At 45.7% G+C, this 216,236-nt stretch overlaps 1 protein-coding gene and 1 long non-coding RNA gene across 2 annotated transcripts; one reads left to right on the top strand and one right to left on the bottom strand.

Moving 5' to 3' along the window:
* Positions 1 to 773: 773 nt before the first annotated feature.
* Positions 774 to 127,183, bottom strand: WNT7B (Wnt family member 7B). The gene is made up of 4 exons (XM_063309199.1): positions 127,113 to 127,183; positions 49,057 to 49,283; positions 6,770 to 7,041; positions 774 to 1,253 (listed from the first exon to the last, which is right to left on the bottom strand). The coding sequence occupies exons 1-4, from the start codon at positions 127,181 to 127,183 to the stop codon at positions 774 to 776; spliced, it is 1,050 nt and encodes a 349-aa protein (XP_063165269.1).
* Positions 127,184 to 188,063: 60,880 nt separating this feature from the next.
* LOC134501410 (uncharacterized) lies at positions 188,064 to 215,540 on the top strand. The gene is made up of 3 exons (XR_010068352.1): positions 188,064 to 188,212; positions 188,851 to 188,920; positions 214,947 to 215,540. It is a non-coding gene; the product is annotated as an uncharacterized LOC134501410 (long non-coding RNA).
* The last annotated feature ends 696 nt before the right edge of the window (positions 215,541 to 216,236 follow it).

A 216,236-nucleotide genomic window follows, 5' to 3' on the forward strand; every position in this document is an offset into this window, starting at 1 on the left:
TAGTGCTTAGAGAGTTTTGATAATATTAAAAACATAAATAAGAGAATCTTTTTCCTGCTGAGATGTCCATTCAAAAAGTTCCAGTGTTACTGGGAGCTGTCAGAATTTCCTCTTTTATTTTATGTATGAATCCATCATCGAGGCTCCTCCCAACTCTGTATTGCATTCGTCAACTGCTGCCCTTTGTCCCTAGTTTATTCCCTTTCTCTATCAGAAATACAAGTGTTTGAGCAACCCTATTGGAATCTTAGTTTTGTACTTAATATCCTAATTCCTCTTTCTTTCTTTTGTCCTTTTTTTTAAATAGGAAAAAATGTCTCCATTGCACATTCATATGTGCATTCTAACTTTGAAAATAACCTCCTGGAATCCTTGTCTATCATACTGTATGCATAACTTAATCTAGGAGTAAACTCTACAACACCTCGGACTGCAGTGGGTGGGGTGGGAGGGGGAATCCAAAGGAAAAATTGCTCATCTTGAACAACATCATCCTAATCCGTCCATCTGTCCCAGGGTCCCTTGGGCTAATGGAGTCAAAGCAAGTCTACCCAACAGATTACGCATTGTTCTTTCAACAGTGTTAGTAAGAAACAAGTAAGAGATTGGTTCTACCCCCTTCCCAAGAAAGAAAGAAAGAAGGAAAGAAAGAAAGAAAGAAGGAAAGAAAGAAAAAAGGAAAGAAGGAAAGATGTGCAAAATGATGCTGTAGTTATTTTGTTCCACACTACCGAGTGGTGGTTGTGTCCATGTTAAGGTTGCTCCACTGGCTGTTACTTGCAGGTGAACACTTCTGTCCTCTCACTGCAGGTGTTGCATTTCACGAAGCAGCACCAGTGGAATTTGCAGTTGCACTGCCACACCTTGGTGTACTGGTGAGTGTTGTAACCCCTTCCGCAGCACATCATGTCACACCCATCAGCCCCAAGGGACGTACGGTTGCAGAGCCTCCCCTGGGTCCCCACGCTCCCCGTTGAAGCATCCTCTTCACAGTAATTCGGTGACTTGTCGATGTAGACCAGATCGGTCTCCATTGGCTTCTGGTAGCTTCTGATCTGCTTGATCTTCAGGAAGGTGGGTTGCCGAAGGCGGCTCGCCCGGACCACTTCCACCTGCACCGCAGCATTGTATTTTTCTTTCAAAATATATCCAATCTCTCGGAACTTGGGTAGTGTAGTCCAACAAGTCTTCGTTGTGCAGGAACCAGAAACGCCGTGGCATTTGCACTCCAGTTTCATTCGTCCTTCAAGCACCTGTGCGTGCAAGCAGGGAGAATGAAGATAACAGCAACGACAACACAAAGCTACAGCTTTTCTCCTGCTTGGGTAATCTTAAAACTTGGGCCTCTTGGGGTGCGTTAAAAGTTATTTGTGACAAAACATCTGTAAATATTAGTGGCGTGATCTGTCAGAAAGCAGCCCGTTTTAAACTCCACTGATTTCACCTGAATAATAGTGCTGTGTGTTTCATTTTCCCATTAAAATCCATGGAAATTAAACAAATAGTTGAAATCAAGCATGCTTTTGGCTGGAAGGAATACAGCACAGTATTTAATTAACATCTTACTGATTCTGAGCCCACAGATACAACTCATTTCTTCTCCCCAAGAGAAAAACCATCCCCCTCCCTCACTTTGTCAGAAGTATTTCATTTTTTCATTTATTCAGGATCCAGGGGTGTCCACAGGGGGTCACAAACATCAAGATGGTGGCTGTAAATGTGCAATGGAAGCCCTGCCCCCTTTTTATCATGCATGTGATATGTGCAAAAAAAGGGGCGGAACTTTGACCAGGTGGTTGGGTTGACATCTTGACTTTTTTGACCCCACCCACCATGGATGACCCTGGAATGAAGTATCATCAAGACAGGCCTGGCTGCTGGTTGGCACATACCTACCATAACGTTTGGCTGAAGTTTCACCTGGTATCCATACAAAACTAGATATTGCTTTTTATTTTTACCAGATGCAAATACTGCAACTTCCACAACAATGCAAACAAAAGAGGCAAAAATTCCAAAGAGATGTAAGAGAAAAAAAAGAAAGAAAAGGAAAAGAGACAATAATTTGTAGAAGCTACACACATAACGAGTACATTTGTCAGCTCAAGGAGAAAAAACATGTCACTATATTCAGAATGTCAGCATCCAAAGCATTTTACCCAAAAGTTAGCTGATACATCAGGCCCACATTTGTCTAAGTTACGTTTCACTGTAGGATTTATCACTTTTTCTTGCCATACTAATTTTTCTCCCTGTACAATTTCCGACAGTTGGGAACCAACCGAGCCAATGAAAGACAAAGTTCTGTTTCCCGGGATTTTGCACTAGGAAACCTGGCAGCCGAGGGGAGCAACTGGATCAATTTCGTGTGTTGCACTGATGTGTGTGCATCAGGAAAAGTCAACAGCAGACCAAGAGCGGGATTCACTGTCGAGTAATTGAGGCAATAGTAAATCTGACAGAGGAATCTATTGCATTTCCCTTCTCCTCTGCAGAGCACACCAACGGCATCACGCTCATGCCGAATGTCCCCAGACATAGTCAGTTGTTGTGGGCAACAATATCAAGACACCAGCTTGGGCTACATACACAATCCACAACCATCCCTGTAATGTGTGACCGCTAATTCAATAATATTGCTTTCATGCTGTGTGTGACTGTTAAGTAGATTAAGGGAGTGATCATTTTTTGGAGAGGTTTAATTGGCTAGGTTGAAATGCATGGGCTCCCTTCCTCCCTCCCTCCCTCCCTCCTTCCTCTGCAAGTATCATTCTGTACTTTCCACACCTTTCTGGCACAATATTTGAACGTGTGAGTATTCTGGATTGGGGGAGGAGGACAACAGAGTTTGAGCACAGCTTTCACCGATGAGCTGGCATTAAATCCTGTCGGATGACGGATTGACTGCGCAAGTCTGTTCCCACAGGAGAGATGGGCAGATCTATGATATAGATAGCTTCACAGCACCAAAGGGAGGCCATACTAATCAAATTATGTATTGAATCTGACAAGGGAGCCAAGCTGATTGTTTGAGGCTGCCCCTGGATTCTTCTCCGAGGAGAATCTGCAGGAGCGGAGACATCTCCATGCAGTCGTAGGAAAGGGGCAGAGCTTTCTCTGCATGGTTGCAGCCTCCATCTCAACGTTTTTCAATCCCCTCTGAATGTCCCACTATTTTATGGTGGGTTTTTTCCCCCTTTCCTTTTCTAAGCACATTTCCTACTTCTGCTAACCTGGTACTCCCTCTCTTTTGTCAAGTGGCTTTGGTTATGGAGCCTTCATCACCGAGCACCTGAATCCACTGTTAGCCCAGGCCAAGGCAGCCAGAGTTTATGCTGCAGCAGTGCCAGGTATGTGTGAGTTTGTGAGTGTGTGTGTGTGTGTGAGAGAGAGAGAGAGAGAGAGAGAGCCGGGCAGAGTTAGCAGCCATGACAGGAGTCTGTGCCCTCTCCCAGGTCTTGTTCATGGCAAAAAACAATAAAAAAGGAAAGTAAATGAAGGGTTGCAGCCAATTTGCCCAAAACATCACCAAGCTGGACTGGGGGAAAGTCTGGGAAGGACCATTTAGGAATGAAGGTCCTCTGGGGCAGCCTGAAATGCTTGGCTGGGAATCCCAACTGGAAGAAGAGACCATCCAGCTGGCACCAATGTTCACGACGGGGTAACAGTCAGCGGCTCGGATGCGCCGTTTTGCCCTCCTGACTCAGTCTGGACAGCACCCGAGACTTGCTCTACCTCAAAGGCATCCGCAGGAGGAGTCAAAGCCGTCAAGATGGGAATCAGGACCATGCAATGAAGCCCCGCCCCTTTTTCACATGCACAGCACACGGAGCATATTTGAAAAGGGGGCGGGGCTTTGATCCCACTGTTGCAGCTGTCATTTTGACTTTTTTGACCCTTCTCCTCCCAGACACCCCTGCTGTACTTGGCACCTATATGGCTTTTCTGTAATTTCAAGTCTCTAACCCTTTGTTTTTGAATGATGTGATGTACCGTCATGAACAAAAGAGGGGCACATCATTTCTACAGTGATGCCAAAATACGTGAACGTGTCCAGGAAACTCAGAGGAAGCTTTCTCTTGCTTTTGCATGTGACTGACCTGGTCTGGGCTCAGAAACTAAAAAGGTTCAGCCCTGATTAGCTCATGGATGGGAATCCCAGGGCTGTGGGTCAGACCAGCAAGAACATGACAGCCAACCACTTCCCAATTATTCCTAAGAAAAATAAGAGGCTCTTGGTCTCCAAAAGTTAAGCAGGATCATATCTGGTTAGTATTTGGATGGGAGACCTCTATAAATCACAGGAATGCAGACTTTACAGAGAAATTTTTTAAACTCTTGGAAAAAGACAATGGGAAACCCCTTCTGCATTCTTCCCAAGAAAATTCCATGGATATGTCCGGCAGGAGCTGAACTCGACCTGAAGGAGTCTTAGCATCATATACTTAGGAATACAATGAATATTACCATAAATCTGCTTTAAATTCAGTTGGAACTGTGCCGTAACCTAAAAATGTTTAGAAGCTATCCCTCATCCTCTTAAGGAATAAATTACACTTATTATATTAATTAACATGCATTTAATTAAATATGCCAATTTATTTATCAGCTCTAGGACAGAATCCAGTGGAATTCTGTTGCCTTTTGGGCCCTCACTCAGATGACCTGTGTTAGTCTATAGTGGTGTTTGATTTAAAACGCTTCTGCCTTTTCATAAAATGTGTTGGCCAGAAAAAGATGCTGCTCAACTGAGTAAATGCCTTCCTTGGGACGCAAACACAGTGGTAGGGTTACACCCTGTGTCAGGAAAATAAGTCACATCATACTCAGAGGAGTACGATCTAAGCAGCGTTTCTCAACCTCAGGAACTTTAAGATGTGTGGACTTCAATTCCCAGAATTCCCCACATTCTGGGAGTTCTGGAGTTGAAGTCCACACATCTTAAAGTTCCTGAGGTTGAGAAACACTGATCTAAAGAGATCTGAAGGGATTTAAAGGCTAAGCTTCCTCTTTTCTGGGACTCTGAGGCCTTAAAGTAGTATCCTGACATTGGTGCATTTGAGATCCTGAGAACTCTGACATGCAGTTTAATATGTTGTATTGTTCAGAGGAAAAGACCTTAGAAATATCTTCTCTTTCCCTTTGCATTAGAGAATCTCCTCTTATGGAGAATTAAAGTGCTGTCAAGCCATAGCTGGGAATTCCTTCAGTTATAATTTGCCAACGATGCATAAAAGTTCATATTGTGCAAACCATGGAGATTTTTGCAATTGCAACGGCATTTATAGGGCAGATTTTTAAAATGTCTTCGATGATGAATAAGCATGAGAATTAGATTTCCTGGGCTTCGGATCTTCAGTCTGGACTCCTGGCTCATTCTCTGACTTCAAACACTTTTCCCCTTTCAGTCTTCTTGCTTGGTAAAAGGATGTGCAGCTCCCCTTGAGGAAGTTTGGGTTGGAACAAGAGTTTCACAAAATCCCTCCTTCCATACCTTGGTTTTCCTTCTGCGAATTACATCTTGTGGGGCATTCACCATAAGCTTCCCTTGCATTTAAGAGAGACCGGGCTTACTGAGAAAGGAAATCACGACCGAACGCATCCAGCCTGTTGCTTCAGTGTGAAATCAGGCATAGAGCATCATATAATTTTTGGACACCCTCGGAATACAATCCCGGCAAAATGTATAAAACCAGTAGTAACGTTTTGCACATGTTAGTTTTGGCAGACACCCCCTGCTTTTGTGTTTTTCTTGGTGGGGAGACTCATTTTCAAACCAGATGGTGGCTGAAACAAAACCCAAGCTACTTTTAACTGCCAGAACCAAAGGTAATAGACAGAAAATGTTTAAATTGTTGGGTTGAACTATAAGCTGTTGAGTCCAACCATTCCTTTCTAGGTCAAGGAAAGCCCCTGACATGGGCCTGGACTGGGCAACATCAGGCTATTCAGGCAAGGCGCGCATGGACAGTACCCCTGTGAGCATGAGCAAAGGTAACCTCCTCAAAGTGTTAAAGCAGCTGGGTCATTTCCAAGACCTGTGCAGCTGCTTCGAAGGCCATTCCCCAGCTGCTGGAAAGCGTGTCCACCACCACCAGCACCACCTTGTTTCCTTGGTGGTCCCGTGTGCTCACATACATGCATGCACATCCAGCCAGGAAGAGCATTTACAGGTAGTCCTTACTTAACAACCATTCGTTTAGCAATGGTTCAGACTTATGATGGTGCTGAAAAAGCCAACTTGCAACCAGTCCTCACACTTACGACCATCACAGCGTCCCCGCGGTCACGTGATCACAATTTGGGCACTTGGCAACCGGTTCACATTTATGACCATTGTTGCATCCCGTGGTCACATGATTGCCATTTTTGACCTTCCCAGCTGGCTTCTGGCAAGCAAAATCAATGGGGAACTGCGGGGTTCGCTTAATGACCGTGGTGATTTGCTTAACAACCACCGCAAAAAGGTTGTAAAATCAGGTTGGATTCGTTTTATGACTGCTTCGCTTAGCAACCAAAATTCTGGTCCCAATTGTGGTCATTAAGTGAGGACTACCTGTATTACCCTTCCGTATAAAAATCTACCTTGACACGGAGAACTCCTTTTCCTCACAACTAAAGCTTTGCTCAAGCAGAACACCATTCAGTCCCAGCCCCACCCATCTGCAGGCTGCAACCTCACAGCCTAGATGCGTGTTCCCAACTCCGCAAGCCCGCAAAGGTCCTCCCCTCCCTCGAATCAGATCACCCCCATCCTGTGCTACGATACCTTTCTTCCAGCCTCATTGTTGTGCAGGTTCATCAGCCTCCGAGCACTCTTTCTGATTTCTCTGGCGTCAACAAACCTCCTGGAGAAGTCAATGCCATATCTGATGTCGGCAGAACAGCCTCCCCACTTCCACCCTTCCTCCTGGTTGTAATAACCTTGCTTCTCTCTGTCACAGCCACAGCTGCTGAGGTTCCCCTGGCTGCAGGCAGCCGTGATTGCGTGGGCGACCCCAGCAGCAGTGATGGCGTAGGTGAAGGCAGCTTCTCTGCTCCCTGTGGGGGACAAAGGAGAAAAAGGAGGAAAAAGGGTCAGCTGGAAGGAGGGATACGGAGGAAGTCAAGCTTCTTGGAAACCCTTGGAAAATAGTTCATTTTGGGAACACACATAGCATTTACCCTTGTACCAGTGTTTCTCAACCTTGGCCACTTTAAGAGGTGTGGACTTCAACTCCCAGAATTCCCCAGCCAGTGTATGCTGGTTGGGGAATTCTGGGAGTTGAAGTCCACACCTCTTAAAGTGGCCAAGGTTGAGAAACACTGCCTTATATGCAAGTGGCTATAATTTCCACTCAGCTGGAATTGGCCCAGTTTACGGGCTGGCGATGCTGGTGGGGGATATTCAGGCAGCTTATGTAAATCAGGAAAAAATCCAAGTCGAAGCATCCTTTGGATTCGGTTCAACACAAACTCCCCAAATCAGCCCCGCAACTAGGGTCTTTGTCACCCGGGGCAAACATGGATTCTGCACCCATTTTGCCCCCCTCCCCCGGCGCTCATTTTGGCACCTCCCCAGTGCAGTGCCCGGGGCAGATGGCCCGCTTGCCCCCCCGCCCCCAGTTATGGCCCTGCCCCAACTGGTCCGACCAGATCAGTTTGATGCCAGTTTGGAAGTTACTTCGGAAAAGGCCTGGTGAAGGAACGGTCTGTATCAGTTTGAAGATCTATAGTTCTAGCTTCCCTCGTCCAACTTGATTTTGAGGTTTGGAGAGCTGTTCAGCTTGGAGAGCTGATCCAAACCGTTTTCCATCCGCGCTCTGAACTGCATATATTTGCAAAGACCTGAAATCGGTCCTCATGTTTGAGTTGTCTGAAGGCAGCAGCAAAGGGCTGGGAGATGCTAGCCCTGGACATCGTCCAAGAAGTTAAGATGGCATCTGTGATTGTACAGGGTAAATTCCACCGGTTTTTTTATGTGCATCACAAATGCAATAGGCATAAAAACGGGATAGAGCTTCAACGGCACCATCACAATCGCCACCTTGACTTCTTTGACCATACCCTATGGCCACCCTGGCTGGTTTATCTACCATGGTTGTCCACAGTAGAGCAAACTGAAGCTCAGTGCCATTCCATAGTTTGAAAAGAGCTATCATACTCTTAAGGAGCCAGTTTGGTGTGGTGGTGAAGGCACCAGGCTAGAAACCAGGAGACTGTGAGTTCTAGTCCCGCCTTGGGCATGAAAACAGCTGGGTGACCTTGGGCCAGTCACTCTCCCTCAGCCCTAGGAAGGAGGCAATGGCAAACCACTCCTGAAAAACCTTGCCAAAAAACTGCAGGGACTTGTCCAGGCAGTCTCTGAGAATCAGACACGACGGGACGGATTAAAAAAAAAAAGGTCCGACCCTTGTTCAGTCCTCTCTCAGCAAGACTAAACATTCCCACTCCCTCGAATCTATCCACGAGGACTTAGTTTCTAGTCCCTTGATCCCATCCTCATTGCATTCTCATGTCAGTTAAAATGCCACTCCCAACATCCTAATTTGAATTTAAGATTACGATTGTGCATTTCAAATCTTGGCACGTATGCATTTCACCTCCAGTTGCAATCAGTGTGAGACCATGGGTGAAGAGTCTGGATCTCAGTGACATTGTTCCACATGAGTCTCATAGTTAGGAGGAGGAGAGGGAAGGAGGTTTACAGGAGGGGTGTGGTCAAGAAAGTCAAGATTGTGCATGTGAAAAAGAGGTGAGGCTTCAACTGGGGACTTGCTGCCACCATCTTGACTTTTTTGACCCCCTTCCTATGGATGCCCCTGGAGGGAAGAATTCCAAAGTGGCTTATTTGATCATAAGGATGCAGAGCAGAATCTCTTCTTTCCCATGGGCTAGGAATGTACAGATGGATATACAGCTTATCCTTTTTCTTTTTCTTGGAATATTCCTAGGGAAATATTCCAGTCTGTTATTTTTTTATTTGGGGCTTTATTTTTTAATGGATATTTTTTTCAGACTTGTGGAAGGCAGGCAGGCAGGCAGGCAGGCAGGCAGGCCGGCCATTCTGATTGCAACTTTCTCTAACATACTCATAACTGAATGCAACTTTTTGTACGTAGCAGTTAAAGGTAAATTCTGCATGAAGCATTTTTGTTAATGCAAATTTCACTTGTGTTGCATTTATTATCTAAATTTTCCTTGCACGGGTTGTTAAAGCTTTCATGGCCTAGTTCCTAGATACTTTCAGGACTTTGTCCTCCAGCCAGTTTCAATCCAACTAGTTAGATGCACTAGGGAGAAACTTCTACAGATCTTACACTTTGGGGAGATTCAAGCACATTTTTTCTTTTCTTTATCTTTTCTGGTCTGTCAAAAGCTCTTAAAGATCAAGTTGTTTTGGAGACTCTTCCCTGATCTGATGTAGCCATCTTTTTATTCTATCTTCTTTATACTGTTGCAGTGCTGTTGGGTTTTTAAATAACGAACAACTAAATAGCATAAGGTTCCCCAAAGGATATTCTTTTTAAAAGCATATCTACCCTCTGCAATTTTCAGAGATACCCTTTTTTCAAATATATCTCTATAAAAGTGTGTGTGTGTCTTTATTTGTGTGTATTTTTGACCGGAGAAAGACAGACAGTAGTTAACTCTGTTGCTATTGGTTATTGTTTTGATAGATTTTGCAGATCTATTCCCATAGAACTGCATGGTATATTTCTATTTTCCCACTACCATGGACTTTTAGACATTTGCCTTTTTAAACAGGTAGGGATCATGTTCTCAACCCAGGCAATTTTGTTATTTGATAATAAAATCTCTTGATCCAACTCAGCTCCTGGTGTCTTCAAGGGCACATCCATGTAGTTTTCTTGGCATCCTTATGGAAGTGGTTCATGACTCCCTTCTTCCTAACCCTAACCCTCTTCTCCAAACGCCACCCAGGCATGATACTGTTCAGCCTTCTGAGACCAAGCAAATTATGCAATGGGTAATAGCTATGGCATCTACTCATCAGCCATTGCTTCCATTTTGAAGCAGGAGTGTGCTTTCTCCAGATGGCACCAGATGGCTAATGCCATTTTTTCAATCAGTCCTCACTTGAAAATCTAAGTACTTAAAAAAAATCCTACTAAATCCATGTGGATTTTCCTAGGGAAGAAAAAAAAACTTCATATAAAGATAATGGAATAGATAAATCAATGAATGTATCTGAATGGGAAATGAACTGAATTCAAACTGATGTTTCCATGCATTATATATAGTTGATGAACCCAACTTTTATGTTTTTCTGGTTGTAAAGCAAATGCAGTATATAAAGGATGAGTGCATAGGCAGCAGGGGACAGATAAAAGTGCATGAAATTCATGAGATCCTGAAAAAGAGGTGAGCATTTTACAGAAAAGATGGCGTTTGAAGTGGTGCCCAGATGTGGGAAAAGCAGGAAAGGGTTGCACTGATTGAAAGAGGTGGAAAGGCACCAAATGGGGTTGCTGTAAACTAGATTTGGCTAAATTTCCTCTTCTGGGGGTCAAAAAAGCCAAGATGATAGCTGAGACTGTGTGATTAAAGCCCCGCCCCACATTAAAAAGGGGGCAGGGCTTCCATTATGCAGTTGCAGCCGCCATCTTGACTTTTTGACACCCCCTCCCACCCCGTGGACACTCCTGTCTGCTGCCTTTAGTTTCTTCTGTTTCCTATTCCTTACACTTTTTATTTGCTTTGCATAACCCTGATTACCCCGAAAGGGAATAACATGATGGGCACGTAAATATGTAATATTCTAAAATTAACTTTCAATTACTTGTGAGAAAGGGAAGCCTGGAAAACACTCCACTGTCTTGATCCAATATGAATAGTTTGTATCAAAGTACTGGATTAATATTTTCCATGGAATATTATCTCTGACTGCTTCCTTAATTGCGTCCAAGTCTTTCTCCTGGAATAATGGAGCTATTCTCCTTTGGAACGGAGGAGCGATGTGTAATCTGTGTTTGATCTGACGAAGGAATTGTGTTACTGGCATCTGGATCATTGTTCAGTATGATCATACTCAGCTCAGAAATCAAACCAAAAATATCTTCTAAATAAAGGTCTCTTTCCAGGTTGAAGTTTCAGATTTAACTATTCATCCCCTTCTGCAGCTCCTGGGTTTTCCGAAGGCTGGAGGCCCTTCAGAAGAGGGCTGAGTTTGTGTCTGAGAGGCAAACGATTGCAGGGTGAGGGTGAGGGAAGCATGTGAGTGTTCCAGTCAAGCAGCTGGATTTTGGATCCATCTATGAAATATTAGAAACATGGGTGTAGCCATATATGAAACCCCTAATTAAATCAACAAAAAATATATAGTCTGAGATGGATACTGAAGTTATGGGCTTATGCTGGTGAATGTCGACCTTTCCGCCCTGCTGAGTAACCCGTTTGCTAAGGTTCGGCTGAAGACAGAAGACCCTGGAAGTCCTCTGGGCCCATCACCACAAAGGCCTGAGGTCTGCAACCTCATCTTTCCAGTTCCACCAGCAGTGAGTGCCATCCTGCTTTTGAACTCACGCTGTTCCCCAGAAATAACCAAGCAGGACTAGAGAAAGCACTTTCAAAACTGGGAAGCCTAACATGCAATATTGTCAGATTTCCCTTTTTTCAGCAACCAAGCAGAACAGATTGATTGCAATCTGAACCACGTTGCTTCTTCCAAACATTTGCGCTCATTTTCAATATTAGAGGGGAGTCCTGTTTTACTCTGCCAAATGGTTTTTGCTCGACGGATGTTTCTGCTTAACTGTAATACAATGATATGGATAACTGCAGAGTGAAGTCATCAGATGGATGGGGAAGTTACCTTGTCTACAACTTTCTCCCAACCTAGTTGATTTTAAAAAAAAATCCTCAGGGTGGAGAGATGGCTTTGGGGGTTCTCCTTAAGAGACTTAAGGAGAACCCCCAAAGACAATGCATTATGGCAGAGGTAGTGGGCAAGGAAAAGACAAAGCCTTGTGGACTTTTGTTCTAAACATCTTTTGCAAAGTTGTTCGATGCCAGCTAAGAACTGTTGCCTGGTCCCCAGAGAGCTGCTTCTGATTTGTGGGAAGAGAAAGATCATGAGCATAAACGCAAACCAACCATCTATATTTTGCCTTTTTAATGACTCATACTTTCTTCACTAGCAAATTAGTTGCTCTGGTCATTTCCATAATTAAAGTAATTATTAAAGTAATTAATTAATTAATTAGTGTAATTAATTTTAAGTTTCTTTATGCCCTTTATCATATCCCCCCATTCATCTGGTCACCTTAGGACCACTATTCCAAATAATGGAAAGAAGTCTTCAAAGAACACAGATACTTGGGGAAAATTAGCCTTCTGTACAGCAGTGCCCACAGGGTAGGGTCAGAAAGTCAAGTTGGCACCACAATGGTGCCATCAAAGCTCTGCCTGCTTTTTATGGGAAATGCAGGTGAAAAACAGGCAGAGCTTTGATGGCACCATTGTGGTGCCATCTTGACTTTCTGACCACAACCTGCAGACCTCCTGTTTCTATGTCTGAACTTTGAATTCCCAGTTAATTTTGAATTGAACTGAACATGCCCCATTTTCATGTTCTTTTGAAAAGCATCTAGATGAGGCACACTTGAAGGAATTTGGAGATGTTTGTGCAATATAGTCCTGGTGCTCACTGTTATTCAGAACACTTCAGCTCTCAGACCACTGCCTCTTCCATCATCACATCCTACTGCTTCTCTTCTGTCTTCAGTATGCATTACTCATTAAGCCTGTAGTAGCCTGTTCTGTGTTTAACAACATTTAATGAACCTCATTGTTAGGGAATCACCATAGTTCAAACAAGCAGGAGCATTTAAATGCGTAGGCAGTGAAATGGAAGGAAATGTGAGGAACATGTGTGCACTTGAATGGACATCTCGCAGCATCAAGGCAAGGTGGAGAATGATCAATTTTTTAAAAAATGCTTCAGAAAATTAGGACCATCCCTGGTCGATTATGCCACAATAGGAAATTCCTATAGCTGTCTATCTGAAAGTAAGCTCCATTGAGTTTACAGAGGTTGCCTTTGGGGTAAGAGGACAAAGCAAAGGTGGGGTAAAATTCAGAAGATACTTTTTATTTATTTATTTATAAATTTATTCACCGCCCATCTCCACCTCATGGGGGACTCTGGGCGGTTTACAATAAAATGAAGTTAAGATTTAAAACCATTCCAATACAACAATACAATAAAATAAAAATATAATAAAATCTAAGTGGCAAAAGATTTTAATCAGTCTGTGAGTGTAACAGGCCCCTCAAAATCACTTAGGGCGCTAGCCATCCCCAGGTATAACTATTCCCCCTGCTGACAAAACCAGGTCTTTAGTCTTTTTCGGAAGTCCAGGAGCAAGGGGGCCTGTCTGACCTCTGGGGGGAGGATGTTCCAAAGGGTGGGAGCTACAGCAGAGAAGGCCCGCTTCTGGGACCCCACTAGATGAAATTCTTTTATGGATGGGGTCCGATACTTCCAGCTTTTCCACCTTCAACCCTTAAGAAGCCAGTGTAAAGCATTCCCAGGCGGGACCCAGGCTCTGAGTATTTCCAGATTTTTTAGATACGAGGATACTAGTGACCACAGCCATGTTTCCGTAGCTGAGTCTAGAGCAGTGTTCCTCAATCTTGGCAACTTTAAGATGGGTGGACTTCAGACAGCCATGAGAAATGCTGGAGCTTGGAAGAATCACCTGCCAATCAGCATTTCAACAATAACTGAGCATGGAGAACTACCGGCCACCTTAATGAGGTACCTCTTCCTGCCACATCAGGCCCATGCTTAAACATGCATTCTTTTACCTCTTTGTAAACATAAGAGAGGATAAATTGCAGGGGTTTCCCCATGTTTCTGTGCTCATTATGGTAGCCAACTGACATTGTCCTCCAAGCACCTAAATTTAGTTCCCTGGCATCATCAGGCCAGCACTACACTGCAAAGGGGTTCCAGAAAATGGGCTAGCATGCAAGTGCCCATGAGCATTTGGTGCCTTTAAATGATAACTTCCCCTTCATGGCAGGGGGAGATATCAATGTAGTTGGCAATTATAAATCACTTACAACTTCCCAAGATTAGAAATGGGGATTCCTCTCTCCCCGTTAGGGGAACTGCTCCTTCGTTTAGAAGACAAGTCTGGTGGAATCACCCAATCTTGAAAATTCAAAATTTAGAGGGTGAAGACGGAGACACAATTAGGATAAATGGATAAGGCAAATTAATATTGCACCCACACCTCATGAATCTGCATGAAGAGATGTCCAGTTCTAATACTGGAGGAGCAGAATTGCAAGGAGACCAGGTTAAGTTATGCTCATGTTTTACATGGAGAAATTATCAAGGCCAAGAGAAAAAAAATTGCATACAATCAGAGCTTTTTTCTAAAAAAAAAAAAGATTGTTATTAGTACTCCTTAGATTGGGGTGAGGAGGTGGGGGGAACATAGTGACGGAGATCTTCTGCACTACAACCAGAGAACCAAATGTATATTTCATTTCCACTTGTTAAAAGATTCCAACTTCCACTGCAAAATCATATTTGTGTCTGTTCAGAAGTAAATGCAGCAAATTCTATGAGATTTATTCATGGGAAAGGGATACAAAATTATAGGCTTAAAGTGCTAAATTATTCATTCGTTTTGTTCATTTAAACATTTCCCCCCCACCTTCCGTTGGACTCCTCAAAATGATTAACAAAATCAAAGCCGCATAAAGGAATGCAGCTCAATCAATATGAAATAGCAAATCGATGGCTGGAAATTGATGGTGTCAATGGCAGGAACGGTGAAGGAAAGGTCATTTTCAGCCCCTCCATGTGCTAGGGGAAAGTGTTCTTTCTATCCCGCACTTTGGGTGCTAGATTTATAAAAGGTTACTATTGATCCGTGGTGTTTCATTTAGAAATTTGGGGGGGGGGGTCTGAGAGGTCTCATACCCTCCCAAGAAAAAGATAGGAAGGAAAGAAGAAAGGAAAGAAGGAGAGAGAGAGAAAGGAAAGAAAGAATGAAAGAGAGAGAGAGAGAGAGAGAAGAATCCAGACTATGTTTCACTGTGTCAGTAGTATGTGGAATATTGCCACTAATCCCCGAAAAACAAACAAAAACGTGTTGTTGCAGAAAATCCCCCTGGGTAATAGGTCAGGGAAATCACAGCAAACTCTCCTGCTAAGCGCTTCTGTTTGAACAATAGTTAATGTTCCTGTGCCTGCAGAAAAGGCCTGGATCGATGGGGAAGAAAAAGCAAATAATTGGTGGCGGTGGGGAAAAGCTTGACTCTTCTCTGAATGGTCAGAGCAAAAAGAAATATATGAGATGCGGAAGTTCGCCATTCAAAGAACGGCAAGTGCAGAAGAGGGAATTCACCCTCCTTCTAGAGGGGACAACCTGTTGGGGTGCTCTCTTGTGCAAGGGCTGAAGATGTTATTCTACACTATAGCTTGTGGGGTCTTCCCTCCTCCCTGACCCCCAAGTGAGCACCTCTCGGTCCATCTTTGCCTTTTATTTCCTCCTCCCGTCACGCTGTGAAGGGATCCAACATGTCCTGCCATCAAAAAGAAGCATCTTTGGCCACCTTGCCAAAAGAGGAACAGCTTGACCAGTGTCAAGTCCCCATCAGTGTTATGTCTGTCCACATCAGGCCCGGTTGTCGCCTTCCAATATTTGGCGTGCTTCCTTGGGGATTATTTCAATGCCTAGAATTTATATGCTTTTCATTTTGGCTGGATTTGTCCTCTGCATTTGTTGAGGTTTGCTTGTCTGTGCGTTGGGTTATTAGAAAACCAAAAACAGATGATGAGGTAAAGATTCCCTCAAGGTGAGCTTTGCTCCTGATGAATTGATCCATACCTGGAGTACTTCTAGACTCAATTCCAGGATGCTTTTGTTATCCAGCTCCCCAGTCTACCCACCCCTTTTTACACATGCTACTTTGACATTTGTTGACACCCTCATCCACAGGGGGGTCCACATCACACTTAAAAAACAGGCCGGGCATTAATCACACTGTTGGGGCCACCATCTTGACCTTTTGACCATACTCTGTGGACATCCCTGCCCATCAAAGTACTAAATAAGCTTGACCCTCCTTAGCTTTTTTCCTATATCAGCCAAGGCTGGCTTTGTGCTCACACTATCACACGTTAACAATATGTTTCCTTTAAAGAATTGAATAAAGTTTGGTGAAATATGAAGGTTTATGATGAATCTGAATTACTATTATTATAGCATAGTCATGGCTTTGGATAATGTTTATCTGACTATGTATCATGTACCGTAAGGACAAACTTATATTTTCTAGCCATACAAAATGCATTTGGGATCATGTGTACTCAAAGCAAAATATATTTATATATATTTCTCCTGGAATTTTAGGAGCTAAGCCTCTGTAAATCAGTTCTGATTCAATCTGAACTGGAGATCTGAGATTTAAAGAGGAGAACATTCAAAGGCAAATCAATTCAATTCAAGCCACTTTGGGATTCAAGATTTTACTAAAATTAATACTAACCATGGAAAAACAACCACATTCCTGCAGGTGCTTCATATCTCGGCAAAATGGAAGAGAGATGGCAGAGGTGATAGACAGTTTAGAGCAGTGTTTCCTAACCTTGGTAAATTTAGGATGGGTGGACTTCAACTCCCAGAATTCTCCAGCCAGCCATGCTTGCTGGGGAATTCTGGGAGTTGAAGTCCACCCATCTTAAAGTTTCCAAGGTTGAGAAACACCGGTTTAGAGGATATTAGCCATCGAAAGAGTTAAGACCAGGTTTCAGCCAAATATCTTAAACAGTTTCACTGTAATAAATTTGTGAAATAGTCCTTCTGCATCTCTTTTAAGGCAGAGGTGAGGAAAGGACACGTTCAATAAAAAGTCTATGTTGTTCTGAGCAAGCAATGCAGGAAGCAACTCCAACTTAAAAATAAACACTTTCAAAAACTATAAAAAGTAATTTTCTTAATTTCCCACTTGCTTTTCTGGGAAGCCAGGCTCGGCATAGCACTGAAGCATGCCCACTGATTTCCCTGTGTGGGTGTGTGTGTAGGTGCTGTAATTGCTGGGGTGCCAAGAGGGTTGGCATAGCTGGTTGGCAAGCAGTTGTGACACCACACCTGCCATCTTGCAGGAACCACTGTGGGCAGGACATGTGAGCAAAGCTTGTCCATTTCTTTATTTATTGGATTTATATCACTGCCCAGCTCTAACATAGTGACTGTCATGCGCTGCCTTCCTCTGAATAACATTCAGACACTGGGTTGCAAAGCAGGCTCTGGTTTATTTCAGGGTAGGTACAACGTTGGTAGAAAAAAGCTGAGAGTGACAGGAGCGCGCCGGTGCGGGGTTTAAATACCCCGCGCCGGTCAGCGCCCCCTCGCTCTCGGTCACGTCACCCCCCTTTGTCCCATGTGTTGCCCTGCCATTGGTTGAGGGTTTCCAGGATCGCCCATCCTCAGGTTTTCAATCTTCTGCTGATTGCTTTCAGCTGGGCGATCCCCGTTGCATTGCCGCTGATGGCTTGGGTGGCTCCGTGATCCGTTTATCTATTGTCTGTTAGCCGTTAGTCGTTGTGGGTTGATGGCTACTTAACTTGTCCCCCTTCACCTATTTCCTTGTCATTGTCATGAGTGCCATTGCGCTGATGACTTTAGCTCAACGGCACTCATGACATACTGCCCCCTTTCCGAATAGTGTTCTCCCCCGGGTTTCTGGGTTTTCCCCATGGAGCTGTCAAAACGCCACATTTTTTTTTTTTTTTTTTTTTTTCAAAGTTCCCGCCGGAGTAGTTGTCGCCCCTCCCTTTGCTCCTCCCTCTACCACGTGCCTTCCCAGGGTGTGTCCATGGTGCGCATGCTCGGGTTCTGACCTGGCGTGCGCATGCTCCAACCACACCCTGTTTGTTTGGCTCAGTTCGGCGAGGCGAGAGGCGTGGCTGGTCGGGTGCTGCTCAGCTCCAGGTAGGGCCCTTCTTTTCTTATTTAGAGTGCGTCGCTTTTGTTGTGTCTCCTGGGCGTTGCCCCCAGGTTGCCCTGTTGACTTGCTTGCCACTCCCCCGCGGCCGGGGGGCGGGGGGAGGGTGCTGGCGATCGTTTGTCACCACCCCGTGGGCCCGGGGCGGGGGGAGTGAGTCCCGGGGGGGGGAAGGTCCACCCAAGTCGCGGGCTTGGGGGGGGCCCTTTCCCTTGGGGCACGGGAGGCGGGGGGAGGCCTGCGGGGGGGGGGTTGGTTTTGCTGACCTTGATTGCGGTTTGTCGGGGTATGCCCGGTGAAATGCTCTGGCCAGGTCAGGCGCGTTAACGTTGTGCGCCGCCACCCATTCCGGGTGGGGGAAGTGTTTCCACCTGACCAGATAGTGTAGAGTTCCTCGTTGCTTACGGGAGTCGAGGATGTCCCTGATCTCGAAGTGGTGTTGCCCGTCGATCATTAGCGGTGCGGGCTGTGGCGTGCTTGGGTGCCATCGGGAGGTGGTCGCCGGTTTTAGGAGGCTGGTATGGAACACCGGGTGGAGTCTCCGGAGGTTGTGTGGCAGGTCCAGGCGTATTGCTACCGGGTTCACTATTTGCGTGACTCGGAACGGCCCGATGTACTTAGGCCCCAGTTTTTTCGAGGGTTGGGTTGACTTTAGGAACTTGGTGGAGAGATAGGCCATATCCCCCGCCTGGAACGTCGGTTGTTGGCGCCGGTGCTTGTCGGCCTGCTCTTTGTAAGCAGCCTGTGCCTCCTTCAGCGCCGCCGTGATTACTGGCCATGCTTCCGCGATCTTCCGTCCCCAGTCGCTGGCGTCCACCTGGGGTTCCGGGGGTTGAGGTAGCTCCGGTATGGGGACAAAGTCGCGCCCCGAGACTACTTCGAACGGGGTTTTTCCCGTGCTCGTGTGGACGGCGTTGTTGTATGCGACTTCGGCGAACGGGAGCAGTTCAGCCCAGTCGTCCTGGTGGTAGTTCGTATAGGATCGTATAAATTGCTCTAAGGTGGCATTAAGAACCTCAGTGGCTCCGTCCGTCTGCGGATGCCAAGCCGTAGACAGGGCCTGTTGGGTCCCCGTCAGCTTCAAGAAGGCCCGCCAGAATTTGGAGGTGAACTGTGTGCCCCTGTCGGTCACCACACGTGCGGGACATCCGTGTAGCCTGTACACGTGGATGAGGAAGAGTTTGGCTAGTTGTTGTGAGGATGGGACTGACGTGCAGGGGATGAAGTGGGCCTGCTTTGAGAAGTAGTCCTTCACCACCCAAATGGCCGTTTTCTTCTGGCTGGGTGGGAGGTCCACTATAAAATCCATAGAGATTTCCTCCCATGGGCGGGAGGGTTCTGCCACCCGTTGCAGTAGCCCCGCGGGTTTGCCTGGTGCCCGTTTGGCCCTAGCGCACGTTGGGCAGGACGCCACGTAGGTTTTTACGTCTCGCCTGAGCGCGGGCCACCAGAATTGCCGCCGTGTTAGGTGTAGGGTCTTGAGGAACCCAAAGTGTCCCGCTTGCTTGGCGTCGTGTGACCTATGCAAGATCGCCTGGCGTTGCGAGTCCGGGACGTAGATTCTGCCTTCCCCCCATGCTAGGTCTTGCGCCATTGTTACCTTGTCGGGGTTTGCCAGGAACCAGGGGTCGGTTTTGAGGGCGGCGGCGAGGTCCGTGCGCATTCCCCCTGGTAGTTGCGGTTGCCTTCGTTCCGTCGCCGGTTGTCCCGCCGTCGGCTGCGCCGTAGCGTCGAGCTGCCTCCGTGCGCCGCTTCGGGTGGTCACGGCCATCCCCAGTTGCGAGGCGGATAGGACCGTCCCAATGGTGTCTGGGGCGGGCTCTTCGTCTTGGGGCAGCCGGGAGAGGGCGTCGGCCAGGAAGTTCTTCTTGCCCGGCATGAACTTCAGCTGGAAATCAAAGCGGCTGAAGAATTGTGCCCATCGGACCTGTTTTGGACTAAGGCGTCTAGGCGTTCGTAGGGCCTCGAGGTTCCGGTGGTCCGTCCAGACCTCGAATGGTTGGGTGGCTCCCTCGAGTAGGTGACGCCATGTTTCTAGTGCCGATTTCACCGCGAAGGCTTCTTTCTCCCAGACGTGCCATCGCCTCTCTGTCTCGGAGAACTTCCTTGACAGGTAGGCGCATGGCTTCAGGAGCCCCGTGGAGTCTTTTTGTAGCAGGATGGCTCCCAGGGAGAAGTCTGAGGCGTCGGCTTGGACCACGAACGGCCGTTCCGGGTCCGGGTGCGCGAGGATTGGCTCCGTCGTGAACAGCGCTTTCAGCTTGTCGAATGCGGTCTGGCACGCGGGAGTCCAATTCAGCACTGTGCCTGGGTTCTTGGCGCGTCTGGTGTCCCCCACCCCTTTGGTTTTGAGGAGGTCCGTTAAGGGGAGGGCTATCTCAGCGAACCCCCGGGCGAAGGACCTGTAGAAATTCGCGAATCCCAGGAAGCTCTGTAGTTGCCGTCTGTTGCGGGGCCGCTCCCAGTTTAGTACCGCTTCGACTTTTGCGGGGTCCATTTCGATGCCGTCCCCGGAGATTCGATACCCCAAATAGTCTAGGCGCTCTTTGTGAAACTCGCACTTTGTGGGCTTTGCATAGAGCTGCGCCCTTCTGAGCTTGTCGAGGACTTGCCTGACTAAGGTTACGTGTTCCTCGTATGTTTTTGTGTAAATGAGGACGTCGTCGATGTAGACCAGGACCCCTTTAAACAGATGTTCATGCAGTACCTCATTGATGAGCTGCATGAACACCCCAGGGGCCCCCGCAAGTCCGAAGGGCAGTACCTTGTACTGGAAAGCGCCTAGGGGGCAGTTGAACGCCGTCTTCCATTCGTCCCCCTCCCTGATTCGGATGCGATAGTACGCCTCGCGCAGGTCCAATTTGGAAAAGACTTTGCCCGTGGACAGGTGGGCGAGCATGTCCTTCACCAGGGGTAAGGGGTATTTGTTGGACAGGGAAGCCGCGTTTAGGCCCCGGTAGTCGGTACAGAGCCGTAGGGTCCCGTCTTTCTTCTCGCGGAATAAGACGGGGGCTCCGACCGGTGAGCATGCTGGCTCTATAAATCCCCTGTCTAGGTTTTTATCGATGAACTCCCGGAGGGTTGCCATCTCCTTCGGGGTCATCGAATAGATCTTTGGTCTAGGTAGGGGGACGTCGGGCAGTAGGTCGATTCGGCAATCCGTCTTGCGGTGGGGGGGTAGTTGGTCTGCCTCTGCTTCTCCGAAGACCTCGGAGAAGTCGGCGTATTGTTCCGGTAGGTCTGCAGTGGTAGCGGCGGTGTCTTGTGTGGTCGCCTCCGCTCGTCCTACCGTGGGGTTGCTTTTGCCAGCTGGTACTGGTGCTCGATACTCGCCGTCGCCGAATGTGAAGGTGCGGGTCGCCCAGTTGATCCGCGGGTTGTTTTTCGCGAGCCATGGCATCCCTAGGACTGCAATGGGCCGTCCGATGGGCGTGACTACGAACGATGTGCGCTCGGTGTGAGTGCCCATTTGCAGGGTGACCGGCTCGGTTTGTAGCGTGGCTGGTTTCCCCCCCGCTGTGGAGCCGTCCAGCTGGTGGAATGCCAGCGGCGTGGGGAGGGGGAAGCAGCGGAGTTCGAGTTTGGCGACTAGGTCGGGGTGGATAAGGTTTTTTGAGCACCCCGAGTCCACTAGTGCCGCGGCCGTGGTGGCTCCGTTGCCGGCAGAGAGTTGAATTGCTGCCAATATTACGGAGCTTTTGTCGTTTCTTTGAGGTGGTTCGCGTTGCTGTCCCGCCGCCTGCCTCGCCACGCGTTTCAGGGCAAGCGGGGAGCATTTCCCGCCGGCTGGTCGGGGTCGGTATTGTCCTCTTCTCCCCAGTAAGCGTCCCAGCCCTCTTCCGGTGTCGCTGTGGCCACGGTCATTCGGCGGTGAGGGGGCGGCCCCGGGTTGGGTGGTTTGGGGCTAATTTTCGGGGCGGGCTTGGGCGCGCTGGTCGGCGGTCGGTTGGCGAAGCAGTCCGCCGTCTTGTGCCCTAATTTGCCACACCTCCCGCAGGGCTCCCGGTTGAACTTCTTTTTTGGGTATATAGGGCCGGCCATCCCCCCGTGTGGTGCGGGTACCTTTTTCCCGACGTAGTTTGTGTCTTCCGTGGTTGTCATAAGGAAGGTGCGGTGCGCGTGTTCGGCTTTCCCCGCGAGGTGGATCCACCCGTGTGACGTTTCTGGGTCGTCGCGGTAGAGGGCCCATTGGAGAACGTCGCGGTTGAGCCCCTTTTTGAAGATTTCTAGCAGGGTGGTCTCAGACCAGTCGCAGACCTTTCCCGCGAGGGCTTTGAACTCCAGGGCGTAGTCAGGGACCGTGCGTGTGCCCTGTTTAAGTCTCTGGAGTGCGCTTTTCGCCCGTACTTTAGCTAGGGGGTCTTCAAAGTAGTTTTTCATCTCGTTGATGAAAGCAGGGAAGGTGGCGAGGGCGGGGGAGCTGGACTCGTACAGTTGGACGTACCAGTCCGCCGCCCTGTCTTGGAGTTTGATCGCCACGGCGGCGATCTTGTCGGCCTCGGAGTCATAGGAGTGTCCGTGCCTCCCCATGAACTCCCTAGCGTTGGTGACGAAAAACGAGAGTTTTGAGGGGGTCCCATCGAAGAAGATGGGGAAGTCCTTTGGGGCCCGGGCGTTTTGCGCGGCCCCGCCTCTCGCTTCTCGGGATGTGGTGTCGGCCGCCTGTGCCGTCTGCTGGCTCTCCGCTGGCCCGTGTGGGTTCGGTGCTTCGCTCGGGGTGTGGGCTTGTGCGGGGACGTCATTGGGTGGCGCGGGGGGCATAAGCGCCTGGAGCATGGTCCGGAGTTCCGTCAGCTGAGCCCGCATGGCCGCGAGTTCAGCTCGTGCCTCCTCGTCCACAGCCCGCGCCGCCGCTGGGGCCGGTTCCGTTGGCGCGTCCTCGGGGGGGGGGGTTCATCGTCCCTCCGCCGCGGGTCCGCTTCCTCCTCCGTCTGATGGGTGTCTCCGTCGTCCTCCTCCGTGTCGAGCACCGTGGGGCTGTCGCTCCACGCCCGTTGCTGGGGTGCGATGTGGGGCGCGGGGTCCTCCGCTGGTTTCGGAAGTCGTGCTGCTCCCTCCCGCGGTCGGGTTGCCTCCGTCGCCCTCTCCCCTTGGGGTTGGAGCTGAGGCTCGGGTCGGGTGGGGTGGGCGTCCATGGCTCCGGGAGTCCGCGGTGCTTCTGGCCTCGGTCGGTCCTCCTCTGTCTCTTGCCGCGCGGCTCGCCCTCCTTGCCCGCGCCGTTCCGGCCTCATCTTGCTGGTCTTCTCGCCGTCTACTCCTCCCGCGGCTCGTTGTCGTCCGGTGGGGCTCGGCGAGGCTGAGTTTATGACTCTCAGCTTTATGTCATGCGCTGCCTTCCTCTGAATAACATTCAGACACTGGGTTGCAAAGCAGGCTCTGGTTTATTTCAGGGTAGGTACAACGTTGGTAGAAAAAAGCTGAGAGTGACAGGAGCGCGCCGGTGCGGGGTTTAAATACCCCGCGCCGGTCAGCGCCCCCTCGCTCTCGGTCACGTCACCCCCCTTTGTCCCATGTGTTGCCCTGCCATTGGTTGAGGGTTTCCAGGATCGCCCATCCTCAGGTTTTCAATCTTCTGCTGATTGCTTTCAGCTGGGCGATCCCCGTTGCATTGCCGCTGATGGCTTGGGTGGCTCCGTGATCCGTTTATCTATTGTCTGTTAGCCGTTAGTCGTTGTGGGTTGATGGCTACTTAACTTGTCCCCCTTCACCTATTTCCTTGTCATTGTCATGAGTGCCATTGCGCTGATGACTTTAGCTCAACGGCACTCATGACAGTGACTCTGGGTGGGGACCAATAAATCAACTCACGTCAGAGCAGTGGTTTGCTGCCAATGTTTGTTTGTAAAAGTAACAGCAACAGGACAATATAATGAAATGCAAGGCCAGAGAGAGGCTGGAAAGAAATTACATGGATAGTCTTGCCTCCAATCTATTCTTGAAAACAAGAAAAAGTTGGGGGCAGCATCTTATTAGCACCAATCATACCGAATTTAAAAACTAAGCCTGACCCAAGAGTATGTTCTGATCTGGTCATCTGGAGGCCACACTTGAGTTCACTGAGAGCAGGACTTGCAAAGAGTACTAAGTTAAAGCTTGTGGCTAGTTCAGCTGAAGAAATGAATGAAGTTCCAAGTTAAGTTAGACCTCAACCTCAAAAAAGCTTTGATAGACAGAGACTTAGTGAAGTTGGCATATCTGCTGTTTGTGTCAGTTCAGAGAGCCCATCGATATCTCTCCCGCAACCCCCAGGGTTTTCCAGATGTGGAAAAGAAATGGCAATGCTGGGCATCATCTGTAACAACCCCAGAAGCAAGAACAACAGCCATCAACTCTACAACGCATTTTGGAGGTCTACCAAGCACTTCTCAGCCACAGGACTCAATTTGCTGTACTAAGGAGGCCTTTATTTTTATTTGTGAATCTCTTTTGATGGTATTTGTTTGACTAAAACTTCATCAAATGGAAACCCTCTTTCCAACTTTGCACAGATCTATTCCAGACTGATCTGAGAACATGGCAGCTTCTTGCTGAACTTAGAATTAAGCAGGATCAGGCCTGGGTAGGACTTGTATGAGGCTCGACCAGGACATTGCAAGGCTGACAAAATGTCTTTGAAGAAGGCAACCAGAAATCACTTTCCACAATAAAACACACGTCTGCGTCTCTGTGATTGCAGAAGTTGGGCTCAACTTGATAAAGTTTAGCTTTTCCATCAAAGGCATAGAATGTTACATTTGAACAAGTAGGCATTAATGAAACAAACCAGAGATTCAGGCAGGATTCTTTTCCAGACCTACGTGGAGATGTAAAGAGTGATTTATCTATCTATTTATTAAATGCATTATTTTCTGATCAACCTGGCGCTTTTTCAGTGCTGTCTTCCATAGATTGCAAGTTAGATTCTTTTTTGCACATTAAAAAAGACATTTCTAATATCTCTTCTTTCTAATCAATGTAAAGTAGAACAAATCATGTACTTTCCACAATAAATATGAGCAGCTGCAATCTAGAAACTTTCAGTGTTTAGGGTTACTTTTTATGTAGAGATGGAGATGGAGATGGAGATGGAGAGGGAGAGGGAGAGGGAGAGGATAGAGATAGGATAAAGAAAGATAAAGGTAAAGGTAAAGGTAAAGGGAGAGAGAGAGATTTTAAAGGATTTTATCCAAATAGATAGAAAAGAAATTGCTTTCTCATGGCTGTTCTTATCTTAGAGGGAGAGCCTATGTTGTATTGTTTCACCCCACTCCAGTTCCCTGGCTTCCCACTTGAGTTAAATTAAATTACAAGGGACAATATTGCAGGATAATTTAGCGCTAGAACTTTTTCAAAACACAACTTGTGGTGTGCCTGAAGCACTAATATATGCTAAGGTATTCTAGGTAGAAAACCAGGAGCTGCTCTGGCAGAGAATGAAGTCTTGGAGAACACAATTTATTATAGTAATACTCAGTTTCCTGGATGCCCTGATGGCAGTTATATTATATTCCAAAAAGTTAGCTAATTACTGTCTTAGTCTGTAACCTTCTTGAAATCTTTTCAGGAAATATACAAATACTGTATCTATTTCCCCAGAGAGTTCCCTACCCCGGGGCATTACAGTGTGTGTGTGTGCGTGTGTGTGTGTGTGTGTGTGTGTGTGTGTGTGAGTGAATGACAACAGTCAAGATGGCGGCCCTGGCTGTGCAACTGAAATCTGTTCCTTTTCCTAAAGGGGCAGGGCTCCAATAGCACATGGCTGTGCCCACCATCTTCACATCCTTGCCAGTTGCAGTCCTTTATAGTCTCAGATTTAAATCAACTATCTGATGACTGCATCAGATTTGGGGTTCAGATGTTTCTTTTATGGAAGACCTCAGGTTATGCAGGCCTGTCTTGTACCTGCCTGTATTGGCAAGCAAGCAATTCCTGATAGACTTTTGAGATGGAGGAATTACTTGTGCAGCAGTTAAGTAAATGACAGGCATTGTGGGCCTTGTCTAATTTTTATACCTAATTCTTAATAGCACTTGAAGTCCATCTGATTGTGTCATTTATACTGATGACACAGCCAGGTTGAAAGCTTTCCAACAACTCCTTTTCCAAAGAACTAGGACTAGTAAAAAAAAGCATTTAGGTTGGGAATTAATATATCACCTATGCAGCTGGGACGCGGTGGCGCTGCGGGTTAAACCGCTGAGCTGCCGATCGGAAGGTCGGCGGTTTGAAACCGCGCGGCGGGGTGAGCTCCTGTTGCTAGTCCCAGCTCCTGCCCACCTAGCAGTTCGAAAACATGCAAATGTGAGTAGATCAATAGGTACCGCTTCGGCGGGAAGGTAACGGCGTTCCGAGTCGTCATGCTGGCCACATAACCCGGAAGTGTCTATGACAACGCCGGCTCCAAGGCTTAGAAACGGAGATGAGCACCGCCCCCTAGAGTCGGATTCGACTGGACTTTACGTCAAGGGAAACCTTTACCTTTACCTATGCAGCTGGAGTGCAGCTATTTTTCAGCTACTGATTTCCTTATTTGACTAAACGTAATAAATGGATCTAGCAGTTCGAAAACATGCCAATGTGAGTAGATTAATAGGTACCGCTTCAGCGGGCAGGTAATGGCGTTCCGTGTAGTCATGCTGGCCACATGACCACGGAAGTGTCTACAGACAAACGCCGGCTCTTTGGCTTTGAAACGGAGGTGAGCACCACCCCCTAGAGTCGGACACGACTGGACTTAATGTCAAGGGAAACCTTTACCTTTACTAATAAATGGATCAGGGGGCGCGGTGGCGCTGCGGGTTAAACCGCTGAGCTTGCTGATCGGAAGGTCAGCGGTTCAAATCCGCGTGACGGGGTGAGCTCCCGTTGCTAGTCCCAGCTCCTGCCAACCTAGCAGTTCGAAAACATGCAAATGTGAGTAGATTAATAGGCACTGCTTCGGCAGGCAGGTAACAGCGTTCCGTTCAGTCATGCCGGCCACATGACCATGGAAGTGTCTTCGGACAAACGTCAGCTCTTCGGCTTTGAAACGGAGATGAGCACCACCCCCTAGAGTCGGACACGACTGGACTTAATGTCAAGGGAAACCTTTACCTTTACCTTTTTAATAAATGGATCACAGTATAGTTTATTTTCTTTAAAATAATGTTAATCTGCAGCCCTTGCATATTTTTATGTAATAAATCTTTCTTTATATAAAATACTGCTCAATGCTTGAATGTTGCATAAACCTCTTGTACGGAGCTCCCAGGTTTTGTGCACATTCTCCTGCTGCAGCATCAGGGCCATGCGTCTGATGTGCTGTGTGGTTGCCTTGCAAATCACACCCCCTGTGTTTTGGTTTAGGAACGTATGATTTGCTAAATGGGACAGAGGTTGGGGAAGAGGCAAGAAGAGGAAAAATGCTACACTTGTCACTGTGAATTGTAATTCTGTTTAGCATTTCCCACTCAGTGTCAAGAGCTGGACCAGGTGACCAAACCTATCATCTGTAATTGCAGGGCATGGATTTGAGCAGCAGAGCAACCGCAAGCAAATCCCAGGTCATTCTGAGAAGCAAACTGACTTAAATGGATGGGTTTGTATAATGTTGGCCAATTGTTGTTTATTCATTTAGTCGCTTCCGACTCTTCGTGACTTCATGGACCAGCCCACGCCAGAGCTTCCGGTCGTCAACACCCCCAGCTCCCCCAGGGATGAGTCCGTCACCTCTAGAATATCATCCATCCACCTTGCCCTTGGTCAGCCCCTCTTCCTTTTGCCCTCCACTCTCCCTAGCATCAGCATCTTCTCCAGGGTGTCCTGTCTTCTCATTATGCAGCCAAAGTATTTCAGTTTTGCCTTTAATATCATTCCCTCAAGTGAGCAGTCTGGCTTTATTTCCTGGAGTATGGACTGGTTTGATCTTCTTGCAGTCCAAGGCACTCTCAGAATTTTCCTCCAACACCACAGTTCAAAAGCATCGATCTTCCTTCTCTCAGCCTTCCTTATGGTCCAGCTCTCGCAGCCATATGTTACTACGGGGAACACCATTGCTTTAAATATGCGGGCCTTTGTTGTCAGTGTGATGTCTCTGCTCTTAACTATTTTATCGAGATTTGTCATTGCTCTTCTCCCAAGGATTACGCTTCTGATTTCCTGACTGCAGTCAGCATCTGCAGTAATCTTCGCACCTAGAAATACAAAGTCTTTCACTGCTTCTACATTTTCTCCCTCTATTTGCCAGTTATCAATCAAGCTGGTTGCAATAATCTTGGTTTTTTTGAGGTTTAGTTGCAAGCCAGCTTTTGCACTTTCTTCTTTCACCTTCATCATAAGGCTCCTCAGTTCCTCTTCGCTTTCAGCCATCAAAGTGGTATCATCTGCATATCTGAGATTGTTAATGTTTCTTCCAGCGATTTTAACTCCAGCCTTGGATTCCTCAAGCCCAGCACGTCGCATGATGTGTTCTGCATACAAGTTGAATAGGTAGGGTGAGAGTATACAGCCCTGCCGTACTCCTTTCCCAATCTTAAACCAGTCCGTTGTTCCGTGGTCTGTTCTTACTGTTGCTACTTGGTCGTTATACAGATTCTTCAGGAGGCATACAAAGTGACTTGGTATCCCCATATCGCTAAGAACTTGCCACAATTTGTTATGGTCCACACAGTCAAAGGCTTTAGAATAGTCAATAAAACAGAAATAGATGTTTTTCTGAAACTCCCTGGCTTTTTCCATGATCCAGCGGATATTGGCAATTTGGTCCCTAGTTCCTCTGCCTTTTCTAAACCCAGCTTGTACATCTGGCAATTCTCGCTCCATGAGTTGCTGAAGTCTACCTTGCAGGATCTTGAGCATTACCTTACTGGCATGTGAAATGAGTGCCACTGTTCGATAGTTTGAACATTCTTTAGTGTTTCCCTTTTTTGGTATGGGGATATAAGTTGATTTTTTCCAATCTGATGGCCATTCTTGTGTTTTCCAAATTTGCTGGCATATAGCATGCATTACCTTGACAGCATCATCTTGCAAGATTTTGAACAGTTCAGCTGGGATGCCGTCGTCTCCTGCTGCCTTGTTATTAGCAATGCTTCTTAAGGCCCATTCAACCTCACTCTTCAGGATGTCTGGCTCTAGCTCACTGACCACACCGTCAAAGCTATCCCTGATATTGTTATCCTTCCTATACAGGTCTTCCGTATATTCTTGCCACCTTTTCTTGATCTCTTCTTCTTCTGTTAGGTCCTTGCCATCTTTGTTTTTGATCATACCCATTTTTGCCTGGAATTTACCTCCGATGGTTCTAATTTTCTGGAAGAGGTCTCTTGTCCTTCCTATTCTATTGTCTTCTTCCATTTCCACGCATTGCTTGTTTAAAAATAATTCCTTATATCTTCTGGCTAACCTCTGGAATTTTGCATTTAATTGGGCATATCTCCCCCTATCACTGTTGCCTTTTGCTTTCCTTCTTTCTTGGGCTACTTCCAGTGTCTCAGCAGATAGCCATTTTGCCTTCTTGGTTTTCTCTTTCTTTGGGATGTATTTCGTTGCCGCTTCTTGAACAATGTTGCTGTCAGGCTCTGCCTGCTACTAAATAAAACGCAGACACCAATCCAGGGGAAATCAGGTTCTGGTTTATTTGCGTATAGTGCATGCCTAGGGAAAAGCTGAGAGTGGAGGGAGCGTGCCGGTACGAGGTTTAAATAGCCCGCGCCGGTCAGCGCTCCTCCTTCATTGGGTTAGGCAATCCCCGAACCCCGGATGTCTCATTGCTGGTGGGTGAGGGGTCACGGGGCTTCTGCTGGTGCCCCGGGCCTCTGCTTAATCTTCCTCCTCCGGCCGGTGATGGCTTTGTGCCGGGCGATGATCTTCTGCGATTCTTCTGACACTTCCAGGCGTGCCTTGGTTCGGGCGTCGTCAGAGTCCACCTTTGTTACAAGGTATCGCTTGATCGGTTTCTTCGGCTGGAGTCATTATCTTGTTGCCGGAGTCTGATGCCTTTCTTTTGTTAGTCAGTTATATGTCCTTTGCCCCATTTCCCTGTATTGTTGTGAGTGTCGTTGTGCTGACGCAATCAGTGCAACGGTGCTCATGACATGCTGCCCCCCTTCCGCATGGTTAACCCATGGGTTTATTGGGGTAAGCCATGTGGAATGCGCGAATCAGGTCCGGTGCCTGGACGTGTCGGGCAGCAACCCATTCTGGGTGGGGGAAGTGCTTCCACTTCACCAAGTAGTGTAGGGTGCCCCACCTCCGGCGCGAATCGAGTACTTCTTTTACCTCGAAGTGTTGTTGGCCATCTATCATCACCGGGGGGGGGGGCATGCTCAGATGCCATCGGGAGGGGCTTGCCAGTTTTAGGAGGCTACAATGGAATGGTGAAGTCTCTTTAAGTTGTGTGGCAGGTCTAGGCGTATTGTGACCGGGTTAACTATTTGTGCTACCTGGAATGGCCCAATGTACTTGGGGCCCAATTTCTTCGAGGGTTGGGGTGATTTTATGAATTTAGTAGAGAGATATCTCCTACCTGGAATGTCGGTTGCTGGCGCCGGTGCTTGTCTGCCTGTTCTTTGTAGGCTGACTGTGCGTCTTTCAGCGCTGCTGTGATTACTGGCCACAATTCTGCTATCTTCTGTCCCCAGTCACCTGCGCTCAGTGGGGGGCCCGGAGGTTGTGGTAGCTCTGGGATTGGGACGAACTTGCGACCTGATACCACCTCGAATGGGGTTTTCCCTGTGCTCGTGTGAATGGCGTTATTGTAGGCGACTTCCACGAATGGGAGGAGGTCGACCCAGTCGTCCTGGTGGTAATTTATATACGGAGGAATTGTTCTAGTGTGGCATTGAGGACCTCCGTGGCTCCGTCCGTCTGGGGATGCCAGGCTGTGGATAGGGCTTGTTGGGTCCCAATGAGTTTTAAAAAGGCCCGCCAAAACTTTGAAGTGAATTGTGTCCCCCTGTCGGTCACCACGTGTACGGGACATCCGTGTAGCCTGTACACGTGTACGAGGAAGAGTTTGGCCAGCTGCTGGGCGGACGGGATCACTGCACAGGGGATGAAGTGTGCCTGTTTCGAAAAGTAGTCTTTCACCACCCAAATGGTTGTTTTCTTTTGGCTGGGTGGTAGATCTACTATAAAATCCATGGAGATCTCCTCCCATGGCTGGGAGGGCTCCGCCACAGCTTGTAGCAGTCCCTGGGGTTTTCCCAGTGGCCGTTTGGCCATCGCGCACACTGGGCAGGATGCCACATATGCCTTGACATCCCGCCTCAGTGAGGGCCACCAGAACTGTCTTCGTGTCAGGTGTAGAGTCTTTAGAAATCTGAAGTGTCCCGCTTGCTTGCTGTCGTGTGCTTGTTTGAGGATCTCCAGGTGCTGTGCATCCGGGACGTATAGTCTGCCTTCCCCCCATGCCAAGTCGTGCTCCATTGTCACCTTGTCGGGGTTGGCTAGGAGCCAGGGGTCAGATTTGAGAGCGGCGGTGAGGTCTGTGTGTATCCCCCCTGGCAGCTGCAGTCAGCGCCGTTTGTTGGCTGGTTGGTTTGCAGTCGGTTGTGTCGTGGGGGTGGGCTGTCTCCGTGTGCTGCTCTGGGTGGTTGCTGCCATTCCCAGCTGGGAGGCAGATAATACCGTCCCTACCATGTCTGGGATGGGCTCTTCGTCTTGGGGCAGTCTGGAGAGGGCGTCAGCCAGGAAGTTCTTCTTGCCCGGTATGAACTTCAATTGGAATTTAAACCGGCTGAAGAACTGAGCCCATCTCACCTGTTTAGGGCTGAGGCATCTGGGCGTTCGGAGGGCCTCTAGGTTCCGGTGGTCTGTCCAGACCTCGAACGGGTGGGTGGCCCCCTCCAGTAGGTGTCTCCACATTTCTAGTGCTGTTTTCACCGCGAACGCCTCCTTCTCCCATACGTGCCAGCGCCTTTCTGTCTCTGAGAATTTTTTCGACAGGTAGGCGCATGGCTTTAGGATTCCTGCGGGGTCCTTTTGAAGCAGTATGGCCCCCAGGGAGAAGTCGGAAGCGTCGGCTTGGACCACGAACGGCCGTTCTGGGTCCGGGTGTGCAAGGATTGGCTCCATTGTGAACAGCGCTTTCAGCCTGTCAAACGCTGCCTGACAAGTGGGAGTTCAATTTAGTACTGCCCCCGGGTTCTTGACTCGCCGGGTTTCGCCGACCCCTTTCGTTTTGAGTAGGTCTGTTAGGGGGAGGGCTATCTCCGCGAACCCCCTGGCAAAGGACCTCTAGAAGTTCGCGAAGCCGAGGAAGCTTTGCAGCTGGAGCCTCTTGCGTGGGTGTTCCCAGTTCAAAACTGCCTCGACTTTTGCGGGGTCCATTTCCACGCCTTTTCCGGAGATTCGGTAGCCTAGGTAGTCCAAGCGTGCTTTATGGAACTCACACTTGGACAATTTGGCGTAGAGTTTGGCCCTCTTTAGTTTGTCTAAGACTTGTCTGACCAGTCGTTCATGTTCTTCCTGTGTCTTTGTGTACATGAGGACATCGTCGATGTACACTAGCACCCCTTTGAATAGGTGTTCATGTAGCACCTCGTTGATGAGTTGCATGAACACCCCCGGGCCCCCGCTAGCCCAAATGGCAGTACCTTGTATTGAAAGGCGCCAAGGGGACAGTTGAAGGCTGTTTTCCACTCGTCCCCCATCTTGATTCGGATTCTATAGTATGCCTCGCGGAGGTCGAGTTTGGAGAATACTCGGCCCGTTGACAGGTGGGCGAGCATGTCTTTTACGAGGGGCAGTGGGTATTTATTGGAGAGAGATGCGGCATTGAGCCCCCGGTAGTCGGTGCAAAGCCGTAGGGTGCCGTCCTTTTTTTCTCGGAAAAGGACGGGTGCTCCGACGGGTGAGTTCGCCGGCTCTATGAAACCTCTGGCCAGGTTTTTGTCAAGGAACTCTTGGAGGGTTGCCAGCTCCTTCTGGGTCATGGGGTATATCTTTGGTTTGGGCAAGGGGACGTCAGGGAGTAGTTCAATTGTGCAGTCCGTCTTGCGGTGGGGGGGTAGTTGGTCCGCCTCCTCCTCTCCGAAGACGTCTGCGAAATCGGTATACTGCTCCGGCAGTTCTTCTGGGGTTGGGTCGGTGTTTTGGGCGACTGCCTCCGCCCTCCCCACTGTCGGGGTGGGTATCCTCTTCGGTGTTGGAGCTTGGTATGTGCCATCGCTGAATTGGATGGTCCGTCTCCTCCAGTCTATGCGTGGGTTGTTTTTTGCTAGCCACGGTATGCCCAGCACTATGATGGGTTTCCCTATTTGGGTCACCACAAAGGAGATCTGTTCGTTGTGGGTGCCCATTTTAAGGGAGACTGTTTCGGTCCGCTGGGTGGCTGGTCTCCCCCCCGCTGTTGAGCCGTCCAGTTGGTGGAACGCCAGCGGTTCGGGGAGAGGTAGGCACGGCAGGGTGAGTTTTGCCACGAGGTCGGGATGGATCAGGTTCCTGGAGCACCCGGAGTCCACTAGCGCTTCGGCCGTGGTGGCTCTGGGGCCATAGGCGAGCCGGACGGTCCCTGTTAGGATGTAGTTGTCATCGCTCTTGCTGTGGCTCTTGCACCCCTTTTGTACCACCTGCCCCGCGGCGCAGCTTAGAGCAGGCGGGGAGCGTTTCCCGCCGGCTGCTCCAGGGTGCCGCTGTCGTTCCCCGTGAGGTAGGCGTCCGCATCCTCATCTGGGGCGGCTGCTGCTCCTGTCAGGTGCCAGGTTGGGGGGGGGGGTATTCGGGCTTGTGCAGAGGTTTCATTGCGGGTTTGGGTGTGCGGTCTGGCGCTCTGTTTGCGGCGCACTCTGCCACTCTGTGCCCAAACTTACCGCATTTAGCACACGGTCCGCGCCCGAATCTCCGCTGTTGGCCCGTTTGCCAAGTTGTGCCAGGTTGTGTAGGTTGTGCTCTCGGGTTGGGTGGTGTTTTGTTTTCTGCCGTTGTCATTAGGAACGTGCGATGTGCATGTTCTGCTTTGCCCGCTAGGGAGATCCATCCCTGCAGCGAAGCTGGGTCGTCCCGATATAGCGCCCATTGGAGCACTTCTCGGTTGAGGCCCCGTTTGAAGATATCAATTAGGGTAGCCTCGGACCACTCATTGATTTTGCCTGCGAGGGCTTTAAAGTCCAGGGCATAATTGGCTACTGTTCTTTTGCCCTGTTTCAGTGCTTGCAGTGCGCACTTGGCCCTCTCTTTCGCCAGCGGGTCTTCGAAATGGTACCTCAACGCGGCGATGAAGTTATGGAAGTTTGCTAGGGCGGGGGAGTTGGACTCGTACATCTGTACGTACCAATCCGCCGCCCTGTCTTGTAGTTTGATAGCTACCACCAAGATTTTCTCCCCCTCTGAGTCAAAGTATTGTCCATAGCGGGCCATGTATTCTCTGGCGTTGGTGACGAAGAAAGATAACTTCGTGGGGTTCCCGTCGAAGGTCACTGAAAAGTCTCTTGGGAACCTGACATGCTGTGGGTCGCCCCCCCATGAGTTTTGCCACGTGGCCCCCCCCGGCGTGGGTGCACCCGTCACCGCGACTGGCCTCCGAGCTTGACCTCTTCCGCTCGGGGTCTGGTTTGGGGTGGGTACCTGCGTTGGCATCGTCTTATAATGTTTGTTGGTTACTAGGGACTGTAGCATGGTTCTCAGGTCCCGTAGCTGGGCTTCCATCGCTGTGAGCCTGGCTTGCGTGTCTCTGTTCACTGCCTGCTCTGCTGTTGGGGACGGGCCGGTCGGTGTTTCAGGGTAGGCGAGCCTCCAATCCGGGTAGGGTGGGTCCATCTGGTGGTCTACCCCATTGCCCCAGTAATGGAGTGGTTGGCCCGTGCCCACATCCTCCGCTGCACTTCCGGCAACTGGGCTGGAGCTCCATGCCCGGAACTGGGGTGCGGTGTGGGCTGGGAGGATCCCCAAGGCTTCTATGGAGGCCGTTGTCTCCAGCCGTTGCGGGTTCGCCTCCACCCCTTGCGGGGTCTGGGACTGAAGGGCCGGGTGGGCAGGGCAGGTGTCCGTGGCTTCTGGGGGGTACGTTGGCCCCAGCCGTCGTCGGGTCACCTCTGCCGCTTGTCGGCTGCCTTGTCCGTCTGGGATGCGGGTCGCCGGCTCCATTGGGTTTCTCTGTCTTGCCTCTCGCCGTCTGGTTCCTCCCGCGGTGCGTTTCCGTCCGGTGGGGCTTGGCGAGGTTGAGTTTCAAGACTCTCAGCTTTCTGTCAGGCTCTGCCTGCTACTAAATAAAACGCAGACACCAATCCAGGGGAAATCAGGTTCTGGTTTATTTGCGTAGCGTGCATGCCTAGGGAAAAGCTGAGAGTGGAGGGAGCATGCCGGTATGGGGTTTAAATAGCCCGCGCCGGTCAGCGCTCCTCCTTCATTGGGTTAGGCAATCCCCGAACCCCGGATGTCTCGTTGCTGGTGGGTGAGGGGTCACGGGGCTTCTGCTGGTGCCCCGGGCCTCTGCTTAATCTTCCTCCTCCGGCCGGTGATGGCTTTGTGCCGGGCGATGATCTTCTGCGATTCTTCTGACACTTCCAGGCGTGCCTTGGTTCGGGCATCGTCAGAGTCCACCTTTGTTACAAGGTATCGCTTGATCGGTTTCTTTGGCTGAAGTCGTTATCTTGTTGCCGGAGTCTGATGCCTTTCTTTTGTTAGTCAGTTATATGTCCTTTGCCCCATTTCCCTGTATTGTTGTGAGTGTCGTTGTGCTGACGCAATCAGTGCAACGGTGCTCATGACAGTTGCGGACTTCTGTCCATAGTTCTTCTGGGACCCTAACTACTAAGTCCAGTCCCTTAAATCTGTTCTTCACCTCCACTGCATATTCCTTAGGGATATTAGTGAGCTCATATCTAGCTGATCTGTGGGTCTTCCCTAATCTCTTTAGTCTGATCCTAAATTGTGCAAGAAGTTTGTGATCTGAACTACAGTCAGCTCCAGGTCTTGTTTTTACCGACTGTATAGATGTCCGCCACCTTTGGCTGCAAAGGATGTAGTCAATCTGGTTTCGGTGTTGTCCATCTGGTGAAGTCCATGTATAAAGCCGTCTCTTAGGTTGCTGGAAGAGAGTGTTTGTTATGCACATTGAGTTGTCTTGGCAAAATTCTATCAGCCTATGTCCTGCTTCGTTTTGTTCTCCCAGGCCATGCTTACCTGTAATTCCAGGTGTCATTTGACTGCCCACCTTAGCATTCCAGTCTCCTGTGATGAAAATAACATCTCTTTTAGGTGTGTTGTCCAGTAGGTGCTGCAGATCCTCATAGAACTGCTCTACTTCAGCTTCTTCAGCATCTGTGGTTGGGGCGTATATTTGGATCACTGTGATGTTAGATGGCTTGCCCTGAATTCGAATTGAGATCATTCTATCATTTTTGGGATTGTATCCAAGCACTGCTTTAGCCACTTGACTATTAATTATGAAGGCTACTCCATTTCTTCTGTGGTCCTCTTGTCCACAGTAGTAGATCTGGTGGTCATTTGATGTGAAATGGCCCATTCCAGTCCATTTCAGTTCACTGATGCCCAGAATGTCTATCTTTAATCTTGACATCTCACCAATAACCACATCCAATTTGCCCTGGCTCATACATCTTACATTCCAGGTTCCAATGGTGTGTTGATCCTTAGAACATCGGATTCGCCGTTCACCATCAGCACCGTCGGCCGCTAGCCGTCCTTTCGGCTTTGAGCTAGCTGCGTCATCACGTCTGGGGCTAGTTGAACTCATCCTCTGTTCCTCCCCAGTAGCATTTTGACCATCTTCCGACCTGGGGGTCTCATCTTCTGATGGTATACCGACATATCTCTGGTTGTACTGATCCATTTAGTTTTCACGGCAAGAATACTGGGGTGGGTTGCCATGACCTTCCCCAGGGATCACATTTAGTCTGACCTCTCTGTCATGACCTTCCCATCTTGGGTGGCCCTTCACGGTTTAGCTCATGGCATCATTGAGGTGCTCAAGCTCCAGCACCACGGCAAGGTAATGATCCTTTGCTGAAGGTTGGCCAATTAGTTCTTGCAATTTTATTTACATTTAGTGTGGACGTTTATTTTAATCCAATTGCACCACACACCTCCAAAGAATATCATCCACACACTTTTTTTCAGAAGACTAGAGATATTGCAAGGTCACCCTTCAAATAACCAACATAGAGAGAAACCAGTGAAGGCCAGGAGACATAGATGCCCACAGCCAAGGGGCACATGTTATAGCAGGCTCCGCTCTCAGTGATGTCGCTGCAAAGTCCCTCTATATGTGTTTGCATCATGTCACATCACTGAACATGTTCAGATGCTGCAAAAGCATATCCTGTTCCTTGCTTGCTGGCAAAAAACCAGGCCAGCTATCCTAGCTGGCTTGTTTCCAGCCAGTAAAACAGTCCAGTCTCTTCCTACAAGCACATTTTTGCCTGCAAGACCAAGTAAGTAAGTAAGTAAGTCCTCAAAGTCATTTATTTATTTTTTGCTGCCCTGCTTGGATGTTTTAACATTTTCTGGGAATCTTCTTATGTCTGTTGACTCGATTGGCTATACTGGGATGCCCATACCTACGATCCTCACATAATTTGGGACAACTGCAAAGGAAGCAATGAAATTGAACGATAGTCATCCTAAAATGAAGAACAACGTGCTGTTCAAATGTACAAGTTGTACACTTCTTGTACACTTCTCATTGATAGTGTAGCCTCCTTGCTTGCTGCTGTCCCTCTAATACTACATTAAAGACATGATAACCCGTCATTTCCTTAGGTTATTGCACGGGGCACCCCTAACAATAACACAGCTATAAACAGTCAGGCAGGAGAAGACATCCAGGCTTGAATATTAATAGTGAGAAAGAGCAGGTCTCGACATACCTTGCTTATTTTGCTCAGGAAGACTTTTGCAGCTCACTTCAAGTCCCAACTTAGCAAAGTGCTGAAGGCGAGCATTCTGCACCTACCAGAGTTCAGACAACGGGGCCTAATTTAACCCCCAAAGGGCTGAGCAAAGTATTTGAGGAAATCTGACAAGAGTTTGACGGGAGCTTGAGTGAAGAGGGAAGAGTCTGTCTTGACTCTTCTACTGCAGCCCTTGGATCCACGGATGTGCTAATCATTCCTTTGAGTAAAGCAAAGCCCACGGCAGGGTGTCAAAACAGCTAAGATGCCAGCCACAACAGCATGACCGAAGCCCCTCCCCTTTTTTTAGACATGTCTCACACGTATGACAGCCATAAAAAAGGAGCAGGCTTCGACTGCTTGGTTGGGAATGACCATTTCACTCTTTTGATTGCCCTTGGTTCATCGGGCAATCTTTCCAGTGATGTACAGAATGCAGTATCAGAAGGAAGAGATAGGTCATTTTTCAAAGAGAAATAAATAAATTCAAGTGCACCGAGATTATGCATAATGCAGCAGGATTTGTATGATGAACACCTCTTGCTTGCCAGGTACCAAAGATAAAATCTTACATAAATGATCAACCCTCAGATACTCTAAATGATATGTTAAATACATTATTATACTATGTTGCGTAATAATAAATGTAGAAGACTCTGAGCGCACACAACCATCAAAGAAATTACAACAAAATCTATAAAACATAAAGATAAATTACTGTTCTTTGTTGCAAGTTCATCAACTAGACATTGTCAGATATGTAACAGTATTAACACTTAGATATGAAATAATGATGTGTATTACAACTAAATCTTAAGTGCATATATCAAATGACATCAAAACGAAAAAGAATCCCATGCATGAAGATTTGCCAGGCAAGCCATACTGGAAGAAGTCTTTGGACCTCAAGGCCCCACTGAGTCACAGTTTTCGCTAAATCACCAACTTCTAATCTAATATGGAATTTATCTGAGGATAAAACAGAGAAAAATACAAAGGCCATGTAGGTAAATAGAAATGTACCCAATATATTAGCTTCTGCAGATGTGTTTCATTAATCCACTGCTGAATTTTTAGAAATTGATTTGTATTATCGTTAGCAAATTTCATCTTATTGAATCAAACATGGACTTGGATTTACAGCTTGAATTTGTGTTTTCATTCATGGTATGTTTGCCTTTATCATATTTACGTACCAACCAATGTTTTAATTTACACGCACCCACCAATACTATCCCCTATTATCTTGTGTGAAATTGTGCTGAATATAATTAATCTTGTTGGGACTAATTACATTCAATACTTGATTTAGAGGAGCAGATTCTACTACATTTTGAAAGAATCTTTATTCCTACAGATGATCTGTTATGCTATTGATTATTTTATTGAAAATACAGTAGTTAATGGATGAAATCACTACAAGTCAGCCTCCAATGATTCCCAGGCTGCACAGATCTCCCCAGTATCGATATGCAGGTTCATGTCAAGTCTAAATTATCTGCCACCCTTCCCATATTTTGATAAACACAGAAGATATCTAGTGGTTTTTAATTTCCCTTCTGAGGCAATTCAAGGGTCTCAGGGAGTACTAGTAAAATATCCAGAATCTTAAAATCATATATTCAACAAAATTTTAAAACAGCAGAGATAACTATCTTAAAACACATCACAGAGATATAGGAATACCATTCATTTAAGAATCTCACTGAGTGCCAGCCAACACTATTTGAAAAAGGAGAATGTTGGGAGCTTGCAACCAGAGCAAATGAATAGGAGGACAAACAGGAACAGAATTTTGCAAGGGAAGAGGTGGCTGCCCTCTCTCAGTGCCTGGGGCTGTGGGGGCCTGGATGGGGAACAATAGGCTTCAGCTGAACCCTGGTAAGACGGAGTGGCTGTGGGTTGACGGCTCCTTGGTTTCCGGGAAATTGTCATCTTTAGTTCTGGATGGGGTGGCACTGCCCAGACAGACTCAGTGCGTAATCTGGGGGTTCTCTTGGACTCATGACTCCTGCTCAAAGAGCAGGTGGCAGCCGTGGCCAGGAGGGCCTTTGTGCAACTTTGGGTTGTGCACCACTTAGGCCCCTTCCTGGAGCGAGAAGCCCTCCAAACAGTCACTCATGCCCTTGTTATCTCCCGTATAGACTACTGCAATGCGCTCTACATGGGGCTACCCTTGAAGAGTATCCAGAAGCTTCAGCTGGTCCAGAATGCGGCCGTGCTGGCAGTTATTGGTGCCCCAAGATCGGCCCATGTGACACCACTGCTGTGCGAGCTGTGCTGGGTTCCAGTTTGCTTCCGAGTCCAATTCAAGGTGTTGGTTATCACCTTTAAAGCCCTACATGGCATGGGGCCAGGTTACCTGAGGGACTGTCTCATCCCCATAACATCGACCCGTCCCACCCGGTCATGAAGAGAGGGCATGCTGCGGACCCCGTCGGCAAGGGAATTCCATCTAGCAGGGTCCAGGAGGCGGGCCTTCTCTGCAGTGGCCCCCGCCCTCTGGAACATTCTGCCCCTGGAGGTGAGGCAGGCCCCTTCAGTCCCGACCTTCCGGAAGGGTTTGAAGACCTGGTTCTGCCGCCTCGCCTGGGATGGGAAGGGCAATAGTTCTTCCTGGGGGTGGCTGGTCCCGTAGTGCCCTCCCTCCTGAGCAAGATCTTGTTGCTGCTGGATTTTATATTCATTTACTTTCTATTTATATTGGTTATTTGTGTGATAATTTATGTCTTTTATAGTTTTAACTTCCAATTTTATTGTAAACCACCCATAGTTCCCCTTGGGGGAGATGGGCAGTGATAGAAATTTGATTGATAAACAAACAAACAAACAAATAAATAAATAGTGTGCTGGCTCAAAATTCTAAAAATATAACCCAGGGATTATATTTAGGTCAAGCAATTCCTAAATATTATGTGGAAAAAAGTCCTCCATGTTACCAACAATAACTAGTAGAAAGGTAGAAAGACCAAGTGTTTGGGGTTAATCACCTAGCATCAACAGACTATTGGGCATCAGGCATGACTTTACACTCAGTGTAACAAGCTCCTGGCTCTCAGGGAACAAACTGGTTCCCTGGAAACCAAGATGGCTAACCTGGAGATGCTTAGAGAGCCATAGAGGTGTGTAGATGACATCTTCCAGGACGTGAAAGCTTCTTCCTACCCTCAGGTTGATGGGCCCCGTGCCATCAGGGAGAATTGGGGTCTGGGAAGAGAAGGACATCATTTCAAGGATAAGGGAGAAGTTCCTACAGGAAAGAAGCCATCCACATTCTCTCATTCTGAAAATCTTTCTCCAGAGGTGGAGAGATTTTGATTGTGGACAATTTAATCAATCCAATAGAAGATGTTGTGATGCATAAGTGCCTCTGCCCGGTAGAAAGGTTGTACATGTCCATCTTAGCTCAGCTGCTGAATACTGCTGGAGAGGATGTGGGGCCCATTTGGATACCCATTACATGGAAAAATAGACTCCGCCAATCCTGGGAGCCAAATTTAGACTGAACAGCCAAAGTCGCCTTCTTAGAAATGCTACCTGTGCAGACCCATCTAGGCAAGTATGTCTCAGAGGGGTAGAGAACAGCTGGTGCCAGGTAGAGAACTTTAGATTTGTTAGGCACTGGAGAACTTTTGGAGATAAGCCAGACCTAGAGGAGAGAGGAGTCAGGCTCCCTGTGCGTAACATCAAAAAGGTGGCAGAATGGCTTTAAAACCAATTTTTTTGGAGGAAAGTCAACATGCATTGGGCAGCATCTGGTTTCCGAAATGATTCTAAGAGATACCACCAAGATTGAAAGTGGGTTAATGGTTGAATACAGTATGACAGTTCAGGAGACAAAGAGGGTTTTCTTGAGAAAAGCACCGTGCCAAACATCTGACACTGACAGTGTCAAAGTTAAGATGTACGTACTCATATAGGCTGGTGGCTAAACTGGTACTGCTTAATCTTCCTAGCCTCTTTTCTCACAAGTTAGAAAGTTTTCAAGTTGTTCAAGATTTTAAACTTCTAAAATGTTTTTTTCTGAATTACTCATTTTGTTGTAATGCCTCTCACTTACTGTAAAAGAATTGTTTTCCTCAATTGTGCTGCATTTGGGGATTATTTTCCATGATGTAAGAGTGGGGTAGAAATTGGGTGAATAAAAGGAGGGAAAGGTGGAAGGGTATCTGTAGAACATAAATAGTCCAGTCACATGGTCTTAAAAAACAGGCAGAGCTTCAACCGTATCCCTGTGGTCCCCATCTTGACTTTTTTCTGCCACATTCTGCAGATATCCCTAAAAGGGTAAATGGGGCTTATATGGACTGACCGGTCAATAGATGCTCTTGGATGCTGGGCCAAGGGTTCAACAAAATCTGTTGGGGATGTCCTGCTGATTTTTGGTGTTCCAAAAATAAAGGCTGGAATAGAGGAATGGAGGCTTCCAAACGGACCAGGTGGTCTTGTAAGGAGGTGGCCAGAAGGTCCGCATGGCCTGTTACGTCGCAAATGCCAGGCAATCAAAAATGAGAAGAACCCCTCAGCCCCCCAAAGTGGCAGGTCTCCATGCAACTTTTTTTTCAGCACTCAGACCTGAAGAAGGAAAGTGAGATCTGAATGGAATGTGGAGAGTTAGCTTCCATGCTGACCTTGCTGCTCAATAAATATGACCACAGGGTTCACAGAGACTGTTACTTGAAACTCCAACAGCCTGGAGGGACGAATCCTTCTTGAGATGGCTTCAGTGACGCCCACAGATGCAAGCTGGAATCTTGAGCTTTTTATTACAGTATCTAGCCAATGACTTTTGAGCTTTCCCTCCCCTTTCCCAGTAGCAGTAACCTTGTCCCCTTTATCTTATCTCATCGCAGAAAACATCATCCTGAGCTTGCCTTCTGTCTGGGAGCCATGCAGCCAGCCTCCCCGCCCCCTGCCCCCTGCTTCTAAACTGCCTCACAATAATTTCACAGCTTATATTGCTTTCTGCTGATTTACACCTTCAAAGACAATTACGACTTGGAGTTCTTTCATATGGTGTATCTTACCATTGCCCTAACTTGCTGGCAACTGGGTGCCTGATGGCACGGGGCAGAAATCATTTAGCTGCTGCACTTCCTCATACAGTTCTTTGGAATTTGGGTATTGTAATAATCTGGCATTGTCACACTTTTGCAAACTGAAAATAAGACTTGTTGTTGGTTAGCTTGCAATCTAACCTTTGTTTTATCTAAAAGGACCTTTCATCACTTCTTATCCCAAAATTGATATCATTCCCATGTAGCCCCTGAAATCAACTGGATTTCTCTGGTCAAGTTTGATTATCCTTAGCTAAAGGGATGAATGGTCTAGTGTGGTAGAACGGATCTTCCTAATTAAGGGCATTTCTCTAAAGTAAGTGCTGTGCTCAGTCTAATTCAACGTTTCCCAACCAGGTGTTCTTTTGGTGCTCAGACATCCACTTTCAGAAGTTCCAGTCGGGAATGGCCAAGATGGGATTCTGGAGATTGTAGCCCAATCCATGGGACACCTAGCTATCTGGGAATTAAGCACTTCCTTCATACAAAACATGGATCATTTTGCAGAGCAATGCCGCTCCCTTTGGATGGCAGCCATATTTGAAGGGTCCTCTTATCTTCTGGTTCTTTAAAAAAGGTTCCAACTCACCAGAGGAGCAATGGGAATGAGACCGGCTGCCCCCAAAGCATTACTGGAAAATTTTCCCTAATCTGGAAAATCATCATGCACTGAATGAGCTTGTGGTGGGTCAGAATCACTTTGGGAATGTTGTCCGAACTGGAGCGTCAGCCCAGCTTTTTCAGATATTAAATTGGATTTTTGGACCTTTTCTCCCTCCCTATGCCCCTGGAAATTAACACTATTCCATGTCTTAGTTTAGAGCAGTGTTTTTCAAACTTGGCAACTTGAAGATGTGTGGACTTCAACTCCCAGAATTCTGCAGCCAGCAAGTGTGAAAAACACTCGTTCAGGGGCCCCTTGTTTTACACTATGACATTATAATTGATTGTAATACATTGTTCTATCAACAGCTATTCTATAACAATAGGTATAAGCACACTATAAATAAAAGTCCTCCTACTGCATTTTCTTGTTGAAAAATGCTTCCTTGTTCAAAGTTTGCCTGCAGGAGAAAATTTTACTACTCAGTCAACAGTAAGATATTGTAGGCATTCACACACACCACCTGGCCTGATGTGAATCAGCTTCAGCACAATTCTAAATATACTTCCCTATTTCTTACAAGTAACACTCAGTGCACTTCTGTCTTACATTTAAAAATTATCCAGATTGTCCTCTATTCTCACTCTCAAATTATTTCCAGGTTCCTTAACATTCACAATACTTTTATTGGATTAAAAAGAAATCTGTAAGCTAGGTGTCCCATAATAGATACAAATACTGTATATTTTGCAATAAATAAGCATAACATTAACTTGACATTAATGGCATTTATCCAGAGTTAAATATCAATGCCAGTAGCATGTAATGTGAGACAAAGGAACAGACAGAAAACTAGCATGAATAATTATTTTGATCTCTCTCTTCCTCCTTCTCTTTAATAAATGGAGCCATGGGGTAAGGATATTAAAACCACTGTATGTATATTTACTATATATACGACAAGTATATTCTAGAGAAGGTACAGGACAAGAATATTATTAGCGTAGAATTCTATGTCCTGAAAATCTCAGTTTTTCTTTTTAGAAACAAAGGTTCTTGTTGTGTTGGGTATGAAAACAATGAAAAGATACAACTGGGCACAAATCCAGATGCAGAGCAATCCCACAGGTTTAAATCTTTTCTGCATAAAATGTACAGCAAATTCATAGCACAGGGGTTGCATTTGCACAATTTCTGGAGTCCACAGAAATTAGATTTACTGGGTACCAAATATGAGTTGCCTACATGTTGATATAGAGAACCAGTTTGGTGTAGTGGTTAAAGGCACCAGGCCAGAAACTGGGAGAACGTGAGTTCTAGTCCCGCCTTAGGCACAAAGCCAGCTGGGCGACCTTGGGCCGGTCACTCTCTCCCAGCCCTAGGAAGGAGGCAATGGCAAACCACTTTTGAAAAACCTGCCAAGAAAACTGCAGGGATTTGTCCAGGCAGTCTCTGAGAATTGGAGACAATGGAATGAATTAAAAAAAAACAAAGATCAGCAAACACGGGGCAACTTCTGGTGACAGAATTCTCTCAGGAGGAGAGATTGTGAGATTGCCCACTTGTGCTCTGGATAGCTGCTCCTCACGAGGAGACTGCAGGAACTGAGTTTCTTGCAGTCGATTGTGGGCTGAGTGGCTTGGGAGTCGAGGGATTACCATTGCACTCAAAACCGCTGTGCAGCCTTTATGGATACTTGACCTGCAAAAGCCTCACTTTCTTAATCGTTTCAGATACAATTAATTTACAACTTAAGAGAGATCTTCTGACTGGCAGGAAAAAACAAAGACACTTGGTGAGTCACCTTCTTTTTGCAATTAAGAAGACGGAAAAAAATACCTTAAAGGATTTTGACTTAAAAGCAAAAACTTAACAAGATTCTGATTTAAGAAAGTTTTAAACAGATAAAGGGGATGGTAATTTTTAGAACCAGGATATTTTTTTTCCTTTGTTGAAAGTGTCTTTGAAAATACTAAAATTAACTGGACGAACAGAGCAGAACTTCACGGGAATGCTGATTGTTTATTATTAAGGAAAGTAGATAAATGGTGGATTTTACAAAATAAGAAGATAAAGGTAATACGAGCCAGACTGTGTGACTGTAGCTACAGAGAGCTAATTGGGACTAAAGTGTTAAAGACAGAGAAAAGCAAAACAGGAGGGGGAAAAGGAGAAGCCTTCCTTTTAGTTTCACCAAAGTAATTGACATACTTTCACTTTTGGGCCATAATTATTAGGATGGCCAGCCCAAGCAAAGCAGCAAAAATGGGAGAAGGAAGGAGAGGTTCACTAGAACAAGTTACAGATAAGGGCATCACATCAAATTTATTGCAGAAAATGTTTAAATTTGGCAAGAGGATAGCTGAAACTGTTGCCAATACTTTGGATGCTTTTAAAAAGGAAATGGAAGAAGGATTTGCAGGGATAAAAAAGATATAAAAGGAGAAGTTAAGAAGGTTGATGAATCTGTAGGACAGCTGGCTGAGGGTATAAAACAAAATCATGACACAGTGGAAGTTTTGGAAAGTAAAACAGAAGTTATCAATGGAGAGATGGAGGAAGATTTGGATCACTTGGCATTACTGAAACGGAGAGAAAAAGAATTTTGTTTAAGATTTTGAACAATTCCAGAAGATCCTGGAGAAGGTATCAGAGAAAAGATTGTTACGTCCCCGTCTAACTTTTTGGATTGGGATGAAGATGACACAGAGGCAGAGTCTGATAAAGTTTATAGGATCAATACACCATTTGCAAAATTAAGACACGCTCCAAGCGATGTCCTGGTGCGCTTTGTCAGGAAGAAGACTGGAGAGCAAGTTTTGCAGCAGCATTTTAATACTAGGTCGAGGATTGGTAATACAGATGTAATTGTACTCAAGGAAATTCCAATTAGAATACCGCACAAGTGAAAAGAGTTTTTTTTTTCCTGACAGACAAACTTGAACAGAAAAAGATTCCATTTGGATGGGATAAGTGGAAGGGGAGATTTTTGCTTTTAAACAGCAGAGATTCATACTGAACACTGCAGGAAACGAGAGATTTTCCGGGAAAATTCAAAGAAGAACTGGAGAAAATGCAAATGGAAGTGACACTGAAGATGCTACCAGATTGGGTGCCACAGGTATTGGTTTTTCTAAAATCTCGGCATAACGATGGATTATAAGTGCTTAATACGGAAGAGAAATGGAGCAAATGCTCCTCAGAAGAGAGAAAAAATAACTATTTGAAAAAGTTAAAACAAGATGTGATTTGCTTACAAGGAACACATATTAGGAAAAAGGATATAAAATGTTTGAGTCACAAAAATCTGGGTGAAGAAATTATTTCAGCAGGAATGAAAAAAAGAAATGGAATTGTTTTGAATATAAATAGTCAACTGTACCCAAAACTTACATTCACTGATGATTATGGCAGATATGTTGGGGTGGAAGCTAATCCACAGGAGGTTAAAGACCGTGATATTGGGAATTTATGCCCCCAATGAAGGTAAAACAGCATTTTATAAAGGTTTTCTGGATAAACTATCGGACTTTCTGTATGAAAATTGGTGTCTCCTTGGAGATTGGAATGGGGTGGTTTCCCCACAATAAGAATGAGAAAAATCTTTAAAATACACAAGGCAAATTACCAAGGTTTTCTTTGATTTAATGGCTAATTTGGTGCTTGTTGATGGATGGAGATATAAAAATGGGGACACAAAGGATATACTTATTTTTCTGAAAGACATAGATCTTTTTCAAGAATAGATATGATCTGGATCTCTAAGACTTTGGCTACTAACGTTCAAAAAGTGGAGATATTACCAAAGACTTTCTCAGACTTCAATCCGGTGACTTTAACTTTTAAAAGGAAAAATGGCTGTCTCAGATGGAGACGTCAAGAACCCAACAAATGAACCCTGAGCTGCATCAGTTCTCTACTGTTAGAATTATTCTACACAGGCAGGGATGCCTTGTGGGTCTCAAGGATGTCGAGATGCAGCTGCAACCAAATAGTCAAGCCCTGCCCCTTTTTTCACACGTATCACACAGGCGTCACACATGAGAAGGGGGCAGGGGTGGGATGGTACAGCTGTGGCCCCCATCTTAACTCTTTGGATTCTCTCCCACAGATGCCCCGGACAGAAATTTTAAAGAAATGTTAAAGAGCAGATTCAAGAGAAGTGACTTTTATCCATTTTTCAAATGTCTTTACATTCTAAAATGAGATGCAGCAGTAGGCTTCTCCATATGCTACATTAAATAATATGTTAAAGGACTGAATTAGTTTTATGTTAATATTATACACACACACACACACACACACACTATATATTCATTCTTTCATTCTCCCCCCCTTAAGCTTTGGTTTATTTTAATTGCTACTATACATATCGCGTTTATATTGTACTGTTATAGTTGCATTCCGTTTTTTGTGCATTTGTTATATTTCACCATTTAAAAAAAAAGTGAAAAGGTTCAATCTTGAGCATTGAAATGTGCTATTTTTGTCTTACATCTTTCGTTATTCTGCTACAGAATACTAACTGTGGAGAATTAAAAGACAGGTTTTTGCAGTGGGTTATCATAATGAAGGTAGAAATGTAAAGGCAATGACCTTTGGATGCTTAGGCATGAGACTACTACATCTGAGAACTCTGTGGAGGGGTAACTCATTGACGTCAATCCCTACTTTTGTAAAACGGATCTAACTAAGCGTGCATACATTGTACTGGATCCAGAAATCAGCTGTACTCACTGTATATGTGAGGTAGGACTGGAGGTGTACTTTCCATTCTTCTCCTGATGTTGTCTCACCCCCATCTTCAGAGGTGTCCATGGGGTATGATAACGATGGGGGCTTTTTTTAATGTGTTGTATGTGCATAAAAAACAAGCAGAACTTTGGTTGCACCATTGCAGCTGCCATCTTGATTTTTTTGACCACACCCTGTGGACTCCTGCTCCTCTCCTATGAGCCTGGCTGTTTGTGAATAAGTCATAATGCCTGAGTTGTTGCTTGCACCTATGGGCTCAAATCATGCAACAAAAGCAGTTGGCAGGCTCTTTCAGCAGGGTCTGGGGGCGAGGGTGGGGAGTCACACATTGAAACCCCAGCAGGAGCAGAGACAGCCCCAAGGCCACATGAGGACACTCTACAGTAATGTCCAATGAGGGTTTAACTCACATGCAGAGTCAACCCTCTAAAATGAACAACAGACGCTGATGGATCCACTGACTTCATTAATGTAAGTGTGACTAAGTTTGGATTTGACTTGTAGCATTACTTCTAAAATTAACACCTCTCAAAGTTCCTACCAAAAAAACCCACCTTCAGGATTGCATGTAATAAAAAAATTAAGTGGAGAAGGAAGAAGAGAAGGAAAGGGAGAGGGAGAGGGAGAAGGAGGAGACAGAGAAAGGAGGAGGAGGAGGAGGCAGAGAAGGAGAAGGAGAAGGAGAAATGATGGTGGAGAAGGAGAAGGGGGAGAGAAAGAGAGGGAGGGAGGGAGGGAGGAGGAGGAATACTGTGTTGTGATTGTGTGTTTTTGGAAAAAAGACTACTGTGGGAAGAAAGGCAGAAGGCAAAATTGCATCGGTTCTCCATCTGGAGCATTACTTTGTAGAGTCCCTTACCTACTCGAAGCTCTTGACCGAAGACGGTCTTCTCTCCCAGGGCTGAGCAGTTCCACCTGCCATATCGGAACTGGTACTGACATTCATTGATTCCCATCTGGGCCCCTTCTCCAATAACTATGATGGCATCAGGGCGGCTCTGGCAAATTGCTCGTTGCCGTGGGGCCAAGCCTGGGATCTTGTTGCAGATTATATTTGCTCCCAAAGCCACCACCGATGACAACGCTCTGAAGAAAAGCAGAAAAGCAGCATTAGAACTAATGGAAACCATTAATTCTATTTCCTTGAGAGAGCAGCTGGCTGGACAAGGCAGTTGCCTACAGCGTAAGGAAAAGGGCTGGAAGAGGGCTCCTGTAATTATGCTCACTTATCTCAACCTCTTTGGTCTGGCAGTTGGGCTGGAAACCTTGTGTGACTTTCGGTAATGCCTGGTTTCCTTGGACCAAAGTTACCACGTGTGCCATCTGTCTTACAAAATGTTGGCCCTTTCAGGCTTTGTCGGCTATCAAACTAGGAAGTGAGGAGATACGAGAAACAGGTATTAAAATTTGATTTGGATTTTCGGAAATCTTTGTAGCTGAAATTCACGTTGAGTGTAGAGGGGCTTGGCTCAGCCTGGCTGCAGAATGCAGGAGACCTACAGATCGTCCCTTCTAATTTTAAACCACAGCATAAAAAAGCAGGGAATGACTTTATTTGACCAACATTCATGCTCATTATTATAAACATGAAGTGGTGAATGATTAATAGGAGCTCGTAAGCATAAATTTCAGAGTCAGATTTTTCAGACCTGGAAAATGGTTTGGAGCAGTCCAGAAAAGCAACTCAAATGTTTAGTCAAAGAAGCATTTTTCAGTAATTGTAACAGACACATTTATAATTTGCATTAAAACCTTTGCATACTGTGGTACATTGTCTCAGGCATGAACGGATCCAAAGCTGCGTTTAGATTCTTGGCTCCCAGTGGGATCTCTCCTCAGTTCATTTACCTTCAATTTATAAGGTTGTGGGTCTGGATCCCACAACACTCCTGGCACAGAGGAAGCTAATTCTTGGAAACAAGATGCTGGGCTAGCAGGACTGTTGTGCTGATCAAGCAGGGCTGCAGTTTGGTTCTTTAGGATGAAGCAGACTTTTTGTCATCCTAGTAAGGACTTGAATCAGAGAAAAGACTGTGCCTGACAAGGTTGAAGGAAGGAGAAGAAGAAGGGGGAGGCAACAGATACAGTGGATGAACAGGATCAAGAAGATTGTGTGAATGTCCACAGAGGAGTTGCAGATTGTCACCAGGGGCAGTCAAGATACTGTCCCAAGAGGTGAAGCCTCAAGACTCAGGATTCTGCTGAAGGCCAAGGAGAGGTGAAACCACCAGCCCATCTGAGACGGATCCCTGCTGAAGTGACAGTAGGTTTAGAATCAGGGAGGCAATGCCAACTCTTCCTGGAAAGGTGAAACAGACAGAAGGATTATCGCTATGCTGGGAGTTTTCTCTTCGTCAAGCAGATGGAGAGGTCTGGAAGAACTTGTTTCACTGTGACGATCTTTGGGTTTCATAACAGAATGTCTCCGAACCCTAAGATTTCTCTGCCTTGGGCTCTTACACCCCCTCCCACCCAGACTCCCAACTTCTAAAGCACATCCAGTTCTCACCTTGCTGCATAATTTCAGTGATTAGCAAAGAATAAATGCTATGACTCCTTCATGCAAGCAGATCAAATGCCAAAGCATCCCAGCTCGGTACACAACATAACTGCACTGCCTTTCTTAGTGAGGAGCATAATGCAAACGTGGTATTTGCTGATTAACTCTCCTAATGAGAAATGCCAACGGAGAACACTTCAAGATGGCTCATGCACAAAACCACGATGGAATGCAGTGATTCAGGCAAGGCATGGCCTTGAAAATGCTGCTGGGGGTAAGGCAGCTTTCAATTAGAACAGAACTCGCTGCGTACAGCAAGTATCTGAAGCATGTCCAGGATCCTCAGAACACCAGCAATGGGCTTCAGGTACAGATCCTTCCACCCACTCTCCATGGAACGATCAGGTGCCTACTCTTGGACAACGTCCCTGGTTCAGATCATGGTCTCCAGGCACAAATCGAGAGCTGCGTTTGACTTTTAATGTTCCTAGTGTTCCAGGAACAGGGACAGCACTGCCTGGAGGGAGGTCTTAGCTGATCTCCAAAAATTAAGCAAGGTCAGATATGTCTGGAGTTTGCACGGGAGGCCACCAGGAAGAATCAGGACTATAGTCTGACCGAGAAGTCACAGCTCAGAGAAAGCTTGTGGCAAACCACTTCCATACCGTTGCCAAGAAAGCTACATGGGCATCTCCCCGAAATTACCAGGACCGGAGATGGACTCCAGGAAGGATTTACTCCCTGCTCCAGTCTAAGTGGCATTAAGTCACCAGTCACTTACTCAACTCGAAGGTTTCCTAACCCTTTAATTCCTTTAAAACAGAGGAAGAATTACTACTTGTGGTTGGAGAGGAGGAGGTAAGTGTCCCGCCCTTAACATAAAACAGTAGTTCAGATATACTCTGTGCCAGACGGGCTACAGTTAAATGTTGTCCAGGTAGCCTTGTCTTAGAATAGAGAACAACTGGATCATATCCAGAGAAACCCTGGGAAGTCTTCAAGGGCCTCCCTATGTCAGATGCACTGCAGAGTTCAATCTGACAAGTGATAGTAGCATGAATAATGATCACCAAGGCCTCCTACACCAGGTCAGACCACGACTGGTATGCTAGCTGAAGCTAGAAAGAGTCTCCCTTGCAGACGCCACCACCAATTCATCTGTAACAGATGGGAGGTAGCTCATCCCTTGCGTAGAACATGTGAAAGGTAAAGAGCAGACGGAAGGTTCCTGCACCAAGAACTTCCAGTTCAAGCCTCTCCAGGTCTGTGTATGCATGTCTCCCATTACCCACTTTGTGCTCCCAACAGGGAATGTTGGCTTACATGTCGTTACCCACAACTAGCCATTGAAAAGGCCAAGATCTGTCTGCCCAAAACGGGCAATTTTTCTGCAGGAAATACTCAGTACTCCTGTAGGTAGGGGGAAGAATATTTCATTGGCCAATGACCTAATAAAATAATTATATATCAAGAGAAAAGTTTTTAAAAAAAGTATGTGTGTAGAGATGTATTGTCTTTAAATTTAAAGTTGAGGAGGAAGAGGAGGAGGAGGAGGAGATTATAATAACAGCATAAAGTGGTCACGTTCCTCAGAGTGACCATCCTAAATGTGAAATTTATCAAGTCAGAACAGTCTGGTAATAACCGGCTATCCTTGTGTAGGAAGGGATGATAGCTTCATAATACGGGGACTACATTCTTTACATGCAGAAGATCTTGGGTTCTACCTTGAGCACATTTGATTATCAGGATCTCAGGATCTCAGGTTGGGATATTGGAGAAGGTTACCACCCACAGCTTCAAAGGTTGCTGGAGTGGAATTCTGTCTCAGTGACCATAGAACTTGAGCAGTGGCTGACATACGGTCTGTCTGGTGGTCACTGAGCCAGAATATTGATGCATCCTTTCAGCAGATGCATGGAATGGATTTTTTAGGGATTAGTGGGAGATGGCTTCTCTTCTCTGTCTATTTGCCTATCAGAAAGCTTCAATCACTGTTGGCAAGGAATGCGTACCAAGCATAGACTGAAGGAAGTTAGCCATGCACAGATCCCATTAACAGAACACTCAAATCCCTTGACACAGCTTTAAAAACCTCTTCTACAATGGCTGATTAAAATAACAACAACACTGTATAATGGAATCTTTGTGCAAAAGAGCTGCCACGTATTTTGTAGCAATACTTTGACGCACCTGAAACACAATCTCACTACTGGATGGTTTATTTAATTAAGAATTCTTAAGTAAATGTTTCTGAGCAGCTATACATTACTGAGAGTTGGCAGAAATATCTTTGGCTCCTGATTTCATCTGCATGTGTGTTGATGTTCTCAATGTTGTCCCCCACTTTTTCACACAATCATTGATAGCTGAAGTAATGATGAAAAGGAAATCAGAGAATGTGCTGGGTGGGGTGGTTCCAGTGAGGGGCATGTGTGGGGATGTAAATAAAGTCAAGATGGCAGGTGTGACCATGGGATTGAAGCCCTGCTCCGTTTTTTACATGTGTCCTGGCTTCCATCATGGCTGTCACCTTGACATTTTTTAACCCCCTCCCTTGGGGACACCCCTGGCTCCAGTTTTGGCCCTGACTCTGCACTCAGCATCCAAGCTCATGTGGTGTCCGAACTGGAAAGATGCCCCCTAATCAAAGAAGGATGCAGGACAGACCTCGGAAACCTGGGGGTTGGATCAGAAAGACCAACATGCAGAATGAGCTGTGGGTCTCGAGAAATACTCCAAACGACAACAACAACAACAACAACAACAAAAAGGGGGTTGGGATATGCCAGAGACAGAAGACGCAAAAAAAGCTATAGGTCTGGGTGATGATGAGGGCAGAATTCCCTAACTGGTACTTTACATCTGTCTTCTCTCTGAATAGAAAAAAAGCTGTAGTTGGTCATTGTAGTAGAAGGCATTTAGGACTGACAAGGAGAAGATAAGAAATAACACAGCTAACCTACGTGAATTCAAAACTCCAGATGCGTCACAGCCTAGGTGCTTAAGGAATTAGGGGAGGTAATGACAGAATTAATCTTTGGGGACCCCTAGAGAATCAGCAAAGTCCCAGAAGAATGAAGAAGAACAATTGTTGACCTGTTTTCAGAAAAGAGAAGCAGGAAAATTGCAGCATAATGTGGCTGATACAAATTGCATAATTGCATCACTTGCATGACGTCCTGATGGCTTCTACCAGATGCCTCAGCTTGGGGACTCCGTTTCCTCAGGGGGACACAAGACAAGAAGGACTTGGTCAGGTAACCAAGCAGTTGAACATGCAGCATTTTGTCTGTCAAAAATCAACCATTTGAATGGCATTTTTTATTTGCATTCTTTATTTAACTGACATTTACAACTGCCCCAGTCTTCCTGCAAAGAATACCATCTAGAAACTAGCAAACTAATGCAATTCTTTGTGGTTCTCTGCAGCCACAGACCAAGTTAGGGGCTTAGCTACTGGTAGTGTTCTCACTTGTCATGTGGACAATATAAGTCACGCCTTGAAAAATCCAGAAAATGAGGATGAATTGAAATGCAGATGCAATAGCTAACTTTTGCCATTATGAAAAACAAATGACTCTTACTATAATACAACTAAGCAGTGATTATGACTGAGGACAGGTTTGGGCTTTCTAAATTTTTCACAGGTGGCAATCTAGCATCAAATGAAGAATCTCTGTGTCTACGCATTTGAGAACTTTATGACTTGGATGCACATCCTTCAGGCCAGAGTCCACTTAGTGGTCCTCACCATAAAATATGGCCTTCAGAGCTGGACAACCCTACCCAATTTTTTTTCCACTAAACTGATCTCCAACCTAAAAGGTGGTTTTCCATTACAGACACTGTGCACCAATTCAGCACATGTCCCAACTTTACAACAGTATGGCACAATTTGCTATTTTCACTGAAACTAAAGGCAGAACAGGACTCTTTCAACAATGCAAAGCTAGGTGGTGGGATTTGCTCAGGGGTATCTCTAAGAGGAACAGAATCTGCAATGTGCCATGCTCACCATCTTGCAGATTTTGACACCCATCCCTGTGAATGCTCCTGGGTTCACTGCCAGTGGTTTTGGTTGTGGCAGCCAGCTGGAATGGTTCCAAAGTAGACTGGATGGTTCCATGAAGCACCAGACCCTCAGTTATGAGAAGTAGTGAAGGTTGCTTACAACTCCTGAGTCAAAGGCAGAAAGCTTTACAACTGGTCACAGTTGAAGGGGCTCCTGCCCTCCAGCCCAGGCTTTTGAGTGTCCCAAATGCATCCAGTCATCATCACTGATGAATCATTATTTATTTCTCTCATTGCTAAGATGAAACGGTTAAGGCCACTGTAGTTAAATATGTTGTCTTCTCATATATCTTTAGTGAAACAGCTAAGGCCAAAGTGAATAAACTTTAGGGAATAGTCAGTGTAAAATGGAGAAAACTCTAAATGCCTCCAGTCAAGTCATCTGAGGTCTTCATTAAGTGTAATCATGTGAATGACATGCAAATTAAAATAAGGGCCAAAACTGTCCAGTAAACTCTCTTTGCACACATTAACTCAAACTCCCCCAAGGGAGAGTCCACAGGCACTTGCAGGAGTCTTTCAAGAGAAGGGGGCCACATTTTGATATAGGATGAGATTTCAATGTCTGTCATTGTAGGGAGAGCCACAATACACTTAGTGTTTCTGTGTCATGCTCCATGACAAAAAGACAGCCTTAGTGGTCTCAAGGATGCATTAAGAAATCCTTCTGCAACACCATCTGTTTCTTAAATTTGTTGGCTTCCCACATTTTTCCAGACAATGATCCCACATGCAGAAGAGGAAGATGGAAAACCAAATCAGTCCATTGGTTCATCTCACCCAACCTTTCCAGATAAGCTGGAACATGTAGCTGACTTTAGCCAATCAGAAGTTAAACAGGGTCAGTCATGTTTAGTGCTGGAATGGGTGACAACCAAAACATTTCAGAGATGTAGGCTAAACTGGGGAGTAACCCCAAAAAGAGAGACAGCCTTTGAAGAAGTCAATGCCAAAATGCTTCTGTACTGTTGCCAAGAAAGCTACATGAATGTGTAGGCTTGGGAATGCACTTTTTCAATACTGGTGCCTACCATACCGAGCAGCATCTCTCAAGAACTTAGATTAGCTGCCTCTCTTTAGCCTTTCAGATGTTTGCTAAAGTGGAGCATTTTTGGAAGAACTTTGTGCATAGTAAAGATGATGCTGCCTTGATTTCAGTGCTCCATATTATGAGGGGTTCAGACTTCAGGTTGCCCCATTATATTGCCATCCCTGTGGATGTTTGTATGTGTATCAGGATGTTTTAACATGTATTTGGCAGCATTTGCTGGGATCTGACAGCCGGACTTGCAGGTTATGATCGGGAGAGGTGTCCACAGAGTGGGAGAGGGCATCAATTGAATCAATAAACAAACAAATAATTAAATCGTTTGCCACTGCCTTCTAGCGGAATGTTTTTTCAGTTTCCCAGTCTAGTCTGCAGCCCTGCAAAAGCACTGAAAAGTAGGAACTAGATAATTGCAGAGCAAGATTATTCGGCCAGTCCTGACAAAAAACAGTATTTTGATGGGCACTAAAGGTGGGGGGAGCGCAAAGATCTCAGAGGGGGAGTAATAATATGCACTGAGTGGGACAAAATCACCTAAGTAGGGCCGGGATTTTGGCGAGGAGAGAGTGTCCCCATCTTGGGGAGATGTTTTCTTTTTGTTTTTGCTTTTAAAACTGTGTTATGTCTTTTTAAGGGTATGCAGTAGGTTTAACTGCTGATTTTGGGCAATTTTATGACTGAAATTTGGTGGTGGGATTGGAGATGTTGGGGGAGACATAGAAAAGAGAGGTTTTGGAGCATCAGAACCATTAATCATATTTGCAAAAACAGCGTAAAAGGTTGAAAAGAACACTTCTGGAAGAAGACACGTGCATTTGTTGCGTTTGGTCCAGGCTTAGAACTGGGCTCCTACTTTAGAAGTTAACTGGGGGACCTACCTCCATTCAGCTGTTGGGTATTCCCTTGTCTGCTGGCCTACCCCATCTCAGCATCCACAAACTTCTAGGCAATATTTTTGAGGAAATAGAAAGAATTGCCTCCCGCCATCAACCAGTCGCACATCTTGGGTCAACAGGCAATCTATGCTTTTAAAAGTTGCACTTCAATGTGTGAGAGATGAAACAGTGCCTTCCTTAAAGTGGTGCTTGCTCTATTCAGTTTTTTATAAATGTGCTGTAAATAATAATAATAATAATAATTTTAAAAATTGCTGTCTGTTTAAGTGAAGACCGATTTCCATTGAACAATGTCACTGATCAATGTATTAAATTTTAAAACTGCTTAAATTTAAAATAAATGGGCATTGAGCAAAAGGGGACCTAAACATCCATTATCAAAAAGCTTGGCAGATTAAACCATGTGAAGGTGGAAAGGAGACACTGAGACAGGAAAGAGGATGTCACTGTCAGTAAAATTAGTTTTCATAGAACCCAGCACATTTTGGAAGCATATTCCTTTCTCAAGAGTTCTCTAAAAGCAGAAGGAAGGCCAAAGAAGGTCTCTATGATTCTGCAAAAGCTTACAATGCACACATTATTTATACAAATCGACAATTCTCTTTAGACATTCCCTAACTAATTCAGTGGATGAAAGCATGGCCATTCCATAACAAATAATCAGAATGGCCGTGCTTTTTCCAAGCTTCTCCTGTGAACTTGTGCCATGCAATGGAAAGTCAAGTTCCTTCCCCAAAATCCTCTGCAGGGTAGGGTCAAAAACGTTGAGATGGCAGCCACAACAGTGTGATCAAACCTCCTCCCGGTTTTTATGGTGCACCGTGGCCTTCTGGATCATGTGCTGGGAGATGCAGACCCAGGCTTTCACAGGCAATGCCCACCTATATCATGCAACTGGCTCGAAACGAGGCAAATTGGTTGGAATCATTATTTTCCTGTGTGGCTGTCACCCACCGCTACATTCCAGAGATTCCAAATCTAATTTAAGCAACAATCCAGTGGCTAGATTTGGAGAAAACTGATCACAAGCTGTCCCTGCTTCTGTCAATGTGTACCCTAGGTTTTGGTTCTAGGCCTGAATGACCTGAGGATGCTCCAGAAAACTGCACTTATTGCATTTCCTGAGATAATCTCATTCAACAAAGCTCATCTGCAACCTCAACGTTGGTGAAATTGTCAAGAGGAGACCCCACCATCTTTCACGCTGTTTTGTCTGAAGACGAAAGGCCTACCCACAGGAGTCAAAGTGCCCTGCTTGGTGCCAGAAAGTGTCCTGTTGGGGAAGACAGGCATGGACTGTTGTCCCGACGTGCACCCAACAGCAACCCACCAGTTCCAGACTGACTTTGTAGTTTGTTTCTGAATGCATTCACCCACAAACATCTTCAGAAGTCAACATTACATGTTACCCATTACAGAATGCTGTGCATAACTTTGAAGGAGCGTGGTCTGGGAAGCAATTTTAGAGTCAGGAATATACAATTTGACACAACAGAATGGAGCTGTGGTGTGTAGGGAATCTACTGCCTCAGACAAAGCAGTAACACTCTTCTTAGGAGCAAACTTTGGAGAGAAAGGGTGGAAAAAATATCGTTTCTGATGCAAGCTTTGTATTTCTTCTCCTGAAAAACTAGCCCTTATGGAGCTTACCTCATCTGTGAAATTTATTCCACCGTTTCTATGAGCATTCCCCTAAGAAGGGGGAATTTCCAGCATCAGGGCAGTCTACAGTATATTGAATGCAGAAAGTGTTTGGACATTCAGGACAGGATATAAAGCAACCTCCATAAAAACATATTGTCCCCCTTTTCGGGGTAGATGGGCCGTAACAGAAATGTGAAAAAATACATAAATAAATAAAGATTGGCTTTGTAATGCTTAGACTGAATTAAATTTCCCATCTTCAGAGAAGTGCTTTGTAATCTTATCTTGCCGGGCTGATTCTCTTCTACAATGCCTCTTTCTTTAGAGTTTTTTTCCCCCCTGCCACCATACTGACTCCAGACTGGTGGTGGGAGCAAGGGGGTCCTCATGGGGGTCAAAAAAGTCAATATGGTGGCTGCAACTGTGCAATGGTGATGCAGGTAGAAAGAGGAAGGGCTTTGATGGCACGGTTGCAACCACCATCTCGATGCCCCTGTTTGGGAGAGATTCAGTGCAAGCGATAGAAGGGTGAGGCCTCACTCTTCCCTTTTCACCAATTCTCCCCAGAAAATCTATCCTCTGCCTTACTGTAAAGCAGTGAACATGAGGATGCTAAAATACTACGCATCTCCCGGGCCAGAGACGTAGCTAGACTCCCCTCTCTGAGGTGGGAGAGGGCACTGTTTTCTCCTTCCAACATCACCACCAGCCTCAGCAGCTAGTTCTTCTGGGAACGGTGGAACTCCGCTATTGCAAGCACACTGAAGGAGGTATGGCAGGCGGTCGATGGGGACAAGACATCCACAGGTAGGAATTTGGAGGGTCCAGACCAATTATGTGCTCTGTCCAAGAGGAAAAATAAAGGAAACTTAGGAGCATAACCACACTCGTTCTTCACTTTCAGCTGCTCCAGTGGAGCGCTTGACTGCCAGTGTCTGAGCAGCTTCTGATTCTCAGAGCTCAGAAGCCCCTGTCTATTCTTCTCGAAGCAGCAGCAAGCCCTTGCTTTGGATGTCTCCCCACCTGCAGAGCTGTCAGGGACCCATCTTTGGCCAGGAAGTCCTTCCCTTCCCTGCTGCAGAACTATGGAGAGAACAGACGAGAGAGGGTGCCCTCCCAGCCACAAATCTTGCTCCCCGCAGCCGGTTAACGCAGCTCGTCATCCTGCTCCAGGAAAAGAAATGCAAGCGAGAAAATTGTGGCTGACAAGAACAGAATCCTTGGCCTGAGCCTCTGCCCCACCCGAGCTTGGCAGAGATCTCGAGCTGCCTGAACAGCTGCCAGCCCCTGAGGCTTCCACCTGCTTATGGTACATGTTAGGACATCCCAGGATCATCACATTAAGCACAACCATCTCCTGCAAGGGCCATTCCTTTCCCTAATGCGCCCAGGAGGAGTCTCGCGGTAAGCAGGCGGCCTCTTCCTGAAAGCAATCCTATTTCCACTGGATTACCATAAAAACCAGCGTTTTGGGGAAGAATGCACGGCCATCACCTCTTTCCACATGGGGAAAGAAAGCAGCTGGAGGCAGAAGGGTGCTTTTGGGGAGGGGGGCTTCTCAAAATGCAAGAAAAGCAAGGAATTCATCTCCCTTGGCTTGAGCTTGATGCTTGCAGACTTCGTTGATCCTGCCATATAGTTCTCTTGGCAACAACAGGCAAGTGGCGTGATGAAGCCATTTGCTGGATCTTTCTTAACTTCTCCAAGCAGCCGGGGCCCAGGATTTCCTGAAGCCTCCCCTCCAAGTGCCAACCAGGTCCGACCCTGCTTGGCTTTCTGAGGGCAACCAGCATTGGCTAGGGGCCGCCGTAGGGTTGTCCCAGACAGTGTATCACGTGACCTGTCTGGTTTGTGCACCGCCATCAAGGTGTCGCAACAGTCATGCTCCAAGCAGAAGGAACTGTTTTTCCTCTCACGTTCTCCTTTTATGCAGGGTCTTTTACAGGGTGGGGCGGGGAACAGCAACCGTGTGTGCAGAAGAGGAATTCTAATGCGGGCTGAGCATAATGATCAGACTTGTGTAGTAACTGTCTGGGATGTTCACGGGCACCGCACCCACCGCTGCGCACCAGAAATCCTGCCACGGGGCTGTTTATTACACGATAAAAGAGGTCATGGCAGACGTTCCCATTTGGCCTTGGCGCTTGCCGCTCTTTCAATAGACTTCAGCTTGTCATTCAGGTATTTATTTTTATTCATTTAACCTGCATGCTGTTGAAACATCTCACATTCTTGGCGGCTTGCAACAAACAGGTGTCTGCGCGGGGAGGGGGTCAAAAAAGTCAGGATGAAGCCTGGCCCATTTTTACATGCCACGTAGGCGTGCCACGCATAAAAAAGGGGGCAGGACTTTAATCATGTAAACATGGGTACCATCTTCCCTTTCTTGAGGCCATGGAAGCCCCTGCATAAAATCACACAATACAAAAAATTAAAACATTTGTGGTAAGTATCATTCAAAATGGAGCAATCGTCCGAAATAATACAAAAAGAATAATGCAGAAGATGACAAAAGAAGATTTGCAGACGATCCCGTTCCACTGGCATCCACAGCTGACTGAAAATGATTACACTGGATGGTGACATCATTGTGCAAATCCCACCATTATATACTTGCGTCCTGACATGTAACACAAGTATGTAAATCACAGGGTTTATCTCATGGCGTCATAGCACATGCTTCATAGCATGGCTCCCTACAACTACAGGTAATCCTCGCTTAATGACCATTCATCTAGCGACAGTTCAGACTTATAATGGTGTTAAAACCTGACTTGCGACCTGTCCTCACACTTACGACTGTCACCACAGTCACAAGATTGCCATTTTCAACCTTCCCAGCTGGCTTCTGGCAGGCAAGCAAAATCAAGGGGGAACCACATGATTCACTCAACAACCATAGGATTCACTTAACGTCAACATGATTCGCATAATGACCACTGCAAAAATGGTCATAAAATCAGATTTGCTTAATGACAGCATCACTTGGTGACCAAAATTCCAGTCCCAATTGTGGTCATCAAGTAAGGACTACCTGTACCTACATGAGGATCAGAAGCATCCAGAGGAGCCAGTGCTTTCATCCAAATAAGGAAATCAGCATCATGCTGGAGGAATACAAGTTCAGCCCCTTTGCACAAATGTAGAGCTGATCTTGAGGGTAGGGTCGGAATGAGTGAGCTTTTGAAGTGGGGACTTGTAGAAAAGATTCCACAGTCCTGTGAAAGAGGGAAGCATGAGAAAGAAACTCAAAACAACCCCACCTTGATTTTGTTTAGTATAAGATGGGACAAAGAAACAGCGACAGGCTTTAAGTTTCTGTTATTCTACCCTGTAATTATAAAGAGCATTCCTGGCACCCTGGCCATGTCAGTTTCCTAACCTGGACTACCTCACAGGGCTAAGAATGTGATCTCAAAATGTGCGTCCCACAAGGGCAGAGCTTGCCTTGCAACGGCACAAGGCTGCTGCTGTCGCTCGCTCCAGGATTTTAGAGCCTTGTTAAAGTATAGGTGGGTCAGCCGTGCCATTTGTCGTGTTGGAGATGGCTTATCTCAAATGTAAAAACAGATGCTTGGCCAAGAAATAAGTCTGCCAACATTCGAAGAGTGGACTGCCAAGCCTTGCACACCTATAGCAAGGTTTTTGAAGACCAGCAACGGCGGTAGAGTGGGCTCTTTAAGTCAGAAATGCCCATGGATGAGTACAGGGAAGCCAGCTTTTACTGAGTTAGGTCAACAATCCACTTCTGTGTCCTCTTCTACCCTTCAGTGGGTGCCAAACGTGTGGGCAGGTGGGTTGCTAGCGTGTGGATCTCCAGATGCTGAAGGTTAAACTTTCCATGCATTCGATAGGATTCTACCCAGTGATGCATAATTCACTTCATTTCTGATTTAGGGACTTGGTTAGTCAGGACTTTTCCACCCTGCCATCATTTCCATTTTCCTATTCCTCGAAAGGAGTTTGAAGCCAATCTAAAACTATCTTCATTGCTGTTGACTTCAGTACTGGAAAAACAAATTGTTCCTCACCTCAGCTCTTGCAAGAGAGCCAGTCTGGTGTAATGGTTAAAGGCACCAGGCTAGAAGCCAGGAGACCCTAAGTTCTAGTCCTGCCTTGGGCACAAAGCCAGTCCCTCTCTTTCAGCTGCAAGAAGAAGGCAAGGGCAAACTTCCAGAAATCTGGCCAAGGAAAAACTGCAGGGACTAGACTGACTCGAAGGTACACACACGAGAGACACACACAAATCCATGCAAAGGAAACTGAAACCAAATATTTGCTTCATTCCCCTGCCCCCCACAACCCCCATCCCTGTTTAGTTGCACCGGGGGGAAAAAGTCTCATTGACAGCTTTCTCCTTCAAACACCAGCAGTGAAGCTGGGGGGAGGGGCAGGGGGCGTAAGAAAGGGTTCCTGCAAATGGGGTGCTCAGCCATCCTAAGTTTCAGCTGGGACACCCCAGCTTTGCTCCAGCAGTAACAAACCACAGCAGAGCCAGAGAACAGCCCCTGACAGTTTTCAGACCACCAACGCCTTGCGATCCCACAAATCCAGAGCCAGCTTGAAGCTCTCTGGCGGAAGGACCCCCAACCTGAACCCAACTCTGGGCAGTCCCAGATAGCTCAGATGATCCCTACTTCCATAGTAAGTAAAGGTAAAGGTTTCCCTTGACATTAAGTCCAGTCGTGTCCGACTCTAGGGGGCGGTGCTCATCTCCGTTTCAAAGCCGAAGAGCCGGCGTTTGTCCGTAGACACTTCCGTGGTCATGTGGCCAGCATGACTACACGGAATGCCGTTACCTGCCCGCCGAAGCAGTACCTATTAATCTACTCACATTTGCATGTTTTCGAACTGCTAGGTTGGCAGGAGCTGGGACTAGCAACGGGAGCTCACTCCGCCGCACGGATTCAAACCGCCGACCTTCCGATCGGCAAGCTCAGCAGCTCAGCGGTTTAACCCGCAGCGCCACCACGTCCCTTCTATAGTACTTCCATAGTACTTGAACATAAACCTGCCAAAGAGCAAAGTAGGCTGTAAAAGACAGACAAGGCAGTCCAAGCTATGATATGGTAAAAAGAAACTGAGGAATTAAAAGTCAGGGGTAGGAAGGAAAAAGGCATCAGAACCAAGGGGCACAGAAAAGTATACAGGTAGTCCTCGCTTAACGACCACAATTGGGACTGGAATTTCAGTTGCTAAGCAAAGCAGTTGTTAAGCAAATCACCGTCAGCATTAAGCAGACCACATGGTCGTTAAGTGAATCACATGGTTCCCCCATTGATTTTGCTTGCCAGAAGCCGACCAGGAAGGTCGAAAATGGCAATCACGTGACCATGGGATGCTGCGACGGTCATAAATGTGAACCGGTTGCCAAGCGCCCATAAATGAAGAATTGGTCCTGGTGAGAGTTTGCAGCACGAATCTCACCTCACTCACAGCTGTATCAACCGGCCTGCCTAAAAGCATTGCAGTTCAGCAAGGGAATCCTGCCCTGCTGTCTAACAAGCTTAGACAGTGTTATTTTCTTCCTTAACATTAGCAGCTGAAGTGGGCCGGTTATGCAAAGGTTTAGGAGGCACAAGTCATGAGGCTGTGCTCATTATCTAATCTGCAGAGTCGTGTGGGGAGGGCAGAGTCTTGGAATGAACAGAAATGCCAATTTTCCAGAGCAGCACACCCTCAGGTTTACTGCAAAGAGTCCTCAAGCCAAGTCTGGCTCTGGCATGGTGATATAAATCACTAATTTCCCCCTTTTTATGTAGGATCTGATTGTGCACCAGGGGCATCCTAGGGACGTGGTCGAGGAGTCAAGACGTGGTGCGCATAAAAAGCAGGCAAAGCTTTGATCACACCTTGAGGCCACTGTCTTGACCTTTGTGGCCATGGCTGCAAAGACCCCTGCTGTGTGCTCAAGACTACCCAGGGATCTCAAAGCAGTGTGGTAGCAGAGGCATTGGGAGCAGGGGAAGTAATATTATAGATATGATGTCAGCATGCAAATGACGCAACCTATGTCATATGGCTCATTTGCACAATGACTTCTGCCAGGTGTCAAGTCTGAATTCTCCTGTATTTGCTGACCCTAAGAAAGATCTGAACAGTTGCATTCTCTACAAGAGGCAAAGCAGCTGAAATGTTCGTCGACTTGCATCACGGAGGTGATGCAATTCTCTTTGTTGAGTGAGGAGGCAACAGGAACCGTCTTGGGGCCGATGGCTACTCTCGACCTTCTCCCTCAGTGCTGGTCAAAGCACTTCCAGGCTGGCCCCTTTGGAGCACACTGCGGGGCCTGATCTGTGCCAAAGTCGCTCAGGGGCTCAGCCAGAGGAGGGCTGCCACAGGTGCATTGCACATGCAAATCTCCTAATTTGCGCAGGTGAGGTATGTGAAGTGGGTGGCTGAGCTCACCTGTATGCGGGCATTAAGCCTGGGGTGGGAGAACACCAGGACCCTTCAGGACTGTAGGCTAGATTGGGAAGTTAAAAAAAAATCCAGGAAAAAGCCATAAACTCCTTGTTGTTACTGTTACCAAACGTGCTCCAGGACACGTCCGTCAACTCACCAGGAGACAAGCTTGACTTAAGAGAGGCCTGAATGCTTATGCACCCAGGCATCCTCATAGGGATACAGTGCAATGGAAACAAATTTCTGTAGTACATTTGATAGAAATATTTCCTTTTCTGAGGTATAAGGCACCTGAGGTTTATGGGGCCTGTAAAGACAGCTGGGTGACCCTGGTTACTCTCTCTCAGCCCTAGGAAGGAGGCAATGGCAAACCACTTCTGGTCAAAGACCTGGCCAAGAAAACTGCAGGGACTAGTCCAAGCAGTCTCCCAGAATGGATTAAAAAAATGGGGGGGAGGCCCCTGGGAGCTTGGCCACTGTGCCGGTGGTGCCTTCTGGATGATCCAACCCTGTTCAAGGGAGAAGTCTGAACCACTTCAGGCTGCAACAAGAGATGCTAATTTTCTAATGACGCTTCCTAACCTCAAACATCTTCCTAAGCATTCAGAAAGCCTGACTGTGGCTACGTTAGGCCCTTACAGTGGTCCATGACCGTTAATAAAGATTGATTCAATCTGATCTGTCAGCTCTTTCTTCATCTGGCTGACTTACTTTAAACAGAGGTATGCTGGAATTATGATTCCCTTACACCTCAGCAGCACTTGGGGCTGAGGGGGTATCCCCCAAAAAGTCAAGATGGTGTCCCTGGCCATGCAATTGAGGCCCCTCCCCTCTTCTATGTGTGCTACATGTAAAAAAGGGGTGGGGCTTCAGTTATGTGGTCACAACCACCATTTTAACTTCTTGAGGTCCCCCATATGCCCTTGCAGTGTGTGGCCACAGAAGACTCTTTCAGGAGGCCTTGATCCTCCACGAATCCGTTCCACTAGAGCTATGGGTCCTTTCCCCCCCGCCTTCCACCTGCTGAATGAGCTCCAAGCTTAATCCTCCAACTATGGATGCCCCATTTCTTCTGCCTCGGTAGCCTCAAGACACCCCAGCCATCATGTGCTCAGTGGGGGGCAGCCTTTGAAGATTATCCACCATTTCAGCCGGGCCATAATCCAAGTAGATTTCCCAAGGGGGCAGAACACCCACCACCCCGGGCCGCAAACCATTTGCCACAGTCTCTCAGCCAAAGTTAAATGGGCTGCGTTTAACTTGGTGGTCCTTACTGTGAGATTTTCTCACTGTCACTCTGCCCTGAGCATTATTTTCCATACTGTATATACACCGGATCTCCTTAGTGCCTATTTGCACCATCCAAAAAGGTGCACACCCCTGATACAATAGCCCCATTTTGAGCTTCAAGTGAAGCTTGAATGCAACAATATCTGAGTTAGCAACATCCGATCAACTGGACTGAAAAGACAGAGTCCTCCTCTTTCTCCCTTTCTCCAGGCAAATAAGCCGACAAGAAGCCGATTGAATAAGGAACGGCTTCTGGTCTATTGTTAGCTTATGAAACTCGATACAGTCCATGCACTCTGCATAAGTGATAAATCAATCAACAACTGCCATTAAAAAAATTACACATTTGGGGGGGGAGATTTTTCTCCTTCCTAAAAAGTAGACTGGTCAACACTTTTGACTGGTTCCATTTTTCTTTCTACAGTATTTCTCTCCAGTTTGGAGCAGGTTGCCAGTTAAATGGGGAGATGTCTTTCTGGGGTTCATGTTGATTTGACTTTCATTTGTGCGTTGTGTTCCAAAACTTAGGGAAGCTCTAGAGATAACAGGTGCCCTTCCACCACCAGCCAATCTCTACGCTCAGGTGCCCTGTTCTGTAGCTTTTTTCTCTGCTTGCAACCTCTAGGCCTCCTCATAAAACTCTCCTTCCCAGGCATAATCTAGGGGTGGAGGTATTACAAAAGGGGTTGACATGAGATGGATTAATTTACCCTGAAATAATCAGGAGGGTCCTAAGATACAGGCTGGACAAGCCAAGGACCTTTCTGTAAGCACCACCTTGAGGGAAGACAGCTGAAGACATCTGGACACTTCGCCCATGGTGGGGAGAGAGGAAAAAGCTGCTGCTTTAGGAAGAAAATACCTGTTCAGAAGAAGGGGAAACTTAAGGAATGAAGTCTGGCTAGAGAAACCGAAAAACTGGAGAACTGACTTAACTTTAGCCATCTGAAACCGATGTCCCTGAAAACTCCATTCACTTTTGGCCAGCAATATGCACTCTCTTCTATTACAGATTTTAAAAATTTAGCCCTGCAAGGTTGTTGGGCTGACGTTTGGCTGCTAACAACCCTACTCTTTCTGGGCATTGCTAATAAAAATAAATAAGTAACACTTCCCTTGACATGGTCACATTCAGGGGCACTTGCAGGAAGGGTCAAAAAGCTCAGGATGGTGCCTACAATTGCATGATTGAAGCCTCACAGGGCAATCGAATCCCCCCGGACATACAAACACAGCTGGTGCAGCACAGCAGAATTATCCAGACGCAACAGAATCTGTTGGGGCATGAAACATGCAGAGAGACGGTAGGCAGCCTCCCTACAAAGAGTCTGTTTGGGATTCCCAGGAACTTCACATTTATAGTAACAATTTGAGGCAGACTTTAGAAATGACAGGGATACAGAGAGGCTGCAGGCATTTCCCAGACAGCTGTCCTTTCATACACAGCTTCCGAACCAAGGATGTGAAAAGTTTCTTCTGGTGTGTGCAGATGCTACAGGCAGCACACCCAAGGTGACCGTTCGGGAACATTGTAGACCTTTTTTAGAAAAATGCAACCACATGAACATAAATGTAGCATCTCAGCTTTAAACCGGGTCTCGTAGCCTTGAACCTTCCAAGTCCTTCAGAATGGATCAAATGTTCTTGCAAATCATTCACTCGAGGCTAATGCTTGAGTGAATTACACATGCATTAAGATCAGGAGGTCATAGGTCTTGCCCCTTAACGAGGCCTGTTCCCCCTTGTGACAAATTTATTCAATTGTCAGAGAAAGCTTTGTGATGAACCGGCCACCCAATCAGAGGGTCAACCCTGAAACTCCACTTACTTTGGAAATTTGACCATGAGACTAAAGCCCACCTGGGTGTTGGGGCAGGAGAAAGATTAGGATGGGATTTGCTGGCTGAAAAATCTCATCCTAAGTTTCCCTTTCAGCGTTGCTTTCATCTGTGAATTGTATGCTAAGGCTACCAACTTGTCTACCAACTTGGCCTTTTGTATCTCTGCAGGGTTAAAAACGGACTAAGAATGTTTAGTGGGGCAAATACTGTTACAGTGGGATTAGGTTGGACTTGCTGCAGGTGAAATTAATGCATCTATTTAGCAACTGAGTTCAGTACGTTAAGCACATTTTTCAAAAGATATACCCCAAGGACCAATGGAAATTATTTTATGTTGGACTGGGACTTGAAAAGAACTTGTAGAAGGACAAAGGTCCGTCAAATGACCCCAGGGTGAACATTATAGGAGGAGAGCCCTGTTAGTCTGTGATAGCAAAAAATCAGAAGCATTCTGGCAGCCCCGTTTCAGACTAACACATTTCATTAAAAGGCATAAACGTATCCCTTTTAACAAAGTTCGTTTGTCTGAACAGGTGCTACCAGATTCCTTCTGATCCTAAGAATAGCAATAGAGCAGAGAACAGGCCCTGCCTAGTGGAACAACTTCTGGTTTGATATGTTATGCTTAATTCAGAGTGAGCCAGAAGACATTTCAATATGTAAGAGCCAGATCTGGTAGCAAGCAAAGCAGAGTAGTTGACCAGGGAGTTTTCCAGAGGCAGGCAAAAATGGAAAGAAGACAGACAGCTTGGATTTACGCATTTACAGTTAGTTACTAAGGGTGCTGTGGACTGGAAGAAGGACCAGTCATGGATCAAGTAATGACTGACTGCTCCCTTGAGGTGAAGGCAGCAAGATAAATTCACATCATCTGGGCGTGGGATGCAAGCAGATGATGGACTTGGAAAAACACTTTGCTTGGCAAAGTTGAAGGCAGCAAAAGGATGGGATGGTCGATGGGCAAGGCAGATGGACAGGATCCTGGAGATTGAAGCCAATTCAGTGACCTGCTAGAACCACTGAAATGGAGCAGAGCTTATAATGCAGCTGAGAAGCTGGCACAGAAAAAGAATTATCTTAAAATAGCTTCAATGAGCATGCCAGAGAAACACGGGTTATTGCTCTTACACATTCAGCTCTCCCAAGCATAAAGAATCACATGCTTAGACAGATTAGGTTAAGAGGTAAAAAAAATCTTACTGACTTTATTGTTGCTTCTGCTACATCCATCTTGGTGAAAAAAATGAAGTTCCTTTGTTCTTCTTTTCTTTCTAAATACTTAGTTTTGCCCTAAACTCTCAGCCCTACAGCTGCCAAGAGCTGCGTGGAAGAAAGGGGCATTCCAGGCCCACCACATGGTGCCCAGAATGGAGGAGAGCAGCACACCTGCGTGTGCTTCCTTCTGGTGGAGAACAAGGAAAAGGGGAAAGGAAGTGGGAGTGGCACCAAACAGCTTCCTCAGAGTTGCATTGTGGGACAACTCAATTTACATGTTAATTCACATGCAAATGAGGCATGCTGGATTTGCCAGGACTTCCAACAGAGATCACTGGAATGACCTCCGACAGAGATAGGTCAAGATGGTGGACGTCTGTTCATGAAGTGGCTGAAAGTCAAGTCCAATACAATGGCACCTAACTAACTGATTAGGAACGGATCTGGGAAGTTTCTACCTGAAGGACAATACTCAGAAAAATAATGGGAGAACTCAGCTTCTGCCCAGGCAGACAACTAGGCTTAGGCTAGGAGTATATATAGCGAGACTAGATCCCAGAGAATCTTCTTGTGGTTAGAGCTGTACTGGTACCTGGAAAAACAAATTTCCCTTCTGTTCTCAAATGTCCCTTCTAGACGTTCGTTTTATACCTAGATTAGCTCCCAGAAGGGATCTCAGCAAGCTGCTATACTTGAACTGTGGCTTTTTTCATGCATCTGTTAAGGATTTATATGTCATCTTTCCAAACAAATGTTCTCCAAGGTTGGCTGCAGTGAAAATATCATGACACCCTTTAAGCCTTCGATCACGAACACTTCATATGTGATCCAAGCAGCTAAACCCATATTGAAAAGCTAGACACCAAGTCTCAGATTTGGTGAGATCTCCAAATACTTCATCCCTCTTCCCAATTTCCTGGTTGCCCCCCATTTCTTAGTCTCAGGATCTCAGCCTCCAGGCACGAGGCAATGCTACAACATGGGACCGGCGGCTTGTGTCAGGTTGCCAACTTCCCACATTGCACAATCTGGCCTTCGGTAAAAGGTCCTAAGTGAACTAGCTCCATCACACCAGCTTTTCTCCTTCTTGAGCCCCTTAAAGAAAACTATTCCAAGAATGTTTTAATGATCAGTGTTTGATTCGAAAGAAATAAATGCAGTAGGTATTCATCGTGTTTATTTGTTCAGGAAGTAACGTTAGCAAATAAAAGCAAATGGCTGGAATATTTGCACTGAAAGGGCATTATGAAACAATAGCGTAATGCTTCCCTCAAAAAGCATTGTTAGGGAGTGCTCTTTGAAATAACCTGCTTGGGTTTGTCATGCTTCACAATTTCACCCATCCCTGGGGGGTGGGGGAAAGAATTCCACAGCATTCTCATTGCATTGCATAAGTGGCAGATTAAGGAAATCGCTCAGCTTGGCTGGATCGTTGTTTTGCTTGAAAAACAACAGGTTCCTGGAGGATCTGATAACTAATCCATTTCTCTGGATTACTTTACTTGGCTAATGCTACCTAAATGCTGCGGATCCATTCCTACAATGTGTGAAGGACAGGACTCAATCTTGGGTTACAGAACCATAATGGATTCCCATAGAAATCTACCCGTTGGAACCAGGAATGTCTTTCTGGTGGGAAGCCTCTGAGTTGCTGCTGACTCCAGGGGTTGGTTCATCCAGTGATAGAGTTGGGACGGGAGATGAAAATCTTTGGCGAAATCTTTGTATTTGTGGCATGGAGAATCAGAAATATTATGGAGTTCAATATCAGTCTGGGAGAAGCCTGGATTCCCTGCCTACCTGAATATTCACCTTGTTGATCCTGATTCCCATGAGCAATATTAATTCTTCTTTCCACTAAGTCCCATGAAGATTTTTTCCAATGTCTTTATCCTACTATCACCTTCACTTATAATACTCTGGGTTGGATCAGTCTTAGGACCTTTGCCCATTGCTGAGGTAAAGGGCTACCTATCCATTGCTGAGTTGGCACAAATCAACACCAGCATAAAATTTGGTCTCTCCCTGGCCAGTCCCTCTCCTGCCTGTATTGGGTGTGCCAAAGGGTGTGATTGTATTTATTTATTTTATTTTTATAAATAACTCATAAATAACTTTATAATACTAAATTATTATATAGTATTATTATAAATAACTTTATAATACTCCTTCCTCCTCCTATTTTCCCCACAACAGCAACCCTGTGAGGTGGGTTGGGCTGAGGGAGAGGGATCAGCCAAGGTCACCCAGCCGGCTTTCAGGCCTACGGTGGGACTAGAACTCTCAGTCGCCTGGTTTCTAGCCCATTGCCTTAACCACTAGGCCAAACTGGCTCTCCAGAACAATTTGTAAGGGTGTAGCTGGTTTTGCTGCTGTCACCTTCTGGAACACCTTTTGCCAGGAGAGAAAACATCCCTCAGATGGCCCTGAGACAGCAATGGAGGAGACTTAGCTTGAGGGCCAGCAGCTATATATTCCACCAGCAGGGAAGTCTGGGGGAGAGGTCAATGCAAGCAAAGCTGCACCACCCAAGGTTTTTTTGACCACCTGCCACCATCTTGTCTTTTTTAAAATCTCCTTCGGCAGATGTTTGGGGCAGAATTTTGATCACACAGTCATAGTCACCATCTTGTCTTTACCTCACCCCATGGATGCTCCTGTCTACAACTAACCAACAAACCTCATTTCTCTAACATGACAGCGCTGAAGATGTTACCTAGGCAGATAAGTAAACTCTGCTAATGAAAAACCAATCTCCAAGAATTCCTACCACCCAACACTCATTTATACACACATTTTCTATCATCCCTCGCTTCAAGACTTTGCTTGGGTTTTCTAGGGTGGTTGATCGGATCTCCCCTACCGAGGCCATTTGAGCATCTCCCAAGTTCAGATCCTGGGAAAGGATGGGACGTCTGGGAAGACAGCAGGGCTCAGATGGCTCCAGAGAGGAAGGAGGCAAACCCGGCTTGGTCTGCAGCTAGCTAGGCCCCATGGAGCAGTGTTTCTCAGCTTCAGCAGCTTTAACGTGTATGGACCAACTCCCAGAATTCCCCAGCCGGCATGTCCATTGCCAACAGCCACATAGGGAGGAGCTGCATAAGGTCAAGCAGAGAAGATGCCCAGATTCTTTCAACATGTGTGTCAAGCATCTTTGCTCTGGATAAGTATCCCATTCCAATCCAATTTACTTCGGAAAGAAGGAGGAGACCCAGCAGGACATCTGGAGCTTTTCTCTCTAGGTCTCTGTGGGGCTGACAGGCAAGCTTAATTGAACGAAGCCTCCAGCACAGGTCACAAATCTGAGATTTATACAAATGACTTCGGGATTTATTGAAAAATCAGTGTTTTCAAACACACAAGCAAAAGATGAACACAGAAGTCACAAAATGAACTGGAGACATTGACTAAAATAATTGTGATAGATCCAGGATAAATCTGGATAACCATCCTGGAGTCGGGTGGCATCTAAAAAACGTAGAAATAAAAATGCCTTCTGAAGCATTTTTAACCCCCAACCAGGGATGTCCACTGGGAGGGGGTGTGGAATCAAAAAAGTCAAGATCACCATCTTGCTGTGACCCTGCAATGGAAGCTCGGCCCCCTTTTTATGTGCATCATGAGTGGGACTTAGATCACATGGTCCCAGCTGCCATCTTGACTTTTTTGATCCCCCACAGAAGTCCCTGCATTCAACCTTCATTCTCACCTTCCTTTCTCACCTTTGATCTTCCAAATGTTGGAAATGTTAACAAATCAGCATGCCTCAATTAGCATGTAAATGAGTTTGTCCCACAATGCAACTCTCCGTGCTGAGGAAGCTGTTTGTTGCAACTCCCACTTCCTCTCACTCACCATCAGAGAAGAAGCATGTTTTGCTTCTCTCTCCATCTTGGGCCTAAAGCCATGTGGCTGCCCCTTTCTTCCATGCAGGTCTTAGCAGCTGTAGGGCTAAGAGATCACTAAGTATAGGGAAAGAACAGAAGAAACAAGGAACATCTTTTTTCCGCCAGAGATGGATGTAACTGAACCAAGAATAAAAGTCAGTAAGACTCTTTTTACTTTACCTTTGAACCTATTATTTCTAAGCGTGTGATTCTTTATGCTTGGGAGGGGTGAGTGTGTAAGATCAATAACCTGTGTTTCTCTGACGTGCTCATTAAAGCTATCTAAGATAATATTCTTTTTCTGTGTGCAGCTCCTCCGCTGTGTTAAACTCTGCTCCAATTCAGGGGTCCTAGCTGTCCGCTAATGGCTTCAACCAAAAAGATATGATCCACTGTTTCTTAGAGCTCCTGAATTGAACTTTTTATTATATTTTACATATTCAATTTATAACTGTTTAGTTATGTTGGGAAATCTCAGAAAGACCCCATGAGGGTCTTCACACACACAAACACACTAATTCCCAATCCAAGGACAAATTTAGACCAATTGTTAAATCCCCTCTCAGCACCTGCAATGAGAGTTCAATTTTTAAAAACTGAAAGGTGTGAATATGGACTTCTCTGTGTTGAAGTCCATCCTGCAAAATTACAGAAGGCTGGGTAACTGGAACTATCAGATTAGTCTTATATCAGACCATCAGAATTAAATGAAGTAGAGAAAAAAAAATCCTTAGTAAAAGCATAAAGATACAGCTAATGCTGAATCCTACAGAACTATGTCTCTGGTTAATTTTGATGAGAACATTAGGAGTGTAATTCTTACAAACAGACTGTTTCCAGGTATATTGGGCCTGATCAAATTGGCTTTACTAAAAGTGAATAGTGTCATGTTCACTGTTTCAATGTATAGTATACATCGTAATGTTTCACATGCCATGGCGCTGACGCGCATTTCTGTTTGGGAGGGAGCTGCTGTGAAACCTTGTACCAAGCTCTGTATCTGTGTTCATTACAATGGAATGTGTTTGGGTTATGTTCTCTGTTCAAGGACTTTTCCCGCAGACCATCAGAAACCATTAGGAGCACCTGGGATTGTGAACTTGGGAAGATTCTATGGGGGGAGGGATCTCATTTACACCAAGGGTTTTTAGTTTTCATTTGGCGCACTTTTATCATTCTCAGCTTTCTCTGTGATCCTGCATACTATTCTTTAATAAATCAGATATCTTTGAATTCCTGCTCATGAGTCCGATAGTGTTTTAGAATAGGCAACCATTACAAATAGTAACAAAATGGTAAATATAGTCAATAAAAGTAAATTTAAAAATGCAAATATGATCAATAAATCAATATAATCAGTTTGGGCCAGTAAATTAAGAATTTGTAATTAGTGAGATGTGTATGTATGTAGATTATTTGCAAATACTGCTTTTTGGAGAGATGCTGCTAAAGCATTTGATAGAGTAGAATGAAACTCTTAATTAAAACTATGGTAGCATTTAGGATATCTTACCATTTTATTGATGTAGTTACAGCTATATATACTACAGCACAGACAAGAATGATAATTAATAAATCTCCAACTGGCAAATTAACATTTTACTAGGTTAAAAAAAGATAAAGTTTCCTTTGAGATGAGATGTCAGACCCATTAGGATGACCATACCAAGAAATCAACTCCACAGAAAAGCTACTTTTAGCTAGAGATTGGCTATAATAGCAGAATCTTGCAAGTCTGATTGTGCTATACCTCTTCCCCTTCATATACTTCAGTGAATTCAGTCTGATCTGCTTCCAAACACTATCCGTCTGTTGTGGACTTAAAATATTTTTCACCCCTCGTTGCTCTAGCAATGGATCTTGCACATCAAGGTCATCTTCCTTACTGTCTACTTCAGCCTGTAAATTCATCTTGCTGTGTTCTTCACAACAAACAAGAATTATATTCTTTCCCATAATATAAAATCTTTAAAACAACTAAATATAATCAGAGAAGGACCTTAGTTTGGGATGTGAATCATAACTTTTTAGAGCTTTCACAGAACTTAAATGTTTTAGTGACTGATTCATAGAAAACAAGAACTACTTAGAATGAATCTGTGAAGTCAGTTAATTATGGCAAATCACTAACAATACCCTAGGATGACTGACTTCATACAAATCTAAATTTAAATGGCCTGCCAAGCAGTACAAAGACAAGACAACTACTTCAGAGACAAGAAAAACAGAAGTTAGGCGATTGGCACAAGACTGAATTATGATAATGTTGCAGTTTATTAGAAGTCCTATTAAATGCTATTTGTAATTAACCTATCCTATTAAGCCAAAATGTGGTTTATTTGATTTGTGTTAGGGTTAGAGTTTTTACTTATTTATGGCTTACTCTGATGGGGGGAATCTAGCCATCTGGGATTTTTCAATAAGCCATGAACAAAAAAGATGCAGTGTAATGCAAATGAAAGGCTCCACATGGCAGAGTTGAGAACCTGGAATATACTGGCATGAATATCCAGTGGTGGGTACTTTAGTTTATTTGAATATACCATCATGTGAAAATTTCATGCAAAGACACAATGAAATTTATCCTAGTTATAACAAGGTCAAAGTGTCCTGAATGTGTCCTTAAAATCCTGTAAGGGCACAGTTCTTTACCAAAACTGGGGCCATTAACTTGCATTAACTAGCAGATCATGTGCATGACAATTAATGGTGCAAAATTTGGCTTTGCTGCTGGAGATATCCAAATTTTGGTCTAATAAAAGACAAAAATTGTAGTATTGTGGCTTTCTACCCAGCAAGCTGTAACAAGTATATAAAATCAACATCACTTGGATGTCTCTGAAAGGAGACAGTGTGGGTCAAGATGGCCCACTCTTTCCACATCTCCTGGCTCACAAGGGCAGAAATGTTAAAAGCATTTTTTTTAATTTGTTTTCTATCCCACCTTTACTATTTTTATAAATAACTCAAGGTGGGGAACATGCCAAATACTCCTTCCTCCTCCTCTTTTCCCCACAACAACAACCCCTTGAGGTGAGTTGGGCCAAGAGAGAGGGACTGGCCCAAGGTCACCCAGCCAGCTTTGTTTCATACCTGCTTGTCAACAATGCTGGACCCATGGAAATGCATAGTGATGCTTCTGCATTGCAAGGGAAGAGGCCAAAATGAAATTATGTTTAATTACTCTTACATGAAAAAAATGGGAATAAAACTGACACCTTTTTGTAGACCTATGCCTAATATTCATTGTTCCTTAGTTCTCTTAGCACATTTAGATCTCAAGAGTTATAACAAATTCAAAGGAAAACTGTATGACTGGAGCTTTTCCTCCAGAGTTCTCTTCTAAATCTGATCTAAAGATGGACTTCCGGTGGACCATGGTGAGATGAACACATCCCCGTGGAGAGAGCAGAGCCAACAACCATAGCAACAACCAAAGAACCAGTGAGTAGACTGGTTCTTCAGGACATATCTGGACAAAGAGAGGATAGGAAATTGCCCACAAGTGCTCCAGACAGCTGGTCCTCATGAGAAGACCACAGGACAATGGCCTTCCATGGGTTTGAGCACCAGGAGACAAATGGATTGATCATCTTGCTTGCAACCACAGGAGAGCCTAAGTTTGCTAGCCTCGCTTCTAATCACTTTTGGAAATTGCTTATCTAACCATCTCAAAGCTATTAGAGATCTTCAGAATGATAAGTTTGAAAAACCACCTGGTGAGTCTATCTTCATTTCTGAACAGAAGAAAAATTAAATATTGATTTAAGAACTTAAAGGATTTGAAATAAATGGCAAAAAGCTAAATAAGATTTTGAACCAAGAAAATTATAAATGAATTAAGGGTCCAGACAAATTTGGAATATTTAAACATTTACTATAAGATTTTGGAACTAACTATATAAAATAAATAGCTTTTCATGGGAACCAAAATTATTTTGTCTACTGTAAGTCATAACAGAGATTAGAGACTTTATGATTTAGATTGGACACTAGAGGAGACTAAAGACTCAAGGCAAAAAGAAAAAAAAACTTGCCTTTGGTTTTGATTAGGTTTGGGATTTACAAAATGACACAAAATACTATAACATTTGAAATACTATAGGAGATCTTTCAAGAATGGGGCCAGAAATTAATAGCCACTATATCAGTAACAATGTCTGCTTCTATGGATAAACTATGTCTAAAGGATGTTAATGAAGGAATGACAGATGTGAAACAAATCCTACTGGATGCAGAAATAGTAGAATCAGAAATATTGGATTAAAAAATGTGGATTACAAGATAGAGAAGGCATTTAAAGTAGAACAAGTGGCAGGCCAAGAGAATGACCCAGATAAGGATTCTTTACTAAATATACAAAAGCTGAAGTCTTAAAAATCAAAGGGGAAATGCAAGTGATAAACCAAGAGAATGACCTGGATAATATCTTTTTACTGGATTTACAAAAGAGGCTTGTTAAAGCCTCGAAGAAGCCTATGCAATGTGATAAAGAATTGAAGAGAGATCAAATCCTACAACAGTATTTGAATGAATTTAAGATTTTCAGAGGTAAAAGGAAGGAATATAAAGTTGGTTTATTTGATCAAGGTTAAAATAAGGCGTGCTTTTATGAAGTTCTGGCAACCCTTTACGGACTTTCTGCTGATACCAGGATTGAAAAGTTGATGGCTTACAGATTTGCTTATAGATAAGGGATGGGTTATGGGAAGAAGAGTTATCTGTTTGTAACCTTATGGGGGTGAAGAGCTACCAAACTTATTGATCCTTATTGTGATGAAGATTGGAAGTCACTTCTTTATACATATTTTTTCCTTTACTTTATGTCACCCTTTCCTTTTTCGTTCCCTTTCCCTTTTTCTTTCTTTTTCTATTTTTTCTTTCTTTGCACTTTTTATTCTTTTTACTTTTCTTCCTCTCTTTGGAGAACCTGAATTTCTGCCACAGGCTGTCCTTTGAGACCATGACAAGGGCCAATTTCATATCCTGTCAGAAGTGGTGACTTTTTCAGTGTAAAATTAGACATTGCTCCAAAGTTGCTCAGCTCACCCTAAAGTGCACCGTTAGGATATTGTGCACCACTTCATCAGTTAGGTTAACCAATCCAATAATTTCAACATAGATCTCTAGAATTAAAAGCTTACTGATGATATTTAACAAACTGATGGATCTGTAATTTTCAGGATTTGATTTCCCATCTCTTTTTGTTGGACGATAATCACATATTCCTCTGCTCTGGGAAACAGGACATGCAATCTATATGTTAGAAAGGCTTGCAAGGATAGGAACACACCTTTTCAGAGGTGTCTAGAGGATGTGGTCAAAAAAGTCAATACTGCAGCCATGATGGTGCAATTGAAGCTCACTTTTTATGTGTGACACACCGTCATGGCTGCCATCTAAATTTTCTGACCATATCCTGCAGATACCCCTGTGCCTTTCCATAATACCTTTCAACATTCATGTCCCTGCATGTGTGTGTGTGTGTGTGTGTGTGTGTGTGTGTGTGTAATTCTCCTCTGTTGTCTTCCTGGTTCTCAACTGTGCTATGAGCACAGTAATTTCAGAAGTTGTAACCAAGGGTCAGTCTGGAAGAACATGGAACCTGGCTCCATGTGTGACATGTTGTGACATGTTTCCAAAGATTGACAGCTCATCACATAGACTGTTAAATGGCTGATAAAGTGATATACGGAAGCGAAATACAGAAATGATCCAAGAATGAAGGGAACCAGAAATTTCTCCATCTGAAAGCTAATTATAATCTAGGCATTAACAGCTCCCCTGTTGTGTTTTCATTTCTTCCTCCATGTTGCTAATTCAGTCAAACTAAAATGTAGGTAGATGATTTTGGAAAACTTTCTACATGTTACGTTCTCCCCCACTTCCAGGAAGGGTTTTAAGCAAACATTCACCTTTATTTATACCATTTCAGTATTGCCTGAAATGACCAGAATCTGGTTTCTTCTTTCAACCCACAGGAAAATTACAATGTATTCTAATGCCTTTACCAGAAAATAAGTGCTGAGCCAAAACAAGGAAGTTGGGATGATTTTTGCAAATGGCGTTGCTCCTATCTGCAAAAAATTTTGCATCCCTTTGTGAAGTCATCTGGATCTCTGTTTACCACATCCTGGAGGTACCGTAGATCTAAGGATGTTACAGTGCTTCAGGGACTGCCAATACACATTTCCTCATTCTCCCAGCATCGTGAAAGTAAAATTGGAGTAGAGCAAAATAAGCCCAAATAAACCCATTTGATTGTGAATATTTTCAATAGGTTTTTTTTTTCCCGGGGGAGGGGTCCCTCTTGGTTTGAAAGGGAGGGAAACTTGGGAAAAATCCTTTTCAGCCTCTGGATCACAGACATCCAACACCAACATCACATGTGTTACATGGCCATCATGCCAATGAAATTGGAATTTCTTTATTATAGACCAGCATTACAGATAAGAAAAATAAAAGGGATTGGTACAGAAAGCCCATTACAGAAAAAAGTGTCCATAAAACAACACATCTAACCCAAAGCTTTGAGCAACTGTATGGCTCAGTAAAGGTAATTTGCAAGCTGAAATTTAAATTTAAAGTATATCAATATAATTTTAATTCTGTTCCTAAATTTGAAAGCCTAGCATATTGTAAGACAGAGTGTGGTAGTGGTGAAGGTGTTGGACTAAGAGTAGGGAGACCCAGGTTCGAGTCCATACATCCCTAGAAGCTCCCTGGGGGACTTTGAGCCAGCCCAACATACCTCGTAAGGCTGCTGTTCTGGGAAAAAAAACTGGCAGCAAACTAGCTGTCTGTGAATTTGGCTGCCCCATTTCCTTCCCTTGCTTCTCTGCCTAGTCCAGGCCATGATTTCCATCAAAAGAAATGGGTGATAAAGCAATTTTACACAGCTTGGCACTGTCCGTGGGAATCTCTAAGCCCTCTAAGCCCTATTTCCATAAAATATGGAAAGCCATCAGCAAGATGTGGGGTGGGAGGAGTCATTCTAGACCAGTGTTTCTCGACCTTGGCAACTTTAAGATAGGTGGACTTCAGCTCCCAGAATTCCCTAGCCAGCAATGGCTGCTGGGGAATTCTGGGAGTTGAAGTCCACCTATCTTAAAGTTGCCAAGGTTGAGAAACTCTGCTTTAGACTCATATCAAAATGCTGAACCTTGTGAAAATTCATTGTTGTCCTAGTAGAAATAAATATCACAATAAGCCTCTTTCCATTTTATTTTTGGGCTTCGAGGATCCGATTGGACATAACTTGCCATTTATAAGCAGGATGCGGTCTTCAGTAAACTGCAATATGAAGTCATCATTTAGTGGTTGGCTCAGAAACACTGAAATATTGCTTTTTGCAGGAAATACCATTTCCAAACAATTTCATTTCAGGATAACTTTGTTTATGTGCAATAAAAACACTGGAAATACCTAACTGATAAAACAGAGTTTAGGCAGGCAGGCAAACAGAAGGTGCTCAACCCCAGCAAGGGTCTTGAAGAGAACACTGGATTTCCCCTTTCTCAAATGCTTGCATTCTGCAACAGATGGGATTCCCAAAAACCATTGGATAGATTACACATAGCCCTGTTTTTCAAAGACAAGACAAAAAAACATCCTGCTGAAGCCACTGGGATGAAGGAGGACTTGGAATCTAAGGGCCTTTCCCCACGGCTGATTCCTGTAAGGCTGGCACAGCTAAAGATGATTCGATGGCGTCTCCTTTGAGAAGAGGAGGCAATGCCGTGGGCAGGGCATCCAGAAGGGAGATCAAAATCTGCAAGATGGTGATGCTGCACCTGCCACCTTGCAGATTGTGACCTCCCTGTGTGGACGCCTTTGGAAAAAGCAGGAAAAAAATGGCCAGGGCATATGGTAAATATAGCGAAAAAACCAGAATTATTTTTATTAGGAATAATGGAGGAAGAACTAAGAAAAATGTATGGAGATTTGTTGTTATATATGATTACTGCTGCAAGAATTTTATATGCTTAACATGGGAAGAGAGATTATATACCAACCATAGAAGAAGGGATGGATTAAATTATTAGATTTAGCACGAATGGCAAAACTGGCATTTCTGATGAAAGATGAAAATACTTCGAGATTTCAGGAATTATGGCAACCCCTTCTGGATTACCTGCTTATAACTGAACAAAATGAAGCTATAACTATGGGTTTTTTATATTAATGAAGTAGTTAAATAGAAATAATGGTAATATAAGGGTAAATAGAGAAAAGAGATGACAAAAGGCGAATATAAGTATATCTATAGCTATGATAGTCGGAAACGTTCCCTTTTTCCTTTCCTTTCCATTTTTTTCTTAATAGAAAATAGTTTGTTTTGTTATTTTGTCTTACTATATTGGTTGTACCATGACTTTTTGTATATAGACTGTACTATAACTGTAAATTATAGTATGTTATATATTATAGTGTTATATATGAATAAATAAAGGATTTAAAATCAAAAGAAAAAATTGGCCAGGGCACATTTCTGCTACTTTTAGGAACATATAGGGAAGCGTCTACAGCTTTTTGTTTTGCCTCATCTTCATGGAGTAATGCAATTTCAAACTCCTATTTTGTAAATTAATTTCCAGTTTCCAGCAATTCTGCTTCTTTTCCTTGGTTTTGGGAGGGGGAGTTTTAGAGTTTTAGAGTTAGATTTTTTTTAAAAAACTATATTAAGTCTTTGGGCGGGGGGGGTTGTGTTATAATTTCCATGTTCTCTCTGCAGGACTTTCAATTTTAAATTCTCCCTTAAATGGCTGGAAAACTGCACCAGCAATTTTGAACGATAGTTATTGTGGGATTAGATGGCCCACAAAAACAACATTTAAAAGCAGTGTCCATGGAGAGGCAATCAAAAAAGTGAGGATGGAAGCCAGAGTCATGCAAAAGAAGCCCCCTCCCCTTTTTACGTATGTTAAGCTGCACTTAAAAAGGGTGGGGCTTCTATCAGACAGTTGCAGCTACCATTTTGACTTTTTTTTTAACCCTCTCCCTGGTATTTTATGATCTCAAAGGGCATCTGGCCTGAGATTTCCCATCTTGTTTTGCCAGGCAGAGAAACAAAGTCTCTGTGCAAATTTTGAGGGGGCACTTTGTTTAAAGATGGCTGAGCAAAACATCCATGAGTGAAATGAAGCAATTCCTTCCCAGTATCTTTGGTGCTTGGAAGGCTTCAGTGCAAGTGAGATGGGAGGCTAAATCAATCAATCAATCAATCAATGGATTGTGTTGCCTTTACAGAACAAATCACAGTTGTATCAGCTACATGCCAAAAAGCTCTTTCTGGAGACAAAATTAAAGCTGACTTTTACAGGCCAGATTGATACGTTCTCACAGGCTTAAGAAGATGGCTGAGAAGAAAGGTCTCCAGGTTTACTTTCTGTCTCAAAGTAGTTGTCAGGGAAAGACAAATTCTAGTCATCTGCACCCTTTAGTTTAATTGCTCATGGCCCTCTGCATCTTGACCAGTCTAAATAGGGTAGCATCAGGATGACCCAACTGATGGTGCCATAAGATAAAACACAAGAGTTCCAGTGAGCATGAGTAGAACCTCCATTCAGAAGCAAAGTGGAGGAACCAGGAAGTAGGTCAAATGCCCATGGAGACTGTATGGGATGGGGTCAATATGCATGATCCTGCTCCTGCTCCCCAGAAGTCCTCTTACATTCTTCAACAGAGCTTACGGTTTTTCTCTCAAGCTCACAGCCATGTAGGTCCTCAATATTCAAGGCTGGGAATGCCAACTTCTAACATTCCAGAGACTACCATCACCATTAACACTATTAGTATTATTTTATTTCTGCACCATTTTTTCCTCACACAGGAACTCTTAATCCTCTGGTCGTGCTCAAATGTTCTCATAAATCTAGATAGACTTTCTTTGGCTGGGAGTTTCTCTTGGGGTCAGCCTTTGGGAAGGACGTACCATTGGTCGTTCTCCCGCCCTCACCCACTTTCCCTGCCTTTATGGTCCTTCTTCCTTCTTCCTCCCTGGCCAAGTGGTCTCTGGGGAGGAAGAGAGGCCAGGTCAGTCTCGCCAGAGCCCTTCTGAAATTAGCTTAGGAGGGCATGAAGTTTCACCAAGCGATGCATGTGGCCTGGACCACAGGTTGCTTGCATCATAAATGCTACACTTTCCTGGAACTGCTCGGGATATTTGCAATTTTAAAAAGTTAATGGGGATGAGCCAGACGGAATACCAGTAACAATGGTTCTTTCCGAGAAATCTGGGTGATGTTCAAATTATCTTTGCATTCTCTTCACATTTCCCGGGGATAAAATAAAGCTTTGTAATTTGCCCAGGGAATTCCAGGTACTGAGCATGAAAAACAAATAAATGGGGGTTGAGTTTAGGCCTCAGTCTTGGTTCAGTTTTAGCTTAATTCTCCCGATATGAAATGAAGGATGAACTTTAAAAATATATACCATTTTATCCACAGTAAAGTTTTGCACCATTTATAATTCATGGGATAAACATTACCCACATGTATTTCAGAGAATGTTTATATTTTTAGACAAAAAACAAAGGCTACTCATAAGTAACTATTATTGTAAGCAATTAAAACAAAATACTGCCTGTAACAGGCACGCACCAAAAATTCCAAGGTTGCTAATACACTTGGCCAAAGTGTAGTGGGGAAAATAGCTTTTTTATCACCCTTCTAAGAATATAAAGGGAACCTTCCAGAAAAGTCTGCCTCTGGGCATTTCTGATCTTCTCATGGCCCGTCTGAAAGCCAAAACTTGAGAAGGATTTCAATTTCCCTTAGTCACAGCCAGCAGGACTTGTCATCCAAATCCTCTGGAGAACCACCAAGTGACTTTTCTCCTGCACCAAAGTTGGTGGAACAAGTTCTCCTTTTCTTCTTGGGCACTCATCCCTTCTCTTGTCCTCCTCTCTGTCTCTCTTTTGTGGCATCCTCCCCATGCCAGTCCATAGCTTCATAATCACCCCATTATCTTCCCACTGGTACCCAGGTTTCTAACTCCTTTCCATCAAATGCTGCTTCCCTCTCCTCCTTCATCTTCTATCTTTACCCAGCAGGGTGGTGGCAGTGGATGCAGGACACAGTGGGTGTGGGGATTTCAAAACAGCCAATCCCTGAGGAAGATGGGAGCTGAACCACCTTCCCATTTAGGCAGAATCATACACAGCGTTCAAGATGGTTGGCAGACAAGGACCGAAGATCCATTCTGGGCCACCACCAGGATGACTCACTGCAAGTACCTGCTTGAAGTATGTGCAGCCCTAATAGCATTGTATTTGCAACAAACACTCTTTCTGTACATCTGTTCCCTTTCTTTCAAGTTGCATCGTAAGCTATCCAAGAGCAGCTTCTAAATGTAGCCGAGGGCTTAGTCCTGCAGGAAAATCTCACCCCCAGTGAGATCTGAGACACACAGGATGCTAATTTTGAGCCACAGAGCTGTTATTAAATCTCCAAGTCACCGTGCTTGCTGCGGTTTAACTTCTAACACACAGGCAATTAGCAGAGGAGGAGAGCATATATTTTATATAAGGAAAAGAATTTTTTCCCCACAGTGACCATTCCAGTATTTCAGTTCACAAGGCATCTGAAAAAACGCTTGTGAAACTTAGTCAAAAGCACCAAAGCCCAAAGCAGCTGAAATCTTTCCAGAGCCTCAGATGGGTTTTAGATCAAATAGATCACACACAGATACCCACACCACAGAGAACGGAGAAAGGAGCACAGATCCATACAGGGTCACTGGCGTCTAATCAGTTTATCACACTGAAGTCTTCCTACTCCACCAAGTTCCGGCAACTAATGAGATGCCCAGTGACTTGAAATAAAAATGTTCAAATAAAAAGGGTATTTTTGTTTGAAATTTGTTGCAGAACCTCTATATATGAATTATATTTAATACATCCACTGTGGCTTAGCGTGACAATATGCTAAGTAAAACACTTACCGTGTTATTTTTCAGAAGATCGGGGACAATATAAAATTGTACACTAGGAACGAGGGACCTAGCCGTGCACATTCAGCAGTTTAACATGACAATTGCAAGCTGTCATGTTAAACAGGAGCAACTGTGAATATTTCTGAATGCCATGCAAGAGAATGCACCCTTGTGGTGAATAACCAAGAGTTATTCACATGGTGCCAAACATCATTCAGCATTGGAGTCAGCTAAATCAATTGTTTAGTATCAGGGTCAAAGAATGAAATCCCACATTGTTGTCAAGCCATTGCGAGCTGGGGCCAAGGCAAATTGCTTTGCTTGCAAACAGGGGCATCCACCGGAGTGGGGGGTGGATCAAACATTCAAGATGGTAGGATTGAACCCCTGCCCCTATTTTACATGTGTCACATGTGTGATGCTTGTAAAAACCAGGCAGGGCTTTGATGTGGTCACAGCTGCCATCTTGATTTTTTTGACACCCCCCCACGGACACCCCTGCCTGCCAAGGCCCATATTGACAAAACACTCCAGAGGTTTCTCAGTTATTTCTAGAGTAGCTGCTTATGTGAGTTTATATATCCAGAATAACGAAAGAGTGACAGAAAGCCATACTTGCCACAAGCCTTCTGAAACTCACTTGTGGCTTTGCCCTTCACAAGCACGACCCTGCATGTAATGTGATTATGTGGCCACATAATTGTAGATTATTTGCAAAATGCTGCATAATTAGGCTGTGAGGCTCTCTAAGCATTCACTGCCATGAAACATGGGTCAAGCCCATTTCAATGGGAAAAGAAGACAGCCCAAACAGCGATGTCTTCACATTATCTTGGCACACCCTTTTCCATCGGCTGGGGAGATGGTCTTGCAATTCTTCTGGGCCCAAGGGAAGAACCTGGAGGAACTGCTGTCCCCTTATAGATATGTTTCCTCATGCTGGGTGGGTTTGGAACTACAGATGACACCGAGAGCTATGATGGTGTTATGGCTGAACCACTATTAAACCTTGAAACACAGCTTGTCTCACCCCAGCTCAACTCACAAAGTCCCTGTGAGGATAAATGTTGGGAGCAGGGGTGAAGACAGCCAGTCAGACTATCTTTATTTCAGTCATCAACCAACAAAATAACATTACATGGTGACAATTTACAACCATATCAGTATGAACAGCCTAGCTTCGATGCTGTGGGAAAATAACTAAAATTTACAAACAATTAACAGAACTATAAAAGCAGGATAGCAGTAAAGATTATGAAAACTGCCGTGCAGTATAAAACTGGGTGGTATAAATGTTAATACATTGAAAAGAAAACTATAGAAAGTAGCTGAAAATCAGAATTCCTAAGAGAAGAATTATAAAATCACGATACCTCTAAAATCTACATGTAAAAATAGAATTAACACTGATATTAAACTAGATGATAGCATAGTATAAACTAGAATGGTATGAATGTTTTTTATATAAAAGCAATCTCAGTAAAAACCATGAGGCTAAACAACCAGAAATAAATCAACAGGAATACAAATTTAAGGGATGGTCTCTGACTAATGTAATATTACAGAAGACAGCAAGGGAAACAAGGGGATGAAACAGTATTTCTCAACCTGGGCAACTTTAAGACGTGTGGGCTTCAACTCCCAGAATTCCCCAGCCAGCTTGCTGGCTAGGGAATTCTGGGAGTTGAAGCCCACACGTCTTAAAGTTGCCCAGGTTGAGAAACACTGTACTAGAAATATAACCAAACCACCATGAGTGTTTCAGCACCCAAACAGAGATATTAATTCAAGGAAATGATGCCTTATCATAAATATGGTCTCCCTTCAAGTTCAGAGGCATGCCCTGAGATTGTCAAGCTATTGTACAACTTTTCCCAACCTCCATTCCCTTAGATTTTGTTAGCTTCCAACTCTAGCTGCACAACCCACCATGACCAGAAATGAGAGCCCAAAGCTTGGAGAGATCCAGGTTAGACAAGGCTGAGTAGCCTCAGAAGAGCCCTGTAGCATCAGGCTTCTGGCCCATTTACTTCAGCCATCTGTGTCACACTGATAGGTCACACTGTGTCCCACATCAGCTGGCTGCATTTGGGAAGCTCACAAGCCTGGACTGGAAGTCAAAAGTCTCCATCTCCTGTTGCATCCAGCAACTCATGTTCTGAGCCTTCTGCCAAGGATTCAGGAGATAGAAAAAAGCCATCCACATCTTGGTCCTCTATTTGTCTGTTTAGTCCCCTGCCTGCCATTCTTCCAACTGCTAGGACCAATCCTAGTTCAGCTTTGCACTTATGACAAAGTATTACTTCGTAGGGTCTTGCAATTCCTTGCACGTAGTTTCAGCGGATGACCTTAAGTTCTAACCCTGTGATGGATGGGGAAAAACATGTTCCTGTGCCAGTGGTGATTTTCTATTCCTCTCTTGCTTTGCCCCTTCCCCTCCTTTGACCCAAGCTAAAGACCCCCAGTTGCCCCAGTTGCACATCATGGTGGTGGACATCTTTTGCATCTTTTCCAGCCCTATAATATTCTTCAAGCGCACCATAGTCCAAATCTGCTTAAAGTTCTATTAAAACAGCACCACCAAGTTTGAACTGGCTCTGAGATAAGCCTCTCCTCTTAAAATTAGTGAATGATTCAGCAAATTTGGATGCTCACAAGCCAAAAAGTTCTCATATCTATATCACCCCTCTTATAAAAGAGTTCTAGGCTAGCTTCCTCTAATGTGTAAGTTTTCAGTGTGAAAGAACATATTTTCCCCACCCCATCCATTGAGGACCCGGCTATCCTTTGGATCCAATCAAGGCTGAAATGATGCAGCACAGGTGAAGGTTTTCCCACCTAACTTGTGAGTGCCGTATCTGCTCATTGGTACATCCTACTGAGTTGTATCAAGGTTATTCCCAGGCAAATTTAACCAAAAAGGATTGGAAGAGATAAACCGTGAAAGTCTGTCCAGTCTGCCCATTACGCAAGACTGATTTGAATTGCTTGGAAGAAGGTCATATGAGTGCTGACTTGCATCATCTTCTAATGTCATCAGTGACAGTTTGAAGATGAGGTTGCTATGGAAGAAGGCATTTTTATTATTTACAATTACTGATTGTGTTGTAAAAATGCCTTGGTTCACCCTGGACTAAATGGTCTATCTCAATACTACTCCTGATTGTAAACCGCAGCTCATTTTTCAAAAGCTCTCCCAGCAGCACACGAAAGAACTGGCTGTGTATTCAAAATAAACCATCAACCATGTCATCTTCTCAGAGAGAAATGCTCTTCAGAAGGAGATCCTTTGAGACAGTTCTGCAGCTATTCCCCCAGGAAATATTTGTTAGCCCCCATACCCTTCACTCTCTCCAGGGCATTGACACAAGAATTAAGAAGGAATCACAAAATTTGGGCAAATTTTCACATTGCATAGAGGGCCCAAGATCAGGGGAAGCGCAAGAGAATAAGGTAGATTGTTCATATTAAGAGAACATGGCCAAGAGGCCCACTTCTAGGATTCTGAAGCTGGAACAGACCCTACTGTTACTATTCACTGCGAACAAAAGGTGCATCAAAAGAGCATCTTTTCTACTCTGAGAAGTAAAAGGGTGCTACCACCTTTGTCAATCAGCTTTGCTTCAAAGGACTTTAACAATTTCAAAATACATGTCTTAACAAAGTTTAGAAATCTTCCCCAGGTACCTGGAGAATATTTCAGTGGGCACTGTTATACGTATGGCTTTTGATTGTTGAATTCCCTCTGGTGTATTTTTAAAAACTTAGTGTTTTTAAAAATTAGTGTTACTAATTTAGTGTTACTGCTGTTTTAATTTTACATACTGTATATGGATCAAATGAATAAAAATATTCCTCTAGAATAGAGGCAAGCAGTAAGGAAAACATTTCAAGATGCCAGTCAATTCAAAGCTCAGTTTGCCAATTCCACTTGCAATACCAAAGGGGCCAAAACAGGCCCCTCAAATCATGAGTGAGCCCAACCAGCACATGTGGAACAAGTAACAATGATGTCATTGCACAAAGGAAGTGAATTATGTTATTTGCATAGGTTCTGTGAAGGTTGCACTATGGTATCATGATATACAGGACATCATCATGGCTTATACTGGACACCTTTGTGCCACAAAAATGGTTGTAAAATCAGGTCGGATTTGCTTAATGACCACTTTGCTTAGCAACTGAAATTCCAGTCCCCAACAGTGGTTGTTAAGCGAGGACTGCCTGTAACACTTTTTCAGTCAAAAGCATAACAATGAGTTCTGTTCTCTGGACTCAATGACAACATGATTGCTTTAGTATTTTTTTTTAATCACTTGCCTGTCTTCTCCCAGGCCTAGCTGCAAACTTTGGCTCTCCAGACATTAATCCCTTATTCAGCCTTGACAGATACGGCAGGAAGTTTACAGACGTGACTCAGGTAATGTAATTGAGAATGAAGCCACATGCACCCAGAAGGTCTGCCTATTGCAGTCCCAGGGATCGAAGTCTGTCTCTATGTCTGTACTCCAGGGTTTGAATTCTTGGCCTTTTTCTCCAGCTTTTTCAAGTCAACAGAAATTTTGTGGCCATGAGCTTAAGATGGGGAGATGTCTGGTTAAAGGTTGACATAATGGAACTGCCTGGCTGGAGAATCTCCGGCTCTGTCCTCACCAGCCAGGGGCATCCATGGGGGACGGTGTGTCAAAACGGGCAAGAAGGTACAAAACAGGATTGTGATTCAAGCCCTCTTCCCTGGGGAGGAGTTTGGATCGTGACACTATGCGTGGACATGCGTGTTTTGATTTCCCTCTGCGGACACTGCTTTCACCAGCTTCATTCATGTAGATACCAGAGTTGGTCTTAATGGCCATTTCTTAGAATTAAAAGAGATGAGAAGCCCACCTGGAAAGATTCATTTGTGGCTGTGCTGTTGCATTCAGTGTCCCACACTTACGCACAGAGAGAGAGAGAAAAAAAATACTAATATGTCATGGAAAGCCTACCAAGGAACTTCTGTTTAGGCCAGCTATTTTTAGGTAATATTTTTATGAGCATTCAAATATTATTTCTCCATCTCCAGTTCAAAAATCATGCCAGGCTAGCAGCAGATATACCACATACACCTTCGGCTCATCTTCCTTGCAACGTGATGCACTTATTCAGGAAAGCCAGCCTTAACATTCAGAAGCAGCACAGAAGAAATCTCAAGTTGGCTGAGGTCCAATTCTCAAAGTGTTCGATTCTTGGAGACTGCCTGTACAAGTCCCTGCAGTTTTCTTGGTAAGGTTTTTTGGGAGTACTTTGCCATTGCCTCCTTCCTAGGGCTGAGCGGGAGTGACTGGCCCAAGGTCCCCCAGCTAGATTTGTGCCCAAGGCAGGACTAGAACTCACAGTCTCCCAGTTTCTAGCCTGGCGCCTTCACCACTACACCAAACTGGCTCCCTAGCAGAGCTATAAATTGCAGCAAAAGAAATCCAATAGAACATGCTTTCAGATCCAGACCAATGCAATGGTCACATATGCAAAACGTAGTTTTAGCTAAGATAATCCAGGTCCTATGCGTGATTCCTGCTTGGCAAATCCAGTGGTGGACAGTTCTGTTCCAAATAAACTTATACCAGATTTCAGCATAATTAGATATGCATAAAGACATGGACTACGCAACATGTATTCACCTGTTCCTGAAGTAACAATAAGCATCACAGGGTGCAAGCCTCAGGCGCCCATGTTCTCCTTCTCTTTGCACGCACAGGGAAAGGACTTGCTTGTGACAAGCAACAAGCTGTGAAGCAGGGACTTGTTACCCAGGGATCAGTCTAATCCAGTGTTCTTCAAACTTGGCAACTTTAAGACGCGGGGAATTCTGGGAGTTGAAGTCCACGCGTCTTAAAGTTGCCAAGTTTGAAGAACACTGGTCTAATCCAACTGTTTTCAAAGTGGAAAGGCACAAGACCTCTGGTGGGGTGATGAGCAGTTTCAGAGAGAAGATCCCATGTTAAGCAGTCCTCCTAGAACAATGCAGAAAGGAAGGAAAAGATAGCAGCTGCCGATTACAGGACCTTCTCTTCCTTCTGACCCCCTCCTGGGCTGCGTGGGTTTTGGAGAAAGTCTCCCCAGTCACTCCTTAAATGGCTCCGGGCTCCAATCCACAGATCTTTATACAGGGAACAGAAGCTCGTACATGCACAGTTCTCTCTGTTGCGCGAAGGCTTTGTGCTGTGTGCTGAAAAGATAGCTGGAGCTCATGTTGTAACGGAGGAAGCAGGCAGAGTCCAAAACAATCTGGGAAATGCTGATAAATCCTTTTTTCAAAGCCACCCCCTCCGGCTCAGTGATCATCCCCACATCTTTCTGTGGCACGTCTATGCAGGCGGGTGCAGGAACGTAGACAGAGTGTGCAAGTGGGGTTAACTTAGATAACTTCTTTCTAAAAACCTCCCAGGTTACCTTATGAATGGTGCATTGATAGCGCATGGAGGCCGCAAGGAAATACAGTGGCTATTTTGTTGTGAAAGGTTCGTTGGCCATCGTGGCTGTATTCATATCCCGAAACTAGAGCCTATTCACTTGAAAGAAAGAATGTGAGTCAGAACATTGAAAGCGTAGGGGGTGGTTGGTTTGGAAAGGCCTGGAAATTCCATTGAAGAACAGTTACACTGCGGAGGCAAATGTTTAAATTAAAGTTGGGGAAACCAGGACAAGCCTGAGTCATAGAGCTAGGTTGGGAAAGGCCATTAAGGTTCCATGGGAAGACAAGCCGAAGAGGGCCTTCTACTCGCCTACTCCTGAAGCAGCAAACGGGGGAAGTTCTACAAGGTGGGACGTAAAAAATCATTCGTTCCACCTTCTCCCCTTCCTTTTCTTGGTAAGGGGAATCCACACACAGCAGTTCAGACCTCTACATGGTGTGCCTGAATCAGGTATTAAATTAGATGCCCATCTTCCACCCATACAGTGTTCACAATCTGGTACATGAGAAGAGCAGAAAGAGGCTGTAGCTACAAGAAGACCACGGTGTGGTTAATATTCCTAAGATGGCATTGGCACCTGCCAGCTACTACTATCAGATGACTTACTTTTTAAAATTACATATACCCTTCCTTTTGCTTTATTTTATTGTCCTTTTACATTAAAATACTTCCAGCTCTAACAGTTTCTCCGTTTGTCCCTGTTGGTCTGCAGAGCCTGGTTTTGATGGAAAATCTTCTTGTGGGGATTAAACGCAAAAGAATCAGAAATGTCTCCATAAATTTGGAACACTCTACTGAACCCCAAGTGAACAACAAGTCATCTCTCAAAATTCACTCTCTGAATTCCGATGGTGAATGTTCCTTGGATGGAGGAGCATCCAGCAGATGCTTGATTGCTAACAGCTGCAGGAATTGAGGGTATTTGCCACTGGTGGAAATGTAAAGGGGCCCTACTCTGAACATGCCAAAGCTTCTTAAGTAAAGGGACTTCAGTGCCAATCCTATTTCAGTGCTGAACCCAAGTAGTTAAGGCAACTTCATAGGATACGAAGAGGTAGCATAGAAAACAGCCCCAGCCGTAATTCAGGGGTGTCCACAGCAAACTGAGATTAATGATGTAACACACATCCATCCTGATGCCACTACACCAGCTCTACTCCTTAGGTATTTCTGTGCCACATCACAACATCCCCTGGTCAGCTCACGGCTTGACTCCTGCAACACACTCTACATGGGGCTGCCCTTGAAGACCACCTGGAAGCTTCAGCTGGTCCAGAATACAGCGGCACGGGCAGTGATGGGCAGGCCTCAATATGCCCATGGAACACCTCTACTTTGCGAGCTACCCTGGTTTGCGAGCTACCCTGAGCACTCCTTGTGAGCTACCAAATTCAAGGTGCTGGCCACTAGCTATGAAGCCTTACATGGCAGAGGGCCTGGTTATTTGAGGTGCCGCCTGTCTCCCACAGTTTGTGCCTGACCTGTTCAGTCTGGCAGGACTGGCACACTCTGGGTTCCATCGATTCAACAATGCCACCTATCGGGGCCTTCTCTGTAGCAGCGCCTGCCCTCTGGATTCAAACAGCTCCCACCCTGCTGGTGTTTCAAAGGGCCTTAAAGCCCTGGCTCTTCGCCCAGGCCTTTGGAGAGGACATCTGATGCCCCTTCCTTTCCCCCGTTCCCTTCTGGGTTTCTTTTCTTTGCCATCAATGTTCTTCTACCTGCTGCTCTTTTTGTGGGGGTGTTTTTTCTACTGTTCTTTGTTTTTAAATGTTTTAATGATTGTAAGCCACCCAGAGTCTTTGGGAGTCAGGTGGCATATAAATTTAATCAATTATTATCATCAAGGTTATTATTATTATTAAGGTTAATTTCATTATTGCTATTATTATCCCAGCACATTATCCCAGCACATAATAATATCCCATGTGCCCAAGCCGCCCAGAGTCACTTGCTGAGATGGGCAGCTATAGAAATTGAATAAATAAAGGAAATAATGTTGTGATGCATGTTTTGTCATCTGATCCCACATGAGCAGCTTCCTCTGTCACCTGCAAGAATAAAGTTGGCTCAAAACCACCAAGCTGAAAGAAATCCTTAAGTGCCCCAAGAATAAGGTAGGAAAACAGCAACTGCTTTCTGCAGAGGAAGAAAACGTGTGAAGAATTGTAAGGCCTATTTTGGCAGCGTATCCAGGGGTGTCTGCAGGAGAAAGAGACCTTAAGGTGATGTGTCATGACATCCTCATGCCAATAATGTCCAGATGCACGCAACTTCATTTTGATTGTCATTGTGGCTTCTCCTGGATGCCTGTGACTCGGTCCTCAAAAGCAGTCCCGTTCGCGTGGCAGTTCTGCTTCCCCACACATTGATCATTTTGTCAAGCAGGGAAGGAGAATAAAGAGGAGAGGAAACAAAAGTCATAAACCATCAGAAACAGTCACCACCATCGTCTGTGCTCAAAAGCAGTTAGTCCGTAACGTTTGGAGATCGAGGACCACGTACAAGGAAGAGTTATTGTCAGCATACAGTACCTCCTCTAGGAAAATCAACACAGTCACTGCTAGGAGATTCAACCTGTTGCCTTTCTAAGGGATTCAGGGGCAACTGCAGTGCCAAAATCTGGAAGATGGTGGGCACAGCATCACAAATGAAGCCCCCGCCCCGCCTTATGAACTCAAGACGCCTCTACAGACAGATCCCTGCCTCATTCAGCTCCTAATTAATTAATGCTGTTTTTAACATTCAGTTGGTCTTTCCTTTTCCTCAGTTATAGGGAGAGAGCACCAAGATAACAAAGTTGGACTACACATAAATTTAGCTTCTGATTGCTTGTTAATCCTCTCTTTCAGTTTCAGTGTCCAGAACAAATAGAGGACAGCCAGGTCCTCATGCTTACCTAGCTGTTTTTTTTTCCCCATAATTTCTCAGACATTAGGTAGATCTCTAATCCACCAAAACTAGGTTCCCCGATAATGTCTATTAGCTATCAATAAATTTTGAGCAGGCAGGAACCAGGTCCTTTTAAAACGTGGTGATATTTTCACCGTATTCAACAGGGATTTCAGTAGTATAACAAAATTATCAGTGGTATAACAAAATTAAAACACTAAATGAATGTGTTTGAAGTTATTTCATGAGGACTCTGTTTGGAACAAAATCAAAAAGAGACATGAGGGATTCGTGGCAATATCTCTTTCATTAAAATGTAGTCAGGCCATGACAAAATCTTCATCTTTATTCAGAAATTTACTGTGTTCCCTGTCCCTTGCCAGAGAGTTGCAAAAAGGGGCATCCACGTGTTGTGTGTGTAAGCCAAAAAGTCAAGATGACAGCTACAACTGCACAAGGAAGCCCTGACCTTTTTTCATGCATGTTGCATTTGTGCTTCCATTAGGCAGTCTCAGGCACCATCTTGACATTTTTGACTACTCGCAGACACCTCTGCTTGCAAACCCCTTTTCATATGCAGAAAATAGATCATTAAGAGCTTAATTAAGATAATTAAGATGACTGTGCTGAGTTGATGCTTCAGGAGGTGGCCTTCATGACTCAGATTTCCAGCTGGAGAAATTCTGGACTAGAATTGCGTTATAGTATGTAGTGATATTAATCTCTAAGTTGTTAAATTTTGTTTTAATCAAACAGTTTCTGTGTTGTTTTTAAAGCCAGCTGAGTGAGGATCAGGGACTGTCTATACTAGCAGTTTGGTCCATTTTTGTGGAAGAACCTAAAAATCTCAAGCCTACAAGTGCTGAGCAAATATTATCTGGATGTAGTGAGCTAAGTGAAACCATTAATCAGTGTGTCAACCTTGGCCAGAAAGCCCAACATGTCTGAAGAACATACAGCATGTTACAGTGGCTCTCCAGCTAGACAATCTGCTCCTTATGTCCTTACTTTGGTATCCTTTTTCAGTCTGGGCCTTCTGACTCAGTATAACTACTTACTCAAGCGTAGGCCCTGGTTTGGTTCTGGCTTCTCCCACCCTCCTATTTTTCCAGCGTGGTCTTCACCCCTCAGATTTTCCTTTCTCACAGTTCCAATACAGCTGACCACAGGGACAGACATGACCTAAGTCTGCTTGTTTGGGACAATGTGCGGGAAATGTGAACTTTGCCATAGCCGGAAACAACCTCTTCCACTCACTGAGATATCATCTTCCTTGTGGCCAAACTCAACTGGATCAACAATATACATCATCTCCTTGCTTGGGGCTAGTTTCCGACATACACACACACACACACACACACCATATATATGTATATAACCCAAGTATTTTGGTTTAGAGAACCTTACACCTACAGAGCTAACTGAAACTCTTAGAATAGTAGACAATATAGTGTGGTTTTATTCCTTTTCCTTTAAAGAAGTATTCTGGGAAACTCAAACTGTTTGAGGGATTCTTATTGGACTCTGGAAACTTTCATCACTGATCAAAACACAGTTCAAGTCAGTAGTGACCAGAAGGGGAAAAAAAACAGTTAACATTTGGCAGATGTTTCATGGCCAAGGGGACTATGAATCTGTTGATGACCTTAATCCAGTTCCCAATGGGCAACTGGCCACATCACAAAAACCACCACCACAACTGGCAAACCGATTGTCAGCTAGATCAAATTGGCCAAGTCTGGCATAAGTACAGGGAGACAAGAACAGCCCACTCAGGGCTAGAGGCTCCCCAAACAAGCCATGGCAGAGTCCCAAAGCAGGGGCTGACATGGAAAAGCCATACTGCACTGTGGGTGGAAAAAAGTTTATCTCCAAAATACTCAAGCCATATGCAACAGAATGCAATACACTGCATGCTATTCTTCAAATAACACACATTTTAACATGTCTTCAGCACAGAAATAAATGCACGTGCTAATTGTTAGGAGTTAAGTAGGTAACGCCTGCCCTTGATGGATTTTAAACCCAAGACCCAGCTTTTCTCACTGATACAATCAAGTTTCCACTTGGAGTCTATTTCTTGATCTTGAAGAAACACATCCCTACCATGAAATTAGCAAATTCCTACTGGTCCAAATACAGTCATTCCCCCACAAGATGGATCAAAGGGAAGGGTGAGATCTACCAGAGGATGAACTGGGGGGCTATCTGTCCTGGGCTGGAAGTATAAGGACCAGAGATGAAGGCTGAAGAGAGCAAAACTTGCAATAGAAAAAAGAAAAAAGCCGCTTGGAACAAGGACGACCAACTTCAGGACTCTCATTTTGCTTTCCATGGTTGACGACATAATCTGGGCGCTCAGTGAGATTGCCAGGAAGGACTCTATGCAGGACAACACCTGGAAGGGGATCCATATTCAGCATCTCTGAATGGAATGGAGCATGCCCCAGGGATTCCTTACGGCCTATAGCAGTTGTAGAAGAAATTTCTGATGATACGCAAGCCTGATCTGTCATGGGGCATGTTCTCTCACACTTAGTACAGGTAGTCCTCACTTAACAACCATTGATTTAATGATGATTCAGAGTGACGACGGTGCTGAAAAATCTGACCTACGACTGGTCCCCACACTTACGACCATTGCAGCATCCCTGAGGTCATGTGATCCTGATTTGGGTGCTTGGCAGCCAGTTCTCATTTATGACCATTGCAGAGCCCCATGGTCACGTGATCGCCATTTTATACCTTCCCGGCCAGCTTCCGGGAAGCAAAATCAATGAAGAACTGCATGATTCACTTAACAGCCTCGTGGTTTGCTTAATGCCTGTGGTGATTTGCTTAACAGCCACCACAAAACAGGCTGTAAAATTGAGTTGGATTTGCTTAATGACTACTTTGCTTCAACCAAAATTCTGGTCCCAGTTGTCATTAAGCAAGTACTACCTGTGGTTCAACAGTATACGTGCTACAGAAGAAGATACAGACTGCTATTTAGCAACTAGCCTTTCCTGCTGATACAAGTAAGGATGGACAACTTAGTAAATGATGGAACAATCACACTGTTCTGTTTCTGCTCCCAGGTAATTCTAGGAGAGAGATAAATTCTCCTCATCCCTTGGCAAAGTAACATGGTAGGGATTTTTCCAAAACCACATGCATATCATAGTAACCTGAAAGCTGGTAAGTGGATGCTTGCAATTACACCCAACCTAGCTTGCAGGACTCAGAAAAGAAAATATATGTTCAGCAACTATTATTAAAAGAGAACTGCCATTCAGTGCTGGTGTAATCTAATGGACTTTGAGCCAAATTCTGCTGAACCAAGGGTTCCTTTTTGAGAAGATCTGTGAAACAATGGACCAGCTTCCCTGAAGCTCATCATGGTTAATTTTTTCCCTTAAAATGTGGGAACATGGTGATATGCTCTAAATGGCATGCTCAACCCAAACATGAGGTTGAGTAAATGAATTCATGTGTGTGATGGATTTTTACAGATGTAAACCCCGGGACTCCCTAGATAAATGCAATCAATCTATCAGTGTGCCATATTATCCTTAGCTAACCAGGAGCTAATGAGGAGTCTGAATAGCTTCTAAGCCATGAGACTTTCAGGAATTTTCTTCTGCCATGCAGGTAGGAGTCTCAAAGTGGGGGGGAATTAGGGGCATTTCCAAGCGAGGTTATAAAAGTCAAAATGGCAGCTGCACCCACCAGATCGAGTGGGACACCCATAAAAAGGAGATGGAGCATCAGTCGTGTGGGTATGCATGCCAGCTGGACTGCTTTGACCGTCCCCCCTTGCAGACATCTCTGCCTGAAATGCACAGCTAATGAACCAGCTGGCCCTCCATTCACACAGCGCAAACACAGCTCAGCTCCCACCTGCGCAGCCTGAATGTGCCTTTGGGAATGTTGTGCAGAATCACTGGCAGGGATTGTGTGGCAAACATGTCAACATGGAAAGGGTTCCCTGAAGCTACAAAGTCTGCGAAGAGGCTGCTGTAATTAACTGAAGTCAATGGAAAGATGCCAAGATTGGATTTGGCACAAGACACCTCTAATTGTTCCCAGTACAAGTTGAGATAAATTCTTTCACGGCATTAAGTAGCATCAGTCATCACTTCAATTATCTCCCGAGATGGTTTGCAGGGAACGCAACCTGCGCCATAAAGGTAAGGACAAGGAACAATGGCAGCTGAAGAGGTCTCAGGCAGGCAAAGAGATGATATCCTTGGAAAACATATTATGCAATATTAAGAAAAGCAAAAGAGGGGGTTAAGTTACCAGCCATAACAAAGGCTTCAAAACAGAGCGACTGATAAAGGCAATTGGAGCACTCAAAAGAGGTCACCTTCATTTGGACTCTGGAGACAGAAAAACGGGAAATCTCTCGTGGGGCAGCGGCAGTAAAGCAGCGCCAGACAAGGATCTATTTAAGAGCCTCGTCCTCCAGTTATCCATCAGGATATAATACTGTGTGAAATCAAAACAGCAGGATCCCATCCAAGGGGAAAATCTGGGTCTGGACTGCGCCAGCAGATGACTTCTCTGATTTGTTTCTTCTGCCACAATCAATAACTAAGAAAATAACCTAGACAGGAAATATTAGCATGTCACAAAGATTAAACCAGCACCTATTTCCCAGATATTTAATTTCCCACCTGGCTGGGTTCGGTTATTCTTTTCTAAGGGGGGAACACTCAGTCATGTGACTCTCCCATCTGATGTGGTACAGCCCAAAGACAGGTTGACCTGCAAGTGAGAACCACCTGTTGCCTTGTTTATGCTGGGAAATTAGAAATGAACTCACTTGCTTTGCCTCACCCACTCTCCTCAGCAAGCAAGTCCCACTTAATTTTTGAATCCTCTGAACTTTTGGCTCCCTGATCAAACCTTCTGTGATGAGCTGGAAAATCTGAAGGGAGCCTCATCTGGATGAACTCACGGCACAGAATACTCTACGTGGAGAGTATGGAAGATGACCTTGATGGAGATAGGCAAGCTCCATTAACAAAGTGACAACGGGTGAAATACGATTTAAGTCCACCACAGACAGATAATACTTGGAAGAGCCTCAGACCAACATCTCCCTAATTCATAGAAGTATAAGAGGGAGGAGGAAGTCCAGCACGATCAGACTTGTAAGATTCTGTTATTATAACCAGTCTCAAAAAAAGGACTTTTAGCTTGACGTCGATCTCCTGGTCTGGTCTATCTAGTGGGGGCTGACACCCTGGAGGGAGGTGTGGACAATCTCCTTTTAGGTCTATCAGCTCAAGGGGGAAGGTCAAGTACATAGTAGGGGGAGGTGGGAACTTTCAAGGGACTCTCCCCCCACACCCCTTTCCATGTGTTCTGCAGATGCATATACCATCAAGAAATTTTCATCTTGAACTCAACTATGGTGACTACAGGAGAAGGAGGAGAGAAAGGTAAGGAAAGAAACGTTGATAGTGAAAAGTTCCTTTCGTTCCTTTCTTTCCTTCTGACTCCTTTCCCCATCCCACGTTCTCCTATACTTCACTCCTTTCTTCTGTTTGCCTACAGTATCCCCAACTTTCCCAGCCATCAGAAAGAAGCCACTTACAATTAGAATGCAGTTGATGTGTGACTATTTCTCATATTATGAGTAAAAAGCTCCATTTTTAAAACACATAGAGATGCACATTCTTGGCAAGGAAATAAAGTCATTTTTCTAACGTTTTAGCACAAACCAATTCTTTCGTAGGATCAACATCAACCTGTTTGCCCATCATATCTATTTCAGCACATGTAGCCAACATCTATAGATTTTCATGGAAAACCAACTTTCAGGAGGAAAAAAAAATCAAAATCATGCAGCTGAACATTGATCATGTTGCCCTCCCAAATCATGACTGCATCTATATCATACAGATTATGACTTTATATCATAGTATAAAGGGGGTTGAACTAGTAGATATCCAAAGTCCCTTCCAATCTCAAGATTCCACTATTTTAATTACACACTATACACACTAGTGATAACATGGGCAAATTGATACTGAGAGACCCCTTCACAGACATCCAATCAGCCCCAATGCATAAATTTCATCTATTGTTCAGTTAACAATCCAGTTAAAAGTCAACGGATTCTCCAAGCAAAAATATCTTAACCTGCACGCAAAGCCCCCACCGACCGAATCCCTCATCTCTAAGAACGTAATTGGTTCTACCATGCCATGGCTGGTGTGTGTGACATATGAACTATGGCTGCCCACAACCTCCTTCCCCGTGTAGTAGTAACAAGCCCTAATGGTAGAGGAGCTACAAACCAGGGTATAATGTAAGACCCTTGTGGACATGCAAATCAGCTAAGAGTTTGTTAAAGCTGCTCAGAGTTTCAGTCTGATAAAAGTGTATGCACATGTTCACAAAACTCCATCAGGTCTTCAGACTGATGCAGTTTGGTCCAATGCATTAAACTGATCCAAAGCAATTGTTGCACAATTCAGTCCAAAGAGGTAGATCAGTCAAACTGCCTTCTAATCAAATCTTGAAACTGTTACTTGCATAGCTTTCAGGGACATATTCTCAAGGTTTTTTCATTCCACTTTATTTCACAATTAAAGCCTAAGAAAAACCTGAACCAGGGCCCTGACAAACATAACGGGTTCACAGAGATCAAAGTTGGTAACTACAAAGGGAAAGCTATGGACACCTTACAGAGGTTTTGTGATTAACTATAGTCTGTTGCAGGTAACACGATGTCTCCTACCCTGTGAGGTCTTCTGCATCTTAGTTGTTTGGTAGACCAAAGAATTTCACTATTGCTATTCCTTATCCTAGCTAAATAAGAACGTTGGAAACTGGCTGGGCAAAGTCAAATTCCAGTACTTGTCCTCTACTCTAAATGTTGGTTGTTTACCAGGAAAAGTCTTCCTTCACCTGTCCTCCTCACTCGCTCCCCAAGCCAAGAGGGCCTATTCCATTTGTTGTTCTTAACCCCAATTTTAGGGCAAGGTATCAACCACAGCCAGTAGTAGGAATGACTTCAGTTGGCAAGCTCAGCGCTATCCTGGATGGCAATCAATTCACTTCCTCCTTGGACTCATTACCAAACAGCAAGCTACATCAGAAGTCCCACTGTTACAGCAGAGAATGGAATCTGCATTACGGAATCTGCATTTCTCCAGGCCTTCTGAAACAGCAGGGGCAGAGGCTGAGGGACAGCAAGTTGGCCAAGACACACAAGGAGACTAGACTTTGAAGTGAGTCCTCCTAGCTCCAAGGTCAACACAGCCTCTGTTGGAACCTTCTCAGAAGGCTTCCACATCAGCATAAAGTTCTCTTGCTGTCCAGATAAATGCCTACACGCTGCAAGTTGTCCACTTAGTGTAAATGTATCTTTGCACTACTAAGAACGTGATTTAGCCAAAGGAAAAGTCTAACAGTACTGTATTTGTCCAAGAAAATAAGAGGGATTTAGGTGAAGCGTTTAATTTTCCTTCCTTCCACATTTTGTTCCTAATGCTCCTAACCAATTGTGAAGTCTCTTCCACCCTGCAAGCATTCTTCTGAGTATGCCAGACCATGAAAGTGAGCACCTTCTCCTTAAAGCAACTGCATTGTTTCCTGGGGAAAGTATTTTTTGTTGGGCAGTCCCAAGAAAAAGGCACAGCTGCTTTAAGAAATGGTGGCAGAGGCTGCAAAACAGCTTTTTGGAGATCAGATGGATGTGCTGCACAATCCCCGTGAGCGCTTCCTTTTTGAAGATACAAATTGCAGGAAAGAAAGCATGCTGCAAACAAAAATTAACACTTCAACTCTTTCCCAGCTCTTCTATAGTTGCTGTCAAATGTCCCCCATGCAGGACAGGCACCCAGCCGATGTTAGCCATCAAGTATTGAGTCATCTAAGTGGACTTTTTTTTGTATGGATATACAAGCAATGCCCGTTGAAAGGAAGCAAGGCTTCAGCCAAGAGGTCACAGCTGCCCTCTTGCCTTTCTGGGGATGCCCCAGCAGACAGCAACATCAAGTTCAAGATATTAGCTCAACTGTGTGATCCCTGGTGCCCTCTTGACTTTTTGATTCCCCGTCTCTCAGATGCCCAGGTTACAGCACTCTTCAGAGGGGCCAAAAGAGAAAGGAATTAGAAGCAGCTCCAGAAAGATGTCTCATCCAGAACTGCTGCCTTGACTGTGCCATCTGCTTTGCTCCTCTGCACACGCTCTCTGGGGGAGATCTGGGTTAAGGGGCCACCACTTCAAAAAGTACTGCATCTTTTCCCACAATCCTGCTGTAGCTCTGGAGGTGCACAATTCAACGAGAAGACTGGGATTGACCTGGAATTTAGTATGGTTGGCCCCAGTTTTGTGGTTGCTAATGTCAGTTGAAGTGTGGACATCTACCTGAAGACAAATGCACCCCCAAAAAGGAGGAGAATGGGTGCCCATATCAATCAACCAATCAATCAACCAATCAATCAAATATTTCCACTATCTTTCTATCCCTTTTCTAAACCTTTTTGACTAATGGGCTGTCTCTGGCTCCATGGCCAGATAACCAGATTGTTCGTGCTGAGCCCTTACATCTTAGAGGTTTCACCTCCTATTCCCTGCTGACCAGTCTGAGTATGAAGCAAGGCCACCCCTTAAGGGGAATTAGCATTTTATTATCAGATTCCTTGCATGTGCAAGCACTGGCTGTCTTTCTCTGTAAACCACTAACCACAGCTTCTCCCATAAAAACATCACAAAATTTCTTCTGATAAATGCCTACTTTCCACTGAAAAGCCTTATTGCGCATAGACATTGTAGCTGGGACGCTTTTGAAACATGGCTCATTGATCTGATCTCCCAAATTCCTGACTCAGTATTGATACTGGCTGATGAGTTCAACGCCAGGATGAGATATGGCAACGCAGCTCTTCTGCAACAGAATAATGCCACTTTTCTCTGCCTGGGGAGACTTCATGGAAGTCCAAAGACCCTGGCATTAATACAGGGGACTGGAGACTGTTCTTGTTAGCAACCAGGTTTGATCTGAAGCTTCTGAATGGATTTGTGCCTGGGGTTCCTGTGGGTGAGCTCATCTTTTGAGGATTTCCAGTCATGTCAACTTTGGATTATATGTTAATATCCAGAGGCTATATATCAGACTTCAGAACAGCTTTTCATTCAGGGCGTGATCACCTACCATTGGTGATGCTGGGGCACCCTGGGAGGATGACTGAGATGCCAGGATTTTAGTTTTGGTTTAAAGGTTTTATGGTTTTTGTAGTCTTATTGTTGTGAGCTATCCAGAGTTATGCTTTAAGATGGGGGGGGGCATACAAATCTTTTCAATAAATAAATAAATTGCTGGGTCTTCTCACCTGCATAGGTATTACGCAGAGCTGTCAGCACTGTCTTAATGAACCACCTCCTAATGGAAGGTATCTTAGGCCACTGTGGACACATAAGCTGGTTCTGGCCACAACTGTTTTTCCAAGCTCCACAAACCATAAATAATTCTGCATGTATACCTAAAGAACGGCTTAACTCCATTACCCTCTTGATATATAAAAAGGGAAGGAGATAGCTGTGACTCTACTGCCCAGTCTTCTCTCAGCAAACTATATGCCAGATTTTTACATCATAAACATTTTTATATCATAAAGGTGCACTCTGAGAATATCGTAGTGCCCGAGCAGGCTGGTTTCAGGTCTGAACACTCCCCAATGAACCAGTGCAAAATTTTGCACCACCTAGCAGAGAAATAATCTCCCAGATGGAGCCATCCAGATGGCCTTCATAGCTCCAGAGCCTCTGAGATTAGCTCTGGAAAAAATGAGCAGCCTCGGTGAATGATCACTGTCTCCTCAAACTGATCATACAGTTACATCCAGTCACCATCACACAAGTCACGAGAAATATGGTGGGGACTGAATAGAGCCAATTCCACCTGTAAGGAGTCAAGCAAAGCTGCCTAATCGCACCCAACTCTTCAACCTCTCTATTAATGATGTTATTGAGGCTTCTGAAGAGATGTTCATCCTCAGGGCTGCAACTAGGGGGGCAAGCGGGGCATATGTGCCCCGGGCACCACACTGGGGAGGCACCAAAATGGGCACGGAATCCATGTTTGGCCCGGGTGACAGAGACCCTAGTTGCAGGCCTGTTCACCCTCCATCTCTTGATCACATCCCGTATCTATTCTTCCGTCTGCAGGTGATGCAGCCAATCTGTCTACACCTAAAGTTGGGCTCCATGGGTGCCTTAGAACACGATCAGTCTATTGCATCAGAGAACATTGAAATAAACCCCTCAAAAGGAAAAGTCCTGGTATTTTCCAGAAAGCACCCCAACCCCTCGACAAGATGGATGACTAATGGAAGAACAGGTGAAGTCCCTTCAGTACTTAGGTATTTATTTTCAATCCTCTACCTTTTGGGGTCATCAAGCAAGGGAACTACCCACAAGGTCACAAAAAGCATCTCTAGCAATTACCAAATTTCGTTACCTAGGCTGGTAATGAAACATTTGCAGGAAGAGAAGGAAGCTCCAAGGACACTCGGAATGCACCCATTCAGCCCTGAGCTGTGTCTATTCTCCGCTATGAAATGCAACGCAAATATTTGAACAAAAATTGTCAGAATTTGAAAGATCCTCTGACAAGCTGTGATGATAGCCAGGGAAAGATGGAGAATGAATATCTTGGGCGACAAGATGCATGTATGTCAGTTGAATGCAGTCTTTCAGCACCAAGCAAGAAAGGACAAGGAAAGTTATCAATCAGGAATTAAAAACAGGACAAGGAGAAAGAGAGATTTTTAAGATAATTTCCTATGAATATTGACAGCTGATAGTAAGTCTGATACTGTTGACCATTTTTTTCCAGATGTTTGTTTATATACAGCTTTCTATTATTTTGTTTTAATCATGCTGCATGCCACCTAGAGTCATAAGTGAATGGATAAACCAGATGGCGTCTGGGACCATATGGCTGAAGCCCCACCCCTTTTTACGGGCACGCAACATGCATAAAAAAAAGCTGAGGCTACATGCGTGCTGCTGTGGCCACCACCTTGAAGTGTTTGTCACATACAGACACCCTTGTAAGTTCATCTATCGGGACTCTTTCAAAGATTTGGGCCCTTGGAGCTTCTTATCCATAACTCCTAGCAGGAGGTGGGGCCAAAAGTGAAAGAGGCCACAGGTAACTCAGGAGCCAAGGAAGTTTACAATTATATTATTCAACTAATCTCTATGCATGATTGAACTGTAAGGAAATATTTTACATTCTTCCATGATTAAGTGTCCAGAAGTGGCTGAGTCAAAATCTACATTTCTTACCTGCGGGCAAACACACCCAAGGATAAGCCCTTTTAAACACTGGCACACACCCCTCCTCCCAGCTCACTTTTTTTCTCACAGAAGGAAACGTAAGTTGGGGTAGATTCCAGAGAATCCAAAAAGCTTCTAAGCCCCAAAGGCACCTTCAGAACTCCCTCTCTTCTTTGTACTGATTTCTTTATTATTCTATGGTCAATGGCCAAATTATATCACACTCTCTTCCAACCCAGCCAATCTTTCCCAACAGTGCAAAAAGTGTGCAAAAAGATCTCAGGGGCATGTTTGGAAAGGATGCCTGATAAGGGGAATATGGAGGAAAGATGCCTGGTCCTCTCAAAGCCAATGATTGTGGTGTTGACTGTGGTAGAACTCATGAAGAGAACAAAATCTTCCACAGAAGTCAGCACAATTCAGAGTCCAGATCAGTATTTTGGCCTTCCTTGTCCACCAGAAAGGAGGTGAGTGACAATGTCTACCCTAGACTTTCCTTATGGCAATTTATCCTTGGTAGTTTTTGTGCTGAAGGGTGAAACTGCACCCAAATCCAGATCTTCAAGAGTCTGTTTTAGCTAGCACCAAGCTAATAGCACCAAGCTAATATTAATTCAGAGATGTATTCCACAACCCTTTTCCACTATTATTCAACATCCCTGTCCCAGAAAAATACCATCAGGGCAGCCGTAACTAAGCACACTTCTCCCCAATACTGATGCTCTTCCCGTGATTCCCTTACCTAGGATATGCACATGCAGGTTGAAGATACGCCTTCTGGTTTGGATAGTTTAAACCAGTGTTTTTCAACCTTGGCAACTTCAAGATGTGTGAACTGCAACTCCCAGAATCCCCCAGCCAGCCATGGTTTAAACTGGTTTAACGCTAGTTTAAATTATTTGCATGACAGTTTCATGTGGGCAGAGGAAAAGCATCTTTTTTAAAGTAGCAACTTCAGGGCAGTCCAAATGGAGAAAAGGAAGATAGTTTTGGGTCTCTGTCCTGTCTTCTGGGAGGTCCTTTCCATGTGCATTTCAGCCGCCCACTCTTTCTCTACCCATTGAGTAGGTTTGGTGGCTCCCAGGCCCTTCTTCTCGATTTATGGACCATATTTTGGATGGTGTCCACCCACTTCTGCAATCACGCTGTCCTAAAAGACGTTCACAGCCAGCCTCCTGTTTGGGGCTGTTTCACCCTCACCCTCACTTACCTTTCTCTTGTGATTTATTTCCGTAATAAAGAACTTCTCTGGGGATTTCTCCGTAATCCACAATCATGTGAAGCAGTGATAAAGAGGAAACGTCTGGAAGAGGATAAACTATGCCTTGGCTAGCCCCTTTCCACAAATGCTCTCTTCTTGAAACTGTAACTTCTGACTGAGATGCAACAGAGGAGGAGTAAGGAAAACATTTCTGCCCTCCTTCAATTCCTCCCTGACTTCTTTGCTCAAGTATCTCACCTTCAGTCCTAGAAACCTTAATTCAGCTTCTTGTTAATCCTGGTCAGCTAATAGCATCAGAACCTGATTGGTTAAGCATCCAGGAGGTTCATTTTTGTCAGTGCCTGCATGATTTGTCTGATTTATGCACTCACTTTGCAGTACCTATTAGTACAGGTTGAGCTAATGAAATCCTTACGAGAATTTGCATACTAAATCCCCCAAAACAGAAGTATAAATGCGGAGTCTAGTCTACTTCAACCAACCTAGTTCAGAGCCTCAATCCGAAACTCAGGATATCTAATCCAAGACTAGATCTAATCTAAGAATAATTCAAGGGTATCTAATCCAAGACTAGATCTAAGAATAATTCAAGGATATCTAATCCAAGAATAATCTAAGAATAATTCAAGGATATCTAATCCAAGAATAATCTAAGAATAATTCAAGGATATCTAATCCAAGACTAGATCTAAGAATAATTCAAGGATATCTAATCCAAGAATAATCTAAGAATAATTCAAGGATATCTAATCCAAGAATAATCTAAGAATAATTCAATGATATCTAATCCAAGACTAGATCTAAGAATAATTCAAGGATATCTAATCCAAGACTAGATCTAAGAATAATTCAAGGATATCTAATCCAAGAATAATCTAAGAATAATTCAAGGATATCTAATCCAAGAATAATCTAAGAATAATTCAACGATATCTAATCCAAGACTAGATCTAAGAATAATTCAAGGATATCTAATCCAAGACTAGATCTAAGAATAATTCAAGGATATCTAATCCAAGAATAATCTAAGAATAATTCAAGGATATCTAATCCAAGAATAATCTAAGAATAATTCAAGGATATCTAATCCAAGAATAATCTAAGAATAATTCAACGATATCTAATCCAAGAATAATCTAAGAATAATTCAAGGGTATCTAATCCAAGACTAGATCTAAGAATAATTCATGGGTATCTAATCCAAGAATAATCTAAGAATAATTCAAGAATATCTAATCCAAGACTAGATCTAAGAATAATTCAAAGATATCTAATCCAAGACTAGATCTAATCTAAGAATAATTCAAGGGTATCTAATCCAAGACTAGATCTAAGAATAATTCAAGGATATCTAATCCAAGACTAGATCTAAGAATAATTCAAGGATATCTAATCCAAGAATAATCTAAGAATAATTCAAGGATATCTAATCCAAGAATAATCTAAGAATAATTCAAGAATATCTAATCCAAGACTAGATCTAAGAATAATTCAAGGGTATCTAATCCAAGACTAGATCTAAGAATAATTCAAGGATATCTAATCCAAGAATAATCTAAGAATAATTCAAGGATATCTAATCCAAGACTAGATCTAAGAATAATTCAAGGATATCTAATCCAAGACTAGATCTAAGAATAATTCAAGGATATCTAATCCAAGAATAATCTAAGAATAATTCAAGGATATCTAATCCAAGACTAGATCTAAGAATAATTCAAGGATATCTAATCCAAGAATAATCTAAGAATAATTCAAGGATATCTAATCCAAGAATAATCTAAGAATAATTCAATGATATCTAATCCAAGACTAGATCTAAGAATAATTCAAGGATATCTAATCCAAGACTAGATCTAAGAATAATTCAAGGATATCTAATCCAAGAATAATCTAATGCAGATCAGATCACTTCAGAGACAGTCCACTTTTTGTCAGATGTGGAGCTAGATTTAGGAAAATGGAGATCTATTCTCATAGAAACTTGCATGAGGAAATCAAACATAAATGAACTATTTCCCCTTTTTGCTGGAATTGTATGAAATTTGCAGGAAAGCCAAATTATGAAGCATGCCCCAATTTCTTAGAAATGTGCAGCTTTAAAATACGATTAAAAAAATATATGTCTGTAATGTTGCTTTCTCTCAGAATCTGATTGCCCCCCACAACAGCAAGTGGCTGTGCCAAATTTCAGACAGGGGAGGTCAAAAGTGTTGGAAGTCCTGGCAAATCCAGCATGCCTCATTAGCATATGGACGGTTGCTCTAGGATGCAACTCTCTCCATGCTTGTTAGAGTAAGCTGTTTGTTGCCACACCCACTTCCTACACTCTCTCTTCTCTCCTTCTTCCACCAATCAAGCAGGCAGCATGGATGCTGCTGTCTTCATCAGGGCCATGTGCTCGGGCCTTGATGAAGAATTCTGCCCCATCCTCCACACAGCTCTTAGCAGCTGTAGGGCTAAGGGTGAATTATGTTCAGGGACAAAAGAAGAACAAAGATTTTGTCTTTTCCACCGAACATGGATGTAACTGAACCAAGAATAAAGTCAGTAAGATATTCTTTTTACTTCTTAACCTACTCTGTCTAAGTGTGTGATTCTTTATGCCTGGGAGGGCTGAGTGTGTAAGATCAATAACCTGTGTTTCTCTAACATACTCATTGAAGCTATCTAATATTCTTTTTCTGTGTGCAGCTTCTCAGCTGTGTTAAGCTCTGCTCGATTTCAGTGGTTCTAGCAGGCCACTAAATGGCTTCAAAAAGCTGTGTGTGTGTGTGTGTGTGTGTGCTTGCACGTACAAAGAAAAGCAATATCCATAACACCTGCTGATGGATCTTTCTGAATGTGGTGTGTTGTCTTTCAAGAGCTCAGGCAGAAATACAACAGATTAATTTAATTAACAAAATAACTCATTTGTAACTTCCACAAAACTAATCCTTTGCTAGGCCAAGTTAACTAACCAACGCTACATTCAAACCATCAGCTCATGAATGTTGATTCGGGGTGAGAGGTGGGCAGCAAGGCAGCTGTTTTATAACTTTATACAGACAGCTCACAATTGAGTTATTAATAATGGTCCCCTTGCTGTTGCTGTTTGGAACCTAACGGGCATCCATAACAATTTCTTTTTTCTGTTTGTTGAGCTGGGTGTGATAAAGAGTTGATGTGGATCAAATATATCTCTGTCTCACATATGCACACTCATCTGTTTTGTTCTTGAGTCCCACCTCCGTTTCTTCCAAGGCTTGGGGGGGCATTCAAAAGATAAATATGAGGGCCTTAACTACAATATTGAAGTCCCAGGTTTTTTGCGTGCATTGCATGTAAAAAAAGGCAGGTTTGATCATGCAGTCACGGCCATCATCTTGACTTTTTGGACACCCCCCCCCCAAAGTGCTCCTCTTTTCTTCCCTTCTCTTTAAACATTTCCCACTTGGTCAAATTTAGGCTGCAGGGATCGCTCACTTACCCCTAAATAAAAGAAACATTACGTTGCCTGTGAAGTCCTAAGTGTGCCGATCATACTACACTGATGAAGGAAACAGAACTCCTTCCTGGCTTTGTGTTCACATCAGTGTGCAAACAAAGTCAGGCTTGCACTTTGTAGAAGATAATGATAAAATGGAAGACTTGTTCCTCATTCCGAGAGACAGAAAGACGAGTTGTGTGGTAGATGTGGCAGGATAATGTGACCAAAGGAAACTGCTAATTAAATCAATAGGTTTAGGTAGCCCTCATCCCTCATAGATTTCTATGTGCTAAGTTACACCTCTCACTGTATAATAGTAGTACACACCATTATAGGCAGAATAAAAAACACACAGGAATGAACATTCAGAGGTATCTGCGTCATGCATAAAAAACAGGCGGAGCTTTGATTGCACCCCTGCAGTCACACATGTCAACTTTTTTGACCATGCTCTGTGGACACTCCTGCAAACACCCATTAATATGCATCCCTTAATATTCATCAAACATTTAATTTTTCCCCTTTCCAGGGTGAAAGCTGCACTAAATTCCTTTACCTTATGTACTTTTTATGTACTTCTGTATTAGATCTGATATTTATTAGTTAAATCCCTATGTGGCCATTCTTCCTGGAGTTCAAGGCACACTCACCCTCCCTTCCCCTTTCCCAGCACAACAGGCCTGTGAGGTATGCTGGGCTGAGAGAATGCAAGTGGCCCAAAGTCCCCCAGGGAATTTCTGTGGATGAGAGTGGAATGGAACCTGGGTCTCCCCATCCCTAGGCCAACACCTTCACCGCTACCCCACCCTGGCATATAATATGCTAGGCTCCCAAGTCTAGGAATAGGATTCTAATTACCCCATTCATAAGCCAGTGTGCAGTAACAGTAAGCAGAAAAATATCACTCCCTAAGAAAATATATTATGACACTATCGTTTATTAATCGCAATGCTACACATTAGCTTTCTCATGTAGATGAGAAAAAGCACAGAATGGAAAAATAAAAATAAAAACAAGTTGCAAACCCATTCAGGTTTTCTATCTAACAACTGAGGAAGCCTTAGCTCCCTTTCAGAAAACTAAATTTCTCTCAGAAACAGACCCTGAAAAGGAAACAGACGGCTTCTGCCAAGTTTTAATCTTCAAAGGTTGCCATTAGTAAACCAGGAAAAGTACAGTTGCCCACAACACATATACACACACACCACAAGTTCAGTAGGGTACTTTCCATTAGACATGGAAATAATGTACGGGAAATCCTGGCCAGAGAGTTGCATCAGTTTTCAGAATGGAACCACGTGCTTTGTAAAAATGTATTGCATTAATTTAACAGCGCTTGTTGGAGCTGGGTTTATATTCAGTGCAACAGAAAGATTATATTCCTCTCATAAAGTTTGTAAAACAAAGTAGGAATAATATATCATACTAATAAGCCTTGTGCTTTTAAGGCAGGATAATTAATTAAAGTGGGAAAATATTAAGCATGTGTTTTACTTTCCAGATGAAATCCATGGCTTTGTGGCTGCAATCCTCATCTGCAGGAAAAGGTCCCCTCTGGACATAAAGGACTTACTTCTGAATGAACCCAGCAACGACAAGCCAGCATTGGAACCTTCCTTAGGCTGGACATGTCCATGCTGCCGTTACTAATTCAGTACTTGACATTCATATGCCGCTAAAGATCGCTTGCAAAGTGAGGTCACATCAGCTTTGGCCAGACCACACTTTGAGTCCTGGGCCCGTTTCTGGACACCACTGTTTAAGAAGGCACCAGAGAAAGTGGAGCAGGTCCAGAGAAAGGAACAAGGATCATGGCGCTAGAAAATAAGTCCTACGAAGAGAAGGGAGCGGGGCTAGACCCATGTTGCCCTGAGAAGACTGAAAGGTTGTGACACAGAAGTCCCATTCTCTCGCACAACCACATCCCAACCGGCAAGACATGGAGCAATGGACTTAGGGTAAGAAGAAGTGGGTTCTGGCTGAATGTGAGGGGAGAACTCCCTAGCCAAGGAGCTCAGCAGTAGACTCAATCACCCAAAGACATCACCTTTCCTTTATAAATACCTGGCTCCTGTTTTTAACAAGCCACTCTTTCTCCTGTGAAGGGCCAGATTTCATTTTGGAGGTATTGATGGGCCTGATAAATTGCAAAACAAGGACACCTCGTTTTTCTGCTTTCTACTTGCAGTATGTAACGTGATCTTGTACAAGTTTCTTTATAATCTCAAGATTTGCCCATTTCTAAGGATGGTTCTTAAAATATATATATTTTATATATATACACATACACACATACACCCCTTTTCATTTCAACAGTTACCTTGAAAAACTGTTTGGTTGTAAAAGAACTTATGGCCACCAACCAGCTAAAAGCACCATCAGCCCAACTAACACACAGCATATTTAACTGTAATTTATTTTGATGGGAGACGTTTAAGCCCAGTGATGAGTATATAGCACATCACTAACAGTATACCCTTCTTGGGGCATCTATGCACAATCTACAAGATTTATGGGGGCCTTTTCTCTGATGTGAGAGAAGATGTAGAACAGCATAGTTAATTGCATCAGTGAATAAAGAACTTACTATCATTAAATGGCTCATTATAAAAGCCATTCCTGTATCCATCCCCCCCAAAATCTGAACTGTATTTCTGTCCTTATTGGGTGCTGGTTTTTAAAGTCAAGGAAACCAGGAAATTTCAAGTAGATGAGCTAAACTTGCTGAATAAAAGCTGGAGAAAATAAGCAAGTTAACCTACCTCATCAGCCCCCAAAGTATCTCACGGTAGGATATGGAAAGCAGTAGATAGTATATATTTTAGGGTATAAATATGAGGGCAAAAGAGTAACTGTGGACAGGGAAGGGGAAGAAATGGGACCACCATTCCCATGTAAAGGCACAGAAAAAATGTGTATCAGGAGAATTTATACCCACTGAGTCCAGTTGCTATACATGCCACTTTAAATCTACTTTCTGCAAGCTTTGGTGGAATAGAAATATATGAAGCTAGGAGGAAGAACATGTTGCTGTTTTGCTTCCATGTATGAATTATGGTGAAGCAGACCTTTGCAGCTACATAATAGGTTGAGAGATCTTAGAATAAAATCAAACATGCCAGCCCAAGAGTTGCAAAAATAATCTTCCATGGAGACCCCCGAGTGGGACAGAAACTTGCCCAATAGCCACCACTGGGGAGGGAGCAGATCTTGACCTTGAATCCTTGCTCACAAGGATTCACACACCCTCATGTGCCTCCACCCACACCAAGGCTCTGTGGGCAGAGGCACCTGGTAAAAGCCTTGGTGGCCTCTCATGGGTCAGGATGCTGTTGCGCAACCATGTCACAACACACATGGTGCCACTCAATGGACTGGATCTCTTCCTACTGTATCTTCTACTCTTTCTAACCAGTTGTTTAACCAAAATGCACGTCCCCTGCAAGGATGTTCTGTAGCAGGAAGTTCATGATGCCTGTGAGAAGGGATGCAAAAACAGATTCACACACATCCCCACAGCTTGCTTGCTTGCTTGCTTTGTATGTTTGTTTGTTCAGCCCTTCTTACCTTCTGTTTTATTTGAGAGCCTTAAGGAATAAAATATAGACTGGTGTTCCTCAACCTTGGGAACTTTGAGACGGGTGGACTTCAACTCCCGGAACTGAATTGAGTTCAACACTGATATAGACCTTAAGCTCTGCAGGGGTTCAAGACACCTATGTATTTCACCCCTTAAAATTCCCACATGCCCTCCAAAAGGGCTGAAAGGGGGGACCTGGACCGCAGGAGACTTTATCTTTCTACCTGAGAACAGTAGGTGCTTCCTCGGTCGAAAGGAAGAGGTCCCCCCCACCCCGTCCTCCTCCTGAATGACCAGGAGCATCTGCCACCAGATCCCAGGTCCATCTGGCTTTGGACCTCCTGCCCACCCCGTCAGGACCGCCAGCTCCTGGCCCATTGCAGAAAAGGGGATTGGAAAAGGGGGTGGGTGGGTGGGGGAGGGAGGAGGAGGGGGATTAATTTGCCCACCACGCCCCCGCACCAGAAATCTGGGCTCTAGAGCCAATCCTCCCCGAATTTGCTCTAAATAAAAGCTGCTTTGGGATTATTATTCTCCATCTATAGCTCTTGCCTTTGGACCTTATAATTATGTCACACTGCAAGGGAAACCACCAGCATCTGGCCTGCGGTTGAGAAAACTTTTGTTTCAAGACTTGGGGCTATTTATAGCAAGGAAAACTGGGGAAGGATAGTAATTTCCTCAAGTTTTTCAAGAAAATACGGGCAGGGTTATCTTGGGGGAGGGGGGCAGGGAAGGCCTCCTTTCCAGATTAATTTAATGCCAACCCCCCGACTTCTGCAGGAGCCCCCCCCCCCCCGGGCTGGGGAGAGAGCAGGACGCGAAGCAGCTGCCGGCACCGCTGCCGCGATTCCACGGGGCGAGCTTCCCAGCGCGAACCCGACGCGGGTCTACGAATCAAGGCCCTCTTCGGGAGGCATGTGCGTTTCATTACGAATTAAGGAGGAGAACGCGGCGTGGCTGAAAAAGAAGCGGGGTGGGTGGACTGGCGGGGCGGATTTCGAGCTGGAGAGGCTGGCTCTGGCGGAGGAGAGAGCGGCTGGCGGAGGGTCGAGCTTTCCCGGCGACGCCCACCCGGGACTGAGAGGACCAACTGCGGATTCGGCCCCGAGAGCAGCCCCAAACCCGCGAAATTCCCACGCGGAGCTGCGCGCCTTCAGCCTCTGCTCACAGAGCTGCCGGGAGGGAATCTCGCGGAGCCCGTCCCGCGCAGGGTTCGCAGAATGCCCGCGGATTCACTTCTGGGCAGACCGCCCTCGCGAGGGCTGCCAAGCCGGTTCTCCCGATCTCCCTCTCCGCGCACGCTTCTCTGGCTGCGTTCACACAATACGCGGAGCCAGGTCAGGCGAAAAGCCACCCATCAGATGCGTCCGCACCACCTGCTAATCCGGGTTGCCGTTTCTAGCCTGGTTTCGTCGCTCCCGTGAACCCAGTCTTCTGGGACCATGGATTGTGCGAATCCAGGAAACGGGCTCGAGCAAGCACCGGGTGGCGGGTGGTGTGAAAGCCGTCGGAGGAAGCTTTGCGCACATCCCGCATCCCCAAGGCCGCCCCGGCCGGTCTCCACCCGGGGGGAGCGCCCCCTCCCTTTCAGCGCGGGTCCCCGGCCCGAGCCCGGAGTCTCCTACTGCCGCCCGCGGCCAAGGCAGCCTCCACCTGCGCCCCGCGGGCAGCGCCGTGGCCGAGAACAGCAGGGGGGCGCCGGCCGGCACGGGCCCGACGCCCGAAACTCCGCGGCCATGCCCACCTCGCGGGGAGGGACGGCAGGCGAGCCGAGGTGGCCCTCGGAAGGGCCGGGAACAAGTCCCTCCGCTCGGGGACACCTGCTGGCCGGGAACCCCGGGCTCGCCACGCCGCGACTCTGCGCCAGGCTGGGGACGATGGGGATTGGAGTCCGAGGCCGGCCTCGGGCAGCCGAGGCAGGAAAGGCGCCGCTCCCTCTGGGGCCCGTCTCCAGCGGGCCCCCCAACCACCTGCCCGCAGAGCCGCCGGCCCGCTGCGCCCCGCCTAATTTGGACTGAACGGCGGGCTCCCCTTCCGCCCCATCCCCCGGAGGCCCACCGCCGACTCACAAGTAGCTGCCGCTGGTCAGGATGAGGAAGAGCTGCGGATAATCGACGGCGAGGAAGAGGCGGCGGCGGCGAGGGCAGAGCAGGAGCATGGTCGGGGCGGGCGTGTGCCGGCGATTCTTCCTTGGGGCCGGGGCGCCCCGCCAGCCGGCTCGGGTCGTCCTCCTCGTCCTCCTCCTCCGGGAAGGCGGGCGAGGAGCAGCGGCGCGGCGCGGCGCGCTGGCCGCGGGCAGGCAGGTCGGCTGGCGGGGCCGCCTCTAGGGCCTGGCCGGGAGCTGCCGGGCCCCCGCCGCCGCCTGCGGCATCTGGCAGCGGGGGCTGGAGGCGCGCGGCAGCCGGGCTTCTCCCGGAGGGGCGCCCAGGCAGCGGAGGGCAGAGGGCGGCGCGAGCCCGCGCGCGCGCCCCCGCCGCTCGCCCACTCTCTCCGGGCCGCGGCTGTCATTGGGCGAGCCGCCGCCGCCCCCCGCCCCCTCCGCCCTCCCGCCCGTCCGCCGGCAGAGCCCGAGCAAGGGGTCGCGCCAGCCCTGCGCCGGAGCCAGCGCGCCGGGGCTGCAGCTGGCCTGCGGGGAGCCTGTCGTGTGGACGCCGAACGCGCCCGAGCCGGTGCGTTCCCCCGGTTTCCCCGGCTGGACCCCAAATTAAGGGAAGAGGCTGAGCAAGCCCCGCAAACGAGCAAGCCGGGTGACCAGCGATCCTCGCCTTGTGCGAAACCACAACTTGAAGAGCATCTTCCAGAGTACGCCGGGTACATTTGCTCGTGTTTCAGGGTTCGCACGTACATTTGTCTATAAACCCATGCCCCATGCACGAAGCACCCCGCCCCCACCCCAACTAATCACGGGCACTTTAGCGTCTTGCGCCAACGCAGCCTCCCGGAAGGCTTCTCGGCCAGACGGCCGCGGGCTCCGTCCCGGTGCAGAATCCTAACGACAGTCCTCCAGGGCGGACCAGGATTGCAGAGGGGGAAGATCCCGCCTGTGGGAAGGAGGAACCGGTCGAAGCGTGGCGAGACTGTGATTCAGCAAGGTGGCCGCGTATTCGGTCGGGGAAGAATCGCCCCTAAGGGCAGAGCTGAAGATCTCCCGGTCAGATCGGATCAAAGAGGAGCCGCCTTCGCTCCGGGGAAACCCGGCGCCCACCGGCTACAGTTACTCCCCGGGCGCCCCCCCCCCACCTCTCTCCCCGCTCGCTTGCAGGCGCCGCCTCTGCAAGGCGGCCTGGACCACCTGGGTCTACCTGGCGCGAGTGAGGGGCGCACAGGAGCGCTTCCCCGGATTATTCCGACAAATGATGGGGGGGGGGTCTTTTCGAGCAAAATGGTCTCCCCAGGAGCTGGCAAGAAAATGAATGCGAAGTGGGGAAGGGAAAGCGCTCTTCCACAAGGAGCAGAAGCTGGGGTCAGGCATCAGCTCGCCCGGTGCAGCCCGGATCCTCAACTTCGCGAGGCCGGAGGTACGGGTTTACAATTGCCATCCTCCCCAGGCAGCCTGGCAGACGAGCGGGCCCAGAAAGCGCCAGGTTGGGGCATTCACACGTGGCAGGAACGACCTCCCTTTTTAAGACAGTGGACTTTAGAAGAGGAACACTCTAGGGAAGGTGGGAAAGTGTGGATCAAATGTCTCTCTCTGCCTCGGTTTCACCCCCCAGCCCTCCCCGTTTTGGAAGCACCCCCATCTTTCCGAGGGCCTCGCCCTGCAACAACCACAACGGAGATTCTCCGAACACCATTCCCACAAGCCTCCGACAGGTGCAGCGCTGGAGCAGAGAAGTATTTCTCCTCCGACTTGGTGGCCTGGACCACATCTCTAATACCGCAGCCGAGGATGGGGGCGGAATGTAGACCCAGGCCCCGGGCTGGGGAGTCCCGTTTGGGAGGCCGCAGATTCTGGTTTACTTCCCAAAAGAAAACTGGCCGCGTTCACACAACTAGGTCGGTAGCTAAATCGGGCTTAGCAAGGAATGAATCGCACCTGACCGTATTGTCTTGTTTCGTTTACGTTCTAACGGACAAGAGCCCTCGGTTCGTTCCCGCGAAGTCCGTCTGGGATGCGGAATGAGGCCATCCCTCTCCCCGCTGCGGGTTTAGCCGCTCGGGACCGCGGCGTCTTTCATTAGACTTCGATTTACTTCTAATATATTGCCCTTGGTGTTATTGAGATACTTTTCTACAAAGTTCTGGGTTCCTCGGAAGGAACTGTGTTTAATTTTATTACCGCCCATCTCCTTTGGTGGGGGAGATGGGCGGTAATAAAATTTGATAAACAAACAAACAAACAAACTTTTCTACAGAAATCCTACTAGCTGATATATGGAGGCACAGAGGGCCATCTGCGGAGGGAGGCGCGCGGGGCTCCCCGGTTTTAGGAAAGAGCGGCATCTCTCAGCTTAGCGGCCGCTTTTGGAGAAGGGGCGAGTGCCGGGGCCGGAGAGGGCTAGCTAGTAGGTTAGTCTTTACCGACTGCATAGGGTCGGTCTAACCGGCTGCTATCCTAAAGCGACGGGAGGGACGCGACGAAGTCCCGCGGGACGACTGGTCTCCTTCCCACCCAGTGTCTTCTTCGGCTCCTGCGTCACCGGTGTCCCCACCCCACGGGCCTCTTGAGTGCCCGTACTCCCGGCCATCAGGGACAAGCTGTAGTCCTTCCCGCTGCCCCCTACAAAGCGGGACTGTGGTCATACAGCCTCCAGCCCGTGTGCGTTCACACGACATTTGGCTTTGTGCCGGGAATGCCCAGCCCCTCTGGCTAGTTTGTGGCCCAGGCTATTACACGACCCCAGTAAATGTGTAAATGCAGGGAACAGGTGAAACTGTCGTGCGAACGGAGCCGGCGGGGCAATCGGAGTTAACAGAATAAATAACATTTGGGAATGGATTTGGCGGTCTCCGGGCCGGATCTGCGCGTTTCCCGGAAACACAAGGAAGCGCCGGGTCGAGGGTTCCGGCCTTTCGCTGGCCCGCGGTCGCGCGCGGGTCTCGGCGGTCTCAGCCCCAAGGCAAAGACTCCGGAATCGCCCCTTTAGCAGTGGCAGCCCCTTCGAAGGCCTGCCCAGCGCGGGGGAAGGCGCGGCCAGGACTCGGCCCAGGGAGCAAGGCGCCGGGGGTCTTGCATGCCCAGGGATGGGCGCCCCTTCCCACCGTCACAGGCAGCGGATCGACGGGGCCTTTCAAAGCTGCAGAAGCCCCATTGACTAGCATTTTACTAAACCCTCTGGAGGGTCCGCACGTTGTGCGAACGCATCCCGGCTCGGGCTTGGTGTTTGCTGCGGGCCACTCCTGGCTAAGCCGGCATAGCAGCCCTGCCCTTACTCTTGGTGACGTCGTGGCTCGGGCCAACGTGGCTGGGCGCAGTGTGTGCATCCAGCCGGAGGTTTTCTTCCGAGTCGCCGCGCTTCGAGGCCCCTTTCTTTTTCTGGGGGAAGAAACAGCGGTCGCACGAAGCCCTGGGTTCCAACCGGATCGGCCGTCAACTGACCGTCTTTGGTCCAAGAGAGGCACCGCCATCTGCCAGGGGAAAAAGCCCCCGCCCCCGCCTTCTAGCCTTTCCTCACCAGGGACCTCCGGTGCTGCGCCCGTTTTGCGTCGTTACGTCATGATACCGTTACTGATGTCACGGAGATGCAGGAGGCTTGCTTTCTCCCGGTTGTGGGGGAGGGTCGGGCTGGTGTCGGTAGGAAAGGGAAAGGGCCGCGAATAGATCGGCAGATCCTTTTGCCTTGAGAAGCCAAGCAGGGTGGAGGGCCACTAGGAAATCCTGAGGGGGCAGGGGGCGTGCTGAAAACCCATCCTGGAAGAAGACAGTAGCAACCCCCTTCCTTATTTTATTAGATTTATATCCCACCCCATCCATCTCATCCCCCCTCCCGAGTTTTCCCACAACAACAACCCTGTGAGGCAGGTTGGGCTGAGAGAGATTAATTGGCCCCAACTCACCACGGCGGAAAAGTAAATGGATGTAGAAGACATTACAGGAAGCGGTTTGAGAGGAGGATGGATAAGAAAGGACAATGGGAGGAAGAATGGATGGGTGGATGGGTGGATGGGTGGATAGATAGATAGAAGACGGATGGACAGATGGGTCGATAGCTTGATCCAGATACAAGCAGCGAGAGAACTGCGTGTATACAATACATGGGTACCAATCCCTCTAGCTGGATATACAGCCTGAGTGGAGAACCTCATGGAGAGCACGCGCACGCGCACGCACACGCGGCAGACGTGGGGGGGGGACGCGGATTCCCTGAGCACCTCTTGGCCGCGCCCCGACCGCCCCGCACCATCCGCGGAAGGCTGCGCCCCTTAGATACCGGCCAGCCGCTGGAAGCCCTTTGGCTTTCGGGAAGCGGAGCCGCGGAGCCGGGCCGAACGGTCCCTCTCGCGGCCGGCCCCAAGAAGGCGCTCGCCGGGTCCCAGCCGCCAGGCCTGCGGGGGCGCGCGGGGGCGAGGCTGGAGCCGACCCGGGAAGGGTGCCGCCTGGGTGCGGAAGAGACGCTGCGAACCCGACGCAACACACAGTGCCAAGCAAAACCGAGTAAAAGTCTCGGGGCTGCCTCGACGGTCCGCGGAACCACCGCAAATCCGGAATCGCTTTCTTCTTTTCCCCCTAAATTCGTGCTGGGCCAGGAGCAAGCTGGATTACTTTACCCGGATCTTTAAAACGCCAACGATCCAGGAAAAGAGGGTGAGAGCTAGCTGCTTAGATCTGGGTTTCTTCTTTTGAACCCTAGAAGGCCAATCATCAGGGGACAGGGCCTGATCGCACAGTTGTGGCCACCATCTTGACTTTTTTGACCCTCTCCCTGAAGACATCCCTGACAATCGTTCAGAAGAGGGGGAGGGGGGAGAGAGAACATCTTTAATTGTAGATTTCTTTGGTTTTTTAAAGTTTCATTTTAACCAATCGGGGGAAAAGACACAAACAGAGAACTCATTGTGTAGAAATCATTAAGAGATGGGATAGGGCAGAGTTTGGAACCAGCTTCTCAGTACAAACTGCAAGATCTGAACACCCTTGGCTTATAACTATACAGGATGTAGAAGAAGAGAAACCAAAAAACCAAAAAATAGCCCAGTTCATAGAAGCATGGGGAAAGACACCGACAGACTGGAATTCTTCAAATACATACACATTCACCCTCTTGCTGAATAGCTTCAATATCTTTCCTCAATAGTTTGAAATCACCCTGCTAGTGACCTTAGCACACGGTACATTTGATCAAATTCTTTTCACTCAAGGTGCATATTTTTTTCACTTTTTTTTTTAGCTTAGAATGCCACCTAGATAAAGGGGGCATGGGGAAGAGATTGCTTTAATCTGAGGGAGGGGGTTGCAAAATAATAAACTTTCAAGGCTTGAGCGGGGTTGGTTCATGCCCCGGGATGCCAGCAAGACTTCCTTTTTTGTGTGTTGACATTGTTGGAGGAGAGCTGTGTTAAGTCTTACGCAGCGTTTTTCAAACTTGGAAACTTTAAGATGGGTGGACTTCAACTCCCAGAATTCCCCAGCCAGCACTTTGAAAAACACTGGTCTATTGGTTGCAAAAATTCAGGAGTCCACTCACACCTTTTCCAACTAACCAACTAATTTTAGGGTGTACAGACGGGCACCCGTGGCTAGGCAGGCTGATGACCCAAGGCAACCTTGGTTCTAGGAGGAAGGCTTGATTTTTTCTATCTGGCGGAAAGAAGTGGGAATTGGAAGCTCCCTTAAACTTCCTGGACGTGTCTCAATACAGTACACGTAGATAACACATGTTATATATGTAATAATATATAATACATGTTATATATATAATAATACAATGCAATACATGTTGTTGCCTTGTTCCAGAATGTATGTTTGTTTTTTGACTGGGATTTTCTGAAAGTCCTGCTTAGCTCCTGCCTTAGATAAGGTTAGCCAAGTCCTAGCCAAGTCCTGCTAAGGCAGAAGCCCCTTTAGGATTGGCTTAGAGCAGTGTTTCTCAACCTTGGCCCCTTTAAGATGTGTGGACTTCAACTCCCAGAATTCCCCAGCCAGCATACGTTGGCTGGGGAATTCTGGGAGTTGAAGTCCACACATCTTAAAGGGGCCAAGGTTGAGAAACACTGGCTTAGAGATAAAGACTAGGAGTGCCTTCTCAGAAGTAAGCCCTGTGGCCTTACAACAACACACATCAAGACAGAGAAAGGCCAGCACCAGTAGCCATTTCCATTCTAGATTTCTATGGCGCCTTGTATCCCCAGCAGTCCACTGCTGTAGCGATCTAAACCTGTTTTACTGATAGGGCAGACCAGCTATGGAGAGATGACCGGAAAATATGCCTCATTTGTGTGGAAAGTCTCAGGGCTTCCGAATAAGGAGCTTGCAGATGTCAAAGCCTAACAGATTTTCCCACTGTGAGATGCTCTTGAACAGTGTTGGGATACAGGGGCAAAGACTGCTGTAACACCAATAAAGTTAAGGATGCCTTAAGCTTGTCTAATTCTTGCCTCTGGGGGTGAGATAAAAGGCAATGTTGGGGAGCAAAGGGGACTATCAGCCCTGCCAGGGGATGACAAAGGGCAAGGAGAAACAGAAACACCCCTTCTTGCTTCACACCAGCAACTGGTTTTACAAAAGGATGCATTTTGGATTGAATCTGGAGTATTTGAACGATGTCTTGGAGAAGCAGAAGAGATGTTAGGGCCCAGTTTTTCACCCTGACTCAGAATTTAAGCGGGACTGGGCTCTTGTGGTGTTGATGCCTGCAGACTACAAAGGTACGGCCAACTTTTAGATACAGTCTCAGTAATAAAGCCTTAATTGCATGATTAATTGCCCCAGCAATGGTTGGTTGGCATCATGAATCTTTTGGTCGGGAAATAGGCTTGGGCTGATTTCAGAGTCAGTTCACATGGTCGGAGAACAACCTGGTATCAAGCACGGATCACAAGTGGCAGTCCACTCACGAAGGTTCACAGACTAAGCCGCCGTTTGTTCCAGTGTGCTCCAGCTCATCAAGACAGCCTTGCACGTGCGAACACAACTTATACCAAGGTAGGAGAGAACCCGCATCTCACCTCACAGCATCTCAGACAGAAACCTTCAGTCAGTTCATGCATTCACATATCGAAGCTGGCTAACCCACCCACCAATTAATTGAGTCAATAACCACCCAACTGAAAGGAAGGATTGTCCATTTTTTCTTTTGTACTTCTAATTTGTTGTAAACCACCCAGAGTCGCTCTTTGAGTGAAATGGGCGGTGACTCAGTTTGAAATATAAATAAATAAATAAAATGTACAGTAGTATACAAATGCTATTGGGTTGGATTTGTTCCATATGAGTAATTTTGTCTTATTTACTGGTTAGATTTGTATCTGGTGTACTTTTTCCTCTTATTTTTCCCACAGCAACACGCTGTGTGAGGGTTTCATATTGGGGGGGGGGTAAAATTAGTCAAGATGGTGGCTGAGATTCTGTGTGATCAAACCCCCTCCCAGGCTGTGCATGAGGTGCACATGGAAAGGGGTGGGCTACAACTGCATGGCCATGGCCACCATCCTGAGTTTTTGGATCCCCCCTGCAGATGCCCCCAGTGAAAGGGGTCGCTGCCTGAAACAGAGTCTGTGGATTCTAGCATATGTTTCTATTGAAACATTCAAGCATTGCTGATATGGATAAATTGATATGTAATATTCCAAGACAAGTAGGCCCCCTTGGAATGGACAGATGTTCTATGTATTGAAATGCTTTATTTATTTATTTTTCAGCACCAGACAGAAGCATGTTTACAGACTCGTGATCACCTGCAACAGCTGCTGTGCTATTCCAAACTTCTTTGCTGCTGCTCTTCCTCCCTCTGTTATTATCTTACTGTTTATTTTCTTTCGAATTTTAAAAATATTATTTAACGTATGCTTTTATCAATTGTTTTCATTGATAATCAGTTTGAATTTTACCTGAAACCATTTTGAGAGGTTTTTTTTTTAAATAGGAAGCAAAATACAAATGTTGTAAATGAATTAATAAATGATCTTATTTGGTGGACACAGTCTAGGATATGTCTTAGATGACATGGTTGACAAGGTGCTCGGCAGCAGTTAGAATCTGTGGGCTCCTGCTGGTCACCGTGGGCTGCTGTGGGGATTATTGCTCTGGTCACTGGCCATTTTGGCTTCAGTAGCAGAACAGACTGGACACCTGATGAATTCCACAGATGAATTTGTCCACATAATGCCCCACTATCGAAGGCTACCTGGGGGGTCATACACTTGGGTTTAGTAAAGGTAAAGGTTTCCCTTGACGTAAAGTCCAGTCGTGTCCGACTCTAGGGGGCGGTGCTCATCTCCGTTTCAAAGCCTTGGAGCCGGCGTTGTCATAGACACTTCCGGGTCATGTGGCCAGCATGACTCACGGAACGCCGTTACCTTCCCGCCGAAGCGGTACCAATTAATCTACTCACATTTGCATGTTTTCGAACTGCTTGGTGTGCAGAAGCTGGGACGAGCAACGGGAGCTCACCCCGCCGCGCGGTTTCGAACCGCCGACCTTCCGATCGACAGCTCAGCGGTTTAACCCGCAGCGCCACCGCGTCCCTTACACTTGGGTTTAGTGGTCTTTTAAAATAGCACTAGACCTGCCTTTTAAACATGCATTTAGCGTTCTTCAAAAAGCAATGGAGGTCAACTGAGAAGAGTGTCAGTTGCCACTATAAGTGCATTACAGGTTTCCGCTGCTTCTGCTAACACGGTGTTTTATGGGGTTGCGGACTTCTAATTGTTTTTATTTTGCCAGCTCTATTCTCTGCACCTACAAGCTGTTGGCGAAGCTACTCTGTATGAAACCTGGGTTGAGGAACAGCTTGGTGACAAGGCAAAGGCGCCAAGCAACTCCACAACTATGTCATGTAGGTTGGGCAGATTGATGGGTAGCTAAACACAGTCGTCCAAGCACTGCCCATCTTCACCCAGCCCTGAGCCATCCTATATTAGGAGAGTGGCTGGTGATTGTGCTGCCCTGGAATTGGGTGCATCACTGTGTCACCTGCCCACCCAAAGCGGCTGAGCTCGCAGGCGGGTGCTGCCCTGCTGCTTTTTCATTCTGATGAATGTGACTGGATCCTGCAGATCCCACCACAGATGACGTTTGGGGGCAGAAGAGTCAAAGCAAGGGGAATCTGCCTGTCGCTTTTCTCAACTTGTCTCGCATTTAGAGTAAGGATAGGGTCTCCGACGATGGGAGGACGGGGCGTGGCAATCAGGCCAGCAAACTTTAGGCCATAGCTGGCTGGGGAATTCTGGGAGTTGAAGTCCACCCATCTTCAAGTTGCCAAGGTTGAGAAACACTGCCTTAGGCCAACAAACCCTTTTGTGCAGCTGCTGATCAGCATCCACAGGCAACAAGGTGGACACAGCAGAAAAGCGGGATTTGTGTCCTGATTGGGAAGAAGACAGCCTCAGCCATGACATATAGAGGGGGTTTGAGTTCACTCATTCCCTTACAGCCTCTGGGACAGACACTGTGAAGGAAGCGTGGGGTATCTGGCAATCTGAAAGTTTTAGACGGGCATTTTAGGAATGGGGGTGCGGTGCTCCTGGCCAGGCAGGGGTGTCCACACAGTGTGCCAAAGAAAGCCAAGATGTTGGCCACAGCAACATGACCCACCATTGAAATGCCCTTCAAAAACAGATGGAGCTCCGGTTGCACCACTGGGTCCGCCATCTTGACATTTTTGACCATATTCTGCAGACCCCCTTGAGGCTGGGGTTGGAATAAGGCAGGAAAGACCACTTTAAAATCAGTGTTCAGATGGGCCAGGGAGGAGACCGAGTGGGGGGGCCGTTGTCAGACAACCCTTGCAGCCCTCCGGGTCCCGGGATGCCTCGAGGAGGAGGGGAGGACACCCTCCTAATCCCCAGCCTGCCAAAAAGGGGCTGCGGGGGGGGGGGCGGGTGGAGGAGAGGCAGGGATCTGGAAGCTCTGCAGGTAGGAACTCGGCTGCCGGAGCGAAGGAATGTGGAATTTCAACTAAGGCAGGCAGGCGAGTGTGCCGAGCCAGCTGGCGAGGGCGAGGGCGCGGGGAAGGGGAAGCCGGAGCCAACGGGCGGCCCGCACCGCTCCGAGCGCCGCAGGCAAAAGCAGGACAGCCCCCCGCTCCCCGGGGCAGGGCGGGGTCTCGGGGCTCCGAGAGCCAGCAGTCGCCTTCGGGCCGGGGCCGGTAAGCTCAGCCGGTCGCGCCCACCCTCCTGCCCAGCAGGCGTCTCCGCCCCCTCCGCGGCTTCTGCAGGTTGATTCGGAGGCGCGAGGGGGGCGGGAGAGCCCCCGTTTCCCAAAGCAGGGCTGATGCGGGAGCCCCGACCCCCAGTGCGCACAGCAGCGGGAGGATCGGCGGAGCGACCGGAGCCACCTCCCCCCCACCCCGACCCCTGCCGCGGGTGCTAAGCCGAAAATGCCCTTCTCTCGCCCCCCGCCTCCTTTGGACAGGACGTGCGCCGCCGCCGATTTTCAAGCGGGGGCTCTTTTCCTAGCAAGGGAGGGGTGGGCTCGGCTTGCAATTTCTAAGCCCGCTCCGGAGCGCGTTTCCTCGGAAGGAAGACGCGCCGCCGACTGTCCGGCTCGCACTTGCGGAGAGCCGCGATCCCCTGCCCTCTCTCTTGGCCCTGCCCTGGGGGCGCCCCGGCACGGGATCGGGGCTCCACCGGATTTTCTCCCGAGGAAGCCTCCTGGCTGAGAGGTGGCGGTCCCGCAGAACTCAGCGGCCTGTCAGGATAGGGGAGCAAGGGGGCTGGATCTCGCGCATACCTGGCGGCTCTGAAGCACCGCGGCCCCGCGTCTGCTGTCTCTTTCCCCGACCCCACCCCTTGGCTCCCTTCCCTGTAAAGGACGTCTCGCGGCTTCCAGAGGGAAGGGAGCCTTTAGGATCGCATCTTGCGTTCGTAAGCCGCGCAACGCCGCCCTTGCAAAGCAACGCAGCTGCCTCGGGCCCGCGTCCCCACAGTCGCCTCACATCTTTCAGGAGCTTGGTGGATCTCTTGATCGCCGCAGGCACATTTCGCCCTCGATCCCCTTCGTCTGCCCAGGCGGCGACCCTCCCTCTCCCACCGGCGCAGGGACGCCTGCAAAAGCCACGGGAGACTCGGGGCATCCGCCACCTTCCAAATTCCAGCTCCCCGATTATTTCCTCTCCTCTTCCCCCGGACCCCAAAAGAAGCCACCCGATCGGGCTGCGGAGCCCTTTCCGGTACTCACCCTAATTTGACATAGAGGACTCCGAAGCAGAGAAACACGTAGAAAATCCACTTTCGGGAGTTTCTGTGCATGTTCTAGGAAGGCGGGGGGTGAGCCATATAAAACGAAATCGCGCGCCGGGGCTGCGGGGGCAGGCGGGAGCAGACGAAGCGGCGGCCTCGGCCGATTAAATCCCAGCGCGGAGCCTCTGGGGAGCCGCTTCCCTGCCGGACGCGAGTGGGAGCCCCGCAGCCTTCCAGCAGCGCGGGCCCGTGCCAACCATGCTGCCCCCCAGCCGGGGCAGAAGCCCAACGCCGCGGAAAGGCCGGGGCAAGGCAGCAGCCTGGAGTTCAAAGCGGGGCTCCTCGTTCTGACTTCTGCAGGTAACGCACCGCGTCTCTGTCGACCTGCAGCTCCAGGTAGGAAGATCTCGCTCCCGCGCGCGCGCGCGCGCACACACACCGCCTCGCACCCGCGCGCGCCCTTCGCCCGCGACACACCTCGCTCGCTGGCTGGCTCGCTCGCTCCCTTCCCTGCCGGAACAGCAGTTCCCCCGGCGCCGCGCTCCCCAGGCCCGAAGGGGCCACAGAGAAGCAGCGGGGTCTGCCAGGGAGAGGGCCAGCCCCCCGTGAGACATGCCAAACAACCCCCTTGCAGCCCCCCTCTGTGCCCAGACACTTGAGCAGAAAGCAGGCCCACAGATTTTTTTTTAATATTATTTATTTATTCATGTATTCAATTTATATAGCCACCCATCTCACATAGGTGACCCTGGGTGGCTCACACAGTTAAAATAGCAAAAACCAAATACAGTAAATAAGCAGGAAAAAAGCAACATAACCCATTAAAAACACATTTAAACAAAAACCATTAAAACCTTAAAATCATAATCTGCAGGAGAGGGCAATTCGTATCTTGCAAAAAGAAAGCAGGCCCACCGATGCTCAGGCAATCCTCCAGAGACTCACACTGGCTGTCACCCCCAGAGAACTTGATGGGGCTTGCTTGTGAGTAAGTGGGCAGAGGTTCCAGCTTAAAGCAGCCCAGTGCTAGGGGAATGCGTAGGAATTGATAAATTAATTGCATTTGTTTCTACCGCAGAGTTGTTGATTTCATCAGTTAATTACACAGTTACAGAGAATTGCATAAGACAAGTCCCATTTAACTAACCAAGGTTTGTCTCTGAGTAGGTGTGATAAAGCACTGCATTTTATACTTGCACCCAGATTGCACCTTTGGGGAACCATGGACACCACTACCGTGGTTGGTGTGGCTATGGTTGAATAAGCCACAGCTGGCCAAAAATAAGCCACACATCATGGTTTACAGCCAATGAGTTATCAGCCAAGTCTTAATAAATTGGGGGAATCTAACTCTTCCAACAGCAACTTATTGTTCAACAAACCATGATTTAGCATGGCATTTATACTCAGTCAATAAGCCAAAACCAAACAAATCTCAGTGTGGTTTAGCGTGATACGTGAACAGCCTCTAACTAAGTTGACTTCCTTTTTGGAGGCATGTGGGAAGAGTTGGAAAGCATGTTTCCAAAACTGCATCCCCCCACAACAGTAATATTGATTCCAAAAAGGGGGTTAAACCTTCTCCTAGTTAATCAGAGCATTTTTTTAATCAACAGAAAGGCCTTTCCTTAAATACCGCAATCTAATAAATTAATGGACTAAACGCCGGGAGTCCTATTATTGTTCTAACCCAGTAACAGCCATGCAGTGCAGCAACTTAGAAATATGCACTTACAATCCCAGTTTCCCACTAGTGGGTTCTCTTCTAAAAACTCAAGGGAGGGGCATACATGCCTAGAGGGGCATCTGGGCGGGGGTCAAAATCAAGATGGCGGCTGCACCCATGCCATCAAAGCCCCACTCCTTTTTGCATGTGCCATGTGATGTGCATTAAAAGGGGTAGGGTTTTGATCGCATGGGGCCAGCTGCCATTTTGACTTTGGAAGCCTCTCTGTGCGTGTGCCGGCCCACCAGCACCATCATCACCATCGCTTACGGCCTTCTTCCCCAGATCACAGGGAATAGGTGCCAGTAGCATTTCTCTTTCACCTCCTCTCCCCATTTCCATCTTGAGGCCCCTTGGAGAAAAGGGCCTGTCAGCTTCTTCGTCATAAAAGGGATAACCATCTGCTTTCTGGATTAACCAGGAAACATCTCTTCAATCAGGCAAAGTGGTAACAAGGAGCGATCTGCAGCCAGCCAGCCCCTCTTTGCAAGCCACCCAATGGCTGTGTGTAAATAGAGTTGATGCTAATAAAGATAGTTCCTTGCTCTGGTTTTCTTTTTAATCTTCCAGCGGTGCCCTGTGAGGTGGCTGTTCAGAGCAAATGGTGAATAGTATATCACACACACACACACACACCAAGCCTGGTCGCTGTTCAGTATGTACCCTCAGAGGCTTCAGCATTGCCTTCCCTGCAGGCTCTGGCTGCACCATCACACTTGACTTCAGGACATAAGTGACTAGAGTAAATAGGGTGGAGAAACAGTTTTAGGTTGCAATCAGAAACACCAGTCAGGGAAGGATCCCGCCATCTCCCCAGACACTGAAATCCCAAAGGACGAGGGGTTCTTAAAGCTCCCTTCCCAGGGCACCCTCTTTGCTTTCAGTTTGCTCAAGGAGGAAGAGGGAGCATGGGGTTGCGCTTGAAGACAACGTTGTCCCCCGTGGCCGCCATCTTTGACTTGCCTGGTTTGTTCTCCACCAAGGACCATTGAGGGCAGAAGGCATCCTTTAACTTGCAGGCCCTTTTGCCTTCTGAGACATTTTCCTTGTGCAGAGTTTTGGATTACAACTCCCATAAGCCCAACAGTGGTGAATGATGGGAGCTGTAGTCTAAAACCTCTGGAGAGCACTAGGTTGCCTGCCAACCATGGATCAGACCCCTACACTTAAACTTCATACCTCAAGGGAAGTTGGGAAGGAGGGGCAGATGGTCCAGGAACATCTTGAAAGGCCTGTTGATAGAAGATCAGGAGCTAGTGGAAGGGGTAGGGATGAAGGGCCATTAAGTGATGCTATCTGTCTTCTCCAGGATTCAAACCTCCCTGGTGGTGTCCACAAGGCAGGGTCAAAATCGGCAAGATGGTGGGCATGTCTTTGTAATCCAAGCCCCACCCCTTTTATACATGTGCACATGGGGTTTGGAGCTTGGATCACAATGCCACACCCACCACCCTGCAGATTTCAATGCCTGTCCCCGTGGATGTCAGTGAACCTCCCCAGGATCAGATGGGGGAATTTTACAACCACATTTATGAAAGCAAATCACACCCAGTTACGATTTCGTAGATCGTTGAATCCCTAAATGGAAGTGCCTTACCTCAAAATACATGATTCCAAAACAGCTAACACCTGGAAAACTGTATTTCAACACTGAAAGATGGGATTATTCATTGAAGCTGAAGTTCATAGAACAAAGGTTTTGGTCATACATTCCTCAGAGCCAGGGACATAAGTATTCTGCTGATAACATTCTATGAGAGATGAAGAACATCTCAAGAACTTAGTAACAGTAATATATCCTGATAGATGACTTGCTAAACGGTTTGTACAGCCTGTGACTTACATTCCTTGGTTCCTGTCCCCTGCCTGGCTTCCATCATTTCTAATCTGCTTCTGCCAACCGGTCTCTGTGTACTGTAAGCGCATGCATGACTGAAGCATACACTGCTGAGGTCAAAGGGAATATATGCCCCAAATTAATGCTCGCTTGGAGGAAAAGTTTTTGACATTGCAGCAAAAGTTAATCCATTTTGGAGCAGAGGTGAATTCCAGCTAGCCAAGAGTCACTGCAGACAGTGTCCTGGAAATCCTTTTATTTGCTCCAGGGTGTGGTCAAAAAAGTTAAGATGGTGGCCATGGTGGTGCGAACAAAGGTGGGCCTTTGAACATACTGTTATATCCACCATCCTGACTTTTTGTACATCCCCCCCTCCTGTGGACATTGCTGATTTGTCTGTTCCCTGCTGGCCTTTCTCGCTGCAAAACGCACATCTTCCATGCCTTCAGCTCTCGAGCAAAGAAAATGCTCTGTAGCTATCCAGGATTTCGGCATGGGGGTCAAAAAGTGTCTGCAACCATGCAGTCAGCCCTTTTAAGTATGTATAAACAGGCAACTGATTGATGCAATTACAACCGAACACCATCCATTGATGAAATCATCAGCTCCGTTCATAATAGTTTGATTCAAACCTGCAAAACAACTTGGCTGAAACATTGATTTGAATTATCAATTAGGGTTAAGTCAATTCAGCCTGGATTCGGATTAGGCCAATTCAGTTCGAAGCAGTTGGGGGTGCGAGGGGGTGTTTCTGTAGGTGCACCAGAGCAATTGAACTATTGAATCAAATTAATTCCATGTGACTGTTTGAACGGGTTCAGTTGTTCAGCTGGACAAATCAATTCAGAAAGAAGACTCTCAAAGGATTCACCCGGCCTCCACCACCCCTTTGCCCCTCCACAACTCTGCTGCGGGGGCGGATCTTTGCACTTTTCCCTGCAGGGAAGGGGGAATCCTACGAATATCGATATCGTTGGATCTGTTAACGCAAGGCGGCCGGGCGGCGGGGCAGGTCTCCGGAGAGGCGTTTTGCTCGAGTAAAAGCCCAGGCGGAGTGGCCCCCTGCAGCCGCCTCCTGGCTCTCGGGGTGAAGGAGACGCTGCTGCGCTGCCTCGCTCCGCTCCGCTCCGCTCCTTTCCTCCCCTCTGGGAAAGGGCCCGGGGAGGCTCCGAAGAGGGCAGACGCCGAGCCACGCGGAGGCCTGCCCGGGCCCCGGCCCGTGAGACACGCGGCTGATGCGGCAAGGCTCCGGACGGGCTCCGGGCGTTCCTTCTTCGGTTTCTCCTTGCAGGAGTTGGAGGCTTCGCCGCCGATTTGCTCAAGGCTTCCTTATCAGGCTGGGAGAAACCACCGTTCATCCCGGAATCGCCGTACAAGCATCACTCCCTGCCCCCGGGGAACCGCAGGCCGCCAGAACCTTCCGTACGGCGAAGGCAGGAAGGCCCCCAGACGGAGGAGCCCAGCTCCTGGAGATACTCTCAGAGGCGATTCGCTGATCTGAAGACGCTCCCGACTAGAAACCCTGGAACCAATCTCTGTCCCTTGAACATCCCCCTGGCTGGCTGGTGATAAAATCCCACCTCGTTCGTTCATCCCGTGAAATCCTCACATTCAAGCATTAGCGCAGGGCTTCTCAACCTCAGCAACTTTAAGCTGTGTGGACTTCAACTCCCAGATTTCCCCAGCCAGCCAGCCACACATCCACACCTCTTAAAGTTGCTGAGGTTGAGAAACACTGCATAAGCGTGTGGAACAATTTCCTACGCTTCTCCTGCTAAAATATGAACGAACGTTGAAGATCTGGATTCCACCATCAGTAGAACCAGGTGGTGCCGCCCTAACTGGACTGTTCCTTTCAGAATATAGGTGGAAAACATATTTCCGTGGGAAATAGTCTTGCCAGCAAGCGTATCTCAGGTTTCTTTGGGCAAAGCGGGTGTTCAGGGTTTCCTTTTCAGCATTTAGACAATGCCTCACCAATTGTAGCATTACTTTGTTAGGTAGCTCTAGATCTTCACTTCCAGATGTTCTGCTGTTTTTCCAGAATTATTCTGCTTGTGTTGATATGTCTGGAATACTCAGACTGAGAATGGGATGTTCCCTTAGTTGGAACTGCAGGGAAAATCTCACCTGGGTTTTTGAAATAAATGGATGGACATCTGGCACCTGGATCTGTAAGTGATTGCTACAGTATCAGCAGCAAAATTGACCCCAATACCCCACTTAGATTTTGCTCCCCTGCGACCCATTGTACCTATTAATCTGTAGGAAATATCCTTTTAACATTTGTTGGAAACAAGGAAGCACAATGGGTCAGCTCAACATTGATTGAAAGGTTAAATACAGTAGTCCTCACTTAATGACCATTCATTTAGTGACAGTTCAGATTTACAACGGTGCTGAAAAAAAGACAACCGGTGCTCATGCTTACATCCATCACAGCATCCCCGCAGTCACATGATCACAATCTGGGCGCTTGGCAACCGGTTTGCATTTATGACCATTACAGCATCCTTTGGTCACATGATAACCATTTTCGACCTTCCTGGCCAGCTTCTGGCAAGCAAAATCAGTGGGGAACTGCGTGATTTGCTTAATGACCATGTGGTTCACTTAATGACCATGACAAAAAGGTCATAAAATCAAGTCAGATTCACTTAATGACCGCTTTGCTTAGCAACTGAAATTCCAATCTCAATTGTGGTTGTTAAGCGAGGACTACCTGTAGGTAGCAGGTCCTTCCTTCCAAAATGTAAAAAGATACTAAAAATGCAGCTCATTAACTGGATTGTAAATTGGAGTCAAAGTCCGCATTCCCAAATATGTCATTAGAAGAAACACGGCCAGAATTTCAGTGTAACAGAAAAGGAAAGTGTGTATTGTATTAATAGATATGAGAGGAACAAACATCCACCAGTGTTTTCACCCATACTGATCTAATTCTAAGGGAAACAAATAGTCTGGGGAAACTAAAACTTTTTAGTTACATACATTGAATTGTGCGATTACCATTGAGTGCCACCTACTGTGAAAGTACAGGAAAATTTATCCCAAATTAGTGATAGGATGAGTTTTTCGGACTGAATTTTTACCAGTGAGATTTTGTGGCCACAACGTTTTTGCAGCCAGAGATCCTGCTGGCAAACAGAGGCAGTTTAAGAAGTATTTTAGCCAGTGAGAAGCAGGGATGCTCTGCCATTCACAGTCTATTGCCTCTTGCTAGCCTCCAGGTATGAATTTGAAGAAGGAGAGAAATGCATGGTGAACTGCGCTTAGGATGTAGAAGTTAGGTGGCACTTTGAAGCTATAGGAATGTTGTTATTTCAGTAAAAATACATACGAGGGGAAATGAGTACATGATGTTCATTAGAGAATGCTCCATAAAAAATTAAAATAATGAAGCAAAGCAAAGCAATTAAATTAAATGCATTTTTCCTCTTGTGATGCATCTAGTTATCTGTTGGCCTGTGGGCAGATCCTTTCTTATCTATTTCTGCTAGACTGAGACAAAAGTCATTTAAGAATAACAATTGGCCAGCCTAAGTGATCCAAAATTCATCACTTCACTCTCCTAGGTTTACATCATGAATATGATCCAGATACACAACATTTACATCAAGGGTTTCTATCCTGAATCCTTTTAAAGGAAGACAATTGTTCCAACTGAAAAAGTACAGCTGCAGAGACCACAGATTATTTTAGATCCTTTTCAGACAGGTTTCGGATCACACCAGAGGAGTGACGTGATGTGATGTGACTCAGGGGAAGTGTGCCCCCCTTCGTCCTTGGTCCCCTGTTGACCACCATATCTTTCTGGGTCTCCTGCAAGGTTTGGGGGAGGGCTCTGCTTTACAGTGGTTCTGCTACTTCCACTGGTGATAGTGAGTGAGGACTCAAGCTGCCAGATGTTCTGGTGGGAGCTGCTGGGTTCCTCTCCCTCTCTCCCTTACTCATCAACGCTTCCATGAAGCTGTTTGGAGAGGTCGTCTCTTCATCCAGGGTGAGATATCTTCAGCTCTTCATTTCCACCCTGGGCCAAGCCAAGGTGTCGTGAGCCAAGGTTGCGAAGATGGGGATGGGTGAAGTCCAGAAATTGTATGATGCTTGGTCTGCTTTGGTGATGACCCTGGATGGGCAGGTCCTTGGCTTGGGGGTCCTCCTAGACTCACAGCTAAATAGGTAGGCAGAAGAGGTGGCTGGGAGGAGGGGGGCTTTGCTCAGCTCCGGCTGCTACACCGGCTGTGTTTGTCCTGAAGAAAGAGGTTCTGGTGACCACACAGTAATTCACAACTCCCCTCAAGGATAGACTACTGCACTGTGCTTTATATAGGGCTGCATTTGAAGACTACTTTGAAGCTGCAGTAAAAATTCTATCTGGTTATCTGCAGGGCCATCAGCTCCTATAGGATCTCCTTGCCCTGCCTGCCCACGCTGTGTGGAGATGAGGGTCTCCCCATTCCTGTGGGAAATTAAGTTATGGCCCCATCCCTCTGGAAGAGACTCCCCCAGAGATCCATGTGAATTTTGCCAAGGCTGTGGAAACCTGTTTAAGAGTTCTTTTAATAGCTAAGATCATTGTTGGTTCAGGATGCCTGATAATATTAATTTTTAAGGACAGACTTAAACTCCAGCATAATCAGAGGGTTATGTCGCTGTTTTAAACTGTTTTAAACTGTTGTGCATGTGGCACACAATTCATTGAAGAAATAAACTGAAACAACACACCAAATGTGAATTGATCTGTAACCACCTATACCATTTACTACTGATTTATTTATTTATTTATTTGATTTTTATCCCGCCTTTATTATTTTTATAAATAACCCAGGGCGGCAAACATACCTAATACGCCTTCCTCCTCCTATTTTCCCCACAACAACAACCCTGTGAGGTGGGTTGGGCTGAGAGAGAGTGACTGGCCTGAGGTCACCCAGTTGGCTGTGCCTAAGGTGGGACTAGAACTCTCCTACCACGCCTGATTGGCCCTTGGGTTGAGAGAGAGGGACTGGCCCAAGGTCACCCAGCCGGCTTTCATGCCTGAGGAGGGACTAGAACTCACAGATTCCTGGTTTCTAGCCCGTCGCCTTAACCACTAGGCCAAACTGGCTCATTTACTACTGATGTCCATATCTTCCTCCTCCTTTTCTCCAGGTGCTGCAATTGCAATATAATAATATGTAATATTTGCTGTAGAGAGCCAGTTTGGCGTAGTGGTTAAGGCACCAGGCTAGAAACCAGGAGACCGTGAGTTCTAGTTCCGCCTTAGGCATGAAGCCAGCTGGTGACCTCGGGCCAGTCACTCCCACTCAGCCCTAGGAAGGAGGCAATGGCAAACCACTTCTGAAAAACCTTGCCAAGAAAACTGCAGGGACTTGTCCAGGTTGTCACCTGGAATCAGACGTGACTGAATAGATTAAAAAAAAATGTTGTAAGATGAATTTCATCTGATAATAACGATGGTCATTATTATCACCAAGCAAAAGAATGGCAAAGACCGATTTGATGGCAAAACAGCCAAGCATTTGCTAGGAGGCATAAAGAGAGACTGTGCTGTTCCCTACACTATGTAGACAGGTAATAATCAGTCAGATGTGAGTCTTGGTGACCATAGCCATGGAGGTTTATCAGCAGCATTAGAGAAGGATAGACTTCTTTCAGAATGTTGTTGTTGTTGTTGTTGTTTACTTCCTAGCAGGCTGAGATCTCCTTGTGGTCCTCCATTCAAGCTCTAATCTGGGGTGACCCTGCTTGCTAAGGCTAGCCAAGATCCACTAGGTGCTTCTAGATGACTGCTAAACCAGTTTTCTCAACCTTGGCCACTTTAAGATGTGTGGACTTCAGCTCCCAGAATTCCGAAAGCCATCAGCAAGATGTGGGGTGGGGGGAGTCATTTTAGACCAGTGTTTCTCAACCTTGGCAACTTTAAGATAGGTGGACTTCAGCTCCCAGAATTCCCTAGCCAGCTTGCTGGCTAGGGAATTCTGGGAGCTGAAGTCCACACATTTTCAAGCTGCCAAGGTTGAGAAACACTGGTCTAAGAGGATGGGGTTCACTAGCCAAGATCCACTAGGTGCTTCTAGATGACTGCTAAACCAGTTTTATTAACCGTGGCAACTTTAAGATGTGTGGACTTCAACTCCCAGAATTCCCCAGCCAGCCATGCTGGCTGGGGAATTCTGGGAATTGAAGTCCACACATCTCAAAGTTGCCAAGGTTGAGAAACACTGCTCTAGATTATGCTGTTTCTTTTACATTTCCTTTGTGTACAATTCCTCTGTACTGAACTTCTTAGTCTAAAAGGTGCTATTTGTCTGGAAACTATTAGTTTGTTTTTCTGTCCCTCCAGGACTTTTTGAACTGAGTACAAAGTGTGGGTGTTTCTTATTGAGTCCTATGAGGATGTCACATGTGTGTTGTGTTGTGTTTTCTTCGCCATTCTGGGTACAGACCCTGGGGATTTTGGGCTGCCGGCAGAATCGGAACAAAGGCTCCTGTTCTGGCCTGCAAAAGGGACTTAGATGCTTCCAGCTCTGGTCTGAGACCGTGGGGGAATGAGGCTGGCAACGGGGTGACGGGTGGCGGGGGGACTCGATCAGCCTGCAACGAAGTGCTTTTTTCTTGCAATCCAGAATCACTGCAGCGCCGAGGGCGCGTGGGAGAAATTCCGGGCGAGAAGATCGCCCCCTGGTGGACGCCGGACTAGCATTTTCAAGGGCTCCGATTGGTGACCACTGGGGCAATGCTGCCATCTCGCGGAGAGAAATAAGAATAGATTGGGGTTTCCTTCCCTCCGTAAGCAATACAACTCTTTTCCAGAACCGTAAGCAGCTGCCCATTCAAACCCAGACATCTACAGAAGGGGTCAAAACAGTCAAGATGGTGGCCACAAGGACCTCAGTTGTGTGGTCCTGGCCACCATCTTGACTTCCTTGACCCCCTCCCCCTCTGAGGATACCCTTGAAACCTACCGAAGAATATTTCATCTAACACAATGTGGTTAGCAATAACAACAGCAAAACAACCACAAGGAAAGGCAAAGTGGCATGGAAGAGCAAGGATTTCGGGAAATATGGAAGGTGTATCTTAGGCAGGCTGGGAAACAACTGCAGAAGACCAACTCCGCAGCCAGTCTGGAAAAACAGTTAACAATGTGGCTTGCAAGGCCTTCCAGTAGCAAAATCAGAGATGTGCTAGAGCAGGGTTTCTCGACCTTGACAACTTTATGATGGGTGGATGTCAACTCCCAGAATTCCCTGTGGACTTCAACTCCCAGAATTCCCCAGCCAGCATTTTGCTGGCTGGGGAATTCTGGGAGTTGAAGTCCACCCATCTTAAAGTTGTCAAGGTTGAGAAAGGCTGTGCTGGAGAAACAAAAACTGTTATGGTCTGCGATGAACAGTTCTCCCTCATGGGGTATTTAACAGGTGGTATGTGCCTGTGCACATGTGCATGTGTGCGTGTTCAATTGAACAAAAGATACAGAGAGAAACCAGTGGCCCCTGCAACTTTTCGCTACCCTGCACAGAGCTGGGAGGAATTTTCTCCCAGTAAAACAGCTCAAGGAAGGATCAGTTCCTCCTTCCTCCTCCCAGCCCTCCATCCCATTCCAACTCCTGCACACACATACACACACAAACACACACACACTGCAGCTGCAATTCATTTTTCAGGAAACCACGGGAAGTTTCACTGCACATTTCCCCACATCACGGCGAGCGGCGCTTTCCAGCCATCGCACATCCACGCTGACTTGACACGGCTGCTTCTTGCCTTGCAAGCCTCAAAAACTCCCCGAAGGGATTTGCTTGGCAGAACGCTGGGTTCCAATTTTGCTTTCAACAGCCCATCTTCCTTTCACCACCACTGGCCTGAGGTATTCTTCATCTTGGGTTACTCAAGGCTGCTCCATCGCCATCACGCAGACAAGCGGAAGACAGGCTACCGGATCTCCAGCCTTCTGGCAGTGATATCTTCTGAGGATTTCCTTCACCCCCCACTGATCTTTTTTCGTCTCTTAACTGCAACCAGCTTCTTTGTGGGTATCTCAGGGTGAGAAAAACGATGCCGTCCACAGTACCCCTTTTCCAACCAGGGGTCCTGCAGATATATTGAAACCACATGCACCAGCATGCCCAAAAGACCAAAAGTTTTGGGGGCTGTCCTCAGGGCACCCATGGGGTCTGTGTGTGTCAAGACAATCAAACTGGTGTCCACAGTTGCGTGAACGTGGACACCTTTCGGACATTTCTTCCCTGAGCTGTCCCTAAAGATCTGGAGAAGCTGCCACGTTTGGGACAATCTGCTCTAACAGAAGTCAGCCTCTGATTTATAGCAATTCACGCTTCCCAAGAAGAAGTTTACCACCTTATTGGGGTGTCCCCAAAGTTTACAACTGTTTTGGGGACTATAGGAATGGTGATGTATAAGAAAAAAAGAGTTTGAAAACAGGAAGTCTCTTGTTTCTCTAGTGCAGTGTTTCTCAAACGTGGCAGCTTTAAGATGTGTGGACTTCAACTCCCAGAATCCCCCAGCCAGCATGCTTCTGGCTGGGGAATTCTCAGAGTTGAAGTTCACAGGGAATTCTGGGAGCTGAAGTCCAGAGGAAATTCTGGGAATTGAAGTCCACAGGGAATTCTGGGAATTGAAATGCACATATCTTAAAGTTGCTGAGGATGAGAAATGTTGCTCCGTAGCAACCAATGAACTAATGAATCATTGGAGCTAAAAAAATTTGTCTGTGTATCTAATTTCACAGCAATTTATGCTGAATGTTTGCATTTGTACAGCTCAGTGTTCAGTTTGGCAGGGCATCCACAAGGGCTCAAAATCTTGACTGAAGCCCACCCCCTTTTGCACAGGCCTGCATCAAAACACCCTTGGAGGAAGTGGGGTCAAAATTGATACAGGCTGCTGAGGGGTTGGGGGGGGGAGGGTTAGAGAGCAGAATTGATGCCTAAGGCTCCCAGGGACTTATGATACACGTTCTGACCCTTAAAAGACCCACTTCCTCAACTCAGGCCCATTATTTCAAGGAAGGGGAGGTTTAAACTGGCAAAATTGTTGCCTTAAGCTTAAGCCATTTTGCTTCTTGACCTCCCCTTAAACTGACCCTAAGAGGGCCAGAAATGTGGACCTTATCCACTCTAGTGACATTTTGATGTCCTTGGCCAGGGCCTTTCACCGTGGGATTCTGTTGGATCCTGGGAAGGTCTGCAGGATTCTCCTGGTGGTATTTCTGTCCTGGCCACCATGAACTCCAGAGATGTCCCACGTGTTTGAGGTGCAATGCTGACATTCTTTGTGCTTAGAATGACCCAGAATGGAAGGCAGCGAAAGAAATGGGAAGACAGGATTGCCAGAACTGAGGTGGAGAGGAACATAGGCCGATCTGGTTGAACATAGCGAGAGGGCGTTAATTATTAATCATTACTAAGGAGGGTATGTACAATGATCCAGAGGATTTTAAAGATTGATATACAATTGAGACCAAAGGTTTTTCTTTTGGGATTAAGGAAAGAAGTAGGAAAGAAGTCATGGAATTTTGTTTTTATACATGATCCTTTCCTGGATCGAGATGCCCTCTGGACAGTCACTCATGCCCTGGTCATCTCCCATATAGACTACTGCAATGTGCTCTACATGGGGCTACCCTTGAAGAGTATCCGGAAGCTTCAGTTGGTCCAAAATGTGGCCACGCAAACAGTGATGAGTGCTCCAAGATCAGCACACATAACACCTTTGCTGCGTGAACTGCATTGGGTTCCAGTTTGCTTCCAGGTCCAATTCAAGGTGTTGGTTATCACCTTGAAAGCCCTACATGGCATGGGGCCAGATTACCTGAGGGACCGTCTCACCCCATAACATCGACCCGCCCCACCCAATCATCCAGAGAGGGCGTGCTGCGGACCCTGTCTGTAAGGGAATTCCACCTGGCGGGGTCCAGGAGGTAGGCCTTCTCTGCAGTGGCCCGCACCCTCTGGAACATTCTGCCCCCCGAGGTGAGGCAGGCCCCTTCGTTCCCGACCTTCCAGAAGGGTTTGAAGACCTGGTTCTGCCGCCTCGCCTGGGATGGGAAGGGCAACAGCTTTTCCTGGGGGTGGCTGGTGAAGTAGAGTTCTCCCTACCGAATGGAAATTTCACACTTGGAAATATTCCATATTTATATTTATTTATTATTTTAGTATTGTAGGTGTTGACTTGGTGATTTTATGATGTTGTGGTTTTAAGGTGAATTTTATTGTAAACCGCCCAGAGTCCCCCTTTTGGGGGGAGATGGGCAGTGATAGAAATGTGAATAATAAATAAATAAATAAATAAAATAACTGCAGTAAGATTATTGTATGCACAAAGATGGAAAGATTTGGTACTACCCACAATGGAGGAATGGCTGGTGAAGATGATGGAACTTGCTGAGATGGCCAGATTGGCTTCTTTGACTAGAGAAAAGGCAGTATCTACATTTATTGCTGACTGGAATCCCCTTATGGACTTTTTGTAAAACAGAAAAAAATGAACTTATGATTTATGGTTTGGATGATTAGATAGGATAAATTATAGAAAGAAGAGAGTCATGATGTAACTTTAGAGTAAGCGGTAAATTTATAACTGCTGTAAAGAAGATTGGAAGTGACTTCTTTGTATCTTTTTTCTTTCTTTTCTATTTTTCTCCCCCCCCCCTTGCACTTTTAGCTTTCGCTTTGATTTTTCTTTTTTCTTTTTCCTACTTTATATTAGTTTGTATTCATTTTTATCTTCCTTTTAAAAAATCTGTAATAAAAATACGTATAAAAAAAGAAAATGGGCAAAGATTTAATCACACCATCATGGCCACTATCTTGACATCTTTGGCCATGCCCTGTGGGCACCCGAGGTCCCTGAGGTCATAAATTAAGATCTCAGGAGCCCCACGTGTGTAGCCAGCCCTAAATTAGGAACCCCCTGTTTCCTTGTACCACTGAAGAGGGTTCCAAACACCATTTCATTCAAAGCCTGACTCACGTATGAATCAACTCTACCTCAAGAAACCTAGAGATTCATGCCACTCCGTTGATTATCACAGGAAATCACAGGAGATCATAAGAATTTTTGCATCATCTTCAACATGATTTTAAAATTCAAGACCAAACATCAGAATGTCAAAGACAATTGATAGTTTCAAATATTTGACACAATGAAATTACAAAAGATTGATGCTTAGCCAAAAAATAAATTATAGTCACTAAAGCAGCAAATCTAATGAAACATGTCATCCCTTATCCAGCCCAAATGGTCAATAACATAATTCAAGCAAATAAAAATCCATAACATAATAAAACATGGAAGTCTAGGTCTTAGCTACCTAGATAAGAGTCGTATTTTCAGTAATGCCCAGGTTCCACTGCCTTCTTCCTGGACTGAAAGAAATCTGTTTTTAAACCCTCCTAAAGTAGCTTAAGATTGGTTGTTAGAAAGCTTGAAGCGGGTTCCATGACGTAAAGGCCAAGTCCTGAACAATTTTTGCCCATGGAGAGGAATGAAGAACTTCATACAAGTTCATCCTTGGAGGAGTAAACTAGGGAGTTGGAGATGGAAGGGAAGATAGAACATGGAACCAGGAAGCCCTAAAGACCAAACTCAAAAGTTGATTTTAGCCCTTGCCTGGGGTAGCACATTCCCACTCAAAACTGGCCTGCAATCTTTTCTGGGCTATCAACTCCTGCTTGAAGAGTGTGCCAGTTGTGCCTGTTCTTGGATCATGAGATTCTCTAGGCCAGCATTTCTCAACCTTGGCAACTTTAAGATCTGTGGACTTCAACTCCCAGAATTCCCCAGCCAGCCATGCTGGCTGGGGAATTCTGGGAATTGAAGTCCACAGATCTTAAAGTTGCCATGGTTGAGAAACACTGCCCTAGGCAGTCACTGACCTGCTAATCACCTCATGAATGGACACTCCCAATGTGCTGGACACGGGGCTGCCCTTGAAGATCACTCAGAAGCCCCAGCTGGTCCAGAATGCAGCAGCATGAGCAGCAAAGGGCATGATGTTCCCATGTGGCATCACTGCTCTGAAACCTGCACTGTTTGCCACTTGGCTTCTGGGTGTAGTTTAAGGTGCTGGGTATCACCATGGCATAGCACCTGGTTACCTGAGGGACTGCCTACCTCTGATCATTGTATTTATTTCTTTATGACATTTATACAGCTGTCCATCTTCTATGGAACTCTGGGTGGCTCCAACAGTTAAAACAACATCTATATAGAAGTAATTCCTACTGTCCAGTAGAGATCAGGCAGAGGTCCCTCCAATTAAGCTATGTTACCTTTCAGAACCAAGAATTGTGACTTCTCTGTCGCAGTACCTGCCTGCTGGAACAGCCTCCCCTCAGAGCAATATATGACCCCCACCCTGATTATGTTGACTGGGCAGCAACTGGGCAGGGGGTGCAACTAGGGCATGTGCCCTGGGCGCTGTGCTGGGGGGCACCAAAATGGGTTCAGAATCCATGGTTGCCCCGGGTGATGCAGGTTGCAGGCCTGGATGTTGAGGAAATTGCTAGAAAGCTGCTTATTAACCCTAACCTTGAGGTAGGATGGGTATCAAGCCCTTGTAGGATTTTTAATGTGCCATTAATGGTTTTTTATGTTCTTTTACTATTGGTTCTTGCTTTTAAAGCTGCAAGCCACCCAGTCTTGTGCAGCTGGGTGGCCTCTCAATGGCGAAATTAAATTTCAATTTAAACACTGTTATAGGGAACCAGTAGAAGGGCCAAGCGGTGCACTGAAGTACAGGAAAAGATCCAAGACAGGCCTGCATCAACAGAACGGGGAGAGGGGGAGTCAAGATAGTGTCCATGACTGTGCAAATGAAGCCCCAGGTCACGGGTGCCACCTTGACTTTTTTGACCCCCTTGCAGATGCCCCTGTGTGTCAGACGCCTCACAGCATCTGTGGCCAGGAAGCAGCTGATGGGGCAAATATTCACTCCGTTTTAACTGCACTGGATTCACCTTTCCTTGTGCTACTTCGGGGGAAATACCGCACAGAGAGAGAAATCAACTTTGGGAGTAAATACAAAAGAGGTTAAACATGAAAACCAAAGAAGCTGACCCACAGTAGGGTTAAGCTCCACCCTGTTCCTCTGCTGCTCCAGTTTAGGGTTTACTTAAAAGGTGAAGAGTGGGTCAAGGAAAAGAAAAAAGGAGAAAGAAGGGTGTGGAGTTTCCTATCAAAAAGGCCAGCCTTCTTCGCTCAGAACGGCTTCTTTCCCACAAGGGGGCGACATATCCCTTCTGAAAGGGAGGAACGTCTCCCATCTTTCCAAAAACCTCACAACGCCTCCCGCTTTCCATTGCCCAAAAGCTAGAGGCTAACCACTTTTCTTTTGTTTTTAATGCAGAACAATACTTCTGACTTATTTTTAATAAAAAGTATGTATCCTCCCTGAATTAAAACACTCAGTAACAAGAGCCTTTCCTCTCTAGCTTCGCCTGCAGGACCGATTTTTTGCATTCTTCTAAGAAAGTTCAGGACAGAAACGCCTCCCTGGCTTGCCTCCCCTCTTCTCCAGGAGCGAAGGAGCGGGACCCTCAGAGTCCGAATAGGCCATTCGGCGCAGACTCCAAGGAATCCTCATGTTTCCTGCTATTTCCAAGTTCAGCACGATTCTCCTCCTGGAAATATTTTCCCTGGCGAGCTGGACGAAATTAAGCTCAAATCAAGCTCGGCATGTATTTTAGCACTGCATTAAAAATATCTGTGAGTAATTTATTTGTATCTAGGTCTTTCTCTCTCCCTCTTAAGTGCGTGGATGAATGAATGCAGGACAATGCCACTTCCAAGGAGCTCCACTTCGTGGCAGCGGGAGCAGCACGCGTCCTGCATTCAGACGACACCCTTAACCGTTGCCAAAACACGGAGGGATGTTTGCGAAGCTGCTCCTTGGCTTGCAAGATGATCTGGGAACCAGGCTGGAGTCCTGCCTGGCGGTGCTCAGCCTTTGATGGCTTTCTCCCTGTTCCTGAATCAGACCAGATGCAGCCCGCTGTGTGCCGTGTACGGTGACCACACACCTGAGACCCCACCTTCTTCCACGTATGTTGTGCAGCCCCTGGCTTTACACTCACAAGCAGAGAGAGAGGAGTGGCTTTGGCAATAATCAGGCAGGGGCTTCTATGGGTGGGCGTGTCAAAAAAGTCAAGATGGCAGCTGCAAGTGCACAACTGAAGCCCCACCTCTTCTTCATATGTGAAACTCCAGGTGGAAGCAGTGAGCCCTTCGCCATTTAATTAAGTTTGATATGCAAATAGGCCCAGTGGAAAACACCTCCTCTCCTCTCCTCTCCTCTGCTGGCTGGGGAATCCTGGGAGTTGAAGTCCACACATCTCCAAGGCTGAGGCTGAGAAATGCTGGGTTAGAAAGAAGCAATTCTGGGGGAGGGGGGGATAATAATTCCCCCCAGAAGGAAGGGGTATTGTTGGCTCTTTGAACACTTTCCCTTGGAGTCCCTGGGACGAAGGAGGGACGCTTCCCACTGAAAACAAGATGCCTAATTTTTTAAAAGGAAAAGAGATTCTCACGTTTGGCATGCTAAGGGAAACCGAAAAAGAAAACTCCGTGTGCACCAAAGAAGAGCAAAGATACCCTTTGACTGTTTTCTCATAAAACATCTGGTTCTTGTCTCTCAAAATGTGCACCATGTGCTCGGTTAGCGCTGGAACGGTTCCAGAGCCCTTAAATAACCAGCTCTAAAGAGCAGCAGCCTGAAAATCCTCCTTTGGGAGGGGGGGAACAGGCCAAATTGGAGTGAGACACCACGCCCAAGGGACTCTCCCCCCCACCCCATGATCCAGTATTTGAAGACGGGAATGCATCTTTGTAAAGAACTTTTTTTCAAATGAAGTTTCCAGGGAAATTTCACAGTGCACCGAGGCTAATACGATGTGATTGAACCGCACCAGGGCACTGTTGCTTGGGATCTGAAGGCGGCTCCGTTATTCAGCTCCACTCTTTCACCCCTTGATGTTCAGCAGGGAGAATTAACTAAAAAGACTAGCGGTTTGGAGGTAGGCACCTGCTCTAAGCCTCAATGGCACCAAGTGTTTCCTCATGCAACACTATGCAACCATGTCATGCAACAACATGCAACTTGCATGACCACGTCATGCAACACCATGATGCACATTATGTCACATGACTGTCCTTCCCCTCCTGCAGAGACCCATGGTTTTGGAAATCCCATGGTGCCTCTTGATGGCCCCAAGTAGGTTGGGCAGTTTCGAACAGACTCTGCTTCTGCTTGGATGCCTGGTCTGTAATGACCCAGTTGGGGTTTGGAATGACCCAACTCGGCTGAGAATTAGAGATCAGGATTTCAGCCCTATATTTATAATAGTCCCAGGACATGCTAAGATAAAAGGTAGCCGTGGGACCAAGCCATGTGGTTCAGGGAAGGCCCAGAGAAACTAGGAGCAAGCCTTTCTAGATGGAGACCTACAGTATGTTAGTCTTTGGTGGGCAAAAGTCAGAAGTCTGGTAGCATCTTTTCTGACCCATGCATTTTATTCAAAGGCATCTGCTTTCATGATTAGGTGCACAGAAACCAGTGGCTCTACATCAGTTTAGCCACCCCATGCATCTGAAGGGAGCTGCTGCTCATGAAAGTGGATGCCTTTGAATAAAATGTGTTAGTGGGAAAAGGTACCACCAGATTCCTCCTGATGAGGAGCAAGCCTGATTCTTAATGGCTGGCATTCCCAGAAGAAGGAATGGCTTCCTCTTGAGATAATGAAAAACAGGCTGCTAAAAGATTTAAAAATCCTGTTGGAGTGAGAACCATATAGGTAGTCCTTGCTGAACAACCATTCGTTTAGTGATGGTTCGGACTTACAACAGTGCTAAAAAACCAACTGACGGCCGGTCCTCACACTTAAAACCACAGCAGTCACATGATCACAATTTGGGTGCTTGGCAACCGGTTCACATTTATGACTGTCACAGCATCCCGTCATCACATGGTCATTTTCGACCTTCCAGACGGTTTCTGGCAAACAAAATCAATGGGGAACTGTGATTTGCTTAACGGCTACCGCAAAAAAGATCATAAAATCAGGTTGGATTCATTTAATGACCACTTCGCTTAGCAACCTAAATTCCAGTCCCAATTGTGGTCGTTAAGCCAGGACTCCCTGTATGCCCTTTTCACAGGATATCTGAAGACATAGGAACTAGGAAGACCACACCGGGGTCCCGTCTATCTTCAGGGCCATTCCTTAGAGGCAATTTATCCCTATGAGCAGCCTTTCTCCATGCACTAGGTCCCCAGTTCTGCGCAGAGAGTCAATGAACTGGTGCCCAAGCTCCAGACTGGGAGCCTGAATATTGACCTGAGGACATTAGAGTTGGGAGTGAGGACAGTGGGCACGATTCTGTTTCACTTTCACATTGCTTATAGCCCTTCTCAGATACCCGTTGGGTAAAAAGGCTATGGAACTGCATTCTCACTGGTCAAGGTCCCTGCAAGGCTGGAGATAATGTACTTTGGGGCTCAGGTGGTTTTCTTGATGGGGCATTTCTGTCCTCAGTGTTTGCATGAAAGATAATCTGTAAGTATAACTTAGGCCTAGTTTTGGAAGTGACAATGACTGGGGAACATGCAAGCAAAAGACCATTCAATCTGTTCTCTGAGACTCCTCTGTTAATCTAGATATCACCAACCAGTTTTCTTTCCAGAGAGTCTCTGAGTTGGGCTACATGCTGCTAAGGAAATTCTGGCCCTTTCTTTAATAGATTCAGAAGGTAATGCTTAGACATGTCTCCATCCCACGGTTATTGGCATCTTATTGTTATTCTGTCACTTCTGACTCTTTGTGACCCAGCAGGTGCCATTTCTTCAGGATTGGCTTTCAGGAACTGCTTTTTAAAATTTCACACATGAGTCATCAATGATAGGATCCAGCCGTCTTGTCTTCTGTTGGACTTTTTTTCAATATTGGCCTGTTTGGACTACATGGTTCTACTTTACCTGCTATGCTTTTCAGCAGCTGTAACCTCTATGAAACAGCTAAGGAAAGTAAATAGGAGGTATGAGGTAAGAGAGCATCAATACATCGATGGCCCACATTATGATCCTGGGGGGCATTGAGCATTCTTGAATCAGTAGCTGGAAATTATCTGGGGTTAGAGGCTGAAACTTCAAACAACTAATCAATCTAGATTTTTAAAAAAATATCTAGCCTTAGATGCCCATTTGAAGAATATTTCTGAACTCAGTGCTATGTGGGAAAACTATAATCTGATCTGAAAAGGGCTGATCTTTCCTTTGCTATTCATGCTTTGGTGACCTCTTGACTGCAGCCCACTCTGTGTATTGAGCACTTTGAAGGTGCTCACTGGGAAACAGACATCCTGCCCTTGTGAGACCATTTCTGTTGCCTTGATGGACACTGGATCCAAGTCCAAGTTAAAGTATTCGCTTTAACCTTTATCATAGATATGCAAATATCACCTTTCTGCTAAGAAGCCCAAATGACAGTTTATAATTTTAAAAAAAGATATAAAAACCAAGAACAACAACATAAATCTTATCTAAAAGCAGTCTTATCTAAAGCTTTAAAATAGGCATAAAACACTAAAAGTTATTGACATGGCCAAGTTAAAAAAAACCAACCAGCTGTTCTCTCTGCTTCTCAAGAATTTTAAATTTTCATGAGGTCCTGAAACATTCAGGGCATAAAAAAGGCAGGCAGGTGAAAGCTAGTATTTCTATCTGAAGACTTCCAGCTCAGTCATTTTCTAAAACATTTAACACAAGAAGTCACATTATCAGCAAGGAACTTTGAACAGTGGACCGAACGTCATAGTTGTGCTGTCAAGCAGGGGTCCCCAGCATGATCTTCAGGATACATCATAAGCAATACAGGGCTAGAGCGTCTAATCCCATCCAGAAGCTCAGAAGACTATCACAGATGATGGAGTCAAAAGCTGCTGAGATGTCCATGGAATGCAATAGGTCTGCATTTTCCACAACCATTTCCAAATGTCACCAGTCTTATTTCCATCTCTCAGCTGTTGCAGGTCCCTTGAAGAGTTTTGACCTTATTTATCTGAAGGTTCACCTTCATAGGTATCAGTGCAGTTAGGCTGAGAAGAGGAAAGGAAGTGACCTTCAGGGTAATGCATGATGCTTTAAGAAAAGGTGCACCAGAAGGACAGGAGAGATTGTCTTGATTGTATTTTGGGGTACAGGGTTTATTAATAATCATTGGGTTTTATTTATTTTTATTATTTGATCTGGTGCTTTAGAAAAGTTCCATGCTTAATGGTGGCATGGAATCATCATCATTATCATCTCAAATCAATTTTTATTTGGTCATAGATTAGCGGATAAAACAGAAGTCACCACCACCACCACCACCACCACCATCATCAATTTTAAACATCTTCCCTTGCTATAGTCTTGATTTCCTTCCTTCCTTGACCTTGCACTTCTCAGGCATGAGGGCTGAGAAGGCTGCATTGGTCTTCCTTTTTTAAATCTCACAAGGGCAGATTTCTGTGTCTGGATTTTGCCTCTAGCCGCAGAGGCTCAGAGGGAATGAAGAGCGGTTGAAGCTGGCTAGTTAACTCTGCCCTCCATCCCCTCCCTTCACAGGCAGACATGGGCATCTGGCTGCCCAAGTTATTCTACCCATCTGTTTGGATGGCCCGGTGCCCAGTTCAAGCCTGGTCAGACCTTTGTTCGGAGGGTGTACAAAGGCGGCGAAAGAAAGGATTGAGATGGTGCACACAGAGAACAATAGAAATGCCATCTCTTCAGCAGGAACGCTTTTTCAAGCTGATGATTAGTGGGCATCCTGCAGAGACCCCCTCGAAGCCTGCCTGGTAAGGCTAAATTGGGCTGGTTTACAAGCTGGGAATGTTTTGTGTTTGTTTACATGTCTCAGTCCTGGCCAGAGGTAACAAAGAACGAGACATGGAACCAAACTGTACTTAGCATTAAAAAAAGAAGAAGAAGAATTTTGTCTAGAATTATGATGATCCGGCAGGAACTGATTACACTCCCTGGCAAAGGGTTACAGTCTTTTGGCAGGGACTGTAATCTTTGATTAAGATAATCAAAAAATGAAGCCTATGTATACATTTTGGAAGCACTGAAACCATATTCTGTGTCCCTGAAGATTACTCCTAAAATGGGCACTCACCTGGTTCCGTAACCCTACAGATTTTAAAAGATGGTTTATTGTTATGAGAAAACATCTAGCATACAGAATATTGAGACAAAAAAACAGACACTCGCCATAAAAGAGCTTATCCATAACTCAGACCCTAAAGCGAAAGTTAGAGAGAGGAACACAGACCCTGATCAAAGGGGGCACCTTAAATCTTGCTAACCAGCTGGAGATGTGTGAGGTAAGCCATGGCCTGAGGCAATGCCAGGTGGCGCAGGGCGTTTAAAAAAGGCAAGATGGAGGCTGTAACCCCTCAGTTGAAGTCCTGACTCTTTTCAGATGCATCAGGCCTGCCATCTTGATTTCGTTGGCCTCCACCCTGTGGGCAGCTCAGCCACAAAAACTTTGCTACCCTGCTGCTTTTTAATTGACTGTACCCCACCCTCCTTATGCTGGTCTATGCTGGAAATAAAGTTTTGATTGATGGTTACACGGCCAGAAATGACAGCTGTTAGTCTGATGGGAGGTAAGAAACATTTGACAAATTGGCAGAGTAGGAAGATAGCATTAAGAAAAAGTAATTGAAAGTTTAGCTCTTGCTACCACCCTGGTTAACAAAGGTTAATCAACCAAGGTGTGAGGGTCCACGACAAGAGTGAGTCCGCGGGTGGGGGTGGGGGTGTCCAAGAGTCAAGATGGCAGGTATGATGGCACAGTTGAAGCCCTGCCCCTTTTTACATACATTTCAGGTGTGATGCATGGAAATAAGAGCTGGGTGGGGCGTTGCGTGGCTACGGCCATTGGCTTGGCTTTTGGGATGCCCTTGCAGGACAAATGAAGGCTATAACTTGTTCAGAAAAGGAATAAATGCAACAAGAAAGGAAGAGGAAATAGCACCATCTGTTGAAAAAAGGTATACCCTTGCACAGAAACAGGGGTGTCCATGGGGGGTGGTGTCAAAAAAGCTTGTTGGCAGAAGCAGCACAAAAGATGCTTAAATGCCCTCATCTAAGGTAGAAGGCTTAATGGATCTTTCTCCAAGTTAAAAATAATCTGCATCCCTTTTTGTTACCGATTAATTGGTCTTCTGAAGGACTCATACTGTGAACACATTTTTAATAACAGATCTACTGATGTGCTAGAAGACCAGTATATCACTCAATATACGGAGTCTATGTAAAGCTTGTATGGGGCTCTGCAAAGCACAGGTGGGCGTTGGGCAGATGCATCCCTGGAAGCAAGGTGTGTGATTTCAAGTCCAAGCCAAGATGGGCATGGAAGGCAATGCCCAGTAACTAGAAGGGAGGGAGGGGCGTGCCTGCTGCAGCCTGAAGCTGGCTGGGGAATTCTGGGACTTGAAGTCCACACATCTTTAAGTTGCCAAGGTTGAGAAAGACTGGAGTAAATCATTCAGACACCAAGCTTTATGTTGGGAGAAGACAGAAAATGCTACTTTAAAACTGGAACAGCTAAGGACAATTTTAAGCTTCCTCGGCAGTGGGCTGAGGATAAAAAGAAGGCTGAGACATGAGGACATGTCCTCTCAGGGGTGTCCGCAGAGCACAGTCCAAAAAATCAAGATGGCAGCCACAATGATGCAATCAAAGCTGATAAACCTATAAAACAGACAGAGCTTCGATTACACTGTTGTGGCCCCCATCTTGACCTTTTGGACCATACCCTGTGCACATCCCTAAAACAGTTAGTAAGCATCTTTGTGCCACAGTGGGTGGGCTGTGAGAATAAGCCTTTTCAGTAGTCTATTGAGCTGCTGGGAGATAGTCTTCCTCACCCAAACTGAGTAAGGAGGAATCCACATTAAAACTGAAGCTAGTCGAGATCTTTGACCAGCTTGCGGTACCTAAATATCAGCAAGCCTTTGGTCCCTTCTCCTTCAGCATCTGATTTTCCGCATTCCTAAGGAATAAATTAGGAAGGTGACTTCTGCTAATAGAATCTGCCCTGATGAAGCTGCAACAGCTGATTCTCAGGCTTGATTCTCGATGCTTGTGTCGATGGGATGCCCTTACTAACACAATAGTTCATAGGCCCCCAGCTGCTCAAGAGTCTGCTGCAGAATTGGGGTTATTTGCAACTTATGAAGTAGTTACTGATCAACTTAGATTAGCTAAGGATGAAGGAAATGAACATGACCATTCTTCATCAAAAGTCTTGGAATAGATAATTTATATTTCTCACACACTCACACACACACACACACACACACATACAAACACACACATTATATATCTATCTATGGATCTTGTATATTTGGGGGTGTGTATTTTTAAAAATGTTCTTTTTATTGTGCTTTCTTTCTTTTTAACATTCTGTACTGTTTACTTTTTCTTTCTGTTTCTTTGTTGTTGTTTTGTATTCAATTCATAAAAGCACAATCAATAAACAAATGTGGACAAATTTTCCCATTGACACTTGGCTGCAATTACTGTCATTAAGATCATCTTAGCTGGCTGTCTTTATATTTTACTATTGCAGGGCACTATAATGAAGATCAATTGTCCATTTTTAATTTTTTTTTCTTTTTCTTTTTGAAAAACAACCCTTGTATATTGTTATATTTTATCTGTCAGGAGCCATCATAAACAGAGGAAGGAACACAGAGACCAGCTCCTCTTTACCACTAGATACAACCCCTGTTAACCACTATTGAGATTAAATAAGTAGAAATCCAGTTAAATTAGTGGAAACATGAGGGAAATGACTACATACTGCAGGAATTCATGATCTTATGGGAAGCTTGAAAGGAGTGGAGGCAAACACCTTGGACTGTGTGAAAACTTGTTTGAAAAAGCCAAGAGAAATGCTGGACAAATTTCATAGCTGGGTATCCTGATGAAGAAAGCATCTTCCCATCTGCAGAGGTGGAGACCAAAGAGATTAATCCACCCAGGGAGTATTATTGATCCCACTGGATTCCAGGCAATCTGGGGCAATGTTTTCTCAAACCTGCTTGGATGGTCCATCAGAAACTTGGTTGAGATGTGGAATATCGATGTCTTTGGGAGCTCACCGCAGTGGTTTCTAAGGGCCCTTTGCTAAACATTAAGCCTGTGGTTTATGGAACAGCCATGAAATGCAAGGACAGGAGGCTTGAAGGAACTATTATATGTCTGAACAATTTAATTGATTCAAAAGGTACTGCTTTACTGTTTTGATAATGTAAGTTTTGCCTTAAAGGTATTTTGTTGTTTTAATTGTATTTCTCCATGCAACTCTGTACCAGTAAGAGAGCTGGTGGGAGGGAGGCAAGGAGGGAGGGATAGAACTGCAATAAAGGTTTGTACGGAAATATCAGAAAAGCCAAGATTTTGCTAAGAGTAGCAAAAAGCAATTTTACTGATCTGTTTGAAAGAAGAGAAGGCAAATTGAAAGACTGCTATTTAGTAATAAAGAGCATTCAGAACTGTTTGATTTCCATTTTTTTTACCTTCTCCAAAGTGGGGAACTGCGCCCAGCCTCACATCAGCAGCGCAATACCAAATCAGGACTGGAACTCAGGACTAATGAAGAGTTTGGTGAGAAATACTCAGCAACTTTAAACAAACACATATGAATGGCACCCTTGGTGCCCCTTGGAGAAAAGGGGGAAAACTGGAAATCAAGTTGCAATCATAACAGGTCCAAAAACTTTGTCCATATTAATCAAAAGTCTTTTTCTTGCCCCCTTCATAAAAAAAAGACTAATTCAAATGTTGAATTGACAGTATCAACATTCCATTGCTACTAATCGGTGTAGGTTTCTGCTTTCACTGTTGTATAATAATTCTTTTACCCAATTTGTGTGCCCCCTAAATCCATAATTCCTGATATCTTGATAGGTTCCAGATATAGCCAAGAAAAAGCTATGGTTCTTTGATCCAGAATCCTATTGATTCAGTCATATTAACAATCCTGTTGATGTCAGACCAAAACTCAAAAATAATCGGAAAAGACCAAATCAGACAGTGAAATGTTCCAACACTAGCAGAATATTCTCAGCAGGGGGGCTGCAGAATCAGCCCTGGACCTGTAGGGTCAAATCAAGTCAGCTTATTTTGAGAGCTGACTTCTCATTGTTCTGTCTTTGACTGATTGATTGATTCATTGATTAAGTGCCATCAAGTCATTTTTGATTCCTACTGACCACATGGATGGATTTTCTCCATGACAGTCTATCCCTAACCTGTTCTTTCAGGACCCCCAACAGAGAAATCCATGTGGTTTTCTTGATAAAAATACAGGAGTGGTTTACCATTGCCTTCTCCTGCGCAGTGTGAATTGATACTTTTGCCATCATCATTAAAGTGATCATCTGCCTCTGGCCTCTTCCTCTACTGCTGCTGCCCAATGGAGGTGCCTGCTTGCTTCACCTGGGCAGCTGGGATGACCTTCACATCTTCAGTGACCCTGCTGGGAACAAATACTCTTGGCGTACTTTGCCATGGTGAGGTTGATGGGTGTGAAAATTCTTGCCTCTGACTCTCAAAGCTTGGGGTCGAGTCAGCCGTGTTATTTCAAGCAATCAGCTGGGGAGGAAAGTTTGCACACTGACTGGACTCTCGCCAAAGAGAGGTTGTAGGTCCCTGAGACCAAGCATGATGACGATGCCTTCCACATCCAAGGCTGAGACATGGGCAGCAGCCCGTCACCACGTAAGGCCAGGAGAAAGTCTTGTCAGGTATCCGTCTAGATTGCTAGATTCTGCAGCTGCTTATATCTGCAATAAAAACAACTTTTCTATCCAAACCTTCTCCCTGAATCTTCCATGGCTAGCTTCTGAGTGCTAACGGGGCTTCAGGAGAGAGGTTTAAGACGTTGTCCAGTTGAGGGTCTACAGCAGGGCCCTACTCAGTACCTTTCTCTGGAGAAGAAACCATTGAGAAGCAGTTTTTGAGTATGATTCCAAAGGGTTTAGGCTCAGTTCTTGGATTAAAACGAATTCAATTGCTTTTTCAATAACACTGAAAAAGTTAAAGAATTTTATATACTTTTAATAATCTGTGACTGTTAAATCACCCATTTAACTGGGTAGATGATTGATCAGACAGACAGACAGAGAGGTGGGAAAAACATTTTAGGTGTTTTTTTAGTTTTGAATGTAATTGCTTATAAATCCAGAGAAGTCTGGTAGCACTTTTTCCAACTAACAAATTTTACTGAAAGGCTTCAGCCTTTATGAGCTGCAGCTACTTCATCAGAGGCACAGAGAGGCTACACTGAAATTGCTTGTACTGTTTTTTCATTTTTTTCCTCCTCTTTTCTAAGTGTATTCCCCCCCCCTTTTTTTTTTCCTTGTTTGTTCTCTAGGTAGCTCAATATAGGATTTTGGGGTGGGGGCTTCGCTTCTGCATATAACAGCTTAGGTTTCTTTTTCTAAACTATATAGTTCTTTATATAAGATGGTTATATTATTATCGTGCTATTCAGTAAGTTTTTTTTAAAAAATTAATCCTAATTCTAATGTTTTTGCAGTTTAATAGGAATTTTTTTAAAAAATATTTTTGAGCCAGCTAGGAATCTACTGTCCTGCGTTCTCAAGGCCCTGCAGCCCACACTTCCATTCCTTGCCCCTCCAGATACCAGGGAGTACAGATGCTTTGCTGAACCCACAACTGGCATTCTGGCATTGGAGGGGGGGCTCCCCTTGAGGCTGACTGGAAGCAAGGAGAAGTGCAGCATTACGAAGCCCCTCAGGAGAATTGTGATCACCGCAGACAAAGTGCTGCAATCACCCAGTTCCAAAGAAACACCTCAGCAAGTTCCTCAGGTGTGCCAGCCTCCGTGCACCTGGAGCAGACATCACTTTGGAGGTAGTGCATGATGGGTGGTGACTCAGAAATAACACAGTGGCAACTGTCTTAGGGAATTGCTTCTGCAGTGTTGATACCTTTTAAGGCTTCTTTTAAAAATAAACATTTCTAACATGGCCTTCTGCATCATATTTGCACCCAGGGGCGTCTGCAGGGTGGCGATGCTAAAACCTGCAAGATAGCAGGAGGGGTCTCACGGCTGAAGCCACACCCTGTTTTGTGCACATGGACCTACAAAAGGGGATGGGGCTTTAACCACAACACCACACCCGCCATCTTACAACTTTTGACACACATACACAGATGCCTTCAATGGCAACCTCTATTCTCTTCACAGGATTGAAAGGCAAGGTGATCTCATTAATATACCAAAGACTTTTAAACTATTTTAACGTTTGACAACTGGAAGTTAACTAAATCATATGAGAAAAAGTGCTGTTTTCATAATGTGATACTAGAAATATTTCTCTCTCTCTCTTTTCTCTTCTCTAGGTTGTTTTTACTTAAAAGAAAAATAAAAACATTTGTTTTCATTCCAAAGGAAAGTAACGCAGATAATTAGAAGAAATGAAACATGGTAGGAACAATACAGATTCAGTACACTTTTAAAATGGATGTAAGATATTTTACTGCATCTCTTTACACACATTTATCTTCAGAAGTCTGTCCCTTTTACTGTCTGCAACTTCCTCTCAACTTTCAGGCTCAGTTCATGAGTTAAATTAAGCATAACTGACCAAAATGATGCATGGCCCTTAGCAAACCATGGTGGGAACTCTTACTTCAGAATACATTCTCAAAAGCACTCCAGATTGTCTGGAAGGAAAATCAGATGCCCCATTTACTAGCTTGGCTTTATATCTTTTGAATGTTCCTCCACCTTCACCCCACCCCAAGCCAGGCTGCAGCTTTTAATTGAATCTCAGCCTGAAGTTGGCACGCGTTCAAATGAATATGCAAATGACTGAGGGTTCCCATCCCTCCTCTATCCCCAGCCAGGCCTGCCCTGGCATTCCTACGGTGGGCAGATGGTAACCGCCATCACTGCCCCCTTTCAAATGTGGGAATATTTGACTTTGGAAAGCACATCCCAGTGCATAAAGCAAAAGATTTTTCAACCTGGAAAAGACAAAACAGGCCTATTTGTTAAAGAACGTGGGCTCGGATTATGAGACTGATTGGCACTTGCTTTTCATAAGGCAAGAAGCAGCAGCACAGCCGTAGACATTTTGGAAAGGGGGTGCTCCATTTTGACCCAGCTAAGTAGCAGCACCCAGCCAAACTTCACTCATCTCAAAAAGCTAAGGAGGGTTGGATTGGGTAAGTTCTTGGATGGGCAGGGGTGTCCCCAGGGTATGGTCGCAAAAGTCAGGGTAGCAGCCCCACCAGCAAGTTTGAAGCTCCACATGTTTGCATATGTGCCGCACACACATCACACAACATGGATGGCGCTTCAATCACACCATTGGGGACACCAAGAAATCTCAGGGGCATTGACTAGATTGAGAAGTTGGGAAAGACACTTCCAGGAAGAAGACAAGCACTACTTCTTGTTGCCAAGAAAACCACACGGATGTGTCCACGAACCCACCAGGAATTAAACTTGACTTGAGAGACATTAGATTTTGGCCTTGACAACCTGTTGCATCAGCCCAAGAACCTGGAAGTGGGTGAGGCTGTAGAGATGATCCGTGTTGCAAGGCTACGGAGTAAGCCCTCTGGATCAGTGGAGAGCTGAACTTATCTCTATGGCCCAATTCTCTGTCTAGACCAGTGTTTCTCGACCTCAGCAACTTAAAGATGTGTGGACTTCAACTCAGTTGAACTTCAGTTTGAGTTGAAGTCCACACATCTTTAAGTTGCTGAGGTCGAGAAACACGGGTCTAGGTCCCAGTGCAGGAGCATCAGCATGGAGGTCAAAAAAATCACAATGGGGCTGCAAATGTCCAAAGTCCTGACCCTTTTTTACATGTGTCACACATGCCATCTTGACTTTCTCTGCACACACACACGCACACACACACACACCCGATAACTTTGTCCCAAAGGGGACAGGGAAGTAAGACCCATGGGCAGAGAATTCCCTAACACCCTGCGTTAGGGATGAGGTCAAGGGACGGCTGCAGTCATTCCCAGAGTTTCTCTCCAACTCTGCCCATCAGACAGCAGCAGATCTGGGTCTTCCTGGGCATCCACCTGCGTTTCCTTGGGCAACTGGATCTGCATGTTGGGCACTGGGAACGAGCCAGTGACTTGAGAGGCATGAACCTGGTTTCCAGGACTGTTTTTTTTCCAATTGAAAGGAGAGCATCAAGATGTTTCTTGCAAGATAACACGAACTTCCTTTGAGGGGGGAGGCGTATTCCAGACTCATTGGCAAGGAACCACGAGGGGAGGACTGCGGGGGGTGGGGGCTAAGAGATTTGTTGCTTGTTGTTTCTGTTTACCCACCTGTTTTGTGACTCCTTGAATAACTTTGCTCGGGGTCTTTCTGCAAAAGAAAGGCCGGCTGTTACTGAAACAAGTCCGTCCCGGCTAGCATTGGAGGGTCCGTCTTTGTACACGAGGTTTAAGGGACCAGATGCAATAAGTTTGCAACAGACCGTCCTGAGACCATCTGTGCATTGTTTGGGAGAGGCGGGGGAGAAGATGAATGGCGGGTGCGAAGAAAGGCTATTTGTGCAAGCCGTGGGAAAACCAGTGGCTGGCCTCGTCAGCGTGCTGCATGAATTGACCTAATTGAAGATTAGACCGAGGAGCTCCCTGGAGCTGCGAGAGACGATAATCCTTCCTCAACCAGCCTCAAAAGCCAGTAATTGGAGTATATTACAGGGCCAGGTTTCCCTATGGTGCAGTGGAAACTGAGAACCATTGGCTCTTAATGATAAATTCCCAGCAGAAATGGGGTTAGTAGGCTCTCTGCAGGAGGAAGGGCCTAGAGCAGTGATTCTCAACCTCAGCAGCTTTAAAATGTGTGAACTTCAACTCCCAGCATTCCCGAGCCAGCAAGGGAATTCAAGGGAAGTCCACTTGCCCACCAATCATCCAGCTGGAGAACAAGCAGCCAGGACCAGGTTAGGAACAGAGTGGCAACCTGGTGCAGTTCATCTAAGAGCAGTGTTTCTCAGCCTTGGCAACTTGGAGATGTGCGGACTTCAACTCCCAGCATTCCCCAGCCAGCAATGGGGAATGCTGGGAGTTGAAGTCCGCACATCTTCAAGTTGCCAAGGTTGAGAAACACTAGCCTAGAGAAAGGGAAGAGGTCCAGATGGAGAGCAAAGTTGGAGAATAGTCAGAGTCAGACAGACACACTCACATATGTATCTACATCCCTGCACACCCCGAAAAGAGGCTGGTGTTTTGGCCTAAAGGATGCAAGAACCTCTAAACCGACCTGCAGAATGTTAACAATAATCTTGGAAATGTTTGATTGATGATTAAAAATAGAGTTTAAGAGGGGCTTATTGGTATCTACCTGCCTCTTGTCGATGCACAAGAATGTGGAAGGTCAAAAGAGTCAAGGTAGCAGCCATGATAGAAAGATTGAAATTCCTCCTGGTTTTTTTTTTATGTGTGTCACACATGACAGATAAAACACATAAAACCCAGGCGGAATTCCAATTGCACTGTGGGGTTGCCCTCTTGACTTTTTGGACCACGCCCTGCAGACATGCCAGCCTCTGCGTGCGGACAGAGTGAGAGCTCTGTGTATTGGAAGGAAAAGCAATAATAATCCTGCACAAATCATGTCCATTTTAGCATTACTTTTAGTTGCAGTGGTAAGACTTTTTTTAAAGAAATGTGAGCAGAATATAATTTACTCAGAAGACACGAGATCACAGATCTTAGATTTTAAGATTCAAAATTTATTTAAAAAAAAAACCCTTAAAATACTACAGCTGTCAGCTCAGCTTGCTTTCCAAAAGGGAAACAGTATGTTGGAAGGGTGACAGTGGAAAAGAAAAAGGAAAGGAAAGGAAAGGAAAGGAAAGGAAAGGAAAGGAAAGGAAAGGAAAGGAAAGGAAAGGAAAGGAAAGGAAAGGAAAGGAAAGGAAAGGAAAGGAGCTTCTGAGGATTTGAAAAGTTTGCAAAGTAGGACATGGATGCTGGGGAAGGAAAGACGACTTCCAGTTGGGAACCCGCTGGAGGTGTGTAACAATGTGTGTAAGAGCACTTTCACACATGGTGTTTGCATCATTCCAGAATCAGGTCCAACCTCTGTGTTCTCATGTGGTCATTTGTATTGGGCGGTGTAGCTGGTTTATTTCTGACTAGGATTCAGAATATCCAAAACCACACATGCACACACAAAAGGCCGTTTTTCTATGTGCCATGACTGAAGCTCTGCAGAGTGTGCCAATTCCTGCTTTCCTATTGCTGTACTCTTTGACTGGCTCCTAGTTTCTTGCTGTACTCAATGACTGGCTCCTAGTTCCAACTGCTGGCATGTAAGTCTGTTCACGGGTCCTTAAAAGGGAAAGGTGGCATGATGGCTTAGCGGGTCTTCCTCACAGCAACCACTTAGATATTTTTCTTCATGCAACCAGAAATGCATCTCTGATTTATCTTGAGAACATGATCAGGATTGACTGGGGCTTACCATTATCCCCTTACACCACAGCCCACGAGAAGGAAGTGGGAGTAAAACTTATGAGAATGCTGTTTCTCCATCAGGCAGGGGATGAATCAATGCACTAATGGCCACGCCCCCAGGGGGATGGGTTACTTGTTTCTTTTTAGAGCATTGAGTCAAGGGTGGTGGACATTTCTTTCCTTGTTGTGTGTGGAAGGAAGCAAGGGGATTTTCATTGCTTCAAGAGCATCTCTGTAATGATTGCCCAGCCCAAATACTCAGACTCACAAGAGGTTGCTAAATGAAATCTGATTTATTAGGGAACTTAGGACAAATACAGAGAAAGCTGAGAATGAGCAAAAGCGCGCCAAATACAAACTTAAACCCCTCCGTGCAAACGTACCCCGCCTCCCTACCAGCAGACCCGCCCGTCCCAGGTGCTGGCAACCGTCAGTACCGCTAGCCTGGGAAAGTAACCTTGAACACAAGAGATAAACCAAATACATTCCAAAAGCACAGCCAAGAGATAAACCCCTCTCATCCTCCCGTGAAAGATGAAACACGCATCCAGCTAATGACATGCGAAACGTTACGATGTATCAAAGACATTGAAACGGCGAACATGACGATCTCTCTCTCCTCCCTGGCCCCTTACAGGCACACCACAGCATCCTGTTCCTGCTGCCAATCTATCTGCATTTTTTAGAACGTATTTGCCCTTTTCCAGCCCACCCAGCACTGCAACATGCAACGCCCGCCTTACAAACAAACGAATGAATGAATGAAGACCATCCTTATAGCTACTGAAAAAAGTGCCAGGTTTCAAAATGGTTAATATGAAATGTTTTCACCATCAAAGCCAGCAAGTCAGCCCTGGCTGATTGACAATTCTCTGTCAGGAAGGTCAAATGCCAATTAGCCAGTTGTTTTCTGTACACTGTCGATTCAGACTTACACGCCTGTGCTTGGGGCTGGACTACATGATGATTAGTGTCCCTTCCAACTCTATGATGATTTGATTCGTAGCATCCCAACAACCCAACAGATCTGAAAATAATCAGTGGAGTCCAGGTCAGTCTTGGCTACATTTTAAATTGGATTCTGAAGGAGTGGATATTTTGTCTTTTTTTCCTCTTTGATATGTACAAACAGTAAGTAACAATCCAGTGCAGCTGGTAAGTTTTAAGCTTAAGACAGAAACCTTCATTGTTTAACAAATAGTTTGATGTGTTTTGCAGTTGTTTATTAATGCCACATTTAGCTTTGGGTGTAAAATTTAAACATTTTGTGCTTTTCGACATGGAAATCATAGTTAATACTGATATAAACTTCTTCTTTTTCTTTATCTGTAAAGGTTTATGTAATCTAAACATTAGAGAAGTGTTTTTCAACCTAGGCAACTTTTAAAATGTGTGGACTTCAACTCCCAGAATTCCCCAGCCAGCACAGCTGGCTGGGGAATTCTGGGAGTTGAAATCCACACATCTTAAAGTTGCCAAGGTTGAAAAACACTGCATTAAAGTGTTAATAATCTCTAGTCAATATTGAATAAACACCACTGTACTCAACTAAGAAAATGCACAACATGCTTTATAATAATACAATGAAACAAATTATAAGGGAAAAAATGAAACATTTGACATGAAAAAAAAATGGAAAAATTGCTAATCTGGAAACACCTTTGATATTTTAGCCCACATTAGTCCACCAAAAGGGACCCACACAAAGATGGGGGGCATGTGGTAGCCCCAACAGCAAGCTGCTTCTCTTGAGACAGTGGTACCAACTGAAGAGACGGAATAGAGAAACAAGACAAGCGAATAGGAAGGCCAGGTGAGAAGAACTGAAGAAGAGATCAAAGGAAACACAAGACAGACATGGTGTGGCTGCCCTTTGGCGAATTCTCAGGGCGCTACAGCATTCTCATCTGGGCTGTGGACACCAGGCCCCAAACAGGGAAAACACAGATTTTGGAGAAGAGCAGACGGGCTGATGAATGCAGGCAGAGAAGTGAAAAAGTATTTGTTCTCTCTCAGCTTTTCAGAGTTTTCACATATCTTTGCCACTGAAGATGATCAGAGCTTCATGTGGATCTTACTGAAATATAAATGAGCAGTTAATATCACACTCTGGTGCTTGTTTCATTTATTTCATAAACTAAACCATCCAACAGGCAAGTGAGATGGGCAGTTATATAAATTCAACAAATTAAACAGACAAACAAACAAACATCCAATGTGCCACTTTGAAAAAGTACAGGTAGTCCTCACTTAATGACCATTTGTTTAGTGATGGTTCAGACTTACGATGGTGCTGAAAAAAAGACAACTGATGGTCACACGACCGTTGCAGCGTCCCCATGGTCACATGATCACGATTTGGGTGCTTGGCAACCGGTTTACATTTATGACAGTCGCAGCATCCCGTGGTCACATCATTGCCATTTTTGACCTTCCGTCCGGCTTCTGGCAAGCAAAATCAATGGGGAACCGCGTGATTCGCTTAACAACCATGTGGTTTGTTTAACGACCACTGTGATTCGCTTGATGACTGCTGCAAAAAAGGTCGTAAAATTGGGTCAGATTTGCTTAATGACAGCTTCGCTTAGCAACCAAAATTCCAGTCTCCATTGTGGTTGTTAAGCGAGGACTACCTGTAATGCTCCCGCCTAGTTCAGTTAATTCAGTTAAAGGGTTAACTAGTTTATGTGGGTATTTCAATAAGCAACCAGGGCTAGAAATCACACAAAGTTCTCACCACAGTGATGTTGGACACACCTCAGGCTCTATTTTTAAAAAATGATTGGAAACCTCCATAGAAACATCACTGATTTTTTTTTTCTACAATGCCGCACCTAAAGCTCTTGGGCTCACCAATCCGTAAGGAGCACAGCCTTGAAAAGGTTAATGGATCTTCCCAGGACTGACTGACTGGTCACAGTCACTCTAAGACCATGGAAGAAAACTATTGGGAAAGTCACAAAGACTTAGAAGTACATCCAGGCCTCTGTCACGTGGCTAGAGCAAGTCTGCATGACCCCCCTCCAGAGAAGCCTTGGCTGTAGGGGTGGAGAGAACACACAGGAGAGAGTGAACTGGAAACCATGGTTTACGAAGAAGAACATGGATGCGCATCTCGGGTTTGACCAAAAGCACCTGGCTGTCCCTCTGGACGCTGCTCTAACGAGAGATGAGTTAAAGGTGGAGCTGGCAGGGCTCCGTGGGAGTCATTATGTCTGACAGAAACCAAACACTGCATTCCACAAGGAGGACCTCATAGCAACCGTCACGCAGGGCGATGTGACTGTCATGGCTCGGGGAAGCTTTGCAGCCTCAGGACCTCGATTATTTGGCGGCACGAAAAGGATCATGAATCCTGCTTTGTATCCGAAAATTCTGCAGGAGAACGTCAAGCCATCTGTCTCTCAGATAAGGCCGAAGTGAGTCATACATCAAGGCAATGATCCAAAACACACAAACAAGTCTACGAACGAATGGGCCAAGACCAAGTTCATTGTTCTGAAGCGGCCAAGTCACAGTCCAGACCCAGCCCTCACAGGCATGTGGTGGCAGGAACTGACACAAACAGTGAATGCTAGAAAACCCTGAAACGTTGACAGCGGTGTCTGGGGGCAGCCCAAAAAGCAAAGAGGTGATCTTGGCTGCCCCACTGGAAATGCCCTGTGAGTTGAAGCTGTTTGCCATGGAGCAACGGGCCAAAAGTCCTCCACAGAGATGTGAGAGATTGACCACCAGTAACTGGAAGCAGTTTGATAGCAACTATTATAACTAATAATAGTTGTGTGGCCAGTAATCTAATGAAGTTATCATTTGGTGTGATTTTGTTTATGAAATAATAGAAACGTTTGTTTTATTTGTGAAGCCAATTTAGTGGCCTGCTAGAACCACTGAAATGGAGCAGAGCTTATAATACAGCTGAGAAGCTGGCACAGAAAAAGAAAATTAGCTTAGATAGCTTCAGTGAGCATGTCAAGGAAACACAGGTTATTAATCTTACACACTCAGCCCTCCCAAGCATAAAGAGTCACACGCTTAGACAGATTAGGTTAAGATAAGTAAAAGAATTCTTACTGACTTTATTGTTGCTTCTGTTACATCCATCTTGGTGAAAAGATGAAGTTCCTTTGTTCTTCTTTTCTTTCTAAATACTTAGTTTTGCCCTAAACTCTCAACCCTATTTGCTGCCAAGGGCTGGGTGGAAGAAAGGGGAATTCCAGGCCCACCACATGGTGCCCAGAATGGAGGAGAGCAGCACACCTCCGTGTGCTTGCTTCTGGTGGAGAAGAAGGAAGTGGGAGTGGCACCAAACAGCATCCTCAGAGTTGCATTGTGGGACAACTCAATTTACATGCCAATTCACATGCAAATGAGGCACACTGGATTTGCCAGAACTTCCAACAAGTTGTTCACTCAGATCCCCAGTCTCTCAGTAGGCTCCATCTGAAGCTCTGATAACATTCAGTGGCCAAGGTATGCAAACATTCTGGAAATCGAAATACAGCAGGGGAAGGCGTTCTTGATAGATATGGCGACTAATGTAAAAGCCAGAGTATGCCCGATTCTAGTATTAGCAATAGATAATGTTTATAACTTTTCAAGGAATCATGATAAAGCAGGATGGAAAGGTACACATGAAATTCTAGGTGGACTTCTTGTGGCAAGATGGTGAATTCAGCGTGAAATACGGGGAGGTTCAAGGTACAACCTCACATAATTGAAAAACTTTCGAAGGTCAAATGCATCTTCAGAAAGGCCATCTTGTAAATGATTTTTGTGCTGCAGCATGTTATGCTAAAGATGCAAAAACTGGAATTTAAGAAGTTTCAGCATTGCCAGGTTCTGCAACAGCAATTGGGGTTTTAGATGGAAAAGCTGGAAGCCTAACAGTTGAAAGAGTGAGGCATGATGGGAAGGGAATTATTCCGCCAACCCTACAGACTAAACTCCAGACTGGTTGGTTTGTAAATACTTCAGGATGGAGGTTTTTCAGATCACAGATCCGCAAGTGAATCTGTTTCAATATGGAAAAGACCGCCATTTGGACCATTTGAAATCATGGTTTCTGGATTGCATTTTTTTTTTTTTTTTTTTTTAGGTTCTGCCTGCTCACTGCAGAAGTAGAATTTTATTTGTAGAGATGCATTTGGCAAAAATCCCCAGGGGCCCCTTAATCAAATAGCTGAGGAAGTGGACCCCTTGAATGTCTGCCGGCTTCCTCGCATTTTTAAAGACTCTTCACAGCAGCTGAGTTATCCCAGAAAAAGATATGGCTACTTCGATGAGTCGCAGCCAGAAGTACCACTTCTGAAGTGAGTCTGAATCATTGCGCAGCCTAAAATTGTGGATTTTAAGCCAAACTGGCTGCAAACTGGCTGCATCTTATAAAAAAACATTTACCAAATTATAGTATTACAGCCTTTCCTCCTTCTGTTTTAATTTAGAATAGTCTGAACCAAGTGAGATAGACAGGAAATTGCAGGGGAATTTTATCAGCCCAACAGAAGAATTGGTCCATGTGCCAGAGAGGAAGGAGAGAGGAAAGTCTTGGAAAAAGGCCACTTTATTTCCATATATTGCTTTCCCAGCTTGTAAGCTTTATTGCGCTACATTTAATTTACATTGATTCTGATTCCTTCAATAAATCTGAAATATTTTTTTAGCTCAAATGATATGCCACTCGCTGAGGGAGTGCTTTCTATAATCCATCTTCTGGCAAACTGAGAAATGTTTGACTGATGCTCATAGACAGGGGTGTACATGGGGATGGAGGGTCAAAGAAGTCAAGATGGTGACCAAGACCGCATGAATGAGGCTCTGCCCCTTTTTAGTCCCCGCTCCCCCCAAGGATGCCCCTGTGCAGCGGCACCTGCCAAAATGGCAACCAGAGTGCAGTGTCATCACACCAAGGCTGCGGTTGCACACTTGGTTCAGGACCTTTGAAGCCAGCACATACATCCTGGCCTTTGTGTGAAGACGCTGCATCCCCTGTGGACACCCTTGGGTCAGAGAAGCCCAAAGGAGTTAGTTCCACCTGGAGAAAATCCCCACTGTTCAATGTGGGATTTCCTTGCTATACAAACTGAAGCTTTTTAGGAACACTGTTCATCAACATTCAGGGTTAAATTCTGTCTGCTGTCTTGATACAGATTCAGTACAGTTAGTCCTCACTTACTGACCACAATTGGGACCGGCAACTCCATTACTAAGCGGCACAGTCATTAAGTGAAGCGTCACATGACCAAGTGAAGTCCACACATCTTAAAGTTGTCAAGGTTGAGAAACACTGTGCTAGCAAACATTTTGTACCCTCCACTTACATTAATGACTGTGTAATATTGTTTTTATTCCTAAGTTTGAATACAAAGAGGAAAGACATTCAGGGTTGGAATTCTTCCCCAGTTTCTGTACTGACTTTCATAAAAGGCAAAGTCTCCTTCAAGTCAACCTTAACTACTGGGAATTCCAGAGACACGTCCAAGTAATCTTCATGGAAACAATATGAATGTTGTTGGCCATGGCCATACCCCGGGGTATCGGAGGAGTTCAGAGGGGTAAAATAAGTCATGATGGCAATCACAACCATGTGAGAAAAGCCCCACTCTTTTTTTATTTGCACTGTGACCAAGCACTTCTCCACCGAAGCATAAAAGCTGCATCAATAAGTCTCTATATTTAGTATACTTAATAACATGTTAATAGATTGAGCTAGCTGCATATTAATACTACACAGACCTTTTTCTTCTTACTTTTTCAGTGTTTTAGTTCATTTTATCACTGTTATATATACTTATATATTACAATCTAGATCTTATGATAAATTAAAAAGAAAAAAATGATTAGGTGGGCTCATACAATGTTCCAGGGTTCTTAAGGAGCTCATATATAAATTTCTGATATTATAACAAAAATATACAACTTCTTTAAATGGGATTCATCCAATTTCTTTCTCCCCCAGTTTTCACTCTTGCCCATACAGTTTGTCCATCCTGCTCCTCTTTACAGGTTGTCTCCCGGGGTTGTTCTTAAAAAAGCACCTCCTGTGTTCTTCCTTTTATTTGTGCCCTGAAATGTGCCTACTTGCTATTTCAGACTGCTTAATTCTCTTTTAATAATTTGCACTTGCTATTTTCTTGCAGTAAAACAAATATATCTCAGATAACCTTCTCATTCAGCCATTTTTTCTTCTAAGCTTGTTTGTTTACCACTTAGCTACTAATAGAAGAAGCTTTATTGTTCCTTATTCCTTTGAAAGTTTGATCCTTCTTACCACTCATTGTCTGCTTGCTGTATAGGAGAATTTGGAATGGCCTCTAGCTTTGTCTTCCCTGTTGAACTTTACTGATAAGATATTTATAGTTTGCTCACTCAGTTATCTGCCAAGAAACTGCCTACCTTATATACTTTCTAGATCTGCTGCCATAATCTCTGCTTGATCAGGAGGAAGCAATTGCCCAATGATTTGATGAGCATTTACTCAATCAAATATATAGAGTGACTGAAACAAAAACACACAGTGAAGAGCTGGTAAAGGATCTTTCCAGTCTAGGAAAATAGGCATCACCATGTCACATGCAGCTTGCTACAATGAAGTGTAAGGTGATGCACGTTTGGGAAAAAAATTGCAATTTCACATGTGGCTAGTTTGAGCTAGTGTTGACTGATTTGAAAGAGAACAGGAACAAAGAGCTCAATAAAACATCAACTCAGTATAATGATAGCATGTAAACTCTAAAACAGTGTTTCTCAACCTTGGGAACTTTATGCTGGCTGGGAATTCTGGGAATTGAAGTCCACACATCTTAAAGTTCCCAAGGTTGAGAAGCACTGCTCTAAAGGAATTCAGAATTGCCGAGCTAGAAAAAGAGAGCAAAACTGTAATCCACATGACCACTGGAGGGTGGCAAAGAGAGCATTCTGTTTCTCTTTGCTGCCATCTGGTGGTTGTTCAGGCATATGCAGCCCTGATATATAGAAGCCCTGAACTCCTAAATTCAGTCTTCTTGAAAATCCCTAGCCAAGCCTGACCTGACAATCTCTTGCGTGTTTTGACCTTGCCCAGTGAATTTTGCCACTTGAATTCCTATCCAAACAAATTCCCCCTTAAGGGGCCAGACAGCCAGTTTGAGATGGAAGAGATGTAAGGAAAGCCAACGACAGTTTTGGGAAGTAAAAAGGTCAGAAAACTTCTACATTCACATTAAAAAAAAAAAAGTTTCTGCCTCTCCAGACCACAGATGAGGGGCACCAACTAACTTCCCACCAATCTACTCTTACCAGCATTTTGCGGAATTATAAAGAGGAAGAGAGACAGGCAAATGCTGTTTTGCCTAATTTCAAATCCACTTAAACATCATGGAGCTGGAGGACTGAAAACAGAACTCCAGCGTTTTGAGGTTTTTGCTCTGTGGGGAACTGGGCCTTTGCCAAAATATATCGAGCGTGGAATCGCTTAGCCAAGTCCATACTGGTCTCTCATTATAGCTCATTTACATTTCTTTATGTTTCCTGTGACCTTTTTTCCCTGCTGCTTTGCTAACAGCAAAGTTGGAACTAAATATGCCATTGATTTTCTGCAAAGATTCAGTTATGCAATTCTTTCTCCCTGATTATCTGAAAGAAAACCGTTTTTGAAAAGCTTCATGAGTGGGCTGGAAAGTCAGCAGGAGAGAGAAGAGACAGAAAAACCGGCATGAACTGTGCAAGGCAGAGGGAAGCATCGCCTGTATTCTTAGGAGCCAACTTATTCTCCAGACACTGGCCTGGGAATCAGAAATATATTTTGCCACACAAATAGAGCTTCTAAGAAAGTACTTATTACTGAGGAACTCCACAACTGATTTTGCCTGGGGTCACCAGAAGGCCATCATCAGTTTGTACCGCCAGCCTCACTGGTTTCCAAGCTTGCTTCTTGGTTGGTTCAAGCTGCTGGCTTTGATCTCTGAAGGTCTAAGGGCCCTGAGGTCAGGAGCTTTCAGGAACCCCATCCTCTTAGATCAGTGTTTCTCAGCCTTGGCAGCTTGAAGGTGTGTGGACTTCAACTTCCAGAATTCTCTTGCTGGCTGGGGAATTCTGGGAGTTGAAGTCCACACATCTTCAAGTTGCCAAGGTTGAGAAACACTGCTCTTAGATGAACTGTGCAAGATATTCACTTTGTTCCTAACCTGGTCATGGCTGCTTGTTCTCCAGCTGGATGCTTGGTGGGCAAGTGGACTTCCCTTGAAGGAGGAGTAGGGGGTTGATCCCTGGAGGGCAAACCCAGTTGGAGAGGGTTAAATCCTCTTTCAAGAGAGATCAGGGCCTATGCTAGATTTCACCCTGCCCTGGGGAGAGAAGACTAGTCAGTTGTGAAACTGGGCTTCAGCTGCATAATAACAATGCTACAACCTTAACTCAAAATATCTCCCAAGATGAAAGGGGTGAGGTTAGAGAGTCAGTGAAGTCTAAGATAACTGGAGGACATGTAAAGACAATCCCATCATTTCTCTCACGGCAGTCACAGACCGTAAATTCTACCATAGAGTGACCAGAACCTTCCCAGATATGCCCAACTTTCTCTTCTCAGTCATGAAGGAATGGAGCTGACAGGAAAAGGATGCACAATAGGGTTTACCACAGAGGGACTGACTAACACAAGACTCTTTGCCAAACAGGAAGCCCAAGGGGTCCATCTCAAGAAGCATATTAATCCATTAGTTCTGCAGATTGCTACCAAAGAGACTTGTCTCTCAAAGATACCAAGGCAATAGCCCTGGGTGAATGTCTCTTGATCCCTGATGGTACACTTAATTTGGGAAGCTTAGCCTTGACAGTGCACTCCCTGACTCAACGCCACATCACTTTGTTTGACACTTTCTCCCCTGATTCAACCACTTTGTAGGGGTCAGCTTGTCTGACTGATGGAAGTGTGAGCTAAGATAAATTCTTACTGATGTGGCAAATCCAACTTGTGCCATCCATAGTCCCTTGGATGAGAAGGATCTGGGCAAAAATCAAGCAGGACAATTTCTTCCGCTGTCTAGTGAAACTTTGGGGGGGGGGAGGAGAAAGAAACACTATGGATTCAGACATAAAAGAGCCCTGTCAGAAGGAAAAATGTGAAGATGACCTTTAGTGATAGTGATGTAGTTTTGCCCACTATATCTCCTTGCAGATATAAGAGCCGTTGGGGAAGTGATCTCCCATGTCAGCCCCCTGATGGGGGCATGAAGCTGAGGTTTAAAGATAGGACTCTATAAAGCTCATAGGACAAGTCTGAGAACAAAAGATAATGGACTATCAGTCAATAGGCAGAGATGCATGGATCCCTTGTGGTACTCTACACCTTAATGTGACCACTGGAGGAGACTCCAACATCATCTAGGAAGTTGGAGCCAGTGAAGTTTGCTCTAACACAGCAGGCCTGGAAGTTGGGAGAAGTCTGCTCCCCACCTTTGATTCTTGCATCACCTTTGGAATGCAAGCCAGTTCAGGATACGTTTAAACAACTTCAAGCGATGGAGGTCATAGCCCAGGGACAATTCACTGAGTGGAGTAGACCCTCCCAAGTCCATGATACCTAAGGAGGTAATTTCTACAGAAAATCAGGGCTCTTAAGACCAGTTAGGGGCTATAAAATGACCTGAACTCATTTTAGAGAATGTTGATCTTGTGCACCACAGAGACTGTTCGAAAAGGCAGAAGGGAATACAGCAATCCTTGGGGTCATCAGTTAGGCCTGCTCCATCAGCCAGGAAGTGAGGGAACTGCCCGAGAACTATGGCATTGGTCAAGTTTGTAATGAGCTCACATTTCAGGGGACATCACCTTGTAATAAAAAGGTTGGATCCTCCTCTGTTGGGAATATTATTTGCCCTGAGAGTTTGCCAAGATTCAAAGAACCCTTGATATAGTCTGCGGAGAGGGACATAAAATGAGATTCTGCCCAGGTCAGCAACTTGTTTGTCCTCATCCAAAGGTTCTGCTTGTTGGACCCTGCCTGATAATCGATAGGGCTCTTTACCATGCCGAGTGGTGCATCGTCTTCAGTCCCAACAACCTGACTGGAAAAGATCGCTTCCCATCACGAGCATGTCCCCATTTGTAAGGTGCCCGGCAGGAGATGCAGAAGTCCCAGTCATCACTGAAATAACTTTATCATGCCTGTTGGAAGCTGCAGAAAGATAAGAGAAAAGAATAATGTGGACCTGAAAATCTGGGGGTGGAATCCAAGCCATAGAACCACATGTATGATTGTGATTTCAGCTTCTAGGTCATGCTGAGGTCATGCTAAGGTCATTCATGGAGGCTTCACTGAAGAGAACCTCCTTGAGACACTACTGGAAGTTGATTGCTCATTCACCCTTTCTATGACCATGACCAGGGACGGATCCATTGAGACAGGGAGCTCTTTGCTCAGGGAAGAGCTTGAAGCTGTGATCCTGCATGCAAGTAACTGTTATTTGTATGTCCTGCCCTGTCCAGCTGTGGAGACAGAAGATTGTCCACAGACATAAGTATGAACATACACCTCTTGGATATCTCATCAAAGTCACCATGAGGATAGTAAAAACTCTGGAGGCCTGGGGGAACCAGATGGTTGAGACTGGAACTTCAGGCATCACCAGTGGCCTGGTCAAATTGAAATAGAGATATGCTTCCATGGAATCCACCAACACCAAGAACACCTTCTGATATAAATCTTGGGTAATCCATCCTGGACTTTAAATCTAGGAGAATCTTCCAACCCAACCTCCATTTTTATTTTGGGACTATTTAAAAAAAGGGCAACACCTCTCAGTTTGAATCTGCTTAACTGTTTCCCTCCTTCCTTCCCTCCTATTAGTAGTCCTTGACTTATGACCATAATTGGGACCAGAACTTCCATCGCTAAGCAAGGCGCTCATTAAGTGAGTCATGCCCAATTTTACGACCTTCTTGTTGCAGTCATTAAGTGAATCACATGCTTGTTAAGCGAATCTGACTTCCCCCATTGACTTTGCTGGCTGGGAAGTTTGCAAATGGCAATCGTGCGACCCTGGGATGCTGCAACCGTTGTAAATACATGACTGCAAGGACACTGTGACAGTCATAAGTGCAAGGACTGGTCATAATTCACTTTTTTTCAGTGCCGTCATAACTTCAAACAGTCACTAAACGAATGGTTGTAGGTCAAGAACTACCTGTGATCTGGAGGAAAATAGCTGGAGAGAAAGTAGTTTGGAGCAGAAAAGTCTTGATGACTGGACAAAGTTCAGTTACCATGTGCCTGACATCAAAGTTGACGGTCTCTAATACCCTCCAGCTATTAATGGATCCCAGTTCCCATCAGCCACAGCTGGCTTATTATAGTATTCAGAGGTGATGAGGAAAGAGGCCAGGGACATAAGAAAGCCTATTGGTTCCCCATCTGCAGGGTATGAGCAAGGAAGAAGCCATAAGCCATAGACACCAGGGATATCCAGTTAAGCCAACGAGCAGAAGGGCACAGGGGCATCTCCAGGAGGGGTCAAAAAAGTCAAGATGGCAGCTGCACCCATATGGTTGAAGGCCTGCTTGTTTTTTCATGCCACATCTTGACTTTTTTTGACCCCTTGGTAGGACGCAGTCCTGCACAATCCTTTCCAAACGAGCAGGATGAGATCATGATTTCCTTTTCTGCTGGTCTGTGTTGTAGAGGAACCTAGCTCATTGCCCCTGAAAACCAGATGCTGGGGAGGTGGACTTGCATTTTATCCTCATGGCAGGCCACTCCAAAAATGGCCACAATAAGTTCCTACCCCCTGAGGAGAAATAAACCAACATGGTTTGCTCTTAAGCAAGCTGAAAAAAAATAGATATGAAAACCCTTTTCTTACACTTCCAGGCTGAGCTGAGTTAGAAATCTGGGGATCATTAAGGCCTTCAAAAACTCTGTGCATGTGTCTTTTTCAAAGGAAACAAATGAAAGAACATATGGATAAAAAAAAGTCCTGGTAGAATATTTTTAGGTCAGCACGGCTGATAACATACAAGCCGTTTTAACATATGAAGAGTTCATTTTAGGACATACATTTTCCTGTGGGTTATTATTTTCTTTAAGTGTGCAAATCCTGGGCAAATCATGTTGGGGGCTGGGGGGAGCGGGGAAATCAGGTTCTGGACTCAGATGCTGTTGCATTTTGGCATTCTGCCTCTTGACTGTTTTATTGTCTATTTTGGCTGGACTCAAAGTTCTAGCTAGAGAAGCCTGCCAAAAAGAATAGGGGAAAAATGTTAGGTTGTTTAAGGATACTGAAAAATAAAGCCAGCTTTTAAATCTGCCACGTCCTGTAAGCATATAAAAACTGAATCTCTACAGAGCTGAGACATTCTTTCCTGTTCTCTGTTTTGGATTCCAAGGAGAAATGGAACCAATTTTCTTTGTGTTGGATGAAGACGTTTCAAGCCCCTTGAAGTTCTCTAAACGAGACCTGCTCAAGGCTGCTGTTTGTTCAACGTCTTAGCATGCAGGCATTTGCCTTTATTTTATTTTATCTTATCTTATCTTTTGCTTTGCACATTTTGTCATATTAAAATGCAGATTTATGGCCTCTGGCAGGAAACTGATTTGGCAGTTCAAGGTTTTGCCTGTTTGAAATAAGGCAAATCTATACATCATCTGTCTGTACATCATCTGTCTATCTATCAATCACATATGTATCAAACATCTTATCAATCATCTCTCTATCATCTATCAATTATCTATCTCATTATCTATCTATCTTCAGTATCTATCTATCTATCTATCTATCTATCTATCTATCTATCTATCTATCTATCTATCTATCTATCATTATCTATCTTCTATCTTTATCATCTATCAATCATCTTTTATCTATCTATTTATCTATCTATCTATCATCTATCTATCCATCTATCTATCTCATCTATCAATGATCTATCTGTCTATCTACCTATCTATCTATCTCATCTATCAATCATCTATCTTTATCAATCAATCAATCTATCTATCTATCTATCTATCTATCAATCAAACATCATCTCTCTTCTACACCTGGGCTATCAGGCTGTGCCAATATGAGACCAGGGACATTGGTGGGAGAGAGGTTATCAAAAAGTAAAGATGGTGGCCACAACTATGTGGTTAAAAACCTGCCTCTTTTTAAAGATGTCATGCCTGTGACATATGTTAAAAAGGGGAAGGGCTTTGATCACACAGTCAAATCATCTTTACTTTTTTCACTCTCCCCAAAGACACCCTTATGTGGGTGCCAGACCTTTGAAGTAGACCAGGTCAGGAAACAAACACCAGGAATTCCAGGAATGCTTCTGTATCTGGCTAGGGTGGAATGACAGAATCTTGAAAGCCTGTCCCAGTTTCTCTTTGTCCCTTCTTATACTCCCAAACTCAAGGTAGGGTTATTCTGAGTTTCCACCTCTGGACTATATAATTGTTTCTCAAAACCCTTCCTTGACCTTCCTTATCAAGGTCATTTTAAATTTCTTCACAATGGTTACTAATCTATAAAAGTTCCAGGTTCTCAAAGAATTAGGCCCACAATGCCCTGACCACAACCAAACCCTTTGGAAACCTTCTGGAATTAAACGTCTACTATAAATAAAAATTTATTGTTGTAAGCCGCCCAGAGTCACTTGTTGAGATGGACAGCTATAGAAATCAAATAAATAAATAAATATCGTTTCCCCATCTGAAGTTCTGAATGCTTTAATTTTGGTCCCGTGGGGTCCCATCTAGGGTTGACTGTGTCCTTAGATTACATGTCCTGTGAGGAAAGGTGCAAATGCAGCCTAGAATCCTTGAGAAAATGTACAGGGGGAAAATATATTCAGTGGGTTCAAAGTGCTCCCCATTTAGCCATTAACCTTCCAGTATTAGTTTTCCAGAGTTCACTGCATCACCCAGAAAGCTCGGCACCATTCTCCTCGTTAGGTCAAAAGACAAGGCTGACCATGTCAGGGACGAAGCTCAGCAGACTCCCCCAAGTTGATGCTTTCCAGGTGATTCGCTCTTACCTGGAATGGGAACCTCTGGCTTTCCAGATATTCCTGAACAACGGCTCCATCCTTCATCTAGCCAGGGCTGTTGGAAACTAAGTTCTCCACCTGGGTTGAAGAACATTGCATTGTTGTACCCTCTCTAACCTTTCAGTTATCCCATTTTCAATATTACCAAAGGTGAGAAGGAATGTAGGCCTGGTCTTGGAGATGGGAAAGGAAGAGTGAACTATGAAGGGGGAAGTTTCAGAAAAGGTTGCTGAGTTCAGGAAGTGTGAAAGAGGAACTCAAAATAACCCCATCTTAATTTTGTTTGGTATAAGGTGGAATAGAAAGAAGCTTGGACAGACTTTCAAGATTCTTTTATTCCACCCTACAACATTTGGGATTCTCTGGGAACTCAAGATGTATAAAATCCTACATGACATGGAGAAAGAAGACAGGAAGAGTTCTTCTCCTCCCTCCAAACACTACCAAAGCTAATTGGTGTTGGAGATCCTGGCAAATCCAGCATGTCTCATTAGCATGTGCATTAGCATGTAAATTGAGTTCGTCCCATGATGCAACTCTGAGGAAGCTGTTTGTTGCCACTCCCACTTCCTCTCTCTCTCTCTTCCTCCTTCCACCGAGGGAGAAGCAGCATGCTTTTGGCTGCTCCTCCCTCCACCTTGGGCCACAGAGTTGGGCCTAAGAAAAGAAGGATTCTGCCCCTTCTCCACTCAGCCCTTAGCAGCAATGAGGGCTAAGGGTGAATTAAGTCTTAGGAAAGAACAGAAGATACAAGGAACTTCATCTTTTCCACCGAACATGGATGTAACTGAACCAAGAATAAAGTCAGTGAAATATTCTTTTTACTTCTTAACCTAATCTGTCTAAGAGTGTGATTCTTTATGCTTGGGAGGGCTGAGTGTGTAAGATCAATAGCCTGTGTTTCTCTGACATGCTCATTAAAGCTATCTAAGATAATATTCTTCTTCTGTGTGCAGCTCCTCCGCTGTGTTAAGCTCTGCTCCATTCAGTGGTTCTAGCAGGCCACTAAATGGCTTCAGTTGGGAGGACACTTTTGAACTGATAAAAGAAAGGACATTTTTGCCCAGAGCATTAATTAATCTGTGGAATTGATGCCCACAAGATAAGGCAACCTACTCAGGAGTGTGTACAGGAATGGTCAAAAAAGTCTGTGCAATTGAAGCTGCCATTGTGACTTTCTGACCACCCACCACCCCTCTGGATGCCCCCAGTGAGACTCCTGGATGTTCCCCATAAGAAAAGGAACAATCTAGATGACAACACTTCACCTTCAGAGTTGCATTTTTCCAGACTTCAGCAAAGAGGGATCTCACTTAGGTTGTCAGAATGGTAGCTACTGTGCAGAAGAAATGGGTTTCAGCACTCCAGTACCTGTTAAAGGATCAAAATCGTGGAGGAAAAAGACAGAAAATGGACTGAAATAGCTAAAAAAGGAGGGTAGAGGAAGAGATAGACCAGCTCTGTTCAAGCTGTGAATGTTGTGCAGGGATGTGAGCTGGCCTCACTTCTCTTGCCCCTTCAGCTCAAACGAGCTGAGGTGTCATGAGCACCGTTAAGCTGAATGCATCAGCACAACGGCACACATGACAATACCTCAGAAACTAGAGGAAGGGATTTAAAGATAAGCAAAGCATGCACAACAACAGACACAGACCCCGAGGAGAAGGGAACGACCCCGGCTGGATGAACCAGCCATTAGAACACAAAGGGGGAAGAAAGAACGACAAAGACAGGGCGGATCACGAGGCACACCTGAAGCTGTCAGCAGGAACGCAACGGATATCGCCCAGCTGACAGCAATCACCGGCTGGAGGAAGAAAACGATTATGAGCGAAGCCCAGGGCACCAGCAGGGGCCCCGCAACCCCTCACCTACCGGCAATGAAGCATACAGGACTTGGGGGGATGACACAACCCAAGGTGGGGGGGGCGCTGACCGGCGCGGGCTATTTAAACCCCGCACTGGTGCACTCCCTTCACTCTCAGCTTTTTCTAGCTATGCACTATGCTGAAATAAACCTGAACCTGCTCTTCCCTGAATCAGTGTCTGTGTTTTACTCAGTAGTAGGCAGCGCATGACATAAAGCTGAGAGTCATAAACTCAGCCTCGCCAAGCCCCACCGGACAACAACGAGCCGCGGGAGGAATAGACGGCGAGAAGAACCCGAGCGGAGAGCGATGGAGCCGACGCGTCGCAGCCAGGACGGGCGAGCCGCACGGCGAGAAGCAGAGGAGGACCGACAGAGGCCAGAGGCAACACGGACCCCAGGAGCCACGGACACCCTCCCGGCCCATCCCGAGCCTCAGCCCCACCCCCGGAGGGAGGCGGAGGCGACCCGACCATGGGAGGGAGCAACATACCTCCCAAGAACCGCGGAGACCTCCCCGCCCCACATCGCACCCCAGCCACAGGCGTGGAGCTTCAGCCCAACTGCAACAAACGCGGTGGAGGACGGAGAGGCGAACCAGCCGATTCGCTCCCAAGTCAAGGGAGCCGACCAGCGGACGGAAATGCCTGAACCCCACCGGTGGCCCAACTATGCGGAGACGCCGACCGGTCCGATCACAGCTGCAGTGCGGACCTCGGACCGAGAAACGCAAGCCAGACTCACGGCCATGGAGGCCCAACTAAGGGACCTCGGAACCATGCTGCAGTCGCTGATGTCCCCCATGCCTCACAGCAACATTCCCGTGCAGGTATACACCCCTATTCAAACCCCGAGCGGGTCTTGGCACCCCCATAGGCCAAATGCTAACCAGCAAGCGTCCCCGGTGGACGAAGCCATGGGACGGGAAGCGAGGAGAGGGGATCCACCAAACACCAGGGCCCCAAAGGACTTCCCCATTTTCTTCGACGGGAACCCCGTGAAGCTGTTGTTTTTCATCACAAACGCCAGGGAGTTCATGGGGCGGCACGGACACTCCTTTGACTCCGAAGCGGACAAGATCGCAGCCGTGGCGATCAAGTTACAAGACAGGGCGGCGGACTGGTACGTCCAAATGTACGAGTCCAATTCCCCCGCCCTCTCTGACTTCCACGCCTTCATCACTGAGATGAAGCACTATTTTGAGGACCCGCTAGCCAAGGAGAGGGTTAAAAGTGCGCTACAAGCCCTCAAACAGGGCGCACGAACTGTCCCGGACTACGCCCTCGAATTTAAAGCCCTCGCAGGGAAGATTAACGACTGGTCCGAGACTACCCTGCTAGAGATGTTCAAAAGGGGCCTCAACCGCGAGGTACTCCAATGGGCACTCTACCGCGACAACCCGGAGACACTGCAAGGCTGGATCTACCTAGCGGGGAGAGCGGAACACGCGCACTGCACTTTCTTAATGGCGACAGCAGAGGACAAAACAAACACCAGCCCAAAGGTACCCGCGCCACACTTGGGGCCGGCCGGTCCCACGTATCAAAAGAAGAAGTTTACTCGCGGACCCTGCGCGAAGTGCGGAAAAATGGGGCACAAAGCGGCAGATTGCTTCTCCAACCGAACACTAACTAGCGCTCCCAAACCCACACCGAAAACAACGTTCAAACCAACTAACCCACCGCCGCCCCCCCACCGCTGGATGACCGGAGCCACAGCGACACCGGACGAAGACTGGGACGCTTACTTGGCGGGGGAGGACGCCGAAGTCCCAGACCGGCCGGCGGGAAACGCTCCCCGTCTGCCTTAAAACACGCCGCGAGGCAGGCGGTGGGACAGGGGCGCGAAACACGTAGACAGAGCGACGAAAGCTCCGTAATAATGGGGTCAATCAGGCTTTCCGTCAGCAACAGAGCCACCACAGCCGCGGCGCTAGTGGACTCGGGGTGCTCCAAGAACCTGATCCACCCCGACATAGTCGCCAAGCTCGACCTGCCTTGCCTCCTCCTCCCCACGCCACTGGCTTTCCACCAGCTGGACGGCTCAACATCAGGAGGGAAACCAGCCATGACGCAGACCAAGCCGGTCACCCTGCAAATGGGCACCCACACCGAGCGAACATCGTTTGTGGTAACCCACATAGGGCGGCCCATCGTAGTCTTAGGAATACCGTGGCTCGCGACCAACAACCCACGCATTAACTGGAAGACCCGCACCTTCCAATTCGACGACGGCGCGTACCGGGCGCCAGTTCCGGCGGGCAGGATCAACCCCACGGTGGGACGGGCAGAGGCCCAAGACAACACAGCAACCCCAGAAGACCTACCTGAGCAATATGCTGATTTCTCAGAGGTCTTCGGAGAAGAGGAGGCGGACCAACTACCCCCCCCCACCGCAAGACGGACTGTAGAATTGAGCTGCTTCCCGATGTCCCCTTACCCAGGCCGAAGATTTACTCGATGACCCCGAAGGAGATGACAACCCTCCGGGAGTTCATCGATAAAAACCTGGCTAGGGGTTTCATAGAGCCGGCATGCTCACTGGTCGGAGCGCCCGTCTTATTCCGGGAGAAAAAAGACGGCACCCTACGGCTCTGCACCGACTACCGGGGCCTCAACGCGGCGTCCCTATCCAATAAATACCCCCTACCCCTCGTGAAAGACATGCTCGCCCACCTGTCCACGGGTAGAGTATTCTCCAAGCTGGACCTTCGCGAGGCATATTACCGGATCCGAATCAGGGAGGGGGACGAATGGAAAACAGCGTTCAACTGCCCCCTAGGTGCCTTTCAGTACAAGGTGCTGCCATTCGGACTAGCAGGGGCCCCGGGAGTGTTCATGCAGCTCATCAATGAGGTACTGCATGAGCACCTGTTCAAAGGGGTACTAGTCTACATAGATGACGTCCTCATCTACACCCAGACGCACGAAGAACACGTAACCCTAGTCAGACAAGTCCTCGAGAAGCTAAGAAGGGCGAAACTCTATGCCAAACCCTCAAAGTGCGAATTCCATAAAGCACGCCTAGACTACCTGGGGTACCGAATCTCCGGGGAAGGCATAGAAATGGACCCCGCAAAAGTCGAGGCGGTGGTGAATTGGGAACGCCCACGTAACAGGCGCCAACTCCAAAGCTTCCTCGGCTTCGCGAATTTCTACAGGTCATTCGCACGGGGGTTCGCGGAGATAGCCCTCCCCCTAACAGACCTCCTCAAAACTAAAGGAGTTGGGGACACACGGCAAGCCAAGAACCCAGGGACAGTACTAAATTGGACTCCCGCGTGTCAGACAGCGTTCAACAGGCTGAAAGCGCTGTTCACCACGGAGCCAATCCTCGCACATCCGGACCCAGAACAGCCGTTCGTGGTCCAAGCCAACGCCTCAGACTTCTCCCTGGGGGCCATACTGCTCCAAAAGGACCCTACAGGAATCCTGAAGCCATGCACCTACCTGTCGAGGAAATTCTCGGAGACGGAAAGGCGCTGGCACGTATGGGAGAAGGAAGCGTTCGCGGTAAAATCGGCGCTAGAAACATGGAGGCATCTACTGGAAGGAGCCACCCAACCATTCGAGGTCTGGACAGACCACCGGAACCTCGAGGCCCTCCGGACGCCCAGACGCCTCAGCCGAAAACAGGTAAGATGGGCCCAATTCTTCAGCCGCTTTAACTTTCAACTGAAGTTCATGCCGGGCAAAAAGAACTTCCTGGCTGACGCCCTCTCCCGACTGCCCCAAGATGAAGAGCCCGTCCCAGATATGATTGGGACGGTCCTATACGCCTCCTAGCTGGGGATGGCTGTGACCACCCAGAGCGGCGCTCAGAAACAGCTCGACCCCACGTCTCAACCGACGGCAAGCCAACCAGCGACCAGACGGCGCCACCCACGACTGCCAGGAGGAATACGCGCGGACCTCACCGCCGCCCTCAAAACCAACCCATGGCTACTAGCAAACCCCAACAAGATGATGGTGGCACAGGACTTAGCATGGGGTGAAGGCAGAATATATGTCCCAGACTCACAGCGCCAGGCGATCCTGCGCAGATCACATGACAGCAAACAAGCGGGACACTTCGGGTTTCTAAAGACCCTACATCTAACACGACGACAATTCTGGTGGCCCGCATTGAGACGGGACGTGAAGGCCTACATAGCGTCCTGCCCGATATGAGCGATGGCCAAACGGGCACCGGGTAAGCCCCCGGGACTCCTACAAACAGTGGCGGAGCCCTCCCGACCATGGGAGGAAATCTCCATGGATTTTATAGTAGATCTACCACCCAGCCAGAAGAAAACAACCATTTGGGTGGTGAAAGACTACTTTTCGAAACAAGCACACTTCATCCCCTGCTCATCAGTCCCGTCCGCCCAGCAACTGGCTAAACTCTTCCTTATACATGTGTACAGGTTACACGGATGTCCCGTACGCGTGGTGACTGATAGGGGCACACAATTCACCTCGAAATTCTAGCGGGCTTTCCTAAAACTGATTGGGACCCAACAAGCCCTATCCACGGCCTGGCATCCCCAGATGGACGGAGCCACAGAGATCCTCAATGCCACCCTAGAACAATTCATACGCTCATATACCAATTACCACCAAGACGACTGGGTCGACCTGCTTCCGTTCGCAGAAGTCGCATACAATAACGCCGTTCACACGAGTACAGGGAAAACCCCGTTTGAAGTAGTCTCCGGGCGCGAGTTCGTACCCATACCGGAGCTACCGCAACCCCCGGGACCCCAAGTGGGTGCTAGTGACTGGGGACGGAAGATAGCGGAATCATGGCCAATAATCACGGCAGCGCTGAAGGAAGCACAGTCGGCCTACAAACAACAGGCCGACAAGCACCGGCGCCAGCAACCGACATTCCAGGCAGGGGATATGGTCTACCTATCCACCAAATTTATGAAATCGCCTCAACCCTCGAAGAAACTGGGGCCTAAGTAAGACGACTGGGTCGACCTGCTTCCGTTCGCAGAAGTCGCATACAATAACGCCGTTCACACGAGTACAGGGAAAACCCCATTCGAAGTAGGGCCGCTTCGAGTTACACAGATAGTGAACCCGGTGGCAGTACGCCTGGACCTGCTGCACAATCTAAGGAGACTCCACCCGGTATTCCACAGCAGCCTCCTGAAACCAGCAACCACCTCCCGATGGCACCCAAGCACGCCTCTGCCCTCCCCAGTGATGATCGACGGCCAACAACATTTCAACGTAAAAGAAATACTCGATTCCTGCCGTCAACAGGGCACACTACACTACTTGGTGAAATGGAAACACTTCCCCCACCCAGAATGGGTGGCGGCTCAACACGTCAAGGCACCGGACCTGACCCGGGCATTCCACACGACGTACCCCGACAAACCAAAGGGACGCCCAGCCGAACCGGCCCCTAGAACACACTTCCCCCCTCGGGCCTCCCCCCCCCGCCTCGCCCCCAGGGGAAGGGCCCCCCCAAGCCTGCGACTTGAGTAGACCTCCTCCCCCCTGGGACTCACCCTCCCCCCGCCCTCCCCGGGCCCACGGGGGAGAGAAGATTGGTCATAAGTGCATCGCCAGGGGGCAAACACCCAGGATGCACACATGACAAAACGACGAACATCAACATAAACAAGCAACAAAACAAATAGATAAGGATCCTACCTGGAGCTGAAAAGCACCCAACCAGCCACGCCTCCTCTCACGATGAACTGAGCACGAACAAGCAGGGTGTGGTCGAGGCATGCGCACTCGGAACACACCCAAAAGATGGACACGAGGTAGAGGGCGGAGCGAGGGGAGGGGTAAAAGCACTCCGGCGGGGGGGGGGGGACTTTTGACAGCTCTCCCGGGAAAAACTGGAATGCTGGGGGGGGCCTACTATTCAAAAGGGGGGCAGTATGTCATGAGCACCGTTGAGCTGAATGCATCAGCACAACGGCACACATGACAATACCTCGGAAACTAGAGGAAGGGATTTAAAGATAAGCAAAGCACGCACAACAACAGACACAGACCCTGAGGAGAAGGGAACGACCCCGGCTGGATGAACCAGCCATTAGAACACAAAGGGGGAAGAAAGAACGACAAAGACAGGGCAGATCACAAGGCACACCTGAAGCTGTCAGCAGGAACGCAACGGATATCGCCCAGCTGACAGCAATCACCGGCCGGAGGAAGAAAACGATTATGAGCGAAGCCCGGGGCACCAGCAGGGGCCCCGCGACCCCTCACCTACCGGCAATGAAGCATACAGGACTTGGGGGGATGACACAACCCAAGGTGGGGGGGCGCTGACTGGCGCGGGCTATTTAAACCCCGCACCAGCGCGCTCCCTTCACTCTCAGCTTTTTCTAGCTATGCACTATGCTGAAATAAACCTGAACCTGCTCTTCCCTGAATCAGTGTCTGTGTTTTACTCAGTAGTAGGCAGCGCATGACATGAGGAGATATCCACCCCCTTGAGAAGAGCTCAGCCCATGAACAGTGGCTTCATGGACAACTGCGTATAGGTTTCTTGGCAGGAACATGGAAAAGGAGGTTCACACACTTCTCCCAGGAGGTATTTTCAACTTTCCCTCTAGCCTGAAGACTTGGGATGTCCATCTGAGGTGGAACCAGGCCCACACTGTTCAGCTTCAAAGCCCTGGACAAGATTTGCCAGGCACTTCTACAGCTGAGCCAGAAAGTGGATGACTGTAACCACAGCCTAAGTTCCCGAATCATATTATCACATGGCTTGGTTTAATTATGGTTAAACCAAGCCAAAGCCAGCTTTGTAGATGAGCAAACTAATCATTGCTTCTTTGACTCATTCTTGGTTTGTTTCTCCTGTTTTTAAAACCATGCTTGATCTTGAAGAGTGTGCCAGACTAATTACTTGCCCCTAACATCTGAAAAACAGATGTAAAACATGGCATTTGCATGTTGGATCACAGACGTTACCCTTCGCCCCCCCCCATGGATACCCATGGCCTAAATTGAGCACAAAAACAAGGCCACAAACAACCACACGTGTAGATTCACACATCATGCCAAAGCCCAGCCCACTATCAAGTTGTGGTTTATTACCTTGAAAGAAACCATGGCTTATTCACTGACCCCTTTTGCATGTCACGTTAAGCTAGCAATCTCAACAAGATTAAGATTTAGCCTAAGGTGTTTAAATGAGGAGCCAGGATTTTCTCTTTTTGAGTATTCTGAGAATATAAATTGTGGACCAGCACAGACCACTGACAGTGCCTTTCCTATCTTCCTCTCCCTTGGAAAGGCATCAGTGTCTAGAAACTTCCATTTCACTTTCCTGTGAATGGGGACATCCACTGGGAGACAACCTCTGCAGCATGGCAGGTGTGACATTGCGATCTAGGTCATTAGGCTTCGATCATGATGCTGTGCCCACCATTGGGCACAGTTTCTCCCCTCTGCAAACATCCCTGCCCACAAGGCCCCCAGCGTAACATTTTTGTATGGCATCCTGAACTACTTTTAAACTGCAGTTTTAGTTTTTAATCTTAGTGTTAACAGAGTGCAACGCTGCATTATTTATTTGGTACTTAAAATTGCTATTTCTCTATGGCTGGACCTTCTGCTTCAAGCTGGTCATTGACCAAAATAAAGTTATCTCTCTATGGCATCCTGAGGAATTTGCCCTCAGCACACCCTCCCTCAAGGAATGCTTGGCATGGGCCAAGACAGGTAGTTCTGGACATCCCCAAATATCCAGCTGTTTAGGGGATGCCTAAAACTAAAAGCGATTTTCCAAACTTAATTCTCATGGTCTTCTCTTTAGCCAGATTTCTTGAGCAGAAAGGGATAAAAGTACAAGAATTTCAGCAACTGAACAAATTCCCATTGTCAACCAATACGTGTCCATAGACCTTTGGGCAGACATGTTCTGATTCTCTTCCTCGTGGACTTCCACGATCTGGAGCTGGAGAGGAGTCTGTTTGCGGCTGGTTCTTGACCTAACAGGCTCCTGAGACTTTATCAGTCCAGCAACCAATTTTAAACAGATTTTTTATAAATGGCACAATTATCTCCTCCAGCAATCATGGACGACTGCTATTTTGTGCAAGTGTGAGAGTGAATGGTTTTTATAACCCCAAAGGTTTAATATGACCTGTACATATTTGCTCTGGTGACTGGGACTAATGGTCTGACTGAGGCTTCTCCAGCCCAACGTCGTTCCAGCCCCATGTTGGCTGGGTTGTATATTCCAGTTCCAGCCCCAATGAGGACTACCCACCTGGTCTTGTTGTTTGCCCCACGTGCTCTTCTTCCTGATTGTGGCATCTCTACTTGACCCCGGCTTCCAGACGGACATAGAACGCGGGGTGCCTCTCACCTTCAACCCTGAAGCAGAGGTGTCCACCTGTAAAAAGGGGGCGGGCCTTCAATTGCCCTGTCACAGCTGCCATCTTGACTTTCTTGACTCCTTTTCAGGCCCTCCTGACTTACATGTCACGTTCCTGCCTTACATTTTTAAGAACGTGCTCAAAACCGCCTCGCTATCTGCCGAAAATTCAGCGTAGGAGTGGAGCTGGCCTGTTTTTTTACCACAGAGCCATAAAACCTGTGAGAAATTGCAGGGCCCCCATGCTCTTGTGGAGAAAATGGAAGGCATTTTCTTTTTAATTCACGCAATTGCCCTCTCCCTGTTCTCACCACAGTGCCACAGTTTTTAAAATATTAATCGTTCAGCAATAGCCATTTTTCAGCCTATCATATCCTTCTGTCTCGGGCCATGTTTAAGTGAGTGTAAAAGCCACTTATCTCCAGTAACATTAATTTTTTTAATGGATTCATTCAAGCTCATGTATTTCAGTAAAAATAGACACCTTTATTTCATTTTACACCCAGCACGTCAACTGTCGCCAGAGCTGACCAGTGATTAATCAAGGAGCTAAAAGGCTCTGTGTTCCGAATGAGATACATTAGCTTGCATTCAATATTAATAGCTTATGCCAATATTTATTTGGGCCATTATTTAAGCGGTTGATGTCATGGTAGTGGAGCTGGAGGCAGCACTGGGAAGCCACGCCACGGGAACTGCAGGCAGTGTGTTAGCAAGCGGCGTGGGAGGCACCCTCACAGCAACCTTGGGGGGACACCAGCAACCCACATTGTCCCATGGAATAGCTAAGATGAAATGATGCTCTCACAGAAGGCCAGATGTGTGGGCCTTTTTCCACTCTCTCTTGCTCTGGTCAGACCACACCTGGAATCCTGTGCCCAGTTCTCATCGCTATAGTACAAGAAGGATGCTGAGGAATTGGAAAGAGTGCAGAGAAGATCAACAAAGATGGTGGGGGTCTTGGGGGCTAAATCCTACGAAGAACGGTGAAAAGAAGTGGGTATTGTTCAGCCTAAAGAAGAGATGGCTGAGGGGAGACGTGATAGCAGTCTCCCAATCCTTCACGGGATGTCCCAGGGAAGATGGTGGGATTTATACTCCACAGTGTCTCCATAGTAGGACAAGACCCAATGGGTGGAAGCTTTACAGAGAAGATCCAAGCTCAAAATAAGGAGGAATTTCCTGACCGCGGGAGCCATGAAGCAGCGGAACAGCCTCCTTCCTGGAGTCGTGGGGCTCCATCGCTGGAGGTTTTCAAGCAAAGGTTAGACAGCCATTTGTCTGGGACGGTTTGAGGATTCCTGCCCTGGGCAGGGGGTTGGATTAAAAGACCTCCAAGGTCCCTTCCACCATGAGTCTATGATTCTAAACCACAAGTAAAAGGGTTAAGTCTTCTTTGAGCCAAGTTTGACTCCTGGTGACTCGGTGTTTTCTCAGGAACAACATGTAAACAGTTTGCTATTTTCTTCTGAGATATGTGTGTGTCCCAGGCTAGTGTGTAGGCCTGGTAGTCTCTCATCCAAGAATTAATCAGGCCTAACCCTGCTTAGCTTCTCAGCTCAGACATTGTCAGCTACCTGTTGCTACCTGCTTTGAATTCACAACTGATGCTTAAATCAGTGTCCAAAACCAGCGGACATAGCAATGTACATAAAAGGTCCTTCTGTGGGAATGCAGCTGAATCTTTAATGTTTTTCCTTTATAATTCCTCCTGGAAGTCATGAGCACGTGCAGATCTAGCAAGTGAAGCAGGACCCTGATTGCATGTATTGAGTTTATAGGTAGAAGTTGGCCAATCTCAAAAGCTAACATGGTTAGTATTTGGATGAGTGAACCATCTGGGAAGATGAGGGCTGCACTTCTGCATGGTCTACCCATGGGAGCCACAGGAATTGAATCCTTCTTGAAGGAGACTTGACATTACAGAGTCAATGGACATCCCAACTGCATTGCATTGAGGACTTAAAAGATTGAGCTACAGATCATGCAATTGTTAGTTCTGGCTTTGCCATCCAAAATAGATGGCCTTAAGGGTTCTCTCTGCATTAAGTCTTCATCCCACATTGACTCTGCATATGGTATAAAAATTGTGACTTGCCTGATGGGGTTGTCTTAAAGATATTGACCAATTCGTGTAGCGCGGGACATCTGTGAACCCTCTGAAAGGTTCTTCCTGCAGCTGCTGCTTTTCTTCAGTGTTGGATTGCAAAGCCCATAATCCCCTATGCAAATTATGGGTTTTGAGAGGCAATGTATTGGAAGGGGACTAGGCTTGGAGAAAGCATCTCTCAAATGCAATGACCGAGGAAAGACAGTGGTAGGAGTATCACCTGCATTTGAAAGAGCGAACCTGTCTGTGTTCAAACCCCTTGCAAGTTTCAGCTGGAAATCGAGGCTGCAAATGCAATGCACAAACCCCGTTTTTCTGCCTGGAGCAGCTGCTGAAACGAAGCGAAGTGAAGTCAAATGTCAGCCTCTGTATCCCTTCTGCTGTATTTCAAAATGTATGACTTGAATCTGTAATTGTGCCTGATTGGCTGGCCACGAAAACAAATGCCAGCGGGGTGGGGGTGGGGAGATGACCCACATTCGTTTCGTACTGTATATGCTGGTTGTGTAATTCAAAGTTATGTCCTGTAAAAATGCTGTGTGGAAGGCATCCCTTCCCAGCAGATGGCAGCAAAATGGAGAAGGTCGTTGTAAAGTGAGACAGCAGCGGACAAAAGATTTGAGATCTCCAACAGCCTTAGTTTCACTTGCCTGCTTTTGAATCCAAGGTAAGTTAACCAAGGCAAAGATTTTGGATTGGGGTCCCTCAGGCCTGGCATTCGTCTGCCTGAGACAGCTGTAAATCCCAGAGTGCTGGTGGTTGTGATAAACGTTTAAATTATTCTGAGGTTTTTCCTACACCGTTGTGTTTTCTTGACAACTTCTAATGTTTCGGTGGTTATGTAATTTGCAAATCCTTTCCCTACACCTACGTGACTCTTTGAAGATTCCCATCCAGTGTAAAACTCTCCTAAAGCTTGGTAATAGGGGATTATAAAGTTGGACCTTCCTTAGTTTGTAATCACAATCGGGGTTCAGGCTGCAAAATTAGTAACAGATACCGATGCAAAACTTTGCAAATCAGGCCAGTTTTCTCTTTTCCCGAAGCTGGTAAGGGCTATAAATACTGCAAAATCTGAGTAAGAATCCTCAGTGCCTATTCTGTAAGATTTTGCTTTTCTTGACAAGTCAGGATGGGGATAACCATTTATTTTTAATCTTAACACTTTGCTCTCTGTTTTGCCTTTAGAAGAAACTAGGTGTGTGAGTGTGTAATTTGAACTGTCATCCATTTATAGTATATCTGTGATTGATTGATAGGGTGGAAAATTCCGTGAAACTTACATTTATTTTCTTTTCCATGTAGAGTTAAAGCAGTAGACTGACATTACTCCAGTGTTCATAGATAAGTTTCCTGTCCAGCAATTACACAAAAGGTAAGAAACACGTTTCATAATCAATTTTAATTTCTTCTGTTCTTTTTCTTTAAAAAAAACCGAGGGCATTCTTTTAAATCTGAAGTTCTAAAACCGGATTTTAAAACAGATTCTGTTCTTGTCTGAATTTTCATCGCCCGTATCTAGCTTTTTAATTTGAAAGCGAATGCTTTTGTCTGAGGTGTTACTGACGACGTAAGCCTTGTTTGAGACGTGTGGTCAAGTTTGCTTTTTACTTGATTGTGTTCATGGAGAATTCAGTATGGTTGATATTCAGAAAATAGAAAAAGTTGAATATCCATGTAGGGGGGCAGTTATGAGGAATACCTTCCCGAATCCAGTTAGCAAAGCTTCATATAATGATTTCAACGATCTTAGCCATCTTACTAATTTTGCTCCTTTGTTTGAAAAAAAACATTCTTTCTCCGTTTTCTCTGCCTGGCAAATATTTTGACAGTTGTAGCGATAAAATCCCAGTTTTCCCCAATTCCATCCAGTTTTAATGAAGGGCTCCAGAGAGCTTTCATTGCAATTGACCTAGCGGTTAGTTTAAACCTCTCACGACCCAGCACAAGCTATTGACAAGAATTAGCAAAGGCAGTGACCAGTGACCAGAAAAAGGCAAATTTTGGGATGGTATTTGAGAGATGCTACAAAGAAAACAAGTCAGGAATGTCCATCAGGTAGTTGTCAAAAGTTAGCCTTCATCCTGCAGATAATGCACCTTTTTCTTTTAAATTCTTGCAAGGAAAGATTTTTTAATCCTTGCAAGAAAGGGTTTTCTGGTCCTTGAAAATATGGTTTCCAACGGCCGAATTTCTAGAAAGTCATCTTGCACTAGTTAAATGTAATTATGGGAACTAAAAGCAGAGCAGGGTGCATTTTTAAAAAAATTCTTTTTGTGAAAGGCATTGCCTCATCCAGAATCTGTTCAGGACCAAGTTGGTCATTCTCAGAATCATTCACTTAGTCAGCCAGTCTAACCTTTCGTTTCTGGGAGGTGGGGTAGGGGAGGAGAATGGGAGGAACCCTATTTTTTTCTTAATAGGATGCATATTTTTCATGCAAATAATAATGACCAGAGACCCCAAGCTGAGCTGGGCTGGTTTGCTCCAGGAGGAAATATCAGGGGGGTGGCTGAAAAAATATAAAAAAAACGAAGAACTAAATAGAAATGCATCAATATAGTTGATAGACCAGATTCAAGTAAAGCAACAATCTTACAGGCAATGGGAGGGATGGGGGGCAATTTTACAAAATCAAGATGGCAGCCACTATGTGATTGAAGCCCCACCCCCTTTTAAGGGGGCGGTGCTTCAATCACACAGTGGCAGGTGCCATCTTGACTTTTTAAAGCCCCTCCCCTGCAGATACCTCTGCTTATTGATAAATAAATTAAGTTGAAATTGGAAAGTTTCACTTCTAAGAAATTGTGGTTAAATGAAGCCACATGTTTCAATGGGAGGACGAAGAACTGAATATTCTGAAGTGCCTTGTTAAAATAATATCTTCATGAAATTAACTACATGTCCTTCCCCTAAGATTTCTTTTTCCTGAACATTTGGACTAAATCCATTTTTTTCTTCTTCTATGGCCTTCACTTCTAACAGAAGTTTATATTACAGCAGCAATTAATTTAGATTGCATTTGGGTTAATGGAATTTTACGACTTAGAAGATCACCTTTTATAGTCAGGTTACAGTCAGTAAACTTGACTTTTGTCTCATACCTGCAACTGGAAAAGTAACAAAAAGGTATTAAAGTAATTTCCACTGCCGAGCTGGTCTAGTTTGAAGTTAAATATTTTTATATCCTGGAAACTGGGTTAGCAGAATGCAATGTGTGCTGAAGCAGTAATATGTTGTACTTTCATTAAAAAAAAAAATCCTGCTTCTGCTTAACCTCCTCAGTGTCCTGTCTTTACTACCGAGAGTTGGAAGTTGGAAATGTTATGTAAGGAAGAAAAACTACATGCAGTTTTGAAAATTAAAGCAAGCTCAAAATGCTTTAAATCTAAATGAATGTACAACTTAGATTTATTTTTTTCGATTTCTACAAGTTGAGCAGAAGAATACCATGTTATCTGATTGTTCTTTTCTCTAAGTAAAAAAATGGGAATAGGGAAAAAGTATTTTAATATGTTAAAAATATAAATAAAGGACTTAATTTATAATACATATGTATAACTCTAGAGGTAATTGATTTTTAATATCTTCAATAATTGTGCCTTATGTTTTTGGACATATGCACCTTGTTCTTTCAGCGTCTCAAAACTAATTAGTTTAGGCATTAAAAACAAATTAGTTCAGGCACTCCTTTGAGCAAGGGAGCCGCGTTGTACAATCCTTGAAGATGTGCATCCTCTTCTCCGTACAAGGAAGCGTCAGCCAGATAAAGAACTTTAGAACGTTTAAGGAAACTTCAGTAAGTTAATCCAAGTTAGTTGAGTTCATCTTCCTATACGGAAGTTTGCTCCCCCGTGTTAAGTTTTATATTTTGAATAGGGCCTTGCAATCTAATGGTTTACAGACAAGCAGATCGGGGGGAAATTAAAATAAAGGCTATTTGCTGAGATTTAGTCAATCAATACTGTAGTTCTGTACAAAGTTACACAGGAATACGTAATTATTTTCATTGTTGAACAGAAATATAATTATTGAAATTTACGAAGTTGGAATAGAAATTGTGCCGAATTGTGAACTGATATCAGAGGAAGAGTTTTTTGGGGTTTTTTGTAAATACTGTGAGGCCTATTCTTATTTAACTTTGGGTGGTCGTGTTTTAAGCTATGCATTGCCAGGAATATAAACCTTTTTTGATGACACTACAGAGAAATAAAAAAAGTATCTTGGCAGGAGTATGTAAGTGAAGGTATGTCTGTGTGAATGGCACCGAGGGCATCGATGAGGGGGTACAGGGAGCAAGTGATGTTGTGTGCCTCGTGACATCATCGGGCAAATGACACAAATGATGTAATTTATGCCCATCCTGACAGACACAAATTACATCATTTGTATTATTTGCCCAACTATGTCTTGACTCTTATGATGTCATAAGATGCTTGTTCTGGGTGTTTGAACACGTGTTCAAATAAACACAAATCAAATACATCTGTTTTTTACGGTGCCATCCAAAATTGATTTATTATGTCCCATCAAGTCAGTTTTGACTCTTAGCAACCACAAAGATAGATTTTCTCCATGAACTATCCAAAAGAGTAACATTTATTGGGGCATTAACTTTTGCATCTGATGCTTTATTTATTAGATCTGTTCATGTTAAGATGCTACATTACTTTTTCTTCATGTGCCTGCTGTTGTCGAAAAAGTCTGCAGCCCTGAAAGTCGCTGTTATTTCCAATGGAAATTATTCTGAGTAACAAGTCTGTGACTCTGTTATAAAGCTAACAATCTTATGAACATGTATCCTCAAGGAAGATCCATTGAATCAACCAGAACTCTCTTCTGAAGGGGGAAGAAAGAATCTGTAAGTCTTGGGTCATCTCCGTTGGTCTGTTAGTGTCAAGTTACTTTGCCACATTTTGCTTCTTAAAAAAAATTATCCATAATATTGTATACGCATTTTAGTGTATCTCTCACAATATATGCAAACGTAAAATGAATTTTTGTGGCATAAACTCAGCAAATTTACATTTTTACATCTGATTTCTCCTAATACTTGCACCTTTGTTCACATTTTTATTAAAGAACTGCTCTTCAATATTCAGAGACATGAAACTCCGAAGTGGAGCAGTCTAAATTCTGTTAATGTAAATTTTTCACTCACTCTTGCTTTTGAGTGAGGATAACTTGGGCTGGACATGCATGTTTTGATATTTCTTCTGGAATTTGACTATATACCTTATAACATGACTGATGTTCAATCGATGGAATTGACTCAGACTTGTTTATATGAAACTCTTCTTATCTTTATCAAAAGAAACATTGCCTGACTATTCCAAGACAGAGAAACTATTGATCATTGCTAAAATTAGTCATTCATTTGTATGTGATTTATTCTATGGCACCCTGTCCTGCACTGGTGGGAAAAAAGGAAGACAAAGTAATTTTGATCAGAAATTTTCTACAAAAAAACATGCTTCACTTTCGTATTATCGGTATGATTGGAAGCATTTGAATTTTTGAAAGGAGAAGATAAAGTAAAGATGACATTGGAATAGTAGTTAACGAGTGGTGGGTTTCTGGTAAATAGGGGCATTAGACTTACAAATCCACAATGACTGAAATCTGTGTCAGAGTTTAAGGCTGAAAAAATCTGCCTGTTTCTATTTTTTCCCAAGTTATGAGAAAAAAAGTGTGTAGTTAATGTTACTGCTTGGGGCATGTCTCTTTTTGCATAGCAAAGTTTTGCAAATCAATGTAAATATGCCTGATGACATCATGACGTATAATGGTCAGTCCTTTGAGGTAGTCCAGACCAGGAAACCAAAGTCATAAATGCTAATACTACTTTTATTATAAGATCACAGTAACAGAATCTTAGACGTCTGAATGTGCCTCTCCCCTCCCTGCCTTTATGTTCAAGAGAACTAAGGAGGGTCAAGTCTGAGACACTTTCTCCACCCCACTCCCTCCTTTGGACTCAGATTTCTCTTCTCTGGCCATTGACTTGGTTGCAGCTCTTCTTCCTGTTCCTCAAAGTTATTCTCACAGCCCATTCCAATGCCTCGAAACACAGAATGTGGGTCCCACCAATCCAAAATTTTCATCCCATATCTTCATCTGCTATGTTCTGAGTTGACAAGAAGCTTATGGGGTAAAGCATCAATGAGATAGCATGAGTGAGCTGCATAGGGTGAGTGCACCCCAAGGGTGTTCTTCAGAGCCAGGATATCCATTGTTGGCTTGTTCCTTCTCCAGGGAGAAGTAAAACAGCAAACACATCACTTTGGTCTGCGCATTCCCTTTCAGTCATCACCTATGTTGATGGATAATCATGGGCATCCATAGGTGTCAGCCCTTCAAAGTAGACCAGATCAGGAAATTATGGGGACTCTATTGTCACAGGATATAATAATGAGAATCTTGAAATCTTGACAGAGATTGTCTCTCTCCCTCTTATACTAAAGAGAATCAAGGTGGGACAAAGTTGGGTTTTTTCCTCACCTCCTCTTCTGTATCCAGGCTAAGCTGATATTTACATACAATAACAGTCTTTTAATTCCTTTTTCAAGGCCAGCTCCATACTCCTCTAGAGCAAGGGACAAGTGATGAAATGTGTTGCAATGTAACAACAGAGGTATGAAAGGACCAAGAATTTTTGGCATGATCATGGTTAGATATGGATGGCAATACAGGGGACTCTGATCCTTCTTTGAAGGAGTTCAGACCTCAGTCCAGGACAGGTAGACATGGTCATCTGGCCAGCAGTTCAGCCTGCACTGCTAGTGGGCTAATACAGGCCTGTTGCCTCCCGGATGGAAGTCCTGATAACTTTACTGACGCCTTGGACTGAATTCAGTTGTGGATTTGTATAAGACATCATGGCTTCTTAGTGATCTAGAGAAAGTATAAACTAGGTTACCAGCCTTAGTCACAGCCATGCCACATGCAACATTCCCTGCTAACAGCAAGAACCATATTAGTACATCTGGGCACTTTGCCACCAGTTCAGCCATAGTCCCAGATATGTTCACACTGTTCTAGGCAAACTAGGATATGATTATCAAAGATAATAAAAAAAATAATTAAAATATGACTTGCATTTACAACCAGCATTAAAAAACACAGTGTATATATTTAAAACACCGGCCAACCAAGAGGTCCAATGATTAGATTGATTAAATATAACCAGCAAAGCTGAAACCATCCCCAAACAAAGGGTTGTAACTAGATGAGCTTCATTGGAAAAGTTTATGCCAAGTGGGTATAGGCCATGAAGTCCCCAAGAGGCTCAAAAGTGTCAAGATGACACCCATGATGGTGCAGTGGAAGTTCTGCCTGTTTTTTTATGTTTGTCACAAAAGAAAAGGTGAGGCCTCAATCGCACCCTTGTGGCTGCCATCTTGATTTTTTTGACCATATCCTGTGGACATCCCTGGAGTAGGTACCAAAAAGGACTTCTGTTGCCACCTTCTTTACTCTGGCTTGGATTCATGGAAACTTCTTCTCTGCTCATGCAGGACTTCATGTGTTCACAGGCAGTCTTTGGTTCTGAGCTCCAAGGAGATAACAGACACAGGAAAAATGCCCAAAAGTAAATTAGTAACCAAGTAGCTGGAATGAGAGTGGTGTTATGGAGCCAGTCAAAACCCAGTTTTGGACCAATGGTAGCAACCGATAGCCTCACGCAGGGAGAGTGAGGGTAATTTAATTGAGAAGTGACAAAGGATGCTTGTTTTGGCAAGATCAGTATGCTCCAGAAATTATCATAATTGGTTTACTGCTCAAAGGAGCAGGAAAGGGTCTCCTACCCCAGTAAGTACCAGGATATTAAGTAAGAAGCTTGGAGCAAGGAGAACCCCAAATTCTATCAATGAATAAACCAAGAAGACTGGATCAGCCCTGCTCCCCACCCAAAGCGTTTCTGTTTTGTTCAGACTGAATTCATGCATATGGAAGTTCATCCTGATTTTCTCCACTTCACATGTGGAATCTGTAGACTTTCCTGTTTTTTGTTCCCCCAAATATGATTTTAGGGGGTGGATTTGGTATTCAAGGAACTGTGTTATTTTTGAATAGAGAGAACATCGTTCTAATCCTGAAAATAAGGTCATCTTCTCTTGGAACTGTGTGTTTGTGTGTGCATGTTTGTGTATGTGTGTTCACTTTCATCTTTCAACAAAGCTATTAGGAGGGAAGATTAGCAGCAGACCAGACCACACTATCACATGGTTCATCAGATGCTGGCAGCAGACAAAAAGCCTATTTATATTATAAGAAAAGGGTTATGGAAGAGAAAGGGGAGCACTGATGCCTGATGGCCAAATAAATCATCAGACCATTGAATAGATCAAGCATCTTACTCTTTCAGCAACTGCAACTCATTCACTCAGCTGAGAGAGATTCCAACTCTACTTTGGAATCCAGAGAGGAGAGGCCGATATACTTGTCTAGCCCAGGAGGACAAGAAAAGACGCATCAGACTGAGCAAGTGTTCTTGATGAATCTGATCATCTTCATAGCTAGGATGATGATGCCCAGTTCTAATAAATCCCTTGCTGAAACTGAAATAGAAATAATGGTGAAATATGAGCTTGATTATCTAATTGAGCTTGATTATCTAGTCAATAAAGTTGATGATATGTGTATATCTGTGTCCATGTGTGCAGAATAGATCTCTCAGGTAGTAAGTCTCTGTGCATCTTCTCTTAGGATTTTTCTCAGTGAGAGCTGTTCCTATATACAAGAATAGATAGCAATAATTTTCCCAGTAGGAATGCATGGCAAGTGGAGTGATGACTCAACCAACTTGAAGCACAGAGACCCAGATCTCCCTCTGTGGCCCTATTTTAGGTTTGGTATGCTGGTCACACTAGAGTGGTCTTCGCCTATCATATAATTATCTAGTCAACCTGGAGAGGGCTGATCCACAATGGGATCAAATGAGGTATGCGCAGGGTGGAATGTTGAAAATTCAGGGAAATATTTACAGATATGTAGACAGATTCTGACCAAGTTCAGCTAAACGCAGGGATGGTTCTTCAGACCATCCCTGTCAATGTGTGTCCAGGGTCAGGGACAGAGAAGGGAGACTAGTTCTCCTCTTACATCCAGGAGCCAAGTGCAGCAGCATTAAGAAATGAACTTCATCTCTTGTAATCCCAAAATTTACAGATATCTACAACAGAAGCTCCTTGTGTTAAGGGTTAAGAGATTCTGCGCATGGAAGTGAGTGATGGTTGTTGCAAGGTCAAATCATCCTGATTCATTTCCTATTAAGCTCACACACTGATATGTATATTGGTTACAGAATGAGTTCTGTTTCCTGGTGCATACTAGTTGAGCTTAGCAGAAAAGCCATGTGGAATCTGTCACTGAGGACAAGAGAGAGATGAGGCAATAGAGCAGTGTTTCTCAACCTCAGCAACTTGAAGATGTGTGGACTTCGACTCCCAGGATTCCCTAGCCAGCTATGCTGGTTGGGGAATTCTGAGAGTTGAAGTTCACCCATCTTCAAGCTGCCAAGGTTGAGAAACACGGCTTCAAACTAATCCTTTGGTTTGGCTCAACAAGTATCAGGGCAGTCTATGGCAATATCAAAGCAGATAATATTGCTCACTTTGGGTGGTAAATGCTTCCGGCATCAAAACTAGACTTAGATGTGATCTGTCTTGGGGGGAAAAAAACACCCTCACTTTCTTAAGAGTGATTTATATCATCCAACAAAGCTGAGGAACAAAATGGACATTTGTCTTTGTCGCTGTAGCAATAAAGAAATGAGTGAATGCATTTTATTGTTCTAAGCACAGCATAGGTCATAACATATTAAGATGTAAACAATTTAATATAGTTGTCTCAATAAAGAAATGAGGTATTATTTGCCCCAAGTTCGGAGACCGCAACGAGTATAGGCCAAATGCTAAAACTGAAGCTGGATTTTACACAAAATTTGGGTGTCGTGGGAATTTGCCTGTCTCTGTAGCTATATGTAAATTCTCAAGCTCATTACTGAAAAGACTTTTGGGGTTCCCTCTGAATGGCTAGAGATCTTTGATTTCAATATGTGCACTGCAGTTGCAGAAGGAGCAAAGGAAAATTCCCTAGTCATCCTTGGAGGTAGGTCAAGTTGCTCCAGAGATAAGGTTGCAGAGAGAGGGATTTATGAAAGAATGTTCAAGATGGCAGGGGTGTCTGCCAAGTATGGTCCAAAAAATCAAGAAGATGGCTACAATATTGTGACCTAAGCTCTACCTGTTTTGTATGTGCGTGGCCACCATCTCCTTTTTTTACCACACCCAATGGGCATCCCTGCAAGACGGAGAAAGGAAGCGTGGTGTGTGTGCTGGCTCTACGTTCTTGAAACAGAAAGTTCAAACATCTGCTTTAACAAGGTCTGAATTCTAGTTAATTGCAGATTCACCATGTGTAACCACCCATCTCTTATCAATTCAGGAAGTGGTTTGTATCCCCACAACCTCAGGAGGGAGTAACTGGGTTTTACCTGGTTTCCAGGGGCCCTCATGTCACATCCAACCCAACATCATGTTGCTCTCCATTTGACATCAACGTGAAGGGGAAAAATATTGATATGATTATATTGGGGTGGCTCCTGGTAAATGGGCCTGAACCCATGGAAAGTTGCATCTGTTGCCAGCATCTGGGCTGCAGTGCACTACACATCCTGCTTCTGCCCCTTTATCACTGATCTTGTTGCTTTGGAGCAGAGAAGATGCCACCAACAAGTTGACTTCAAAGAAGATCCAGTGTGGATCCAGTGCAATGCTGGTTGTTGGAGCCCATTTAATGGGTGTGCATAGTTGTTTGTTTCTTTGCATGGCTACTTGTGTATGGAGAGAGCAGCTACATGTTCCCATTGGGTAGGAAAATGTGACTGTTCCCACCAGGGCCTGGGGTTGAATAGCGTGCATGGAGAAGAAGAACAAGCAGAAACTTGGAAATAACTACGGAAGTAATTACTGGCAGGAGTAAGATATAGTGGGGAGACTTCAACAACATGCCTGTAGACTCAAGGTCCTTCTGTCATATGCCAGGTTTGTGTCAGTGAGACATCTCTTCTCCAGATGTTAAACCGGGATAATAGCAAGCTTGCAGGAGCTACAAGCCAGATGCTCAAGGTCTGCGAATGAGGACCCTGCTTTTCAACAGAGGGATGGGCTTATCACACTGGGACCTGCCTCATGTCCCCCTTTCTCTGGGGTTGCTGCAAATTGTCCCTGGCTGCCTGTTGCTCCTACTGTGCCTGGACATCTGGAGAATCCGGGCCACCCCATCTGCTTTTCCACCCCCTACCCTCACCCCCAATAGCATCCCAATCAGGGTAACTGCAGGCTGGCTCAGATGGATGGGCATTATGTAGCAAACATGCTGCAGAAATCTGAAGTTACAACACTCCTGATAACTCAGCAGATAACCTGATGGCAGATTTCACCCTGGATGCTGCATTGGTGTTAATATTTTGATAACTCAGAATTTGCATAGAAACTTAATGCTCCCAAGATTATTTTAATATACGTTACCTTTTGGCTTTAGGATGGTCTGTGGCTGGGTCTACCGCACCCTCTTCCATTCAGTTTGAAGTTTCTTCTGATGTGCAGTCTGATAATCCCAAGTGATTTTTTTCCTTACTGTTTCATATTTATTTATCACCGCTATTGGCAAACTCTTCTTTTCACATGTCTGAATAATTCAGGGTTGTAGGGAGAAAAAAACTTTCACAAGCCCCATCAAAAGAATTATTGAGTAGATAGTTGGAAGAGGCAATGCAGAACATTTTTGCGTGTGTGTGTGTGTGTGTGTGTTAACTGCCATGTTGGTGAAACACATGAAGAAGGTTTTTTAATCTGGATGTCTCCTACTAACAAAAAATGCATACTTTAGCGCTTGGCAATTAGCAATCCAAGGGCTTGATCTGGTCACTTTCCTTGCTAATCCTAAAAATGCTTCTATCCTTTGCCAGTGAATATCAACCACTCAAGGAGGTCGACAGGGAAAGGGGTCTCAGATGTTAAAATGGCTGCCCCGAACATGCACTGGAGCTGTCCCCCCTGAACCGAACATCCCTCCTCCATTTACAAACTGTATAGTAAACTGGCCATGACAGTGAGGTCTCCTTCTGGTGCTTACGCAGCTTTCTCCATTGAGCCTGTAGATGTGGTTTTTCCTGGTGGTCTCCCATCCAAGTACAAACCAGATTTTGCAGCTGCCATCTGGACCACCCCCTCTGTGGGCATTCTTGAACCAGTGGGAGCCAGACCCAAGCTAAGGAACTGATCATTTAATCCTTTCACTGATAAAGCATTACATTATAAGGAATCTTAGCAGAGGCCCTTTTTCCCCCTCACTTCTCACTCCTGGGCTAAGGCAAGAGGGCAGGCAGACAAGACATTTAATAAAACCAGAGCTGTATTGAATCTGGCCTTCGCTTCCTGCAGAACCACTCATTCCTATCCTAACCCTTCTTTCATTCAGTATGGGAGGTGGGACCTCTGCTAAAAATCAGTTTCCAAGCAAGGAGATCTGTTCTGCCCACTCACTGGGGGGAGAGTAAAACGTTGGCTTCTGAAAAGCTCTAAGCCCCAAAATGGGAAATTAGGTGACTGTGTCCCAAACAGGTGGTTACTCATCCAAGTGCTTATTCCCTCTCATAATAAAATCGTCATCATCTCTGCTTGGCATGATATTATTAGCTTATGCTTTTAAGCAATGTCTCCTCACCCATCAAGATCCCTGTGTGTTGGAGTGATGTTAATATACATTTTATCAATTTATTAATGAACCCATCAAGACAATGAGAGATTAGATATGCAGCACCAGGAAGGAAGGAAGGAAGGAAGGAAGGAAGGAAGGAAGGAAGGAAGGAAGGAAGGAAGGAAGGAAGGAAGGAAAAAGCGGAGTTGTATTAAAAGACACTGGGGGCAAATAGCATCCAATTTTTTATTTGATTTCAGTCATTCCAAATGATGGGCCACTAGGTTCATCTCTCATTTGTAGGCTGTTAATTCTGAACGTGATTTGATCATTTGCAATTTGCACCCCCCTCTCTGTTGCATCCTGCATATATTAGCACCTGAAGAGAAGGCTGCCATTTACACACCCAGTGCTACATATTCAGTTAAGGATCAGATTTAATTGGAAGAGGGGACGACCAGCTGCGAGGTGTCCAAACAATCTCCTCCATCATGCAGATTCGATAATTAGTAAAAACAGGCAGGCAAATTGCGAAATGGGGGGGAAATTATGGCAAGTGACGCATTCTGTCCAGTTGGAACCCAGCCTGGGAGAGTAAATCTCACATGATTTACAGAAATATATCCACATTCGGCTTGGAAATTGACCCAGACCCAGGAATAAAGCTTAAGCTTGGCTTCTCCAAAACTCCCCTCCAGTTTAACAGCAAAAGTCCCCTCCCTCACAAACATATTCAGGATTAGTTCCCTCTTAATATTCTCTTGCCCCTCCCATTATGTACATTGCGATCTTGACTTTTTTGGCCACACTCTACAGACCCCCTGCAGCACTGACAATATGGGGGGGGGTCAGCTTTGCCCTCTGCCCCCCCCCAAGTTAGAGCTGGAACAACCTCATTGGGAGGCAGAGCCATTTTATTTATTTATTTTATTTCTACAGCCACCCATCTCAACGAGTGACTCAGCCAGGGAGCCATGCTTTTCCCACCTAACTGGCATAGGACAGTCACCCCCAATCCATGGGCAGCCACAGGGGACACCAGGAATGTCCCGTGTGTCATGCTGGCCACCTCCTTCCCTCTCCGTTACCCTCAAGACCTGTTTGGGCTAAGTTTCTCAGGGTCGACCTCCTAAGAAGGTCAACCAAACCAAGTTGGCTGCTGTCAGCATATGATGACAGCCCTGCCCCTGCCAGTTGGGTAGGACCTGGATGAGCGACCAGCAGGAACACCCAGAAAGGGGCAGGGGTTGGATCCCATGGTCACAGCTGCCATCTTGACCTTTTGACCTTTTTGTGAACAGCCCCAGCTCCCCAAATTTTCAATGACTGGGGAATGATCAGCAGGGGAAAAAGGACAGTGCATCCTGTATTTTGAGATACAATGTGTGAAATAACAACAATTAACACGAGCTACTTGACTTTACAGATGGTAAGTTCAAACAAACAACCCTACTATCACTTTTAGCACCGTTCCTATGCGTTTAAAGCCCCCATTGGTTAATTGATTGATTGACTGATTGAAAACACCCAGTGCTATTCAACGTCTCCTTAGTCAAAAATGAAGACAAGTATGTTATGTTCCATAAATAATTTTTGGCATGCGCCAACCCCATTCCCACAATACGATCATCAGCTGCATATGTTTGTTTTAATCTTCGGGACTATTTATGTAAAAATACGCAGAGGGCAGAGTGTCGGTTTATCTTCAGCATGGGTAATGAGGAGAAAATACCAGCTGCCACACGAAAATGGTCCAGGTGGATGGAAGCCAAAAAAAAAAACCGGGGGGGATGGGTGCAAGTGTGGATGGTTTCAAGGGCGTTGCTTGGCAAAAATAATGCACGTACAACATCCTTAGTTTTTAATTGCGGTGTTGGAGTTTGCATTATGCCACAGGTGCCCAGGGTGTGGTCAAAAAAGTCAAGAGGGTGACCGAGACAGTGTGATTGAAGCTCCACCCATTTTGGTGGTCGCCATCTTGACTTTTTTTACCACACTTTGGACACCCCTGCCTTGGGCTATTCATTTGCTAGTCATGTTTCTGTAATAATTTCCTGCAAGAAGTCACTGAGTCAACCATGAGCAGTGCAGAGAAACATAGAGTTGGGACAATGTCTAGGAGTCATCTACTCAACTTTCTGCTCCGGGCAGGATGGATGAAAACCCCTCTGACGGAGGCCCATCCACCCTCTCTTTGAAGACTCCTGGCAAAGGAGAGCTCCTCCCTTCGAGTGGCAGCCTGTTCCGCCAGCACGATGTCTAGCTGAACTTCCTCCCTTGGAGTCTTAACACTTCTGGGCAAGAGGGAGGAAACCCACACCCTCTTCTACATGATTTCAGATTTTTGAAGATGCTGTCAGACATCAATGAAGCAAAGTCTGCTTGGGTTCAGCTTTGAACCCGGGGCAACTTTGAAAAAACTGTCTAAAGCCAGGCAGCTTCCCATCGCTCCACCTCTTCAGTCAAACGGGCCAGGCCAAACTTTGCTGAGATGTTTTGCTCCGTGTGACAATTGCCAGTGGGGTAGAGGGCCTACCGTCCATGCTCCCAGGTGACCTCTGCATACTTAGGTGGACTTTTTTTTTTCCTGTTTGTCGTTTCTCCCCTTCCCTATGGAAGACAGAGTAAGGCCTGGGGAAGGCGACAGGAATATAAATCACAAGCCTTGTAAAAATCCAGCTAATGGGGAATTCCTTTGGACAGCAGACAATCCACAACGGGCTTGTTTCTGCTTTGGAGGAAATCAAGGTTAACAAGGGGAGAGTTTTGTGTTGCAAGTAGGAAGCAAGAAACAATGGATTTCGCCTGCACTGCAGCTTCTGTAGAAAGACCTCGAGAGAAAACGTGGAGATTTGTCTTCTCTTTAACTTCCCCCTAATTTGGTTCTTCGGGTCTCATTTTTTCTGTAATCAGACCATCACAGCAAAACGAATGCAACTGCCACTTAAAGGGGCACCCCCAAAAAAGGCTTTAGAAAAAGTTAAGACGCTGGCTGCAACCCCGCCATCAAAGCCTCACCCTTCTTAACTTGTATGGTCAGGTTGGGTGGACACAGCCACCATCCTGACTTTTTTGACACATACCTGGATATCCCAGTTGCAACTGGCTCTCCTGTTGCTGCATAACGGAAAAGTCAGAAATACACTCTTATCGTCCAAACAGGTGGCAGAACCCAGCCAACCTTGTTAGATTCCAAAAAAGCTAAGAAGGAGGACCTGACTGGTATTTGGATGGGAGACCACCAATACATCCCAAGGGTATAAATAAGACTGATTATAAAAACACATCATGGGCAAACCACTTTGGTATTCCAGAAGTGGCTTGGTGACAAAGGATCTTTCTGTACCTTTAGGACAGGTGTTTTTCAAACTTGGCAACTTTAAGGTGGGTGGACTTCAACTCCCAGAATTCCCCAGCCAGCTGGGGAATTCTGGGAGTTGAAGTCCACCCACCTTAAAGTTGCCAAATTTGAAAAACACTGCTTTAGGACTTTTTTTTCTTGTCATCAGAAAATAGATAGATATTGCAGGTTCCATTCCAGACCACTGCAATAAAGCAACTATTGCAATAAAGCAAGTTTTGGTTTCCCAGTGCATATGAAAGTTATGTTTACACTATACTGTAGTCTATTAAGTGTGCAATAGCATTGTGTCTAAAAGAAAATCGATCTACATACTTTAATTAAAAAATACTTTATTGCTAAAAAAATGCTAATCATCATCTGAGCCTTCAGCGAGTCGCAGTCTTTTTGCTGGTGGAGGGTCTTGTTAAAAAAACGCAATATCTGCGAAGCGCAATAAAACGAGGTATGCCTGTACAGGTAGTCCTCACTTAACGACCACAATTGGGATTGGAATTTCAGTTGCTACGTGAAGCATTCATTCAACAATTCTGACCCAATTTTACAACCTTTCTGCAGTGGTTGTTAAGTGAATCACTGTGGGCATTAAGTGAACCATGTGTTTGTTAAGTGAATCACACAGTTCCCCCATTGATTTTGCTTGCCAGAAGCCAGCCGGGAAGGTCAAAAATGGCGATCAGGTGACAGGACGCTGCAATGGTCATAAATGTGAACCAGTTGCCAAGCGCCCAAATCATGATTACGTGACTGCGGGGACACTGTGACAGTCATAACTGTGAGGACCAGTTGTAAGTCAGTTTTTTCAGCACTGTCGTAAGTCAGAACCATCACTAAACAAATGGTTGTTAAGCGAGGACTACCTGAACTATGCTGCAGGACTTCTGGAGGTGTTCACAAATAGCACTAATTCAGTTTCTGTAAACTTCTCCTGAGAGTTTCCGCTCTCTCTCCATAAGCCAAGGAGCCATACTGACTTGTGCTTCTATTGGAACAATGGCCATTTTTGTCTCACTGTGCAAGCAAATGCAGCAAGGAAATGGTGAAGTTTGGGGATGCCACCTAGATGTCTGTACAAACCATGAGGAACTGGGTGTCCCTGTCCACCACAAGTTAACCATGAGCCAGCAGTGGATACAGCTGCTAAACAGGCAAACATTATCTTGAATTAACAGGAGCACAGAGTCCAGATCATTGGAAGTTGTTGCCCCTCTACTCTGCCCCAGTCAGACCCCCTTGCATCCCTGTGTCTAGTTCTGGGCACCATTAGATTTAAAACAGGCAGTGACAGATTGAATCAAGTTCAGAGCAGGACTACCAAAACGATGAGAAGTCCAAGTTGAAGGATCTGGGTACGTTTAACGACCGGGCTGATGGGAGATATGATAGCAGTCTTCAGGTACCTGAAGGCTGTCTCACAGAAGTGGACTTCTTCTCTGTTGCCCCAAAAGGACCAGGACCATTGGGTCAACTCTAAGGAAGGATTTCAGGCTAGACACCAGGAGGAGCTTCCTGACTGTACTAGCTGACCTAAAGCGGTCACTTCTTCTTTGCTAAAGATCTTCAAACAGAGGCTGGATGTTCATCGGCCAGAGACGGTCAAGTGGATCCTGCACTGAGAGGGTGATTGGATAAGATGTCTTCTCAAGACCCTTCCAGCTCCATGACTCTCTGATACCCATTGCACCATGACGTTGTGATGCGTCTGATGCCACGGGCCTCTCCCGTAGGCCCCCATGGGCGGAGTCTCTCCTCTTTCTCCATTCCTCTTTGCTCAAGTTCTGCCCAGCGCCAGGAAGCAGCTGTGGAGACAGTCGAGCGGTGAGGCAAAAGAGGGTTCAAGCCAGTGGCTGTGCAGAACTGCCCTTTTGGTGGCGGAGGGTCAGGCCTACGGCAACTGCTTAAGCCCAAAGTTGTTCCTTCCAAGCCCAAAGTTCTCTCCAGCAAGATCCGTCAAGAGGGGAAGGAGTTACAAAACTTCCAGCCCCCAAAGTGCTCCCATGTTGAGCCAACACCCCCCCCCCGCTTTACCCTCCGGTCCAAAGCAGGCCCCCTTCTTTTTCGAAGGGCAGAAATGGCCCCAGGTTGTCAGTCCTGTGTGTGCAGTTGAACCAGCAGAAGAAACATGGCAAGGGAGCCCACCAGCCAAGGAACGAACGAATGCTTGCCGCCTGCCCCCCAGCCGCCCTGCTCCGAAATAGCCTCTCACTACATCAGTGGGAGAGAAGCTATTTTCAGCGCTGAGTGGGGGCGAGGACCCAGCCTTATCACCAAACAGCTGCTGCTCAGAAATAAGAGGTTTCCCTTTTTCTAACCTAAAGAGTGAAAGAGGGGGGCGGCGGGTGAGAGAAGTGGACATCCAGACTGGCCATCTCCTGCTGATGGTTCATCCCAGAGACCGACCGGGTCTTTGTGATAAGTGAGTCAGGGAAAATTTGGACTGAGTGGACAATGCAGCTCCTGGGGGATCTACCAGAATAGGGGCGCTCTAGTACCTATCATACGTTGCTTATACTTCAGCCAGGGCCAGGTGGAGGGGGCAGCCGGCAGCAGCAGGTGGGCAGGTGGCCCAAAGGACAGAGATGGGGGAAGAGAGGTAGATGGGGGCGTTCAAGTGAGGCAGTCTCTTACCTTTGACCAAGAATGGCTTGGATCTGGGTGGGTCCTCGCCTCATGACCGCGTGGGATTTGCTCAATGACAGCAACTGGGATTGCCAGAAGTGCCACCGCTAAGCAGAGTGGTCACATGATGTTTTGCTTAGCGATGGAGTTGCCAGTCCCAGTTAGGGTTGTTAAGTGAGGACTACCTGTAATGCAATTTCTACTTTGATTGACTTTCTCCATGCCAGGAATTTGAACATGTGAAGGAGTCCCTGAATTGTCTGTTGTCCCAGAAAGTGGAGAAAGGTAAACATCAGAGACCACAGTCCCGTTAGGAACACCTGGACCGATTTAAACTCAGGGATATAAAGAAAATCAAGTCTCCCCTGAAATAACCTTGATTCCTAGTGAAACTCCATAGACATGTCTGTGTAGTTTCCTTATGAACAATATAGAAGTGGTTTGCAACTGGCTTTTTCCAGGAAGGATTTGGCCTAGTCCACCCTCCTAGGGTCTCCTTGTGGTTTCCTATCCAAGTAGTAACAGATCTGATCCTGCTTAGCTTCTCCAGATCAACCAAGGTCTGCTGGAGACTGCAATCTAACTGAGCAGATAGCTTTTGAGGGCCTTGCTGGCTACCACCAACATCTTCAGCCAAGGTGCTGATTGGTGAGGGACAATGGAGAATCAGTGCAGATTGACTTTAAGGACCCTTGGCTTATAGTTATGACTTGTCAGTTAAAAATTCCTAGCAAGAAAGTAACTCCAAACTGGAGATTTTCAGCAGGTCTTCAAAGAATGACATACAAGTACTTCCTTTTACTTGTGCCTAATTTTTCCTGGGCTGATCAGGAAGATGTGTTGGGCCCCTGCCGGAAACATAAACTGGACTTTGGTCTGTTTCAGCTGGAGAATCCTGAAGTCCCTATTCATAATTGCTCCAAATATGAAGGAAATTCTACAGGGGTGTCCACAGGGAGGGGTTTAAAAAAGTCAAGATGGTAGCCATAACCATGTCATCAAAGCCCCACTCTGATGCACTTTTAAAAGGGGCTTTTGAAATCCCACAGATATCATACATCTGTGGGATTAAATTAGTGGGAATTCGTTAGCAGAATTGCACCTACTCTCACATCCAGATGGTTAATGTCAAAACTAATACAGCACTGTAGATGTTTGTCTTCTGTAATGGAACCGCCCAGAGTCCCTCCTTGTGGGGGGAGATGGGCGGCGATAAAAATTGGATAGATAAATAAATAATAAAAATACTAGTTATAGACGTGATTCTGTATAGTTGATCAACAAATCGGATTATAATACATTATATTTCCTTATTCTTTGCTTACAAATCTATGTTTGCTGAGAAAGCATTTTTGTGCGCTGATTATACCACAGTTCCATTCACACATATTTATTTGTACCCAAATTATACCTGAGCCAAGTCCGTCACTGCTGGGGCCACATGGGGTGTGTGTCGAAATCTGCAAGATGGAGCTTGTGATGTTGTGATGGAGGCCCTGCCCTGTACATACAAAAAATATGGGGTTTCACTTCTGATGCTTCACCCACCATCTTGCAAACTCTGACTCTGCCTATGGACCCCTGTGCTCACTGAACAAATTTGCTTTTCCAGCCCCAAGACCAGGCCCACAACCAAGGTCTGTGTCACCCGGGGCAAACATGGATTCCGCACCCATTTTGGCACCCCCCCAAGCTCATTTTGGTGCCCCCCCCAGTGCAGCACCCGGGGCACATGCCCCACTTGCCCCCCCCCAGTTGTGGCCAGGCCTGTAACTAGGGTCTGTGTCACCCGGGGCAAACATGGATTCCACACCCATTTTGGCACCCCCCAGAGCTCATTTTGGTGCCCCCCCCAGTGCAGCACCCGGGGCACATGCCCCACTTGCCCCCCCCCAGTTGTGGCCAGGCCTGTAACTAGGGTCTGTGTCACCCGGGGCAAACATGGATTCCACACCCATTTTGGCACCCCCCAGAGCTCATTTTGGTGCCCCCCCTCATTTTGGCACCCCCCAGCACTCATTTTGGTGCCCCCCCAGTGCGGCACCCGGGGCACATGCCCCGCTTGCCCCCCCCCAGTTGTGGCCAGGCCCGTAACTAGGGTCTGTGTCACCCGGGGCAAACATGAATTCCGTGCCCATTTTGATGCCCCCCCAGTGCTCATTTTGGTGCCCACCCCCCAGTTGCGGCCCTGGTTGCAGCCCTGCCCGAGACCAGTCTGGTCTTCTTCTGTGCCATACCCTGCTGAGGGTTTTTTTGGTTCCATGATCCCTTTTCTTTGCCTCTACATCTTAGGCCCTTATTTAATCAATTTTACCCAACTATTACATTAGCAACACTCCACAGGGGTCAGCAAGGGCCAGTCTGGGGTAGTGGTTAAAGGCACCAGGCTAGAAACTGGGAGACCCTGAGTTCTGCTCCAGCCTGAGACACAAAGCCAGCTGCGTGACCCTGGGCCAGTCGCTCTCTCTCAGCCCTGGGAAGGAGGCAATGGCAAACCACTTCTGAAAAACCTTGCCAAGAAAACTGCAGGGACTAGTCCAGTCATTCTCCAGGAGTCAAGACTGATTTGAAGGCACCAAAAAACTCCCAGCCAACCGCATTAAGTAGCTGCAGGCTACTTAGAACCCCAAATGGGAGAATATTGTAAGGTTCTATTGTCTATGCACTCTTGAGGTATGAACATGACTAGGCAGCGGTGGAGTTGAGTGAAGCCCCCTACTCAACAGGATCAGTCAAGGACAATGTTGCCCAATAGTCTGTACGGCCAACCCACCTGGGGCTGAGAGAAAATAGCTGGTGGAAACTGTTGAGAGCCTATCAGGCTATGATCCGTGACCGAGGAGGGGATTTTATTGCAAGGCACACCCGCTTGACGAATTAACTGCTTTGCTGGGTCAGATCCGCATCTAGTTAGGCCAGTATTCTGTTTCCAACAGCCTTTTGAGGGTCTGAAGCAAAGCATGCTATCATTTGTGTTTTTTTAATTATTATTTTTGTAATAAAACCATTTTAATCTTAAAAAAGGAAAGCTTTAAAAAATAAATATACAAACTAAGAAGGATTTTTTTTAAAAAAATCTATCTTATACTTTATACTTATCAATAGTCACTGGTTCACCAATGAATTCACTACTATAATACAAGATATTATTGTAAGTGGGAAGTGGAAGGCAAAAGGAAGAGGGGCCAACCAGGAGCACGATGGATGGATGATATTCTAGAAGTGATGGATTCGACCTTGGGGGAGCTGGGGGTGGTGACAACTGACAGGAAGCTCTAGTGTGGGCTGGTCCATGAAGCCACGAAGATTCAGAAGCGACTGAAAGAATAAACAACAAAATTATTGTAAGATATCTCAAAATGCCATAGTAACCCATATTGATGCATCCTTTGATTGGTAGAAGACATTGTCTTTTCCAAAACAGATAGATTACACATTTCTGACAACCATTTAATTATTTCTGAAATAATTTCACTTTTCCAGTTTCTTAATATTCTTTTTGCCACCCTCCATGCATGAGACAACCACAGTTCCCGATAAACAGTCAAAGTCCAAAGTTTTGGTATATAATTCAACAAAAATATGTTCTCATTAGTAAACAGCAAACAAATAAATCTTTATTACAGCCAAAGACCAGCATAAGGAGGGTGGGGTACAGTCAGTTAAAAGCATAGAAGATACATTAAATTCTAATATAAGGAGCTAAAGCACAAAAGTACATTAAAATCTGATATAAAAGCTAAAACACAGAAATAAAAAATATTAGTAAACAGCATCTGATATTTCAGGAGCCCCCTACCATGTATGGGGAGGCTTTATGTAGCTCCCAGCCAATGGAGAAAGCAGTTCACCATCCCTCCATTGATTTATCTGTTTTTCTTTTGTTCAAGCCATCTAAGCCAGGGGCCCTCTCATGAGAGCAAAATCAAAACCCTAAGAACGCTGGGGGCAATTCCTGTCCACGCACATTGCACCTAGAAACAGCCATATTGTTAATTAATCAATACATAACTGCAGGTATTAAATACAGGTGATGCACCCAAATAAAAGAGAAAGAAACAGACCTCCTCCAGAAGCACAGAAAGAAAAAGTCTTTAGAAAAAAATGAAGTAGATTATATCCATTCTATACTGGTATAGATTCTTTGTTAATGCCAAGAAACTTTCAATGGCAGTGCTAATGAAATCTAATAAATGACGATACAAATAAGGCCAAAGATATTTCTGTCTCTCTCGGGGTGCCAAGCTGATTTATTCAATTTATTGATTAGATTTTGCTTTTCCTCCAGAAGCTCAAGTTACCTCAAGTTAGAGATATCTCTATCTCTGTCTCTATCATCTGTTCCAATTTTTCCACACAACAAGGTAAGGGCTGTACCACCCCTTCCAAAGGGCCCTTTCGAAGGGCCTTCTCTGCTAGCACACGCAGAAGACCTCTGAAGGCCCATGTAATGGCTGTGCTGAGCCTTTGTGAAAATGCCACTATCTGGAAGCTCCAAGGAGTGGATTGCAGGTGGGTGTGTACACAAGATTTGCACTGCCCTACCACAACTCTTTGAGGGTGGCTGAGTTGAGGGACAGAGGCTGACCCAGTGACCTTCTGTGGCTGACTATGGCCTGGAACTGGGATCATCCCAGTTCTACTCCCACAGCATCACACGGGCTATGCGCAGTTATATGTTTATCCAATCAGAAAGGATTCTCCCCCAAATCATTGCCTATTAGTAGGGGTGGTATAATCTTATTTATTGTCAGATCTCCCTAGCAGCAGCCAGAACTGTAGAAGTACAGCAAAGAACAATTCTATCTGAGTGCACAACAATAAGATTGATAGGTGAAGGGTGAAATGGGAACGTAAGAATCCCAGCAAGTACCTTTGCTTTTAAATATGGGATCTATTTATTGGCAACCCAAAGCCTCTTGAGCAAGGCTTCTCAACCTTGGCAACTTGAAGACGTGTGGACTTCGACTCCCAGAACTGAAGCTGGCGGGGGAATTCTGAGAGTTGAGCCCACGCGTCTTCGTTGCCAAGGTTGAGCAACGCTGCTCTTCAGTCTGATTTCTTCCTCCTTTGTTTTCAGTGAGACAGGTTTGAAGAGTAGCCTTCGCTAGGGGCAGGCAGCTTGCCTGGCGAAATTGATCCTTTCTACTATACCTAGAGATTGTCTTGACTTCTGTTACTTCTTCCTCCGCCTCAGTTCCATCTACCTTGGCCCTTCCCTTCCCCAAACAATTACCCCTATAATTTGCCCCATCGCGTTCTTTATTATTCTCTGATGTTTCAGCTGGAAGGAGTTTAGGGGCAATGTGTGCGTGTCAGTGTAGGAGTGTGTTTGTTAGGGCTACCATATCTGATGGCAGAAATCCAGCTGGCCAGTAGATGGCAGCAAAGAGTGATTAGTTTGCGCTTCTTTTGGTTCTCATCTAGAGATCGACTGGATTTTTACCGTTCTTAGTGGGTTTGAATGAAAGATCGATCCGTGCATGTGTGAGACGGTGACCCGACGCATTTTAATAAGTAGCTATTAACTATATCTACAGTATACCTATGAGGCTTCTCACATATATGCTCATAAACATACATACAGATTGGCATATGTTCGCATGGATATACATATATAACTGTGTATGTAACCAAATTTATTGGGGGGAAAATACTGGTTTCAGCTGGCGTTTGCAAGGAGAAAGCTGAGCGTTGCCCAAGCATTGTCTCTGTTCATAATTTCTTCTGTCTGCCTTTCCTAATTTTCAATTTCATGGGATGGGATGTTGAAGTTAAATTTAGGGCCATTTTCCCTTTGAGAAATTATGGGAATGATGCCAGGTATTTCTTGTTTACGTCAACAGTCTTTCCGACTCTCCAGAGGAGGTGCATATATGCTGCCTGCCTTCTGGGGTATCTCCAGGGCTCGGTCAAAAAAGTCAGTATGGCAGCCATAAGGGCACGATCGGAGCTGCACCTGTTTTTTTTACGCAGATCTCAGTGTTAGCATCTGTGCAGAAATCGGGGTCATGTTTGCATTGCCATGAGGACATGGGTCTTCTCCTCTCCCCCTTCCATGCCAGGGCAGTTGTTTTATTCTGAAATTTTGCCTTTGGTCTGGATTTTCTGTTTTCCTAAATTTGCCTATACCGTTATGTTCCGACGGGGAAAGGAGATCTCGGCCTTTCTTTGGGGGAGCTCTCAGGCTTGAAACGTGTCTGGCAGCATCCTCGGCCCCCTCGCTCGCCCTGGCTCTCCCCGCCGCCGCCGCCACCTCCTCCCCCCGGATGCCCATGCAAGTCGGAGGCATCGGATGCAAACAAATGAGGGCAAAGAAGAAAGATGCTTGTTTCTGCGCAACGTGGCCTGTGGTTGTGTCTCGGTCGAGGGCTTTTGTGAAGCAGTCCCCCAGACGGTGTGTTTTGTTTTGCATCGGGGGACAGTGGCTTATTGTTAGCCCCTTCGACACCACTCCGTCCAAACACCCTTCGGGGGCTTGTGAAGCAACGCAGCTCAATTTGCATTTGTTCCAGTCACAAAGGTTTATAGGTCAGCGGAGGCTGGCTGGCAGCAGAAAATCACCATCGGGCCCTGCCCATTCTTCTGTGGTTGTCAGGAATGTATATTTCTTCTCCGCCATGAATATATGATGGCGCGGTCTGAAGGCGCTTTGTTCCTCTGGAGCTTGGTACCAGCTGGGACTAAGATGGAGGACGTGGCTTGGTGCCAGCTCGGCTCTTTCAGCCCTTCCCTCTTCCCTCCTTCGGTGCGGTGCCCCCCTTGTGCCCACCCGAAGCGGCATCCGCAGCCCTGTCGGTACCCGCAGAGGCAGTCAGAGGGCGCCGCTCACCCTCTTCCTGGCGGGGGCCGAGCGCTGGATCGGTCCTTCCCTCCGGCAGCTTTGCCAGGCTGCGCATCAGGACTCCCAGCTCAGGGGTCCACGTCCCCAGCCGGCCGCCGCTCTTTGGCCAAGCGAGGGCGGAGGGGGACGGGAAAGCAGCGTTGCGGTCTCAGCAGCGAAGCTAAATAACAGTTTTTTAGGCAACGCAGAACGCATGCCTTAATTCAGGGAGTTTTTGCCTCGAGGACAGGGCAAAGCCCTCTGTGATAAAAGACGTCCCTTGCCCTGTACCGCTCCTGGTAAGGATGCTGCCGGGTGGGTTTGTGCTATAGGATATCAAGCATTCCGGGAAGGGATCCTTTACAAAAAAATCTTTTAAATATCTTCAGACCTTAAGGTTTGATCAGTCAGGGGCTTGGAGTGGGGGGAAAAATGGACTTTGAACCAGCGAAGCGCGCCACGCAGATTAAGGGACGCTGGAGCAAGATGCGCGGTGATTTCGTTCTGACAATTCCTTTCAGGGAACGGTCCTTCCCCGGAGTCGGGGAAGCTCTCCGTTTCAGTGGCAAGACTCCAGTCAGCCCACAGCTGCGTCTGAGATCTGCAGCTCCCCCCCACCCCCCCACTCCCGGTTTCCCTTGCATCGAGGTTTGCCCAGCCTGGGGTTTAATGCCCCCATTTAAATGCAAACGCCGACTCTCTTTTCCCGAATCCACTTGAAAAAGGCATCCTGCAGAATGCAGATGGGGTTCCACTCAGAGGCTTCAGGAGAGGCTGACTAAACCTCGTTTTGATGTCTCCCTTTGAAATACGCAGGGAATCCCATCTGAAGACCTGAATCGCTGCCAGGGATTGATTAGCATTCAGGCCATGTCCTGAACCCTTCAGCCAAGCACCCCTCCGCCCCAACCAATGTTCAGGTACAATCGCCTGATTGTCTCTCTCGGTGTCAGCCAAGCCTGGAGAGATCCTGGCCTTCAAGCCTTTTTACTCACCAGCAAATTTAATCTGTGTGCGTGCATGTTGTGGTCAAGCATCAAATCTTACTGCAAGGTGCAGTGGCTGTTTTATTTATACATTTTATTGGCCCGTTTATGTGCCTGAATAGCTCTAGGCAATTTACTGTACACACAGATACACTTACATTAAAGACCTGTAAAATATTCTGAATCTTTTGGGTAAATATTTTTAAAATATGCATTGTTTAAATATATACACCCAAGACATTCACACAACCCCCTTCTAGTGTAACTAGGGCTGTGTGGTTTGGTAGATTAAGCAGCTAAGCGTGCAGCCCTATACAGGAGCTCTCACGGTGAAATTCCATGTAATTCAATGCATTTTAAAACCCTTCACTTGTGAATAATTCCAATCTAACTCAGACAGACACCTATAGCATTACAGTGCTTGATGATTAACTAATGAAGACCACTGTGAACCAATGACTATCAAGATGAGGGCAATCTTAATTGAATTTAAAAGAATATTTTCATGGCACTGCATGACAAACTTTTTCAATATAAGGTAATTTACTATTCATTTATATGACACCTCTCTGCTTAAAAATGCCCTTAAGATAATGCATAGTAGCTTTTATTACTCCTGTTCCAAAGATATTTCTATACATCTCTCCCAAAACATGCAGACACGAAGCTTATCCTTAGGAAAGAAATATAATCAAATTAAAAATAGCTTTATTGATGGTGTGCTTGGTTTGTTAAATGATGCAACTTTCTCTTGCCTCAGATAAGATTTTCAGAAGGAAAACTCACCAGATCTTGCACACTTATCTTCCAAGTGATTATGTCCATCCGGAAGTAACTACCTTTAACAATCCATACAGATAATTCCCTATCAAGTTAGAGGTTTTCTGTAAGTTTCCTTGTTTTGCAGATTGGACTTCTTATCTAGTAACAGAATGATGAGTTTCCAACTCTTTAGATGTGGTATGGGACTTAACCTCATTCATTCCATGTGCAGAAGGAAATTTTCTTTGGAAAATTGCCCAACCCAATGGACTTCCTTCTGATGTCAATATAAACCTAATTCTGACCTCCTTCAATACAGTGGTCCAAACTGGACTTTCTTCTGTCCAAAGTACATCAGTGGCAGCCGCCTGTCACATCTTTTACCTACTGAAATAATGCCCATCCCTTTCCCACAATAAGACCAGAACGTGTCTTTTGACATGCATAGATGTTAATCATTGAGAAATCTCTATATAATCACGGACAAGGTGTTCACATCAGATATGGAAAGGAGAAAAAGTACCTGAAACCAAGAGCTTGATCTTCAGATTAGGTATTTGTTCAGAAAAGGCCACCTGTCTTGCCTTTAATAACTTGCAAAATAACATGCATGAACATAGTAATGGTAGCATCAACACAGGGGCAATCAATTGTACAGGGACAATGCTCAGAGGCTAGTTTGTTAAATAATAAATACAGAATTGACTTTAAAAATATGGAATAAAACAAGCAATGAGCATTATGAGCTTGCAGTGTTTTAATTACTGAGGTTGGGGCATGGTCTTCCCAAAATTAGCATATTTAAATATGTTTGATACCCTAGAGTGCTTTTTTTACCCTATTGAAATAAATAAGGTTTAATATTCCTTAGCTTGCACATTGTTTTTAAGTTCACAATTCTCAGAGCTAGACTGTTTTCTCCAGCCACTGACAGAAGACCTGCATGTCCACACCATTTGAAGACCTTCTCTGCATTTGGGGAGATAAATAATTGCAATTCAATGAATATTTACCTGGATCCATTTTGTAAAATTAAGGTCCAGATAAAATTTCTGCTTCATCATCATTAACAGTCAAAATAAAATCAGTCCTCACCCCCTTTCCCAAAAACTGCAGGTGCATGAAAGCACCATCAGTCATTTATTATCCTCAACAACCTTATAGTAAATAATTTATCATTCCCTACCCCCTTCATAGTAAAATAGGAAAAATAAAACATTGGGACGGTTGCAATCTTTTAACATGCAATGCAAAATCACCAAGCTATGTTTCATAGCTTCATAAGCTCCAAAGGCCGTTGTGGGAGAACAGTTAAAAAGTCAAGCTGGTGACCCCAAATGAATGGTCGTGACTGCCATTTTGATTTTTTTGACCCCCTCTCCTGCAGACACTCTTGATAAACCTCTTGTTTGTGCATCTAGAATGGAGCTTTTAC

Source organism: Candoia aspera, chromosome 7 (genome assembly GCF_035149785.1).
Source record: "Candoia aspera isolate rCanAsp1 chromosome 7, rCanAsp1.hap2, whole genome shotgun sequence".
NCBI classification, from domain to species: domain Eukaryota; kingdom Metazoa; phylum Chordata; class Lepidosauria; order Squamata; family Boidae; genus Candoia; species Candoia aspera.

Bases quoted from the DNA above. Each gene is read 5' to 3' on its own strand.
- WNT7B (XM_063309199.1), bottom strand. From the start codon at position 127,183: ATGCACAGAAACTCCCGAAAGTGGATTTTCTACGTGTTTCTCTGCTTC. The intron at 7,042-49,056 runs GTAAGGGACTCT...TGTCCCCCACAG, and splicing joins CGGTCAAGAGCTTCGAGTAG to GGAGCAGAGAAGCTGCCTTC. The intron at 1,254-6,769 runs GTATCGTAGCAC...TTGCACGCACAG, and splicing joins ACAATGAGGCTGGAAGAAAG to GTGCTTGAAGGACGAATGAA.